Source organism: Somniosus microcephalus, chromosome 24, assembly GCF_052327205.1.
Source record: "Somniosus microcephalus isolate GS21.2 chromosome 24, FLI_Smic_1.0, whole genome shotgun sequence".
Taxonomy (NCBI): Eukaryota; Metazoa; Chordata; class Chondrichthyes; order Squaliformes; family Somniosidae; genus Somniosus; species Somniosus microcephalus.
Window position 1 is genome coordinate 35,911,002 of NC_141010.1, and position 245,324 is coordinate 36,156,325.

Genomic DNA, 245,324 nt, shown 5'->3' on the forward strand with positions numbered 1-245,324 from the left:
TGAACGGTCGCGTGGGAGAGGCAATCCGCCACCAGGTTGTCCTTACCGGACACATGCTGAATGTCAGTGGTGAATTCTGATATAAACGTCAAGTGACATTGTTGCCGAGCTGACCATGGTTCGGCGGTCTTGGCCATAGCGAACGTTAGTGGCTTATGGTCCACAAAAGCCGTGAATGGATGTCCCTCCAGCAAGAACCGGAAATGGCGGATGGCTAGAAAAAGGGCCAGCAACTCTCAGTCGAACGTGCTGTACTTTCGTTCGTTTCGCCGTAGTTGACGGCTGAAAAACGCCAGCGGTTGCCACGTCCCATGCACTCACTGTTCCTGCACTGCGCCGATGGCGTAGTCTGACGCGTCGGTAGTAAGGGTGATGGTGGCACCTGGCAGCGGGTGCGCCAGCATGGTTGCATTGGCTAAAGCGCCTTTTGTGTCGACGAACGCCCGGTCCATTTCGACCGTCCAGCTGATCGGATCCTTGCCCTTGAGGGCCTCGTACAGGGGCTGCATGAGCAGAGCTGCATTAGGGACGAACCGGTGATAAAAATTTACCATCCCGAGGAACTCCTGCAGGGCCTTGATGGACTGCGGGCGCGGGAACGAAGTAACTGCCTCCTCCTTCATTTGCAGGGGAATTGCGCCATCTGATGTGATGCAATGGCCTAAAAAATCAATCTGCTGCAGGCCGAACTGGCACTTGGCCGGGTTGATGATCAGGTCGTGTTGACTGAGGCGTCTAAAGAGGGTGCGCAAATGGCAGATCTGCTCCTCTTTATTAGGGCTGGCGATGAGGATGTCGTTGAGGTAGACGAATAGAAACTTGAGGTCCCAAAGCACGGAGTCCATCAAGCACTGGAAAGCCTGTGCAGCATTCTTCAATCCAAACGGCATCCGCAGAAATTCAAACAGGCCGAATGGGGTGATGACTGCAGTTTTCGAGACGTCTTGCGGGTGTACGGGGACCTGGTGGTAACCATGGACAAGGTTGATTTTTGAAAAAATGGTATTTCCTGCCAAATGTGCAGAGAAATCCTGAATATGAGGGATCGGGTACCGATCAGGAGTAGTGGCGTCGTTGAGGCGTCGGTAGTCGCCACAAGGCCGCCATCCGCCGCCAGGTTTCGGAACAATGTGAAGAGGCGAAGACCAGGGACTATTTGACCGGCGAATAATCCCTAGCCGCTCCATCGTGTCGAACTCCACTTTCGCAGCCGCAAGCTTGCCAGGTTCGAGGCGCCGGGCCCGTGCGTAGACTGGGGAGCCAGTAGTGGTGATGTGATGATCGACACCATGTTTCGTGGCCGTGGAAGAGAAAGTGGGTCTGGTCAGGTCTGGGAAATCCCCGAGGAGGCGAGTGAAGTCATCCGGAGGTGGGGACGTGCAGGAGACAGTGCGCGCCACGGTGTTACCACGGTAGCATGGGATGGAGTGAAAAGTGGCCGCATTGATCAACCGGCGGTGCCGTACATCCACCAGGAGGCCGTTGGCGCACAAAAAGTCCACCCCGAGGATGGCTTCAGAGACTTTGGCCGTGATGAAATCCCAGTAAAACCGCTGGCCGCCGAAGCACACCTGGACCCGCCGGCTTCCGAACGTCCGAATGGCCCCGCCATTAGCCGCCTGGAGGGAGGGGCCATGCCCCCCAACTTGTAGATCAAGATCTGACGCGGGTAGGATGCTACACTGCGCCCCGGTGTCGCAAAGGAAACGTCGACCAGATAGGGAGTCGTTGATGAAGAGGAGTTTCCCTGAATTACCGATTGCCATCGCAGCCGCGGGGCACTCGTTATAACCGGTCCTCTTTCGACAGGGTGGCTGCTGTTTTTGTTTTTTGAGCAAAAAATTGCAGGGAGGGTGGCAGCATCTTGCTTTCGCACCAAAACGGGCGTGGTCGAAGCACAACCCTGCAGGTTGAGGGGCTGGAGCGGCATCTGTGGGGGATTTAAATAAAGGAAACTACGATGGTCTGAGGAGCGAGTTGGGTAAGATTGATTGGGGAATGGCACTCAAAGGGTTGATGGTGGATAGGCAATGGCAAACATTCAAAGACCGAATGGATGAGCTACAGAATTTGTTCATCCCAGTTTGGCATAAAAATAAAACAAAAAAGGTGACTCAACTGTGGCTAACAAGGGAAATTAGGGATAGCATAAGATCCAAGGAGACGACATATAAATTGGCCAGAAAAAGCAATAATCCTGAGGATTGGGAGCAGTTTAGGATTCAACAAAGGAGGACAAAGGGATTAATTAAGAAAGGGAAAATAAAATATGAGAGTAAGCTTGTAGGGAACATAAAAACTGACTGTAAAAGCTTTTATAGATATGTGTGAAGAGAAAAAGATTGGTGAAGTCAAGCGTAGGTCCCTTGCAGTCAGAATCAGGGGAATTTATAATGGGGAACAAAGAAATAGCAGACCAACTAAATACATATTTTGGCTCTGTCTTCACAAAGGAGGACACAAATAACCTCCCAGAGATGCCGGGGAACATAGGGTCTGATGAAAGGGTGGAACTGAAAGAAATCAGCATTTGTAGCGAAATGGTGTTAGGAAAATTGATGGGACTGAAGGCTGATAAATCCCCAGGGCCTGATAATCTACTTAAGGAAGTGGCCCTAGAAATAGTAGATGCATTGCTGGTCATCTTCCAGAACTCGATAGACTCTGGAACAGTACCCATGGATTGGAGGGTAGCTAATGTTACCCCACTATTCAAAAAGGGTGGTAGAGAAAAAGCGGGGAATTATAGACCGGTAAGCCTGACATCGGTAGTGGGGAAAATGCTAGAGTCCATTATAAAAGATGTAATAGCAGAGCACTTGGAAAGCAGTGACAGGATCGGACAAAGTCAACATGGATTTACAAAAGGTAAATCATGCTTGACTAATCTACTGGAATTTTTTGAGGATGTAACTGGTAAAATAGATAAGGGAGAACCAGTGGATGTGGTGTATTTGGACTTTCAGAAGGCTTTCGATAAGGTCCCACATAAGAGATTAGCGTGCAAAATTAAGGCACATGGGATTGGGGGCAAGGTATTGATTTGGATAGAGAACTGGTTGGCGGACGGAAAGCAAAGAGTTGGAATAAACGGGTTGTTTTCCGAGTGGCAGGCAGTGACTAGTGGGGTACCGCAAGGATCGGTCCTAGGACCCCAGCTGTTCACAATATATATTAATGATCTGGACGAGGGAATTGGATGTAATATCTCCAAATTTGCAGATGACAAAAAGCTGGGCGGGAGGGTAAGCTGCGAGGAGGATGTCGGGAAACTCCAGTACGATTTGGACAGGTTGGGTGATTGGGCAGAAACATGGCAAATGCACTATAATGTGGATAAATGTGAGGTTATCCACTTTGGTGGCAAAAACAGGAAGGCAGATTATTATTTGAATAGCAATAGATTGGGAGAAGGGCAAGTGCAAAGAGACCTGGGTGTCCTTGTGCACCAGTCGCTGAAGGTAAGCATGCAGGTGCAGCAGGCGGTTAAGAAGGCAAATGGTATGTTGGCCTTCGTAGCAAGAGGGTTCGAGTACAGGAACAAGGATGTCTTGCTACAGTTGTACAGGGCCTTGGTGAGACCGCACCTTGAGTATTGTGTGCAGTTTTGGTCACCTTACCTGAGGAAGGACGTTCTTGCCATGGAGGGAGTGCAGCGAAGATTCACCAGGCTGATACCTGGGATGGCAGGAATGACGTATGAGGAGAGATTGTGTCGATTGGGCTTATACTCACTGGAGTTTAGAAGATTGAGAGGGGATCTCATCGAAACCTATAAAATTCTGTCAGGTCTGGACAGACTAGATGCAGGAAGGATGTTTCTGATGGCCGGGGAGTCCAGAACCAGGGGTCATAGTCTAAGGATAAGGGGTAAGCCATTTAGGACTGAAATGAGGAGGAATTTCTTCACCCAGAGAGTGGTGAACCTGTGGAATTCTCTGCCACAGAGGGCGGTGGAGGCTAGTTCATTAAATATATTCAAGAAAGAGTTGGATATATTTCTTGAGGCTAAAGGGATCAAGGGATATGGGGAAAAGGCAGGGACAGGGTACTGAATTTGGATGATCAGCCATGATCACATTTGTAGTGTCTGTGTGTTGATAAAGACACTGAAGACAGGAGTTGGTTCATAGGTGTTTACTAAGCAAAGTCTGGGGGGGGTTCTAACGGATATACACAATATACAGGCTTATATAGCCCGAGTGGCAATTACCGGCATTACAGCACACCTGGGGCTCTTAAAGGCACATACACTACAATTCCTCCCCTTTTAGCTAACCAGTACATCATATTTTAAGTAATTATTAATTAACATGTTACACGAACAATAATCTATACATTGCTGCAGTTAATTAATTATAAGTCAGTCTCTCTGGAGGCTTCCTGACTCGGTCCGGATAACGCCTCGGTGGTGTAGTAGTTTCTGGTGGTGTAGTAGGTTCTTTTGGCAAGGCTGATTCGGCTTGAATGCCAGTGTCGGGTTCATCGGGTTCCAGTATCACCGGATCGGAGGTAGATATGGGTATCTCTACTTCATCATTAGGCGTATAGAGTTGTGGTGTAGGTTGTCCCTTTTCGGATGACTCTATGATTTGGTCAGCATGGCGCCTTATTATGCTTTCTCCGATGTCCACGGTATACATCAGTGGTCCTAGTCGTGTGCAGATAGTTCCAGGTTGCCATTTCTCGGTACGGTAGTCCCGGGCCAAAACTTGTTGACCTATCTGGAAGGTTCTAGTTGGCCTTTCATTCATGCCTTGAAACTGTCGGTTCTCCACGTCCCTTCTGATGTTGGGCTTGACCAAATCCAGCCGGCATCTTAGGTTTCTATTGAAGAACATCATGGCGGGAGTTTGGTTGGTAACCATATGTGTTGCATTCCTGTATGCGAATAAGAAGTTATCCACCTTGTGCTGAAGTTTTATGTCTTCATTACCCATGGCCTTCTTGAAGGTCTGGACAAACCTTTCAGCCAATCCATTGGTGGCGGGATGGTATGGGGCGGACGTGTAGTGCTTAACCCCATTGTTTTTTAAGAACTTTCTGAATTCTTCGGACACAAATTGCGGTCCATTATCAGAACATATCTGTTCCGGCAGCCCATTCCTGGCAAATATGGTCCTTAATACTGAGATGGTTTTTTCCATGGTGGTGGAGGACATCTTTATTACCTCCGGCCACTTGGAGTGTGCATCAACCGCGATTAAGAACATTGAGTCCATAAATGGACCAGCAAAGTCGATGTGCACCCTTTGCCAGGAAGATGAGGGCCACTCCCATGGATGTAGAGGGGCTTGTGGTGGAGCGTTTTGGACCTTCTGGCATCCTAGGCAGCTCTTGGTCATTTTTTCGATGTCTCCATCGATACCTGGCCACCATACAAACGCCCTAGCTAGGTTCTTCATTTTCACTCCACCCAGATGCCCCTCGTGAAGCTCCTTTAACACTTTATCCTGGAGTTTGGGTGGAATCACCACTCTGGATCCACACATCAAGGTTCCTCGGCACACTGACAGCTGTTGTCTTCTTTGCGAGAATGTTGGCAACAGTGGTTCGCCATGTGCTGGCCATCCCTTCACTGTTAATTCGTAGACCCGTGAGAGAGTCGGGTCATTTCTCGTCTCCCTTTCAATGGCAGAATTTGTTACTGGTAGACATTCCACTATGGTAGAGTGGAACATCTCTACTGGGTCTACTGTAGGTGCCTCTTCTACCATTGGCAATGGTAGGCGCGATAAACCGTCAGCATTCCCATGCTGTTTTGATCCTTTGTATTCTATGTTGTATTGGTGTGCCCCTAGAAAAAGGGACCACCTCTGTAGCCTTTGCGCTGTCATAATGGGAACACCCTTTTTAGGGTTGAATATGGAGATGAGGGGTTGATGGTCAGTCAACAAGGTAAATTTTTGTCCGTGTAGGTAATGGTTGAATTTCTTCACTCCCCATACCAGGCTGAGTGCTTCCCTGTCGATTTGGGCATAGTTACGCTCAGCTGAGTTTAATGAGCGTGACGCAAAAGCTATCGGCCGTTCTGAGCCATCAGGGAATTTATGGGATAATACTGCTCCTATGCCGTAAGGGGATGCATCGCACGCCAGTCTGATTGGCAGTGATGGGTTGTAATGAGCCAAAACTTCTTCGGATGTGATTAAGTCTTTGCATTTATGGAAGGCACGTTTACAGTCTTCGTTCCATTTCCAAATTACTCCTGTTTGTAGCAGTTCATTAAGAGGGTGTAGAAGAGTTGATAAGTTCGGTAAAAATTTATGATAGTAATTTATTAATCCCAGGAACGACCTTAATTGTGAAACATTTTCAGGTGCTGGGGCTTTTATGACCGCTTCAATTTTTTCAGGTGACTTATGCAACCCTTCATTATTAATTATGTGGCCACAATATGATATCTGATTTTGGAAAAATTCGCACTTGGGGCGATTTGCTCGTAGGCCCCGTTCTTTCAGCCTAGTGAGCACCTGCTCCAAATTGGCAAGGTGCTCGTTGTCGTTTTCTCCTGTTACAAGGATGTCGTCTAGGTAGCATTTGAGTCCCCGGAATCCCTTGCAGGACTTGCTCCATAGCTCTTTGCCAGATAGCTGGAGCTGATGCTACTCCAAAAACCAGTCGATTGTACTGGTACAGGCCTTTGTGTGTGTTTATCGTGAGATACTTTTTAGAGGCCTCCTCAACCTCCATCTGTAGATATGCCTGTGCCAAGTCAATTTTGGTGAAACGTTTCCCTCCGGATAGTGAGGCAAAAATATCTTCTATCCTCGGAAGAGGATACTGTACTGTGTGAAGGACCGGGTTTACAGTCACCTTGAAGTCTCCACAGATGCGAATTTTTCTCTGTTCTTCAGATTTATCATTATTCAATGCTTTTTTCATGACTGGAACGATGGGTGTTGCCCACTCGCTCCAATCTATTTTGGATAATACGCCTGCCTTTTCCAAATTCTCCAGCTCTGCCTCGACTGCTGGACGAATTGCGTATGGCACCGGTCTTGCCTTAAAAAATTTGGGAATTGCTGCATCTTCCACTTTTATTGAGGCAGTGATGCCTTTCAAGGTTCCTAGTTTCTCTTGAAACACTTCTTTGGCGTTGGCCAAGATGTCTTTTAATCGTTCAGGTATGATGTCATCATTGTTTTTTTTCTTACTGGTCACCGTCAGTGCCTGAATGGAGTGCCAGTCTAAACGTATCTTTCTGATCCATTCACATCCCAACAACGGTGGACCACCATCTTGTAGAATGTATAAATACAACTTTTGTATTTCTTTGCCGTTGTATACAACAGGCACCCTTATTTTTCCTTTGGGGTATACTTTCTGCCCCGTATATGTTTTTAAGATAATGGATGTGTCTTTTAGAGGTATATGCGAAAATAGCCTCTCGTAATCCCATCGATTTATTACGGTTAGAGCTGATCCTGTATCTAGCTCCATTTTAACTGGGGACCCTGCTATCGTGAGGGTAACCCAAATGGTTTGGTAACCATCTTTGGCAAGTACATTATGTAATTTGAGACAGCTTAGTCTCTTGTTTTCGGAGTCGCTATCGCTCTTTTGGTCTTCGGAGCTACTGTCCGTCATCATTTGTACCTTCCTGTACTTTCCTTTATTGATTTTTTTTTTTCTGTCTGTGGATTTATTTTGTCCAGATCGGCATACCCGTGCAATGTGTCCAATCTTTCCGCATTGCCTGCATGCTTTGTCCTTGAACCAGCAGTCCCTCTGGTTATGGGTGGATCTGCCGCAGCGATAACATCTTTCGAAACCCTGTGTCATTTCATGGGTGCCAAAGTCCTGTGTCTTTTGTTGTATCTCTGCAGCTCCTCTTGCTGCTGCTTCGTATGATACAGCCATACTGAAAGCTTTGTCCAATGTTAAATCTTTTTCAGAAAGCAGCCTTTTTTGTGTTCCTTCACTTAAGAGACCACAAACGAATTTGTCTCGAAGATAATCTGATAGTCCTGCCCCGAATTGGCAGTACTTTGATAGCTTTCTTAATTCGGTTAGGTAATCAGCGTTACTTTCATTCTTGTGTTGATTTCTCTTGAAGAATTTGAATCGTTCCGCTATCAGCAGCGGTGTTGGGTTTAAGTGCTCCTGCAGGGTATCAACAATTTCTTTAAAATTCTTGTCCTTTGGTTTGGCTGGAGTGATTAAATTTCGTAACAGCCCGTATGCCTTTGCGCCCATTAGGATCAGCAGTACTGAAGCTTTTTTTTCATCTTCTATTCCATTTGCAGTGCAATATACCTCTATTCTTTCCACGTATGTGGTCCAATCCTCTATTTCGCTATCAAAAGCATCAATATTGCCAGACTTAGGCATTTCAGAAAAGATATGGCGCTTCCCGCGCTTTCCCGCCGCTGCTGCCGATGAAAACGCTGTTTCCCGCGGTTCCAGTTCTTTTTTTTTCTTTTTTTCTTTACAGTTGGAGACTCGTTCCCGCCGGACTTTCTCTCCAGGTCTGAACGCTGACCTGCTTGCCGCGCCGGCCGTCTCCCGAGTGCTCCCTCCCAGTCTGTTATTGCTTGCCTCTGATTTCGCTGCCTGTCTCAGCTGTAGAGCCAGCCGCTGGAGCCCCAGCCTGACGCCCAGGAAGGATTAGCGCAGTACCTGCCACCAGCTTGGCCAGCTGGTGAAACCACAGCTTCTCTCACTTTCTTGAGTCTTCTGGACGCCCGAGGAATCGATGTCCTTGAGGTGCTGCCAAATTGCAGGTAAGTCCGTTTCCACTTCGTTGCCACTGTAGTGTCCGTGTGTTGATAAAGACACTGAAGACAGGAGTTGGTTCATAGGTGTTTACTAAGCAAAGTCTGGGGGGGGGTTTTAACAGATATACACAATATACAGGCTTATATAGCCCGAGTGGCAATTACCGGCATTACAGCACACCTGGGGCTCTTAAAGGCACATACACTACAACATTGAATGGTGGAGCAGGCTCGAAGGGCCGAATGGCCTACTCCTGCTCCTATCTTCTATGTTTCTATGTGTCACCGCGAAGATCTTGTCCGCATCGGCAGCCAGCTCTGCACAGTCGGTGGCTTCCGACCTGGCTAGGGCAGCCTGAACTTGCTCCGGTAGCTGGCTGAGGAATAGCTCCCTGAAGAGGAAGCATTCCGGTTCGGAGCCCAGGAGCGTGAGCATTTGGCTCATGAGCTCGGACGGATTGGAGTCCCTGAGGCCGGGCATAGTGAGCAGTCGGCGGGCGCGCTCCGACTTCATGAGCCCGAAGACCTGTAACAACCGCGCCTTTATCGTACCATACTTGCGATCTTCTGGTGGATTACCAAGCAGGCTGACGATCTGCGAGGCTGTGGCGCTGTCGAGGGCGGAGACCACGTGATAGTAACGGGTCTGATCCGCAACGATGTTCCTGATTGCGAACTGGGCTTCAGCCTGGATGAACCACGTGGCTGGCTGTTGCTCCCAGAACTGTGGTAGCTTCAAAGCAATGGCGTTCGATTCCATGTTCAGTAACTTCTACGAAAACCGTTCGCAAAAGTCGGGGTCACCAATGTAGGAATGTCTAGTTCCTATCCAAAAGACTGAGGTCCATTCAGGCGATCAAATAAACAAGGTTTAATGAAAAGTAACAGAGTTTAACGAATAACTACAGGAGAACATCGAATATAGGTCTAGTCAGTTCGGAGGCTCCACGAGGACTGCTAGGGCGGTCCCGTGGCTGACGTCATCACGTTTTTCCCGCCGGTGGGGGATCACGTGATGAATGGCGTGACGTCATCCCATTTACCCACGCTATTAAAGTGATCGCGCTCTGTACATGTAAACAGTGAAAACAAAGATACAGGCCTAGAAATTCAGTCGCGTTTGCGCCCACTTATGGGCTATAGAGTGGTTTGCGCCGGAAGTTTTTTCGCGCCTGAAATTCAGTTGGTCCGTAACATCGACGTTAGCCGGTAGCGCTGCGCTGGCACCGATGACGTCATCGGTGTGCGCAGCGCCCCCGGTTCCAATGCAACTCCGGTCCGACCGCCAAATTCAGTTGCGGCCGCCTCTCCCGTGGCGGCCGCAAACAGCGTTTGCAAAACGGTGCCTTGCAGCTCCGAGAGGCCGGCGCATAAAGGTGGAGGGGCGGCCGGCCGCTTTCCCGGCGGCCGCCTGGCCGCACCTCCCTCCCCGGACTCCTGCACCACCCCCCCGCGGCATTGGTGTGTCACTCCCGCGAGCCCGGCACTTCTCCGTGGTGCCGGGCTCATTTGCCGGGGGAATCCAGCGGCGATCTCACGGCTGCAGGCAGCTCCTCCTTAAGAGAAGGAGGAGACCTGCAGTACCCCAGCCTGCCGCACCGCATCGGGTGCCGCAGCGGCAGCTGGATGCCTGAAACTGACATTCTTCGCCCCAAACGAGGCGGCCAAACCCTCCAATAGCGCCCGCCTCCGTGTTGGGGCGGCGCAACTGAATTTCAGGCGGGCGCTACGGGAATCCGGCCGAGCGCTAAATTTCGGGCGCTAAAGACCTGGCGGGGCTATACCTAATTTCTAGGCCACAGACTCAGGCTGTAGCCAACATATTATTAAAGGGAATTATATACAATTGATTGGAGTCCCTTAGTGGCTCCGCCACAGGTCAATAATTTTACTGTGACCCTTTATCAGCATCTGGCCTCTTTACTTCTACTAATCTGTTGCTTTTTGTTCCACTCTCAGGAAAGTAACCCCAGGGCCTATTCTCGCCTTAAATTTTAGCATCGGGTTGGCCTGCTGGGTTTTCTGTATAATATAGCGTTCCTTGCATTTAGCTTTCTGGAATAGGATATTTTATATTTACGGCAGATTCACAGACCCATTTTCATGGGTCTGTGAATGCAAGTCAGGTTGTTTACATGCAACATGTAAGAGTGTAGCTACTTGCTATCAGCTGCGCTCCTCTAATGTAACAACACCTTACACTGGGGGGCACTGGCTCTGTCAGTGTGAGGAAGCTAATAGGCATTGTCATTAACCCCAATTCCAGCTAATTTATCAGCTGCCTCACAGTGTCAGGTGTAATTACTCCTCTGAGCTCGTACGATATATGCAACACTCAACTTTTGAACAAAAATGTTCTACAGAATTAGATAGAAAAACAAGAGGAAATTAAAGTTATAACATTCTACAACAACAACAACTTGTACTTATATAGCGCCTTTAATGTAGTAAAATGTCCTAAGGTGCTACACTGGGTCTTTTTAAGACAAAGAATTTGACACCAATCCACATAAGGATAAATTAGGGCAGGTGACCAAAAGCTTGGTCAAAGAGGTAGGTTTTAAGGAGCATCTTAAAGGAGGAAAGAGAGGTAGAGAGGTGGAGAGGCTTAGGCAGGGAATTCCAGAGCTTAGGGACTAGGCAACAGAAGGCATGGCCACCAATGGTTGAGCGATTATAATCAGGGATGCTGAAGAGGACAGAATTAGAGGAGCGCAGATATCTCGGGGGGTTGTGGGGCTGAAGGAGATTACAGATAGGAAGGGGCGCGGCCATGGAGGGATTTGAAAACAAGGATGAGAATTTTGAAATTGAGATGCTGCTTAACCAGGAGCCAATGTAGGTCAGCGAGCACAGAGGAAATGGGCGAATGGGACTTGGTGCGAGTTAGGACACGGGCAGCAGAGTTTTGGATGACCTCAAGTTTACGTAAGGTGGAATGTGGGAGGCCAGCCAGGAGTGCATTGGAATAGTCAAGTCTAGAGGTAACAAAGGCATGGATGAGGGTTTCAGCAGCGGATGAGCTGAGGCAAGGATGGAGACGGGTGATGTTACGGAGGTGGAAGTAGGCGGTCTTAGTTATGCTGCGGATATGTAGTCGGAAGCTCATTTCAGGGTCAAATATGACACCAATGTTGCCAACAGTGTGGTTCAGCCTCAGACAGATGTTAGGGAGAGGGATGGAGTCAGTGGCTAGGGAACGGAGTTCATGGCGGGGACCGAAACAATGGCTTCGGTCTTCCCAATATTTAATTGGAGATTCTAACCATCTAACCATCTGAGTGAGACTTCACATCAAATAAATGGCCATTCACTGTCTTATCACAACACCTGTTCCCTCAGGGAAGCATGCTTGGACTCACTAAGTTCACATCTGTATCAACAACCTGATGGATGCTTTCAAAAGTGATATATTTGCTGATGATGTGGGGGGTGGGGGGGGGGAGATTTACTTTGTTTGCTTTCTGAAGCAACTTGTAAACCCAAGTATAGAGATCACAAATATCTTTCAGATGGAGAAGGTTCTACGATGAGTTTCATTGCGCCTCAAACATGAACATGATTTCAGATTGGACAGAATAATGTATAGGCCGAGGACAGAGAGATCAGAGTGGGATTAGGCGTAAGAGTGACCCTGAGCTTCCGGTCGCCTGTCACTTTAATTCTCCGCTTCACTCCCACTCTGATCTCTCTGTCCTCGGCCTATTACATTGTTCCAATGAAGCTCAACGTAAGCTCGAGGAACAGCACCTCATCTTTCGATTAGGCACTTTACAGCCTTCTGGACTCAACATTGAGTTCAACAATTTCAGATAATAATCCCTGCCCCTGGTGATTATTTCCTATGTTTAATAAGAAGTATTGTGATTGGTGAATGGGGTGGTTGTTCTCTGTATCAGTAAGAAGTATTGTAATTGGTTGTTTGTTTCTACCTTGAGATATATGTTGTAAACTCATTGGTAGTGGATGCCAGGTGATTTGTGGTGGCCATCTTAAATTCAGTTCTCTCTAGTCATTGTTGGAGACTGGTGTTGAAAGATGTGCTATTGGGTTTTTAAAGTTAATAAAGCTTAGATTAGAAAGGTGATGCGCTATCAATTACTCATAAAAGACTGAGAGTTAAGAGAGTAACTAAAAGCTTTTATTAACAAAAGAATGAAGGTCTGCCTCGAGTGGTCGACCGGTCCAGAAATACAAAGGGCTGGGGAGCAGTCACCTTTATACTAGGACTTGTGGGAGGAGTCAGCCGAGGCATGTCCAGGCATGTACACAGTGGAATACAAACAGTGGTTTACCACATTCACCCCTTGTTTAAAATTGAGTCCGGCGGGGTGAAGTGTATTAAAAGTTAGTGTATTGGAGTCTCTCCGGAGGTCTTGTCTGCCGCTGTGATCGGCGTGGCGACGGCAGGGGTAGTGGAGCTTCCGGCGTCGAGTCCTGCATGGGCTGTGGCACAGGCGTGTCGTCCTCGTAGATGTCGAGCAGGTCGCGGGGCCCAGGCCTGCCGTCTGCTGGGGCTGGATATCGGATCGTGGGGGGGGGGGGGGGGGGGGGGTTGGTAGTGAGTAGTGGGTTACTGCGGCCCCCGAGGGTGCAAGGTCTCTTATGGAGACTGTGTCCTCCCGCCCGTCCGGGTATGCAATGTAAGCATACTGGGGGTTGGCGTGGAGGAGGTCGACCCTCTCGACCAGGGGGTCCGTTTTATGGGTCCTCACGTGCCTTCTCAGTAGGACCAGCCCTGGGGACGTCAGCCATGGCGGTAGCGATGTCCCCGATGTGGACTTCCTTGGGAAGACAAACATTTTCTCATGAGGGGTGGCGTTAGTGGCAGTGCAGAGCAGTGACCGAATAGAGTGGAGCGCATCGGGGAGCACATCCTGCCAGCGGGAGGTTGGAAGGCCCCTAGACTTTAAGGCTAGCAGGGCGGCCTTCCAAACTGTCGCATTTTCTCTTTCCACCTGTCCGTTCCCCCGGGGGTTGTAACTGGTGGTCCTGCTTGTGGCAATACCCCTAGTTAGCAGGTACTGACGGAGTTCGTCGCTCATAAACGATGAGCCCCGGTCGCTATGGATATAGTTGGGGAAACCGAACAGGGTGAAGAGGTCGTTCAGACATTTAATGACCGTGGCACTGGTCATGTCCGGGCAGGGGATGGCGAACGGGAAACGGGAGTACTCATCAATAATATTGAGGAAGTACACATTGCGGTCGGAGGAGGGGAGAGGCCCTTTAAAATCAACGCTCAGGCGCTCGAAGTGGCGAGTGGCTTTTATCAGGTGGGCCCTGTCTGGTCTATAAAAGTGCGGTTTGCACTCAGCGCAGACTTGGCAGTTCCTGGTCATGGTCCTGACCTCCTCAATAGAGTAAGGCAGGTTGCGGGCCTTGATGAAGTGGAAGAACCTGGTGACCCCCGGGTGGCAGAGGTCATTGTGGAGGGCCCGCAGTCTATCGATCTGCGTGCTGGCACAGGTGCCACGCGATAGCGCATCCGGGGGTTCATTGAGCTTCCCGGGCCGGTACAAGATCTCGTAATTGTAGGTGGAAAGTTCGATTCTCCACCTCAAGATCTTGTCATTTTTGATTTTGCCCCTCTGCTTGTTGTTAAACATGAAAGCAACTGAACGTTGGTCAGTGAGCAGGGTAAATCGTTTTCCGGCCAGGTAGTGCCTCCAATGACGCACAGCCTCCACAATCGCCTGGGCCTCCTTCTCAACAGCGGAGTGTCTGGTCTCCGGGCCTTGGAGGGTTCGTGAAAAGAAGGCCACGGGTCTCCCTGCCTGATTGAGGGTAGCGGCCAGGGCAAAGTCGGACGCGTCGCTTTCCACCTGGAAGGGGATGGATTCGTCCACTGCATGCATGGTGGCTTTGGCAATGTCTTCCTTGATACGGTGGAAGGCTAAGCGGGCCTCTGCCGTCAAGGGAAAAGAGGTGTACTTGATCAGCGGATGGGCCTTGTCCGCATAGTAGGGGACCCACTGGGCATAATAGGAGAAAAACCCTAGGCACCTCTTCAGGGCCTTGGGGCAGTGGGAGTTCCATAAGGGGACGCATCCGGTCGGGGCCGATGACTCCGTGTTCCACAACACAGCCAAGGATGGCGAGGCGGTTTGTGCGGAATATGCACTTCTCCTTGTTATATGTCAGGTTCAGGAGTTGGGCGGTGCGGAGGAATTTTTCGAGGTTTGCGTCATGGTCCTGCAAGTCACGGCCGCAGATGGTCACATTGTCCAGATATGGGAAAGTGGCCTGCAACGCATTTTGATCTACCATCCGGTCCATCTCCCTTTGGAAGACGGAGACCCCGTTGGTGACGCCAAAGGGAACCCTAAGGAAGTGGTAGAGGCGGCCGTTTGCCTCAAAGGCAGTATACTGGCGGTCCTCAGGGCGGATAGGGAGCTGGTGGTGCACTGATTTCAGGTCAATGGTCGAGAAGACGCGGTACTGCGCGATCTGGTTGACCATATCAGCTATGCGGGGGAGTGGGTAGGCGTCCAGCAGGGTGTAGCGATTTATTGTCTGGCTGTAGTCGATGACCAGGCGCTGCTTCTCGCTGGTCTTAACGACCACAACCTGGGCTCGCCAGGGGCTGGTGCTGCCCTCAATAATCCCTTCCTTCAGGAGCCGCTCCACTTCGGTTTTAATGAAAACCCTGTCCCCGGCACTGTATCGCCTGCTCTTTGTGGCGATGGGCTTCCAGTCGGGGGTGAGGTTAGCAAACAGTGGGGGGGGGGGGTGACTCTGAGTGTGGAGAGGTTGCACCTGGTGCGCGGCGGGCAATTTGGGAGCTGCTGGCTGCGGACTGTGAGTGGGGGTAGGGGTCCACCGTACGCCATCGTAACACTTTTAAGGTGGCACTGAAAATCTAACCCCAGCAGGACGGCAGCGCAGAGGTCGGGCAGGACCAGAAGTTTAAAATGATCGTACACGGTCCCGTCTACTACGAGTGTCACTACGCAGTAGCCGCCGATGTCCGCCGACTGGGACTCGGAGGCCATAGAAATCCGCTGGTGCGCAGGCAGGACTGGGAGAGAGCAACGCCGCACCGTGTCGGGGTGGATGAAGCTCTCCGTGCTCCCAGAGTCAAAAAGGCAGATTGTATCGTGCCCATTTACCTTAATGTCCATTGTGGAACTGGCCAGCTGGTGCGGTCTCGCTTGGTCCAGTGTAACGGATGCCAGCGTAGGGGTCGGTGTGTCGCTGCGGGTATCAGATGAGGCGGTGTTGGGGGCCTGCTGCGTTCCGGCTGTCGTCCAAGATGGCGGCGTCCATGATCCCCATGTGGCTGGAGGCGTCCAAAATGGCTGCTGTACCGGTGGTTCGCACATGGCCGGAGAGGCCCAAGATGGCGGCCCGCATGGCCCACACGCGGCGCTGCTGGGGTTCGGGGTGGCTTTGGCCCTGCAGACGTTAGCGTAGTGTCCCTTCTTCCCGCAGCCCGAGCAGATCGCGTTTTTCGCCGGGCAGCGCGCTCTGGGGTGTTTTGCCTGGCCACAGAAGTAGCATTTCTGGCCTTGGGGCACTGCTGTCTGGCCTTGGGACACTGCAGCGGTAGTTGGGCCGTGGCTGGGGTGGCACGGCGCTATGAGGCGGTCCTACCGTGTCCCAGGCTGTCATTCCCCGCGGCGTCCATGGTGCAGAGGAGTAGGCATCCATGCCCCGGTAGGCTGCATCCAATGATAGTGCGAGTTCAGAGGCCTTGTTGAGGTCGAGGTCACTCTGCTCCAACAGTCGCTGTCGGGTGTAATTGGATCTGTGGCCCGCTACAAAAGCGTCCCGGATAAGTTCCTCTGTGTACACGGCGGCCTTTACATCCTTACAACCACAGGCCCGGCCAAGCACAGACAGTGCCTGAAGGTATTCCACGGTTGATTCCCCAGGTTGTTGTTTACGACTCCCCAGAAGGTGCCTGGCATACACTTCGTTCACTGGGCGCGTGTACTGGTCCTTGAGGAGCTTGATAGCGTCCGCGTACGAGGTCGCGTCTTGGATGACCGAGTACACTCGGTGGTTTAATTTTGTGGTCTGGACATCCAGTTTGTCCTCGTCCGATTTGATTGCTGCGGAGGCGGTCAGGAATTTTTCGAAACACCTAAGCCAGTGAGTAAACTTGGTGGATGAGTCCGCCTCCCGATGATCTAAGTCCAGGCATGCTGGTGTGAGGATCTTCTCCATTATAAAAATTTTGTTAATAAAATTGATGCGCTATCAATTACTCATAAAAGACTGAGAATTAAGAGAGTAACTAAAGGCTTTTATTAACAAAAGAATGAAGGTCTGCCTCGAGTGGTCGACCGGTCCAGAAATACAAAGGGCTGGGGAGCAGTCACCTTTATACTAGGACTTGTGGGAGGAGTCAGCCGAGGCATGTCCAGGCATGTACACAGTGGAATACAAACAGTGGTTTACCACAAAAGGCAAATCTATTCTTTATTTCAATTTATTAACTTTTTATCAGAATGGAGCGATATCTTCAACCGGAACGATTCAATGCTGACCCTAATTCTGCAGGAGTGGATGATAAATGGAAACATTGGTATTGTACATTTACAAACTTTTTGGGTGTGTTGGAACAAGAGTCTCTAAATAAGCTGAATATGCTGATCAACTACATTGCTCCGGATGTGTATAAGTATATTTTGGACTGTAAAACTTACGAATTGGCTATTTCTACATTGGAGAAGATTTTTGTTAAACCAAAGAATGAGGTATTTGCACATTACCTTCTATCTGCCCGTAGGCAGCAGGTGGGAGAATCTTTGGATACTTATTTACAAGCACTTCGGCACCTTGGTGCTAACTGTAATTATAAAGCCGTGACGGCCGAAGAATATAAGGAAGAATCGGTACGGGATGCTTTTATTAATGGACTACTGTCTAGATCAATTCGTCAGCGGTTGTTAGAAAATAAGACTTTGGATCTCGAGTGCTTTTGAGCAAGCTTCTACGTTGGATATGGCTCAGAGAAGTTCGGATTCTTATGCTCTTTCTAATCGGTCTGTGACTGTGGTTTCGGCAGTTTCGGACGAAAAGGAATTAGGTGGACTTAATGGGAGTGGTTTATTAGATTCTGAAATGGTTTCTACTCCAACATCTCCACCTTTTACTTTGGCGGCTGTTGCCTCTAGGATTCAGAAGTGTTATTTTTGTGGGAACGTCCGGCATCCTCGTTTGAAGTGTCCTGCCCGGGAGGCTGTATGTAGTAAATGCGGCAAGAGAGGTCATTATGCACATGTTTGTAAATCATTAGGTTCGATTACCTCCTCTTCTGCGACTATTCAACCCGTAGAGAGGGCGTTTATTGCATCAATTTCTGCTGCATTTGCTCATGGCCTAAACAAAGCTATAGTTCTGGCCCAAGTTAATGGGTTAGAAGTGAAGGCTCTCATAGATACGGGCAGTACCGAGAGTTTTATAAGTCTTCAGTTTGTGAAGGAAAAGTGTTTGAAAATCTTGCCTGTTACTTATCAGGTGTGTATGGCTCAGACGACCCTTACTTCACAAGTAGCTGGTTGTTGCCTTGTGAAATTGATTCTTCTAGGTAATACGTATACTGATATATGCCTATCTGTTTTGCCTAATCTTTGTGCGGAAATTTTGATTGGTCATGATGTGCTTAAATTACACGAGAGTCTTAGTCTTTCGTTTGGAGGGACTAAGCCACCCTTATCCATTTGTGGATTAACTTCTTTATCCATTTCTGCATTATCACTTTTTTCCAATTTGATGCCAGAATGTAAGCCAATTGCTACCAAGTCAAGAAGGTATAGCAGTCAGGATAGAGAATTTATTAATTCTGAAGTCCAACGTTTTTTATTGGAAGGAATCATTGAACCTAGTTGTTCGCCTTGGCGGGCTCAGGTAGTTGTCACCACTAAGGAGAGGCATAAGAAACGAATGGTGATAGACTACTCTCAAACTATTAATAGGTATACTCAATTAGATGCGTACCCTTTGCCTAAGATTGATGAGCTTATCAACAAAGTATCTCAGTATAAGTTTTTTAGCACTATTGATTTAAAGAGTGCTTATCATCAGATTCCTATTGTTAAGAGGGATCAACCATATACAGCCTTTGAGGCTGGTGGAAAGCTGTATCAGTTTTGCCGAATACCATTTGGTGTTACTAATGGTGTTGCTTGTTTTCAACGGGCAATGGATGCTTTTATAAGTGATAACTCTCTCTCTGACACCTTTTCATATTTAGATGATATCACGGTGTGTGGTAAATCAAGGGTGGAGCATGATTCTAATTTAGAAAGATTCCTTCAAGCTGCGGAAAAAGTTGGTTTAACTTTTAATAAAGAGAAGTGTATCTTTTCGACTACTGAGGTAAATCTACTGGGGTATATTATCTCGGGAAATAAGATTAAACCAGATCCAGAACGTCTGCGACCATTGATCGATTTACCTTATCCTACTAATTCTAAGGCTTTGCAACGAGTTGTTGGACTGTTTTCTTACTATTCTAATTGGATTGCAAACTTTTCACAGAAGATCCGGCCCCTTATACGGGTTATGACATATCCTCTATCATGGGAGGCCAGGACATGTTTTGATAAATTTAAAAAGGATATCCTAGGAGCAGTTGTGCATTCTATTGATGAGCAGGTTCCCTTTGTGATTGAGACGGATGCTTCTGATTTTGCAATTGGGGCTACTCTGAACCAAAATGGAAGACCTGTGGCCTTTTTCTCACGTACTTTGAACAATAGTGAAAAAAGGCATTCTTCAATAGAGAAAGAGGCATATGCAATAGTAGAAGCACTGCGTAAATGGAGACATTATTTATCGGGGCGACATTTCACGTTGGTAACCGATCAAAAATCTGTGTCCTTTATGTTTGATGTTAAACATTTTGGAAAGATTAAAAATGATAAAATAATGAGGTGGAGGATTGAGTTGGCATGTTACCATTTTGATATAGTTTATCGTCCGGGGAAGGATAATGTTGCTGCTGATGCACTGTCGAGGGCTTATTGTTCTGTGATTCACGGAGATACGCTTATTAATCTTCACAATGCTTTATGTCATCCTGGGGTTACGAGGATGATACACTTCGTACGCAGTAAGAATTTGCCCTTTTCAGTTGAAGACGTCAAGCGGATGACTTCATCATGTTCTATCTGCGCTCGGTGTAAACCGAATTTCTTTAAGCCTCAACGAGCTCATCTTATAAAGGCTACTTCTCCTTTTGAACGTTTGAGCGTTGATTTTAAGGGGCCTCTTCCTTCAATGACTCAAAATCGATACATATTTACTGTTGTGGATGAGTTTTCAAGGTTTCCTTTTGCTTTTCCTTGCGCAGATGTATCAGCTGCTACAGTTATCAAATGTCTGACTCAACTTTTTGTCATCTTTGGGATGCCTGCGTATATCCATTCGGATCAAGGAAGTTCTTTTATGTCTTCCCAGTTGAAGGAATACCTTCAGAGTCGGGGAATTTCTACTAGTAGAACTACCCCGTATAACCCCCAGGGTAATGGACAGTGCGAACGATACAATGGGGTGATCTGGAAGGCAGTTATGTTGGCTTTGACATCCCGGAATCTTAAGAATACACAGTGGGAAATGGTACTGCCTGATGCCCTGCATTCCATTAGATCATTGCTTTCAACGGCTACTAATGCGACCCCCCATGAAAGGCTCTTTAATTACCCGCGGAGATCTACTACGGGATATTCGGTACCTTCATGGCTTACTATGCAGGGACCTGTGTTGCTTCGATGCCATGTTAGATTGTCAAAATATGATCCTTTAGTGGAGGAGGTGGAGCTGTTGGAGGCAAATTCCCAATATGCTCATATTCGATTCCAAGGTGGGAAAGAAAGTACTGTTTCAATTAAAGACTTGGCTCCTTGTGGTGGCCAGCCCTCTTCCGAGGATACTAATAATAGTCATGATTCAGATAATGTGGATGTTGTTATAGATACTACGAACGTTTCCAATCCTATTGCAGATAATTATACTTCTATTAGTCAGCCTTTGATGGATGTTCATGACCGTCCTAGTTTACTTCCTGATGGGATTTCCAATCCGGAAACCGTTGATAATCGGGATATGGATAGCCTGTCTGCAGAAGATACTTCGGTGCCTCCGGGTGTGGGAGGGCAAGGAATTTCACCAAGGTTAAGAAGGTCGACACGAACAAGATATCCGGTCGACCGATTGAAAATGGACTTTTAAATTGATAGTAATGTTTTAAAGTTGTTGAAATATTATATTTGTATTTTAGTTGTAAATAAATTAATTATAAATTGTAAAGGTTATTTAGGTTGGAGCATGTTTTAAAAGGAGGGGTGAATGTGGTGATTATTTCCTATGTTTAATAAGAAGTATTGTGATTGGTGAATGGGGTGGTTGTTCTCTGTATTAGTAAGAAGTATTGTAATTGGTTGTTTGTTTCTACCTTGAGATATATGTTGTAAACTCATTGGTAGTGGATGTCAGGTGATTTGTGGTGGCCATCTTAAATTCAGTTCTCTCTAGTCATTGTTGGAGACTGGTGTTGAAAGATGTGCTACTGGGTTTTTAAAGTTAATAAAGCCTAGATTAGAAAGGCAAATCTATTCTTTATTTCACACTCCCACCCTGATCTCTCTGTCCTCGGCCTATTACATTGTTCCAATGAAGCTCAACGTAAGCTCGAGGAACAGCACCTCATCTTTCGATTAGGCACTTTACAGCCTTCTGGACTCAACATTGAGTTCAACAATTTCAGATAATAATCCCTGCCCCCATTTTTCATGCAGTATGATTTTGCCATTCCCATTTGCAACATTTTCACAGGATGTTCTTTCAATTCCTTCCTCCCCTCCTAACCCCGCCCTCCCCGTCTCTGCACCTGCTTAATATCTGTTACATTTCCAGCTTTTTCCAGATCTGATGAAGGGTCCCAGACCTGAAACGTTAACTCTGTTTCTCTCTCCACGGATGCTGCCTGGCCTGCTGAGTATTTCCAGCATTTTCTGTTGTTATTTCAGATTTCCAGCATCCGCAGTATTTTGCTATTATATAATGTATTGCGAAACTTAGCTGTGGCAGAGACATCAAGCTCCTGTACTGTCATAAAGCAGTCTAGAGATTGCGATTATTTTTGTGTGAAGGCAGTTGGCCACTGTTTGGGTGTTACTGCCTGATCAGAAACTAATTAGGTCAAGTTTTGTTTGGCCAGTCCCACATATTTTTGAAATGTGAATGCACGTGAACTTACAGATTCACAGCAGACTTTAATAAATAGTTCCAGCCAAGTTTCAAGAACAAATGATTCAATTAGACAGAGATTGAAGTTTGATACTTGAGTGGAAGAAATATTTAATATTCTTATTGATTGCTTATTAAGAACTTATTTGATTTTGGGTGTTGAAACTTCCCTTTGGAAGGATATACAAGGGCTTGGAGGGGGGATCCTACAGGCCTTCAGTTCCATATTTTGACTGAATATCTCCACATTGAGGTGGAAATGATTGGCTCTGTGGGGTTTATCTCTCATGTAATGTTTCATTAGAGACTCAGTTTAAAAGATTTTGGAAAGAACTACAAAGAGTTTGGAATTGGAATGATTTTAAGAAGTACGTAAATTAAGTGTTGCACTATGAGTTACTTGCTGTGCACTGTTTTGTGTAATTCTCTTATTCCCCCTCCCCATGCCTTGCCTGTACAGTCAGTGCTGCAAACACCTCCCCAGGTCAACATGGCTGAAGTTAGGAATGAGGTACATCAAGACTGCATCCCATCTCCAAAGCACTTCCTTCAGCTGGTCATCATCTGCTGAACCAGGGTTGATGGAGTACACAACAGAAAATGCTGGAAAAACTCAGCAGGCCAGGCAACATCCATGGAGAGAGAAACAGAGTTAACGTTTCAGGTCGATGACCCTTCGTCAGGACTTCAGGTTTTGACCTGAAACGTTGACTCTATTTCTTTCTCCACAGATGTTGCCTGGCCCGCTGAGTTTTTCCAACATTTTCTGTTGTTATTTCGGATTTCCAGCATCCGCAGTATTTTGCTATCGTATTGATGGAGTACACATTGGGCTATGGCAAGTCTCTGGTCTATCAGCATCCAGGTACATTTTAAATCAGCACCTGCTAAGTATATTTACTGTTAATCTGAATTTGTAGATTTGCAGCAGGACTGGTCTATGTATTAAACATTCGGAACTGATACGTTCAAGCTCCACGCACGTGGAATTCCAACTTTCACTTACAAAATGTGCACATGAATGGGAATCCCTGCCGTACTGGCTCTTCCTGTTATTTCCTCAGCATCACCGCCTTCTACTTTCTTTCCAGGAAAGTAGGAGTTACTGTTCTGCTGTAGGAGACAGATCTTGTCATGTTCTTTAGCACTGCTGAGGCGGCTTTCTACAATACTGAGAGCATAGTCATGTTCTTTCCCGCAGTGTCACCCTGAGTTACCTTGTATTCTAACAGCAGTGGAAAGGGAATTGGGGTTGGAGATCAGAATGAGCAACCAGGTAGACAAAAGTAAGAAATGGCAGAATGAGCCACAGGAGTTTTACATTTTGATTTTCCAACATAACAATGGAACTACTATTTAAATCTGGTAGAAACCTCTGTTGAACATTATAACACTTGAAGCCATGGAGAAATATTATGATGTAACGCAGGAAGTTCTTTGAACACGGAGGTCAGTAACCCATCAGACTTTCTATTAATTCCCAATGTGTGTTACCACTGCACAAAGCTTTGCCTTAACAGCCCTAAATTGTAAATCTCACCCCAGTATGAGAGCTTTGGAACCTATCTGCCATGCTTTTCTAAGCATTGCATTACACGTCACCATTGAACTTACACTGTAGTAGTTGCTGTCTGTAACAGTTGGCCTGGAAATGTGCACTAGACTATTGATTTAGATCCTTAATTTAACATACTAGCAGATCTCTCGTGGTGTTGTGTACAGCAAGTCAGATTGACATGAATCAGTCATTCAGGAAAGAAAGACTTATGAAATAATACTGAGCGACCTACAGGTGGCGCTGTCCAGGGAGAGTATAAATACTCAGGCACAGGCCCAGCTTGCGCAGGACATTCTTAACAGGAACTAGTGAAGGACACAACTAGATCTCCATGTTGTAAAACAGTTGATTAAAGCTTTGTTTAACGCTTAGACCAAGTGCCTAGTAGTTTTCTTATGTCACAGATAGCACAATGTTTTCATCTGTTGCTGATGTGGAAGTGTGTCTAGGATGACCTGTCCCTCTAAGGCCTTGCTAGAGATCCCAAGATCAATTAGATTAGTTGTTGTTGCTGAAGGAAGTTTGCAGGTTGGGAAGTGGTTGTAGATTTGTACTCGCCCTCAACTCATCTACATAGAACTTACAGGGTCAAAAGCTCAGCTGAGGATCAAACAGGACACCAAGGTTCAGCCGGAGGACAGTGACTGAGGAGGAGGATGGAATCCGTGGCAAAAGTATGGAGTTTCTGGTGGGAGCCGAAGATGATGGTTTCAGTCTTACCGACGTTTACCTGGAGGAAATTGTGGCTCATTCAAGGTTGGACAAGCAATCTGACCGTACAGAGGGAGTGGAGAGGTCGATTCGGGTCAGCTTGAGATAACAAAAAATACATTCCTATCCTATTGAGATAAGCTGAACCCTCCCTCCACAGCTAAAAAATGATGGCAGCCTTTATATTTGCTGCAAAAGCACTTATGAAAACCACTTCTTTAGATGGGTCTCCTGCAAAGACAGAAACTCTGCCACTGAAGTCTGACTGGCATCAGCAGCTGCGCTACAAAGGGGGTTGCTACGGGTAACAAACTGGCTTAATATTCACATCTACACTTTGAGGCACCATTGTGACATCTGCAGTCAATGGAGGATAACAGAAAATGTCTTCCTCGCGTTATTACAGTGCCAACCTCCAACACTATTTAAATGCCAAAACCACCAACATAACCCCCCACCTCCCCGCACTCAAAATACTCACCCTCAACATAGAGTTACATGGAATTTACGGCACAGAAACGGGCCATTCAGTCCATGCCGGTGTTTATACTCCACACGAGCCTCCTCCCAAGTGACTTCATCTCACCCTATCAGCATATCTAAAGACGGCACCTCCGACAGTGCAGCGCTCCCTCAGTACTGCCCCTCCGACAGTGCAGCACTCCCTCAGTACTGCCCCTCCGACAGTGCAGCACTCCCTCAGTACTGCCCCTCCGACAGTGCAGCGCTCCCTCAGTACTGTACTGGCATGTCAGCCTAGATTTTGTGCTCAAGTCACTGGAGCGGGATTTGAACCTAAGACTTTCTGACTCAGAGGCGGCAGAACTACCTACTGAACCACGGCTGTCCTTTGCTCCATTTCGGCTCCATTTCTAACCTCCTGTTCCTTTCGAAGGTCCTCAAGCAGTCGGCTACATGACCACCTCGCCCAAAACTCCTTGTTTGGATCTCTCTGGTCCGGCTTCCACCCAGCTCACAGCTCATTAATGACTCCTGCCAAAGTCACAAATGACATCTTCTGTGACTGTGGCCATAGTGCACTATTCTCCCTCAATCTCTCCAGTGTTTAGCATGGCTGACCATGCCATGCTCCTCCACCACCTCTTCTCAGTTATCTGCCTTTGTGTGGTTCAACTTCTGCCTATCCAGGGAAAGCCAATGTTCTTCTTCCTTCCGCCGCACCATCTCCCCTAGAATTCTCCAAGCATCTATCTTTGCCCCTCCTCTTCCTTGCCTATATGGTACTACTCAACATCATCTGCAAGCACAGGGCCAGCTTCTATATGCAAGTTGATTGCAGCCAGTTCTGCCTTTCCACCACTTCTCTGAACCCCATGACCACTTTCTTGTTGTCAGATGTTGGATGAGTCACAACTTAATTCAGCTGAACATGTGGAAGACCAAAGCCATCATATTCAACACCTAACACAAACGCTGCTCCCTTTGTCACTGATACCAACCCTATCCCTCAAGCCACTCGCTCAAACCTGTACATAACCTCAGTGTCGTGTTTGACCGAGATAAGCTTCATTCCACATCCTCTCCATCACCAAGACTGCTAACTTTCACCTCTGAACATTTCAGTCACCACCTTGTTCTAGTTTAACTAACCTTGTGCATACTTTATACGGTCACTACTTTAGGTTCAGCACTGAAGCTATAAAATTAATAGATGTGATATACTTTACAAGTTTTACAATTAACCTCAACGATTTCTCTCATTTTTGCAGAACTACTTCAAAAGTTCTTTACAACTTCTTGTCCTTTCTCGGAAGCTTCCTAACACTTTATTGGAATCCACTTGGCAACTCTCCAAAAAAAAAAAATAGAAAAACTTGTATAGGCTAGAAATCTGAAATAAAAACAGAAAATACACAACAGGTCAAGTCAGCGTCTGTAAAGACAACAGACATCTTATGACATTTTGGGTGGGTACCCTTCACCAGAATCCAAGGGGCTTCCTGTTCATCAGCCTTTCTTTTACAAGAGAGTTTTGCTAAGGCTTAGTTCACTATTAGGACACAGAGGCTGTGACCCCAGCGGTGTTCCCTCTAGATTGCGTGTGCGCGTGCGTGCGTGCGTGGCTGTGCAGTAATCTGCAAGGTCCCGCGCAGGCCGCTCACAAGTTCTTACATTGGAAGTGCCGGGCATGTGCAGAAATTTAAAGGGACCTCGCATTGCAAGAAACAGGCCACGCAGAACAAAGTGCAGCTTGCAGGGAACATTGGACCTCAGTTCTTCCCAGGCTCTTTCATGCTGGTTACTCTTTATTTGCAGACCCATTGCACATTACTCAGTTCGTCATTCCATAACCTTGAGGTCTCCTTCAAACCCAGGCACACAGGCTCCATCTCCATTCATTCTGGTAACACCAGAATGCATCATCGATCCTTTGTCTAAATTTTCGTTTTTTCAGCATTCAAAAATGAACCGTTTTTTTTAAAAATAAGATTGTCTTGTCATGGGTTTTAGAATGGCCAGCTTACCTTCACAGGCTTCAGCAGCATACATAAAACAAAAACTGTGAATGTTGGTAACAAAATAAAAAATACTGGGAGTGCACAGCATCTCACAGATGAAAATAGGGGTGAGATGTTTCATTAGAATATCTCGCCTTTCTCTTTCAGATGCTGACTAACCTGCTATGCATTCACATATGAATTTTACTTTGCATATTTCCTTCAAAACTCGACATGATATACCCTCGCCGTTGGTATATGTAGTATTCCACCCAGTTCGTAGAGATTGGAGAGGCATTCAAGTGTCTTATGTATATGATGACCCCCAGCAGAAGGGATCGATGACTGATACAGCATGCAACCTGTTTCATTATCATTGCAATATTTACTCTTTCACAGTTTTCAACTGATTGATATGGTACTATTTAGCCACCTTGGCTCTCCCCTTTTTCCCAGGAAATTGCACCAGATAAACCAAGGACTGGCCCTGTCAATAATCGGGATGGGGCCATTCTACTTTGGTTCGAAGCAATGTTGCTTCTTCCCATAGTTTAGTACCATTACAACATCTCCCACTTGATACTCAAATGGTCGGACCTTCTTGTCGATGTATTTCTTTGCCTGGTTTTTTGATTTGCCTGTTTGTGTAGCTACAAACATGTTAGTTTGTCCCATGTTCTCTACCACCGTTTCAAGCCATTTTTGGTTGGCAATTCCCTGTACTAAGGGTGTGGCTGAAGGGGTTAACAGATAGGCTGGCATTCGCATTAGTCGCCCAGTCATAGCCTGGTAGGGCGAAATACCCTTTGTGCTATGCGAGGTGGATCTAATAGCCATTAAACACATAGGCAACACATTTGGTGGGTTGATCTGCACAAAATTTGTTTAACATAGTTTTCAGAGTTCGGTTTCCTCTTTCCACCACTCCAGATGACTGTGGGTGATGGGAGATGTGAAGTTTATGCGAGATACCCATTATCCGTTGTAGTTTGGTAAAAATGTGGGCGATAAAGTGTGATCCCTGATCGCTATCAACTTGAATTGGCACTCCCCACCTGCAGATCACCTCACCCAATAAAAGGCGAGCCGCTGTCAATGCGGCATTAGTTTTACATGGAAAAGCCTCCATCCATTTAGTAAATTTATCAACTATAACCAGACAATACCGCAAACCAGAAGGTCCTGTAGGCAAGGGCCCTATAAAATCAATTTGAAGGTGGGTCCATGGCCCATCGGGAGGAGGGGGACTACGCAACAGTGCCCGATTAGTGTGGACACTTGTGCTGTAAACAGAGCAGGCAACGATTCACCCTGTGAGAGACATCCGTGACACAATCGGGATACCATGCAAATTTGCGTAGCTTCTGAACAGTTACATCAGCTGAATAGTGTCTTCCTACTGGGTGTGAGCGGAGGAGATCAAAAATTTCAGGTGCCATGGATGGGGGAACACAGACAACTGGAAGATCAGACAATAGCCACCGCAGGCAGGGGTTGTACATTAACAGGGTGGCAGCTTCCCCAGACTGATCCGGAGCCAATTGTGTGTCCGCAGCCCATGGAGTGGGCTGAGGTAACGGACATCCATTCTGATGCCATGCAACAACAACCGCATAGGAGGAATAACTGGCCTAGAGGGAGGGGTAGCAGCTTGCCAGGGGTCACCGTTAACAGTAGTGCCTTTGGCAGCACGATCTGGGTGTGTACGTCAGAAGAACGTGAGAGGAACTGAAAGAAATTAGTATTAGTAAAAAATAATACTGGAGAAATTAAGGGGACTGAAAGCCAATAAATCCCCTGGACCTGATGGCCTACATCCTAGGGTTTTGAAAGAGGTGGCTATAGAAATACTGGATGCATTGGTTGTCATCTTCCAAAATTCTATTGATTCTAGAATGGTTCCTGCGGATTAGAAGGTAGCAAATGTAATCCCACTATTTAAGAAAGGAGAGAGAGAGAAAATGGGGAACTACAGACCAGTTAACCTGACATCAGTAGTAGGGAAAATGTTAGAATCTATTATTAAGGACGTGGTAACAGGGCACTTAGAAAATAATAATAGGATTGGGCAGAGTCAACACGGATTTATGAAAGGGCAATCATGTTTGACGAATCTGTTAAGAGTTTTCTGAGGTTGTAACTAGCAGAATAGATAAGGGGGGACCAGTGGATGTGGTGTATTTGGATTTTCAGAAGGCATTCGATAAGGTGCCACGCAAGAGGTTATTAAACAAAATTAGGACTCATGGGATTGGGGGTAATATACTAGCATGGATTGAGGATTGGTTAACGGACAGGAAACAGAGAGTAGGAATAAACGGGTCATTTTCGGATTGGCAGGCTGTAACTATTGGGGTACTGCAAGGATCAATGCTTGGGCCTCAGCCATATCAATGATTTGGATGAGGGGACCAAATGTAATATATCCAAGTTTGCTGATGATACAAAGCTAGGTGGGAATGTAAGTTGTGAGGAGGATGCAAAGAGGCTTCAAGGAGATATAGACAGGCTAAGTGAGTGAGCAAGAACATGACAAATGGAATATAATGTGGAGAAATGTGAAGTTATCCACTTTGGTAGAAAAATAGAAAAGCAGGGTATTTTTTAAATGGTGAGAGATTGGGAAATGTTGGTGTTCAGAGGGACCTGGGTGTTCTTGTACCCAAATCACTGAAAGTTAACATGCAGGTACAGCAAGCAAAGCAAAAGGTATGTTTGCCTTTATTACAGGAGAATTTGAGTATAAGAGTAAAGATGTCTTACTGCAATTATATAGGGACCTGGTGAGACCACGCCTGGAGTAGTGTGTGCAGTTTTGGTCTCCTTACCTAAGGGAGGATATACTTGCCATAGAGGGAGTGCAACAAAGGTTCACCAGACTGGTTCCTGGGATGGGGGAATTGTCCTATGAGGAGAGATTGAGTAGACTAGCCCTATATTCTCTGGAGTTTAGAAGAATGAGAGGTGATCTCATTGAAGCATACAAAATTCTTACAGGGCTTTGTTATGTTCATTAATAACTAGACATTCTTATTATGAACACAGCTAGCTTTTGCTAGTTACTTTTATTGAGCACATGTGGACTTGTACAGCATCTTGTAGAGACTTCCATCTTGACTGCTGCCTTGTGGGTAGCCTAGCCTCATGGGTAATGTAGTCTTAATATATATACAGCTGGGTAGTGTAGTCTTAATACACACAGCTATATACAGCTCTACAGCTCCACCTAGTGTCCACTATAGAATGACATGTTTTTGATCGTTACATCCCCCTTTCTTTGAGGTTTAACAAAATCAATATCAATCAACTTTCAAGAAAACAATAAAGATAATATCAGTAACACTTTTGTTAGTGCTCTATAAACATAAACATTTTCAAAACAGTCAACACATTTTCAAAGCTTTACATTGTACTCAAAGATTAAGTCTATCAGGCTTTTTTACTTCACGTGTGGATCTTCTCAACACGGGTAAGTCTGATGTGTCTTCATGAGATTGTTCTGGCGGTGAATGACAAGATGCAGTTGCGGCATTGTCATCAATCTGCTCTTGTATAGATCGAGGTCTCCTTGCGATCTTTGCTTGGAGAGGGTTTCAGTGTTTCCTTCACTCTTCATGCCATAACTCTCAATGTAGTCAATGCACTCTCGAAAAACTGCTGGCAGCTGGATCCCATCATACAGCATAGTCCTCTCAGCAGCCTCGGCTAATGGAACACCAAAGATTGGCCTGAGGGAAGAAGGAGTATCCGCCGGAACTGCTTCCTGCTCTGGTGCAGGCTTCTTCTTTTTCTTTTTCTCTTTCCACTGCTTAACAACATCTGCTGCGGTTATATCTTTGGACTTTTTCTCCTTGTGTTTTTCTTCCTTTGGCTTCTCTTTGACCTTAAAGTCTTTTTCTTTCTTCTTGGAGAAACTAGGCTTTTTGAAGACATGGATACCCTTTGGCCTTTTCATCCTTGATGGGCTCTCTGCTTCATCACCTGAGTCATCTGGTCTGCTTATGGCACAGTTTATACGGTAGACTCTCTTGACCAGTTCTAAGTCTTCACAAGCTTTGTCACCTAGTATCGAATCAAGTCTTTCAGCCACAACAGAAAACATGAGATGATGCACTTTGTCTTTGACTGTCACTTTAAGTCTGCATACAACTAAGCTATCTATTTTCTGTCCATTATAGTCCTTCAGTAGTACTGACCTTTTCTGTATTTTGGGCTTTTCTTCCATATTGTTAATGTCACTCATACTGATTAAGTTTGCTTTTGCCCCAGTGTCCAGTTTCAATGTAACTAATGCTCCATTTATCTGCAGTGGGATCATCCATTTGTCCTCTTTTACTGCATTAACTTTATGTTCAGCATTGTCTATTTCTGAGGGCTGCACATTTTCTGTATCTTTTTTGATATCGTCACATGACACCATTCCTACAAAAAATGTCTCACTTAAATCAGTGTCCTCAATCACATTAACTCATTGCCCTTTCGTCATTTTTACTTTTGAAAAGCATTGTTTGGCAAAGTGATTCTTTCCATTACACTTTGTGCACATTTTTCCAAACGCTGGGCATTGTCTTAACTGGTGTTTGTAACCACAGCGTTTACAATTAAAAATTTCATCCTCCAATTGCTTTTCATTTCTGTTCTGCCCACGTTTCTTCCTCTTGTAGGACACAGCACCGACAGCAGCATTATCACTCATTACATTCGCATCATTATTGTTTTCACTGAAAGTCTTCGCGTGATTTCGAGCTAGCTCGCTGGCTTGGCATATTTTCACCGCATTTTCCAAATTTAGTTCGGTTTCTCTCAACAGACGTTCCCTGACTTTTTTATCATGAATACCAAACACAATCTGGTCACGAATCATGGATGCTTTGAGCTCAGAGAAATTACATGTCTGTGCTTTCAGTTTCAGATCAGTTATAAAGCTATCAAAAGTCTCATTTTGTTGCTGTGTCCGAGAAAGGAAGATGTATCTTTCATACGTCTCATTCTTTTTGGGAGAGCAATGTGCATCAAATTTTTTTAGCACATCTTCTAATTTTTCTCTGTTCTCCACTGGATTAAATACAAATGTATTAAATACCTCTATCGCCTGTGGGCCTGCAACCGTAAGCAGCAACGCTATCTTCCTTGCGTCTGGCTTCGTACCGAATCCGATGGCTGCAATGTAGAGTTCGAATTGTTGTTTAAAAGTCTGCCAATTGTAGTCGATTTTTTCTGTGAGATTCAAACGCTCTGGTGGCTTCAAATTCTCCATGTCGCTTTTCACAATTTTCAGCAGATCTTCACCACTCCTGGTACCATGTTATGTTCATTAATAACTAGACATTCTTATTATGAACACAGCTAGCTTTTGCTGGTTACTTTTATTGAGCACATGTGGACTTGTACAGCATCTTGTAGAGGCTTCCATCTTGACTGCTGCCTTGTGGGTAGCCTAGCCTCATGGGTAATGTAGTCTTAATATATATACAGCTGGGTAGTGTAGTCTTAATACATACAGCTATATACAGCTCTACAGCTCCACCTAGTGTCCACTATAGCATGACATGTTTTTGATCGTTACAGGCTTGACAGGGTAGATGCAGGGAGGATGTTTCCCCTGGTTGCAGAGTCTAGAACCAGGGGTCACAATCTCAGAATAAGGGGTCGGCCATTTAGGACTGAGATGAGGAGAAATTTCTTCACTCAGAGGGTGGTGAATCTTTGGAATTCTCTACCCCAGAGGGCTGTGGAGGCTCAGTCATTGAGTATATTCAAGACAGAGAGCGATAGATTTTTGAATATTAAGGGAATCAAGGGATATGGGGATAGTGCAAGAAAGTGGAGTTGAGGTAGAAGATCAGCCGTGATGTTATTGAATGGCGGAGCAGGCTCGAGGGGCCGAATGGCCGACTCCTGCTCTTATTTCTGATGTTCTTATGTTCACCTTACCAACATAGACAGGGGATGATCGTGAATTTAAAGAGTGCCAAAGGGAAGCAAAGAGATCTGCATGGAGCAGGGTCTTACCATCGACAGTACAAAAATTATTCCTAGCAGACAGCGGCAAAGTGTTAACCGCATAGGCACTATCTGACCAGACATTAACAGGTATGTCATGAGTAATTTGGATCACTGTCACCAGGGCTGCAACATCAGCATATTGGGCAGAATGGGGAATGTATTTATACATGAGTTTTTGGTCAGGCAGAACTACCGCTTTCCATCTCTATGGTAGGATGATCCATCAATGTAGACGTCTTGGGCGCTACTCAGTGGAGTAGGAGAGACAGGGTGACGGTCGAACTTAAGTGGTGGAAGGGGGCATTCATGGCTTCCTCCCTTGTACAGGAAGAGCTGGGGTAGTAGAGTTGTCTGCTTTGGAGTTATTTCCAAATCTCTCCGAGTTAACAGAAGAGTCCAATGACTTGAGTCGAGCAGAGGAGACCAAACTGTCCCCTGGTTTGAGTAGAAGATTCAAAGGAGTGTGGGGGCTGTGGATAATCATTCTGTTCAATCTGGTAATAAACGTGAAGTGTTTGGCTGCCCAAAAAGTGGCTAGCAGATGTCGCTCACACACTCTGTAATTTTTCTCCACACCAGTCAAAATGCGAGAGGCGTACGCAATTGGCATAAGCTTATCGTGTACCTCTTGGCACAGAACGGCAGCAAGACTCTGATCAGTGGATCCCAACTCCAGCTGGAAAGGCTTGTCCCGGTCAGGGCTTGTCAGGCATGTGGCTTGCAGAACGGCAGTCTTAAGGAGGGACACAGCCGTGGTATGTTTGGTTGTCCAGTCATGGGCCACAGAGTCCTCTTCGTCCTTTAATAGTTCATATAAGGGTTTGGCCAGCTCCGTAAATCTGGGAATAAACGAGCAATGGTATCCCACCAGACCCAAGAAGGAACAAAGCGCGATCATGGCTGATCAACCAAATTCAGTACCCTGTACTCCCCTCCCCATAGCCCTATAATTTTTTTCCCTTCAAGTATTTATCCAATTCTTTTTTGAATGTTACTATTTAATCTGCTTCCACCACCCGTTTTACGCAGTGCATTCCTCGCTGTGTAAAAAAATGTTGTAAGTATTTTATTACAAAAAAGCTTTGTGGACTTCATGATATAAAACCAAAACAGCGAAATTCAACCTTACACTATTTACTAGGGTTCTTAATAAACAGAGATAAAAAGAAACTCTGTGAATGCTGGAAACCTGAAATTAATGGGCTACTATTTTCTCTGGACGGACGTTGCACAAGACTAACTGTATTTTAGAGCACAACAATTCTGAATACATATTGGGCTAATTTGCTTGCTCAGCAGATTTCAAATATTAGAACTGCCTCAAAGGAGCAGCACCAGGCGTATCTAAAAATGAGGTGCCAACCTGGTGAAGCTGCAACACTGGAATACATGCATGCTAACAAGCAGAAGCAGCATGCTATAGACAGAGCTAAGCGAGCCCACAATCAATGTATCAGGTCAAAGCTCTGCAGTCCTGCCACATCCAGTCGTGAATGGTGGTGGACCATTGAACAACTAACAGGAGGAGGAGGCTCCATGAATATCCCCATCCTCAATGATGGTGGAGCCCAGCAGGTGAGTGCAAAAGACAAGGCTGAAGTGTTTACAACCATCTTCAGCCAGAAGTGCCGAATGGATGATCCATATCAGCCTACTCCTGAGGTCCCCAACACCACAGAAGCCAGTCTTCAGCCAATTCGATTCACTCCACGTGATATCAAGAAACGGCTCAGCGCATTGGATACAGCAAAGGCTATTGGCCTGACAACATCCTGGCTGTCGTGCTGAAAACTTATGCTCCAGAACTAGCCGCGCCTCTAGTCAAGCTGTTCCAGTACAGCTACAACACTGGCATCTATCCGACAATGTGGAAAACTGCCCAGGTATGTCCTGTCCACAAAAAGCAGGACAAATCCAATCTGGCCAATTACCGCCCCATCAGTCTACTCTCAATCATCAGCAAAGTGATGGAAGGTGTCATCAACACTGCTATCAAGCGGCACTTACTCACCAATAACCTGCTCACTGATGCCCAGTTTGGGTTCCGCCAAGACAACTCGGCTCCCAACCTCATTACAACCTTGGTCCAAACATGGACAAAGGAGCTGAATTCCAGAGGTGAGGTGAGAGTGACTGCCCTTGACATCAAAGCAGCATTTGACCGAGTGTGGCATGAAGGAGCCCTAGTAAAACTGAAGTCAATGGGAATCGGGGGGAAAACTCTCCACTGGCTGGAGTCATACCTAGCACAAAGTAAGATGGTTGTGGTGATTGAAGGTCAATCATCACAGCCCCAGGACATCACTGCAGGAGTTCCTCAGGGCAGTGTCCTAGACCCAACCATCTGCAACTGCTTCATCAATGACCTTCCCTCCAAGATAAGGTCAGAAATGGGGATATTCGCTGATGATGGCACAGTGTTCAGCGCCATTCAGAACTTCTCAGATAATGAAGCAGTTCATACACGCATGCAACAAGTAGCGCCCCGGCGAAGTTAGCGCCCCAAACAAGGTGCGACTGAATTTCTCCCCCTACATTTCTGCAGTGAGTGTCTCACCTCCTGACTCCCAAAAGCCTATCCATCATCTACAAGGCACAAGTCAGGAGTGTGATGGAATACTCTCCATTTGCCTAGATGAGTGCAGCTCCAACAACACTCAAGAAGCACGACACCATCCAGGACAAAGCAGCCTGCTTGATTGGCACCACATCCACCACCTTAAACATTCACTCCCTCCAGCATCGGCATACTGTGGCTGCAGTGTGTACCGTCTACAAGATGCACTGCAGCAACTCGTCAAGGCTTCTTCGTTAGCACCTCCCAAACCCACGACCTCTTCCACCTAGAAGGACAAGGACAGCAGGCGCATGGGAACACCACCACCTTCAAGTTCCCCTTCAAGTCACACGCCATCCTGACTTAGAAGTATATCGCCGATCCTTCATCGTCGTTGGGTCAAAATCCTGGAACTCCCTCCCTAACAGCACTGTGGGAGTACCTTCACCACATGGACTGCAGCGGTTCAAGGCGGCGGCTCACTACCACCTTCTCAAGGGCAATAAATGCTGGCCTTGCCAGCGATGCCCACATCCCATAAACAATTTTTTTTTAAATTGGGTGGTAGTAGTGACTATATTAACCTGCTTGGTTTCTACCAGGGCAGTTTGTCCTGGATGGGGAGGCAGAGGCGCAGAGGGTGAGGGACTATTTTGGCAGATGGGGTTATTATTGCACTGGGCTTTTCTTGTTAGAGCGTCCCAGTTAACATCGGGATCCCCTGGTTTAAGGCGATGAACAGCCGCAACAGCAGCCATTTGTCTCCCTAGCTTTCCCTTCAATTCCATAATTTTTAATTCGCAGTATGGTTGTTGCTCATCAGAGGGTGTTTTTCCAAGTAATTCTCTCAAGGCCCCCCTGGCGTCCTCAAGTTTTGAGATCAAGGATTCATTTTTGATTTTTAAAGCCTTGTTATCCTCGTAGACCTGATGGTGGCATCTTGAGGCAAGTCGTGTTTCATCTGCCAAGGCTTGCTCTTGCCGGAGAAGAGAACAGGCTGTGACGTGTCAGCCTTGCCAGTCCTGTAAATCTCTTTCAAATTGTGCATTTTTCTCTTTTAGTACAACTTCACCTCCCACGCGAACGGCACACAAGCGGGCTGCGTAAACCAGCCTATTTCTAGCTTCCTTAACTTTACATTTCTTTGCACCCACCTGGGACACTCTCGCCCCAAATCTCAGGGTAACTCTTCTCGCTCGTCTCATCACCCTGTACTATTCCGATTACCGCTTGGGCCCCCGGGACCCCTAACTTATCAGAGACTGTTCGCAGTTTTGTCTCTTAAAATACGCATCTGCCATTTCGTTTTTGCTTTACAACCCGCTAACAACACCTAGTATCTTTATAGACCGAACCTGTCCTCAACTTGTTTCCACCTCAACCCTTTTGCACTCATGCCTCGGCGTGCCAATTTGTAGAGATTCGCGTATCTCTGGTCTTTCAAATAATCAGGATCAAGTGCAAAGCAATATGGTGGGTATATTGTGTTTAATCGGAGTTTAGGACAGAATATAACACACTAGCTATACAGCAAAAACATACGATCGTGACAAGTAGCTGTTACCGGACCCAATTGGACAGACGGTTGGCGTGCGCGAACAACTCTTTATTTGTTCTCCTTCTTGTCTGATGTGTGTCTCTCTCTCTGAACTACCCACGAATGTTAGACTGGGGTCTGCATAGGTCCACTCCCTGAAGAGTGTTAGACCTCCGTTTCCACTCTTGGGAGCCCCTTGCTCGACGGTCTGAGCTCAGTTCTTTCGCTCTTCCTTTTATTCTCTTTTTAGGGGTGGGCCTGAGGTAGAATAACGAACACGACCAGTTAACCAAAAGTTCCCCTTAAAACAAGGTGCCTAATGACATGTCGAGTTCTTTGTCTAAACTTACCCATGAAGACATTCCCTCGAGGGGGTCTTCACAACCATTACACATGCTTTCTGTATTTGACCAATCATGGCCTTACAGCATGTTGAGGACTGTCTTCCCTTATCTCATTCAGCCCTTTCCTTCCAAAGCAATAGTCTCTTATCTCATCCTGTCTTGTCGTCTCCCCCCACCGGTGTATCCAGTGCATGTACCAAGCACAGCTTTGGGCCATTAAATCAGAGGTCCAAGCCAGAGCTGTCTTATTCAACCAGCTGCCATCCAAACTATCTCCCCTTAATCTAACAGACTATTCCATCTTGACATGGTACCTTAACTCCCATAAATTCCTTCTATTTATGTCCTTTATACTAATTAATTTTTAATTATCATCACAAGCAGTTCTGTTAAACAAACTCCAAAGTCTACCTTAGCATTATAATCTGGTTATTAGTAATAATGGAAGAAACATAGGTTGGGCCTTCATTGACCAAATTAAAGGTACATTAACAAACTCAAAACCCTAACTTACAAACAGACAGCTAGCCTGGCGGGGCAATGCCATGCTATGGGCCCCTGTGTGGGATGTTATGCCTCATCTAATCTAACTAACTGAAGACATTTTGTCTCAAAGTCTAATACAAGCCTCCAGGAAAACAAAACTTACACAGTTCCAGGAAAACACAACTTATACATTAACCCCTTACTTGTCTTGAGCACTAATACAATCATTTAAACACAGTATTATTCGCGTTACAGTTTCATTCGCATAACCATATATATTTTTAGGCACCCCTAGTTTCAAACAACGGTGCTAAATTAAGAGAGCCTCATCCGGCAATGTGTTAGTAAAGAAGTCTGTTTTGTATAGACAGCTCTTTACAAGTTTTAGTTGATTCTTTCCTTCCAATTCAGTCTCCAATCCTTTATCACTTTTGCCTACATAATAAGTCTTCAAAATAATTCATTCATACTTTGAGAGATTTTGCTTTGATAAGGTCCAATATAAATAGAAGTTTTATTATATGAATTAGGAAAGAACATTAGTAACATAAATCAGTGTAGAAGCTCCTCATGCTATTGCAGGAATGGAATAACGTTTTGCATTTAAATGGAATCTTTGCTTTTCAATTATTAAGTGTCAATTGAGCCGCTCCCCTTTTTCCGGCTGAGGGGGAATGTGGACTTGCTCTGAGGCTGTGTCATCTTACTGGCCAGGTGGACGAATGGCTCGATCAGGGTCTTGCGCTCTGCCACAGACACCTCCCACAGTCTAACTTTCTCCGACTTTGCCCAGTGCTGAACAGCCTCATGGTCCACACGGCGCCCCTCCTGTAGGTCGCACTTGTTCCCCAGAATTACAATTGTCACCTGCAGGAAGACCCAGGAAGGTAGAGCTTTTAATGCCAACACACATTTAAAGCTTTCAAAATATTTCTGTATAAAAAAAATGTTTTAAATCTTATAACAAAGAGAGGGTAATACTATTTCAAGATATGGTAACAGCACAAAGTGCCTTCCAGTTCAGGAGCTCCCTCAATGATTCAGCTGATAAATGCACTGCCCTGTGTGGAACCGAGCTAGGGTGATCACCGGTTCAATGCCTGATCTGTGCTGAGTTAGCTACTCTCAACAAGGGTAGTGGTACCGCTATTGACTTCACATATAAAGGCAGGCCACTTGGTCAGGGTGCCAGAGGGCAACCTGTGTTCGTAACAGTTAAAGAAAAGAAAGACTTGCATTTATATAGCGCCTTTCACGACCACCGGACGTCCTAAAGCGCTTTATAGCTAACGAAGTACTTTTTGAAGTGCAGTCGCTGTTGTAATGTAGGAAATGCAGCAGCCAATTTGCACACAGCAAGCTCCCACAAACAGCAATGTGATAATGACTAGATAATCCGTTTTAGTGATGTTGGTTGAGGGATAAATATTGGCCAGGATACCAAGGATAACTCCCCTCCCCTGCTCTTTTTCGAAATAGTGCCGTGGGATCTTTTACATGAGCAGACGAGGCCTGGGTTTAACGTCTCATCTGAAAAACGGCACCTCCGATAGTTGGGGGACTATGACTGGTCTCAAAGTTATTGGGGGAGGAGGAGAAGAGGGAATCAGATGCAACTGGCCTCCACACCACTGGGTTAGGACAGGGAGAAAGTGATCAAGATTCCCGCTCTTAATAACTATCCAGCAACGCTCGGTGCAAGTGTATGTATACGTGTGTGTGGCTAGCGAGTGAGGACAAGTTCAGGTTCTCCCACCCACCACAGTAATCAAACGGCTTTCCGACACACGAGTCTCTCACGTGGGTGCAGTACTACAGGGCCAGCCGCCATCAGGAGCCCCCCTAAATGTTTATATTTTCATAGAAAACCTTTTTGTTATAAATCTGCAAATTACATTTTTGATAAAAGTTTTAATGGAGCAAGTAGAGCGAAACGGTTTCCTCTGGCAAGTGGGTCAGTAACCAGAGGTCAAAGATTTAAAATAATTGACAAAAGAACTAGAGGAGAGTTTTTTTTTCCCCCCCACACAGAGGGTTATGATCTGGAACACACTATCTGAAAGGGTGGTGGAATCAGATTCCACAGGAACTTTCAAAAAGGCAATTGGACATGTATTTGAAGAGGACTAATTTACAGGGTTAAGGGGAAAAGCTGGACTGTGGGACTAAATTTGACAGCTCTTTCAAAGAGCCAGCACAGGAATGACGGGCCAAATGGCCTCCTTCTGTGCTGTATGATTCTATGATACATCAGCAGATATAGCAGCTGGGGCAGAATATTTCACCATGGCAACCAAAGTGGCAGATTGAGCTTTTTCAGCAAAGTAGAATTGCTCTGAAGGCGGCTCAGCTGGCTGGTCGGGTGTACGAATGACTTGCGCAAAAACTCCACACAACCCCTTTAAAATGTCGGGTTTGGGGACGGCGTGGCACAGGCTGAATGGATGGCAACCTTTTTCCACTGCTGGTTGCAGAAGCCCTATGTGAAGTGAGTGTAGGGCGTCTGAACCCAGATCCTAGTGGGCACAGACGCCACACACACAAGTGCCGACAAACAGGCAATCGCACTCAGCCTGTTCTGGAGGCTTGCTCGATTACCTAAGGGAATATTTACGCAGAGCTTTCCTTTGGGGAGTTTAAACGGGTTGAGCGGAGTCCATGATAATGCAGATTGTACATGGTCTGGGGAAGATGGACCAAATCACCTTTTCCCATCCCATATTTTATGTTCCTGTAAGAATAACTAGTGTGTGGAATGCCTGTTGGTACAATTGGGCTGTTCTTCTGGGGTTAGAGTGTGCTTGATGTTGACAAAATGGTAGAATGCTCTATTCACCAGCACCAACATCCCTCATCGTGTTACAGAAATTTCAACAAAATAGCATTTTTTTAAAATTTACATTTTAGGTGCAGCTCTTTATTCCAGTTTTCAGACAGTGTAACGTGTTATCTGAAAGCATTACTCACGTGAAATACCCAAATTCTGTTAGTTAAGCGCAAATGAATATGGACATGTTTTGGTGCCTGGGCCACAGGACAATGTCCATTACAGTACCTCTTTCTTATCGCGGGACCTGTCGATTTCCTTTTTGAGGGCTTCGACCCGTTTGAAGGATTCCCGGCTGTCTATACTGTATACCAGCACAAATCCATCAGCAAAGGAGTAGTAGTGTTTAGGAAGCTCGGAGCCTTCCCTCAGGCCTCTGGTGTCATAAAAGCGCACCTGCTCCCGGACACCACGGTCCGTCTCTATGGAACCAACATAAATATCTTCCAGGGTTTCATTTGTCTCAGAACCTTTAGGGGGCAAAAAAAAGGGATAATTCAGGGAGGAATGTATAAAATTCTTAGAGGGCTTGAAAGGATAGAGGCTGTTTCCCCTGGTTGGAGAGTCTAGAACTAAGGGGTCATAGTCTTAGAATAAGGGGTCGGCCATTTAGGACTGAGATGAGGAGAAAGTTCTTCACTCAGAGGGTGGTGAATCTTTGGAATTCTCTACCCCAGAGGGCTATGGAGGCTCAGTCGTTGAGTATATTCAAGGCAGAGAGCGATAGATTTTTGGCTATTAAGGGAATCAAGGGATATGGGGATAGTGCAGGAAAGTGGAGATGAGGTAGATGATCAGCCATGATCTTATTGAACAGCGGAGCAGACTCGAGGGGTCATATGCTCTACAACGGCTCCTATTTCTCATGTTCTTATGTGTCATGCACCAGACTAATAAAACCAATGTTTTTTTTTTTAATTCATTTTATGGGATGTGGGCGTCGCTGGCAAGGCCAGCATTTATTGCCCATACCTACTTGCCCTTGAAAAGGTGGTGGTGAGCCGCCTTCTTGAAACGCTGCAGTCCGTGTAGTGAAGGTTCTCCCACAGTGCTGCTAGGGAGGGAGTTCCAGGATTTTGACCCAACGACGATGAAGGATCGGCGATATACTTCTAAGTCAGGATGGCGTGTGACTTGAAGGGGAACTTGAAGGTGGTGGTGTTCCCATGCGCCTGCTGCCCTTGTCCTTCTAGGTGGAAGAGGTCGTGGGTTTGGGAGGTGCTGCTGAAGAAGCCTTGGCGAGTTGCTGCAGTGCATCTTGTAGATGGTACACACTGCAGCCACGGTACGCCGGTGGTGGAGGGAGTGAATGTTTAAGGTGGTGGATGGGGTGCCAATCAAGCGGGCTACTTTGTCCTGGATGGTGTCGAGCTTCGAGTGTTGTTGGAGCTGCACTCATCCAGGCAAGTGGGGAGTATTCCATCACACTCCTGATTTGTGCCTTGCAGATGGTGGAAAGGCTTTGGGGAGTCAGGAGGTGAGACACTTGCCGCAGAATACCTAGCCTCTGACCTGCTCTTATTGCCACAGTATTTATGTGGCTGGTCCAGTTAAGTTTCTGGTCAATGGTGACCCCCCCCAGGATGTTGATGGTGGTGGGGGATTCGGTGATGGTAATACTGTTGAATGTCATGGGGAGGTAGTTAGACTCTCGCTTGTTGGAGATCGTCATTGCCTGGCACTTCTGTGGTGCAAATGTTACCTGCCACTTATCAGTCCAAGCCTGAATGTCGTCCAGGTCTTGTTGCATGCGGGCATGGACTGCTTCATCATCTGAGGAGTTGTGAATGGCGCTGAACACTGTGCAGTCATCAGTGAACTTCCCCATTCCTGACTTTATGTTACTACTGCTTTTCTTGTCTAGACATCCCAGATGTTAGTATATATTTTGTAAAGAAAGAACTTGTACCTATATAGCGCCTTAAACAGCCGTAGGATATTCCAAAGTGCTTTACAGCCAATGAAATACTTTTTAAGTGCAGTCACTGTTGTAATGTAGGCAAACACAGCAATCAATTGGCGCACAGCAATGTCCCACAAACAGCAATGACATAAATAACCAGATAACCGTGGCTAAGTAAAGTAATTAAGGATAGTATCCGACTAAAAACAAGGGCATATAAGGTAGCCAAATCTAGTGGGAGGATGGAAGATTGGGAAGTCTTTAAAAGACAGCAAAAAATAACTAAAAGATTGATTAAGAAAGGGAAGATAGATTATGAAAGTAAATTAGCAAAAAATATAAAAACAGACAGTAAAAGTTTCTATAGTTATATAAAAAGAAAAAGGGTGGCTAAAGTAAATGTTGGTCCCTTAGAGGATGAGACCGGGAAATTAATGGTGGGAAACATGGAGATGGCAAAAACACTGAACAATTATTTTGTATCAGTCTTTACAGTAGAGGACACTAAGAATATCCCAACACTGGACAAACAGGGGGCTCTAGGGGGGGGGGAGGAACTAAATACGATTAAAATCACTAAGGAAGTGGTACTTGGTAAAATAATGGGACTCAAGGCGGATAAATCCCCTGGACCTGATGGCTTGCATCCTAGGGTCTTGAGGGAAGTAGCGGTAGGGATTGTGGATGCATTGGTAATAATTTTCCAAAACTCACTGGACTCAGCAAAGGTCCCGGCAGATTGGAAAACTGCTAATATAACACCCTTATTTAAAAAGGGTAGTGGGCAGAAGGCTGGAAACTATAGACCTGTTAGCCTAACATCTGTGGTTGGTAAAATGTTAGAGTCCATTATTAAGGAGACAGTAACGGGACATTTGGATAAACATAATTTAATAGGACAAACTCAGCATGGTTTCATGAAGGGGAAGTCATGTTTGACAAATTTGCTTGAGTTTTTTGAGGAAGTAACATACAGGGTGGATAAAGGGGAACCAGTGGACGTAGTGTATTTAGACTTCCAAAAGGCATTTGACAAGGTGCCACACAAAAGATTATTGCTCAAGATAAAAAATCACAGGATTGGGGGTAATATTCTGGCGTGGGTGGAGGATTGGCTCTCTAACAGAAAGCAGAGAGTTGGGATAAATGGTTCGTTCTCAGATTGGCAACCAGTAACTAGTGGTGTTCCGCAGGGGTCAGTGCTGGGTCCCCAACTCTTTACAATCTATATTAACGATTTGGAGGAGGGGACCGAGTGTAACATATCAAAGTTTGCAGATGATACAAAGATGGGACGGAAAGTAGTGAGTGAGGAGGACATAAAAAACCTGCAAAGGGACATAGACAGGCTAAGTAAGTGGGCAGAGATTTGGCAGATGGAATACAATACTGGAAAGTGTGAGGTTATGCACTTTGGCAGGAAAAATCATAGAGCAAGTTATTATCTTAATGGCAAGAAACTGGAAAGTACTGTAGTACAAATGGATCTGGGGGTCCTGGTGCACGAAACTCAAAAAGTTAGTATGCAGGTGCAGCAAGTGATCAAGAAGGCCAATGGAATGTTGGCTTTTATTGCTAGGGGGATGGAATATAAAAACAGGGAGGTATTGCTGCAGTTGTACAAGGTATTGGTGAGACCGCACCTGGAATACTGCATACAGTTTTGGTGTCCATACTTAAGAAAAGACATACTTGCTCTCAAGTCAGTACAAAGAAGGTTCACTCGGTTAATCCTGGGGATGAGGGGGTGGTCATATGAGGAGAGGTTGAGTAGATTGGGACTCTACTCATTGGAGTTCAGAAGAATGAGAGGCGATCTTATTGAAACATATAGGATTGTGAAGGGGCTTGATCGGGTGGATGCGGTGAGGATGTTCCCAATGATGGGTGAAACTAGAACTAGGGGGCATAATCTTAAAATAAGGGGCTGCTCTTTCAAAACTGAGATGAGGAGAAACTTCTTCACTCAGAGGGTGGTAGGTTTGTGGAATTTGCTGCCCCAGAAAGCTGTGGAAGCTACATCATTAAATAAATTTAAAACAGAAATAGATAGTTTCCTAGAAGTAAAGGGAATTAAGAGTTACGGGGAGCGGGCAGGAAATTGGACACGAGTCTAGGTTCGGAATGGTCATGGCCCTGTGGGTAGTGGAGTGGGCCCAGGGGCCGTGTAGCCTGGTTCTGCTCCTACTGTGTTCTAATTCTGTGTTAGATTTCAGGAGATGGTTTTATTCCTGTTCCTGGCTGGGGTGGAGATCGCCTTTACAGAAGGTAAGTACTGTAGAAAATATAGGGACAGAGTGATCTCCTGGAAGAATTTCGATCGCCTAGATGGGTCGGAGAGCAATTTCCCAGATTTTTTTCTTCCAAATTGGCCATTGGGTCTTTATCTGGTTTTTCGCCTCTCCCGGGAGATCACATGGGTTCGGGTGGATGCAGAGTGTAGAAGATTTGAGGTTAGGATCAGATCAGCCATGATCTTTCTTATTGAATGGTGGAGCAGGCTCGAGGGGCCGATTGGCCTACTCCTGCTCCTATTTCTTATGTTCTTATAATCTGTTTTGGTGATGTTGGTTGAGGGACACAGGGAGAACTACCCTGCTTTTCTTCAAATAGTGCCCTGAAATCTTTTACGTCCACCTGATTTAACATCTCATCTGAAAAACAATACCTCTGACAACGCACCCTTGCAGTACTGCACTGAAGTATCAAACTAGATTTTGGGTTCAAGTCTCCAGAGTGATATATAAAATGGGGGGGGGGGGGGCGGGGGAAGAGATCTATAAATACTAGAATTGCATAGATCAGTCAGCATCAGATAGAAAAAGAAAAGGTTAATAATTCTGATGAGAACTCAGACCCCTGAGCAAAAGATTAATGCATCATTGTTATGCATTTCCAGTGTTTTGTATTTCACTGTTCAGTATTTAATAGCTGTATACACAATTTCCTAATTTTGGCTCTTAGGAGAGTAGTATACATTCCTCCGCCCCACAAAAAATGCATTTTAATGGCTGGCTCGATCTCCATGTCAGAGAGCATTCCTGAGACTGCTGCAGTCATCACCACACAATGTGGTGGACAACCTGTCCAGCTTGTTGGTGGGACAGTAGGGTGCAGTTGCAGTTCCCCTACATCTGCCTACATTCAAAGTGGCACACCCACCAGGGCAGTGCATTACTGGCTCGAATATTTTTACTAAAAAAAGTCTTTGATTGCAGACTTTTATTCGACACATGGTTGGTGACCGAATCACAATTACATAAGAAATAGGAGCAGGAGTGGGCCATTCGGCCCTTCGAGCCTGCTCCGCCATTCAATAAGATCATGGCTGATCTTCTACCTTATCTCCACTTTCCTGCACTATCCCCATATCCCTTGATTCCCTTAATATCCAAAAATCTATCGCTCTCTGCCTTGAATATACTCAACGACTGAGCCTCCACAGCCCTCTGGGGCAGAGAATTCCAAAGATTCACCACCCTCTGAGTGAAGAAGTTTCTCCTCATCTCAGTCCTAAATGGCCGACCCCTTATTCTGAGACTGTAACCCCTGGTTCTAGACTCCCCAGCCAGGGGAAACATCCTCCCTACATCTACCCTATCAAGCCCTGTAAGAATTTTGTATGTTTCAATGAGATCACTTCTCATTCTTCTAAACTCTAGAGAATATAGGCCTAGTCTACTCAATCTCTCCTCATAGGACAATCCCCCCATCCCAGGAATCAGTCTGGTGAACCTTCGTTGCACTCCCTCTATGGCAAGTATATCCTTCCTTAGGTAAGGAGACCAAAACTATACACAATACTCTAGGTGTGGTCTCACCAGGGCCCTATATAATTGCAGTAAGACATTTTTACTCTTATACTCAAATCCTCTTGTAATAAAGGCCAACATACCATTTGTTTTCTTAATTGCTTGTTGTACCTGCATGTTAACTTTCAGTGATTCGTGTACAAGGACACCCAGGTCCCCCTGAACACCAACATTTATTAATCTCTCACCATTTAAAAAAATACTCTGCTTTTCTATTTTTCCTACCAAAGTGAATAACTTCACATTTCTCCACATTATATTCCATTTGCCATGTTCTTGCTCACTCACTTAGCCTGTCTATATCCCCTTGAAGTCTCTTTGCATCCTCCTCACAACTTACATTCCCACCTAGCTTTGTATCATCAGCAAACTTGGATATATTACATTTGGTCCCTTCATCCAAATCATTGATATAGATTATGAATAGCTGAGGCCCAAGCACTGATCCTTGAGATACCCCACTAGTTACAGCCTGCCAACCCGAAAATGACCCGTTTATTCCTACTCTCTGTGTTCTGTCCATTAATCAACCCATGCTAGTACAGGAAACTTTGTGATATCCGGCACCGACGGGACTGAGCTGTTGCCGATCTATCAAAACTGCCGGACATACCAGCGTTAATGTTGAAGCATACGGAGATTTGCAGCTCCGTATCTGGCAACAAACACTGTTGCTTAGCAACAGCTTCTAAACAGTCGGCCGTACCTTAGAAGCGTCTCTGTAGCTTAGCAACGGCTTCAGAGAGACTTTGCAGAGCCTGACTGTTGGAAAAAAAAGCCACGAGAAGAAAAAAAAACTAAAAACAGCTCCTGATTTCTGCCGGTAGATCGAGGTTTCCAGACATACAACCTCTGGATAAACCAAAGTTTCCTGTATATTACCCCCAATTGCAGTAAGACGTCTTTACTCTTATATTTAAATCCTTTTGTAATAAATTTCACCAGCAAGGCCTGTAACACTGGATCTATCCATTCAGTCTATGCCAAGGAACCAGTAAATAAAGCCTTCCCTATCCACATTCTTTATTCTAGTTGAAAGTGCAGAAAAGCTGTAAATAAGGCTGGATTTTTTTAAATCTATTGCCTCTACACTCACCAACTGCATGGTTTCCATAGAGAAGCTGTTCCAAAATGGCAGTTTTTCCAACTGATGCCAAGCCACAAACCACCACTTTACAGCTCTTCCCCATCTTGCTCTTCTAGAACCTCCAGCACGGACAGGGAGAAGATGACACTAAGGAACAAAAGAAGTGCAAATATTTAATAAAATTCAGCAATGAGCATGTGAAGAGCATCAATACACAGAAATAGACTTAATAGGGCTGTGCCATCAGTAGTTTCTGGCTTGGAAGCAGCATACTCTCATTCACACAGCACAGAGATTACAGGAATAATGGGCTAATATCAGCATCACTAGTTAAAGAACAGCAAATTTGATAATATTGTGATGATCTAGAATCCACTGCCTGAAAGGGTGATGGAAGTAGATTCAATCATAACTTTCGAAAGAGAATTGGATAAATACTTGAAAAGGAAAAAAATTGCATAGGTATGGGGAAAGAGCTGGGTGGTGGGATTAATTGGATAGCTCTTTCAAAGAGCCGGCAAAGGCATAATGGGCTGAATGGCCTCCTTCTGTGCTGTATGATTCCACGTGACTGAGAAATAAGTAGAAAGAAAACTGCTGGAAATCTTTCTTAACTACAGTGAAATCTTGATTATCTGCACTTTTCGTTATCCACCAGTATTATTGTTTGAGTTGGTTTTGTTTTGCGTAAACCGGCAAAATACAACTGGGTGTGTTAGTTGATTTTTTCAGAGTCTCTGGGATCTTGATCCAGCATGATAAGTTGTTGTTTCTGGACGTCCAGTAATTGGTAGGATTTACTATACATGCAGTTCTGGATTTTAGCTTTGGCTCAGGAGACCAGCAGCGTTTGGGCTGCCAGCAATTTAATGTTTTGTTTTTAATAGAAAAACTTGGGTCTTCTCGGCACATACTGGGAACTTGATCAGGTAAGCTCAACAGGCCAATCACAATTCAAAAACTACCTGTCAGACTAAGTAGGAGATGGGGAGGTTGCTGATTATCCACCAATTTCCTTTGTCGGCCTGGATGAAAGGAAAGGCCCCCTCCATTACAGTAGATAATTGAGGTTCCACTGTAATAAGAAACTTGAGTGATTATCTACAAATGTAGATTCTCTCTAGCATAGCCAATTGGTCCCAACCACATGGACCAATCACATCTCAATCAATTGTACAAAAGAGCAGCCATTTTCTTCACTACCCATACATCCAATTTGTTACCCTTTTTTTTGATGATTTATTTATATTCTAGCTTTTCATATTTAAATCTTGGGCCGTAGTTTCCGATCGGAGGCTTCCCGCATGCGGAGGCCTCCGATCTGTAAAAAATCTACGCACTTACCTGAGGGCTCCCGAAGTGCATATAGTTCCGATGCTGGGCCTCTCCGACTCCAGGTGCGCAGGGCCCTACGTATCCCAGAGGCGCAGGCAGTTCACAAGCGTCCCTGGGATCACGTGGGCCATGGGGAGCCAATCAAGGAAGGGAATCTCCCTTCATACACGTGACAGATAGACCTGTCAAATATATGAATGGAGATCAATGAAAAAACATAGTAAAACTTTAAATACATTTTTTTAAAACCATCACCTTTTTAAAATTAGTTGAAATTACAATAAATTAAATATTTTAAACAAAAATTTAATTTTTTGAAAAAAATAATTCATGTTTTTTACAGGGCTAAAAATAAACTTAACTTTTTAAAGTATTTTTTCAACTCTAATCCTGGTAAAAGGGTTTTCTGCGGGCGGAGGGTCTCCAGAAAGCTGAACTGTCTGCCCACAGAGGCCCTTCTCCAGGGCAGGCGTCCAATCTGTCAAGAGCATTCTTGACAGATCAGAAATGCCGGTTTTCAGCACATGCGTACCCACCCGTAAGGATCGGAATATCTGGGCCCTTGTTTTTTTTCCCCCTTCATCAACTCCCGACCTGCCCAAATCTTCCTTTTCCTCTTAGTGCAACCCTGGGCCGAAGATGCGGCTTGCTCAGCAACTCTGCCCATCAGACCCAATTCAACCCATATCCCACCCCCCACCAAGCTTGGCCAGAGAGCCAGGGCTGGTAAAATGAACACTGAGTGAATTTAAATAGCAACTGAGGAGGAATGAATGTATAGGATTGGCAGAAATACATAAAGAAAGGGAGACAGAGAACGACATATGACAGGCATGCACAGAGAGTGAGAGACAAAGAGGAGCCAGCGTAAAAGTCAAAACTTTAGAAAAAAAAAAGAACAGAAAATACAGACAATAAGGAAAAGTATCTCGGCCACCCTGAAGAGAGGGAGACAGACCGAGTGACAAAAACACAAAACGAGATGACATGCTATAGTCATATGAAGAAATGCAAATATTATTGTTGCCCAAGAGCAAGACCACAAGGGGCTCACTATAAAATACAGGCTAGTCAGCATCAGAAAGAGAAAAATCGGTTAAGTTTTCCTGTAGGACCTCTCAGAACAGGTGTGGTGAAACTGTAACAAATCTTCAAGTAGGACTTACAACTTTGACTGATAGTAACACGTGTAACTGCTTAGCTTTCTCTTTTAGATGCGCATCTACCCGAGAAACAGGAGCCACAATGTAGGTGGGAAAGGCCAGAACAGCCACACCTCCCTCCTTTGCAAGAGGGCGACTAAACATTCAGTGGAATGTGGGAAGTGGACTGTGACAACAGCTTTGTTCACAAATGCTTGCAAAACAGTCAGCACACAATATTAATAATATTGTAGCGATTCGTGTGCATCGCCACTAAATAATCGAGTTCGACGAACTATAAATAAGTTGTTTATTTACAGGAACAGGTTAAATACAACAGGTAAGGTAGCAGGTAAGATGGCTGACTGTAGGAGCACCGTGGTGTAGGTCTTTCCCCAGCGGGGACGCCACGAGGACTAACTAGAAGTTTCCGAGCTCAACTGCCAGCAGGTTCCGAGCTCTAATGCCAGAAGGTTCCAAGCTCTGACGTCATCACGTTCTTCCTGCCGTTGAGGAGTCACGTGATGGACGGCGTGACGTCATCACGCAGAGTACAGGAGAGAAGCCTGAGTATAGTAACAGATACATACAGTAAGGTAAGTTAAAGGGAATTATGTATCTCAATGTAAGGGACAACCGGTGGTACCGCCACAATATCCTGTTTTAAAGTGGCGCGATCGTGGTTTTGGGGAGGTTTGGGAGAATTTGAATTCCTGGACCAAACTGTTCCAAAAAACTTATATAGCGCCTTTAATGTAGTAAAACGTCCCCAGGCGCTTCACAGGAGTGTTATGAAACAAAATTTGACACCGAGCCACAAAGGAGAAATTAGGGCAGATGAAAGAGGTAGGTTTTAAGGAGCGTCTGAAAGGAGGAAAGAGAGGTAGAGAGGAAAATCCAGAGCTTAGGGCCTAAGCAGCTGAAGGCACGGCCACCAATGGTTGAGCGATTAAAATCAGGGATGCTCAAGAGGCCAGAATTAGAGGAGCGCAGATATCTCGGGAGGGGGGGAGGGGGGGGGGGGGTGTTGTGAGGCTGGAGAAGATTACAGAGATAGGGAGGGGTGAGGCCATGGAGGGATTTGAAAGCAAGGATGAGAATTTTAAAATGTAGGTCAGCGAGCACAGGGGTGATGGGTGAATGGGAACAGGACGTGGGCAGCTGAGCTTTAGATGGCCTCAAGTTTACGTCGGGTAGAACGTGGGAGGCCGGCCAGGAGTGCGTTGGAAGTCAAGTCTCGAGGTAACAAAGGCACGGATGAAGGTTCCAGCAACAGATGAGCTGAGGCAAGGGCGGAAAAAGGGGATTTGTTACGGAGGTGGAAATAGGCGGTCTTAGGTATGGTGCACATGTGGTCGGAAGCTTATTTCAGGGTCAAATATGACACCAAGGTTGCAGTCTGGTTCAGCCTCAGAGATGCTAGGGAAAGGGAGTTGGTGGCTAGGGAACGGTGTGTATGGCGGGGACCGAAGACAATGGCTTCAGTCTTCAAAATATTTAGTTGGAGGAAATTTCTGCTCATCCAGTACTGGATGTCGGACAAGCAGTCTGACAATTTAGAGACAGCAGAGGGGTCGAGAGAAGTGGTGGAGAGGTAGAGCTGGGAGTTGTCAGCGTACATGTGGAAACTCACGCTGTGTTTTTGGATAATGTCGTCGAGGGTCAGCATTTAGATGAGAAATAGGAGGGAGCCAAGGATAGATCCCTGGGGGACACCAGAAATAACGATGTGGGAGCGGGGAGAGAAGCCATTGCAGATGATTCTCTGACTATGATTAGATAGATAAGAATGGAACCAGGCAAGTACAGTCTCACCCAGCTGGATGATCAGTAGATTTTTGAATATTAAGGGAATCAAGGGACATGGGGATAGTGCAGGAAAGTGGAGATGAGGTAGAAGATCAGCCATGATCTTATTGAATGGCAGAGCAGGTTCGAAGGGCCAAATGGCCAACTCCTGCTCCTATTTCTTATGTTCTTATGACGGTGGAGAGGCTTTGGAGGAGGATGGAGTGGTCAACAGTGTCAAAGGCTGCAGACAGGTCGAGAAGGAATAGTTTACCTTGGCCACAGTCACATAGGATGTCATTTGTGACTTCAATAACAGCTGTTTTAGTACTGTGGCAAGGGCTGAAACCTGATTGGAGGGATTCAAACATGGAGTTCCAGGAAAGATGGCCACGGATTTGGGAGGCGACAACTTGTTCAAGGACTTGAGCGGAAAGGGAGGTAGGAGATGGGGCGGTAGTTTGCAAAGACGGAGGAGGTCAAGGGTTGTTTTTTTGAGAGGGGTGATGACGGCAGATTTGAAGGAGAGGGGGACAGTACCCGAGGAGAGAACCGTTAACAGTATCGGCTAACATGGGAGCCAAAAAAGGAAGTTGGGTGGTCAGCAGTTTAGTGGGAATAGGGTCAAGGGAGCAGGAAGTGGATCTCATGGTCAAGATGAGTGCAGAGAGAGCATGAGGGGAGATTGGAGAGAAACTGGAGAAAGATATGAATTCAGGGGGGGGGGACCTTAGAGAAACAAATCCAAAAGTCTCAAACCCCCATAGGGAAAATGTACAGTAGGAAATGCTGCCATCTCAATTGTAGTGATGTAACTTTCACATCTCCAAATTGAAGAAATATTTCACAAAGCAATTATTCAACTTCAGACTTCAATGTACAGCTTGGTTTACAAACCTGGTAAAATCAGATACAAGCCATTTTACCAAGGCAATAACAGCCCTCTAAGTGGTCCGATCTGTATCAAAAATAAAGAGAAAATGAAGCATCCTGAACCTAACTGCACCATGCCATCTAATAAAGCAATTTGCACATCTGGCATACATGAAAATCCAGTCATCTTGTAGTCTCTAAACTATCAACAAGGCCACACAAGCGTGGTTTCCATTTGCTTAATATGGAGAGCAGAATCTTTACCCCATAGAAACATTTAAAGTAATCCTACAGAATTTAACCCCAGATTGGGGGGAAAAAAACAAGGCTTGAGCCCCCCAGCACAAATGTGGATGAATTTAACATCTGGTAATAATGCAAAACTAAAAGGCTTATGAACACTGTGAAATGCATAAACACAATTAACATTAAGCAAACAAATCAATATTTCCTACCCAGTTAGCTTTCAATCTCTTATTTTATGTAATATTTTACTTGTAACTGATAAACAGGGTTTTTTTTTTGGGGGGGGGGGGGGGGAGGACGCGGCTTTAATGTCGCCCCTCCTGAATCTGCTGCTTTTATTGCACGGATTGTAAAGGCCCAGATTCACTTCTGCGGGAGGAATGAGAACTTTTCGGCCGATTACCCGTAAGATTAAAGTAAAGAGACGCTTCGCTCCTCGGGCCTCAGCGGCCCCTCTGCTTCTCCTGTCCTCTCTGCTCTGCTCCCCGCTCCTAACAAACAACAACAGCGGCCGGGCCCAGCGTTACCCCGGGCCCAGGCTCGGCTCAGCTCCACGCAGCGCCCTCCACAGGCCCGGAGGAGACTTCAGTCCTCACCCTTACTAATAATTTCAATAGAGAATTGGATTTTTTAATAGGGAGAAAGGAACACTTTATGAGTTGGAAATATCCATTAGGACCAACAAACGCTTTTTTTAGTTGATCTCACCCACTATCCCATCTCACCAAATGCATTTCTTTTTTCCTACAGTGACTACACGCCAAAAGTACTTCATTGGCTGTAAAGCGCTTTGAGACGTCCGGTGGTCGTGAAAGGCACTATATAAATGCACGATAGCAAAATACTGCGGATGCTGGAAATCCGAAATAACAACAGAAAATGCTGGAAAAACTCAGCAGGCCAGGCAACATCTGTGGAGAGAGACTTTGTCTTGACAAAGAGTTTGACTCGAAATGTTGACTCTATTTCTCTCTCCACGGATGTTGCCTGGCCTGCTGAGTTTTTCCAGCATTTTCTGTTGTTATTACTATATAAATGCAAGTCTTTTCTTTCTTTTTTAGAAATAGAATTACATCTATTCTATGAAACAATTCTAGCGATCTTTTGAGGCCATTTATGCTATGCAAAAGCTTCAGTAGATGCCCACAAGAGCTGCCGCCTGCCAGGTCATTTATTTTCCAATTGAGGACACACCCAACTTCCATTCAGCAACCATGGCTACAATGTGTATTACCTATACGATGCACTGCAGCAACTCGCCAAGGCCTCTTCGACAGCACCTCCCAAATGCACTATGCTCCTGGGCCTGGCCAAAGTGGCCATTAACAGGTCGAGGGCAGCAGGTGCATGGAACGTCTTCACCTCCAAGTTCCCCTCCAAGTCACACACCATCCTGACTTGGAAATATATCACCGTTCCTTCATCGTCGTTGGGTCAAAGTCCTGGGACTCCCTATCTAAAAGCACTGTGGGAGTACCTTCACCACACAAACTGCAGCAATTTAAAAGAAGGCGAACCACTACCTTCTCAAGGGCAACTTGGGATAGGCAATAAATGCTGGCCTTGCCAGCGATGCCCACATCCTGAGAATGAATTAAAGAAAGATCATGAACTCGTTGTATGGAGAATCATGAATGTCAACTCATATTAATGATTTTTTAACCTCAAAATCTTGCAAGTAAATAACATGATTGCAGTTGATATGTTAAATTTATGGTCATCCCAATAACACACACACTTTTTTAAAGATATGAACTCCTTTTCAGATAATGTTCTTCCCCCTTTTTTCCTCTTTTCCCTAGACCATGTCTCTACTAATGCTGCTCTGTACCAGCTACCAGAAAATGAGTGAGAATGGCTCAGTGCTGACTCTCCATCTGTGGGGAAGAATCTGGCTTGTGATAAGCATCTTTCAATCAGTTCAAAGAAACAGCATCATTTCTTTCCCCTCAAAATATTTTCCCCTCTTCTCTCCAGAAAGTATTGACTTTCATAGAAGAATAGAATCATAGAATAGTACAGCACAGAAGGAGGCCATTTGGCCCATCAAGTCTGCGCCGGCTCTTTCGAAGAGCAATCCAGTTAGTCCCACTCCCCCGCTCTTTCCCCATATCCCTGCAATTTTTTCTCCTTCAAGTATTTATCCAATTCCCTTTTGAAGGCTGATATTGACTCTGTATTCACCAGCCTATCAGGCAGTGCATTCCAAATCCTAACCACTCGTTGCGTTAAAAAGTTTTTCCTCATGTCGCCTCTGGTTCTTTTGCCAATCACCTTAAATCTGTGCCCTCTCATTATTGACTCTGTTGGAATGGTATCCTTCAGTATCTTTGCCAATTAGACTTTATTCATGGTTGAGCATTCTTCACAGTGAAGCATAGCACAAGGAGTCTAATCCTGAATAGCAATTACGAGCAGGCAATCAGGCCAATTTTACCCAGACACACAGAGGGCAATTGTAGCATCCTGACCAGTGTTCCAGTTGAGATTAACTAACTCAGTACAGACTGGGAGTCAAAGCTACTTTGATGGCTCAGGAAATAAATCCAATAAGTAGCTAAGACATAGATTTTTTTACGTTTGATCTGCATTGATGAATTAACCAATCTCAGAGTAAAGATACTGCAATTGACTTCAGCATCCCTGAGTTAGGGAAGGGAAAATCAGCAATGGTCCCATAATTATTATCCAGGAACGCCTGCTGGAAATGTATGTCTGTGGATATCAGTTGAGAATTGGATCAGGATTGTGAGGCCCCTATAATTGAATAACCTGCTAACAATCACTGTCAAGGTTCACACATGAAGAATGGCCGCTTTGTCAAGGTACCAGAGGATGCCGGATGCCCATGAAACTGTATCTCACTGAGGAGTTAATGCCTTCAGGGTTGGGGCAAGGAGAAAAGGTTGGCAAGGAACAAAACGTATTTACAAAAATGGAAAATAAGCCAGTGGCTCTCAGGCCATTCATGAAGTGACACACAGCAGAAAGCTTGAATTGGATCTAGACCAGGAATAAAGGCTATGTTAGACTGGAGAACAAACTGCTTGGGACCAGGGAAAGGCTGCGTGAGATCTCAGAGTCAGCTTTAAAAAGATAAACATTCAGAGTAGGATTAGGTTGTCATTCTTACAACTGGTACAGGTTTGGATTGTCTCAGTCCTTGTTCTAGCGCTTAAAAGTCCTTCTACAAGGACTTCAGTTACATGGATAGACTGGAGAAGCTGGGGTTGTTCTCCTTAGAGCAGCGAAGGTTGAGAGGAGATTTGATAGAGCTGTTCAAAATCATGAGGGGTATGAGCAGAGTATATAGAGAGAAACTGTTCCCATTGGCAGAAGGGTCGAGAACCAGAGGACACAGATTTAAGATGATTGGCAGAAGAACCAAAGGCGACATGAGGAAGAACTTTTTTACGCAGCGAGTGGTTAGGATCTGGAATGCACTGCCTGAAAGGGTGGTGGAGGCAGTCTCAATCAAGGCTTTCAAAAGGGAGTTGGATAAGTACCTGAAGGAAAACAATGTTCAGGGCTACGGGGAAAGGGCGGGGGAGTGGGACTAGCTGAAGTGCTCTTGCAGAGAGCTGGCACGAGCTCGACGGGCCGAATGGCCTCCTACTGTGCTGTAACCATTCTGATTCTATAAATACAAAATAATATACCATATACTCAAAATTGGCATTAATTGAGCATGAAGAAGGTAAATGAGGGAAATGTAAATAGCATGCAATTGCTCCTTTAAAATTGAAGAAGTTAAATTAAATTGTGTTGGGGGGTGGTACAGGGAACTCCAAACTGTGCATAAATTCAGGTTATTCTACATACAGGCTGAGCAACAGATTAGCTCCATGATCATAAAACATGATAGCAATTTTTGTCTGGACAGTTGTGAGTGGAATTTGGAAGCCAGATACTTGCCTTCTTGATTTGAATGAGGGACTTGGCCATACAAACCAGAAAAGTCCCAGGTTTGTTCCTGGTCTAAGCTGCTGGCATTATATTTGGCCACCCGGGCATGGGAGGATTAAATCTGCCAGGATTCCTGCTCATGATTGGTATCCAGTGAATTGATTTAGATAGTAATGGGGACTTCAGATGGGATTGAGTTCAGCTGCAATAGCATCAAAATCAAATAGACTTCTGACAGTGACTGACAAGCTCATGCCTGATGAATGGTCATTTGGACAATATATCTGAAGGTACACATTGGTCTGGAAACATACCCTAGCAAGGAGCCAACACCTTCAGAAAAAGAGGGGAAAATGGAAACCAAAATAAAATTGACTTACATGAAAATAGGCCATGTCTTTAAAAAAAACAAGAGTGTCACATCAGCAATTTTGACATTTTCTTTGGTGTTCACAGCATAAGTAACTCAATCATGCTTCCAGCCTGTACCAGTGCCACTGGCAAGCTGGTGCTAATGTTAAGCAGTGATGCCAGGTATTGATATTGCCCAGCAGTGCCTATACCAGTAGTGCCAATGCTTGCAAAGCTGGTGTCAGGCATTGCCTATGCTTGTCACGCCAGCTGTGGCTCAGTTGGTAACACCCTCGCCTCTGAGTCATTGAAGGTTGTGGGTTCAGGTCCCACTCCAGGGACTTGAGCACAAAAATATAGGCTGACACTCCAGTGCAGCAGGGATGGAGCGCTGCACTGTCAGAACTGCCATCTTTTGAATGAGACGTTAAACCGAGGCCCCATCTGCTCTCTCAGGTGGATGCAAAAGAACCCATGGCACTGTTTCGAAGAAGAGCAGGGGTGTTATCCCCGGTGTCCTAGGCAATATTTATCCCTCAATCAACATCAGATTATTTGGTCATTGTTGCATTGCTGTTTGTGGGAGCTTGCTGTGCGCAAGTTGGCTGCCACGTTTCCTACATTACAACAGTGACTACACTCCAAAAAGTACTTAATTGGCTGTAAAGCACTTTGGGACGTCCAGCGGTCGTGAAAGGCACTGTATAAATGCAAGGCTTTCTTTGTCATGGTAATGCCAGGTAGTACCCAAACATAGAAGATAGGAACAGGAGTAGGCCTTTCGGCCCCTCGAGCCTGCTCCGCCATTCAATGAGATCATGGCTGATCATCCAAACTCAGTACCCTGTCCCTGCCTTCTCCCTTGATCCCTTTAGCCTTAAGAAATGTATCTAACTCCTTCTTGAATATATTTAATGAATTGGCCTCAACTGCCTTCTGTGGTAGAGAATTCTACAGGTTCACCACTCTCTGGGTGAAGAAATTCCTCCTCATCTCTGTCCTAAATGGCTTACCCCTTATCCTTAGACTGTGACCCCTGGTTCTGGACTCCCCCACCATCGGGAACATCCATCCTGCATCTAGTCTGTCTAGTCCTGTTAGAATTTTATAAGTTTCAATGAGATCCCCTCTCATTCTTCTAAACTCCAGCGAGTATAAGCTCAATCGACCCAATCTCTCCTCATACGTCATTCCTGCCATCCCAGGTATCAGTCTGGTGAATCTTCACTGCACTCCCTCCATGGCAAGAACATCCTTCCTCAGATAAGGTGACCAAAACTGCATACAATACTCAAGGTGTGGTCTCACCAAGGCCCTGTACAACTGCAGCAAGACATCCTTGTTCCTGTACTCGAATCCTCTCGCTATGAAGGCCAACATACCATTTGCCTTCTTAACCGTCTGCTGCACCTGCATGCTTACCTTCAGTGACTGATGCACAAGGACACCCAGGTCTCGTTGCACTTCCCCTTCTCCCAATCTATTGCAATTCAGATAATAATCTGCTTTCCTGTTTTTGCCACCAAAGTGGATAACCTCGCATTTATCCACATTATACTGCATTTGCCATGCATCTGCCCAATCACTCAACCTGTCCAAATCATACTGGAGTTTCTCAGCATCCTCCTCACAGCACACATGCCCACCCAGCTTTGTGTCGTCTGCAAACTTGGAGATATTACATCTAGTTCCCTCGTCTAGATCATTAATATATATTGTGAATAGCTGGGGTCCTAGGACCGATCCCTGCAGTACCCCACTAGTCACTGCCTGCCACTCGGAAAATGACCCGTTTATTCCAACTCTTTGCTTCCTGTCTGCCAACCAGTTCTCTATCCAAGTCAGTACCTTGCCCCCAATCCCATGTGCCTTAACTTTACACGCTAATCTCTTATGCGGGACCTTATCGAAAGCCTTCTGAAAGTCCAAATACACCACATCCACTGATTCTCCCTTATCTATTTTACCAGTGACATCCTCAAAAAATTCCAATAGATTAGTCAAGCATGATTTACCTTTTGTAAATCCATGTTGACTTTGTCTGATCCTGTCACTGTTTTCCAAGTGCTCTGCTATTACATCTTTTATAATACCAAATCATACTGGTGCCTATGCCAGTGGTGCCTGTGCTGGTGGCGACAGAACCAGGCAGTGTTAATCACCGGCAGTGCCACGGTGCTATGCTGGCAGTGCTTGGTGCCAGCCGCCCTGGCGCCAGCTCCGGGAGCCATGATACCAGGCATTGGCTATGCTGGCAGTGCTTGGTGCCGGCTGCCCTGACGCCAGCTCCGGGAGCCACGGTACCAGGCATTGGCTATGCTGGCAGTGCTTGGTGCTGGCCGCCCTGGCGCCAGCTCCGGGAGCCACGGTGCCAGGCATTGGCTATGCTGGCAGTGCTTGGTACCAGCCGCCCTGGCGTCAGCTCCGGGAGCCACGGTGCCAGGCATTGGCTATGCTGACAGTGCTTGGTGCCAGCCGCCCTGGCGCCAGCTCCGGGAGCCACGGTGCCAGGCATTGGCTATGCTGGTAGGTCCATGGAATATGCTGCCCCAAAAAGCTGTAGAAGCTACATCATTACATAAATTTAAAACAGAAATAGACAGTTTCCTAGAAGTAAAGGGAATAAAGGGTTATGGGGAACGGGCAGGAATTTGGACATGAGTCTAGGTTCGGATCGGTCATGGCCCTGTGGGTAGCGGAGCGGGCCCAGGGGCCATGTAGCCTGATCCTGCTCCTATTTCGTGTGTCTAATTCTGTTAGATTCAGGAGATGGTTTTGTGATAGTGGATTGGCTGTTAGGATCAGATCAGCCATGATCTTATTGAATGGCGGAGCAGGCTCGAGGGGCCGATTGGCCTACTCCTGCTCCTATTTCTTATGTTCTTATGATGCCAGCCGCCCTGGCGCCAGCTCCGGGAGTTGCTGGGTGCTGCTGGCGGAGGGACTCTCTTGCCCCCGCCTCCTTGTTCCGGAAGCCGGTGCCGGGCTGCAGGTGTGGGGAAATGGCGGCCGGTGACTGCGATGTGGCGATGGCTCCGGAGCCCGGTGCAGCCGGGGAGGCGGACGCGGAGAGGTACCGGTAGGCGAGGGTAGGGGGAAGTGGGATTGCCGGAAAAGCCAGGCCGAGGGACCTCAGCAAGGGAACAAATCAAAACCGACTAGAAGCCGGGGCTCCGGCGGCTCGGAGCCTCGGCCTCCAGTAGAAGCGCGGCCAGGTTTGGGCCTCGGCCTAACGGCGATTTCAAGTCCCGGAGACGGGATGTGGGCCTGGAGCAGGCGGTTAGAACCCGGCCCGAGCAACGAACGAGCCGCGGCTTCCAGTCGAAGAGAAAGCGGCAGCTGCTGGCAGGAAAGGCCGAGGCCGGGGACCATAATTTGGGCCCCAAATCCTCAGCAACGAGACCGGGTTAAATTCCACCCGGGCCGGGATCTGACCGAATCATTCAAATCCTTAAAAGAAAACATAAAATATATTTTGGAATGTAAGAATATTCTATGAATTACTGAAAACAATTGACTTTTTAAAGCTTGGTGCTGCAACTGTCCTTTGTTTATGTTATTCCCATGTTGGGGTCCCGCCGCTAAATCCATCAGCATTTAACTGTAATTTATGTGTTAATATTTCTTTGGGAGTCTCGCTAGTAAATCAGTCAGCATTTATAATTTGTAATGTATTAAGCGCTGGGTTTTATACAGTTTTTTTGTGACTAGAAGGAATCCGGTTCTCCAATACTGTCGGTGCCCACGTGGGGTTTCGTATCAAGAAGGAAACGGGAGTCCCCCTGAAAGACTAGAACCTTCCACTTAGAGCTCATATTCATATGTAATCTGCATTTTTCCTGAGCTCAGCATCATACTCGCTCTACCCAAGATGATAATTTCAAAGTGGTTCTGTAGTTATCAAACATTGATTTGCTCAAATCAGATACATGTGGTGTGGGTCAAAATGTTCCAGGTAGTGCAGTAGCCAGATATTACTCACTTTTTTGATGAATTCTTTCTTTCTGGTTATATAAAAGTCCCCCCCCCCCCCTTCTCTTCAGAGATGATATTCTCTGGAAACTATATCTCCATTGTATCCACTTGGAGATTGATAAATTCCTCGGTCCTGTGACTTAAATATTGTATTTGTTTGGAGTGAACTCCTGAATGTGGCGCCAGAATTTTCTAAATTGCTGATGGGCAGATATTGGAATTGTAAAACCAGTCCTTTGAATATAGAAGATTAAGGGGTGATCTAATAGAGGTGTTTAAGATGATTAAAGGATTTGATAGGATAGAGAGGGAGAGCTAGGCTGTTCAGGGGCGATGTCAGAAATACTTCTTCACACAAAGGGCAGTGGAAAACCCCTCTCTTCCTTCCCCCACTCCCCACCTAAAAAATGCTGGGTTAATTGAAAATTTCAAAATTGAGATTCTTAAATTTTTGTTAGGCAAGGGTATTGAGCATTACAGAAACAATACAGGTAGATGGAGTTAAGATACAGATCAGCTATGATCAAATTGAATGGCAGAGCAGGCTCGTGGGGCTGAATGGCCTACTCTTGTTCCTATGTTGCTTTTAACCACTGACTATTGATTGTTCTTTAAGTCTCTTGTTTCTTTTACTCCACTCTTCAGAGATTAACTTGTCCCGAATGTAAGTAAGCATTTACTAAACCATGAAGGTTGATCACAATGTAGGATGTTAAAAGATGCAGAGTATACTCCTGATCTATTTTCTTAGAACTGTACACATTGTGACATACTTGCCTTTTCACAAGTGATAATTGTAAAATATTTGCAAATTCACAAGTAATACGGTGTTGTGAAAAGAGTATATATATATAACGCAAGGGACTAGAACTAGCTCTTTCAGAGCTAGCCAGAGGGATTGGGGATTGAATGGCGATTACTGTGCTGGAACAATTTGTGATTATTCTATTTGCTATTTCACAAGTGACAATTGTATTAAATCCAATGTACAGTTAGCATTTTGAGCTATTCTGCTATTTCTCTTTTCTCTGGTGTACATCAGGAGTCTTTGGGACTGCTCTGATTCTGTGGAATTCATTTTTCCCCCTACATCTAGTGAAGGCCGTTAATATCAAGTAGCTTGAGTTAAGTTAGTCAATCTTCGATAAGAACTCTTGCTCTGCAACAGCACGGAAAGAGGCCATTTGGCCCATCTCGCCTGTCTTGGCTCTCTGAAAGAGCTATCCACTTCGTCCCATTCTCTTACCATTTCCCTGAACTTTTTAAGTGTTTTCCCAAATTTTTATCCTTTTTTAAAGGCTGTTATGGATTCTCTGCACCCCTGTAGTGTATTATACATGCTCTAACAACCCTCTGTTAAAAAAAATCCTAACCTCTCCCTACTTTTGGTGATGATCGTCAATTTATCCCTCTTGTTTCCAATTCACCAACCAGTGAAATTAATTTTTCCCCAATTTATTTCAAAACCGCTCGGTGTGCAGGGCCATACCTACAGGTACAGGTAAGGTCAGGTGTGAAAAGGGACTTGCGTACAGGTAGAGAAAAGTGTGTACGGGAGGACCATACCTGCAGTTAGAGACAGGTGTATACAGAGCTTTACCTACAGACTCTAGCCTCAGTTCATTAAGTAATTCCTTCTCGCAGCCAACCCTGTGGGTGTCTGGGGAAACCCTTTCTATGTCATTGAATTGTGCTATCGCCGGACGTCCACTGGGTCATGTGGAGGAGAGTTTGAGCAGAGAGAAATAAATTAAATCCCATCCTTCCTTGAAAAGCCAGAGGCGAAAAAGGGTAGTTGCTCAGAAGTTCATATCTAAACATTAAGCTTTGTAGATAAAGGAGCTTTGTCTGAATTATGTCAATATTTTTTAAGATCCTGATTTTAAGATGTCGGATGAATGCCTCTTTGTTGCACTTTTAATTTATGTAATACTCATTCTTTTAGATAAGTGACTTGAAGTTGCCTAATATGTGACATTAAAATGTTATATTGGTAATTATTATCCTGTGGGTGGCAATATTTTTTTCTGCAAATGCAATCCACCTTGCTCTGGTGATGAAGGGCTACACATGGATTTCATGCTAAGGGTATCTATTCTTGAGCACTCCTGATGCCTTGGTTGGTAAGCCCAGTGTGCAGCTGGGTCATTCAGTCCAGGAAGTACCCGGGTTTGATCCCTGGTTTGTTTTATTCGCCCGTCTGAGCCAGGATGGGTAATTAGACGAGAGCGGGGAAGAAACAGCCAGAGTTTCCACTCTTGATTACTGTTTAATCTCCCTTGCTGGTAAGCATGTGTGTGTGTGTGGCCACCAGGTGAGGACAAGATCAAACTCGACTGTGATGCTTTCAACAGCCAAATAGTCTTTTGATACTCGCTGTTCAAACTCGCATCTGAATGAGTGGCTGACCAAGTGAGTGCAGCTAGTTGCTGTGGAATTCTTCCCATGCAAGAGTGGCTTCTTTGTGGGGCAATGGGTGGGTGGTGGCCTCCTCTCAACACACATCTTGATGGCAACACAAATCTGACCAAAACTTAATTTTTAAGAAGTCTGCATACAAGTTTGTGTTTGAATGGCATGTTGAAACACCAAGGAACAGCGGGCCGTATGTGGTTTGGTGCCTGAACTTTCCCGTATTTCCATGCTGCGATTAGTGGGGGCAATTATGAATAAAGGAAGAAAATGATACTGTTTTTATGAAGGTAGAAATTGTTCATTTTTAGTAACGCTTGCTAGGGTGTTACTGAAAAAGGATAATCTCTACCCTTCTAATAAAAAATGTCATTTTCTTCCTTTGTGGTGATGAATCCACATGAACTGGCGGCCCGGCTGTAAAGAAAGAACTTGGATGTCTGCAACGCTTCTCGTGACCTCCGGACGTCCCAAAGTGCTTTACAGTCGATGAAGTACTTTTGAAGTGTAGTCATTGTTGTAATGTAGGGAAGCACAGCAGCCAATTTTTGCACAGCAGGCTCCCACATACATAGAATCATAGAATGGTTACAGCACGGAAGAAGGCCATTCAGCCCGTCGAGCCCGTGCCGGCTCTCTGCAAGAGCACTTCGGTTAGTCCCACTCCCCTGCCCTTTCCCCAGAGCCCTGCAAATTTCTTTCCTTCAGATACTTATCGAATTCCCTTTTGAAAGCTGTGATTGAATCTGCCTGCACCACCCTTTCAGGAAGTGCATTCCAGATCTTAACTACTGTCTGCGTAAGAAAGCTTTTTCTTAGTCGCCTTTGGTTCTTTTGCCAACCACTTTAAATCTGTGTCCTCTGGTTCTCGAGCCTTCTGCCATTGGGAACAGTCTCCCTCTATCTACTCTGTCCAGACCCCTCATGATTTTGAACACCTCTATCAAATCTCCTCTCAATCTTCTCTGCTCCAAGGAGAACCCCAGCTTCTCCAGTCTATTAACATAACTGAAGTCCCTCATTCCTGGAATCATTCTCGTAAATCTTTTGTGCACCCTCTCTAAGGCCTTCACACCTTTCCTAAAGTGTGATGCCCAGAATTGGACACAGTACTCCAGTTGGGGCCGAACCAGTGCTTTATACAGGTGGTTCATAATTTCCACACTTTTGTACTCTATACCTCTATTTATGAAGCCCAGGATCCCGTAAGCCTTTTTAACCACTTTCTCAACCTGCCCTGCCACCTTCAGTGATTTGCGCACTCATACCCCCAGGTCTCTCTGTTCGTGCACCCCCTTCAGGATTGTACCATTTAGTTTATATGTCCTCTCCTCATTCTTTCTACCAAAATGTATCACTTCACACTTTTCTGCGTTAAATTTCATCTGCCACGTGTCCGCCCATTTCACCACGGTCTTCCTGAAGTCTTATCACTCTCCTCACTGTTCACTATACTTCCAAGTTTTGTGTTATCTGCAAATTTTGAATTTGTGCCCTGTACACTCAAGTCCAAGTCATTTAATATATATCAAGAAAAGCAGTGGTCCTAGAACCGACCCCTGGGGAACACCCCTGTATACCTTCCTCCAGTCTGAGAAATAACCTTTCACCTCTACTCTCTGTTTCTCATCACTTAACCAATTCGTATCCATGCTGCCACTGTCCCTTTTATTTCATGGGCTTTAACTTTGCTGGCAAGCCTATTATGTGGTACTTTGTCGTACGCCTTTTGGAAATCCATGTACACTATGTCAACCGCATTACCCTCATCAGCCCTCTCTGTTACCTCATCAAAGAAATAAATCAAGTTAAACATGATTTGCCTTTAACAAATCTGTGCTGGCTTTCCTTAATTAATCCACACTTGTCCAAGTGACAATTTTGTCCCTGATTACTGTTTCTAAAAGCTTCCCCACTACCAAGGTCAAACTGACTGGCCTGTAGTTGCTGGGTTTATCTTTACATCCTTTTTTGAACAATGGTGTGTAACATTTGCAATTCTCCAGTCCTCCGGCACCACCCCTGTATCTAAGGAGAATTGGAATATTATGGCTAGTACCCCTGTGATTTCCTCCCTCAATTCCCTCAGTATCCTAGGATGCATCCCATCCGCTCCTGGTGATTTATCTACTTTAAGTACAGCCAGCCTTTCTAATATCTCCTTTATCAATTATTATCCTATCAAGTATCTCCACTACCTCCTCCTTCACTATGTCTATGGCAGCATCCTCTTGGTGAAGACAGATGCAAAGTACTCATTTAGTACCTCAGCCATACCCTCTGCCTCCATGCGTAGGTCTCCTTTTTGGTCCCTAATCAGCCCCACCCCTCCTCTTACTACCCTTTTACTATTTATAGGCCTGTAGAAGACTTTTGGATTACCTTTTATGTTGGCTGCCATTCTATTCTCGTGCCCTTTCTTTGCCTCTCTTATTTTCTTTTTCACTTCTGATCTGACCTTTCTATATATAGCCTGATTCTCAGATGTATTTGCAACCTGACACCTGTCATACGTGATCTTTTTCTGCTTCATCATATTCTCTATCTCTTTTATCATCCGGGGAGCCCGGACTTTAGTTGCCCTGCCTTTCCCCCTAGTGAGAATGTACCTCAATTGTACCTGAACTATTTCCTCTTTAAAGGCAGCCCATTATTCCATTACAGTTTTGCCTGCCAATCTTTGATTCCAGTTTACCCGGGCCAGATCCGTTCTTATCCCACTGAAATTGGCCTTCCCCCCCCCCCCCCCCCCCCCCAGTTAAACATTTTTACTCTAGATTGCTCCCTGTCCTTTTCCATAGATGATATAATCCTTATGATACTATGATCACTGTTCCCTAAATGTTCACCTACTGACACTTGCTCCACTTGACCTACCTTATTCCCCAGAACCAGATCCAGCAATGCCTCCTCCCTCGTCGGGCCGAAAACGTACTGATCAAGAAAGTTCTCCTGAACACACCAGAAATTCTTCCCCTTCTCTGCCCTTAACACTATTATGATCCCAGTCTATATTTGGATAGTTGAAGACCCCCGTTATTACTACTCTATCGTTCTTGCACCTCTCTGTAATTTCTCTGCAAATTTGCTCCTCCGTATCTTTCCCACTATTTGGTGGTCTATAGAATACACCTAGTAGTGTAATGGTACCTCTATTATGTCTTAACTCTAGCCATATAGATTCTGTCCTTGACCCCTCCAGGACATCCTCCCTTCCAGCACTGTCACGTTCTCCTTGACCAATACTGCTACGCCGCCTCCTAACTTTCCTGAACACTTTATAACCAGGAATATTTAATACCCAATCCTGCCCTTTTTTGAGTCAGGCCTCGGTTATTGCCATGTGCCTGCAGCATACTTGCCTCGTTTACTATGCTTCATGCGTTCACATACGTACACTGTAAACCCATCTTAGACCATCCTGTATTCTCTCTTAGTTTGACCCCACCTAATACTTTACTGTTTCTTACTTTAGTGCTCTCTGCCTCAATCCTTTGAGCACTAGATTCCCCTTTCTAATGTTACATCCTGGTGCCCATCCCCCTGCCAAATTAGTTTAAACAACATTGGGATAAATGACCAGAAAATCTGTTTTTAGTGATTTTTATTGAGGGATAAATTATGGTCAGGTCACCGGGAAGAGCTCCCCTGCTCCTCTTTGCAGTAGTGCCATGGGATCTTTTATGTCTCCCTGAGAGAGCAGACGGGGCCTCGGTTTAACATCTAAAAGACCATTCTTCATGTGAAGAGCCTGCCAGCACTCACTATCTTGTGTAGATAGTGAATGTTGGCAGACTCTTAATCCATAAGGGTATTGTAGGCAAGCCTGATCCCTTCTTCACCCAACATCCACATATGCACACTTCTACCAAGGGTCACTCGGCAACATTCAATATTGGGAACCCTGGCTGGTTTTCCCCTGACGTAGCTAATTGTGGCATCCTGCGCGCTCCTCTGGCTGAGATCAGCTAACTCACTGCAGGCAGTGGATTGAACCTTGGACCATCCTGTTTGTTTGGCTCAGTAGAGAAATACATCTTGTGGCGTCATACATTGCCAATGTTAACATGAAATTCTCAGTTAAGTATAAAGCGAATGTGTGAAATTTTCTGAGAGCATTCTGAGCCAAAGAGCTTAGGATTTGCTCCAGCTGCTCACATAGTGTAGGCCATGTCAGTCAGATGTGTTACATGGCTGAATTTGAGTTTGCACACCTGCCTGTTTATGAAACTCCCATGTTCACACCAGGGATGCCTTGTGAGCTGGAAGGTGATAAGCAGTGGCTGCCGCTCCTGTTTTTCTGTAATCTCCTGTCACACAGGCATATTTTTCCCCAGTCCACCTTGGGCTGTTTCACAATAACTGAATATTAAATGTATAAAAGAGATCGATCTATTGTGTGATTCAGCTTTCAGTTTTGGATGATCTGATAAACCAATTTTTTTTCCAAAGGGCACAACTCTTCCATTGCTTAGAATGTGATCTAATCTCTGGATAAAAATAAAGAAAAAGATATTAAATGGCATTTGTAGGTAAAAAAGGATGCCGGGCAGGGTTCAAATGAGTTATAAACCTTTGGAGCTTTGTTTTCTTACGCTGATTCTCTCAATTAGATTACTCTCTCATAATTGATCTGTGGCTTCCATTACCATAACTTGGACGAGAAGGTGGTAATACCAGTATAGTAAAATGATAAAATTAATTGTTGTGTTGATTATTTTATCAATAGCTGTAATGTGTTTCCCATGTGGTTAAAGGCTTTCTGTAGAATGCTGTCTGTTTGTATGTTTCATATGGGACTGGCTTATGGACGAGCGCTTCTCTTCAATACGCCCAGGTGCAGGAACAGGGAAATCTGCTTCATGGTGTGTAGCCTGTGAAGAAGAGGAGAAAATATAGTAATATTTCGAGTCAGGTTTTTGGGAGCTGCAGTCCTGGGTCACTGAAGTCAAATTCTCCAGGTTTATGACAACCTGAAGCTTGGACTCTGAATCAATCTTTAAAAAAATGATGTTCAGATTATTAAAATGTATATATTCAGACCATCTGCACAGTACTTGAGCTGTACTGTGGGTGCTCTACTTGTTGAATTGCCACAAATCAGTTAATAGCCAACCAACAGATGCAAAATATCAATAGGTGTAAAAGGGCTAATAACCAGAACAGAGGTTATAACTGTCGTCGGGGGGGGGGGGGGACTGGCTGAGGCTCCTTTCTCTAGAAAAGCGAATGCTGAGGGGTGACCACCTTCTTTCGTATGGTAGTAGCAAAACAAATCAGATGTCAATATCGAAGTCAGATATCCAAGCGAAAGCTTCCGGCGTAACAGCGTGGATATCTTGTAGGCTGCCTGCGAATTTCCTCTGAGGGCAGTGCTCAATGATGTGCTCCAGGGTCTGATTAGGAGCTCCACAGTCGCATGATGGGGATGGTTGTCCACTGTTTGCGAGGAAGGTTTGATCCTTCAGGTTGTACTGTGGGGTCCTCTATAAGGAATCCATTCCGTATGCCACAGTTCTTCCAAGCATTTCGCCATTGAGATAAGAAATGTGGGACATGTAAATTTCAAAAAATGATACAAAACAGGGGCGGGGGGGGGAACAGCCCTAAAAAAACAGAAAATTACATGCGAACAGCACAATGTACTCTATGCAATTCAGTGCAAACAGTGTCACATCTTATACATGGGTGAAATAGGGAACACTCCAAAAACCAGACTTACAGGGCACCTCAGTGCCATTAGAACAGAAAATAAAGACAAAGCCATTACAAGACATTTCATGGAACATGAGGTCTAATCCCTGGAAATTATGGGGCTTGAAACCAATATGAACTGGACACCCCTTAAAAAGGAAAAGGAGAGAGAAACACTGGATTACAAAATTAGAAACACCGTCTCCAAATGGCTTGAATCAAATATAATGTGGAAAAGCCCTCTGCTTACCTTAACCTTAAGAAGCCTTCCGTGAACCCTAACCCTAGCCCCCTGCTGACGCTAATCCAACCATTAACCCTAACCCCGGTCCTTAACCCCTATCCCTAATCTAAGCCCAATCCCTAACCATAGGGGTGACTTAATGGAAGTCGTTGGGATTATGAAGGGGTTTGGTGGGGTGGACGTAGAGAAGAAGGTGGACTTCTAGAGGAGTCCAAAACTGGAGGACATGAATGTAAGATAGTCGCTAATTAATCTACTGAGGAATTCAGCAGACACCTCTTTGCCCAGAGTGTGGTTACTTGCTACCACATGGAGTGGTTGAGGTGACCAGCAAAGATGCATTTAAAGGGAAGCTTGGGAGAAGGGAATAGAGGGTAACGCTGATTGGGTTGGATGAAGTGGGGTGGGAAGAGGCTCATGTGGGGCATTAACACCAGCATTTCTGTGATATAAATACTATGCTAGATGTAATATGATAGAGCTGCTGGATGTAAACACCCTCTGATTTGAGCGACAGTAACTGAAGCTGATGCTTTATTTAAGCATAAAGAAAGGTACTGATTTTGAAAATTGCAGTTCCAAATTGATAGTTGCATTGTAGGATTATCATTCATTTCACTTATTTACACATTCGTTTGGCTTGCTGACATCAAACTGAATGCAGAATTGCTAGCAACTGATGTCTGGTGTTTATTTGCCATGAGCTGATCATACATTAAATTCTTCTAGTGACGCACTGAACGTGGGTTTTCTGCAACAGCAAGGATCCACCCACTGTTGATTGTAGCAGGCAGCTTCTACAGTATACAGGCCGGCAGGGGACAAGGGCTGCCCAAATAAGAAGTGCGCGACATATGCAGCAAATTTAATATATTGTAGATAGTACAGATCATTTATTAAAATACCCCCGTTTCCAATTATGTTTATATGTCTTGTCTCTCCGGGACTTTGGAGACTGATGGTATGAAAGTCTCTCGGATAGAAAGAACGAACTTGCATTATATTGCATCTTTCATGGCCTCAGAACATTCCAAAGCACTTCACAGCAAAAAAAATTACTTTTGAAGTGTCGTCACAGTTGTAATGTAGGGAACTGCAGCAGCCAATTTGCACACAGCAAGGTCCCACAAACAGCAATGAGTTAAATGACAAGATAATCTGATTTGCTTGTGGTGTTTGAGCGATAAATCAGGACAGAAGCTCCCTTGCTCCTCTTCGAAATGTGCCATGGGATATTTTACATGCTTTCTCAGTACTGCACTGAACTGTCAGGCTAGATTACATGCTCAAGTCCTTGAGTGGGGTTTGAACCTGCAACCTTCTGACCATTGAGCTAAGGCTGACATACCAGCCATTCTCAACCTATAGTGTAGAAAGGTCCATGGCACAAAACGTACTGAAAATTCAGCTGTAGTTAATTCTAAATTAGCAGTCTGAGAGAGTGCAGTAGGAAGTGCTGTTTAGAAGGCAAATGGTATGTTGGCCTTCGTAGCGAGAGGGTTTGAGTACAGGAACAAGGATGTCTTGCTGCAGTTGTACAGGGCCTTGGTGAGACCACACCTTGAGTATTGTGTGCAGTTTTGGTCGCCTTATCTGAGGAAGGATGTTCTTGCCATGGAGGGAGTGCAGCGAAGATTCACCAAGCTGATACCTGGGATGGCAGGAATGACGTATGAGGAGAGATTGGGCTTGTACTCGCTGGAGTTTAGAAGAATGAGAGGGGATCTTATTGAAACTTAAAATTCTGACAGGACTGGACAGACTAGATGCAGGAAGGATGTTCCCGATGGCGGAGGAGTCCAGAACCAGGGGTCACAGTCTAAGGATAAGGGGTAGGCCATTTAGGACAGAAATGAGGAATTTCTTCACCCAGAGAGTGGTGAACCTGTGGAATTCTCTACCACAGAAGGCAGTAGAAGCCAACTCATTAAATATATTCAAGAAGGAGTTGGATATATTTCTTAAGGCTAAAGGGATCAAGGGGTATGGGGAGAAATTGGATGATCAGCCATGATCGCATTGAATGGCGGAGCAGGCTCGAGGGGCCGAATGGCCTACTCCTGCTCCTATCTTCTATGTTAGAGGTAGGGTTGAAACACTGAGTAATGGGAGATTTAACCACAACCACTTAAATTTGTATAGGGCCTTTAACGTAAAGAAACTTCCCGAGGCACTTCACAGATGGATGTTGGAAATGGAAACTGAGATGGGAAGCTACTGATTAACAACAATATGCATTTATGGGAGATGTGATGGAAAGCTTAGATGGCTGTGGGAAAGCAATGCTGGATCTTCACTTTTAGCCTCCAGCAGGTCTGTAAGAGAACAATTCTTCTCAATTCCAAATGTGGACCTGGGACAAAAGCTGAACCAACACAGTGCTTCCCAGTCATTATGCAATGTTACGTTATGACTCAAACACGCCAGTGCACTGAATGGCTTTAGCGCATTGTAACAGCACAATTGAGGGCCACTTGCGCTAATGGCAGAAGGTAAAACCCTTGAATATCGATGCTGCTGTTAAATCCTGGGAGATTAGCATCTTTATCTTAGTACTATTGACTACAGGAGACCCGTGTGTCAGCAGTTGATGGCATGCTCATAAAGTAAAAATGCCTTTTAAACTGCATCCAACCAAAGCTGCATTTGTTCTGGGTCCTTGCTGTATGAGAGAACTGATCTGTTCCCCTCCACTGGATGGCCCTTTTAACTAGTGCAAAATCCACCCAAGAAGTAAGTTTAATTTGTAAAACAATTTTTTTTAAATGTAGCTACTGATGAATTCTACAGAAAGCCGCAGCTTTGTGTTGCCGCTAAGTTATAATCAAGTGTGACGCTAAAAGCTACCACGCCGATCAAAGGTAACTTGCCTGAAGCTTTACCTCTGGATTTTAGCGGCTAAATCGTACACCGATAATAGTTATTTCTTTGTCCTTCATCCCTATTGTTCTTTTAGCCATAACTGCCTGCAGCAGTGGGAGAACAAATGACTTAAAAAAACAATTGTTTGTTGGATTTGCCCTTTTTAACAACCGTGACTAAAAATGTGGACTAGTGTTACGTGTTTTTGGACTCAAAAATCAATGCTGTTATAAGAACATATATTGGGGCTACAAGAAGGAGTAATTTGATCAGGAACGCTTACAGTTTTAACATCTTGAGAGTCTGGAACATTCGGTGATGGCTTCAACAGTGCTGTGCTCTAATGTTACTGTTTCTATGTATAGATGAGGGTCTTCAGTATTTCACACACTCGTCAAGGACATTCATGTACTGTGGTATTTGTTTAAAATACTCTTCACCAGAACACAGTGCTTTCCTTGCAAGCTGGGGGTAATCCAGGCTTGCTTTCAAAAAGCTTTTTAGGGATTTTCCCTTTGCAGCTCCCACTAATTTTCCTCAGTATTTCGTTAAGGTACCCCTAGGAAAATGTCCTACATAATTTGCATTCTATTCAAATCCTTTCCAGTTACTTCCTCTTGATAGAGAATCTTCTGGAAAAGTGAGTCAGCATCGAGTAAGTTTCACAGGCCTTCCTGGTGGTGGTTCACTCGAAACGTGAACCTACCTTTCACTTTCACTTACTGACGTACTGCTGTGCATTTCCAGCATTTCCCGTTTTGATTCCAGATTTTCAACCTTCATTTTTCTTTGCTAGCTCAACTTTCCCCTTGGTTAATGGTTTACTCCTGTAAAAGTGATCAATAAAGGGAGACAGCAGAGTAGTCACAGGTAGTCAGGTGTGTCTCCTCCAGAAATACACTTCAGTCATATCGTCTTCTGTAAATTGTAAATATCTGCAAACTTCAAATGTGCTGTCCTAATCTGCAGGGAAGGACACGGGAAATGTTCCCTTTAAACTGTGCGGCCACGCTCTCTGGGGCAGCCGGCTTGCTGGCTTTTCATTGCAAAAAAGGCCACGCATGCATTCATGGTATTTTGAATGGGCCGCCCACCCAAAACAAAATTACTGGAATATTGGACGCAACTGCAGAATTTTGAGCATCAGCCTAATATTTAACCTCTATGCTTTTTAAGGGGTAGATTTTGGGACCACATTCAATGGAAATTTCAATTTAAAAACAAAATTGTTCATAAAGTAACACTTGACTCTGTTTGTGTTGGTCTTGGAGCAATTGCTACAGATTCACGGAAGGGTTTTGTGTTTTGGCATATTTCGAGCGTGTTTTCAGAACTGTGCTGAAATATCTGAAAAGTCATACCTCTAATATCCATTTAAAATTACTGTCATATATGTGAACAGCAAGCTTTTAATTTTTTGAAATTTGGTATAATTATCAGTGTTGTTATCTATTGAAACAATACTGTGAATGTTGACTACATCCTCCAATTGTTTTCTGTTTTGTACAGAAAACATTTGCGGAAATACTTCCCTCTCTCTGCCCTTACTGAATCTTCTCAGTCGCAAATTAATTGTGATGTTGGGCAGTGCTTGCTTACTTCTGATTGCTGGCGTCGCCAGGAAATCCCTGCGAACGTGGGATGGTGGTGTTGCGTAGTATGCCATTGAAATACTATTGCAGTCTACTGTTAATTTGAAGTCACTTTTGCTTTAAAAAATCATATTCTCCAGCAATTCAAATTAACATAATTTGAATTAAGCAACTCCGAATTAAGATTAGACTAGTGCGTTAATTATGCTACTTCAATGTTAGAAGCTGCTTTATTATTGTAGTAATTAACCAATTCTTTTTAAACCACGCCATTTTAAATAAAGACAAAGTTTTGGCCTCTTTTATTTCTGTACTCCCTACGATCCCTTTCCCTTCTGTTCTGTTGTCCCTTTTTTTTTACTGCTTTCTTTCTCTATTATAATATCTAATATAATCTAAAATATTTTCATAAACGGACTTAATCCTTTTACTGACCTTCATTCTTCCTTCTCTTGGCTCCCATCATCCATTTTGGTGGTGGCAAAAACTTAAAAATATGGCCCGTCACTGATAGCGCCCAGAAAGCCATCAACAGTACTTTATCGAATGAGTATACTTATTGGTGATCCCCCAGATACTGGCTGAATGAGGAAACTTGGCCAAGGAACTGCAAGGGTTAATAGGATAAGTGAAGCATTATGTTTGCCCCAAAATTGTTGTGGTCATATTTCTGCTGTATTCCAAATTCAAGTAGAATAGAATATATGATAAATAAGTTGCCCCCAATAATTGGCTATGGATTATTACTCACATTTAAAGTAATTATGTCATGGTCATTGATTCTTCTGTGTAGACGCCACCATGCATCTGGATATAGTACAAAACCGTACACTCTCCCAAGCTCCATGGGGAATCGAGGGATATGGGGATAGGGCGGGAAAATGGAGTTGAGCTCGAAGATCAGCCATGATCTTATTGAATGGCAGAGCAGGCTCAAGGGGCCGTATGGCCTACTCCTGCTCCTAATTCTTATGTTCTTAAGCTGTGCAGTACACCAAATAAGCAATAATTAGCATGATTCCAAGACCTTAATCTCAGCAAGGAGTTTCAATAGTTACAAAGTTTATATAGTTAAAACATTTACTGTTAAATTGTTCAAACTTTGTCCTTACAATTTATACTGTGATCTGTTTTTTTTTATTCTTCATTCTCAGGAAGTAGGCACCACTGACAAAGCTAGCATTTATTGCCCATCCATAGTTGCCTTGAGAAGGCAGTGGTGAGCCACGACCTTGAACTGATACAGTCTTTGCGGTAAAGGTACTCCCACAGTGCTTACATAAGAACATAAGAAATAGGAGCAGGAGTAGGCCAATCAGCCCCTCGAGCCTGCTCCGCCATTCAATAAGATCATGGCTGATCTGATCCTAACCGCCAATCTACTATCACTGAACCATCTCCTGAATCTAACAGAATTAGACACACGAAATAGGAGCAGGATCAGGCTACATGGCCCCTGGGCCCGCTCCGCTACCCACAGGGCCATGACCGATCCGAACCTAGACTCATGTCCAACTTCCTGCCCGTTCCCCATAACCCTTTATTCCCTTTACTTCTAGGAAACTGTCTATTTCTGTTTTAAATTTATGTAATGATGTAGCTTCTACAGCTTTTTGGGGCAGCATATTCCATGGACCTACCACCCTCTGAGTGAAGTAGTTCCTCCTCATCTCAGTTTTGAAAGAGCAGCCCATAATTCTAAGACTATGCCCCCTAGTTCTAGTTTCACCCATCATCGGGAACATCCTCCCCGCATCCACCCGATCCAACCCCTTCACAATCTTATGTTTCAATAAGATCGCCTCTCATTCTTCTGAACTCTAATGAGTAGAGTCCCAATCTACTCAACCTCTCCTCATATGTCCATCCCCTCATCCCCGGGATTAACTGAGTGAACCTTCTTTGTACTGACTCGAGAGCAAGTATGTCTTTTAAGTATGGACACCAAAACTGTATGCAGTATTCCAGGTGCGGTCTCACCAATACCTTGTACAACTGAAGCAATACCTCCCTATTTTTATATTCTATCCCCCTAGCAATGAAAGCCAACATTCCATTGGCCTTCTTAATCACTTGCTGCACCTGCATACTAACCTTTTGAGTTTCGTGCACCCGGACCCCCAGATCCCTTTATACTTCAGTACTTTCCAGTTTCTTGCCATTAAGATAATAACTTGCTCTACGATTTTTCCTGCCAAAGTGCATAACCTCACACTTTCCAGTATTGTATTCCATCTGCCAAATCTCTGCCCACTTACTTAGCCTGTCTATGTCCCTTTGCAGGTTTTTTATGTCCTCCTCATTCACTACTTTCCCTCCCATCTTAGTATCATCTGCAAACTTTGATATGTTACACTCGGTCCCCTCCTCCAAATCGTTAATATAGATTGTAAAGAGTTAGGGACCCAGCACTGACCCCTGTGGAACACCACTAGTTACTGATTGCCAGTCCGAGAATGAACCATTTATCCCAACTCTCTGCTTTCTGTTAGATAGCCAATCCTCTATCCATGCCAGAATATTACCCCCAATCCCGTGATTTTTTATCTTAAGCAATAATCTTTTGTGTGGCACCTTGTCAAATGCCTTTTGGAAGTCTAAATACACTACGTCCACTGGTTCCCCTTTATCCACCCTATATGTTATTTCCTCAAAGAACTCCCGCAAATTTGTCAAACATGACTTCCCTTTCATAAAACCATGCTGACTTTGTCCTATTAAATTATGATTATCCAAATGTCCTGTTACTGTCTCCTTAATAATGGACTCCAATATTTTACCTACCACAGATGTTAGGCTAACCGGTCTATAGTTTCCAGCCTTCTGTCTACTGCCCTTTTTAAATAAGGGCATTACATTAGCAGTTTTCCAGTCTGCTGGGACCTTTGCTGATTCCAGGGAGTTTTGGAAAATTATTACCAATGCATCCACAATCCCTACCACCACTTCCCTCAAGACCCTAGGATGTAAGCCATCAGGTCCAGGTAATTTATCTGCCTTGAGTCACATTATTTTACCGAGTACCAGTTCCTTAGTGATTTTGATCGTGTTTAGCTCCTCCCCCCCCCCCCCCCCCTATAGCCCCCTGTTTGTCCAGTGTTGGGATATTCTTAGTGTCTTCTACTGTAAAGACTGATACAAAATATTCATTCAGTGTTTTTGCCATCTCCATATTTCCCACCATTAATTTCCCGGTCTCATCCTCTAAGGGACCAACATTTACTTTAGCCATTCTTTTTCTTTTTATATAACTATAAAAACTCTTACTATCTGTTTTTATATTTTTTGCTAATTTACTTTCATAATCTATCTTCCCTTTCTTAATCAATCTTTTTGTTACTTTTTGCTGTCTTTTAAAGTTTTCCCAATCCTCTATCCTCCCACTAGATTTGGCTACCTTATATGCCCTTGTTTTTAGTCGAATACTATCCTTAATTTCTTTACTTGGCCACGGATGGCTGTCTTTTCTTTTACACCCTTTTCTTCTCAGTGGAATATATATTTTTTTGGAAGTTGTAAAATAACTCCTTAAATGTACACCACTGATCATGTATCGTCTTACCCTTTAATCTATTTTCCCAATCCACTCTACTCAATTCCGCTCTCATACCTTCATAGTCTGCTTTATTCAAGCTTAGCACGCTTGTTTGCGATCCAACCTTCTCACCCTCTCATTGAATATGGAATTCAACCATGTTATGGTCACTCATTCCAAGGGGATCCTTTACTAGGACATTTTTAATTAATCCTGTCTCGTTACACAGGACCAGATCTAAGGTTGCGTGCCCCCTGGTCGGTTCAGTTACATACTGCTCAAGAAACCCATCCCTAATACACTCAATGAACTCATCCTCAAGGCAGCCCTGCCCAATTTGATTTGTCCAATTAATATGATAGTTAAAATCCCCCATAATTATAGATGTTCCCTTAGTACAAGCCTCAACTATTTCCTGATTGATACTCCGTCCAACAGAGTTGCAACTGTTCGGAGGCCTATAGACTACGCCCACTAGTGTTTTTTTCCCCTTATTATTCCTTACCTCCACCCAAACTCTTTCATTATCCTGATCTTTTGACCCAATATCATTTCTCTGTATTACAGTGATTCCTTCCTTTATTAACATAGCCACCCCACCTCCCCTTCCTTCCTGCCTGTCCTTCCTGATCGTTAAATAACCTGGTATGTTTAATTCCCAGGCATTGTCACCCTGCAGCCATGTTTCTGTAATGGCCACAAGATCATACCCATATGTAGTTATTTGTGCCATTAACTCGTCTATTTTGTTACGAATGCTACGTGCATTCAGATAGAGAACTTTCAAAGATGTTTTGTGACACTTAGTTCCTGCTTTTGCCCTTTTTATTACTTTACCTTTTACTCCATACCTTCTGCCCCTTCCTGACACACTCTGGTTTTTAATTTCCCCACTGCTACCTAAGTCTATGACCTTCTCTGTTGTCATTTTTATTATTTGCTCTCTAGGAACTTCCCCCCCACTAGTTAGTTTAAAGCCCTCTCTACAGCCCTAGTTATATGATCTGCCAGGACTCTAGTCCCAGCACTGGCGAAGTGAAGCCCGTCCCAGCGGAACAGCTCCCTCCTGCCCCAGTACTGGTGCCAGTGTCCCAGGAAGCAAAACCCATTTCTCCCACACCAGTCTTTGAGCCACGCATTTAACTCTTTAATTTTATTTGTCCTAGCCAAATTCGCTTGTGGCTCAGGTAATAATCCAGAGATTATTACCCTTGATGTTAAGTCTGTGTGTTCCAGTTGTATTAAGATTAATTACTGACACAGACTACAAGAATAAAGTTCAACAGGTCTTTACTAGTTGGAGGTCAGGACTATACTAAATACAATATCACTACACAGTACTTATATACCGGTGGTCACCACCGGTATTACGTATACAGCAGCCAGAGAAAGTAGTACATCTCAAGGTGGAACAGGCTTAAGTTCTCTTAAGGTGGAACAGGTTACATACACCACAATCCTCCCTTTTTAGCTTAACAGTCATATCCCCATTTAACATAACATAATATAACATATATACATATATAACTTCAGGTATAAACAGTTCAAAGGTTCAGTCTCTCAGGAGGCCTTCTGATTCGGTTTGGATAACTCCTTTCAGTGGTCTCTGATTCTTGTTGCTGAGGTGACTCTTCTTGTTGGTTTCCTATGTATTGGACGTCATCATCAGGTACAGTCCCTGCCGAGGTAGATGCTTCAGGTTCATTAACGTCTTCCACAGTTGTCTCTGTCGCAACCATGGGTTCGACCCTTGCTCTTGATTCTACCAGTTGATCCGCATGACGCCTTATCACATTGTTACCAATATCTACTGTGTACATCAGAGGTCCTTGTCTGGCCCGAATTGTTCCGGACTGCCATTTTTCGTTTCCATAGCCCCTTGCCAACACTGGTTGTCCTATGTCGAAACTTCGAGTGGACTTGTTATTAATATGCCGGAACTGTTTGTTTTCCACTTCCCTCCGCACATTTGGTTTTAACAAGTCCAACCTGGACCGCAACCTCCTGTTATAAAACATCATGGCAGGACTTTGGTTAGTCACTGCATGAGCGGCGTTTCGATATGCCATTAAGAAATTGTCCACCTTGTGTTGTAGCGGAATCTGATCATCGTTCATGGCCTTTATTGCCTTTTTGAATGTTTGGACAAATCTCTCGGCCAACCCGTTTGTCACCGGATGATATGGGGCAGAGGTATAATGTTTCACCCCATTCTTCTTTAAGAATTTTTGGAATTCTTCCGACACGAACTGTGGTCCGTTGTCCGAACAGATCTGTTCTGGCAATCCGTTCCTTGCGAATATTGTTCTTAACACCGCAATTGTCTTTTCTGAAGTAGTGGTATTCATCTTGATCACTTCTGGCCATTTGGAATGTGCGTCCACCGCAATTAGGAACATGGAGTCCATGAATGGACCAGCAAAGTCAATATGTACGCGTTGCCATGGGGCTGAAGGCCATTCCCATGGGTGTAGCAATGCGATCGGAGGTGCATTTTGCACTTTTTGGCACCCAGCGCAGCTTTTTGTCAACTCCTCTATCTGTTGGTCAATGCCCGGCCACCATACATAAGCCCTAGCAAGACTTTTCATCTTAACTCCCCCCAGATGACCTTCATGCAGTTCCTTTAGAACTCTTTCCCGTAACTTGGGAGGAATAATCACTCTTGTCCCGTACATCAAAGTACCATGGCAGACGGACAGCTGGCCTCGCCTTGCCGAGAATGCTGGTAACAGAGGATCACCATGTGTTGGCCATCCCTTCACTGTCACCTCGTAAACTCGGGACAGTGTCGGGTCGTTCCTGGTTTCTCTTTCAGTACTTGCATTTGTGACTGGTAAACACTCGATGATGGTCGAATGAAATAACTCAACAGGGTCAACTTTCGTCGTCTCTTCTGCTTCAGGTAGTGGCAGGCGCGACAGCCCATCAGCATTGCCATGCTGCTTTGTACCTTTGAATTCTATTTGATATTGATGTGCCCCTAGGAAAAGGGACCATCTCTGGAGTCGCTGTGCAGTCATCACCGAAACACCCTTCTTAGGGTTAAAAATGGATACCAACGGCTGATGGTCTCAGAAGTGTGAATTTTTGGCCCTGCAATTAATGATTAAACTTCTTCACTCCCCATACAAGGCTGAGAGCCTCCCTATCGATCTGCGCATAGTTGCGCTCAGCGGAGGTCAATGATCTGGATGCAAACGCGACTGGCCTTTCCGTGCCATTTGGCAACTTGTGTGAGAGTACTGCCCCAATACCATATGGAGAAGCATCACAAGCCAACCGAATAGGCAGTGTCGGGTTGAAGTGAGCCAACACTTCCTCTGAGGTGATCAATTCTTTGCCTTTGCAAAATGCCTTCTTACAGTTTTCGCTCCATTCCCATGGTACCCCCTTCTGTAAAAGAGCGTTCAGCGGGTGCAGTACCGTGGATAGATTCGGTAGAAACTTATGGTAATAGTTAATCAATCCCAGAAACGACCTCAACTGAGAGACATTATCCAGAGCGGGAGCCTTTACAACTGCCTCTATCTTGTCAGGAGACTTATGAAGCCCCTCCCGGTCAATGACATAACCACAGTACGAGATCCGCTTCTGAAAGAACTCACATTTCTGCCGATTAACTCTAAGTCCATACTCTTTCAGTCTGTTGAGCACCAGTTCCAAGTTTGCGAGGTGTTCTTCATCACCATCACCTGTAATCAGAATATCGTCCAGGTAACATTGTGTGCCTGGAATTCCCTGTAATACCTGCTCCATGGCCCTCTGCCAAATTGCCGGAGCTGATGCCACTCCAAAAACCGGCCTATTATACCGGTACAAACTTCTATGCGTGTTGATCGTGAGGTACTGGCGTGACTCTTCTTCAACCTCCATCTGCAAGTACGCCTGCGCCAGGTCTATCTTGGTGAAGTGTTTCCCGCCAGACAACGAAGCAAAAATATCCTCAATCCGCGGAAGCGGATACTGCACCGTGTGAAGCACCAGATTAACGGTGATCTTGAAATCTCCACAGATGCGAACCTTCCCTGGTTCTCCTGGCTTGTTGCTCGAAGGACGTTTCATAACGGGAACAATGGCCGTAGCCCACTCACTCCAATCTACCTTAGACAGTACACCTGAGCGTTCTAGCGCTTCCAGTTCCGCTTCTACAGTAGGTCGTATTGCATAGGGTACCGGTCTGGCTTTGAAAAATTTTGGTTGTGCATGTTCATCAATCTTGATGTTTGCCGTAATTCCTTTCAGTGTTCCCAGTCCTTGCTGGAACACCTCTTTAGCATCATCCAATATTTTGGACAATCGTTTAGGTTTGACATCTGTTTCCCCGGAACCTACCGTTAGTGCTTTTAAGGAGTACCAGCCCATATTCATTTTCCTAATCCACTCCCGTCCCAGTAGTGGTGGACCTCCTTCAGGTAGCACATATAAGTCCATTACTTGGCTTTCTTCGCCCTTGTGGACCACTTTTACCTCTATCTTTCCGATGGGGTACACTCTTTGCCCCGTGTATGGGGAATATGTTGGAATAACCTTTTGTAATCTTACTTATTCATGACCGTCAATGCCGATCCAGTGTCCAATTTCATCTTTACTTGGACTCCTGCTATCTGAAGAGTGACCCAAATTGTCTGGAGATCTGCATCCTTACCAACGTTGTGTACTCTTAAGCTACCCAGTTCATTACTGCTAGCGTCTGAATCTGACTTCTGTTCGTTCGAACTGGTCTTTGTCACCTTGTGCACCTTTATGTATTTTCCTTGCGGTGACTTTTTGTTGCTGGTCTTCTTTCCTGACCGGCATACTTTAGCTATGTGGCCAAGCCTGCCGCACGTTCTGCATTCTTGGTTTTTAAACCAACACTGGTTCTGATCGTGTGTTGTCTTTCCACAACGATAACATTTTACAGTACTCAAACCCAATTTATTTGTACTGAGTTCCGGTGACCGTAGCTGCATTACTGCCGTGCCTCTCGCTACGGCTTCGTGTGCTGCTGCCATAGTGACCGCTTTCTCAAGCGTCAGCTCATTCTCCTCGAGCAGTCGCTTTTGTGTATCTTCTTTTAATAATCCACACACAAATTTATCTCTTAGCGCGTCTGTTAGTCCCGTTCCAAACTGACAGTACTTTGCTAGCTTACGCAATTCCATTAAATATTCAGCATTGCTTTCATCCTTCAGCTGCCTTCTGCTGTAAAATTTAAATCGTTCCGCTAGCATCAGCGGCGTGGGGTTTAGATGATTTTTCAGGACAGTAACGATCTCCTCGAACGTCTTATCCGCCGGTTCATCTGGTGCTAAAAGGTGTTTCAATTGCCCGTATGTCTTCGCACCCATTAAGTTTAATAAAGTTAGTGCTTTCTCTGCATCTGGGATTTTATTTGCTTTACAATAATTTTGTATGCGTTCTACATACATGGCCCAATCTTCGATGTCGCTATCAAAGGTATTAATGTTCCCATGTTTAGGCATCGTTGCAATTTATTTTATCCCAAGATGGCGGCTTCCCGCTCTTGTCTTCGTCCTCCACCTACAAAATGGCGGTTTTCCCGCGCTTGGCAGTCTTCACCCACTGGCTGCAATGGCGTTTGGCGTGCCGCTGCTGCTCCCCTTTCCCAGCGGTTAGTAACTCCCCCGACGCTGTCTCCGCTTCACCGCGGCTCCCTCGGGCATTCGCGCTTCCCCGATGTCGCGCCTCGCCACCCTTCTTGCAGCCCGGTTATTAGCACCGGCTGCGTTCGCCTTCACCGCGGCTCTCGCGCCTTCAGTCGCCCCAGACGCTGCGCCTTTTTGGCCCGAAAGCGGCCCGGCCCTTATCACCAGCCGCGATTGATGTCCCCGCGCTGCGCCTTTCGGCCCGGCCCTTATCTCCGGTCGCGATCGATCTCACCGCCCTTATTCCTCCGTCTTCCTCCCCCCCCCCCCCCCCCCCCCCCCCCCCGGTCTGTACAGCCAACGCGGCCGACTTTCTGCTCGCGTCGCTGACCGGCTTACCCACCACCGAGGTAGAAAGAAGATAGCTGACTGCCGCTGATGGAGGCTTTGAGTTCAGGATGTCTTTTGCACTCCGGGTTCTCGATGCCTGCCGCGCGACGTGTCTTCCAGCAGGGTGATGAGGGTGGATGCCTCTCTTCGACGCCCGTTCTGTGGACGAAGCCGCCGTGGATATAAACTGCCGCAGGGTAAGAATCGGACTCGTCGCCACTGTTAAGTCTGTGTGTTCCAGTTGTAGTAAGATTAATTACTGACACAGACTACAAGAATAAAGTTCAACAGGTCTTTACTAGTTGGAGGTCAGGACTATACTAAATACAATTTCACTACACAGTACTTCTATACCGGTGGTCACCACCGGTATTACGTATACAACAGCCAGAGAAAGTAGTACATCTCAAGGTGGAACAGGCTTAAGTTCTCTTAAGGTGGAACAGGTTACATACACCACACTTGAGGTTCTGTTTTTTAATTTGACCCCTAGCTGCTCATACTCCTTTAACAGAACCGGCTTCCTAGTTCTATCTACGTCGTTTGTACCAACATGGACCACGACAACTGGATCCACCCCCCTCCCACTGCAAGTTTCTTTCCAGCCCAGAGGAGATGTCCTTAACCCTGGCACCGGGTAGGCCAGCCCAGAGGAGATGTCCTTAACCCTGGCACCGGGTAGGCAACACAGCCTTCGGGACTCTCGCTCTCGGCTGCAGAGAACTCTATCTATCCCCCTAATAATACTATCCCCTACCACTACAACATTTCTATTTACTCCCCCCTCTTGAATGGTTCCACGGTGCTGTGGCCAGGTTGCTCATCCTCCCTGCAGTCCCTGCTCCTGTCCCCACAGGGAGTAAGAACCTCGAACCTGTTGGTCAAGAGCAAGGGCTGCGGCTCCTCCAGCTCTACCTCCTGGATCCCCGTACCTGCCTCACTCGTAGTCACACCGTCCTGTCCCTGACCATGGGCTACATCTGAATTACTTAACTTCATAGGTGTGACCACCTCCTGATACACAGAGTCCAGGTACTTCTCCCCCTCCCTGATGTGTCGCAGTGTCTGAAGCTCAGACTCCAGCTCATCAACACGGAGCTGGAGTTCCTGTAGCAGCAGACACTTGTCACAGACGTAATCACCGTGAGCCTCAATGGGGTTCACCGGCTCCCACATCTCGCAACAGTAACACATCACCTCCATTCTATTTAATTAATTACATTTTTTATTGTTAGTTATGGACACCCTCTCCCCGATTTTAGATGCTAGTATCCCCTTTAATTAATTGGATTTAAATTAAATCAGTCCCTCTAGTTTCACCAGTTAAATGGTTTACCAACAGTCACTCTGCACCAGAAAGGCCTTGGTACACCACAGCAACCTTAAAAACTATAAACCACAGACTTAAAGTTTTAAAACGAGAGAAATACTCCAACCAATCACCTACCTGTTTTGTGGTGACGTCACACCTTGAATACTTTTTACCTCTCTCCTTGCCTGAGATTGGAGATTGGTGAGGCCTACCTGAGCCTCTGGGGCCTCTTGTAGTCGCTCTGCCGCGCTGCTCCGCCTCCACCCGCTGCCGATGCCGCACTGTTGGGTAGGGAGCGCTGGGATTTTGACCCAGTGACGATGAGGAACAGTGATATATGTCTAAGCCGAGATGGTGTGTGACTTGGCAGTGACGGTGTTCCCATGCACCTGCTGCCCTTGTCTTTGGTGGTGGAGGTCAGGTAGAATATTACCACCGTGGAATTTTCTCCTAGTATCTGTCTATTCTCTGCATCTTGGTTACTTGTTACAACTACAGGTACTGCACTTTTTTAAACTAGTGAAATTTCCATACAGCCACCTGAGGCCAGGAGTTTGATGCACATCTCCAGCAATGTCAGAGAGTGGCAGATGAGAGAAGTAAAAGCGAAGGAGCTGTATCATGATTAATCAGAATTGGAAAATTATCTGTCTGTTTTGTGCATCCTCAGCTTACCTATACCATCAAAACACATGTATTTATTTCTTCACTTAATTTACCTCCTTTAATTCTACACAAGCCATACTGCATCCCCTGGTTGGCAGGGGACCTGTTGGTCTTGAGTGTAGGCCGAGACTTGCCTAACTATTTCTTTAGCTATTCCCAGCTAAGATTGCCAAACAAGGATCAGCAGGCACTAGCTCAGGTCCTATCACTCTGTTGTAAGTCTTGTTTTTGCCAACCAATTACCCTCCCCAATTGCTTTCAAAGTGTGAAATAGAATTTATCTGCAGTAGATAATATTTCAATGCAAAAAGAAAAGATTTAGTGAAGACAAATGTAGGTCCCTCACAGTCAGAAACGGAAGAATTTATAATGGGGAACAAGGAAATAGTGGAGCAATTAAACAAATACTTTGGTTCTGTCTTCACGGAAGAGGATACAAATAACTTCCCAGAAATGCTAAGGAACCAAGGGTCTAGTGAGAAGGAGGAATTAAAAGAAATTAGTATTAGTAAAAAAAATAGTGCTGGAGAAATTAATGAAACTGAAAGCCAATAAATCCCCAGGGCCTGATAATCTGCATCCCAGAGTACTAAAAGAGGTAGCCATGGAAATAGTGGATGCATTAGTTGTCATCTTCCAAAATTCTATAGATTATGGAACAGTTCCTGCAGATTGGAGGGTGGCAAATGTAACCCCACTATTTAAAAAAGATGGGAGAGAGAAAACAGGGAACTACAGACCGGTTAGCCTAACATCAGTAGTAGGGAAAATGCTAGAGTCTATTATAAAGGATGTGATAACAGGACACTTAGAAAATATCAATGGGATTAGACAAAGTCAACATGAATTTATGAAAGGGAAATCGTGTTTGACAAACCTACAGGAGTTTTTGAGGATGTAACTGGTAGAATAGATAAGGGAGAACCAGTGGATGTGGTGTATTTGGATTTCCAGAAGGCCTTTGATAAAGTCCCACATAAGAGGTTAGTGTGCAAAATTAAAGCACATGGGATTGTCATGGATTGAAAATTGGTTAACAAACAGGAAACAGAGAGTAGGAATAAATCGATCTTTTTCGGGGTGGCAGGCGGTGACTAGTGGGGTACCGCTGGGACCAGTGCTTGGGCCCCAGCTATTCGCAATATATATCAATGATTTGGATGAGGGAACCAAATGTAATATTTCTAAGTTTGCTGACGACACGAAACTAGATGGGATTGTGAGTTGTGAGGAGGATGCAAAGAGGCTTCAAGACGATTTAGACAAGTTGAGTGAGTGGGCAAATACATGACAGATGCAGTATAACGTGGATAAATGTGAAGTTATCCACTTCGGTAGGAAAAACAGAAAGGCAGAGTATTATTTAAATGGTGATAGATTGGGAAATGTTGATGTACAAAGGGACCTGGGTGTCCTTGTACACCAGTCACTGAAAGCAAACATGCAGGTGCAGCAAGCAGTTAGGAAGGCAAATGGTATGTTGACCTTCATTACAAGAGGATTTGAGTACAGGAGCAAGGATGTTTTACTACAGTTATACAGGGCCTTGGTGAGACCACACCTGGAGTACTGTGTGCAGTTTTGGTCTCCTTACCTAAGAAAGGATATACTTGCCATAGAGGGAGTGCAGCAAAGGTTCACCAGATTGATTCCTGGGATGGCAGGACTGTGGTATGAGGAGAGATTGGGTCGACTAGGCCTGTATTCACTTGAGTTTAGAAGAATGAGAGGGGATCTCATTGAAACGTATAAAATTCTGACAGGGCTAGACAGACTGGATGCAGGGAGGATGTTTCCCCTGGCTGGGGGCTCTAGAACGAGGGGTCACAGTCTCAGGATATGGACATTTAAGACTGAGATGAGGAGAAATTTCTTGAGTGGTGAACCTGTGGAATTCTCTACCACAGAAGGCTGTGGAGGCCAAGTCACTGAATATATTTAAGAAGGAGATAGATAGATTGCTAGATGCAAAAGGCATCAAGGGATATGGGGAGAGAGCTGGAATATGGTATTGAGAGAGAGGATCAGTCATGATATTGAATGGCGGAGCAGGCTCGAAGGGCTGAATGGCCTGCTCCTATTTTTCTATGTTTTTATATGCTTATAACAGGGCACCATACTAAAAATTAGTTAATAAAAGAAAAAGGAAAAATGGCAAATGCTGTAAATCAGAAATAAAAATAGAAAATGCTAGCAATTCATAGCAGGTCAGTCATTGAGGAGGAGAAATGGCAGGTTATGACATTTTGTATGTGTACCCTTTATTAGAGCACCGTTCTGCTAAAGGGTTCACCCCAAAATGTCATAACCTGCCTTTTCTCTTTACAGATGCACAGACTGATCTGTGTATTTTCAGCATTTTCTGTTTTTATGCAAAAGAATCAGCCTCTTCTTGATGTCTATTCAATGCCAAGTTTAGCATCTGTACAAAGAACACCTATTGAAACAAAATGTGAAATATGCCTGGACTTGAGAATTTCTAATTTTCAGTGACATTAGATATAGGACATCACTTAAGGTCCCACCTGGTTTTCACAGGTGTAATTCTATTAACTAGAGCACCCTAGTCTAAATTTGCTAATGTAATATCAGCCTGGGGAATTGGTCTTATTTTTAGGCCTTGCACATTGGTGCAGGGCCTGTTGTTGCTGATAGTGTTGACTCACCACAAAATTTCAGACTTCAAACAGAATAAAGAAAACAGACTAGGCTATATAGTTTCCTTTTCAGCATTGTGTGTGTGATCATTGTGCTTTGCAGACATAAATCATTACAGCATTTCTGATGGAGTGCTACGTGTTTTAATGCACTGTGAATACATTGGATATTTGAATGGAACTCTCCCCACACCACTTGCATGTGGTTGTATCAGGAGATTGGCTGGTCCCCACGGGCTACTGTGTGATTCCTAGCAGCTGGATTCAGAATTCTGCCAACATTTTAATGGTGTTAAATAGCCCATCAACTCATATTTGTCAATGTGAAAAAATATAGTTTTTAAAAATGTGTTCCCGGGATGTGGGCAACGCGGGCAAGGCTGCATTTATTGCCCATCTCTGGTCGCCCTGAGAAGAACTTGTAATGAGTAGGTGGTGATAGGTCTTCTGCTTCATAGCAACCGAGTGGTAACTTTAGAGGACATTAGGAGTCAGCCATGTCATGTAGGAATGGAGTCACATGTAGGAATGGCAGGTTCCTTTCCCTGAAGGGTATTCATGAATCAATTGGAAGTTTTACAACAATCAGCACTACTTGGTCATCTTTCAGGTGCTAGCCCTCAAGTTTAACTATCTGAGCTGCTAGTCTAGTACCATAAACCTGCTACTGTACCTGTATTTTTTTTATAATACATAAGGTTACTTGCACAATCTAAATTTACAAAGATACTGTTAGAATCTTCTTGGCGTGTCAGGCATTGAAATACTGTACATTTTTTGTTAAATAACTCAAACTTGGAAATCTACCGTTAAAATTCTTTGGAGCAATTGTGAGGGAATAAAGGAATAGATTACCTCAGGGAGGAAAGAATTGAGATTCTCTATTTAATACAGGCTGTCTTTTAATTCTACAGAGAGGCTGAATTATTCAAAGAGCAAGGCAATTCATTTTACGTCAAGAAGGACTACAACGAGGCATATAATTATTACACAAAAGCAATAGGTAAGAATTTGGTTTAAGCCAGCATCTGACGCTATTGCAATGGAAGCAATTGTGAGCTCGCAAAGTTTAAATTGATGCTTTGAAAAAGATGCATCAGTTCTATTCTGTACTCTTAAATGCTTGTGTTCAATTAAAATGATTTACTGTCATCCCTCTCCGGAGTATTTTTTTTAAACTGATTTATTAAACGAGAGTGAAGTAGTTGGACACTTCTGGGCGTACATTCAAATCCATTCGACTGATGCAATTAAAGTGTCCTCTCTTTGTTTCTGTAAATGCTCTACATAAAATGAATTTTGGTAGCTTCAACGTGGTTTTGGTGGCTGCAGACCACTGTAAAACTCCCCAATTTGTAATGATTGCTAATCTGACGAGAGAGAGAGGGGCTGGTGTGGGAAGTGGCAAAATTCACACTGCTGAGCTTGTTGGGGCAGAGTACAAGGAGCTTGCTCTACCTCTGACCACTCTCATGCCTGTCCTGAGATTACTTGACGCCGATGCTGGGTGTGCAGCAATGCAAGTGTTCAGTTCTCGAGCATAAAAATGTATTAACAAATTAACAAAAAAACACAAACAGTGGCTATATTTATTCAGCCCATTGATCCTGACCCGACAAAAGATGAACAGGGTGTGCCTTGCAAAAATGAACGTGTTAGCTTAACTTGCAAGGAAACCGTGTCAGACAGCAGTTGAGCAGAAATATGCCATTGCAGTTTGCTCAGCCCATGCAAATTAAAAATGATAACCCGGATAGTGCCGTACTCCACTTTTAATATTACAAAGTAGCTTTAACAATTAGGATGCTACAATTGGCTTCAGCTCCCCTGGGCTACAGATTTTTATCAGCTATAGTCATGGAAAGTGCATGTGCGTGAAAGCTAGAGGAAGATGGGACCAAACTTGGCTGTGATGTTGCCCCTGGTTTAATGGCCTTCTCTACTTACTGTCAGGGGCTTACACATGAAGTATGGCCACGGATGTAAGGTACCAGAGAGTTGCTAGCACCTGAGGGTTCAAACTCCAACCTTCAGGGAAGGGGAAAATATGATTAAAAAATATCTTTAAAAGTTTTTATTATTAAACCTGGCAAACTATTAACAGTTGATTTTGGTCTGTGGTTCCTTTCAGAACTGGAGTCTTTTTAACCCTGAAGGATTGTTAAATCCAGTTTTTGTTAATCACAGCCCAGGAGGGACTGAACTGAATAGGATTCCACTGTAAACGATTGGTCTACTGGTTCATTGTCATTTTTCTAATGTTATAAATAGTATTTTAATGGCTGTCTTGTCAGTAATAACTTGTGAAAAGGCTGGTTTATATGTTGCTCCCTAATGCTATGCAACAAAACAGTGTTTAGAATTAAACTCTCTTACCATACCACAGCGCGCCCTCCGCCCCCAGGTTTGGGAAACCCATCTGTTTTTCAGCACAGAACAACTGGAGAGCAAGAGGTAAGAATGTGGAGTAAAAGCCACAACTGGAGAGAATAATAACCCTGAGCTGTTTGTTCGTTTAATATAAGCCAAGCTCTGTTTTTACTGGTGTGAAGTGACGGAAGCCAAGGGAATCACCTTCAGACCAATTGCTCCACAGAAACGTTATCTATCTCTTTTTACTGGTCTTGAGAAAGAGTTTTGCTTTTATTTAAAAAAAAAAAAAATCAGCTAACATTTCCACAAGAGTTGTAAAATTGCACATGCGTAAAAGTGCAACGTTAATTCACACTCGGTGGACCATTCAGTTGGCTCCAATTAGAAGATGGCACCCTATAAATGCAGATTTATTTTTAAAATCCCCTGGAGGAGTTCTGTGGGTAACTACTCATCAGTGGAATGGCTTACCTGTTGAGTTACTTTCTCCTTTTAAAGGTTTATGAGATCTAATTTAAAATTTGTGTTGGTCTTTATACAAAGCAATAGTTGAGGTGTTTACTTTGGCATTTCTTCTACCTGTCTGACAGCTCCTAGTAAATGTTCTTTTGTTTTCCCAGATATCTGTCCTAAAAACGCCAGTTACTATGGCAACCGAGCAGCCACTCTTATGATGATGGCTAAGTTCCGGGAGGCTCTTGAAGATGCACAGCAGGCTGTGAGGCTGGATGACACTTTTGTGAGGGTATGTCATGGATGATCAGACTGAATTGTAGTAATGGGTACCAGTGAACCCCTGTAGTTTTTTTTAAATGTATAATACATGACACGAGTCTCTTTCAAGGTTTCCCTCACATTCTTCATTATCCTTGTCACTGTTACAGGTAATGTTTAGCGTGGTATATAAGGAAGTACATTGTCTTATCTATAGAATGGTTGGTAACCTAGAAACCTCTGTTGAAATTTTATTAATTTTTATTTTTTCTGCATATGGCAGAGGAATGTACTCTCATTCACCTCGCATCAATCCATTGTAACTGGTGTTCCCCCTAATTTTTGGGGGGGTGGGCTGCGCGGCCCATTCAAACTTCCGCGCATGTGCATTGTGAAGCCGGCTCACCGGCTGCGCGGGGCCTCGAGACGCAGCTTAAAGGGAACGTTGATTGTGACCTGCTTTATTTTCCTTTTGGAATGTATTGGCTCACTTCTTTAAAACATGATGCTCATTTTAAAGAGATTAAAGGCCTGTTAAAGTTCTATTGTACATGGCGCTCAGTTGTACCTTTTGATATAACCCATGTAAGATGGACCTTAAATATTGTGATTAACCCTGGTTTTAGTAAATATGCACATATGTTTGTTCTGAACTGTGAATTTAGCTAAGACATCTTCTGAAACAATCTGAAAACTAGTAGTTTTGTTACCAGGCTTGTTGAGTATAGCCATGCCAACAAGTCATAGAAAATAACACAAAGATTCTGTTGTCATATCCACCCAACACCACAGATTCAGCAGCGGGGCCAGTACCAATGGAAATGGTTCTGTAGTATAAATGTTGTGTGATACTTCTAATTGACCACCTCACATGGTTCTCATTTCTACGCCCACCAGTACTTCATCCTAGCTTTATATTACTCAGAATGCCCTCCCAACACAACTCAAGTTTAAAAGGATAACATTTGTAATTGTACTGATGGTCGTTGCACATAGTTCCAAGTGCATATAGCATGACAATTTCATAAACTCAACATTGCACTTTACTGACGTTCTAACAAGTTACAGGAGGATATTAATAAACTTGCAGAATGGGCATATAATTGGCAAATGAAGTTCAGCACAGATAAATGTGAGGTATTACATTTTTGTAGGAAGAATAGGGAGGTCACATCACTTGGAGGGTGTGAGTCTAGGTGGGGTGGAAGGAGTACAAATACACAAATCACTAAAAGTTGCGACACAGGTTAGCAAAGTCATAAAAAAGCAAACCAAGCACTAGAGGGATAGAATTGAAAAGTAGGGAAGTTACGCTAAACCTTTACCAAACCTTGGTTAGACCACACTTGGAGTGCTGCGTACAGCTCTGGTCGCCATATTATAAAAGGGATATAGAGGCACTGGAGAGGGTGCAGAGAAGATTTACAAGGATGATACCAGAAATGCGAGGGTATACATATCAGGAAAGGATGAACAGGCTTGGGCCTTTTTTCTCTTTGAAAAAAGGCTGAGGGGTGACCTAATAGAGGTCTTATGAAAAGTTTTGATAGTGGATACAGAGAGAATGTTTGTGGGGAAGAGCATAACTAGAGACCATCAATATAAGATAGTCACCAGGAAATCCAATAGGGAATTCAGAAAGAACTTCTTTACCCAAAGAGTGGTGAGAATGTGGAACTCGCTACCACAGGGAGTGGTTGAAGCGAATAGTATAGATGCATTTAAGGGGAGGTTAGACAAGCATATGAGGGAGAAGGGAATAGAGGGTTACGCTGATATATTTAGATGAGGAAAGACGGGAGGAGGCTCGAGTGGAGCATAAACGCTGGCATGGACTGGTTGGGCCGAATGGCCTGTTTCTGTGCTGTACATCCTATGTAATGACAACACTGACTTGTTCCCAAAAGTTGCTGTCACTGTGCCAGTTCTTTTTCTTGCTAGCTTATGTCATTTCCTCTCCATGAGTTTCTGTGGTACACCCCACAACCCAGACTGTGCTGGTCTGCACTGCTCCTTTTGTAATCTCACTACTTCTCTAAGCAAAAACTGTATTAATAGTTGAAGTGGTGGGGGGGGGGGGGGGTGGAAACTCTTTATTTAAAAAAAAAATCTTTGTCCTATTGCTGCAGCAGTTCACTTTTGTGTTGCAGGAAAAAATAGCAATACTGGTAAATAGTATAATTATGTTTTAATTTTAGGGTCACCTACGAGAGGGGAAATGCCACCTTTCTTTAGGGAATGCCATGGCAGCTGGCCGGTGTTTTCAAAAAGTTCTGGAACTGGAAAATGGTAACCCTCAGGCATTTACTGAGGTAAGGAGCAGGCCTGTTACAAATATATCTAGTATTTGAGTTACCCAAACTGCCTTAACACCGTGCTACTGGATTGTAATGTTGATGCAGGTTGCGTTCAGAGCCGTATTTCTAAACGTCGTTATATTTTTGCAGTTTTTTTAAGTGACTGTTTAAATTCACAAATACATGTGTTGCTTACTGTGACTAGCTAATGGAATCACATTTTCATTTAACTACTCGGCAGTTGTCTATTGACCATCCTCCTTGGGTGGGGAGGGGAAAGGTAAGCCAACATTGGGGGGTCAAGCTGGCTCCAAGATGAGGTCCCTGGTATTGGGGGATTGGAACACAACTCTTAATGCTGACTAGACAGTGGGAGAGTCAAGTAACAACCTTTGAATCAGAGGGGACAAAAAGGGATGGCTGGATGTCGTCTGCATATATGTAGAACCAAATCCCATGCTTCCATATAATGTCATAAAGCAGCGGCATATAGATGATGGAGTCCGAGGTGACCGTGCAGGGTTAGGAGGAGAAATCATTTGTTAGGATATACATAAATAAACCCCCCAAAAAATGCCAAGATGATGTAATGCTAAGGAAAGACTTTGGAGGGATATCGAATGATCAGCCGTGTTAACAGCTCCAATCTAGGCTAGGCTCATTCCAGGTGCTAGTATACAGCAATAAGATTCCAATACAATACAATACAAATCGCTTTATTGGCATGATAAGGTACATCTTATGTTGCCAAAGCATCAAAATACATTTATGGTTGAACACATAAACGCGGTTCCATTCATACAGTGTATAAACAGGTATATCCCTGAGTTTATAAATATATTTTCGCCTTGTTTATATATACTCTTGTCTTAGTTTACTGGTTGTCCCTCTGTTCATGGCAAGCTGTAACATAGTGTGCCGCCAGTGTTACACAGCTTCTCTCCTCCCCCAGTAGAAATGGGAGTTTTTGGTTGTCAGTCAGATTTCTGAATTCAGGGCATATTTGTGAGAATTTTTGATAGAAATTCTCTCTGATGCCCTGATATTTTCCACAGGCTGTGAGGAAGTGCATCTCTGTCTCAACTACTCCCTGACTGCAGTGAGAGCATATCCTGTCTTCTCTTGGCAGCCTGGTCTGCCTGTGTCTGCCTTTTTCGATCGCTAGGCTATGTTCGCTAAGTCTGTACCTTGTCAAGGTTCTTCTCAGTTTGTTATCCTTTACCATGGTCAGGTAATCAGCTATGTTGTATTGTCTGTTTAGGGCCAAGTAGCAATTGAGTTTGCTTTGGGTTTTTGTTGTTTCTGCCCAATATGACAGATATTTTTCCTTTTGCTTAGCGACGATTGTGTTGGGTCGAATTCTTTGTGTTACCCTGTCACTGTCCTGGGACTGGTTATTGTTAGTATTGTTATTAGTTACTTTATTGAGTCCCAGGACTAGTTGACTGAGGGTATTCTTCTTTATGGTCAGCTCTTGGCATTTCAGGGCGTCGTAGTGATAGCATTGGGGGTTGCTCATTTGTAGGTGATTCCAAAATTTGGTGGCTCTTTTTTGGATAGTGATTATTAATGGGTATTGGCCTAGTTCCGCCCTGCATGCGTTGTTTACTGTTTTCCTTTGAGTCCGGAGGATACTTTTACAGAATTCCGCATGTAGGATCTCAATTGGGTGTTTGTCCCATTTTGCAAAATCTTGTTGTGTTAGTGGTCCCCAGACCTCACTGCCATAGAGCGCAATTGGTTCAATTACTGATTTGAAAATTTTGAGCCAAATGCTAATTGGGATTTCTATTTGGATTGATTTTTTGATGGCATAGAAAGCCCTTCTTGCTTTCTCTTTCAGTTCATTCACAGCCAGTTTGAAGTTTCCCGTAGAACTGATTTTTAAGCCCAAGTATGTGTAGTGAGTGGTTTGTTCAATTTTGGTTGTTCCTACTGTGAAATTTATTGTGGGTCCATGTTGTTTGGATCTTTGCTGGAACACAAGGACTTTGGTTTTTTGGGGATTTATTGTCAGGGCCCAAGTCTGGCAGTACGACTCCAGCAGGTCCAGGTTCTGCTGTAGACCCTCCTTAGTTGGTGACAGCAGAACCAGGTCGTCGGCATAGAGGAGGAATTTAACCTTGGATTCATATAGGGTGAGGCCGGGTGCTGTAGATTGTTCAAGTAGTTTTGCCAATCCATTTATGTAAATATTAAAGAGTGTCGGTGAGATTGGTGAGCCCTGCGTCACCCCCCGCCCCTGTGGGAAGTATTTTGTTTGTTTGTCTCCAATTTTAACTGCACATTTATTGTTTGTATACATTGATTTAATTACATCATATGTTTTACCTCCTACCCCGCTTTCGATAAGTTTCAGGAATAAACCGTCATGCCAGATGGAGTCGAAAGCCTTCTGGAAATCTACAAAGCATGCGTAGATTTTGCTTTTGTTATGGTGAACGTGTTTGTCAATTAGGGTCTGTAGGGTGAAGATATGATCGGATGTTCTATAGTTTGGCAGGAATCCAATTTGGCTTTTACTCAAGACATTGTGCTCTTCAAGGAAGTTTATAAGTCTTTTGTTTATGATGCTACAGAATACCTTCCCCAGGTTACTGTTTACACAGATGCCTCGATAGTTGTTTGGGTCGATTTTGTCCCCACTTTTGTATATGGGTGTTATGAGTCCTTTGTTCCAGATGTCAGGGAAATAACCGACACTCAGAGCCAAGTTGAAGAGTTTTAGGATAGCCAGTTTCAGTTTGTCGTCTGCGTGTTTAATCATCTCGTTTAGTATGCCGTCTGTCCCGCAAGCTTTTCCTGGTCGCAGGTCCTTGAGTTTTTCAAGAAGTTCTTTTTCTGTTATTATGGCGTCTAGCGGGTTTTGGTTATCTTTTATGGCCATTTCAAGCTTTTCAAGTTTTTTGCGTATTTGGTGTTGCTCTGGTCCTAGTGTGTTTTTCTGGTATAATTTTTCAAAGTGGTTTACCCATGTGTCCCCATTTTGAATGGACAAATCGTCGTGTTGTTTTTTGTGTAGTGTTTTCAAGTTGTCCCAGAAACAATTCGACTCAATGGATTCCTCCATGGAGCTGAGTGTATTCTTAATAAATTGCTCTTTTTTGGTCCTGAGTGTGTTTCTGTATTGTGTTAGCGTCTGACAATAAGTAAGGCGTAATTCCTCGTTTTCTGGATGTCTGTGTTTTTGGTTTGATAGTTTTCTAAGTTTTTTCCTCATGTTATGGCAATCATGGTCAAACCATTTTTCATAGTTTTTTGTTTTGGGTTTGTTCTTGCGAGCTTTCAAGTTTGCATTTGTTGCCAAATTATCAAAAATATTGTTTAGTTTACTAACTGCCCGGTTTACGCCTTCTTTATTGTGAGTGTATATGTTATCCAGAAAGGTGTCTAAGAGAGCTTGAGTTGATGCATTGCTAATTGTTTTCTGGTATTTTTCCGTGTCGTTTTTGGCCCATCTGTACGATTTTTTGGTGTTGTACAGTTTACTGGGTTGTGTTTCTATGTTGTTTGTTTCTGTCTTTTTGAGAAACATAGTAATTTGGCTGTGATCTGACAGTGTTGTTTGTGGTTTGACTGTGAATGCTCTGAAAGAGGATGGGTCCAAGTCTGTAATCATATAGTCTACTGTGCTGCAGCCAAGAGGTGAGCAGTAGGTCGATCTTCCTAGGAGGTCTCCTATGATTCCATTATTGATCTGTATTAAAATGGCTCCGTGCCAAAAAAAATGCAGCAGAGAGGTCAAAAAGGATAAGAAAGGATAGCGAACTACAGTCACCAATGTAGTTAGTAATTGAAAAGTGCAATCTTTGTGCTGGGACTGGAACAGAAGCCAGATTGCATCGCCTCAAAACAAAGCGAGAGGTGTGCATATAGTTAAAAGCACCTGTTCATTCTAGGCTTTGGAGAGGAAGGTAAGATTTGAGGTAGGGTGTTAATTGGAGAGCTTAATGGGTTTTAAAGTGGGATTGTTGAGGAGGGATAATTATTGCTGAATGAAGTAGGGACTATTCCAGAGGATATAGAGAGATTGCTGTCGGCAAACAAAGGACTGAGGGAAATCAGGTGGTTAGGAGCTGGGAGGAAGTAAAAGGAGCAGGTTGTGGGCTTCATAAGAACATAAGAAATAGGAGCAGGAGTAGGCCAATCGGCCCCTCGAGCCTGCTCCGCCATTCAATAAGATCATGGCTGATCTGATCCTAACCGCCAATCTACTATCACAGAACCATCTCCTGAATCTAACAGAATTAGACACAAGAAATAGGAGCAGGATCAGGCTACACGGCCCCTGGGCCCGCTCCGCTACCCACAGGGCCATGTCCGGTCCGATCCGAACCTAGACTCATGTCCAAATTCCTGCCCCGCTCCCCGTAACCCTTAATTCCCTTTACTTCTAGGAAACTGTCTATTTCTGTTTTAAATGTATGTAATGATGTAGCTTCTACAGCTTTTTGGGGCAGCATATTCCATGGACCTACCACCCTCTGAGTGAAGTAGTTCCTCCTCATCTCAGTTTTGAAAGAGCAGCCCCTTATTCTAAGACTATGCCCCCTAGTTCTAGTTTCACCCATCATCGGGAACATCCTCCCCGCATCCACCCGATCCAACCCCTTCACAATCTTATATGTTTCAATAAGATCTCCTCTCATTCTTCTGAACTCCAATGAGTAGAGTCCCAATCTACTCAACCTCTCCTCATATGTCCATCCCCTCATCCCCAGGATTAACTGAGTGAACCTTCTTTGTACTGACTCGAGAGCAAGTATGTCTTTTCTTAAGTATGGACACCAAAACTGTATGCAGTATTCCAGGTGCGGTCTCACCAATACCTTGTACAACTGAAGCAATACCTCCCTATTTTTATATTCTATCACCCTAGCAATGAAAGCCAACATTCCATTGGCCTTCTTAATCACTTGCTGCACCTGCATACTAACCTTTTGAGTTTCGTGCACCCGGACCCCCAGATCCCTTTATACTTCAGTACTTTCCAGTTTCTTGCCATTAAGATAATAACTTGCTCTACGATTTTTCCTGCCAAAGTGCATAACCTCACACTTTCCAGTATTCCACCTGCAAAATCTCTGCCCACTTACTTAGCCTGTCTATGTCCCCTTGCAGGTTTTTTATGTCCTCCTCACTCACTACTTTCCCTCCCATCTTAGTATCATCTGCAAACTTTGATATGTTACACTCGGTCCCCTCCTCCAAATCGTTAATATAGATTGTAAAGAGTTGGGGACCCAGCACTGACCCCTGTGGAACACCACTAGTTACTGATTGCCAGTCTGAGAATGAACCATTTATCCCAACTCTCTGCTTTCTGTTAGATAGCCAATCCTCTATCCATGCCAGAATATTACCCCCAATCCCGTGATTTTTTATCTTAAGCAATAATCTTTTGTGTGGCACCTTGTCAAATGCCTTTTGGAAGTCTAAATACACTACGTCCACTGGTTCCCCTTTATCCACCCTATATGTTACTTCCTCAAGGAACTCCCGCAAATTTGTCAAACATGACTTCCCTTTCATAAAACCATGCTGACTTTGTCCTATTAAATTATGATTATCCAAATGTCCTGTTACTGTCTCCTTAATAATGGACTCCAATATTTTACCTACCACAGATGTTAGGCTAACCGGTCTATAGTTTGCAGCCTTCTGTCTACTGCCCCTTTTTAAATAAGGGCGTTACATTAGCAGTTTTCCAGTCTGCCGGGACCTTTGCTGATTCCAGGGAGTTTTGGAAAATTAATACCAATGCACCACAATCCCTACCGCCACCTCCCTCAAGACCCTAGGATGTAAGCTATCAGGTCCAGGTAATTTATCTGCCTTGAGTCACATTATTTTACCGAGTACCAGTTCCTTAGTGATTTTGATCGTGTTTAGCTCCCCCCCCCCCCCCCCCCCCCCCCCCCCCCAAATAGCCCCCTGTTTGTCCAGTGTTGGGATATTCTTAGTGTCTTCTACTGTAAAGACTGATACAAAATATTCATTCAGTGTTTTTGCCATCTCCATATTTCCCACCATTAATTTCCCGGTCTCATCCTCTAAGGGATCAACATTTACTTTAGCCACCCTTTTTCTTTTTATATAACTATAAAAACTCTTGCTATCTGTTTTTATATTTTTTGCTAATTTACTTTCATAATCAATCTTTTTGTTACTTTTTGCTGTCTTTTAAAGTTTTCCCAATCCTCTATCCTCCCACTAGATTTGGCTACCTTATATGCCCTTGTTTTTAGTCGAATACTATCCTTAATTTCTTTACTTAGCCACGGATGGCTGTCTTTTCTTTTACACCCTTTTCTCAGTGGAATATATATTTTTTGGAAGTTGTAAAATAACTCCTTAAATGTACACCACTGATCATGTATCGTCTTACCCTTTAATCTATTTTCCCAATCCACTCTACTCAATTCCGCTCTCATACCTTCATAGTCTCCTTTATTCAAGCTTAGCACGCTTGTTTGAGATCCAACCTTCTCACCCTCTAATTGAATATGGAATTCAACCATGTTATGGTCACTCATTCCAAGGGGATCCTTTACTAGGACATTTTTAATTAATCCTGTCTCGTTACACAGGACCAGATCTAAGGTTGCTTGCCCCCTGGTCGGTTCAGTTACATACTGCTCAAGAAACCCATCCCTAATACACTCAATGAACTCATCCTCAAGGCAGCCCTGCCCAATTTGATTTGTCCAGTTAATATGATAGTTAAAATCCCCCATAATTATAGATGCTCCCTTATTACAAGCCTCAACTATTTCCTGATTAATACTCCTTTCAACAGAGTTGCAACTGTTTGGAGGCCTATAGACTACGCCCACTAGTGTTTTTTTCCCCTTATTATTCCTTACCTCCACCCAAACTGTTTCATTATCCTGATCTTTTGACCCAATATCATTTCTCTATTACAGTGATTCCTTCCTTTATTAACATAGCCACCCCACCTCCCCTTCCTTCCTGCTTGTCCTTCCTGATCGTTAAATAACCTGGTATGTTTAATTCCCAGGCATTGTCACCCTGCAGCCATGTTTCTGTAATGGCCACAAGACCATACCCATATGTAGTTATTTGTGCCATTAACTCGTCTATTTTGTTACGAATGCTACGTGCATTCAGATAGAGAACTTTCAAAGATGTTTTGTGACACTTAGTTCCTGCTTTTGCCCTTTTTATTACTTTACCTTTTACTCCATACCTTCTGCCCCTTCCTGACACGCTCTGGTTTTTAATTTCCCCACTGCTACCTAAGTCTATGACCTCTGTTGTCATTTTTATTATTTGCTCTCTAGGAACCTCCCCCCTCATAGACAACTCCCCCCTCATAGACAAGATGAGATTGATGAAGGAAGGAGGAGCTGTGTATTTAAATATACTTTATTATACTTTAATTATGGACAAATTATCTTATTGAAACATATAAGATACTGAGGGGGCATGACAAGGTAGATGCAGGGAGGATGTTTCCCCTCGTGGGGGAATCTAGAACTAGGGGCATAGTTTCAGAATAAAGGGTCGCCCTTTCAGAACTAAGGTGAGGAGGAATTTCTTAGAGGGTCGTAAATCTGTGGAATTCTCTGCCCCAGAGAGCCGTGGAGGCTGGATCATTAAATACATTTAAGGTGGAGATAGACAGATTTTTGCAAGATAGGGGAGTGAAGGGTTATGGGAAGCGGGCAGGGAAGTGGCTTTGTGCCCGAGATCAGCCATGATCTTATTGAATGGCGGAGCAGGCTCGAGGGGCCAAGTGGCCTATTCCTGCTCCTATTTCTTATGTTCTTGAGCAGATTGCTGAGTGTCTACAGTGAAGTGCCTCTCACACACACCAGCCTGTTGTCTTTTATATTTACGCAAAATGAGAAGTATCTGGACATGACATATTAATATCAGTGGCACATAATAGGACTGTGTGTTACTTAATGCTGTATGATAGATCCTATTGTAGTCCGAACATAAGTTACTGTGCTGAGCAATATTTGAGAAAGTTGACCCTGTTTTGGAATCTTTTCTATTTGGATGTCCTGTTCTTTCTCTAGCTGAAGAACACAGAAGCAGTATTGGAGTTTGAAAGAATGGCTGAAGTTGGCTTTGAGAAAGGAGATTTCAGAAAGGTAATCAGACCATCATAAGTATGTTGTTGGAAATGCATTCAAAATTAATTTGTAACAACTTGGGGCTTAAAAATGTTTAAAAAAAATTAAATGTTGCAACATTCAGCAAGTTCATGACTGGCTCACTTTCAAGGAGTTAATTTAGAGGATCTGGAAATGTGTGAAGATTAAAGGAAAGTAGTCTTTTCCTGGTGGCTTTGCAAGCTGGTGTTAGAAAACTTCCATTCTATCAACATGTTGCTTCTCTTGATTTTCAATTATTAGACTTTTTAAAGTACTTTCCCTTCTCCCCCCCCCCCCCCCCCCCCAATTTTGTTTTCTCTTCCAAAAGAGGGTGCTGGTCTTCTCTCCGACGTTTAACAATGCTGCTCTGTAGCTGGTTAGTATAACCCTGCTCCAAAGCTGCACTCTGCCTTCACTCAATGTCTCCTCACTGGCACAGCTCAAATCGGGGACTTGTGGTGCATTATGGATGCCAACCTGCACCCCCCATGATCCTTTCTAAAAAAGTCTCACCCACCCATCAGGATCACTTTTAAAAAAATTATACGAGGGATTATCCTCTCTTTCTTCAACCTGAGACTACTAATAGACTCATTGGGGAGAAATTGGGTGAGTAGCGCCACCTGTTAGCGCCTAAAGAGGCAGTCAGTGGCTGTAGTGCCACTGGCTGCGCCTCCCGCGATATTCAGCAGGGGCGCTAATGGTGGCATTAGCCTGTTGCGCTGCGCCGCCACCGATGACGTCATCGGTGTGCGCAGTGCCCCATTAGCGCCCCGTTCGCGATATTTGGTAGCGAACGCCGCTGTAGCGCTGTTCGCTACCTGCGCCCGGTTCATGGGGCCTTGCTGTGCCGGCAGCAGCGCAAGTTAAGGTGGAGGTGATGGGCGGCCGCCTTTTTCGGCAGCCGCCTGCCAGCACCTCCGTCCCCGGCCTCCTGACCGCCCCCCCCCCCCCTCCCGCGGCATTGCCAGCTGTTTCCCGAGAGCCCGGCACTTCTCGGTGCCAGGCTCTTTTGCCGGCACTCGCGATCAGGGATCGCGCTGTTGCAGGCCCCTCCCCCTTAACAATGGGAGGAAGGCCTGCAGTACCGCAGCGTGCCGTGCCGCAGCGTGTGGCGCTGCGGCACGTTGCGCTGTGATATTCAGTTTCAGCGCCCTAAGAGGAACGCAGAGCGCCTCGAGCCTCGCCCCGTCTCCCTCGAGGGTTTCTGAAACTGAATTTCTGGGGATCGGTATTACTCCCAACGCAGCGCAAAAATCAGCGCCCAGGCGAACTTGGCGCCAGTTTGGCGCCTCAACCCAATTTCTAGGCCTTTATATCTTAGTTGACCAATGAAGTCGAAGAGTATTTATGGTGAAGTAATTGAGCAGCTTTAACTTCCTTCACAATTCTGATCGAATTAAGGAGCTAATTGACTGGTGTCCTATGTTATATCTTTTTCTCTGACTTGTTCTTCTCCCAGGTTGTATACTGTATGGATCGTGCCCTTGAGTTTGCTCCTGTCTGCCACCGCTTCAAAATCCTTAAAGCTGAATGCTTAGCACTGCTTGGTCGCTACCCTGATGCCCAGTCAGTAGCAAGGTACTGTAAGTTTAAGTATGCTATTCACTGTAGTTTTGCATTTTTTTTCAATTGCACTCATTACAGCGAGGGATATTGGTCCTGGGGAATGACTCCCTTTTGAACACCTAGTTAGCATCGGGCACGCCCAGGTCAGCTATAGCATAGTGAGATGTAGAGTAAAACTTCCTCTTCTCTCCCTCCACTCCAGCCTCAAAAGAGCAATACATACTGCACCAATGTGAACTTTATACCCTTTTTTCTTTACCAAGCGTTAGAGGCAGCTCAAGTCCCATGGACACTAGGAACTAAGCATTTGAGACAGTACAAACTCATATCATTGGAGATGTGCAATAGAGTAAAAAAAAAGCATATTACAAGTATATTGCAAAATAATAATTGATAGCATTTCCCTGATTACCTAGTGAGTAAAGGCCTAGTAGGTAAAGCACTAAGCTTTGTAAAACACTAAGTTGTACAGTCCAGAATGTTCCAGGTTGGATTTCCTGTCTATGCTGAGTTAACTAATCTCACTTGGGACATCACTTGCAGTGGAACAATTGGCCTCATTGTGCCAGGCTAAACGGGGGAGGGGTTTGGAAAAACAGCCAAAATAAAGTCCTGCTCCTTATCGTTAACCAGTAAATGCACATATGTCAACGTTGCGTGACAGTATCAGGCTCGGCTGTAATGCCATCCATATCAAGTAGCCTGCAGATACTCGCTGTTCTGCCTCGCATGAAGAAGGGCCGAGGTATCACGGTGTCCATGGAACCATACTTCAACGTGTATCCGTATCTTCAAAGGTAGAAAGGATAAAATTGGTGGGGAGTCTATAGTTTTGTTAAAAAATCTTTAGTTAAGTAGTTTCTTTTGTAACTTTGCCCAGTTTGCTGCCAGCTAAACTCTGTTACTTTTAGGTAGAATCACAGAATCTTACAGCACAGAAGGAGGCCATTTGCCCCACCGTGCTTGTGCCTGCTCTTTGAAAGAGCTGTCCAATTAGTCCCATAGCCCTGCAATTTCTTCCTTTTCAAGTATTTATCGAATTCCCTTTTGAAAGTTACTAGTGAATCTGCTCCACCACCATTTCAGACAGTGCATTCCCAATCATCATAACTCACTGCGTAAAACAAGTTCTCCTCATCGCCTCTCTGGTTCTTTTGCCAATTACTGTACCTTGAATTTGTGTCCTCTGGTTACCAACCCTCCTGCTAGTGGAAGCAGTTTCTCCCTGTGTACGCTATCAAAATCCCTCAAAATTTTGAACACCTCTATCAAATCTCCCCATTACCTTCTCTACTCTAACGAGACCGATCCCAGCTTCTCTAATCTGTCCGCATAACTGGGGTGTTGGCGATAATCCTTCATTTCTGCTTTTTTTTTTTTACTTTCAGTGACATTTTGCGTATGGATTCAACTAATGCTGATGCCCTGTATGTGAGGGGGCTTTGCCTTTACTATGAGGACTGTATTGAAAAGGCTGTGCAGTTCTTTATTCAGGCTCTAAGGATGGCACCTGATCACGAAAAGGCTCGACTCGCTTGCAGGGTAGGTACTGATGGCCTTTTTTTGGGGCCAAAGGCTGAAGGTTGCTAATACTCTTGCTATAGTAATTGTTTTTTGTAAAAGAGATTTTCTTTTCCAATTTAGTGACATTTTTGAAGTGCTTAAAGTGACTGGAGTTCTTTTAAGTGTCGGTCACAGGAAGGGTAGGAAGCATCTGTCTGTCTTCCTTCCATTTTATTTGTGTGCAACTGGGCAATATTTTCTCTTATTTTTGTGAAACCTGGATGAAGAGTCAGCACCAAGGTTGGAAAGAGGAGAGAGAATGAGATAAATCAAGTAGCAAGGATGGAGGGGAAACGGAAAGTTGGATCTTCTCGATTTTGTTTTGCTTGCCAGAGGGCTGCAGTTGGTTCCAGCCGCTGTGAAATGAGGAAGCCATATGGAATGTTGTCTCTTTATCTAGAATTTTTTGGAAAACTGAATTGTAATTTGTTTTAATTTTTCAACTCTTTATAATGGTGAAATTTTGTGCCTAAAATATTATCCAATGCTATTTTGAGATGTTGGTATGTTTTTCCAGATTCCATTCAGAGAAACAGAGTAGGGAATCGGGCGAGGATTGCCCAAACCTGCTTGATTTTCCTGCTATTAATTAAAAGGGAACAAAAATTGGGTCGGCTCTTGTTACCGAGAGACAATCCTCCCTGCCCGTTCTCCACTCGGGATATGTTATAACTCGGGCAATACAGGCAAAAATCTACCCCGTAATCTCTAAATTAAGAGCTGCATTATATCTAAACATAGTAACATCAGCCCTGAATTTGGGTTCTGGGCAAGCAGCTGTCGGAATGTATTCCTGTAAACCAGACGAAAGCTAATTGTATTAAACCATAATATTCTGCGGCATCCTATAATTACCCACCACTGAATTTTGTGTATTATAGCATGTTGCTACTATAGTGAATGAATCTTAAAATATTAGAAGCATTGTAACGAAGTTCTAACCAGGGTCAGTGGAAGGCTTCATAATATCTGCAGATTTGACATGCCTGCAGAAATTTGTATCAGAAGTTATGACAGTTGATGTCCGTTAGTCGAGTCACTTTATAAGTTGGGCTACCTGGTTATATTGTATATATAACTTTTTTTAACCTGTGGCTGCAGACAGTAATAAACCAAGTGTTTGGACACCATACACAGGAAGCAAGATGTATGCAGTAGCAACGTGTGCACAGAGGGGTATTTTCTCTCTGTTTTTAATAAATCTAAGCCATAAATAATCCGAATTGGCCAAAAGGTATCTTGTTATCTCGCCCTAGATTAAATGTTTTGAATTCCTGGAAAATGTACTGCTGCCTCAGCCAAGATCTTCATTGTGCTGATTTACTTTTTATCAGCAGTGCAGCAAGGCAAGGAATCATTTGCTACACTATAAAATACCCTTTGACATAAATCTTATTTTTATTGACAATTACCCATTAATTTCTGCAATTGCATTCAGCTGCAGTAACGGTTTGTTCCGTAACTGCATGACCGACTTCACAATATTAGGCCCTGGCGGCATGAACGGCAGAAGCTATAATTGCACAGGTACCTGTTCCTGGTTCCTCAACGCTGAAGCAGATGTAGCTTCAAGATACAGGAAACTTTGTGCTATCCGGCACCGACGGGACCGAGCTGTTGCCGTTCCCTCAAAACTGTCGGACACACCAGCGCTAATGTTGAAAGATACGGAAGCTTTTGAGCTCCGTATCTGTCAACAAAGCCTGTTGCTTAGCAACAGCTTCTAAACAGTCCAAGCGTCTCTGTAGCTTAGCAACAGCTTCAGCAGAGCTTGACTGTTGAGGAAAAAAGCAACGAGAAGAAAAAAAAACTAACGAAAACGGCTCCTGATTTTTGCCGGTGGCTCGAGCATTCCGGACAGTTAGCCTCCGGATAACGCACAGTTTCCTGTAACTAGCTTTTAACATTCATTTCATAGGAATTGTCTGTGGGGCCGAAATAAAAACTAGAAATGCACAGCAGACCAGTCAGCATCTGAAAAAGAACATAAAGATGAATCATTTGGGTGGGGTCCTTCATCGGAACTCTCTTGGCTCTATTGAGTGGCTGTACCTGAAACATTAAGCTTTGTCTTTCAGGAGCCTGAGAATAGATTGCCTGTGGGCCTTTTTAGTGAGGGAATGATGCATGGACACAAAGAGGGTATTTTATTTTTAAATTACATTTGCATTGTCTTGAACGATTACATTTTTGTAACGGAAAGGAAAATTCTTAATGGTTAAGCATAAATTTCTGATAAATAAGATGTTACTTTATGACATGTTTTAACTGAAACAGCAGTGTGGCACTCTTTGTTTTCTTTCTGTAAATAGAATGCTAAAGCTTTACGAGCGAAAAAGGAAGAAGGGAACAGGGCTTTTAAAGAAGGATCCTTTGACAAGGCATATGAACTTTATGCAGAAGCTCTGAAAATAGATCCAAATAACATCAAAACTAATGCTAAGTTGTACTGTAATCGAGGAACAGTGGGCTCCAAGGTAAGTTACTTGTGGTTTTTACTATTCATTAATGTAAATATTATTTGTAACAATGATGAGGGTAAATATGTTAGTCACCCCTGATTTTTCTGATGACTCATCAAGTTTATCCAGCGATTAGCTACAGACCAAGGTGGCCCCAGAGGTGAGCCCTTGTATCTGCTGCGTTAGGTGGTGTTGCAATTGTCCTCAGCTCTCTGGGTTAGGTAGCGAGTGGAAAATCGAGCCAAGTTTCTGCTCCTGTTCACTATCCAGTGACCCCTGCTAGAAATGCCCATCAAGTGAGGACGTGATTGGGTCATTAGCTGTGATGTTTCCCGCCTCTTTTCCCCCCCCCCCCCTCACACCACAAGCCTGGCCCCGACACACTGTCTAGGCTCACATGAATAGTAGGGATCACAACAATTGGAACCATCAAAGAATCAATGCCTACAGGAGAGGACGGGAGAAGATTAATGAAGGAAAAAATTCAATTCAGGTAATAAATGAATAGTATGAATAACGTTCTCTTTAAATTTGAAAAGTGTGCTGCGCTTTGAGAGGCTCCTGGGATGCTTTCATATTGAAATTATAGCTTATGAAGCTATTGTATATGTCTATAATTGGGGTGAAATGATCACTCATGTTTAAAGAGAATCTTCAGTTTTCTGCATTATCAGTAAAGAAGTTCCAATTATGAAATGTGCCAAATGCATTTAAAAATGGCTTTCTGATTTGAGTATATTTAAAGAAAGTCTGTTCTTCTGAACGTTCAGAAATGCAGCCCTGTCCCAATCTGACATTATGACTTGGAAAAATGCCGTAGTAGCAAATAAAAAAGTTTTAAAAAAAATCTGTTTATGACATTGAACTAGATTGAAGATTGCTAAGTTCAGTGGTTGGTTGGCAAATATTTTACAGCTCAAAAAGATGCAACAAGCAATAGAAGACTGCACAAATGCAATAAAACTTGATGACACATATATCAAGGCTTACATGAGGCGGGCACAGTGGTGAGTAAAGAGTTTGTTGGATTGAATGTTAGCATTTCAGTGTATCTGAGTGTACATTTGGTTTGACTTACTGCATCCACTGGAATTGGATTGAGGTTTTATATTTCACATACCACTCTTATGGGCTCCTATCAGACTGTGATGGTTTTGGACTCGAAGTAAAAGAACAATGTCTTAACCACCGTGACACCCAGTCCCCACAAGCGTTTTACTGAAAGAAACTGGCAATCATCGAATCATACAGCACCGAAGGGGGGCCATTCGGCCCATCGTCTCTGTGCCCTCTCTTTGAAAGAGCTATCCAATTAGTTCCACTCCCCTGTTCATTCCCCATAGCCCTGCAAATTTCTCCTTTTCAAGTATTTATCCAATTCCCTTTTGAAAGTTACTATTGAATCTGCTTCCACCACTTTTTCAGGTAGTGCATTCGAGATCATAACTCATTCTATGAAAAACTTTCTCCTAATTTCCCCCTGGATTTTATGCCAATTATCTTAAATCTGTGGCCTCTGGTTAGCACCCCTCATACCAATGGAAATGGTTTTATCCTATCTACTCTATTAAAACCCCTCATAATTTTGAACTAGGTCTATTAAATCTCCCCCCCCCCCCCCCCCCCTTAACCAAAGGAGAACAATCCCAACTTCTCTATTCTCTCCACATAACTGAAGTCCCTCATCCCTGGTACCATTCTGATAAATCTCCTCTGCACCTTCTCCAAGACCTTCGGCATCTTTTCTAAAGTGTGGTGCCCAGAATTGGACACCGTACTCTAGCTGGGGCCTAATCAGTGATTCTATAAAGGTTTACGATAACTTCCTAGCTTTTCTACTCTGCCTCTATTAATAAACCCAAGGATCCCATATGCTTTCTTAACAGCCGTATCAACTTTTCCTGACTGGCCTGTAGTTATCTGGTTTATCCCTCACTCCTTTTTTCAACAGGGGTGTGACATTTCCACCCCTCCAGTCCTCTGGCACCACTCCAGTATCCAAGGACGATTGAAAGATTATGGCCAAAGCTATTTCCACCCTTATTTCCCTCAGCAACCTAGGATTCAAGCCATCTGGGCCGCTGACTTTTCTACTTTGAATGCTGCCAGCTGTTTAACTACCTCCTCTTTATCTATTTCTATCCTATCCAATTTCTCTACTTTCTCCTTTACTGTGACATTAGCATTATCCTCTTTAGTGAAAACAGAGGCAAAGTACTCATTTAGTACCTCAGCCATGCCCTCTGCCTTCACAAGAAGATTTCCTTAAACCTGAACTATAGTACTGAAGTAAACCTGTAACACTGTGTTCTAGTTTGTAACCTGATATCTTTAAATCTTCATGGGAATTGATTCCTTTTGATATCAGCAAGTACAAACGTATATTTAACTTGCAAAGCACACAGTTTGATGTAATCTTTTTTAGTGTGTAGAGCATTCTCTGGGAGGCAGTGCCAATTCTTTACCAAACTGTAGGTAACACTGAAGGGGGAAAGAAAGAACTTGTTTTATATAGTGCCTTACCATGTCCTCAGGACGTTGCAAAACGCTTTACATCCAATTAATTACTTTTGATGTGCAATCGCCATTACTATGTAAGTAAATGTAGCAGCTAATTTTGTGCACAACAAGGTCCCACAAACAGCAAATGGGATGAATGGCCGTTTACCTTATTTTTGGTGGTGGTGACTGAAGCAAAAATGTTGGCCAGGGCACCTCCCTCCTCTTCCAGTCGTGCTGTGGGATCTTTTACATCCACCTGGTCAGGCAGACGGGGCCTCTTAGAAACATAAACATAGAAAAATAGGAGCAGGAGTAGGCCATTCGGCCCTTCGAGCCTGCTCCGCCATTCAATATAACCATGGCTGATCCTCTATCTCAATACCATATTCCCGCTCTCTCCCCATACCCCTTGATGCCCCTTGTGTCTAGAAATCTATCTATCTCCTTCTTAAATATATTCAGTGACTTGGCCTCCACAGCCTTCTGTGGTAGAGAATTCCACAGGTTCACCACCCTCTGAGTGAAGAAATTTCTCCTCATCTCAGTCCTAAATGTCCTACCCCGTATCCTGAGACTGTGACCCCTTGTTCTAGACCCCCCAGTCAGGGGAAACATCCTCCCTGCATCCAGTCTGTCTAGCCCTGTCAGAATTTTATACGTTTCAATGAGATCTCCTCTCATTCTTCTAAACTCTAGTGAATACAGGCCTAGTTGACCCAATCTCTCCTCATACGACAGTCCTGCCATCCCAGGAATCAGTCTGGTGAACCTTCGCTGCACTCCCTCTATGGCAAGTATATCCTTTCTTGGGTAAGGAGACCAAAACTGCACACAGTACTCCAGGTGTGGTCTCACAAGGCCCTGTATAACTGTAGTAAGACACCCTTGCTCCTGTACTCAAATCCTCTTGCAACATACCATTTGCCTTCCAAACTGCTTGCTGCACCTGCATGTTTGCTTTCAGTGACTGGTGTACAAGGACACCCAGGTCCCTTTGTACATCAACATTTCCCAATCTATCACCATTTAAATAATACTCTTCCTTTCTGTTTTTCCTACCAAAGTGGATAACTTCACATTTATCCACGTTATACTACTCTTGTTTAACTTCTCATTGAAAGACATCAGCTCTAACGTATGATTTCCTTGTTAGTGAAATGTCAGCTTAAGTCCTGAAGTGGGGCTTGAACCCACAGCCTTCTGACTTAGAGGCAAAAATAATACTGTTTGTGTCAAGTTCACGTTAATGTAGCTGCAATTGGCTGAGAATGTGAACGTGAAGATTAGACTCTTCAGGACCTCTCTTTTTGTTAAACACTGGGAATCTGGGAGCACTGGCTGGCAGAGTTACTTATGTTAAGTTTTAACATTTTATTTATCTTTATACCCTATAGTTATATGGATACAGAACAATATGAAGAGGCTGTAAGAGATTATGAGAAAATTTACCAGACAGAAAAAACAAAAGGTAAAATAACAAGACCTTGCAGTGGATGTTTCTGTAAAGGCCATGTTGATGTAAAGCTTCAAAACTAAACAGTGTCTCGCAAAATAATATTTGCTCCACAAAGCAAGCAGAATCCATCTATTATTTGTTGGTGTTTCTTGGTTACGTCACTTGGACTGCATTATTTTGGTGGTGTACAAAGTGCAGTGTGCATGGTATCGTGTGAAAGCCAGTGAGCCTCAGTGGCTTGTGTTGCAGGCAACCCTGGAAGCTGTTTCTGGTGGCATTAGCATTAGGGTGTACTGCTGCACTTACCCAGTGAGTTTGGTTGTTAGAGCTGTGTGATTTACCTAATTTCAGGTGTGTCCCGTTCTCCCAGCATTTCGGGGACAGAGCCTATCCTGTTTCTCTCGTCACCAAAGTATATTTTCTCAATTAAATTATTAGCACTGCTTGATTTATTTTTTGGGGGGTGGAAGGTGTTCCATAAAGTACAGGTCAGCAAATGGGTGGGAGGGAAGTCGCTGATAGAGTATTCATGAATGGCTCTGAATGCAGTAGGTTTGATGGGCTGAATGGCCTTCTTGCTCTGAGTTTTATTTTTAAATTGCATAACCAAACTTTTAGGAACTGCAGACGTTTCTCTGACTAAGGCTATTTGAATTTTTTTATCTCTAAAGTTGGCTTACATATTCTTTTGTGAATGTAAAAGGGTTAATAACTTCTCAACACACTGCATGTCACAGGATGCATCCTGATGTGAGAGGCAATTTACCTCGCCCAGAAAGAACCTACAGTCCCCCATTACTGAATAAAACTGCTTTTAAAATGATTGCAAGCTTTTTTGTTTCCACTGCCCTACTCGAGCCAATTCTGTGTGTGTATGTTGATTGCGCCGTCTGAAGAGCTTCCTGACGTCAGTCCTAAATTGGTCTTTCACTAGTCTGAATTTGTGCTCCTTGTATCCTCCTGAATTAGTGTCATTGAGTTATAATGGGTTTTATCACAAGTGAGAGCGTGTTACCCAGACATCATGTTTACCCTTGGCTGCGAGTCTCTGAATTTTGGAGGGCAGTTTACTATTGTTAACTTGTAAGCATTATTATAAGTTGTGAAATGCTGACTCTTTGGAGCTTTGTGCCAATAGAATAAATTCTTACTCTGAAGGGTACGCAACAACTTTGCAAAAAGTAACATAAACTATGTGTTTTATGTTGGCAGAGGGAGCTGAGGGTGGATAGGTACAACTTTAAAATGGCTCAAGACTCCCTCGTCCAGGCAGCACACAGTCATTACCATATTTTAGAACACATGCTTTTATAGAGCATTAATTAACCATGTCTTTATTGGTTGGGTATTGCATTTTATTTATTTTGCTTGTGATGCTGTAACTAATTACTACTCTGGACTTTATGAATGGTCTGTTAATAGATCTAGTTTGATCAATCAGTTAAATTTAAATTATATTTTAGTGTTTTGATACCAAGAAGGCAGCTTATGATACTTGGAAATTTCCAGTTCAGTTCTGGATCAATCTTGTGTATAATTCTTGACTTTCAAATGGTAAAAGGCTTGGATAGCAGAAAGCTGAAAAAAAATAGAAAATGTTAACTGCACCTTAAATGAAATAAAAACAGAAACATGGAGCAGGTCCATCAGCGCCTGCACAGAGAAGAGACGGGTTAATGTTTCGGGTGTATATCCTTCATAAGCAAGTATGTCAGTGTAATCGGAAAAGGATAAAATGGCGAAAGTGGGGCAGACTTCAGTCATGCGGAAAGAGTTAATGGGTTGAATGACCTGTAAACTGCTTAATTAAAAAAAATTAAAAATCTCAGTGATGCAATGGAAAGATTTTGAAAAAAGAAACAAAATAATGTGAAAATAGATGAGGATGAAAAGACATGGGAAAGGTCCACAAAAAAACCCTAATACGCGAAGGAAATTGGAGGCAGAGGAAAAGCATCTGTAAATGAAGGAGGCCCTGAATGAAAACATAAGTAATGTGTTTGAATTTGTTTAAAATTAAACTGCTTAATTATTACTCTTACCCCTTGGCGAAGCACAGTCCATACATTTGTTTCTTTATTTTTGTGTTTTCTGTTATTAGAGCACAAGCAGCTTCTTAAAAGCGCACAACTCGAACTGAAGAAGAGCAAACGAAAAGATTACTACAAAATTCTTGGTGTTGACAAAAGTGCTTCAGAAGATGAAATTAAGAAAGCCTACAGGAAGCGGGCACTGATGCATCATCCAGGTATGACCGGTTTCTGTTTGCTATCCTGACACAGGCGCGCTTCTCTCTCCGAGTGATTGACCTGAGTTTAGATCCCTTGTTTCTGATTTACCAACCAGTAGAAACAATCTTTCACTATTTATCTTTTCTAAACCTTTTGTAACATTGAAAACTTAGATACCCGCTTAACCTTCTCTGTTCTAATACAGAATGCCCCGATTGTTTGAGCTCTTCTTCGGGATCAGAGCTTTTAGTCTCTCATTCCTGGCATCATGTTTTTGCACCTTTTCCTTGACTACTGTGCTTCCAATAATGGAGTATGCCCCAGCTGTGGCTTAACTGATGTCTTGTGCAAATAAGTAAAGCCAAATCTCTCTCGTCCTTTTTATAGCATTTTGTATCTGCACTCTCATGTTTAAAGATCTATATACCCCTAGATTCCTCTGTTCTTGTGCTCTTAAGAATCGTACCCAGTTAGGTTATATTTCATTTTACTGGGGGTTTTTTTTCAAAATATATTACTTCACATTTCTCTGCATCTGCCACTCTGTTAACTTGTATGTGTCTCCTGCATTCTATCTCAGTTTGCCATGGCGCCTAATTTGGTATCATCTTATGCTTCAGTGTTATTCCCCTCGTGCCTATATACAAATCATTTATATGAATGGAAAGCAAAGAGCTCTTCCATGCCACCTATCGTATTTTGGAAGAATTGGCCATGCTGCTGTGGGAAATATTTTCTGGCCAAATTGTTTCAAGATCTGATACTACTTTGCATGTGGAGTTGACTACTCTGGAGTAGGCTGCCACCTAGTGTGATCTTTTGGAAAATTCCCTGGTACATTCAGAATGAAATAGGTTCAACAAGCAGAAGAAATATATGTTTCAATTACAAGGTAGAAGAACAGTAAAATAGTCTGTAAATCCTGTTTATTTAGGTCCACAGTGCGATGTGCAGTGAGCTTTTCCTCATTCATTTCTTGTGTGGCTCAATTCTGCCATTTTATGAGGATTCCTAATATAATTAAATATCTGTCAATATTAAAACTCCATCTAGTGGCAAAAAAATATACAGCAAATATCCAAAGATTTCCAGCATCCGCAGTATTTTGCTTTTGTGCAGCAAATATCTCTTTACTTAACGGGTTGCCAAAACCTGCCAGCCTTGGGAGAGTTATCTGTTCAACGCTGATTTTAGCTGTGAGCCTTCTCTCCTCTTGAATTTACAAAGTGCGTGTGCAATATCGGTGGACTCCTTTCTTTATTCAAAATGCTGCTGACTGTACAAACAGTGGAATTTCACTTTGATGCATCAAAACTTCATTGCTGCTCACTCACTCATCATGAAGAACAACAAGCCCAGCCGAATTGATAACTAGCAAATAGGTCCACCCTCCCCATTCCTAGACCTAACAAATCCCAAGTACAGTCATAGTAAGAAACCGGGATGTATCCGTGCAGTCCTCCTGCAAGCATAGTGCAATCAAAATATCAGTGGCTTCATAAATGATGTATGTAAATGTACACTTCCATGAAATATGTTTGTGAATATACAATGGCCTGAGAATATATATGAAAGTTACACATTTGAGAATACAAAATAAAAATTGCAAAGATAAGCACACGTCGCTGCTAACTGGCCCCTTTTCCCTGTGCACAGATCGACATAGTAGTGCCAGTCCAGAGGTACAGAAAGAAGAAGAAAAGAAATTTAAAGAAGTGGGAGAAGCTTTCAGTATTCTGTCAGATCCAAAAAAGAAAGCACGTTATGATGGTGGTCAGGATTTGGATGACGACGGCATGAACTCTGGTGGTAAGTGCGTCTCTCTGCTAAACCTCCGCTGGCGTTCAACCCTTTAACCAGCAGCATTTCCATCCAGCTTTAAACATGCCATCCTACATAGCATAGTGGTTATGGGAGCGGGTGCAAGAGTGTTACTGGATTAGTAACCCCAGAGGCCTGGAGTAATCAATCCGGAGACGTGAGTTCAAATCCCACCACGGCAGCCGGAGAATTTAAATTCAATTAAATAAATAAATCTGGAATAAAAAGCTATAGCGTCCGTAACGGTGACCATGATTGTCGTAAAAACCCATCTAGTTCACTAATGTCCTTTAGGGAAGGTACTCAGTCGCGCCTCTATGTGACTCCAGACCCACAGCAATGTGGTTGACTCTTAGCTGCCCCTCTGAAGTTGCCTAGCAAGCCATTCAGTTGTATTCAAGGCGGCGGCTCAGCACCACCTTCTCGATGCACTGTAATGCTGAGCCAGAAGCACCTTGTCTGTGCTGATGGGCCTTTTCAGCTGAGGATTCAGCATTTCTGGGCTAGAGCTCGAAAGATCAGTTGGTATTGCTGCCCCCGATTGTTATCCAGTGACTCCTGCTGGAAATCCGTGTGAGTGAGCTCCGTGTACCAGATTTGGTTCTGATCGCCCACGTGCTCATATGTGGGCTACCGGAGAGTGATCAGCACCTGTGGTGCTGTGATCCAGCATGAGTCATTTCAGGAGAACTCGTAGAAAAAGAAAAAACATGCAAAATAGAAATTTTAGTTTTGATTTGCCCACAAACTGCTGCTTGTGATCCTTGTTTTCATTACAGTTATGTTAATTAATATATATATCTTTTTTGTTACAGATTTTGATGCTAATAATATTTTCAAGGCATTTTTCGGTAGCCCGGGTGGCTTCAGTTTTGAAGGTGCGTTTTAAGTATTTGAAACATTTAATAGTTACAAAATGTATACTTGTGTGCTTTTAATTTAAATAGAACATTGCAATGTAAGAGCCCCTTCTCCCAACACCACCTCCAGTTGCCCAGTGGGTAGAAGCAAGGCTTCCCTGCTGGTAAATGCTCCTGTGTGGAATGAAGAATTGGATCGGGCTGGGCTGTGATGCCCCCCATGAATAAATTTAGCGCGACAGCATTCACTCTCTAGGGTTACATGCAAGATTTGCCATTTGGGTGAGATACCCACTATGAATCAGCGCTTTCAAGAGAGGAGTAAAATACTTTTAGATAGATGAAAAAGACCTTTCAGCTTATTTGATCTCTTTCTCCCAGAATACCAACCCTATTGTCTTCCCAATAGAGGTGGCTAGGACTTCAGTCCAGTGTCTCAGCTGAAGGATGGATAAGTTCCGACTATGGTGGGACTTGAACCCACAGCTTTCCAGTAGTGCCTTAGTTACTCGCCACAGCCCGCCAATGATATCCAAGTTACTCACCATAGCCAGATGTTCAGTTTACTCAAACAACCTTCCAATAATGCCAAACTTATTCACGCCAGCTTCCAATGGTGAGTTACTTACTGGAGATTTGATGTGCTATCCATTGCACCACTTTGCGATCTAACTTGTACGCAAAGGGCCCCTTTTATCGGGGAAAAATTCACTTCAAGTACAATAATCTGTCTGTAACCAAATGGAAGTTGACATTCAAACAGAGTACATTTGTAGGTGCTTTAAGATTGGTTGTTGATGCTAATACTTGTCTTTTTTCTCTCTTTTCAGCTTCTGGTCCTGGGAATTTTTTCTTCCAGTTTGGCTAATGCGCAACTTTTTGTTCAATGTCACTGGGTGTAACTCAAGCAAAAATAAATAAATACCCTCGTTTCCCTGTGTTTAATCTATTTAGAGGAAAAACTTTCATGTTTCAGTTGAATACCTCTTGTATTCATGTAATTGTATGTTTTGTTGGAAAATAAGCCGTCGTCAAAGGATGTGAAGCTGACCAATTAATGCTTTGTTTTTATAATCATATTAAAAATAAAAAGGATTACCTCATTTTGAAGTATGCAGTCCCTTGCGCTAATGATCTTCAGTTAGGTAAATAAAGGCCTTTTTGAGCTTTTAGATAAATGAGAGTATTTCCTCCAGCACAGGAAAATCCACTCTTCATTCAAAACAGAAATGGAGCTTGTACTTGATGAAGCAGTGGATTTTTCTGTGCTTCTCCTCAGAACTTTTAAATGATTGCTGGAGCGGCTCACTTCGCCAGCCTCTCCGCATAGTCCAATTTTCATGTTGTCCTTCCTAGTAAGCAACCTTGCTAGTGAAAAGAACATTTGCTACTGACGGTTACAGGTGCTACCTTCAACTCGCTGCCGCTAGGGATGGGGGAAAAGAGAGGAAAACAGTTCAATTAAAGGCATGTTTTGTTGCATCCTAGCTTTACGACTGGATTTGCAGTAACCTTGCCATCATTTTAAGCTTCATTGTTTTAGAAAATCTCTCAACCAATACAATTGCATTTCATAATAGCACAAAGATCATCTGAACAAAACGTCAAGTTCTGGAAGCTTTGAAGTGCTCCATTAACACGTTAAGGAAGTCATCTTCTGTATGTATAACTTAACTGTTCTACCTGCATGTGCTTAGTGTATGACTACACATAGTGAGCTACAAGTGCAAAAGTAAAATTACCATGAAAGGAAACATGGAACCCCTCATTTTAGCTGAATGCCAGTTACAGTGTCCCATGAACATTATGTTCACTTACCCAAAATAATCACATTTTTGATGTGATTCGTTGCCAAGATCTTTCAGGTCCTCCCACCCAGGGGAGATTGGGAGTCTCATATTCACACCATTAGCAGTTTAGGTGAGTTGATTCTGTGATGCTAACTCGTCTCCTCACAGAGTCAGGAGTTTGATGCCATCTACAAATTTTTCTGAGCAGATATACCATTTGGTAAACAAGCACCCTGTACTTGAGAACTGCCTCAGCTATGGGGGCAATAGCAGAGCTGGTTGGTTTTTCTTTTACAAACTTACTGCACGATAGGAGGCAGGTTCTTAAGTACCAGACAGACTGGGGGAGGCACTATACGTGAGGCAAATTGCCACAGACTGCGCAGTTTCTAGCTGCTGCTTGCAAAGTGGCCAAGGCTTCTAACCTGTAGAATAGTATCTGAGGCAAGGAGATTTAATGGGGGTGGGGTTAAGAAAGAATAAACTTAAAGTTGTACATTTGTATTTATAGGCCCATTGGATCCTTTGTGTGTGTGTGTTTATGCATTTGAGATTTTTCCCAGTTTGCAAGAGTATTTTGGTGATGTGGGAATAGGAAGGAGGGAAAATAGCTTTAGAGTACATACTCCGTCTCCATGCATATTGCAGAGTAGATTTTTTTTTAATTGAAGTAATGTCTGGAAGGAAAGTGTTGTTTACCTGTCTTGAGGAAAAATTGTATTTAATCTAAGCATGTAAAGCCTTTTTTTTAGTAAATGTAGAATAATTCACAAAACATGAGTGTCTTGTGTTAAAATCCTGATCATTTGGACTTCTGTGTGCAGAATTGGAAGGGACAGCTGTACATCAACAAGTCTCCTTCACAGCCAGCAACTCATGTCCATGAAGCATCAAGTTAACAAACCTCGCATCTCTTTAGTGCTGTACACTGGGCAATCGCCTCTCCAGATTCTACTGTATTAGGTTTATTAAAAAGAAAGTTCCTATTTACCTCATTTTAGTGGAGTTCTGTGACATTTCATCCAATTCATTGCTATGGTTTAACTCAGTAAAGCGCTGACTTCTGTGTGGATGAGCCTTTTGTACATTTCATAAACTTTAGTCAGGCTTAGCACATTAATAAATTGCATGTTCCTTCCTCTTCAAAATTACTTTTAATTACAAATGGCACCTTTTTAGTAATTAAAATTGGTCCGATTTGTTTTGGTGTTGGGCTGGCTACCTTCGTTCAGTTTAAATTTGGGAGTGGGAATGTGCCATTTGGCTTGTCTGAACTCATTAAATATTTTATTTAAAGCTGATAAAATTATTACAAGATTGTGAATTTTTTGCAGAATTCTGCACTAAAGAAAACCAGACATTACAGTGAAACCTTTCTGTTAAGATTGGCCAGCATACTGGTGCAAAATTATAACAAACTTTTAATTCAACTGTCTGGAATGACAAACGGGTAAGTTACATGTCCTACTGTTCTTTTTAACCTTAAGATATTGCTTACATTTCAAAAAAAAAAGTTTTAATATTCAGAGATGCATAGTTCTAAAAAAAAAAATTGCTCGCAATGACATTAAAGGAATATTTTTTTTGAATATATGCGCTTAAGGTATTAAAGACCTTCCCAATCCCAGAAAGCAGGTTGGCTGAGCCTCCTATTCTCGCACCTTGCTTTGTGGTTTTATAGTGTTTTTTAAGTCCAACCCTGGCTTCATAAAGATGTTTCTCATGTTGCTGCTTGGTTTTTTTGGGGGTGGGGGGGGGGTGGGTGCAGAGAGGTGTATAACTTTTATCCTAGTAATCTGCACCATAGTAACTTGATTAAAGCAATACTGGGAGTGGGGAGGTTGTGATAAATGGGCAGAAAAGATTGCCTGGGCAGGATTACCCCCTGTTGTAGCATTAATGTGTAACCTTGAATAAAAACAAATACAGGATCAAATGTTGACATTGCAAAATTGGCATATGTAACCTAATTTTTTTTGTTAATGATACCAGACTACTGTTTTGAATATGTTTAAGGATGTACTTTAGTCAAATATTTTTTTAAGCTTCTTACTAGTGTGGTACGAGTAAGGGTTTCACTTCCCATCTATAAACTAAACAAGTGCTCTTTTTCTTTACATAGAATTATGTGATGGTGGAAACAGTTCAAAGGAAACTGGCTTGAGAGAAAATGTTAATGAATCTTTCTGTGTTGCACCAGTTGGAATTGTAATATTTTTCTCCTTACATGTTTAAGAATCCTTGGAATAGAACAGTTTTAATGCAACACCATGTGGCCATTTATCCACTGAGCTATCAGGAGCTCATTTCTAAACAGGCATTTGAGGGGAAGGGGATTTAAAAGCACCTTGGTCTGACACTAAATCTTTATATAAAAAAAAAAAGAAAACTATTCATTAAAAATGCCACTGATTTTTTTTTTTAAGTGCTTAAAACCCTGCTACACATTTCCCGTTTGTCCACTAAACAAAGTATATTTTTCTGTAAGATTTCAAAAATTAAAGATTCCCCCCCCCCCCCCCTCTGGTTTTTCTTTCCACATTCCCTCTCCACCCCAAGCAAACCACATAGCGTAAGTAGCAGTTCATGAAAGCATACAGTTCCACAGGTGTTGGTGTCATTCTCGTACTTCATCAAGAATGACAAGTGCCCGTTAACTATTCAATCATTGAGGCTGTTCCAGCCATGCACAATCCTGTCTTTGCCTGATGTCCACTTCCCAGCAGGGACCACTAGATGATGGCCATCATCCCTGGCCATTTTTGTATCTTCCATTTGCCTGGGAAGCTGAAGCCAATTTTAGTGACGAAATTGCTGCTCTAGTTGAACAGTTCACAGAATCACAGAAACCCCACAGTGCAGATAGAGGCCATTTCGGCCCATCGAGCCTGCACCGACACATATCCCACCCGATCCCCGTAACCCCTACACCAACACATATCCCACCCTATCCCTGTAACCCCACGTATTTAATCCCCCTAACACTAAGGGTCAATTTATCATAGCCAATCAACCTAACCTGCACATCTTTGGACTCAGTAAAGATGATCGATCGAATCTAGGACCTTGATGGTGCATCTGGTTCAGTGCAACACTGATTCCTAAAAAGTTGGGGAAATTTAAAGGCTCCAACTTCAGTTTCAAACCAAGAATCTACAGAAAAATTAGAAGTGACATCGAAAAGTTTGATCTATTTCCCCAGCTTCCTTCAGAGAATGGGGTACTTCAAACACTCCTGTAAACTGAGTATAATATACACGCAAAGCAGAGATCTAAGCTGTATGTATGTGTTCACTTCTAGTAACTGGAGGAATAAAGGAAACATTGGGTTTAGATAAAAAGGTAAACACATGCTGAAAACCTGAAATAAAAGTGAAAATACACGAGGCAGATAAACCTTTTGATGTGGAGGTGCTTCAGAACAATAATCTATACCCGAATCATTAACCAAGCTTTTCAAACATTGTGTCGATGTGTATTTGCAAACGTTTGTGTTCTCTGGCTTTGAAAATCATTTGCAATTTTTGTTTTATTACAAGGCCAGTCATGTTCATGGGGGTGGGGGGGGAGTTGGGGAGGCAGAGGGGAAAGGAGACACTTATACTACTTTGGATAATACTCAATTTACAATGTGACGTCTAATTGCTGATGGGTAGGGCCGATATTTTTAGTTTGGTGCCTGATTTCACACTGAGAATTGCCAAATACAGACTGTCAGACTTTTTTTTTTAACAAATCAACACCAAGTTATTAGCATTAATGCATTGTTCTGTACAATTTTTTTCTTTACACTTTATTCTAGCTTGAACTGTTGGGGAACTGGCCTAGAGGAGTTACTGAGCCTGAAAGTGTGAAAGTTGAACCAACTTCACAATTAAACTAACTGTTGTTGGAGGGCCGGGTCAATGACGTCTTTACAGTACTGTTAATTTCAGCTTCCTGTACTGTGGTTCCATAACTCCTCCCAACAATGATTTCCCCCAATATCATCAGTCCTTGAATACAGATAGTCAAACATTTATAGAATTTTAAAACTTAATTCTAATTCCGAGTAGTTATTTTATGCTTAAGGGGTCCTGATGGTGAGACTCTAACTGCACCTCATGAAGGGTTTTGAATATGTTTCCTATTTTGTGTAATGTATTTCCCTGGTAAGCCTTGTGATGTACATTAAGCTGCACATACTTTGTTCTGATTGTATCATTTCTCAATGTTTTACTGCTGTACAATATGTACACTCTGTACAGTATCCATGTACAAAGTGAATGTTAAATAAAAATAAAACAAACAGGATTGCTCAATTAATAATGTTTTCAATACATCAGAGATTTTTTTCTCTTTTCCCCCCCCCCCCCCCCTCCCTTTGCTCTGAAGGCATTGTCACATGCGGTTATGCAGCCCTCAAAGGGCTTCACCTAACTGGCCCAATGTGCGAGCCTCAACAGCAAGTGGTGCTAGGCCATGTACCTATAACCTAAGCTTGAACCTGTCCTCATCTGATGTTCACACGCACGCACTCTCTAATGGCAGGTGCAGGTGATTCTAGAATGAATAATAATGACAGACTTGTTAAATGAATACTATTGTGTATCTTCTCAGTGTAGAGAAAAAGGACAAAATACCAGCAGTATAAGGAAACCTAACAATAAGTCAAGGAGAGGAACTTATTGGATTTAATATAACTTAAGAAAATGGTCATGGAGAAAATAATGGGACAAATCTCCAAAACCTGATGGTTTCCACACTAGGGTATTGAAAGAAACAGGTGGGATAATTATAGATGTATTAGTCAAATTTTTCCAAAACTCACCAAGAATTGTACCTTTTTTGGATTGGAAAATTACAAATGTTCACTCCATTATTTAAGAAAGTACGGAGGAAAAAAACTAGGAAACTACAGACCCATCAGTTTAACATCAGTTGTAGGGATTTTACTGGAATGTATAATCGGGGATAAAGTAACTTGAGCTGATCAAAGAGTCCTTACGGATTTGTGATGGGTAGATCATACCGGACTAATCTAGTTGAATGTTTTGAGGAGGTTACCAACATTGTGGACGAGGGAGTGTCTATGGATGTTGTCTATATGGATTTCCAGAAAGCATTTGATGAGGGTCCACACAAGAGATTATTAGGGAAAAATAAAAGTGCATATAATTGAAGGTAACCTTGCACATCAGTTGGAAGTTGGTTGGGCGGTGGGAGACAGTTGGGATAAAGGGAATGTACTCTGGGTAATGTGGTGTTCCCTAGGGATCTGTACTGGGGTCTTAGCTTTTCACCATGTGTATTAATAACTTGGATGAAGGAATAGAGTTGCATTTTCAAGTTAGAAGGCACAGTAAGTTGTATAGATTGGTGTGGGAAATTGCAAAGGGACATAGATTAAGTGAATGGACAGAACCGGCAGCTGGAGGTCATCCACTTTGGATCCAATAAAGATAAGTTGATTATTTTCTTAATGGAAAAAAGACTAATGGAGTAGGAAAGGGATTTGGGTGTACAGGTACCCAAATCATTAAGAGCTAGTGTGCAGGTACAAAAAGTAATCCGAGGCTAATGGAATGTTGGCCTTTATCTCAAGGGGGGGAAGTTATGCTTCAGTTGTACAGAGCCTTGGTCAGACCCCATCTGGATTGCAGCGTTCAGTTATGGGCACCATACCTCAGGAAGGCTTTGCCATGGGGTACAGCGCAGATTCACCAGAATGAAACCAGGGCTTAATGGGATAAATTATGACTGGTTGCATAAACTTGGCTTGTGTTCCCTTGAATTTCAAAGGTTGAGGGGTGAGCTGAGGTATCTAAAATAAAAGTATCGAAAGGGTAGATACAGAGAAGCTATTGTGCTGTGTATCTCCATATTTTCCCTATTTGGCACCGAGGACAAATTGAATCTGAGTTTAGGCTATGCCACTGCATTTACCCAGGCGCTGTATTCTATACATAGTTCTGCTCATTCAATGCCACGGACCCACGTGGGGCGGGAATGTCCCAGGTTTGATCCCTGGCCTCTGCATAGCAACAATGGGTGTCAGTATTCTATTGTTCCTACTCCCAATCGCTCTCACCCCTTTTAAGGATATATAAGGCTTGGCTCCAAAGGCCTCATTGTTCACTACTGCTCTGTTGTCAGTCATGGAGCAAGTAGCCTTACACTTTGCCATATTATTGCAGTGTGTTTATGTCAATCGCTTGTAAAACATTTATTTCTCAGATTTCCACCACTGACCATTCCTTTGTCCAGATGAGCATTTGTCAGTGCTGCCCTTCAGCCCGTTACTTGTAGAGATCAGACTAACCCCTTGGATTTTCTTCCCTCCGCATAAGCAGAGTTGGAGATTTCTGTATGCAGTTAGATTTGTGGATCACCACCCTGCACCACACACTGGTATGTACAGCACATGCACTGACTCCACAGCCCAGTTACTTCTTTGCCAAAGGAAGCCATTTGAGCCTAAATTGCACTGAAAGAACTTGACCCCATAGATTTTAAGAACATTTTACTTAGAATACTGTGCTTATTACATAGTGCACAGCACAAAAAGCAGGCCATTCAGCCCAACTGGTCTATGCTGGTGTTTATGCTCCACCCAAGCCTCCTCCCACCCATTAAAAATTATATTTAATACTAAATACTCGGTAAATCATGGGAAGCATCAATCCTGTCCTTGCCAGACATGCATACGAGGATTAACTATTGTAGTGTTTCAGTTTCCTCCCACCCACATTTAACTTTTTATGTTTGTGTTCACACAATTTTGTTGCAAATTATAAGAAGCTTATAAAGAGGGAGGGAAGTGAACATTTGGTCCTAAAACAGACTGGTACCCCAATTTGGGTGAAGTGTGCATTTAGCTGTAGTGAAGTTGCCACTGCAATGGCATCCCCCATCCAACCAATTCCCTCTACAGGTGCTGGTAGATCTCCAGCCTTTCAGTGAGCATTTATAATAATGAAACCTCTATTACTGTGCTCCAGTTATCCAATGGCTTAACACTTTGTGCACGATGGCATCACCCTGCACTGCCTGTTTTGACTTGAATCGACCTCACAGTTAAAGATTCAATCCCATTCTTTTTTTTTTGGACTTGTACTTATTTATTACTGTGCCTAGGGTATAGCTTGTTAAAACGTGCCGACTCGTATATCCACCAGTTTCTATCATTAGATAATGGAAGTTCTGCTGTGCGAGTCTGGATATTGAGTGTTAACAGGGTATGCCACTGTGAAGAGGGGAACACGTATAAATTACAGCCAAGCCTGACCCTGTCCTTACCTAAGATTTCCAATTTCAGCAGCTGTCACTGGGCAATTAATTGTGATGCCCTCCCTTTGCTCCTAGTGAGATAAGCTACCAGTACCACAAATTGCACCTGGATTGTTTCTGATCTGTATGGTTTAGCATCACCTTGGGCAATGCATTTTATCAAATAAACTGTCTGGGGCCTATGATAGTATAATTTATAGTTCAAGTACATCAATGAAACAGATTGCTGTATCTCATTTATTGAAGCAGTTGTGCAGTTACATCTTTAATAGAAAGCAATACGGAGGCATAATCACTCAGAACAATTTAAAAAACTGTATTTAAGACAAGCTAACACTTCAATTCTCTATCGATCTCTTCCAAATTGATCTGGACCAAATCTGAGTGTTTAATCCTACATGTAGACCTTCAGTTCTATTGGGGTGGATTCCCACAGTAGGTAGAAGCGCTCTCTCTCACCTTATCCACTGTTTTTGTGAGCTGGGACAGAACACATTAGAAGGCTACAGTAGTCTTGACCCTGGTTCATGACCAACTGATCTCATCCAATAGCAGACCAGACCCAGTATTTGCCTTAAACACTAAGCGAATGGTTAGCAGTATAGCCATACTCTACTACAAATGGTTACAGCTAAAACAAAACAAATGTCCTACCAGAATATTAAAATTACAATGCATAAAATGCCCTATTCTCCTTCGTTAAAATACATGCCCTTGATGTGGTTACAGTTATCTGCTCAGTAATGTACCATGGATTTTGGCTTTCACTCTCATCCAATTAAACCTACGTTCATATCTCACAACCTTGTACGCACATTTTGTTTCTTTCTAATTCCCCCCTGATTCAGTGGTGGGTTGGACATTCTTTTTTGCGTAAAACCCAGAGAAAAGGGTCTTCACTTTAATGGGCTTGGACAGGTTGAAAATCCACCTCCCCTTGCCGTAGCAGCAAAGCTCACCTTTCTCCGTCTCAATTTGACATTCGGGCTTACTGCCCGCCTTTTCGAGCTTTAAAAATTCGAGCAGGTCTAATCCTGTCTGAACCATGTGCACTCCGGGAGCACAGGCCAAGCTGATGTGGGATCTGCTGCCAACTGGCAGGTCCACCTCGTCGCCGCTAGAACCGGCATCTTCATATACTTCCTTCTGTGGCCACAGCAGTTGCTGCTGTTTGTCCAGAAGAACACGGGCTCCCACTGTTCTGGGTGTGACAAACAGCGCTATCACTTTCAGGACGAAGGACTTCGAATAGAATTGTTCAACAGTCTAAAATGAGGAAACATAAAAAGAGTGCAGCACTAATTATTTATCAAGTCCACCTCCTAGGCGGGTAATAATCAGTTTTCCTGTTACATCAAAATGGGCTTTAGCTACCACAGGCACTTAGATTTCTATCGGGTAAAAATGTAATCCATTTCTTTTTACATAGATTACATGAATGTACAGTACAGGAGCAGGCCATTCAGTCCAACTGCTCCATTCCTGTGTTTATGCTCCATATGAGCCTCCTCCCACCCCTCTTCATCTAACCCTATCAGCTTAACCTTCTATTCCTTTCTCCCTCAATGTGTTTCACTTACTTTCCCTTAAATGCATCAGACATCACCTTGCAAGGTGGTGTTAGCAGTTATTTTACTGGACTAGTAATCCAGAGGCCTGGACTAATGATCCAGAGATATGAGTTCAAATCCCACCACGGCAGCTGGGGAATTTAAATTCAGTTAATTAATTAAATTAAATTAAATTAAAAAGCTAGCATCAATAATGACCATGAAACTACCAACTGTCGTAAAAACCCATCTGGTTCATTAATGGTCCTTTAGGGAAGGAAATCTGCCACCCTTACTCAGTCTGGCCTCTATGTGACTCCAGACCCACAGCAATGTGGTTGACTCTTAACTGCCCTCTGATATGGCCTAGCAAGTCACTCAGTTGTACACAATCGCTACAAGAAACTATAATACCTACCAGCACTGTGGGAGCACATGGACTGCAGTAGTTCAAGAAGGCAGCTCACCACCACCTTCTCGAGGGCAATTAGGGATGGGCAATAAATGCTGGCCCCCAATGAATTTTTTTTTTTTTTTTTTTTTTTTAAACATGCGGAGAGAGAAAAACCTCTGATTTTTCTCCCTTTGCCCCTTCCTCTCTCCCAGGCTCCAACTTGAGATAAAGAAGGGTTCCTCCCGGTGGTTCTTCAAAATTATCCAGTGAGTGGCAGAGGTTCACAGTAGCAGGTACAGTAGTGTATTGGCTATGGTAATAGATTAGTAACCCAGAGGTCAAGCGTTCAAATCTAATCCTCGCAAAGTTGTGAAACTGAATTTAATAAATCTAGTAATGTGGGTTGGCACTAGAAAAATGACCATGAAAATTGCCAGATTGTTGTAAAACCCCAACTGGTTCACTGATGTCTTACAGGGCAGGGAACCTGCCACCCCTATCTAGTCTGGCCTACCAGTGGTTGACTCTTAATGTCCTCTGAAGTAGCCTAACAAGCCACTCCAATGTAAAAAAATAATGACAAAGTATAATGATAACCATCACAGAAGCACTATCACCACAGCACAGCTCATCATCATCTTCTCAGGACAACTGGCAGTAAATATGGCTTTAGCCGCATCACCCCATACCCCAAGAACACATTTTTAAAAATCATTCAAGATTTGATCCCCAGTGAACACACTCAGCTGATCTTAGATGGCAGCGGCACCCCTGGGGCAGGGAAGGGGAAAATCAGTCAAGGCTCCTCTTTGTGATTGCTATCCTGGACTGGTGTTGATAGCACACGTGTGATGACGAGAGATCAACAGGATCGGTCTCTTATTGATTGCCTCCACAATTCAATAGCCTGTTGATATCTGTTGTTAGGGTTCACACGTTAATAATGGTCACTTGCCTGAGGTACATGACCAAGGAGTCAACATCTTTAGGGCAGGAGGAGAGAGAAGAAAATTGGTGAGAGGAAAACCTTGTGTCTGTGTGATTTCTTCATTGGTGAACAACACAAATGCATTGTAATATAGAGGTGTGTCTCACCTGCAGTACCAATAAGTACCAGCGGGTGGCAGTGCTGAACTAATTGCTATTTTGTGCTTCACTGCAGCCTAAACACCCTGGGCTTTATGTACTTTTGTGAACCTAAAATCTTCCACAGTAATTTTGTAAACATGAAATTAAGATGCTCACAGAATCTCTGGGACCTGCTGTACTCCAACCTGAAGAAGGGGAAATCACCAGCTTGGCGCAGTGGTAGTTTGTGGGTTCAAGCAGGACTTGAGTGCATGAGCTAGGCTGACACTCAAGGCAGCACTGAGGGACTGCTGCATTGTTACAGGTGCTGACTTCTGGCTGAGACATTAAACCCAGGCCCTGTCTGCCTGTTCAGATGGAATTAAAAGATCCCACTGCCCTATTTAAAGAGTAGGGAGTTCTCCTGGCGTCCCGGCTAGCATTCATCCCTCGAACAACTCGCCACCAAAGAAAACAGATGGATTGTCCATTCATCTCATTTATAATTACAGTGTCCTAACTGGATACTGACTGGTTAGTTCAGCCACTGAAATGGAATGATAGAGCACAGAAAGAGGCCATTCGGCCCATCGTGCCTGTGCCAGCTCTTCAATAGACCTGTCCAATTAGTCCCACTCCTCTGCTCTTTACCCATAGCCTTGCAACTTTCCCCCCACCCCCCCGCAATAGACTTGGGTCCAAATAGCACAAAACTGACCCTCATTTGGCACAAATCGGCAGCCTAACTCAGGATAACCGGACTGAGAAATGGAGCCCTGTGGGTGGAAGGAACACTTCTGGAGTTTGGAGGAAAGCCTTAAGAAATATTAGCCTTGACATCATAGGGAAAAGGGTAAGTGATTGGTTGGTGAGTGTTTTGCTCACTTATCTTATCTTTTAAAGCCCAGGAAATGTATTAGTAATTGTAAGGTTTCATTAGTATTAGTAAAGTTTACTAGCAGTAATAATCTTTTTGGGTGTAGTAGGGAATTAATTAATTAAGACACAATAAAGATGGCAGGGCAGGTGATGTGTTGCGACTGCAGGATGTGGGAGCTCCTGGACGCCAGTGTGATCCAGGACAAACACGTCTGCGGTAAGTGTCTGCGGCTCGAGGAGCTTCGGCTCAGAGTTGATGAGCTGGAGGCCGAGCTGCGGACTCTGCGATGCATCAGGGAGGGGGAAAGTTACCTGGACACTTTATTCCAGGAGGCAGTCACACCCCTTAGGATAGGGTCTTCTGATTTGGTCAGTGGTCAGGGATAGGAGGATGTGACTGCGAGTGAGGCAGGTATGGGGACCCAGGAGGTGGAGGAGCCTCAGCCTTTGCAATTGTCCAACAGGTTTGAGGTTCTTGCGGCCTGTATGGATGAAAGCGTTGGCTGCAGGGTGGATGAACAAACTGACCGTGGTACAGGAAGCCATTCAAGCAGGGTAAGTTAATAGGAATGTAATGGTAATAAGGGACAGCATAGTCAGGGGGATAGATGCAGTTCTCTGCGGCCAAGAGCGAGAGTCCAGACGGCTGTGTTGGCTGTCCGGTGCCAGGGTTCGGGACAGCTGCTCTGGGCTGGAGAGGAACTTGCAGTGGGAGGCGGAGGAGCCAGTGGTCGTGGTTCCATGTAGGTGCCAACGACAGAGGTAGAACTAGGAAAGAGGTTCTGCTGAGAGAGTATGAGCAGCTAGGGGCTAAATTAAAAAGCAGAACCACAAGGGTAATAATGTCTGCATTATTGCCTGAGCCACGAGCAAATTGGCATAGGGTAAATAAAATTAGAGAGATGAATGCGTGGCTCAAAGACTGGTGTGGGAGAAATGGGTTTCGATTCCTGGGGCACTGGCACCAGTACTGGGGAAAGTGGGATCTGTATCGTTGGGACGGTCTTCACCTGAACCGTGCTGGGACCAGTGTTCTGGTGAGTCATATAACTAGGGCGGTAGAGAGGGCTTTAAACTAAATAGTGGGGGCAAGGGATCAAATTTGGGAAGATGTGGTAAATCAAACAGTAGAGACAAGGCAAGAGAGGTATTAATATGGGAAATGATAAACAGACCGTGACAGGAAGGGATAGAGAGTACAAATCTAAGAGTAAATCAGCAGTTAAGGCTAGAGGTTACAAAAATAATAAAAAGGACAAAACTAAAGGCTCTGCATCTGAATGCACATAGCATTTGAAACAAAACAGATGAACTGATAGCGCAAATAGAAATAGAAATAAATAAGTACGATCTGATAGCCATTGCAGAAACATGGCTGCAGGATGACACAGATTGGAACCTGAATATTGAAGGGTACATGACATTTAGGAAGGACAGGAAGCTAGGAAAAAGTGGAGAGGTGGCTCTGTTAATTAATGATGTTATTAGCACAATAGAGAGAGACGACCTAAGTTCAGGAAACCAGGATGTAGAAGCGGTTTGGGTAGAATGGACCCACCATCCGTGGTTAACTAAAAAAGTTAAAGATAGTATCAAACTTAAAGAAAAAGCATATAATTGCGCAAAGATGGGTGGCAGGTCAGAAGATTGGACAGAATATAAAAAACATACATAGAAACATAGAAGATAGGAGCAGGAGTAGGCCATTCGGCCCCTCGAGCCTGCTCCGCCATTCAATGCGATCATGGCTGATCATCCAAATTCAGTACCCGGTCCCTGCTTTCTCCCCATACCCCTTGATCCCTTTAGCCTTAAGAAATATATCCAACTCCTTCTTGAATATATTTAATGTATTGGCCTCTACTGCCTTCTGTGGTAGAGAATTCCACAGGTTCACCACTCTCTGGGGGAAGAAATTCCTCCTCATTTCTGTCCTAAATGGCTTACCCCTTATCCTTAGACTATGACCCCTGGTTCTGGACTCCCCGACCATCGGGAACATCCTTCCTGCATCTAGTCTGTCCAGTCCTGTCAGAATTTTATAAGTTTCGATGAGATCCCCTCTCATTCTTCTAAACTCCAGTGAGTACAAGCCCAATCGTCCCAATCTCTCCTCATACATCATTCCTGCCATCCCAGGTATCAGCCTGGTGAATCTTCGCTGAACTCCCTCCATGGCAAGGACATCCTTCCTCAGATAAGGCGACCAAAACTGCACACAATACTCAAGATGTGGTCTCACCAAGGCCCTGTACAACTGCAGCAAGACACCCTTGTTCCTGTATTCAAACCCTCTCGTTACAAAGGCCAACATACCATTTGCCTTCTTAACCACCTGCTGCACCTGCATGCTTACCTTCAGCGACTGGTGCACAAGGACACCCAGGTCTCGTTGCACTTCCCCTTCTCCCAATCTATTGCCATTCAGATAATAATCTGCCTTCCTGTTTTTGCCACCAAAGTGGATAACCTCACATTTATCCACGTTATATTGCATCTGCCATGCTTCTGCCCAATCACCCAACCTGTCCAAATCATCTTGTAGTTTCTCGGCATCCTCCTCACAGCACACACGCCCACCCAGCTTTGTGTCGTCTGCAAATTTGGAGATATTACATCTAGTTCCCTTGTCTAGATCATTAATATATATTGTGAATAGCTGGGGTCCAAGGACCGATCCCTGCAGTACCCCACTAGTCACTGCCTGCCATTCGGAAAAAGACCCGTTTATTCCAACGCTTTGCTTTCTGTCTGCCAACCAGTTCTCTATCCAAGTCAACACCTTGCCCCCAATCCCATGTGCCTTAACTTTACACGCTAATCTCTTATGCGGGACCTTATCGAAAGCCTTCTGAAAGTCCAAATACACCACATCCACTGGTTCTCCCTTATCTATTTTATACTAGTTACATCCTCAAAAAATTCCAGTAGATTAGTCAAGCACGATTTACCTTTTGTAAATCCATGTTGACTTTGTCCGATCCTGTCACTGTTTTCCAAGTGCTCTGCTATTACATCGTTTATAATGGACTCTAGCATTTTCCCCACTACAGATGTCAGGCTTACCAGTCTGTAATTCCCCGTTTTCTCTCTACCACCTTTTTTGAATAGTGGGGTAACATTAGCTACCTGCCAATCCATGGGTACTGTTCCAGAGTCTATAGAATTTTGGAAGATGATCAGCAATGCATCTACTATTTCTAGGGCCACTTCCTTAAGTACCCTAGGATGTAGATTATCAGGCTCTGGGGATTTATCGGCCTTCAATCCCATCAATTTCCCTAACACCATTTCCCTACAAATACTGATTTCTTTCAGTTTCTCCCTTTCATCAGACCCTATGTTCCCCGACATCTCTGGGAGGTTATTTGTGTCCTCCTTTGTGAAGACAGAACCAAAATATGTATTTAATTGGTCTGCCATTTCTTTGTTCCCCATTATAAATTCCCCTGATTCTGACTGCAAGAGACCTACGCTTGACTTCACCAATCTTTTTCTCTTCACATATCTATAAAAGCTTTGAGTCAGTTTTTATGGTCCCTGCAAGCTTACTCTCATATTCTATTTTCCCTTTCTTAATTAATCCCTTTGTCCTCCTTTGCTGAATCCTAAATTGCTCCCAATCCTCAGGTTTACTGATTTTTCTGGCCAATTTATATGTCCTCTCCTTGGATCTTATGCTATCCCTAATTTCCCTCATTAGCCACGGTTGAGTCACCTTTTTTGTTTTATTTTTATGCCAAACTGGGATGAACAAATTCTGTAGTTCGTCAATGCGGTCTTTGAATGTTTGCCATTGCCTATCCACCGTCAACCCTTTGAGTGACATTCCCCAATCAATCCTACCCAACTCGCGCCTCAGACCATCGTAGTTTCCTTTATTTAAATTCAGGACCCTAGTCTCTGAGTCAACTACTTCAAAAACAGCAAAGAATGACTAAAAGATTAATAAGGAGAGAAAAATTAGAGTACGAGAGAAAGATAGCTAGAAATATAAAAACAGATAGAGTTTCTATAGATAATTAAAAAAGAAAAGTTAACAAAGTGAGCAAAGTTAACAAGTCCTATAAAAAGTGAGTCTGGGGAATTAATAATGGAAAATAAGGAGATGGCAGTTGAATTGAACAGGTATTTTGCATCGGTCTTCACTATAGAGGATACAAATAACATCCCAGAAATAGCTGTAAATCAGGAAATGGAAGGGAGGGAGGAACTCAAGAAATTTACAATCACCAGGGAAGTGGTACTGAGCAAATTGTTGGAGCTGCGGGCTGACAAGTCCTTGGGTCCTGATGGACTTTGTCCTAGGGTCTTAAAAGAAGTGGCTAGTGAGATAGTTGATGCGTTGGTTTTAATTTTCCAAAATACCCTAGATTCAGGGAAGGTTCCATTAGATTGGAAAATAACAATCTTAATTCAAAAAAGGAGACAGAAAGCAGGAAACTACAGGCCAGTTTGCTTAACATCTGTCATAGGGAAGATGTTAGAAGCTATTATTAAAGACATTATAGCAGGGCACTTAGAAAAGTTCATGGTAATCAGGCAGAGTCAACATGGTTTTGTGAAAGGGAAATCATGTTTAACCAATTTATTGGAGTTCTTTGAGGAAGTAACATGTGCTGTGGATAAAGGGGAACCGGTGAATGTACTGTACTTAGATTTCCAGAAGGCATTGATAAGGTGCCACATCAAAGGTTATTGCGGAAAATAAAAGCTCATGGTGTAGGGGGTAACATATTTGCATGGCTAGCTAACAGGAAACAGAGAGTAGGCATAAATGGGTCATTTTCTGGTTGGCAAGATGTAACGAGTGGTGTGCCACAGGGGTCAGTGCTGGGACCTCAACCGTTTAACAATTTATATAAATGACTTGAATGAAGGGACCGAAGGTATGGTTGCTAAATTTGCTGATGACACAAAGATAGGTAGGAAAGTAAATTGTGAAGAGGACATAAGGAGGCTACAAAGGGATATAGATAGGTTAAGTGAGTTGGCAAAGATCTGGCAAATGGAGTATAATGTGAGAAAATGTGAAATTGTCCATTTTGGCAGGAAGAATAAAAAAGAAACATATTATCTAAATGGTGAGAGATTGTAGAGCTCTGAGATGCAGAAGGATCTGGGTGTCCTAGTGCATGAATCGCAAAAGGTTAGTATGCAGGTACAGCAAGTAATTAGGAAAGCTAATAGAATGTTATTGTTTATTGCAAGGGGACTTGAGGTTATGCTTCAGTTATACAGGGCATTGGTGAGACCACATCTGGAGTACTGTGTACAGTATTGGTCTCCTTATTTAAGGATGTAAATGCGTTGGAAGCAGTTCAGAGAAGGTTTACTAGACTAATACCTGGAATGGGCGGGTTGTCTTATGAGGAAAGGTTGGACAGGCTGGGCTTGTATCCGCTGGAGTTTAGAAGAGTAAGAGGTGACTTGATTGAAACATAAGATCCTGAGGGGTCTGGACAGGGTGGATGTGGAGAGGATGTTTCCTCTTGTGGGAGAATCTAGAACAAGGGGTCACTGTTTAAAAATAAGGGGTCACCCAGTTGGGACAGAGATGAGGAGAATTTTTTTCTCACAGAGTGTTGTGAGCCTTTGGAACTCTCTTCTTCAGAGGGCGGTAGAAGCAGAGTCTTTGAATATTTTTAAGGCAGAGGTAGATAGATTCTTGATAAGCAAGGGAGTAGGCGGGAATGTGGAGTAATCAGATCAGCCATGATCTTATTGAATGGCGGAGCAGGCTCGAGGGGCCTACTCCTGCTCCTAATTCGTATGTACATAAATTACTGTTGGCAATAGCGATTGAACACTTAACATTGTATGACATTTCTCTGGCTAGTATTACAATGAAGATGTTAACCAGTCTATCTGAGAGAGGTTAGTGCCTGTGTTAAAACTGTAAACAGAAGCAGCTCATGCAAATGTATTAAGCGTTCATCCACTAGCATCACCTTAACTTCTCTTGCAATCATTTTTCTAAATGGGTGGATCACAAAGATTCTCTGCCAGCCAGTTACCAACCTCACACTGAGCGTACGATTCACAGTCTGGAACCGCTCCATAGTTGCAGAATTTCGTCGTACAATGCAGCACACTCGGCCTCTTCTTGAAATACTCCTGGAGGTTGAAGTCCTCTTCTGAATGCCATTCCACATCTAGTATAATCAAAACTACATTTACTGCACAGTTTGGCATCTCTGTTCTATTTTGCAGTGACTCGCGATGCCAAGTGCTTCACCCAATTGGCCATTCTCTATGTGTGAGCCTCAACAGTCAGTACCTTTGTTCAACCTGCGGGGGGCATGGGAGAGGAATCTTACTTGAACCCGATCCTGTTCATGCCCAATGTGTAGACACTCATACCCAGCCTTTCCAGCAGAGGTCCCTGGACAGCGATCAGGAGCGGGCATACTATGCCCGTCTATCCCCTCCCTCAACCAGAGGCACCAAGTCCAACTGTAGCATAATCACCACTGCCCTCGCACCGTGACCAGCTAACTCAGCACAGACCCAGGACTCGAACCTGGGGACTTCCTGATCTGTTCAGTAGAAGCCCTATGTCATGTAGTTTTATGTAACTTTCTAATTTTATTTTAACCACACTCTAAGATGTGTTCACTCCAAGAGGACCTGCAGGCAATTTACCTTTAGCCTCTACTTGAAGGTGTGCAGACACTGCCTGCTAATCTTTCCCTGCTTCACTGTGGGTATTGTCTAACTACCCATTGGCATATAACCCTAAACTACCCATTGGCATATAATCCCTAAACCACCCATTGGCATATAACCCTAAACCACCCATTGGCATATAACCCTAAACCACCCATTGGCATATAACCCTAAACCACCCATTGGCATATAACCCTAAACTACCCATTGGCATATAACCCTAAACTACCCATTGGCATATAACCCTAAACCACCCATTGGCATATAACCCTAAACCACCCATTGGCATATAACCCTAAACCACCCATTGGCATATAACCCTAAACCACCCATTGGCATATAACCCTAAACTACCCATTGGCATATAACCCTAAACTACCCATTGGCATATAACCCTAAACCACCCATTGGCATATAACCCTAAACTACCCATTGGCATATAACCCTAAATCACCCATTGGCATATAACCCTAAACCACCCATTGGCATATAACCCTAAGAGGAGGGTTGAGAGGTGGAACTGAGAGATTGGGGACACTCTGTGCTACATATTGCATCATTTGAGTCCACAGTCACTGTAAAATTGTGCAGGAACAAAGCTCTTACACACTAATACACACTTTCTTTCAATATCAGAGAAAGAGATGCGCTGAATCGCAGCAGTATGGGACACTACAGTTGGCTGAGGAGGAGAATAATCAGTAACGTTCCTGCTCCTGATTACTATCCAGGAACCTCTGCTTACATAGAATTTAAAGCACAAACAGCCCATTCAGCCCAACTGGTCTATGCCGGTGTTTATGCTCCACAAGGTCCTCCTCCCGCCCTACTTCATCTAACTCTATCAGCATATCCTTCTATCCCTTTCTCCCTCATGTATTTATCTAGCTTCTCCTCAAGTCCATCTATGCCATTCGCCTCAACCACTCCCTGTGGTAGCGAGTTCCACATTCTCACCACTCTCTGGGTAAAGAAGTTTCTCCCGAATTCCTTATTGGATTTATTAGTGACGATCTTATATTTATGACCTCTAGTTTCAGACTCCCCCACACAAGTGGAAACCTCCTCTCTGCTGTGTGTGTTTGGATGGTCAGCTGAGGACTGAACTGGGCACTGCTGTGCTACTCTCCACAGTCAAATAGCTCGCCAACACAGGAAGAACAGCCACTCTTGCAAAGTACTGAAGGGCTGCCAGCACCTCTAGAACCTAACTCGCCACCTTCAGGAGAGAGGGGGCAGATAATTAGAATAAATAAGCTAAAACAGTGATTCTAATTCCAAGTGGAAATTGGGTGTGGAACAATTAAACTGGGAGCATTTAATCGTCCAGGACTATGACCTTAAGATGGCATTCCTCCCTCCGAAAACCCGACAGAAAAGATCACATACTTTTTACGAACTCTTTTAAAAACTCCTCATTTTGGCTGAGCAGATTCAGAAAATCCACCGCAGTCTTGCGCATCTCCTTGGCATTCTTCCGCAACAAGAAAAAGCCGAAGAAATAAGGTATTATGCGTTGCTCAAGGCTGCCCTGCATGTGCTTCAGCTGCTCCATAGATGGGTTCCATTGACTACGTTTCGCAAGCGCCTGGCAGTCGTTTATCCACTCGGTTTTCGGGGTGACAATGATGGCGATGTAGTCATTGTCTCTGGCGAGATCAAAGAGGTAGTCCAGGCGCTTCCTCACGTGATGGGTGTCGTCGACCACTATGATGGGTGTATTATCTGTAAAACCCTGTTGAATCTTTGTATCTAGCTTGGCGTACCGATTGCCGTCGGCCTCAGACTCCACCACCAGGGGAGAAATCCCCAACATGTCGGCAGAGACGATGGTAGAGATTGTCTTGTACTTTTCTACGATGTGTCTGCTGATGGTAGACTTGCCGCTGCCTGGCAGGCCTTGTAGAATGAAGAGGGCGTTGGCTTCTTTCATCGTCTCGAAGGTGTCACTGTCATTAAGGAACGGGAAATTGGGCTTGGACTGTTTCAGCCCCATCTTGAATAAGTTTCTAATCTAAAAACAAACAAAACACAAAGGATACAAGTGAGAATTGCGGCTGTATGTGTAACGGGAACTGGATTTCGGCAGTGACCCCCCCCCCCAACACCTGTCGGTTCCTCGACAGCGAAGCTTCATATTCCTGAAGCACAGCTTCCCCCAGATGGTGAATGTAATATCAGGTGTGGTATTGATCCAGGAAGGCCAATCTCAACTTTGGCAGCAGTGGGCTTACTACAATTAGTCTCAAGCGACTCCTGAGAGAGGGACAGCAACAAAAAAAAACAACAAAATCGGCCAGATGTCCTGATCACTGCCAAGAGAGCCTGCTGAAAAGTGCCTGTGTGTCAGCATCATAGAAGGCGCCAGCATCTGCTTCTCGGGGCAACAAATGTCAGCCATATCCCAATAACAAGTCAAGAGCAGGCGAGGACAAATCAGGCTCGGCTGTGAGGCCCTCCATGTCCAACTTGCCTACGATCATGAAGAATGGTATCTTGGCCAAATGAGCAAAGTGCAGCTGGGACCTATGGAATTATATCATAATGCCCCAGCATTAAATCACGCCTTCAGGAGACCGGGGGTGGGTGAACTAAAATGAGGAGGCTAATAGCCAACGGTGCTTAGTGCTTGACATTTACATTACAGATTTCAATGGTGTAGATTTGTCAGAGAATCATTGACTCTTACAGCACAGAAGGAGGCCATTCGGCCCATCGTGTCTACGCCGACTTTTTGAAAGAGCGATCCAATTCGTCCCTCTCCCCTGCTCTTTCCTTGTAGCCTAGCAATTTTTTTTCCTTTTCGAGCACATATCCAATTCCCTTTTGAAAGTTACCAATGAATCTGTTTCGCAGGCAGTGCATTCCAAATCGTAACAACATGCTATAAAAAAATTACATGCTTAAAAATAAAATCTGGAATTAATATTAAAGCTGAGCATTTCACAGGACTATGAGATCAAGCTTTTATAAACACACGAACAATGACGGACAGGTAAAGACCCTCAGGTCCATCCAGCCTGTCCCACAATATATACGTTCCACTCCACACTAAACCATGTGATCCCCTGGGAGAGGTGAAAACCAGATCAAATCCCAGGCCAATTTTGGGGGGGAAAAAATCTGGGAAATTCCACTCCAACCCATCTAGGTGATCAAAACTAGTCCAGGAGATCACTCTGGTTCTGAATTCCCCGCAGTGCCTACCTTCTGTAAGAGACGATCTCTGCCCCAGCCAGAAACAGGTCCCGCTCGCGCTTGAAGGAATTCAGCAAATCAGCAAGACCGCACGAGACAGCAGCCTGTTCCCAAGATCCACTATTCTCTGAGAAAAGAACCACCGCCTGACATCTAACCTAGATCTGGCCTTCCACAACTTAAACTTGTGACCCCCTGGTCCTCCCTAATCTATTTAATTGGAACAAACTGTGAACTGGAACACAATTTATTCCTTAACCAAAATACAGTTTTTAAAATAAACACAAAATACTAAAGGGCCAACGGTACTGGGACAGATGAGCGCTCACAGTGCCCCACAAACAGGTGTTGAAAGTTGTTTTTTTGAAGGCTGCACACAGAGGTTTCCTGTGTGTGGTCGGCAGTGAAACGGTTCAAAGATAGAAAGCGATCAGATTAATCCCCACCTACTGAAGTAATTGAAACTATGACAGGTGTGTGTACAGTGAGTGGCTGCTGGTTACAGAACAATCTTAACAAGAAAACAGCCATCAAGTTAACCCAATAACAGCCAGCATCATAAACAGCACCTCATCTTTCGATTAGGCACTTTACAGCCTTCTGGACTCAACATCGAGTTCAACAATTTCAGACCATAACCTCGGCCCCTGTCTTTTTTTTCCATTTTTTTCCCCCACGTGGCAGCTGTCGATCATTCTGCCATCGCCATTTACACTTCATCTAGTCATCTTTTGTTTCTTAACTTGTCCCATTACCATCTCCTTTGGCCTTGCACCACCTTCCCTTTTGTCTCTTAATCTCTCCTGCCTTCCATCCTATCACAGACCTTCCCTTTTGTTCTTTCCTCCCCTCCCCCCTTTCCCTGTCCTTACACTTGCTTAAAAACCTGTTTGATCTCCAACTTTTTCCAGTTCTAACGAAGGGTCATCGACCTGAAACGTTAACTCTGTTTCTCTCTCTACAGATGCTGCCTGACCTGCTGAGTGTTTCCAGCATTTTCTGTTTTTATATCATAAATAGCAGCCTTGATTAGTGCTGGGACTCTGTACAAACTGGACGAGAGATTTGTGGTTAAGTAGGATCGTCTGCAGTGGAATCACCATATATCCAGCATAATGGAGCAGATTCGACTAGTGGATGATGGAAACTAGCAAATAATCGCATAGTGGTTAGCACTGTTGCCTCACAGCACCAGGGACCCGGGTTCAAATCTGGCCTCGGGCGACTGTCTGTGTGGAGTTTGCACATTCTCCCCGTGTTTGCATGGGTTTCCTCCGGGTGCTCCGGTTTCCTCCCACAGTCCAAAGATGTGCGGGTTAGGTTGATTTGGCTATGATAAATTGACCCTTAGTGTTAGGGGATTAAATACGTGGGGTTACGGGGATAGGGTGGGATATGTGTCGGTGTAGGCTCGATGGGCCGAAATGGCCTCTATCTGCACTGTGGGGATTCTGTGATTCTGCTTTTGCCCATAATAAAGTCAAGGCTTCCCCAGGAAAATAAGACCAGGTCACTGAGAGTATTCACTGGTTCATAGGTTTTAAAGGCCAGGTCACTGAGAGTATTCACTGGTTCATAGGTTTTAAAGACCAGGTCACAGAGTATTCACTGGTTCATAGGTTTTAAAGACCAGGTCACTGAGAGTTTTAAAGACCAGGTCACTGAGAGTTTTAAAGACCAGGTCACTGAGAGTATTCACTGGTTCATAGGTTTTAAAAGAAAAAAGATACAAAACCACACAAGTCCCTTGGCAAAATCCTCGACCTGAGAATAAAGATCGGCTCAGTATAAACAACCGCAACTGAACTGAATCTTGGGCCAAGGTTGACTTATGTCAGATTGGCACCAACGAGCTTCCCACAAGCCTTTGGTTCTGCAAAAATCTGGTGGATAATTGAGAAGAATAATAACTGGAGGGTGGATAATGGAAATGTCACTAAGCAGCAAAGAGGATTATAAGAACATAAGAAATAGGAGCAGGAGTAGGCCAATCGGCCCCTCGAGCCTGCTCCGCCATTCAATAAGATCATGGCTGATCTGATCCTAACCGCCAATCCACTATCACAGAACCATCTCCTGAATCTAACAGAATTAGACACACGAAATAGGAGCAGGATCAGGCTACACGGCCCCTGGGCCCGCTCCGCTACCCACAGGGCCATGACCGATCCGAACCTAGACTCATGTCCAAATTCCTGCCCGCTCCCCGTAACCCTTAATTCCCTTTACTTCTAGGAAACTGTCTATTTCTGTTTTAAATTTATGTAATGATGTAGCTTCTACAGCTTTTTGGGGCAGCATATTCCATGGACCTACCACCCTCTGAGTGAAGTAGTTCCTCCTCATCTCAGTTTTGAAAGAGCAGCCCCTTATTCTAAGACTATGCCCCCGAGTTCTAGTTTCACCCATCATCAGGAACATCTTCCCCGCATCCACCCGATCCAACCCCTTCACAATCTTATATGTTTCAATAAGATCGCCTCTCATTCTTCTGAACGCCAATGAGTAGAGTCACAATCTACTCAACCTCTCTTCATATGTCCATCCCCTCATCCCCGGGATTAACCGAGTGAACCTTCTTTGTACTGACTCGAGAGCAAGTATGTCCTTTCTTAAGTATGGACACCAAAACTGTACGCAGTATTCCAGGTGCGGTCTCACCAATACCTTGTACAACTGAAGCAATACCTCCCTATTTTTATATTCTATCCCCCTAGCAATGAAAGCCAACATTCCATTGGCCTTCTTAATCACTTGCTGCACCTGCATACTAACCTTTTGAGTTTCGTGCACCAGGACCCCCAGATTCCTTTGTACTTCAGTACTTTCCAGTTTCTTGCCATTAAGATAATAACTTGCTCTACGATTTTTCCTGCCAAAGTGCATAACCTCACACTTTCCAGTATTGTATTCCATCTGCCAAATCTCTGCCCACTTACTTAGCCTGTCTATGTCCCCTTGCAGGTTTTTTATGTCCTCCTCACTCACTACTTTCCCTCCCATCTTAGTATCATCTGCAAACTTTTGATATGTTACACTCGGTCCCCTCCTCCAAATTGTTAATATAGATTGTAAAGAGTTGGGGACCCAGCACTGACCCCTGCGGAACACCACTAGTTACTGATTGCCAGTCTGAGAATGAACCATTTATCCCAACTCTCTGCCTTCTGTTAGATAGCCAATCCTCTATCCATGCCAGAATATTACCCCCAATCCCGTGATTTTTTAATCTTATGCAATAATCTTTTGTGTGGCACCTTATCAAATGCCTTTTGGAAGTCTAAATACACTACGTCCACTGGTTCCCCTTTATCCACCCTATATGTTACTTCCTCAAAGAACTCCAGCAAATTTGTCAAACATGACTTCCCCTTCAAAGAACCATGCTGACTTTGTCCTATTAAATTATGATTATCCAAATGTCCTGTTACTGTCTCCTTAATAATGGACTCCAAAATTTTACCTACCACAGATGTTAGGCTAACCGGTCTATAGTTTCCAGCCTTCTGTCTACTGCCCTTTTTAAATAAGGGTGTTACATTAGCAGTTTTCCAGTCTGCCGGGACCTTTGCTGAGTCCAGGGAGTTTTGGAAAATTATTACCAATGCATCCACAATCCCTACCGCCAGTTCCCTCAAGACCCTAGGATGTAAGCCATCAGGTCCAGGTGATTTATCCGCCTTGAGTCCCATTATTTTACCGAGTACCACTTCCTTAGTGATTTTGATCGTGTTTAGCTCCTCCCCCCCCTTTAGCCCCCTGTTTGTCCAGTGTTGGGATATTCTTAGTGTCTTCTACTGTAAAGACTGATATAAAATATTCATTCAGTGTTTTTGCCATCTCCATATTTCCCACCATTTGAGTTCTGATATTGATTGAAATTGAGTTGCCCCAAAACATCAACTAACTTTCTCTTTCAGATCCTGACAGACCACATGTGCAGCTCCAGTTTTTATTTCAGACTTGTGCCTTACTGAATTGTCTGTAAGGACATTCTGACTCACTGAATGCGTCATTTACTGGATTTTAATCTTACTGGTCTTAATCTAAATGTACACTCTCGGGAGCCGCAAGCCTACATTTCGTTGTACTGCACTTGTGCACTAACAATGACAATAAAAGTTGATTTGATTTGATTTTGATTTAATAGCTCCCTCTAATTCGCGCTCACCTGTTTACAATCGACACTCAGCTCCTGGACTTGTGGCAGATATTTCAACAGGTGGATCCTGATTTGTGTTTTATTCTCTGGCCCAACACTCGTGATATTTAGAACTGGTGTGCCCTAAAAATGCTTTTGGTCACAGATTTACTTAACTCCAAAAAGTAAATGGAGAACTGAGAGAGTCTGTTCTAAAAGCAGTTCACTGTTAAATTAAGACCAGCCCACAGACACCCAAGGTCTGTTTCACCAGCAGGGGATTTCCAGGTGCTGGCACTTTCAAAAAACCAATCTATATTTATAAATAAGACCTTCCAAGACTGCAGTTTTCCCCTCGTTACATTTAAACAAGCTTCTCATTTCCATACAGTTCAATACATGGAACCAACATATAGTTTGGATAGAATAATGGGTACAAGTCTGTATCCTAATTAAGAAAGGGTTAAAGGATATCTCAACATCAGAACCTCACTTCAAGCTTAAAGAAAGACAGACTTGCATTTCTATAGCACCTTTCACAACCTCAGGACGTCCCAAAGCGCTTTACAGCCAATGAAGTACTTTTTGAAGTGTAGTCACTGTAACCTTGATGCCTGTTATCTTATGTAAAACATGCAATGTATGCAATAGGTACACGGATACATTAAAAAAAACGTTTTAAAACCACCGAGTCTCTGTGAAAGTTCACAGCTTCTTGCCTTTTTCTGCATTGTTCCAGAGACCCAGGGCAGTGTCTAACCACTTTTTAATCTCTTAGTTACTGCAGGACTGTTGGTAAATAATGTACAGCAGTGGGCAGGGAAATTCCAGACGCAGGATTACTCGAGGGGGGAGGGAAGATCTGCTGGAAATGAGTCACACTGTGAACGATAGATAACTTATTAGGTACCTTGAGCCAATTAACAGCTGCCACAAAAAACAAGAAATTAAATAAATAACTCCATCCAACTAAATGGTACGTCTACAAAGGCACTTGGAAGTGCACAATGCAAAACTGTAATTGAGGCCTTCAAATTAAAAATTATAACTTCAATCTTGTGAGCCCCTTTTGATTATAGAGTTACAGCCACATTAGGTCAGTTTCAGATATGCCATTTTTAGGCTATATATCTGCAGTTTTGATAACTGGGAGAACGAGTCCTTTTTCACTCCAGCTGATAATGTACTTATGACTGAGGTTCACAAGAGCAGCATTAATGCTTTGCAATATCAACAAAAGACCTTTGTTGCAGGCTAATTTAACAGGATTCAGGGTCCTGGGTGTAGATTAGAAACCAATTGAGGCAGTGTGACACACAGAAACTCTGACAGGATACACTGCCCAGGGGAGGGTTTAAGCAAAGTGCAAGTCACACATACTGGTTGTACAGCAATGCTGGCAAAACATTGGGATCACTCCCTCTGCTGAATCCACTAGGGTTGGTTAAGCTCTGCTGTTGCTTTATCCAGGAAGGTCCCAGGGTAGATCCCTGGCCTATACTGAGTTATCTGACCTTAGCCAGAGCATCAGCAGTGGGGGGAGGCTGCAAATGGCTCCAGTGCCCCTGGGGGGGGGGTAAAGGAGAGAGGAAAAATCGGTCAGCAATCCTGTCCCAAGACATAATCCAGAGACCCTGGCCGAAGTGAGTGTGCATCAGGTGAGGGGCAGGATCGAGCCTTGGCTGTGATACCTCCACAGTCAAATAGCTTGCTGCCCTCAGTATAAAGGCTCTCAGCTGAATACTGGCCAGTACAGGAGGACTGAAGTCTGTAGAACGAGAACAGGACGGTGAGCAACTTTGGGAGAGAAAGGGGGGCAAGGGTGAGCAGAGAAAAATAGGACCAGATATGTAGCGGATTTTTAAGGACTTTACTATAATTACTCAAAATAAACAAGGCGACTAGGGTGGGCTGGGAGAGGTTCAAGTGGAGCCTAAAAACCAGCACAGACCAGTTGGGCCGAATGGCCTGTTTCTGTGCTGTAAATTCTATGCGATAATTAATCAATAACCCAGAACACAGGAATTTCTCAACCTCCTAAATTAATTATCTGAAAAGCACAAGTGTGGAATGTTTTAAACTGCAGAATAATCTGGGAGTCTGGGAGAAGACTTACATTTATATAGTGCCTTTCATGACCTCAGGACGTCCCAAAGCGCTTTAAAGCCAATGAAATACTTTTTGTCAGCAGTGGCTCACTGAGTCAGAAGGTTGTGGGTTCAAGTCTCACTCCAGAGATTTGAGCACAAAAATCTAGGCTGACACTCCAGTGCAGTGCTGAGGGAGTGCTACACTGTCGGCTAAGCCCTGTCTGCTCTTTCGGGTGGATGCAAAAGATCCCACGGCACTATTTCGAAAAAGAGCAGGGGAGTTGTCCCCATGTCCTGGCCAATATTTAGCCCTCAATCGACATAACAAAAAAAACAGATTATTGGCTCATTATCACATTGCTGTTTGTGGGAGCTTGCTGTGCGCAAATTAGCTGCCACATTTCCTACATTACAACAGTGACTCCGCTTCACAAGTACTTAATTGGCTGTAAAGCGCTTTGGGATGTTCTGAGGTCATTAAAGGCGCTATATAAATGCAAGTCTTGAAGTGCGGCGGCGAGCAAGCTCGCACAAACAGCAATGAGATAAATGACCAGATAATCTGTTTTTGTTAGAAATAATTAAAGGGGGGAAGTTACTGGGTTTGTTATGTGGCATCGAATAAGTAAAATACAACAGTAGCAAATAATTCATAAATAAAACGTTAGCCAGTCATAAAGATTGATCAATAAAATAGAACAATAGATCAACAAAGAGCAGAACAACGAGCAAGTCAATGATTAAGCAGACAGCGCGGCCTTTTGCATTCAGTCGGCGGGCTCTCCGCTGTTGAAACGCAGGTCGTTGCTGGAATATCGCGGACCCGCCCCGCACTCACCAGGCTCCGGATCCCGCTCTGCATCTGAACAGACCCAGACCAAGGAGCGGCACACTCACCGAAACTGAAACCGGCCGTGCGCGGCCCCGCCACATCAGCGTGCGCGTAACCGAGAGAGACACGACAAGCCCCCCTTCCCCCGACAGAGAGTGTATCCGCCCCCAGACACTGTACCCGCCCCCAGAGTGTGTATTCGCCCCCAGACAGACAGTGAGCACCCGCCCCCAGACAGAGAGCATGTATCCGCCCCCAGACAGTGTACCCGCCCCCAGACAGAGAGTGTGTATCCGCCCCCAGACAGACAGTGTGTACCCGCCCCCAGACAGAGAGTGAGCACCGCCCCCAGACAGAGAGCATGTATACGCCCCCAGACAGAGAGTGAGCACCGCCCCCAGACAGACAGTGAGCACCCACCCCCCAGACAGACAGTGAGCACCCGGCCCCAGACAGACAGTGAGCACCTTCCCCCAGACAGTGAGCACCGCCCCCAGGCAGACAGTGTGTACCCGCCCCAGACAGACAGTGAGCACCTTACCCCAGACAGCGTGAGCACCCGCCCCCAGACAGAGTGAGCACCACCCCCAGGCAGACAGTGTGTACCCGCCCCCAGACGGAGAGTGAACACCTTCCCCCAGACAGAGTGAGCACTTCCCCCCAGACAGACAGTGAACACCTCCCCCAGACAGAGAATGAGTCCCCCCACCCTCCCACACACAGAGCGTGCCCCCCCCCCCGGATCGGAGCGGAAGTGATCGCCCCCCCGAGGGAGGGTGGAAGCGCACTGTCTGAAGGAGGCCCAAAGTACCAGACAGTGAAGGGCTGTTCACTGTCAGACACAGCAAATGAGTGTGCATGAGCCCAAGGCTCAGCGTTCAAATTCTTGAGGGATAGAGAAGGGCACGTGGGTGTACCAGTGAGACAGAATGAGTGCCCCTAACTTTGCCTTGCCACCTGGCATTTGAGGCACTTTTCTAGCATGTTTAGTCTGAGCCTCCCTCCTCGGGAGATGGTTCAGCTGCCGCCTTGTGGAGAAGTGTCATCTGCAGGAAAGATAAAATGACTGATGTAGTGTATGTACCTTTAAGAGCCCCTGTGTACTGTAATAACGGTAGTGACCACTCGGGTATATAAGCCTGTATAGCGTCTTGTATCTTTTAGTTCACCTCCAGACTTTGTTCAGTAAACACCTGTTAAACCAACTCCTGCATTTCGTCTCTCCATGAACACACGGATACAACAGTGGCGACGAATTGGAAACGGCCTTACCTGCAATTCGGCAGCACCTCAAGGAGATCGATTCATCAGACGAAGGTCGAAGAAAAAAAAAACTGCGGTTTCACCAGCTAGCCGGGCTGGTGGCAGGTACTGCACTAATCCTTCCTGGGCGGCGGGCTGGGGCTCGATCGGGTGGCTCTGCAGCGGGGCTGAGCAGCGAGTCGGAAGGCGGAGGCAAACAGAGACGGAGGGTGGAGCACTCGGGAGACGGCCGGCGCTGCAAAGCAGGTCGGCGTTTGGACCAAGCAGAGGGAGGGAAAAGTCCCAGAGAGTCCGGCGGGAACGAGTCTCCAACTATTAAAAATATGTGTAAATAAAAACCGCGGAGAACAGCGTTGTCAGCAGCGGCAGCGGCGGGAAAGCGCAGGAGGCGTCATTTTTTCTCGGCAGGGAAGAAAGGAAAGCACGGGAGGCGCCATTTTTCATTTTCAGGATGCCTAAGACTGGCAATATTACTGCTTTCGATAGTAATATAGAGGATTGGACCACATATGGTTAGCACTGTTGCCTCACAGCGCCAGGGACCCGGGTTCGAATCCGGCCTCGGGTGACTGTCTGTGTGGAGTTTGCACATTCTCCCCGTGTTTGCGTGGGTTTCCTCCGGGTGCTCCGGTTTCCTCCCACAGTCCAAAGATGTGCGGGTTAGGTTGATTGGCTATGATAAATTGACCCTTAGTGTTAGGGGGATTAAATACGTGGGGTTACGGGGATAGGGTGGGATATGTGTTGGTGCAGGGGTTACAGGGATCGGGTGGGATATGTGTCGGTGCAGGCTCGATGGGCCGAAATGGCCTCTATCTGCACTGTGGGGTTTCTGTGATTCTGTGATATGTGGAAAGAGTGGAGGTATATTGCACAGCGAATGAAGTAGAGGATGATAAAAAGGCATCGGTACTTCTAAATCTGATGGGCGCAAGGACATACGGGCTGTTACGAAACTTAATCACTCCAGCCAAACCGATGGACAAGAATTTTAAGGAGATTGTTGATACCCTACAGGAGCACTTAAACCCAACACCGCTGCTGATAGCGGAACGATTCAAATTCTTCAGGAGGAATCAGCACAAGAATGAAAGTAACGCTGATTACCTCACTGAATTAAGAAAGCTGTCAAAGCACTGCCAATTCGGGGCAGGACTGGCAGATTCTCTACGAGACAAATTCGTCTGCGGTCTCCTAAGTGAAGGAACACAGAAAAGGCTACTTTCTGAGAAAGATTTGACACTGGACAAGGCTTTCAGTGTGGCTGTATCATACGAAGCAGCAGCAAGAGGAGCTGCAGAGTTACAGCAACAGCCACAGGACTTCGGCACCCATGAAATGACACGGGATTTCGAGAGATGTTATCGCTGCGGCAGATCCACCCATGACCAGAGGGACTGCTGGTTCAAGGACAAAGCATGCAGGCAATGCGGAAAGATGGGACACATTGCACGTGTATGCCGATCTGGAAACAAAAAATCCACTGACAGAAAAAAAATCAATAAGGAAAAGTACAGAAAGGTACAAATGATGACGGACAGTAGCTCCGAAGACCAGAAGAGCGATAGCGACTCCAGAAACAAGAGACTAAGCTGTCTCAAATTACATAATGTATGGTTTCCTCTGGGTGCTCCGGTTTCCTCCCACAGTCCAAAGATGTGCGGGTTAGGTTGATTGGCTATGATAAATTGACCCTTAGTGTTAGGGGGATTAAATACGTGGGGTTGCGGGGATAGGGTGGGATATGTGTTGGTGTAGGGGTTACAGGGATCGGGTGGGATATGTGTCGGTGCAGGCTCGATGGGCCGAAATGGCCTCTATCTGCACTGTGGGGTTTCTGTGATTCTGTGATTCTGTGAATTGCCAAAGAAGATTACCAGACCATTTGGGTTACCCTCACGATAGTGGGGTCCCCAGTTAAAATGGAGCTAGATACAGGATCAGCTCTGACCGTCATAAGTCGACGGGATTACGAGCGGCTATTTCCGCATATACCTTTGAAAGACACATCCATTATCTTGAAGACATATACGGGGCAGAAAGTATACCCCAGAGGGAAAATAAGGGTGCCTGTTGTATACAACGGCAAGGAAATACAGAAGTTGTATTTATACGTTCTGCAAGATGGTGGTCCACCGCTGTTGGGACGTGAATAGATCAGGAAGATACGTTTAGACTGGCACTCCATTCAGGCACTGACGGTGACCAGTAAGAAAAAAAATGATGACGTCATACCTGAATGATTAAAAGACATCTTGGCCAACGCCAAAGAAGTGTTTCAACAGGAACTAGGAACCTTGAAAGGCGTCACCGCCTCAATAAAAGTGGAAGATGCAGCAATTCCCAAGTTTTTTAAGGCAAGGCCGGTGCCATATGCAATTCGTCCAGCAGTCGAGGCAGAGCTGGAGAATTTGGAAAAGGCAGGCGTGTTATCCAAGTTGGATTGGAGCGAGTGGGCAACACCCATCGTCCCGGTCATGAAGAAAACGTTGAATAATGATAAATCTGAAGAACAGAGAAAAATTCGCATCTGTGGAGACTTCAAGGTGACTGTAAACCCGGTCCTTCACATGGTACAGTATCCTCTTCCGAGGATAGAAGATATTTTCGCCTCACTATCCGGAGGGAAACGTTTCACCAAAATTGACTTGGCACAGGCATATCTACAGATGGAGGTTGAGGAGGCCTCTAAAAAGTATCTCACGATAAACACACACAAATGCCTGTACCAGTACAATCGATTGGTTTTCGGAGTAGCATCAGCTCCAGCTATCTGGCAAAGAGCTATGGAGCAAGTCCTGCAAGGGATTCCGGGGACTCAATGCTACCTAGACGACATCCTTGTAACAGGAGAAAACGACAACGAGCACCTTGCCAATTTGGAGCAGGTGCTCACTAGGCTGAGAGAACGGGGCCTACGAGCAAATCGCCCCAAGTGCGAATTTTTCCAGAAACAAATATCATATTGTGGCCATATAATTAACAAAGAAGGTTGCATAAGTCACCTGAAAAAATTGAAGCGGTTATAAAAGCCCCAGCACCTGAAAATGTCTCACAATTAAGGTCGTTCCTGGGATTGATAAATTACTATCATAAATTTTTACCAAACTTGTCAACTGTTTTGCACCCTCTTAACGCACTGCTACAAACGGGAGTAATTTGGAAATGGAGCGAAGACTGTAAACGTGCCTTCCATAAATGCAAAGGCTTGATCACGTCCAAGGAAGTGTTGGCTCATTACAACCCATCACTGCCAATCAGACTGGCGTGCGATGCATCCCCTTACGGCGTAGGAGCGGTATTATCGCATAGATTCCCTGATGGCTCGGAGCGGCCGATAGCTTTTGCGTCACGCTCATTGAACTCAGCTGAGCGTAACTATGCCCAGATCGACAGGGAAGCACTCAGCCTGGTGTGGGGAGTGAAGAAATTCAACCATTGCCTACACGGACAAAAATTTACCTTGTTGACTGACCATCAACCCCTCGTCTCCATATTCAACCCTAAAAAGGGCGTTCCCATTATGACAGCGCAAAGGCTACAGAGGTGGTCCCTTTTCCTAGGGGCACACCAATATGACATAGAATACAAAGGATCAAAACAGCATGGGAATGCTGACGGTTTATCGCGCCTACCGTTGCCAACGGTAGAAGAGGCACCTACAGTGGAAATGTTCCACTCAACCATAGTGGAATGTCTACCAGTAACAAATTCTACCATTGAAAAGGAAACGAGAAATGACCCGACTCTCTCACAAGTCTACGATTTAACGGTGAAGGGATGGCCAGCACATGGCGAACCACTGTTGCCAGCATTCTCGCAAAGAAGAGAACAGCTGTCAGTGTGCCGAGGAACCTTGATGTGTGGATCCAGAGTGGTGATTCCACCCAAACTCCAGGATAAAGTGCTAAAGGAGCTTCACGAGGGGCATCTGGGTGGAGTGAAAATGAAGAACCTAGCCAGAGCATTTGTGTGGTGGCCAGGTATCGATGGAGACATCGAAGAAATGACCAAGAGCTGTCTAGGATGCCAGAAGGTCCAAAACGCCCCACCATACTACATCCATGGGAGTGGCCCTCATCTCCATGGCAAAGGGTACATATCGACTTTGCTGGTCCATTTATGGACTCGATGTTCTTAATCGCGGTTGATGCACACTCCAAGTGGCCGGAGGTAATAAAGATGTCCTCCACCACCACGGAAAAAACCATCACAGTATTAAGGACCATATTTGCCAGGAATGGGCTGCCAGAACAGATCTGTTCTGATAATGGACCGCAATTTGTTTCCGAAGAATTCAGGAAGTTCTTAAAAAACAATGGGGTTAAGCACTACACGTCCGCCCCATACCATCCCGCCACCAATGGATTAGCTGAAAGGTTTGTCCAGACCTTCAAGAAGGCCATAAAGGCCATGGGTAATGAAGACATAAATCTACAACATAAGGTAGATAACTTCTTGTTTGCGTACAGGAATGCAACACATGTGGTTAGAAACCAAACTCCCGCCATGATGTTTTTCAATAGAAGACTAAGATGCCGGCTGGATTTGATCAAGCCAAACATCAGAAGGGACGTAGAGAACCGGCAATTTCAAGGCATGAATGAAAGGCCAACTAGAACCTTCCAGATAGGTCAACAAGTTTTGGCCCGGGACTACCGTACCGAGAAATGGCAGCCTGGAACTATTTGCACACGACTAGGACCGCTGATGTATACTGTGGACATTGGAGAAAGCATAATAAGGCGCCATGCTGACCAGATCATAGAATCATCCGAAAAGGGACAACCTACACCACAACTCTATACGCCTAATGATGAAGCAGAGATACCCATAGTATCTACCTCCGATCCGGTGATACTGGAACCAGATGAACCCGACACTGGCATTCAAGCCGAATCGACCTTGCCAAAAGAACCTACTACACCACCGAGGCGTTATCCGGACCGAGTCAGGAAGCCTCCAGAGAGACTGACTTATAATTGATTAACTGCAGCAAATGTGTAGATTATTGTTCTTGTAAACATGTTAATTAATGATGACTTAAAATGTTATGTACTAATTATCTAAAAGGGGAGGAATTGTAGTGTATGTACCTTTAAGAGCCCCTGTGTACTGTAATACCGGTAGTGACCACTCGGGTATATAAGCCTGTATAGCATCTTGTATCTTTTAGTTCACCTCCAGACTTTGTTCAGTAAACACCTGTTAAACCAACTCCTGCATTCCGTGTCTCCATTAACACACGGATACAACAACTGATGCCAGCGATAACTTGGCCAGCAATGCGCTTCTGATGTTAAGGTTGGGCTGTGCCCTGTTCTCAACATTCAAGGTCCATTCACAATGATCCTATTGTGAAGGCAACTGTGCCATAACTTCAAGGCAGATTCGGTGGCAAGGCAGCTTTTACATTACCGGATGCATTCTATAATATAAATAGGATATATGAGCATATGCCTAACAGTGACACCATGGGAGAGATGGTGATCATAAGACACCAATTGTACAAGTTTGCGTGAGCTTTTAATAGGCGAGAAAACACTAGTGTGTATTTGTGAAATTGTTACAAACTGCCTCAAGAAAAAGAGAATATGAGGGCATGAGTTTTAACAGTGAGAATGCACACGAGAGGGCATAAAGGACACACATTACTTTGGATCTAACGTGTAAAACAGTGACAGATGTGCTTATCATCTAGAAGGGGCACACGTAGAAAGGGTGTTTGCCTTACATTGAGCTTCAAACCCTGTCCATCAAGATCACCTATTTCCACTTCTGTCCCTACCTCACAGCAACTGCTCCTAAAACCCTTTAGGGAGAAAAATTGAGGACGCTAACCTCGCTAATTTTAGCGCCCCGAAAAAGTTAGCGCCCCTCCCCAGTATATTCAAGGAGGTGGAGCGCTACTGGAAGCCCCCGGGGGCGCTAACGAGTGGCGCAAAGCACTTTCTCCCCCTTAGTGTCTCTAGCGTAGGGTTTGGCTGGTGCCAACATCAGTGGGTGCATGGGCCTGAAGGATTTTTTTTTTACTTTTAAAATGGATATGTACCCTTTTGAAATGGAGACGCACATTGTCTGCGTTCCAAAATGGAGTTTGGACTTCTCCACTTTTAAAAGGAAAAAGGACTGCCTGTTGGTTTCTGTGAAGATAGCAGGAACTGTCTGTCTTTTGGGTTGCCATGGGACCAGTCTCAATGTGGACGTCATGAAAGGCAGGGGCCTTTTCATATTTGAACTTGTGTGATTTGTGGAAAAACACCTTTTGTCCATGAAGCCGGAGTGTCTGGATGGACAATGAGGTTTGCTGGCCAAAAGTAACATCTCTGGACTCTTTCAATGAAGGAGCAGTCAAGAACTTAACAAACAGTTAGCACTTCGTGAACTGCTCATCTACAGTAATGGCCTACCATTGTTTTCATCAAGATGACCAATCCAGGACAGACGTCACCAGGAAGACCAACTAGCATCTCTGCGACCATGGTAACCAGGAATCGCCCAGCCAGTTTTGTGTATTATACGGGGTATAAACATGCTGAACTTTGGGGATTCAGGGCTTGCTTTTCTCTACCATCTGGGACAGGGTTCTCCGCGTAACTACGCGTCCGTCAACTCTCCAGGAATGCCCGAAGTGAGTGCCTCGCCGTACCGCCTGAACGTAACTCTCTAGGCCTCATCGCATGCCTCTATTAGGCACGGTTTTGCCTCTGGAGTTGAACGGACCCGGGACCGTGTGAATCAACGGCAAGGGCTGGTAATTATATCCAGCATACACCTCCAGAAATCCCCAGCGTGTTTGGCTGCTGAGGAACTGCAAGTGTCCAAGATGCAGGCTAACACGTGTGTGTGTGTGAGGAGGCTTCCAAGTGTGGGTTCTGACCAAACCGGGAGAGGGGTTTAGTTAGAAGGGTTTTTCCATTATCTAGGCTTAGAATCTGGGAAGGGGGTTGGTTCGGCGTAACCGACAGGGTGGGTATTTTAGTCTAAGGCTATAAGCTAGTGTCCACGGTCACCTACTCGTTATGCCATAAGCGAGAGGAGTAGGGGTTGTCGTTTTGTGAGTGTAATAAAAGGAATCAATCTTTGACCAACCTGAACCATTTTGTTTTGTCTTGAGTCAATTATAATCTATCCATAGTAACTCCTTGGGTCCGAACTTGGGGATTGTGGGGCTTGTGGTATAATTCGGAAGACCAACCAGGTGGCATCCGGTCACGGCCGGGTTACACAGTAATCCCGCTGGGGACGCTGCGCATCGGGCATAGGAGAAGACCTATTTGGCCTTGGTCTCTCTCTCTCTGTGTGGGATTACCCGCTAATCGACGGGCTAGGCAGGGCAAGGCTGGGACTATTGGCAAAAGCTCCTGCCGTCCAAGGGAAACAATCCAAACCGGGGAGTTTTTAATGCACGATTCGACTCAAGGGAGAGTCATAGATACACGGGGCACGCAAAAACACCCTACACCAGGCTCAACTTCTCCGACACTTTTCTTGCTGGCCTCTCAAGCTCCAATATACGTAAACTCTTAACTCGTCCAAAATTCTATCACCTGCCCCTTATCCTGCATTAAATGCTCAGCTGCCTCAATTGGCTCTCTATCCTTAAACAGTCATTTCAAAATCCTCATCCTCTTTTACAAATCTCTCCATACCCCTGCTCCATCCCACATCAGCAGCCTTCGCCAGCCCCGACATTCTGGTTGGCACTTTTCCAACTCTGGCCTACAGTGTGTTCCTCCCACCTCAACAATGCATGGCAGGGTTTCTAGTTATCACATTCCTGTGTTCTGGAATTCTCTTCCTAAATCCTTGGCACCTCTCTCACCGACAAAAGGCTCCTCAAACCTATCTTTCAAACTCACATTCGGTGACTTCTTCTAACTCCTCCAAACTCTCATTTGGTGTCTTTTGTGAAACACTGTGCGACGTTTCACTACATTAAAGATATTATAAATGAAAGTTGTTGGCTTAATTCACTCTCCAGCATATTTTGCCTTTTACTGGCTCAGTTTTTGTTTCTAGCTGCACTTCTGTGGCTTACTACATTCCAAAGTAAACTAGATAGGGAACCTGTCCTCCCCCTAAGGGCAGGAGCCAGGGATTTACAAGCAGCTGCCAATCTACATAAACTTCCCACACTCTAGACTCCGCAACCACCACTGTGCTGGTTAAACACGAGTTTCTTTCAACACTGGTACAACCGAAACCATCCAAATTGGCTCCCTCTATAATCTCCATATTTTAAACCCTGGTTCCATCCTTCTCCCAGGCAACTCATTCAGACTGAGTCAGTGCACAACTTCCGCATCCTATTTGACCCTGAGTTGAGTTTCAAACCTCACATATTTGAAACCACGTTAATTCCATCTCTGTAACATTTCCCATATCTACTTGTACCTCACCCGCAGCAACTGCTCCTAAAACCCTTTGTGTCTCTTGATTGGTAGCAAGACCTTCAAATTTGATCACTTCAACATTCTCCAAATTTCTGCTGTCACAAATTGCAACTTGTCCAAAACCCCATTGCCCATATCCTACCCATACCAAGTCCCGCTCCTCTGTAAGGTGTTTGGTTTACTTGTCCTTACAAGGGTTCTTTGATTCTGGGTTTTACAGGAACAAAATCGTAGGCGACACAAAGGTTTAGGTTCAACACAAAACTGTTAGTTTATTAAAACCAACAAAACACAGACAAAAACCTGTTGAGATTTGGCTGGAACTTACAATCACCTATACGGCTTGTTGTTACCGTTGTGGATTGTAGGCCTGGATCGGAGATGACCTGTCCCCATCTCTTTTATCTGACTGCAGCTGCCTACACAGCGCAAACCCCTTGTAGAGTAAACCGAATACTTACAATCATGCTGGGGATGACTGTCTTCCCTTCCTCCTTACACCTGGCAATTCCTGTAGGCAGAGCTAGCTTCCGAGAGAGGGCTTCCGAGCGAAAGGGAGAGAGCTGTGAGTATGGTTCCTTCTTATAGTTCTTTTAGTCATCTGGCCTCTTCGAGTCTGGGCTTTCCCCCAACTCTTGTTTTCCAATACACACCTAGTAATCCAAACCACAGTTTTAATTCCTTATCTTGTCTCCCCTGCCCTGTGATACATATTTAATGTGATTTAGTCTTCCTGCTGATGTGTTTTGCCCAAGGTTAAAGTGTTTTCCAGGAAGTCCATTGTTCCAGCGAAACTGGCATTGCTGTCTTATCCATCGAAGATCCATCTAAACCCATTAAAACACGAAGTCTCATTGTCCAAAGTTAAATCACCTATTCACCGTTAAATCACTTATCGAGACGCTCATTGTTTCAGTTACACTCAGAGCATTGTCCAGATGTTAATTTTTCCCATCGAAACCTCACATTCAAGGCCTCACAGTTCAATGTCAATGTCCTTTTCAGAGCCAAAGCTTTCATTGTGCAGTATCAATGTGTTCTCCAAGAACTGCAAACTTTAATGACTGGCACCTTTTCTATGCCTTGAAGTTTAACTGTTTCATGCCCTTATGCTGGGGCCAAACTGTTCCCTGAAACTTACACCTCTTTTACCCCAGTCCTCACAAATCTTCACTAGTTCCCAATGCATCAAATTTCAAAATCTTACCATCTTCAAGCCTGTCCATGGCCTTTACAAACATCAATGTTTCCTTGTGCAGCCTTGGGAAGCTGGGCATGGTATCAAGCAGTTGCTGGCACCTACAGAGAGTCCGTGCACTCAGAAAGGGAGGGAGTAAAATTGGAACAAAAATGTTTTAATTATAGTTTTTGTTTAGACAACTGCTCAAGGTTAAAGTGATTTCAGAGCCTCATTCTGGAGTATTCCATTAAAGAAGTGTGGAGGAGCACTTTCAATATAAACTGTACAGTACGTTGGAACACTGCATATAATCAGAACTGTGTGTTACAAAGTTGAATACTAAAGAGATGTGTACAAGCAGGCTTTGTTCTTTATTGCTAAACGTACTGTTATTCCTCAAGTTCAATTGTTTAATATGTGGCTATTTAAAATTAAGTTGAACAGATGCAGAGATGAGGGCAGGAGTAATGGCCTCTGTTAAATGAAAATAATCCCAGATATATTAATTTGCAAATCCCTATGAATGGAGCCATTCCCTCTTCCAATGCCCCAAATACTGGCACCATCCCCTAAAGTTACAAGCTGTAGTGTGGCAATTAAAGAATTCCATGGACTATTTAAGCATATGTGTTTACAGAAATATTAATTTCAATAACAAGATAGGACTGTGCATCCTAAAATCTTCATTCCACCCAGTGACCTAGGCTTGAATCCACTTTAGAAAGAGGTGTTGCTTTGAGCATCAGTAGCAGCAATTGGCTTCAGAATTTCCAGAAAATCCAACTGATTTCTGCCCAGTAAAATGGGGGCATGTGGGCAGGATTGGGCTCACTGATTCCCTCCATAGAATTTACAGCACAAAAACAGGCCATTCGGCCCAACTGGTCTATGCTGGTGTTTATGCTCCACATGAGCCTCCTCCCTCCCTACTTCATCTAACCCCATCAACATAACCTTCTATTCCTTTCTCCCTCATGTACTTATCTAGCTCCCCCTTAAATGCATCTGTGCTATTCACCTCCACTACTCCCTGTGGTAGCGAGTTCCACATTCTCACCACTCTCTGGGTAAAGAAGTTTCTCCTGGATTCCCTAGCCTGCCAACACTCACCATCTAGGCTCACACATGAAGACTGGCCACTTGGGTGAGGTGCATTTATCTACGGAATGATGCTCCAGCTTCAGGCACTGCCTCGAGGAGAGGAGAAAATGTTGGTCTACCCTTTGTGGAGTGGCCCTCCCTCTCTCTGTGCCTCTACACAGGGTGCAGCTGAGATCAGCAAATTGAACTCGGGATTCTCCACTGCCATGCGACACAAACTGGTTCTCTGACTTCTCTGGCTACATCGCCTTCTAATTAGAAGATCTCTACCTAAATGTGAGTAATTATTCTTCAAGTGGAATTGGGATCCTGGGTGCACCATCCTCTCACCTCTGGATTTTATGTTCAGTTCAGACAAAGAGCATCTAATTTAATAATGTACTGATCCAGGATTCTCACTCCCAATTGCTCTCCATTGGTGTGTGGACATCAAGGGCAGGATTTTCATTCAGGAGTCGGGTAGGAGGCGGGACTACAACTTTCGGGGTTGTAGTCCCGCCTCCATCGAGATGCGGCCAATCCACGCAATTTTAACTTGATTGACCTTGTTGAGCCCACCCAGCGGGCTCAGCAGGCCAATTAAGGGCCACCCGGCAACAGGTGACGTCACAGACTGAAATTTCATCTGTCAAGAGGTTTTGACAGTTGAAATATCAGTGTTTGAAAGCTGTTTGAAGCTGTCAAACACTGACAGTCTTACTTCTAACCTGAGTCCTTCTCCACAGACTCAGTTAGAAATCTCTCCTGCACAGTAAGCTGAAGGCTGTCACTATTGACAGTTCACAGCCATTCTGTTTTCTGTGCCAGTGAGATGAGGGACCCCCGGGACCTAAAGGAAGGAAGGCTGAAAAGGTAAGAAAAGGTCATTTAAACTTCTTTAATCACTTTAGACACACCAAACACACTTACCTTTGCACTCATGCACCCATCACTCACCTGAACACCGACATCTCGACCACTCCAAGTCCTTCAACCCGACGGCCCGCCTCCTCTAACTTGGTGTGGTTTGGAATCCCACACTTCAACCTTTAAAATAGAGATTAGGCTAAAAACTGCCTGTTAACTACCTGTTAACAGGCAGTTAATTGGCACTAATCACTTCCCACCTCGGGTAGGCAGGCGGGTCCCAGTGCGGGGCGGGTACCCGCCTCCTTTGAAACTGGCATGGAGGCGGGTTTGGGTGCGGGATGGGTCGGGACCCCTGATTTCGGGATTTTAACCCCCCACACACCTCCAATCCCGACTCCACGGCCCAATGAAAATCCTGCCCCAAGTGTGGACAGGATCGGGGTTGTCCATAATGGCCAACGTTCACATGTACAATACTGCCACTTGGGCTAGGTGCCACAGGTGGCCTTAAGAGTCATAGCTTCGGGAGGGGAAACCCAGGAGCCCGGACAGAAGATGTAGGAGTGGGAACTCCCCACTAGCTCAGTGAGTAAGACAGGAGAAGGCGGCGCCAGGAAGGCAGCACAGAAAATGATAACAAGACGCACTTTAAACGCCAAATGTCACAAAGCAGTAAATATTTATTGTGTTATTGCTGTCTGAAACCGGACACTCACAGTATGACGTACACTTACAGTGAGAGAAACTAAAAAAAAAACCAAGACAACAAAGCAAAACAACACTGTAATTCCTGAATCTGTGTGTAAAAAAAAATGAACTGTCACTAACTGCTCGGTTGCTGGTTTAGCAAGCGTCAGTATATACAGAAATAACTTCGAAATACTCCAAAAAACTCTTCAAAGTTACACAAAGTAAAAAAAAGACATGATTTATTTTTAATTAGAAAAAAATGAATAAATACTTTTGTACCTGAATGAATTAAAAAAGAAACCTAATTCATTACACTTTTAAAAATGCCTAGTCACTAAGCGAAGGTTCATGAGTTGCGGTTTGATGTAACGTCAGACTCCTCCTTGTAATTTTCATCATCGTCTGCAACAAGGAAAAAAAAATCACATTAGAACATAATAAAGGCATAAAACAAGAAAAGATCATTTGGACCATGATGTCCATTCCTTCCACAGGCCATGTAAAACCTACCCCATCCTTGACTCAAAGTTCTGTGATAAATACTCCCATGATCCACAAAAGCAAAGCCTCAGAATATTCACCACCCTCCCACATAAATACTGTGGCTGCAAGAGCAGGCCAGAGGCTGGGAATTCTGTGGCGAGTGTCTCACCTCCTGACTCCCCAAAGCCTTTCCACCATCTACAAGGCACAAGTCAAGAGTGTGATGGAATACTCTCCACTTGCCTGGATGAGTGCAGCTCCAACAACACTCAAGAAGCTCGACACCATTCAGGATAAAGCAGCCCGCTTGATTGGCACTCCATCCACCACCTTCAACATTCACTCCCTCCACCACCGGCGCACTGTGGCTGCAGTGTGTACCATCTACAAGATGCACTGCAGCAACTCGCCAAAGCTCCTTCAACAGCACCTTCCAAACCCGCGACCTCTACCACTTAGAAGGACAAGGGCAGCAGACGCATGGGAACATCACCACCTACAAGTTCCCCTCCAAGCCACACACCATCCTGACTTGGACCTGTATCGCCGTTCCTTCACTGTCACTGGGCCAAAATCCTGGAACTCCCTTCCTAACAGCATTGTGGGTGTACCTACACCATATGGACTGCAGCCGTTCAAGAAGGCGGCTCACCACCATCTTCTCAAGGGCAATTAGGGATGGGCACTAAATGCAGGCCTAGCCAGCCAGCGACACCCACATCCCATCAATGAATAAAACTTTTTTTTTTAAATCTCCCCCTGGCCTGCTTTTCTCCACCTGCAACATTCCCTCTCTCCCTTCAGTTCCACGGTGTCCTGTAAAATATCGGATCATCTCAGCCTATACCTATAACTACAGTCCCCCTTCCTCACCGCACCCTAGCTCGGCAACCTCCTCCCACACTGGTCTACGGGGCATTCGTTATTGGTTACAGGGTCTTTGGCCACCGTGGCCTTGCACTGTGGCATTTTCTTCCGAAGGCTCTCCACATCGCTCCATCACTCCCATCTCAAAAAGGCTCAAGACCTTCATCCATGCCTTTGGCCTCCTAACTCCTGTTCCCCGCCTTGTAAAAGCACCCTGTGATCTTTCACTGCATTTAAGCTGCTACAAAAGTGCAAGTTGTTGTTGTAACATTATGCATTAAAATTAGCATTTTGCAAATGCTGCATCGAAGGACAGGCCTACGTGCTCTGTAAGCTGAAAAAGTGTTTGGCGGGGTGGGGGGTTAAGAACACCTTCCACCCCTTCCTCCCCTAGGGACTGACTTCTGCAATAAAACAGGGGCACTAGAGATGCAAAAACCCTCATCAAGAGTAATTTTAGTTTAAGGAGAAGGCAATGGCGCAGGTTAAGTATTGTCCTTTCCTGCACCCTAGCGTAGGTAACAACATTGATTCCACCTCAAGAGTGATTAGCTAAAAAAAAAACGAAACTGTGGCACATGTGATCCAAAAACAGAAGGTGCTGAAATTCCAGCGTTATCTGTTTTTCCTTCAAAAGTAGTTCACGGGCTGTGAAGCACTGAGATTTCCCGAGGACATGATAAGGCGCTATATAAATGCAAGTTCATTCTTTCTTACCCTCTTACATGGTTCAAGTGGTTTTTATTTTTAAATCTCTTATTTATTCCCCAACAAATCACTGTTCACCCCCCCCAAGTAATATATGCTGAAATTTTCAAATCAAATTAGAGAAGAGGAAACAATAAGGATCTACAATTTTTTTTAATTCATTCACGGGATGTGGGTGTCACTGGCAAGGCCAGCATTTATTGCCCATCCCTAATTGCCCCTGAGAAGGTGAGCCGCCTTCTTGATGACTGAGTGGCTTGCTAGGCCATTTCAGAGGGCAGTTACGAGTCAACCACATTGCAGTGGGTCTGGAGTTACATAGAGGCCAGACCGGGTAAGGACGGCAGATTTCCTTCCCTAAATGTTTTTTTTTAACAATCCGGTAGCTTCATGGTCACCATACTAGCTTTTTATTCCAGATTTATTTAATTAACTGAATTTAAACTCCCCAGCTGCCATGGTGGGATTTGAACTCACGTCTCTGGATCATTAGGCCAGGCCTTCTGAATTACTATCCCAGTAACATTACCACCATGCTACCGTTCCCTTAGTTGACAACAGATTTTTAAAAAATAGCTGAAGCACTTGGGCAGCCCCAGAGTCGGCCATTTTGTTAAGGAGGACTTGCACCAGTGACGTCGGCCAAGGGTACATGTCCACTGCTGATACAACCGTGTCAATGCCAGGTGTGCCTCATGGAGATCCCCTCGGCTGGTGTCACTGGAGCGAGTCAGCTCCTCATCCTCATCAGTGGAAGCCCTTCAAATCTTGGTATTCCGCATCTTAGGCCTCGCTCTTTTGACTAGGCTTCTCAGTGAAAAGATCATTTTTGCAGGATGAAAACAATTTGAACACACGCACACAGAGTTAAGTATATCAATCTACTTGGGAAGTTCATTGGAGTCCTGAGTCTCGCCTACGAAACTCGGCTTCCTGATCCCAGTCACAACTGACATTCAAACAAAAACCCTAAGACAGATTTCCTGGTCCAATGGGAAAATCCTACTGGACTGGACAGCAATATCTTCCTCGCAGCCAGGATCCTCACTGCCAATCTCTATCCAGTGGAAATTGCACATGAATGAAGAATGGGGAGGAGAACAGGAGTGGGCTCGGCTGTATGAGTCAACACTGGCTCCCTGGGTTCACAAGTGCTTGAGTGAGGCACTGGAGGGCTGCTGGTGAACGGGACCATATCCCAGCAGGGGCCAGCACCTTCAGGAGAGGAAGAGAGAAAGTTGCAGAAACAAAAAAATGATCATTCTGATATGTGAACATCTGGCTACCAAGATGTAAAGCAAGTGCCTCAGACACCACTCGCCAAGACATTTCACCGCGCATTACAGTACATTACCTCGGCACAAGGAAGGAACACAGACTTACAGTACGCAGATCTTTGTGGCATACAAAAAGTTTATTTACCAGAAAAAGCCTCCTGTTTGATTCTGGGGCTGATCCTCTCGCCCTCCTCGGTACTGGGCGAGGCATGCTGCTGTGCCACCCGCAGGCCCTCGTCAATCAGCGCCAGCTGGATCATCTGCTTGGTTTTGCTCTGGCACGGTCTGAATGTGCTGGGAATGTCTGAGGGGCACGGCGATGGCGCTAGACTGGAGTTTGAAGTCATGTCCTCAGACACATCTATATCAGAAGGACAACTTTAGAAAGTGACGACTGCAATATTTTGCATTAATGTTTGATTACAAAGCAAATGCCATTCGGCTTTCCTACTTTACTAATCATTCTCATCAAATGATAATTTGCTCCTCCTTCGAAACACTTACGACAGATGGGAATAGGAGGGTTGTACATATATATGCTACATATGTATGTGTTTATGGAACTAGGTGTGCAGTTAGGTATTCGTGTAGGGATATAAGTCTATTGCAGATTAATAGCGATTGCAGTTGAGCACTATAAGTCAGCTATTTACAGAGGGGAAGTGTTTTTATACCACAAGGTCATTGCTGTACAATTAAGGCAATACTTTATTTAACAGATGTTTAAGATCCCACGTGCTGACATCACTTTCCTTTTGATGCCATTTCTTGGCCTGTTTGACTGCAGCTGTGCGTAGCCAGTACCAGCATTCAGTACTGCTCTTTTCATTCTCTCGTTCTCTCTCTCTGGAGCAAAAAAAAGCACGCTCAGCAAAAGCAAGCAAGCAAGCAACTCTGTGGGAGGTTAAAGTGTCCCAGCCTGCACATCACTAGCATCAGCTACAGGGGGCAACAGAGTGTTAACAAAGCAAGAGGGACAGGAGGCACTGCTGGGACCAGAACCGTCAATGGTGGCAGAGTTGAGTTGAGGCACAGAGGGAAAACAGGGTAGGATGGGGAATCGGAGGGAGGTGCACAGGGGTGGCGACGGTTTTGGAGGACGTACACTCCTCTCCAGTCACTGCCCTGCCCAATCCAAGCTTTGTTCTTCTTGAAAGAGTGCAGGTATAATATCTTGTAAATCCAGTGGCAGAAGGGTCGGTAACCAGAGAACACAGATTTAAGGTGATTAGCAAAAGAACCAGAGGGGACATGAGGAAACAATTTTTTACACAGCGGGTTGTTGTGATCTGGAATGCGCTGCCTGAAAGGAAGCAGATTCAATGGTAACATTCAAAAGAGAATTGGATAAATACTTGAAGGGAAAACATTTAACAAGGCTAGAGGGAAAGAGCAGGGGCGTGGGAGTAATTGGCAATGTTCCCTTTAAGCTGCACAACTGCGCAGCGCTCCAGGGATCCCGCACAGCCGGTATTTAAATTGAAAAAAACGCGCATGCGCGGAATTTGGAATGTGCCCGTTAAAGGGGTCGCGCGGCCCCCTCGCCCCCCAAAATATTACAGGGAACATTGCTAATTGGAGAGCTCTACCAAGCAGCCGGCATAGGCACGATGGGCTGAATGTCCTCCTTATGTGCCGTCTGATTCTATGATAAAGTGAATATTGACTGGTTTTTAGTTACAGGAAACTTTGTGCTATCCGGCACTGACGGGACCGAGCTGTTGCCGTCCCACCAAAACTGCCGGACAAACCAGCGCTAATGTTGAAACATACGGAGATTTTGCGCTAACGAAACGGCTCCTGATTTTTGCCAGTGGCTCGAGCATTCCGGACAGTTAACCTCCGGATAAACCAAAGTTTCCTGTATAAGGGTTACCACGATAGCTCCAAGCTACAGTCAATGTGTGTGCGGATCGGTGTGCGAGCACAGTGCAGTGAATAACCTCCATCTCATGACTGGAAATTCAGACGGTGACGTTACTTTAGTTATGAACAGCCTCTAGTGGCATTCGAATGGTTGTTAGGATTTCTTAAAAGCACTTTAGTCCCATTGAGTGGCTGAGATTGAGTAGCATTTCACTCTTTTACAGGCTTACATCTGCTTTTATATTCACCGGTGTAACCGGCAATGCCACAAGCGATCCCATGCTCCATGGTGCAAAATCAGCCTTTTTTTATTTGACCCTCCAGTTTGCCTCTTCTAAAGGTGTTGAAACTCATGCAGAGGTCGGTTTCACCTTTGGTACCTGCTCCCCCCCAATGCATGTCTGGAGAGTAAGCGTTGACAGGTTGTTCAACTCCGAGGGCCAACTCTGCTGGGCCCGCTTCTCTCCTCCCCCAATACCCCTGCATGTGCTGGATAGCGATCAGAAGAGGGAAGGGACCCCTGCCCCTACTGTCCTCCTCCATCGCCCAGGAGCACTGAGGCCAATGGCAGCGTCCCCTCCGGCTCGAGATCTGCCGAGTCAGCACAGGCTGGGGATAGCAGCCGAGATAGGAGGCAGCTCGTGTGGAGCATAAACAGACCAGATGGGCCGAATGGCCTGTTTCTGTGCTGTAAATTCTATGTAATAAAGGTGCCCTTCCGGTTAAGCAGCAGCCAAAGTGCAATGGGGCAGCCATATCTCATCAACCCCAGGTCATTCCTTCCTACATTATATTTTTTTTTTTAAGCATTGCAATAAGCAATTTTTACACTGTTCTGGCTTTTTGTCCTGTTACAGTCAAATCCCTTTTTGTTTTTGCCTAATACAAGCAGTGCCTGCCATATGTCGTTGTCCAGGCTATCGGGACCACTGGTCTGGGAGCCGTGAGGCACCTCCAAAGGATACAAACCGTTTGGTGTTGCTGAACTTGCTCAGTGCAACCAATGTCCCTGTTCATTCAGAGTGGCTGCAGCTTAGAACACAGCAATCTGTTGGGGTGCTCAGGTTTTGCAGTAGCATTTAAAAAAAAAGAAAATACATCGCAACTTGTTTTTCAGACACCCAGTTGGTCACTTCAGTTTCAGCACTGAGGTGTGAAGGTTTGGGTTAATTAATGCAGACACTGGGCGGTGCAGGTGAGACACTGGGCTTTCGCCTCTGGGACGGGGGTTGTGCCCAGCCAACCGTAACGGGATGACAGTCTCCTCCGTCTATTGACCACAAGGGTCCCTCGGGAAATGAGGCTGGTGGGCATGGGTCTACAGCCAACCTTCCCCCTAATTTTCTTTTGGCTGCGTAGCCCCTTTAAGGGGCTAAGCGGCCCATTCACAGTTTCGCACATGCACACAATTTAACATTGGAAAAGCTGGTCCCGGGCTGTGCGACCATGCAGCTTAGAGGGAAGGTTGTCTACAGCACCAAACTGCCCTAATAGTACTATTCGAAAACAGCGGGGGAGTTCTCCCAGTGTCCTTGGCCAACATTTATCCCTCAACCAACACCTAAAACAGATTATCTGGTCATTTATTTCATTGCTGTTTGTGGGAGCTTGCTGTGCACGTACTGGCTACCGCGATTCCCAAGTTACAAGCGTGACGACACTTCAAAAGTACTTCTTTGACGGTAAAGTGCTTTGCGACGTCCTGAGGTCGTGAAAGGTGCTACAGGAAACTTTGGAATATCCGGCACCGACGGGACCGAGCTGTTGCTGTTCCCTCAAAACTGCCGGACAAACCAGCGTTAATGTTGAAGCATACGGATAACACAAAGTTTCCTGTAAATAAATGCAAATCTTTCTTTCTTCTAATTGGCACACATTAGCAAACTCGCTGGTGTGGAATAACGTCACACTGTATCTCCTGGTTTTGGGGGCGCTGAGGCACATTGTTCAAGTAGGTTACAGGGAGTTTTGCTCTGCACCTAACCACATCTGACCTTGGGTTGCTTGATGCGGGCACTGGGCACCTGAAACGGAAAGTGTTCCCTTCCCCAGCACTGATCTCTCACCTTGATGAGCACAAAATTCACCGAATACAAAAGAAAGCAAATACAGAATGCGCAATGCGAACAAAACCTCTACGGATAAAACAATTACAACTGATGGATCACTTTGTTCTGAATTGGTGTAAAGACAACACTCCCTCCAATATGGGTACAGGTGAGCGCCAGCTCCTGGGTCAGCAGCCACCATCAGCTCGCCTGCTTCTTGCAGTGGTCGTCCTCTCTCACGTTAGTAACTGATCTGACTTTCAACTTGGCCTCTTGGACGTGGGACCTTCCTTGAATGTCTCAGCTGGCTAAGGTAATGAGCAGCTGAGCCATTCAAGGAGGGTCCAAGGTTCAAACCTCGCTTTGTGTTGAACACATTCCCCCCCCAACACCTCCCGTGCAGCTGAACACATTCAAGTGTGGATGAAAAGAGATAGCAAGAATCAGCGCAGGCCGTGATGCCTGCTATAGTTGAATACCCTGCCAACACTCACTGACGAGGTTTACAGAGGAAGAATGAGGGCGGTACTTTAGGGGATTGGCCCCCATGGAACCATCCTCCAGCAGGAATTGATGCCAGGGAGGGGAGATAAGAAAATTAGCAGGGGGGGAAAATAAATGAATTAATTGTTACGCTCCATTGGGAAAAAGGTTTACAGAAAAAAATGATCTGTTTTCCTCCTTTTATCTGACCCTCTGACTCATGCTCTGTCCGCATGTCTTGAGCATAACCTGGACATAAAATTCATTCTCGAAAGAATCCAACTGCTGGATGTCCAACAATAACCTTTCAGGTAGCCAACAAGAAAACTGTTCCAAGTGGCCTAAACAGCAAGCTATATTCAGCATACATTGAACTGCGTTGCTGAATCACAACTACATGGGACAGGCTAGCTGGACCAGTGGGTCTTTTCTTGTCTGTCTTTTTCGTATGTTGGTATATTTTGCCACAAATGTGACTCCACTAATAGTTATTTTGACCTACTAGGCAACGAGTCACTAGAAATAAAGGGGGAGAATTCAGTTGTTAGCGCCACCCGTTAGCGCCTTAAGAGGGCGATAAGTGGGGCGCGATGCGGCTAGCGCCCGGGCGCGGCGCGACCAGCGCCTCTCGCGAAATTGAGCGGAAATTTAGCGGCGGCGCAGAACCGCAACGCCCGCTCAGCTGCGCGCGCAGATCCTGACGTGATTTCATGGTGCAACGCCCTTGGGGCGCCCCGAACCGGAACTTCAGTGGCGCCCCCCCTCCGTTCCGCCTGGCGCTCCCAGCGACTGGTTGACTGGACCAGTTCCCAGTCGCTGTGGGGCTGGGGGGGGCGCTATTTAAAGGGGGCTCTTCCTGGCTTCTTTGTGGTAGCCATTTTTGGACCACTCCTGTGAGAGAGAGAGAGATTTGCAGAGAGACAAAGGGAGAGAGCTTTCTGCATTGAGTCAGCGCTCGCAGAGGTACTTCTGGCTTCGGCCCAGAACTTTGTAGTTGGTTTGCTTTTTGACTGGCATAACCTTGAGTGGCCACATACTATGGGGGCTGCAATGGGTGGAAACGTTGGGTTTATCCATTACATTGAGAGGGCTCAGAGATGTCGAGATAGTGCCAATCATGGCCAGATGGAGGAAAGCCAACAGGCGTCGGCACAGGAGACCTTACCCTCCCAGGGTATTCCGCCAACAGTTCTCATACCTCAACATGTCTGAGGAGCAGTGTTTTCGGAGGCTTCGATTCAGCAGGGAGGTGGTCACTGAGCTCTGCCACCTGCTTCAGCCAGGTCTGCAGCCTCAACTGAGGAGCAGGACGTCTCTGTCGGTGGCAGTGAAGGTGACAGTGGCTCTCAACTTCTATGCCACCGGCTCCTTCCAATCCACTACTGGGGACATTGCCAATATCACCCAGTTCGCGGTGCATTGCTGCATCCGTCAAGTTACGAATGCCCTCTTTAAAAGGAGACGTCAGTACATCTCCTTCCCCATGACCCTGGACAAGCAGCAAGAGCGCGCAATGGGATTTGCAAGAATAGCAGGCTTCCCCATGGTCCAGGGCGCCATTGACTGCACGCATGTGGCTTTGCGGGCGCCTCAAGAGAATGCCGAGGATTACCGCAACCGGAAGGGGTTCAATTCGTTGAACATCCAGTTGGTGTGTGACCACAGACAGCTGATCCTCGCTGTCAATGACCGCTTTCCAGGCAGCAGCCACGACACCATCATCCTGCGCCAGACTTCTGTGGCAGACCTTTTCGAAGCCCCGGCTCACCCAGGAGGCTGGCTTCTCAGGGACAAGGGCTATCCTCTGTGCACCTGGCTGATGACCCCGCTCCGTGTGCCCAGCACCCCTGCTGAAGAACGATACAATGAGAGCCATCAAGCAACCAGGAACATCATTGAGCACACAATCGGCGTGCTAAAGCAACGGTTCTGCTGTCTGGACCATTCCGGGGGAGCCCTTCAGTACTCACCTGAGCGAGTCTCCCATTTCGTTGTAGTGTGCTGCATGCTGCATAACCTGGCAATCCTCAGGACTCAGCCACTGCCACCAGACATTGGAGCACCAGCAGAGGAGGAGGAGGAGGAGGAGGAAGAGGAGGAGGAGTATGACAAAGTAATAGAGAGAAACCCAAAAAAAAGCAGTCAGACACATAGCTGGCTCTCACAACCTGGAGACAATAAACAAAAGAGTAACCAAAAAATGACCACGATCCTCGGCCTTCAGTAAAAAAAATTAACAGCATTTTGCCACACCTCCTACTTTTTGCCCTTCGAGGATGATCTGCTTGCGAGATTGCCCCCTTCCCACCCTGCAGCTCCTCCGCAATGGGACCCCAGTGGCTGCAGCAAGGCTGGGGAAAGGCTGCTGAGGGTCAGAAACTGAGTCAGCAAATGCCCTTGAGGTACGGCCTGGACCAGCTCTGGGCCTGGAGGGCCCGGCTGCTGACTGCTCCAACTCTGCATGGGCGGCAGCGGTCTGTCCTACAGGTGGTGGCAGCTGCAGTGGAGAAGTGACAGTGTTGGCAGCAGGAATGCTGCCATCCTGACAGAGGAGAGCCACTCCCTGGTCGGACGACACACTGGCACTCCCACGGGGCAGCACTGCAGCATGCGGAGCAATCTGCTGAAGCACAGACTGCTGACCTGCTGTGGCGCGGCGAGGGCCCCGGTGATTCGTGCCCGATCCAGCGAGGGTGGCAGCAGTCAGTGCTCGTGTGGCCTCAATCTGCGTCTGCGTCAGACCAGCCACTGACTGCATTGCACCACTAAGCACTTGCGTGGAAGCCGCCTGTGCTGCACCGAAGTCCTGCAGACTCTTTGCCAGTGCTGCACCGAAGTCCTGGACACTCCTTGCCTGTGCTGCACCGAAGTCCTGCAGACTCCTTGCCAGTGCTGCACCGAAGTCCTGGACACTCCTTGCCAGTGACTCAATGGATTCGGGCATCCTTGCCACTGCAGCCATGAGCTCAGTGTGCCTGTGCTCCACCTGGGCGCCCATTTCAGCGAGGAGCCACACCTCTTCTGCGCTCACTGTAGCAGGACTTGAGGCCAGACTCTCCCTCCGGGGAGAAGGCCGCCGCTTCCCCACCCCCCGCATTGCTGCAGCCCGCTGGGCCCCGGAGCTTCACCCTCCTCAGACCCTTCCCCCCTGCTCCCCTCCAGGGAAGACGTGTCCTCATTATGGCCATGGGCTGCCTCGGCTGAGGGTGGCACTGATGGTCCGGCTTCCTCTTCCTCCTCGCCTTCAGAATCACTCGCAGTGGCAGCTTGAGGGCCCGCCTCCTCACCTGGCGAATCAGCATCTGAAAGCAGGGAGGTACAAGAGTTGCTTTAGCGTGAGGACAGGGCGGCAGCGAGGGAGGCATGAGTGCTGCAATGCACTGTATTGGTTCGATAGTGGCAAAGGATGCTGGTGTGAGGCACAAGTGGAAGGAGAGAGGTCAAAAAGGTGATGACCTTACCATTGCTGTCCAGACGGGGTCGGCATCTCCAGTGGCGACGGGGCCAATCATCCGGCCTGCCATAATCCGCTGGACTCGCTGCTCCAGATCGGTGAGGGCTTGAAGGTGAGGCCGGCCTCCCCCGGTCTGTTGCTGCTGCCTCCTGTTATGGGCCAGCTTGCCCTGCAAGAGAAAGGACGGGCTCCGAGTACAGTGTGAAGCCCTGATCTTGTCTGCACTGCCTCCCATGGTCGAATAGCCCTTACAGTGTGAAGTCCTGATCTTGGCTGCACTGCCTCCCATGGTCGAATAGTCCTTACAGTGTGAAACCCTGATCTTGGCTGCACTGCCTCCCATGGTAGAATAGCCCTTACAGTGCGTAAAGTGCTGAATGTGCATGTGAGTTTCATGAAAGGCCCATAGGTGTTGGATGAGGGCTGGGCATTGGGGCTTTCAGGACCCTTTGGCCATAAAGTGAGGTGGACATGCAGGGATGAAGAGGATACTGAAAAGGGTACTCACCCTGACGACCCGAGTGAGGTCGTTGAACTTCTTCCTGCATTGCACAGGGGTCCTAGGCACCATGCTGCTGGAGGTCACTCTGTGAGCCACCTCCCTCCAAGCTTTGCGATACTCGTTGGGCAGCGGCCTCCTGCCACTGTCCGGAAACAGGATAGATCGACTGCGCTCCACCGCGCCAACCAGAACCTGCAGGGTCCCCTCACTGAACCGCTGCGCTCGCTCCCTGGCCCTCTCCATGGTCCTAGGCGTTAGAATGTGGCAGCAGGTCTGTCCAGGCTGAGAATCAGGGCTCCGATGCGCAGGGTGTGGCTGCAAGCCAAGATCGAACCTCCCCTTTAAGAGCTGACCGGCGCCAGCGTGTCTGCGTGCTATCGCTAACTGGCCGCACCTGCGCTGCGCCCGCCCTCAGTGGTAGCGCCTCGCTTCTCCGGCTTAGCGCCTTAAGACAGTCGTGCAGCGCCTGTTTTAGCGCTCCAAGCACCTCCTGGGGCGAAGCAGGTCAATTTAGCAGTAGGTGGCGATAATTTGCGCCGGGCGCTAAATTTCGCGCCCGCTCGAGTATAACGCCCCAAACGTGGCGATACTGAATTTCTCCCCCAAACTCTTTAGCCTAATGTACTTTCAAAATAAGTGGGGGGTTTTTTGGTATATAATGCCTTCAAAATCTGCCGCCCGTTCATTTCAAACGACTGAACAAAGTAGAGTTGGTGAAACAGTAAAATCTCTTTTGAGGCTGCAGTCACGCCACCACCTTCCCTGCCGATGTGAAAAGGTTCTGGGTTTGCATAGAGGCAAATGTTGGGTGTCTAGCCCAGCGGTCAGGTCAGCCAGCTGACTCCCGAACGCACTGAAGTGAGAGTTGTGAAGCCACTTTGAGCAGGCCATGTCGCAACGCTTCCAATTCACACCACTGCACAGCTACATTATAAAATCCACTGCAACGTGGCATTTTAAAGGTACCTGGGCAGTTTAGAATACTGATTTTTCAATTCCTTTAATGTTAGGAAGCTCCCAAACTGCACTCGACCAATATTAAAAATGAGTCACCTAGGGAACACAGCTCGCTGCACATGTGCAAGCATGCATTGTTGCTGAGCGCAGTCTGCAGTATAACTAAGGTCTGCTGTCTGAACATTATACTCTACAGACTACTTTCTGCAGTATAATTCATGCCTTAATTGTGTAGCCCGTAGAACTGCAGCAGTAGAATATTGGGTTTCAAACCACAAGATAATGAGTTTGAATCCGTACCTCAACTGACCTTTAGACTCAATTAAAAACAGAAAATGCTGGAAATACTCAGCAGGTCAGGCAGCATCTGTAGAGAGAGAAACAGAGTTAACGTTTCTGACGAAGGGTCATCGACCTGAAACGTTAACTCTGTTTCTCTCTCTACAGATGCTGCCTGACCTGCTGAGTATTTCCAGCATTTTCTGTTTTTATTTCCGATTTCCAGCATCCGCAGTATTTTGCTTTTAAACTCAATTATCCCGATTGGCTGGGTTCTGCCAGTACTCCATAGTACCACTAGGTGGGACAATGCACAGTGAGTGGAACTGTACTGGAGAAAAGATTGAAAAGCTGCTCGCCTCTTTTTAAACTTTTAATTCGCCCAAAAACTGCGACTTGGCCTTCAGAAAGCCACAGAGAATCAGGTAAAGCAGGGAAGGGGCAGAAGCCACACAGGACTGCAGTGGGCGAGGTACTGGCCAGGGTTCTGTGCTTCTGTGCTCGCTGGCCTGTGATTTTACACCCGTGGTGGAAAATCGCGGGTTGTTAAGTGTGCCAGTCGGAAACCCCAACCACTGTTACTTGCAAACTCCAGGTTACTCCATCAACCTTCTCCCCCTCTCCCTGAGAGTGTTGACTGTCCTAAAGGGGTGGGGTTCCAAGAGTGGCCAGCACACCAGGGCCTTGCCCAAGTGGTCATTATTCATGTCTGAGCCGTGACACTCCGTGGTAAGTTTGATGAATGCACGCTCCCAGCACAGATCCCCAACTAGGCAGTACCTATTGGGCAATAGCAGGCCATCTGTGTTGCAATTTTCTACTGATTAAAAGGCACAGATGGAAAACTGCGGGGCCCACGCTTGCAATTTTCCCGATATTCCCTCCCGGCGGGCGAGGCTCCATGTCAGGAAAGCCCAGCCATATAATTTGCCATTCATTGCTCACTGGATATTCAACTGTGGAGGGCATCATAGACTAATCCTGTCTTCACCAGACATTCACACCTGTGCCACTTACCAGCAGGTCTTGCTGGATATCAGGAGCAGGAACAGGCACCGCTCTCTCCCTCTGAGCGACTGTCCCTCCCTAACCAGGGACACAGACAGTAGTGTCACCTCTAAGTTATTAGAACATCTCTTCCCCTAATCCTCCCACACAGCCTGAGGCTGAAATTCCAGGAAAGAATAAAAACTAGCAGCACCATGCCAACCCTGCAGGTTTTGTCGGAAAACGCTCCTGTGAAGCGCCATGGGAAGTTTTACTCTGTTCAAGGCGCTATATAAATGCAAGTTGTTGCTGTCCACCTCCTGTCAATCAATCATGAGACGGGGGTCAAGTGGGGGGGGGGGGGGTACTGACGCCAGGTTCATGATCCAGACCATCCCAGCTGGAGAAGGAGGCAATGCAGCGGGACCAACTAGTGCAGTGCTGAAAGACAATGGGACTAAGGTTTTTTTTGTCTGCCAACTTAAAACATGAAATCAATGTTAATAGAATGGGGAGGAAGAATGACCTCCTCGCCACCAGATGGCGCAATGCTAATGTTCCCACTGCCAACAGCCAGGTGACTTTGGACAGTGCAACAAGCATCGCATGGAGTCCTTGCAGCTTCTTGCTTCCCTCCCCTCCCCACGGCCTAAGAAATGCGACTTGTGTGGCCCCTCTCAGAAGCATGCACGGTTGAGTTAACCCAGTCAGGATTTAGCCCTTTGCCCGCCACCCACTCCAACTGAGGCAATCAGCAGCACTTGTGATCGGAATAAACTTAAAAGAAAAATGATTTTCTTCCGTAAAAAGGTTCTATTTTCCTCTCTGCTGTCTTCCTATATCACAAGTCACACCGGCCAAGAGGCCCCTATTGGTGTATAGCTCCCAGAGCAGTGCATGTGTCGCTCCATTAGGAGGCACAAGAGCAATGTGTGGCGCTGTCCCTGATTTTGTCTTCCTCTCGCAAGGAAATGGCCAGCTCGTGCTTAGTTGGGTTCAAGAACCACTCCAAAGACTCTGAACTAATAGTCTAATGTGACACTTCCGTGCGGTACCGAGGGAGTGCTGCACTGTCGGAGGTGCCGTCTTTCAGTTCAGAGATTAAACCGAGGCCCCGTCCGCCCTCTCATGTGGACGTAGATGTAAAAGATCCCTTGGTATAAATCAAGGAAGAGCAGGGCAGTTCTCCCGGTGTCCTGGCCAACATTTGTCCTTCAACCAACATCACTAAAAACAGATTATCTGGTCATTTATCTCAGTGTTGTCTGAGAGATCTTGGTTTGTGCAATTTGTCGGTGGAGTTTCCCCTCATTACGACAGTGACTACACTTGAAAAGTACATCAGTTACTTTGAAAGGCTTTCTACAAGGGCAAGTGCTTTCTTTTCTTCGTGCCTTCTGTGATGGTACAGGTGGGACTGTGTGAGACATTACAAGCCACAAGCTTGCTTCCTGTCAAACTGTGGTAGAGCACATTAGAGCTCCAGCACCCAGCTCCAGCACCCTGCTCCAGCACCCAGCCCCAGCACCAGCACCCTGCCCCAGCACCCAGCCCCAGCACCCTGCTCCAGCACCCAGCCCCAGCACCCTGCCCCAGCACCCAGCTCCAGCACCCAGCTCCAGCACCCAGCTCCAGCACCCTGCCCCAGCACCCAGCCCCAGCAACCAGCACCCAGCTCCAGCACCCTGCTCCAGCACCCAGCCCCAGCACCCTGCCCCAGCACCCCGATCCAGCACCCAGCACCCTGCCCCAGCACCCTGCCCCAGCACCCTGCCCCAGCACCCAGCACCCTGCCCTAAAACGCGGCCTCGTCGGAAGTATTCTGTTGCAGTGTTCGAAGAACTCAGGGTGGGGTCGAGCGATTAAATGGTTAATGTCATAAATCGCAACTTATACAAGGAAGTACTACTGAACGGCCAGCTGAGGGCGCCGCCCGAGGAGTATAAATACTCGGGCGTGGGCCCAACTTGGCCAGAGACAGTCTGGAAACAGGAAGCTAGTGACTACTAACTAGACCTCCATGTTTTGTTACAAGTCGATTAAAGCCTTGCTTTATGTACAACCTGTTGGAGGAAATTTTAAAATGGCACCGTAGTGCCTGCTGAAATTCTGGACATTCATTAACATTTTGCAGACACTGGCACAACAGGCAGCTGACTTGATCTGCTTACACCAAACGTGTGATGTCACTTGCACAGAACAGTAATATAATTAAGTTGTTTGCTAACGGTATAATAATATGATCAACTTGTTTTTGATAGAATGTGATTAAGGGTTGCTAAGCTATCGGATTGGCCAAAGTTAAAGAATGCTAAAGTGCCCGATTAGTCAAATGTAATATGGTATCTTTCCTGTTTTTAAATGGTATAAAAGGAGCACGGCTGCTATTGCAAAATTGAGAAGTTTGGCGATCACATCCATAAGGTGTTAGCGCTTCTCCCAGAACTCTGTAGTATAATAAATACTGTTCTCCTTTGATTGGTGTCCGTGTCCGGTTTATTTAAAGCAGAGAGTTAAGTTGGGTACGCGTCGACTTTGTATATCACTTAGGCACCAATTAATTCTATATCAATTTGGCGCTGCGAGCAGGGTGAGTGGAAATTACGGGGGACGCTCGACGGGGTGTCTCGGGTAATTAGTAACTCATCAAAAGAATCTTAGAGGACCGGACTACCAGAAAGGATACCAGTTTAGTATTTTAATTAAGTATAAGTTAAGGATTGTCTTTGTGAAGGATAAATGTGTAGTGTTGTTATGCTTAAATTTGTTATAGGATAAGATACGGTTGCCGGTGAGACACTGATCCCGTCTACCTAGAGACCGGACTCGTGGTGGTGAAAACACGCGATTCGTCTGAGAAACGCTCAGACTGTGATCCGTGGCCGTGAGTATATTTTCTCTCACAAATATGGGGAAGAAAGATAAAGAGGTCCAAAAAGGATCCGAGGGAAATCCTATGGAAGGTAAACAAGTTAAGAAGGGACCAGAAGGGACCCTGTCACACACCTTTATGACAAAAAGACAATCTACTATTAAGTGTATGCAGAAAGACGGGTGGGATATCACACAGTCTTTAGAATGCCAAAGAGTCTGGTGGAACTTCCAGACTAAAGATAAGACTAAGAAGGCAGGAGTAATGTTAGTACACCAGTTAAATGGTCTGCTAGAACAAGTAAATACAGTTAAAGAAAAGTGTAAGAGGACAGAGGAAGAAAACAAGTCTCTCAAGGAGAAAGTAAGTGACTTAAAACGAACACTTAAAGAAATGGAGGCAGGGAATAACATGTCGCTCCCGCCATATAGCAGCCTACGGCCCTCCGCCCCTACCGCCCCCTCGAATAATGAAAGTAGTGATGAGGATGAAATTAACGACATGGCTCCGGTAACAAGGGGAGGAACTACGGGAGATGGGGGCAACAACCCAAGAACAAAACATTATTATAAAACCTTCACTCCAGGAGAAAAACAACAGATAGTTGATGCCTTAGGGCCCCTAAAACCAAGAAGTAGAAATGCCCAGTTCTGGACTAAATTAGACCAGATGATACTAGCACATGACCTCCATCTCCGGGACGTACATATACTAGTCCGGGCAGCCTGTCCCACGGATAAATGGAGATTGGTACCCCAAGATAATGCATAGCCCAATCAGGACTATTTAGGGGGTCGATGGGTAAACCAACAACCCTTGTCAGCAACCCATGAACAACAAGAAGTAGCTCGTCAGGCTTTTAAAACTGCCATACAAACAGCCCTTGGAGATTCCCCGACCAATTGGGGTAGAATAACATCAGCTAAACAAAATAAGGGAGAGGGGGCTTCTGAATTCGGAGAAAGATTGTTCCTTATTTATGAGGAGAGCTCAGGAATAGCAGGAGATATGACGCGAGATGATCCAGGCTTTGTACAAGCATACAAAGATGGACTATCAGCTGGACACCAAGCGGTCCTTAAAACCAGGTTGGTTTCACACGAACGCTATGACGAGGTGGTTCGATGGGCAACTAGACTGGAAGGACAACTTAACCAACAGGACGCAAATAAATCCGTAAAACAAGAAAAGACAGGGGCAGTATCTACGTCAGACCAAGGCGCTAAACCAAAAAGAGGAACCTGCCATAATTGTGGCAAGGCAGGGCACTTTGCGAAGGAATGCAGAGAATCCAAAGGGAGAGTTAAAAAGACCTGTGGTTATTGTGGCAAACCAGGCCACTTTGAAGCCACATGCTTTAGCAAACACGGGAAACCCACCCCAGGACCTAGTAGAGAAACCATGAGCGACAAAGATTGGGAGGAATGGAAGCAGTGGCAAAAGTTTAAAGAACAGAAGTGAAGTCCTATGGCCCCCATTAAGGCCAAAAAGGAGGGACGCATTTACGTGTCTGCACTAGTAGGGGGCCGACAATGTGAAATGCTAGTGGACACAGGCGCCTCCGTATCTGTCACCGATCTCCCACTCCCGACAACTCACCAGTCAACATGGTTACGAGGGTTGAGCGGAAACCTAACCCAAGCCTTTTTAAGTACTACCCAATTGGTAGACGTAGGAAACATGTACTTGCTCATGAGATTCTATGTGCACAGGTCTCATGAGGGAACTATATTAGGAAATGATATTATGAAAGAGTATCAAGCTCTCATAGATTGTGGAAAAGGGAAAATAACCTGGCCCCGACCTGACGGCAGAAAAGAAAAACTAGCAAAAATAGCTAACAACCTGGGAACAGTGGGAATAGCCACTGTTACCACTAGGGATTGGAAAACAGAGAGAGGAATTTATGGACTAATTTGTGAAAATGTTCCCGGAGTATGGGCTCAGAATAAATTAGATACTGGAAAGGCTCATATAAAACCAATTAGTACTCCAGGACCGGAACATACCCCACATAAGCAATACCCAATAAAACCAGAAGCTAAAAAGGCTGTAAAAGAAATAGTAAAGGGTTTAGTAGAAAAAGGAATCTTGAGAGAAACAACAAGCACCACTAACTCACCTACCTGGCCGGTAGGAAAGCCGGACGGGAGCTTTAGGCTCACCATAGATTACACGGCTCTAAATAAAGTGACTCCGAAATTACACCCGATTGTTGCCAGTCCGGCTACAATCTTGAATGGATTGTCCCCGGAACATAAGATATTTACAGTATTGGATATAGCTAACGGATTCTGGTCCCTGCCTTTGGACCAGGAATCACAGGAAAAATTTGCCTTTACAGTGGACGGCTGCCAGTATACCTGGACCCGTTTACCGCAGGGGTTTCATAACAGCCCGGCTATATTTCACCGGGTGATGAGTAATACGTTGGCAACAATTCCCATCCCAGAGTCAAGCACAGTATTACAATATGTAGATGACGTATTAATTGCTTCGGACACGGAAGAGTCACACAAAGAGGCCCTTACCCTAATATTAGAAGGTTTAGAATCAGCCGGCTTAAAAATAAGCCCCAAGAAGGCACAAATAGGACAACCTCAGGTCCTATACTTGGGTCACTTGATCTCCCAAGGACTCGAGGAAATGCCCATAGACCGAAAAGATGCGGTGCAGAAAATGCCAAGACCCGTAACAGTAAGAAGAGTTAGAAAGGTCTTGGGATTATTTAATTACAGTAGAAATTTTATCCCAGGGTTTGCTAAATTGGCAGAACCCATACAGAGATTAGTCAAGGGAGGAAAACCCGCTCTTGAATCCATAGAATGGGGATCAGAACAAGAAGAAGCTTATGATCAGTTAAAGGCAGCTTTAATCTCAGCCCCAGGATTGGGACTCCCGGATATGTGCAAGGACTTTCACATCCATTGTAATAACGAGGGAGGATTTTATTCGGCAGTAGTAACCCAGACACATGGGGATAAACGCAGACCCATAGCATATTACTCAACCGCGGAAGGACCCGTGGTTGCAGGTTTATCTAGATGTATAGCCGCTTTGGACTGCGCAGCCTGGGCGGTGAAAATCAGTGAACCTATAGTAATGACAGGAAACATCATCTTACACACCAAGCATACCTTGGTGGAAATGCTTAACACAGGAAAACTAAGGTCTGTATCAAATTTACGAAGAACAAAATGGGAGGCAGTCCTCCTCCCACCTACACAAGCTCTAACCATTGTTAGAGACATTGGCGAAAATCCAGCTGAAGGAATATTAGGGGAAGGAGAACCCCATAATTGTGGAGATGTAGATATGAATCTAGAGGAAGACAAAATTAAGGACACTCCTCTGGAACAAGTCGACGAGGAGTTGTATGTCGACGGGTCAAGAAAATATGTAGAAGGTCTACCCCGGACAGGTTGGGCAGTAGTTAACCAACAACTGGAAACCCTAGAATCAGGAAGGATAGACGGAGGACTATCAGCCCAAGTGGCTGAGTTAGAAGCCCTCACAAGAGCTTTAGAGAGGTCTGAAGGAAAGGTAGTAAATATCTACACAGACAGTAGGTATGCCTTTGGGGTAGTACATGACTACATGACATCTTTGGGTAGAAGAGGGTTTATAACCACAGGAGGTAATCCCATCAAACACCAGGAGAGAATTAAAAGACTCCTGGAGGCAAGTGAAAAACCAAAGCAGGTAGCAATAATTAAAATTAAGGCACACCAGAAAGAACCAGATCAGAGTAGTCCAGAATGGCCACACCACCGGGGAAACCAAGCAGCAGATCAGGCAGCGCAAGACGCTTTAGAACAAACAATGATAGAAGCACCCATAGCCGCCTTATATAAAGAGGAAGATGAGGTGAGCTTAGCAGAGTTACACGAGGACTCCACGGATCAGGAAAAGAGTAAGTGGGAAGCACAGGGTGCCATCAAAGGAACGGATAAAGTATGGAGAAAGGAAGGTAAGGTTGTCGCCCCAGAATGTATACAACAGACGCTGTTGGAGATCAACCATGGGCTTGCCCACTCGGGCAAGGAAGCCATGATGGGGATTATTAGTAAGGAATGGTGGTGGAAGGGAATGGGACAAGACATAGCGAGGTATTGCCAAAGGTGCCTCACTTGTGCCCAACATAACCCGGGAAGACCCATCAAAATTAAGATGGGACACCAACCAAGGCCAAAGGGACCGTGGGAGCAATTGCAGATTGACTTCACGGGACCCCTTCCAAATTCTCGCGGGAAAACCTATTGTTTAGTAATAATTGATCAGTTTACCCGATGGGTGGAGGCATACCCTACTAGAAACTGCACTGCCCTGACGGTAGCCAGAATATTAGCTGAAGAAGTAATCCCTCGGTGGGGAGTGCCGGTGCAAATAGATTCGGACCAAGGAACACACTTTACTGGAAGTATAATGAAATTAACATGTCAGTTAATGGGAATTAAACAAAAATTCCACATACCCTACCACCCACAGAGCTCGGGGATGGTAGAGAGGATGAACAGAACGCTTAAAAATAGCCTAGCAAAGGCCATGGAAACATCGGGAAAAACATGGACAGAAGTCCTGCCCATCATTCTGATGAAGTTGCGTGCTACGGCAAACAGAACTACAGGATTAACCCCTTATGAACTAATGACAGGACGAGCGATGCAATTACCAGAAGGCATCATAACAGGTGGAGCCGATGTCGGCCCATTAAAGGATAAATTAAAACGATTTGTAAGGGAATTAAGTTCCCAACTTAAGGGAATGCGAAAAAACGTGAGAGATAATCAGGAAAAACAGGATGATGATCCCACCATAGCACCCCAGGTCCCTTCCACAGGGAGTAGGGTGATGCTTAAGGTCCTACCAGGAAAACCAGGGTTTGCACCGAAATGGAATGGGCCGTATGAAATTATAATTAGTGGAGACACCTGTGCCTGTCTGGACATAAGGGGAAAGGGCAAATGGAAACATTGGACTCAGTTGAAGTTATATAAAGGACATGAACGTGAATAATTACCCCCACTGTTCTGAATCTGTTCCACAGAAAAAAAAGGAGGGAGACCCCTTCGGCAATAACTGGAAGAAGAATATTGCATCAAAAACATGTATAAGTTACTGGGTATAGTTGCGTTGATACGTATTGTCACGGGAGATGCGGCGACAGAACCGCGTAGAAAACGGGGATTGCATGTAAATACGTTTTTATATATGTCATATATAAGTATGCCAAACGGAGTGGGATAGATGCTATTTGGGGTATGTAGTACCATATATACACCACATAAAGGAATTGAAAGACCACCACAAGCATAGTCGTACTAAAAGTGAACTTCCCACCTGGCAGGTGATACTAGGAGCTATGTTCCCCACGGCTGGAATAATGTTTACTTCTCAAGAAATATGGTTATTGGCAACCATAATTGAGGGAGTGGTTATTGGCAACCATAATTGAGGGAGTAGCCAATGACACGGCTGAATCCCTGAGAGAGATGAGTGCCGAAATGGTAGCCCTAAGAACTGTCGCCCTACAAAATAGAATGGCACTAGATTACCTACTAGCTGCACAGGGAGGTACATGTGCCATGATCGGAGCAGAATGCTGTACATACATCCCAGACAGTTCTGAAAATATTACCAACCTAGCGGACCATATTCAAAAACAAGTAGCTTTGCTCCATCAATCCAATATTGGAGGCAGATGGTTTGATTGGTTACTGGGAGGATCAGGCTGGGGTGCGTGGCTAGTGCAAATGATATTGATCATGGTTGTGATATGTATACTGCTGTGCTGTGCATTGAGTATCATTAAAATGTGCTGTCAAACTGCTGTGAAAGCTGTGCTGCCAGTAGCTTCTGTCAAAGAATACACCGACTTCCTGCCCAGAAATATGGGTGAAGAAGAAGAAACGTATGAAGACGTGGCCGGAACGGCCGGTTCTCACGAGACGAGTCAGTGGTTGTAAACCAACCCTGTGAAGAAACGAAGAACGATGGTCATCTGGGAGCAAGAGGATCGTGCTCCAGGACCAAAAGGAGGGCTGTTGGAGGAAATTTTAAAATGGCACCGTAGTGCCTGCTGAAATTCTGGACATTCATTAACATTTTGCAGACACTGGCACAACAGGCAGCTGACTTGATCTGCTTACACCAAACGTGTGATGTCACTTGCACAGAACAGTAATATAATTAAGTTGTTTGCTAACGGTATAATAATATGATCAACTTGTTTTTGATAGAATGTGATTAAGGGTTGCTAAGCTATCGGATTGGCCAAAGTTAAAGAATGCTAAAGTGCCCGATTAGTCAAATGTAATATGGTATCTTTCCTGTTTTTAAATGGTATAAAAGGAGCACGGCTGCTATTGCAAAATTGAGAAGTTTGGCGATCACATCCATAAGGTGTTAGCGCTTCTCCCAGAGCTCTGTAGTATAATAAATACTGTTCTCCTTTGATTGGTGTCCGTGTCCGGTTTATTTAAAGCAGAGAGTTAAGTTGGGTACGCGTCGACTTTGTATATCACTTAGTCCGCTCAGGCACCAATTAATTCTATATCAATTCAATTGCGTAGTGAGTCTTTATTACGTCAGTTAACTTACCGTCGCCGCTTCCTTCTGACATCCCGCCATCCTCCTCTTCCATGTGATGCATCCCGAGCAGGGACAGGCTGCGTGCCTTCGCCGAGAAATATTTATCGGAACGCTTCTGCTTCTTGATGAGGTCGTTCTGCTCCTGCATCAGGGAGAGCTGGTCTGTGGTGACCTTCTCTAGCTCCAGCTGTGAGAGAGAGAGATGGGGTGAAACAAAAATAACCAGGCTGAAGATAAGAGCATCTAAGCATACTGATGAGACCGAATCATGGAGGGGCGCTTATTATGGGTATGAGCCAAAGCAGTGCCACCAACAATGACAATGCTGAGGTCCTGGCCCATACTGCAGGGGCACCAGCAAGGTTTGAACAGTGGAAGGGAAGACTTGGGTGTTGAGAGATTTTATATTAACTAGTGTATCTCCTGTGATGTTGCCCATGGAAAGTCAGGGCCAAGCAGCGTTGCCTCGGTGATACTGTAGGTATCGATGTGGGGATCAGCAGCTTCTGGAGCTTAAGACGCGCCATTTAGTGGCAGAAGTGCGAAGCTGCAGGACTGACTGTGTGACGGGCAGTTTTATTACAGGGAAATCCTATCAAAACACCCCCTCGAAGCACGACAGAATGGTGCTGCCCAAATAAGGATTGCGTTGATATACATAAGCGTCAGCTTAGCGGTAAGCACCCTGACCGGGAACTCGAGCACGTAAAGTAATGCGGCACGACAGTACAGTACTGAGGCAGTGCCGCACTGTCGGAGGAGCCGTCTTTCATTAAACCGAATCCCCTTCTGCCCCCTTGGGTGAATGTAAAAGATCCCAGGGCGCTATTTGAAGAGGAGCTGGGGAATTCTCCATTTATCCCTCAACCAACATCATTAAAAAAAACGACACTGTGAAGTGCATAGGAATGTACTGAGGGTGTGGAAGGCGCTATATAAAGACAAGTTCTTTCTTTCTTTATATACATAACAAATATATTACAGATTAGTTTCCACGCTTAACGGATCTTAAGCAGGGCCACTGATGACAGTGAATAAATAAGTCAAATTCCATTGTTGTTCGATGGGATTCCAGGATTATTAGCTTTTTTTGAGGATCGAGTTCCTTGATTCCGTCCATTTTCCCATGAAAACTGTAAATCTGTGGCCTTGATCTTTACAATCACAGTAGGAGAAGGTTTCATTGGCGTGGTATGTGTAATGAAATTGTAAACCAGTTTATAGAGAAAGGGTTTGCTATTTTATGACACGTTTCGCTCGGGGAGAAACATTCCCCATTGGTGTGCGCTCCTGCTGCACAAGTATGAGTTGTCAATGAAAAGTTCTTCCCACAGACCCACAATGACTTTAGATATTTAGTTCTAGGCGGAGAAAAGAATGTTGGAGGGTGGGGGAGGGGCAGTGGCAATCAGCCAGGAGAGTCCCAAGGTTTCAGGGAATCACGGGAGCATAAAATTCCCAAGTATTGTGAAGTGACTCAGAAGCAAAGGACATTTTTGCTTCCGTTCCTCCACTTGTTTATGATCTATCTCTCTACCCTCCCCTCTCTGTACGTCACATCACCAAATGACAAAGTATTTTTTGGATCATCAGTCCATCAACCTCCAAACCACCGGTTGTCCCCAAAGGGTTTTGTGACACAACAGAAGCATTTTTAGAGCCATCTTTTGTTTCTTAACTTGTCCCATTACCATCTCCTTTTGCCTCGCACCATCACCCCTTTTGTCTCTTAATCTCTCCTGCCTTCCACCCTATCACAGACCTTCCCTTTTGTTCTTTCCTCCCCTCCCCTTTCCCTGCCCCTAGACTTGCTTAAAAACCTGTTCCATCTCCAACTTTTTCCAGTTCTGACGAAGGGTCACCGACCTGAAACGTTAACTCTGTTTCTCTCTCCATAGATGCTGCCTGACCTGCTGAGTATTTCCAGCGTTTTCTGTTTTTATTTCAGATTTCCAGCATCTGCAGTATTTTGCTTCTGTACAAGCATTTTTATTGCAGCGTCACAGGATAAAAGCTCACCTGAAGTTCATGGACCTCAGCCACATTATGGTTCAGCTCCTCGTGCATAATCTTGGATTTTAGGGTTTCCTGTTTCTGGTAAATGCCAGCCAGTATGGCCTGAATCTCCAGCAGCCGCTCCTGCAAGACAAAGACAAAAACACGTGAACTCCCCGTGGTACTTGGCAGCATGCAAGTCAACCTCTACCAGAGTGACTTTTTTTTTTGCCAAGCCTGTGCATGGACTTGTTGGTAACAGAGAGTCTGGTGGGCACATCTCCAAATGAATAACTTCCACAGATATTAATCAGTATCTAAGCCACATTTGCCCAGTGCTCATACAACCAATTTCATGTGAAGAATCACAAAGTAGAAGTCCCTGATGGTTCAGCTGGTAAAATGTGCAATTGAGCCCAACAGGCAATAAGGTGCCAGATTCAATCCCGTGTCTGTGCTGATGTAGCTGCTCTGAGCCAGGGTAGGGGAGCTACACTACAACTGGCTCCCACGTCCCCGATTGGGTTAGGGGAGAGGAGGGGGGACAAAGGAAAAACGGTCACGGTTCCTGCTCCTGATCATTAACCGGTGACACTCGCTGCAAAGTGCTTGGGTGGGGCTGGCGGGTGATGACGCGGTTGGGCTTGGTTGCCTCGGGCTTTCGCGCGAGGTACAAGAGAGCCGCAAGTGCCCAGAGAACAGCACCACAGTGCCTCGTAACCACCCAAATTGGCAAAATGGTGCTGAGTGGGAAGCCTGAAGAATCCGCACCGAAACAAAGAGAGAGGCAGTCAGCTCCAAGTGTTTTTTGTACATTTTTAAAAATGGGAGGGCAAGCTGATGAAGCTGTAAAAGAAGCATTAGGATCCTAGGACACAAAATACAAAGAGGTAATGCTAAACCCATACAAATCATTGATTAGACTGCAGTTACAATCTAGTGTCCAGTTTGGGTGTTGTATTTAAGAAGGATGCAAAGGCCATTCAGAGGGTACTGAAGAGATTTACTTGGATGATACTAGAGATGAGAGGCTTTAGTTATGAGGAGAGACTAGAGAAACCAGCACGGTGGCATAGTGGTTAGCACTGTTGCCTCACAGCGCCAGAGACCCGGGTTCGAATCCGGCCTCGGGTGACTGTCTGTGTGGAGTTTGCACATTCTCCCCGTGTTTGCGTGGGTTTCCTCCGGGTGCTCCGGTTTCCTCCCACAGTCCAAAGATGTGCGGGTTAGGTTGATTGGCTGTGGTAAATTGACCCTTAGTGTTAGGGGGATTAAATACGTGGGGTTACGGGGATCGGGTGGGATATGTGTTGGTGTAGGCTCGATGGGCCGAAATGGCCTCTATCTGTGCTGTGGGGTTTCTGTGATTCTGTGAAACCGTGTCTCCTTTCACTAGAACAGAGAAGGTTAAGAGGAGATTTAACAACAATATTTAAAATTATGAGGGGTTTTGATAAGGTAAATAAGGAAAAATTATTTTCACTGATCGTTGAAATGAGGGCATAAATTAAAGATCATCGCCAAAATACGAAGAGGTTAGAAGTGCTGCACTGTCGGAGGTGACATCTTTGGGATGAGATGTTAAACCGAGGCCCCGTCTGACTGATCAGGTGTATGTAAAAGGTTCTCCCGGTGCCCTGGCCAATATTTACCCCTCAACCAATACCACCAAAACAGATGAACTTGTTACTTACCTTATTTGCTGTTCGTGGGATCTTGCTGTGTGCAAATCGGCTGCCAGATTTGCCTGTGAAACAACAGCGGCAGCACTTCAAAAAGTAAAAGCTTTTTGTGGGACCTTGCTGTGCGCAAATTGACCGCTGCGTTTGCTACATTATAACAGTGACTACACTTCAAAAAAAGTACTTCATTGGCTTTGAAGTGCTTTGGGACCTCCTGAGGATGTCAAAGGTGCCATATAAATGCAAGTTCTTTGTTTTTTGCATGCAGTGTGGGGTCTGTACAAATACAAGAGCTGGGGGATTATGCTTTAACTGTATAAAACACTAGTTAGGCCTCAGCTAGAGTACTGCGTGCCACATTATAGGAAAGATGTGATTGCACTAGAGAGGGTACAGAGGAGAGTAGAGAATCTTAGCTCTGAGGAAAGACTGGATAGGCTGGGTTTGTTTTCCTTGGAACAGAGGAGGCTGAGGGGAGACCTTATTGAGGTGTATAAAATTATGAGGGGCCTAGATTGGTGGAAGGTTTAGAGGGGATTTGAGGGGAAACTTCTTCACCCAGAGGGTTGTGGGGGTCTGGAACTCACTGCCTGAAAGGGTGGTAGAGGCAGAAACCCTAACCACATTTAAAAAGTACTTGGATGTGCTCTTGGGATGCTCTAACCTGCAGGGCTACGGACCAAGAGCTGGGAAGTGGGATTAGGCTGGATAGCTCTTTGTTGGCCGGCGCGGACACAATGGGCCGAAATGGCCTCCTTCCGTGCTGTAACTTTCTATGATTCTAAATACCATGGTGGGGGCGGGGTATCTAAAAGAGTAAGCAAATATCTGGCCGCTAAACTGAGATGTAAGATGTCTTCAGGTGCAATGAATGTTACATACAAAACACGTTCCAGCGTAATTCCTGCTGCTTTCAGCATCTACCTACACTCGTGACAGTGAGTTCCAAGGACACAGCTAATATCAAGAGCCAGACACACTCATTTCTCATCACCTTGGACTGAACACTCCTCCGACTGTCCCAGGATTTCGAGGATTCTCCTGCGTGTCTCACGCTGGATCAATTCCCCCTCCCACCGCAGTTGGTGGCAACGGGGGTGAAATTGGTCTTCGGCGAAAGTGCAAAACGAGCGCATGAATCAAGTGCGAGCCGGCAAGCTACAAGCGCAAGGAGGGCATCACAGCCCAGCTCGATCCTGTTCCCACCCAGCATCTACCCACATGGACTATTCCAGCGGGGGGTGGGGGGGTCACTGGACAGTGACCAGGGGTTGAATGATCCCCTGTTGCCCCAGGGACACCAAGGCCTACACTCGGAATTAAAACAGCAAACCAACACTCACCTGTCGCTTCAGTTTCATCAATTCTGCTTGCACCGTCCGAGTGTGAACTTCATCACGCAGATATTGCCCATTGGGATCCAACCGTGGCCTTTTAGGCATTGGTGCATCTATAAACTTGGATCTAAAAAAATATTAAAGATGATCCTAATCACTTTGGAAAGGATCAAACAGTAACTTCCTTGTTCAGGATCCAATAGGGTTGCCAACTCTGGTTGAATGTATTCATGGAGGTTTCATCCCATGACCGCCTGCCTCCAACTGCCCCGCCCCCACGCTCCCACCATTGGTCACCCAACACGTCCAACCACGCCAATTAGAAAGCGACCAGACTCTTCATTACCCAAATGGATGATTCTTGCCTGTCAGGCAAATAGCCTTTATTCCCCCATTTCATTTTCTTTGAACAGAGGTGTTCAAAGAAAATGAAAAAAACACAATTTATTTTAACTATGATTTTTCTCCCAAGTCGCTGGCGGCAATGTCCTAGAGATTAACTTCCAATTCCTGGAGACTCCAGGCCAAACCTGGAGGGCTGGCGACCCTGGGATCCACCTCGTCACATATTCAGATAACGTTACAAATTTACTGATAGCTACTAATTCTTTCTAAGAAGCCAAGAGTTGGAGATAGAATAACTTATAGGAAGTGGTTTCACCGAGCCTGCACCCTCTTTATGTTTGACTTTTGCCAGAAACGGCACAACTACCTTCATTGGCAAGCACTAGCTTGGCTAAGCACTCTCGCCACCGGGTCAGGATGTTGTGGGACTTGAGCACATATTCTAGGCTGGCCCTTCAATGCAGTACTAAGGGAGTGCTGCATTATCGGAGCTGCCATCCCTTGGATGAGATGTTAAAGCAAAGAAAGAAGAAACAAAGAAAGAACTTGTTTTTATATAGCGTCTTTCACAACCTCAGGATGTCCCAAAGCAGTTTAGAGCCAATTAAGTACTTTTTTTTGAAGTGTAGTCACTGTTGTAATGTAGGAAATGCAGTGGCCAATTTGCACACAGCAAGGTCCCACAAAAGACAATGGGATAATGGCCAGATCGTCTGTTTTAGTGATATTGGTTGAGGGATAAATGATGGCCAGGACACCAGGCTCTTCAAATGCCATGGGATTTTTTTACATCCACCTGAGAGGTCAGGCTGGGGCTTCGGTTTAATGTTTCATCATAAAGAATGCACCTCCAACAGTGCGGCACTCTTCAGTACTGTCAGCCTAGATTACGTGCTCAAGTCTCTGGAGTGGGGCTTGAACCCACGATCTTCTGACTCAGAGGCAAGAGTATCCTACCACTGAGCCAAGACTGACACAGAGTGCGAACAGGTTAAAATTGAAAACATTTACTTCAGTCTTATTCTCACCATCATTTCTGAAGGCACTGACTCTCGCTGGGTCCACTGATATAGACATCAGCTGCCCTTGGATACCTCACTCAACTGCCCAATCTTCATGTATGAGAATAGACAGTGAGCATCAGCAGGGTATTCGACTGTGCTGATAAACCAAAGGCCGTGTCTTCCTGTTCAGGTGGAGAGCAAAAGATCCCATGGCACTAATCTGGGATCTGTGGGACCTTGCTGTGCACAAATTGGCTGCAGTGCTCATCTACATAACAACAGTGACAACATTTCAGAAGTAATTCACTGGCTGTGAAGCACTTTAGGATGTCCTGAGGATGTGAAAGGAGTTATATAAATGCAAAAACATTTTTTATATGCTTTAGCGCTTATCAGACGCAACCGGTGTCACTAAAACGACGGCGGTTTTCAACCACACCACAGACCGCAGCGGCAGTGCTGTCTCAGCCTCCCATTTAAACGCCAATAACATGCCACCATATGCAGCCAAAGCTCAGAGCCGCCGGCGGGCTGAGCAATGGACTGCTGTCACCCAACAGTGACAGGCGGCAAAATAGTTTCCCCACTGCTGGCCTGGACAGTGTACAGACTTTGCTCAGCCATTGGCACGGGTATTGTGACTGAAGTAAATCCTCAGAACTGCCCATGAATCAGTTGCTGTAGAGAATGCCCAGGAATATGTACGGGGCAGTGTCTGCCTCAGTGGGGCAGGAGAACAGGCTTCCGAGAGCAGCTAGCCAATAAAAATGGGTGGCCCTGATGGCCTAGCAAGTTTGAATCAATATTATTTCTCAATCGAATAAGCGCCGACCAAAGAATTTTCTGCGGGAAAAGAGCTGCAATTTCAAAACCAAAAAAGGAACAGATTCAAAACGACTCCATTTTATTTGGACTGATCGATTTGTTGCTCTCCTCTCCAGTCCTGGGCAGAGTGAGTTATGGGAGAGGACAGTTTCACGGGGTGGCAGTGATACTCCAAACCCTCATCCAAATGTTCGTGCACTGTGTGGAGCAGGGAGAGTTACGAGACAAATTTCCACTTGCCCAACAGGAGCACAAATCGGAAATCGTGCATGGGCAGTCTGGGATTTTACGCCCGTTAATTTTAATGGACTAAAAATCATGGGGTGGGTGGGGTGGGTCAGTGTGCGACATTCCAGAGAGCACTCCCCGTGGGCAACGCTCAACACTGGGAGCGCGCAGTTGGAAAACTTACCTTTTTGCGGCAGAAGGTTCCTTGAGCACGGGGGACATTACACCCTGACATCCGCACGTCCCGCAGGAGCAGGAACCTGACCTTTTCTTTCCACCCCCCCCCCCCCCTTTCCTTAGCCCAGAGAAATGCCCACTTCTGCCCAGGTGAGATCAGCTAATGCAACACCGACCAGGGCTGGTACCTGGTCTGTATGGCTCAGTATCATCCCGACTTATGGGCATATGGGATACTTGCCTTCATTAGCCGAGGCATAGAATATAAGAGCAGGGAGGTTATGATGGAGCCGTATAAAACGCTGGTTAGGCCACAGCTGGAATACTGTGTGCAGTTCTGGTCGCCACACTATAGGAAGGATGTGATTGCTTTGGAGAGGGTGCAGAGGAGATTCACCAGGATGTTACCTGGCCTGGAGCGCTTCAGCTATGAAGAAAGACTGGACAGGCTGGGGTTGTTTTCCTTGGAGCAGAGAAGGCTGAGGGGGGACCTGATTGAGGTGTACAAAATTATATGGGGCATAGATAGGGTAGATAGAAAGGAACTTTTTCCCTTAGTAGAGGGGTCAATAACAAGGGGGCATAGATTCAAGGTAAGGGGCAGGAGGTTTAGAGGGGATTTGAGGAAGAACTTTTTCACCCAGAGGGTGGTTGGAATCTGGAACTCACTGCCTGAAAGGGTGGTAGAGGCAGGAACCCTCACAACATTCAAGAAGCATTTGGATGAGCACTTGAAATGCCATAGCATACAACGCTATGGACCAAATGTTGGAAAATGGGATTAGATTAGACAGGGCCTGATGGCCGGCACGGACGCGATGGGCCGAAGGGCCTCTTTCCGTGCTGTATAACTCTATGGCCTAGAAATTGGGTTGGGGCGCCAAAGTGACGCAAAAGTCGCCTGAGTGCAGGATTTAGCGCAGCGTTCGAGGCTTTAGCGATCGTCAGATATTCAGTTCCATTGCTCCTAGAGGGAGGCGGGGCGAGGCTCGAGGCGCTCCGCGTCCCTCTTAGGGCACTGAAACTGAATATCGCAGCGCAACGTGCCGCAGCGCCATACGCTGCGGCACGGCACGCTGCGGTACTGCAGGCCTTCCTCCCATTGTTAAGGGGGAGGGGCCTGCAACAGCGCGATCCCCGCTCGCGAGTGCCGGCAAACGAGCCCGGCACCAAGGAGAAGTGTCGGGCTCTCGGGAAACAGTCGGCAATGCCGCGGTGGTGGGGGGGGGGGGGTGGCGGGGGTGGGACCAGGAGGCCGGGGACGGAGGTGCTGGCAGGCGGCCGCCAAAAAAGGCGGCCGCCCCGCACCTCCACCTTAACTTGCGCCGCTGCCGGCACAGTAAGGCCCCGTGAACCGGGCGCGGGTAGCGAACGGCGCAACTGCGCCGTTCGCTACCAAATATCGCGAGCGGGGCGTGAATGGGGCGCTGCGCACACCGATGATGTCATCGGTGTCGGCGCAGCGCAAATGGCTAACGCCACCATTAGCGCCCCTGCTGAATATCGCGGGAGGCGCAGCCAGTGGCGCTGCAGCCACTGACTGCCTCTTTAGGCGCTAACAGGTGGCGCTACTCACCCAATTTCTCCCCCTATGACTCTATGACTTGGGACAGATATTGCCTACCGTTCCTTCATGGGCGTTGAGTCAAAATCTTGAAACTCCCCACCTAACAGCGCTGTGGGAGCACCTTCACCACACGGACTGCAGCGGTTCAAGAAGGCGGCTCACCGCCACCTTCTCACGTGCCACCAGGGATGGGCAATAAATGTTGGCTTTACCAGCGACGCCCACATCCCCAGAACAAATTTTTAAAAGTATCATGTCAATCTATTTACAGTAAACTCTTGTTTAAACGGCACCTAATCAACCGAAATTCTTTAATAACCGGCAAAATAGAAAACCGGTAATCCTGCCGAATCCATCCATTTTTCGTTTTTCCGAGTCCGAGTTTCCCGCGGTGGCTGAGTTAGTCACTGTTTTATTTGTGTTAAAAATTGCCTACCTCTGTGTTATCCGGAATTTTTAATCAACCGGCACCATCCCGGTCCTGTCGGTGCGGGATACGAAAGAGTTTACTGTGCACTGTAGCTTTGCCTATATATTCTATACCAATAGTTCTGTTTGGTTACATTGTGATATATTTATATTGATTCTGGTCTTTGTTTCTTAAATCTTTACATCAGAAAAGGGTTTCTTGCTGCGGTCCAGTTGTTTGGTAAATTTAATCCCGGATATATTGGAGATGTTGCCACAAACACAGATTCTGGTACAGTACTGTAGTGTCCAGTCCATTCAGGGCTGACCACAAACAGAGTTGTTTCAATAGTTAGCCCTGGTAATGTCAGGTTCTGTGGTTTGTGACTGGGGGCCTGACTGGGTTAAACCACCTTCCCTACCTGGAATACCTGTGACTGTATTTGTACCCGGAGTCTCGGACCACTTGTCGAGCGAGTGGGAAAAGCTCATCGCGCCTGGCCAGCAGAGTGCTGTCGATTATGCAGAGCTGGGCAGCCGCTTCGTTAACCATTACCTGTCGAGAAAACAAAAAATGAAACATTTAAAATCGGGGTTTTAGAAGAATGAGAGGGGGATCTCTTTGAAACGTATAAAATTCTGACAGGGCTAGACAGACTGGATGCAGGGAGGATGTTTCCCCTGGCTGGGGGTACTAGAACGAGGGGTCACAGTCTCAGGATACGGGGTAGGACATTTAGGACTGAGATGAGGAGAAATTTCTTCACTCAGAGGGTGGAATTCTCTACCACAGAAGACTGTGGAGGCCAAGTCACTGAATATATTTAAGAAGGAGATAGATAGATTTCTGGACACAAAAGGCATCATGAGGTATGAGGAGAGAGCGGGAATATGGTATTGAGATAGAGGATCAGCCATGATTATATTGAATGGCGGAGCAGGCTCGAAGGGCTGAATGGCCAACTCCTGCTCCTATTTTTCTATGTTTCTATGTCAATACTTGAGCTGTGGAGGACTACAGTGATACAATAAATCAACGGCACACCAACGCATCATTACGCGCTGTGGGGTCCGACATTGGTTATCTCCCAGGATTCCCATCCAGCCCGTGCCATCAGGGAGAAGCTCGGTGTAAAGAGCTGGTGCCTTTTCACAGAGAGGAACACACTTTTTGACAGGTCAAGGCGCCTGCCGTATTTTCTCTCCCCCTTTATTTCCCACTCCCTTTAAAGAGACTGGGATACTTGGCTTTGTGCGCTAATGTAAAACGGGTGACAGCAAGTCGGCAGCCATTGACTTCAATGGAAATAGAAATCAAGAGAGATGTAAAACGGGTTCCTGACTCGCTATGGTCCGTTTTACACTACCACACAAAGTCCAGATCTACCCCTCGGACTCTTGCTGGGGTCGAATTCCATTGGCACTGACTGCTCTCCGATACCTCACTGAAGTGGCGAGTCTTCATGTACCAGCCTAGGAAATGAAAGTTAGCTGATCATTTCCCTCATTAAAATTACTCTTTGGCTGTTACAGTGCGATTTTTCATATTCTGTTTTTTTGGTGTTTTTTCCCTTTTAGTCTGTGATCTAAAAGCTTCATCACAGCCTCGACACAACTGGCTGAAGGCCCAGAGACAAAGGCCCCGATCTTGACAGGGGTGGGCTGCGTCAGCAGGGGTGGGGGGAGGGTGGGGGTTGGTGGTGGAGTCTCGGTCAGGAAAGCTGGAAGTCCGGGTTACTCCACAGTGTGCGTAGCTTTTTTTCCTGTTGGTTCCCAGCCCGGAAGTCAGCCTGATTGACAGGCTTGGGCTTCCAGTCGAGCGGGGAACACTCCAGAGTAGGCCGCAGGAGCAGGTAGGGAGCCTGCAGCTGCTACTGGGAGCATGGGAGGGGTACAATCCCCGACCCCAGGGGGGTGGGGAGGAGTCTTTGTATGGCGGGTGTCTGATGGGGAGGAGGGAGCTTGGGGGGCCAGGGGGAAGCATCCCTGTTCCTCCTGGGCCACATGCAGTGCTGTGAAGGCACTTACTTTCTCCCCGAAGCTGCTCTCACCTCCTTCCAGCTGCCGGGTTTCCAGAGGCCTAGGAAACCCAGCCGGCCACTGTTAATCCTGCAAAGCAGGTTAAATCAGAGGCTGCCAGCCTCATTAAAATATTTAAATGGCCAACCCACATCCTGGGAGCGGGTTGGCTGCCCGCCCCTTGTCCCGCCTCTGTTAAACCCGGAAATGGGCGGGTTGGGGTTGGGTTTGAAATTTTTTAAAGTTTTAACATCTCACTTGACCCCAACCCACCCATTTTTGGAGGTTAAGATTCAGCCCAAAATGTCCACAATTTTATGGAGTTAAACACAGTCATAAGCCAACTGTCTTTCAGTCACACCTGTAATGACTGCCTAAAAATCAGATTCAGAAATAAATATTACTCAGAGCTTGTTGTGCTAAGGCACGTAGGTCTGTGGTTTATGGTTTTCAAGTTTGGCTGCCACTCTGGGAGTAACCTGTGATTTTCACAACACATCTGACAGTAAAAGATTCACTGTTTACTCCCAGTCACCCAATATTCACATTTTTAACAGATGCCAGCTGTGGTTCAGTGGGTAGCACTCTCTCGCCTCCGAGTCAGAAGGTTGTGGGTTCAATCCCCACTCCAGAGACTTGAGCACAAAAAGCTAGGCTGACACTCCAATGGAGTGCTGAGGGAGTGCTGCACAGTCAGAGGTGCCGTCGTTTGGATGAGATGCTGAACCGAGGTTCCGTCTGCCATCGTAGGTGGACGTAAAAGATTCCAAGGCATTATTTTGAAGAAGAGCAGGGGAGATATTTATCCATCAACCAACACCACTAAAGAAAGTTGAATCTCATCGCTGTTTGATGTGCGGAAGTTGGCCGCCACCTTCCCTGCATTACAAGAGTGACCACATTTCAATAATACAGGAAACTCTTTTTTATCCGGCACCGACGGGACCAGCGTGGTGCCAGTTTATCAAAAAGTCCGGATTACAGAGAGGTATAATAAAAGATATGAGAACCCCGTACACAGCAACAGATCCAGGCTTCCCTGTTGCTTAGCAACAGGTGCAGGAACCCTGGCCAAGATCCAGGCGTCCCTGTTGCTTAGCAACAGGTGCAGGAACCCTGGTTACACAGCCACAGATCCAGGAACGGCCACTAATATGAAGTAAGACTTACCTGAACCTACTCCTGAATTTTGCCGGTTAACAGAGATTTAGGTGCCGGTAAATCGAGAGTTTCCTGTAATTCAATTTGGCTACAAGGCGCATTGGGACGGCCTGAGGTTGTGAAAGGCGCTATATAAATGCAAGTTCATTCTTTCTTTTCAGTGCTGTGCTGTTGGTGGCAGGTACTCAGTACTTCCACTACTAATGGCGCACTAACAATATAAAGAATGTGTTTTTTTACACTTCCAGTAACATCTAAGACGCGGGTTTTGCTGGAGCTGGAGAAAGAGTAGGGTCCTCTCCCGCTGACCCTCTAGGGGTCCATTGGGACTGACGCAGGCTGGTAAAGCAAACCTGGGAGAGCTGCACTCGGAAGCCGCGGGTCTCCCCGTGGGTGCTGCTGCCCTAATGATGTGGTAGCACGTAAGTGTCTTTAAAGTGTACTTAGATATTGGGCTCTGTTGGTGAATTGCCAGCAGCATCAATCCTGATCCTGTACCTTTACTCTGCGTCTGTTCTTGTCAGTATTTCCTGGCACTTCTCTGGCTTTTGGTTATAAAAATGAAAGGAAAGTGGTTGTAGCGGAGTCTATCTTTAAAACAAAATTAATCAAGCTCCCTCGATGGCACATCTGGTGAACACACTGCCCAGGGTAGAATAGAAACATAGAAAAATAGGAGCAGGAGTCGGCCATTCAGCCCTTCGAGCCTGCTCCGCCATTCAATATAACCATGGCTGATCCTCTATCTCAATACCATATTCCCGCTCTCTCCCCATACCCCTTGATGCCTTTTGTGTCTAGAAATCTATCTATCTCCTTCTTAAATATATTCAGTGACTTGGCCTCCACAGCCTTTTGTGGTAGAGAATTCCACAGGTTCACCACCCTCTGAGTGAAGAAATTTCTCCTCATCTCAGTCTTAAATGTCCTACCCCATATCCTGAGACTGTGACCCCCTCATTCTAGACCCCCCAGCCAGAGGAACATTCTCCCTGCATCCAGTCTGTCTAGCCCTGTCAGAACTTTATACGTTACAATGAGATCCCCTCTCATTCTTCTAAACTCTAATGAATACAGGCCTAGTCGACCCAATCTCTCCTCATATGATACTCCTGCCATCCCAGGAATCAGTCTGGTGAACCTTTGCTGCACTCCCTCTATGGCAAGTATATCCTTTCTTAGGTAAGGAGACCAAAACTGCACACACTACTCTATGTGTGATCTCACCAAGGCCCTGTATAACTGTAGTAAGACATCCTTGCTCCTGTACTCAAATCCTCTTGCAATGAAGGCCAACATACCATTTGCCTTCCTAGCTGCTTGCTGCACCTGCATGTTTGCTTTCAGTGACTGGGGTACAAGGACACCCAGCTCCCTCTGTACATCAACATTTCCCAATCTATCACCATTTAAATAATACTCTGCCTTTCTAGGCCCTGACAGATCATGAAGATCCTAGGCTCAATACCCGGTCTGTGCTGTGTTAGCTAATTTCAGTCAAGAAACTCAGTGGGTTACATACGGCCCCAGGGAGCCCACCTTAGGGAGGGCGAGAAAAAAAAAACAGCCAGGCTCCCTGCTGCTGATCTTTATCCAGTGAATCTCGCTGGAATGTGCACTTATGTGGATGTCAGACAAGAACAAAGACAGATTTAGGTTTGATGCCTTCCATAGTCAAATAGCGTAGAATGCTCAGTGTCTAGGCTCACACTTTTAACTATTGTAGAATGGTACAGCATAGAAGGAGACCATTCGGCCCATCGAGTCTGCGCTGGCTCTTTCGAAGAGCAATCCAGCTTGTCCCACTCCCCCGGCTCCTTCCCCAATCCCTGATATTGTCCCAACAAATGCAATTCAGAAGAGTGTTAATACAGCAAGGCAAACAACATTTACTCAGTTAAAAGGGTCACTGCGGTTGAGATTAGAGAATAGTTAAGAGGAGACCAGCAGCGTCCCGGGGGGAGGGGCTTGCTCATGAGAAACATTTTCATGAGTGCCTATTGTTTAGAGCTTATCTACCCAGTGTTACCCAAAACAGTGGGTTTGGTTTAGTTTGGCTTTGTTACAGGGGACTGGGTTACCTGTTCATGTTCACACCCACCCCCCAGGGTCATTTAAACCAAACTTTAATTAAACTAAAGATAGCATCTCCCTAATAACAACAAAAAATGCTGGAAAAACTCAGCAGGTCAGGCAACATCCGTGGAGAGAAATTTGAGTTGACGTTTCGGATTTTGAAGAAGGGTTCGACCCGAAACGTCAACTCAAATTTCTCTCCACGGATGTTGCCTGACCTGCTGAGTTTTTCCAGCATTTTCTGTTGTTATTTCGGATTTCCAACATCTGCAGTATTTTGCTATCGTAATAGCATCTCCCTATTCCACTCCATTGCCCCTCACCCCCCAGCACATACCAGACTGGCACATGATTCCAGTTTTTAAATCTACCACCTAGGCTCATAGAATCATAGAAATTTACGGTTCAGAAGGAGGCCATTTGGCCCATTGTGTCTGTGCCGGCCGAGAAAGAACTACCCAGCCTAATCCCACTTTCCGGCTCTTGGTCCGTAGCCCTGTAGGTTACAGCACTTTAAGTGCATATCCAAGTACTTTTTAAATCCGATGAGGGTTTCTGCCGCTACCACCCTTTCAGGCAGTGAGTTCCAGACCCCCACCACCCTCTGAGTGAAAAAAGTTCTCCTCAACACCCTTCTAATCCTTCTCCCGATTACTTTAAATCTGTGCCCCCTAGTTATTGACCTCTCTGCTAGGGGAAATAGGTCCTTCCTCTCCACTCTATCTAGGCCCCTCATAATTTTATTCACCTCAATCAAGTCTCCCTTCAGCTAGAGCCATCCTTTCTCTCTTTGCCTGTCCTATTACCATCGCGTCTCGCCTTGAATATCTCTCAATGTCTCTTCACCTCACACAGACCTTCCCTTTTGTTCTTTCATCCCCTCCCCCATTTCCCAGCCCCCAAACTTGCTTCTTAATCTGTTTCATTTCCTGCTTTTTTCTCAGTTCTGACGAAGGGTCTTCGACCTGAAACGTTGACCCTGTTTCTCTCTCCACGGATGTTGCCGGGCCTGCTGAGTATCTCCAGCGTGTTCTGTTGTTATTTCCCTTCAGCCTCCTCTGTTCCAAAGAAAACAACCCCAGCCTATCCAGTCTTTCCTCATAGCTAAAGTTCCCCAGCCCAGGCAACATCCTTGTAAATCTCCTCTGTACCCTCTCCAGTGCAATCACAGCTTTCCTGTAATGTGGTGACCAGAACTGCACGCAGTACTCTAGCTACGGCCTAACTAGTGTTTTATACAGTTCAAGCATAACCCCCCCTGCTCTTATATTCTATGCCTCGGCTAATAAAGGCAAGTATCCCGTATGCCTTCTTAACCACCTTCTCTACCTGTCCTGCTACCGTCAGGGATCTGTGGAAATGCACTCCAAGGTCCCTCTGTTTCTCTACACTTCTCAGTATCCTACCATTTATTGTGTATTCCCTTTCCTTGTTAGCCCTCCCCAAACGCATTACCTCACGCTTCTCCGGACTGAATTCCATTTACCACGTGTAAATAAAACCTGAAAGTCTTTGGAAAACAAAAGCACAACTTGTTGGGTAGCTTCTTTTTGGCAGCTTGTTATTTTAATGAAAGCCTATAAAGTAAAAATTGCGGAGTCATGCGGTTTTACGTTATGCCGTGCGAATTATCCTTCGTCAGTGCACAGGCATTCGGCCGGGCTGTGACTAGTCGGGGCGATCCTGCAACCCTACACCAATCACAATCGACATGCGCACAATTTCCCGAGTTGCGCTCTCTCTGGGAATGCTGAGTCACTTTAAAAACGGCCTTTTTTTTCCTGTTCCTTTGTTTGAAGTGATAGAACTTGGTATCAATAACAGGAAGGTTTGGCAGATGGGCTGGCGCCTTTTTTTAGAGACTGTAAACTCAAAGAGGAACGGAGAACAAGTGACACAGAGACAAAGGAACAGAAACAGTGAAGAATGTGTGAGAAAGGGACTGGGTTCAGGAGGAACCAACAGTAAAAATACAGAAGGGGGATGGGGAAACAGGACTGGAAAAGAATCGAGTGGAACATAAAGGTCGAAAGTATTGTCAGGCATGTTATCATACTAATGGGTTTGTATAAACTCTCTCTCTCCGCTATTTTAACAGAGTGTTAGCTGTCAAAACAAACAGGTTAATGGCTCTATTAAAATAGCAGAGAGAGGGATTTGATAGAAACCCATTTAACATTTGATTGGTTACAAAAAAGCTGCTGGGCTGCTTCGAAGGAGTTGACACACACACACTAAAAAAAACAACTGAAAAACAGCCCTGAATTAAGGACTATGACTAAGGCCACGGCTTCAAGCTGGCGGAATAAGTTCAATTCCGTTTTATTACATTGGATTTCACGATTTCTTTCTACAATTCTTTTTCTGTAAGAATGAAATCCAATGGCCTCGCATACGACAGATGAAAAGAATCAATCCGAGTGCACAGTGGGACATGAGGTCAACGTAACAAGCTGCAGCAATACGTAGTATGTAGCACACTGAAAAAGAACTGGAGTGTACCAAAGTGCAACTTTTGCAGTGGTGGATTTAGAAACGTCTAAGTTCTGATGGTGCAAATTTTATTTCCTGAGGGGGAACCTAGGGCAGGAAATTTTGAATTTTAACACTTTTTGGTGTATTTTCCATCATTTTGAAGTGCTTTGACATTCCCCTTGAAGTGTTTATTTTAGATTACAGGTAGACTATCCTTTATCCGAACTTCCGAAAACCTCTGAAAACCGAAAGTTTTTTCGTTCAGCGTAAGTCGTGCGCACGACATGACCCGAGTGGCGCAAAACATGACAGGAGTGGTCCTCCGGGGCCCAGAACAAGAATTCCTGCAGATTGTCGACACGCTGGCCTTCGCTCTCGATGTTAAGTGTGACTGAGGGAGCTCTGCCTTTCCCTGTGAGCAGGGCAGAGGGTCACAGAGTTCCCTCCTGGGTAGGAGATTGCAGGCCGAGCCGGGCACTATGAAGGAGGTACTGGGAGAGTGAACCCAACAATACAGTGGCCCGTCCGATAGCTGCAGCAGCCCATCCGATATTCTTTTCTCCGCCCCCCCCGACCTGATTTGCGGGCCAGCTTAGCGTAGGAGTCAGCCGATATCCGGCTTTCCCACAACTGGCGGCGGCAGTCGAACCCCAGACCTTCGCTAAGTCAAGGAATTCAGAGAAGCAGGAAGGGGAATGAGACACGGAGCAGGGGGAGCTGTAAACAGACTGAGCGGCAGCACAGAGAAGCAGGAAGAGGAATGAGACACGGAACAGTCGCAAGAGGTAGCCTGAACTTTTAAAATTTATATTAAATACAAATACTAATTACCAAATTAATTTAATGTTCAGAGTTTCCCAGTCTGAAATAATACCTTCTGAAATCCGAAAATTTCCAAAAACCGAAACACAGTTGGTCCCAAGGTTTTCGGATAAGGGATAGTCAACCTGTAATAACTCCTTTACTTCTGATCACAGAATCACACAGAATCACAGAAACCCCACAGTGCAGATAGAGGCCATTTCGGCCCATCGAGCCTGCACCGACACATATCCCACCCGATTCCCGTAACCCCTACACCAACACATATCCCACCCTATCCCCGTAACCCCATGTATTTAATCCCCCTAACACTAAGGGTCAATTTATCATAGCCAATCAACCTAACCCGCACATCTTTGGACTGTGGGAGGAAACCGGAGCACCCGGAGGAAACCCACGCAAACACGGGGAGAATGTGCAAACTCCACACAGACAGTCGCCCGAGGCCGGATTCGAACCCGGGTCCCTGGCGCTGTGAGGCAACAGTGCTAACCACTATGCCACCGTGCTGATAAAAAAACTAACCTACTGTGGCACCCAAAAATCAAGCTTAAAATGGCAAAAAGAAATTTAAATGACTTGACAAAAACGAAGGTCACGTTTCAGGACATTGCAGAATTACCAGTTGCTCAATCTATTCCCTATAGCTTTTAATCTATGTTGACATCAGATGTCTATCTACCAGCCAAAATAAATCTTTAGGTCTTCCCATTCCACTCAGCAACTGCTGGGATGAGCAGATGACCCACCTTCAAATCCCTCACAAAGCCTAAAGAGGTGGCTGCTAAGGCACTACCATAAAATGCACTGAAGCACCAAGGTGCAGCCACATTAACTATGATAGACATTACCCCTTCAATAACACTTCCCACTGTACTGAAAGGAGATCATCACTGCACACCCAAAACGCAGACAGGTGGCGACCAAGGTTCCCTCTAATTTTTGTTTTTGGTGCGCGGCCCCTTTAAATTTGCTGGGCGGTATCTTCCAGCGGCAACAGCTTGCGAGCGGCCTGCGCGGGACCTCCCGATCGATGCCCAGGCACCTTAGGGGGAACACTGGTGGCAACTATGGATTACATCAAAAGACTGTCATCTCTACCCTATAGTGTGGGAGAAGTACACTTATAACAGACTCTGAGGAACAGATACTCAGGCTGGGAGAGAGGCACTAAAACCGACAACAACAATAACAACAGCTTGCATTTATATAGCGCCTTTAACGTAACAAGGCGCTTCACAGGAGCGTTATCAGACATTTAACACCGAGCCACATAAGGAGGTATCAGGGCAGGCAAAGAGGTAGATTTTAGGGAGCGTCCTAAAGGAGGGCAGTAACTGCCCTTCAAAAGTAATTCTTTGGACATGATGGGGAGAAATTCAGTATCGCCCTGTTTGGGGCGCCAGCCTCGCCAGGGCGCTAAAAGTAGCGCCCCGGAAACATTCGCGCCTGCGTACCGGAAACTGAGTTGTTGCGCTCCAAAGGGAAGTGCGGCGCTACTGGAGGCGCCCCGCATCCCTCTTGGGGCGCTGTGAGTCAATATCGCGGCACGTCGTGCTGCGGTATTGCAGGCCTTCCTCCCCTTCTTAAAGGGGAGGGGCCTTGTGCAGCGCGATCTGGGGACCAGTTGGGCCCCCGAGGATCGGGAGTGCAGGCAAAAGAGCCCGGCACCGAGGAGAAGTGCCGGGCTCTTGGAGCGCAGTCGGCACTCCGCGGGGGGGGGGGGGGGGTTCAGGAGGCCGGGGACGGGAGCGCAGGCAGGTGCTGGCAGGCGGCCAACAACAAAAATGGCCGCCCCGCACCTCGCCTTTAATTTGCGCCTCCCCGGCCGCAGGTAGGCCCCCCTGAACCGGTCGGACATAGCGTCCGGCGGTAAATCAGGGGGCACTGCCAAATATCACGGCCGGGGCGCTGCACACACCGATGACGTCATCGGCAGCGGCGCAGCGCTAATGGTTAGCGCCACCACTAACGTCCCGCGGAATTTAGCGGGAGGCGTGGGCAGTGGCTTGCGACCCACTTAGCGCCCTCTTAAGGCGCTAACGGGTGGCGCAACCTACTGAATTTCTCCCCCGATGCGTTTTGAGACATTCTGAGGACACGATATGGTTCTATATAAATAAAAGTTCTTTCTTACCAGTAGTACTAAACAAGACACCTAAATAATAGGAGTAGCATGTATTTATTAATCTAAGAATATTTTTTAAAATTCCAGATCTGAAATCATATATACTGGATAAATACTTGAGGGAAAAAATAATGACAAGGCCATGGGGAAAGAGCAGCGGAGTAGGACTAACTGGATCGCTCTTTCAAAGAGCTGGAACAGGCACGATGGGCCACATGGCCTCCTTCTATGCTGTATCGCACTATGGTAGGGAGGGACTTCCAGAGCTTAGGGCCTAGGCAGCTGATGGCACGACCGCCAATGGTGGAGCGGTTGAAATCGGGGATGCGCAAGAGGCCAGAATTGGAGGAGCGCAGAGATCTCGGAGGGTTGTAGGGTTGGAGGAGGTCACAGAGATATGGAGGGGTGAGGCCATGGAGGGATTTGTAAACAAGGATGAGAATTTTGAAATCAAGGCATTGCTGGACTGGGAGCTAATGTAGGTCAGCGGGCAGCCTCATATAGACTCTGAGGAACAGATACTCAGAGTTAGGAGTACAGCAAGGCACTAAAACAGGGACAATAAGGAAAGAGTCCAGAGTCTAGTCTTTACTGTCATGGGGTCTGAGTTCAGACAAAAGAATGGATAGACTTGGGCTTTTCAACCTGAATAGGAGGTGTCTGAGAGGTGATCTTATAGAAATATATAAGAACATAAGACGTAGGAGCAGGAGTAGGTCACTGGCCCCTCGAGCCTGCTCTGCCATTCAATAAGATCATGGCTGATCTGATCTTGGCCTCAACTCCACTTCCCTGCCCGCTCCCCATAACCCTTGACTTCCTTACCTTTCAAAAATCTGTCTATCTCAGCCTTAAATATATTCAATGACCCAGCCTCCACAGCTCTCTGGGGAAGAGAATTCCAACAGCCCTCTGAGAACAAATTCCTCCTCATTTCCGATTTAAATGGGTGCCCCCTTATTCTGAAATTATGCCCCCTAGTTCTAGATTCCTCCACGAGGGGAAACATCCTCTCTGCATCTACCCTGTCGAGCCCCTTCAGAATCTTATATGTTTCAATAAGATCCCCTCTCATTCTTCTAAACTCCAATGAGTGTAGGCCCAACCTGCTCAACCTTTCTTCATAAGTCAACCCCTTCATCTCCGGAATCAACCAAGATAGTAAATGGTATGGAATAGATAAATCTGGAATACTATAAATTAAACTGTTGGAGTAGGAAAATGGGACCTAGATTCCAACTGGTAAAAGGTAACATTAGGACTGACATCAGGAGGTTTTGTTCACACGGTGATCAATGCTTGGAATGGACTTCGAGCACAGTGCGGGGGATGGAGGGTGTCGAATTAAATTGGGCCAAATGGCCGTCCTAATCTATTAAGTATTTTGTGATCTTGTGAAAAGACACAGGATCATAATATAGAGAGACAATGAAACCGAGGCGCCCACACAGTCAGTGAGGAACTTGCCCTGAGGCGTGTAGGAGTACAGAGCGAGACACTGAAACTGAGCCCCCACACAATCAGTGAGGAACAGATACTCAGTCTGGTTGTAACACCAGGCATAACTAAACAAGTCCACCCCTGGGAAATGCCCCCACTCCCTCCGATGATGGCCTGACAGTTAGCTAGAGATCCCACGTTGGTCCTCGGTCTTGTCTGTATCTCGCTGACTCTGATTCTGGGGCTGTTCCTGCTCCTAAGATTTATTTTGTTTCGATACATCAGCAAAGGGAGACTCTCCGATTGTCCACAACAACACAAATACAAATGGGGAAAAAAATATTCCCACTGGTACGGTCAGGATCTCAGAAAGCAGACAACAGACACAGCACAACCAAACCAAACCAGCAGCAGGAAGATGAATGCAGTGCTGTCACGAAGGGTTCCAACAAAGCCAAACGTGAACTGTTTAGAGACCTTTCTGAGATATGTGATCTAAATGCAAGTCTTTCTTTCCAAAGGCGAGTGTCTGGAATGATCACATTTGAACTGGGTGTAAAATGGCCAGTAATACAATTATAGATTGTGTCCTTCCAAACTCGGGTTGCATCTGGAAAGAGTATTATGAACTGTGTAACACGAGGGTGAAGCACTGAACATTACAGATCTATCACTGGTGGTGGTCGTGACATGATTAATTACTAACATCACACATTAAAATGTATTGGCTTAAGTGCTATTTTTCCTATGGTACCAATACGCTGTACAAACCTGGTCACTACACTGTAATGCCTCCCCCCAGTTACAGTAAATAGGGATTCACTTACACCCTGTAGCAAGAACGGTTCCTCTCCACGCGGGGAAACACAGAACATTTTCTTCTCAACCTGTTAAGTTGTTATTGGTGACGTTCCAACAAAGCAGTAATCAATGAGGGTCATTGCCTTAAATTTACATTCAAAAAAATGGAATCCTTCCAATTGTCATTTTTCTGCAATCCGATTAGCCTGTCAGATGAAGGCCGCAATGCTGCAGCCTGGCTAAAATTAAGTCTAGGAGGTGTCGTCTTTCGGATGAGATGTTAAACCGAGGCCCCCGCCTGTCCAGATGGGCATAAAAGATCCCACGGCCCCATTTCGGAGAAGAGCAGGAGAGTCTTCCCCGGTGTCCTGGCCAATATTTATCCCTCAACCAACATCACTAAAAAGCAGATTAACTGGTCGTTATCTCATTGCTGTTTGTGGAAGCTTGCTGTGCGTAAACTGGCTGCCGCGTTTCCTACATTACAACAGGGACTGTACTCCAAAAAAAAGTAATCATTGTCTGGAAAGCGCTTTGGGACATCCTGAGGTGGCGAAAGGCGTTTTATAAATGCAAGTCTTTTCTTCTTTTCATTGATTTTAAAATTCTCATCCTTGTTTTCAAATTCCTCCACGGCCTCGCCCCTCCCTATCTCTGTAATCTCCTCCAGCCCCACAACCCTCTGAGATATCTGCGCTCCTCTAATTCTGCTTTCTTGAGCATCCCTGATTATAATTGCTCAACCACTGGTGGCTGTGCCTTCTGTTGCCTCGGCCCCAAGCTCTGGAATTCCCTGCCTAAACCTCCCCGCCTCTCTACCTCTCTCTCCTCCTTAAAACCTACCTCTTTGACCGAGCTATTGGTCATCTGCCCCAATTTCTTATGTGGCTCGGTGTCAAATTTTATTTTGTCTTATCACACACCTGTGAAGCGCCTTGGGATGTTTTACTACGTTAAAGGCGCTATATAACTACAGGTTGTTGTTGTTGACTATATGAAGCTTATAAAACTTCTAATGTCACATTGCTGGACTTATTCCTGAAGTGCTAAATTCACTCAGCCTGGCGATTTAATCACCAGCTCCAGTTACTGCCATGCCTTTAAGGTCTACAGACCCCACCGAGAGCACAAGAGGACTCACACCTTGTGAAGAAAGGTGGTAACAACGGGATATTCATGTCTCCCCACGATCATCTCATTTTAATGGGGTCAGCAATTGGAGTAATTGAAATGTGTCTGTTCCCTGGGCTACTAACCTACATACATTAACATATCAAACAGCCAATCCTCACCATCAAAATAACTTTCTTTTGACTTAATTACCTCATGGGGAAAAGATGTTCACACAGATAATAGCTGCTTTTAATAACAACAGAAAACGCTGGAATATTGGCCCCGTTTCAATTCAAATTTCAAGAAACCGCATACATCAGCCAGCTCCCGTTGTTTCAGTATTAAATGTGGCTCCCTTATCCCAGCACAACTGAAGAACAACAAGGCCTCAGGAGCAGATGGAATCCCTGCCGAGGCACTAAAGCATGGTGGAGAAGCACCACTGGCGCGAATTCATGAACTCATTTCTCTTATCTGGAAAGAGGAGAGCATCCCAGGGGATCTCAGAGACGCCGTAATTGTGACCATCTTCAAGAAAGATGACAAGTCCAATTGCGGTAATTACAGAGGAGTTTCCCTGCTGTCTGCCACAGGAAAGTCGTCGCAAGAATCCTCCTCAATCGCCTTCTCCCAGTGGCCGAAGAGCTCCTCCCAGAGTCGCAATGCGGATTCCGCCCACTAAGGGGCACAATGGACATGATCTTCACCACACGTCAATTACAAGAGAAATGCAGAGAACAGCACCAACCGCTGTACATGGCCTTCTTTGATCTCACAAAGGCCTGCAACATTGTCAACCGTGAGGGATTATGGAGTGTCCTCCTCAAATTCGGCTGCCCTCAAAGTTTGTCACTCTCCTCCGCCTGCTTCACGACGACATGCAAGCCGTGATCCTGACCACGGTCCCACCACAGACCCAATTCACGTACGAACTGGGGTCAAGCAAGGCTGTGTCATCACACCAACGCTCTTCTCAATCTTCCTTGCTGCAATGCTCCATTTCACCCTCAGTGAGCTCCCCACTGGAGTGGAGCTAATTTACAGAACAAACGGGAAACTGTTCAACCTCCGTCACCTCCAGTCCAGATCCAAGGTCGTCCCATCCTCTGTCGTCGAATTACAGTATGCAGACGACGCTTGCGTCTGCGCTCACTCGGAGGTCGAACTCCAAACCATCGTCAACACCGTCACTGAAGCGTACAAGAGCATGGGCCTTACACTAAACATCTGTAAGGCAAAGGTCCTCTACCAACCTGCCCCCACCACACAGTACTGCCCCCCGATTATCAAAGTCCACGACAAGACCTTGGACAACGTGGACCACTTTCCATACCTCGGGGGCCTACTGTCAACAAGGGCAGACGTCGACGATGAAGTCCAACACCGCCTTCAGTGTGCCAGTGCAGCCTTCGGTCGCCTGAAACCGGACCTCAAACCCGGCACTAAGCTCATGGTCTACAGAGCAGCAGTGATACCCGCCCTGCTGTATGCCTCAGAGACATGGACCATGTACAGCAGGCACCTCAAAGCACTGGAGAGGTACCACCAACGCTGCCTCCGCAAGATCCTGCAAATCCATTGGCAGGATAGGCGCACCAACGTCAGTGTTCTCGCTCAGGCCAATATCCCCAGCATCGAAGCTTTGACCACGCTCGATCAGCTCCGATGGACGGGTCACATTGTCCGTATGCCCGATACAAGACTCCCAAAACAAGCGCTCTACTTGGAGCTCCAGCACGGCAAGAGAGCCCCAGGTGGGCAGAGGAAACACTCAAAACCTCCTTGAAAAAGTGTAACATCTCCGCCGACACCTGGGAATCCCTGGCCCAAGACCACACAAAGTGGAGGAGAAGCATCCGGGAAGGCGCCGAACACTTCGAGTCTTTTCGCCGGGAGCAAGCGGAAGCCAAGCGCAGGCAGCGCAAGGAGCGCACGTCAACCCAAGCACCCCACCCACCCGCCCCTCCAACCACCGTCTGCCCCACCTGTGACAGAGACTGTAGGTCCCGCATTGGACTAATCAGTCACCTGAGAACTCATTTTTAATGTGGAAGCAAGTCATCCTCGGTTCCGAGGGACTGCCTAAGAAGAGAAGACACATTCCGAAAAATCTGAAACCCGACCCCAACCCATCCTGAATGCATCTACTTCCGGTTTAACCGGGGCGGATTGGAGAGGTGGGCGAGTAACCTGGTCAGTAATTTAAATATGTTAATGAGGCCGCGTGCCTCAGATTTTAACATGTCCCAGAGCCCGGGGAATCCCGGCAGCTGAAGGGAGGCGAGAACCGCTGGATCCAGCAGGGAAGTGCGTTTTCCAGCCCTGCTCGTGGGCCAGGAGTGCTCTTCTTCCTCTCCGCTCCCCAGCTGCGGCCTTCCAGCGCAGGCCTTCCCGCCCAACAGCCGGCCAGCCTCTCAATCTGCTGGCTGCCGGCCGGGAAACAGGGAGAAAATAAACCGAGGTCAGGCCGTCAAATCCAGCAGGCCCTCTACGTTACCCGCATTTCCGCTACAACTCCGTCCCCTCCACACACACCCCCACAGCTCCCCGTAAATACCTGGCCCAGAGACCCAGGTTTTCAGGGACCAATAGCGCTGAGATTTAGCCGGGCAGCCAGATTTAGCAGGGTAAACGCCAGAACCGGTTCACAGATGCCGGCCTCTGGAATCAGAATTAAAATGATGCCAATATAAAAGTAGCTAAAGAGACAGAAATCTCCCATGGCCACCATCTGATTGTCCAGCCATTTATGTGTCACGGAACCAATTAGCCTCAGTTCCAGATCCAGGAGACCAGGGAGAGCGCCCCTGCTCTTATTTGAAATAGTGCCATTTTACACCCACCAAGAAGGACTGACGGGGCCACGGTTTAGCGTCTCATCCGAAAGACGGCACCTCCAACAGTGCAGCATTCATTCAGCACTGCACTGAAGTGTCGGTCTAGATTTTTGTGCTCAAGTCTCTGGAGTGGGAGTTGAACCCACGACCTTCTGACTCAGAGGCAAGAGTGCTACCCACTGAGCCACAGCTGACACCAATATACCGTAGCAAGTCCCCTCAGTCACCTCCATTCAAGCTCGAAAAACCCAAGTGTCTCCAATGTTTCCTCCTCACTCAGTCGTCTAACTCTAGGGATCAGAGAGAGAGAGAGAGAGAATAAGGAGATTAGAGGAAAGATCAACCAAGGCAACTCCCGGACAGCTGGTTCAAGAAAGCCTTTGGTAAAAGGACCGGAAAAAGGTTGTTTGTCTGACTCTACAACCCTGGCAAGGTCAAGCTATTGCAAAACACAGAAAGTTTTTTTTTAAAAAGAGGTGACGTGGATTGCAAATCCATTAACATAAGTGGAGTGGGACTCAGAAAGAGGTTACAGTGGCTGACACTGCAAATGGTCGAGACTTGGTAAGTGTGAACCCAGAGAGAACACAAAACATACACTGGTGATGGGCAGGTGCCCCCCACCCCCTGAGATCGCTCAGTGTGGAAATGCACCACCCTGTGTATTACTGAGCTGTACAGACCAAGACAGGCGGTGCTGTGTTCGCTGCTCTCACTTGGCTTCACTCAGTACCTCTGGGATAGGGAAGGGGGACAAAAATTAGACAGATTTCCAGCTCCTGACTACTTTCCAATGATCCGCGATGACCTGGGTGTAGACACTGGCTGACCAAAGGATCAGCCCACTGTGCTCCATGGCCAAATGGTCTGCAAACATTCACTGTCTAAACTTGCATATGAAAAACCAGTGCCTTGAAGAGGGGTGACATTTCTTTCTGGGGTCAGGGGGGGGCTGCTGTGGGAAGAGAAGGGGGGAGAAGGACAGGAAAAGACTTTAAAAAGATGAAAAGGGGAAGAAGTCATTTCAAGTCTGGGACTATGCTGTGAATATACACTGAAAGAGGCACATATTGAGTGTCTTTCGCAACGTACAGGGTAAGCAGGGCTGAGGACCGTGTGGAAATTCTCTAGAACGCCGACTTATTTTCTTGGGTCCATTTTTACACATTGCCTCGAGTCTTTCTCAGCTTTGGGGCCGGGTTTCAAAATGGCTGATTCAAACATACAATAATGATTCGGCAACAGCCTGGAGGATGTAAATTGTACACAAGCCTCTCTTTCTCTTCCTCACAATAGCTTCGAAGCCGAGGTTTTCACACTAGATGTGACGTCCTTTTATATCGGGTTGCGGCTGTCATTGGACTTCCTGACTGAAGTTAGGTGAGCGGTGGCGACATTGAAGTAAATCATTACTTAAAAATGATTGTTTGAAGTGAAATAAATTACCGCTGCTACCTCGTGACTTCCTTTAAACTGTTGCAGCATTGACCCTGAAACTGATGACAGTGCCACACACACACACACCATTCCTGTGCACTTGTGCCAGAGTCACAACGCTCTTCAAACATGTTTCAGCGAGTTTACTGAAGCGACAAATCCAAACACATGCTCGCTTATTCTCGCCCAGGGAAGAGCAAGTGTCCCAACACTGGGTGCTGGGACCTAGTGATGATCTGGTCATTTAACTCGTTGCTGTTTGTGGGAGCTTGCTGTGCGCAAATTGTCTGCCACGTTTCCTGCATTACAACAGTGACGACACTTCCAACAAGTACTTCATTGGCTGTAAAGCGCTTTGGGACGTCCTGAGGTTGTGAAAGGCGCTATAGAAATGCAAGTCTTGCTTTCTTGCTGACAATTTCTGTCTACAGGCTTTGGGTGGAATGACAGAATTTTTTTAAATATAATAATTCTAGAATAATGTTACAGCACAGCAGAGTTAATCCTGTGACTCAGGGAGTTTAAATTCAGGAGATTTAAGAATATATTCATTGAAACTCTGATGTCTGCACAAAAATAAATGAGACTTGGCACAGGTGTATGCAAAAAGTCACTGTTTTTGTTTTGCAATTTTCTCCCCTTTTCAACCACAACTTGCCTTTATATAGCGCCTTTAACATAGTAAAACGTCCCAAGGCGCTGCACAGGAGCGTTTTCGGACAAAATTTGACACCGAGCCACATATGGTGACCAAAAGCTTGGTCTAAGAGGTACATTTTTAGGAATGACTTAAAGGAGGAAAGAGAGAGAGTCGGAGAGGTTTGATGGAAGGAATACCACAGATTAGGACCGAGACAGCTGTAGGCATGGCCCCCAACGGTGAAGAGCTTAAAATCGGGGATGCGCAAGAGGCCAGAATTGGAGGAGCGCAGAGATCTCAGAGTGTTGTAGGGCTGGAGGAGATAGGGAGGGACGAGGACATGGAGGGATTTGAAAACAGGGATGAGAATTTTAAAAATCGAGGTGTTGCTGGACCGGGAGCCAATGTAGGTCAGCGAGCACAGGGGTGCTGGGTGAACGGGACCTTGCGGGATCCATGATACCTGGGATGGCAGGAATGATGTATGAGGAGAGATTGGGTCGATTGGGCTTGTACTCGCTGGAGTTTAGAAGAATGAGAGGGGATCTCATTGAAACTTATAAAATTCTAACAGGACTAGACAGACTAGATGCAGGAAGGATGTTCCCAATGGTGGGGGGAGTCCAGAACCAGGGGTCACAGTCTAAAGATAAGGGGTAAGCCATTTAGGACAGAGATGAGGAGGAATTTCTTCACCCAGAGAATGGTGAACCTGTGGAATTCTCTACCACAGAAGGCAGTTGAGGCCAATTCATTAAATATATTCAAGAAGAAGTTAGATATATTTCTTAAGGCTAAAGGGATCAAGGGATATGGAGAGAAGGCAGGGACAGGGTACTGAATTTGGATGATCAGCCATGATCGCATTGAATGGCGGAGCAGGCTCGAGGGGCCGAATGGCCTACTCCTGCTCCTATCTTCTATGTTTCTATGAGTTGCAGTAGCTCTCCAGTACCCAAGCCCAAGGGAAAGAAAAGGAGCTTTTTACATGTACAAAGCATTCTCTCAGGACTCTCAGAGATGTCCCAAAATACTCCACATACTGTGAATTATTGTGGAGGTTATGTAGGCAGGCTTAAGTAGTCAATCTTCAGCAAGAGCCCAGTCAGTGAGAGGCTCCCAACTATTTGATCACAGAGCCGTCACAGTGTGTCCTAATCTTATCCTCACCGGATGGGGAACACTGGACATTCATTATGGGTGGGAACCCGGGCTGAGTTTTCTTCTCCCTAGCCATGGACAGCTGAGGCCAATTGGAAAAATTGTGCTTTGCCAGCTGTGATCAACTCCAACAGCACAGGCGAGGGATCAAAGTTGTGGCTGCCATAGTCTGCATGGCGCACAGCCCACTGGGCAGACAACTAGTGAATTTTGAAAAGCTTGTAGTCATATTCCGTATTACATATTAGTATTAGAACCTCATGTTAGACTTGCTGAATACAGTAAGATCTTTGTATGAGGTTTGCAAGAGTCTGTCAAAATTTTTTTTTAAAACACCAACAAATCCACTGAACAATCTTAAAAAAGGAAGTACACAGGACTGAAAGAAAGACTTGCATTTATATAGCACCTTTCACGACCACCGGACGTCTCAAAGCACTTTACAGCCAATGAAGTACTTTTGAAGTGTAGTCACTGTTGTACTGTGGGAAACGTGGCAGCCAATTTGCGCACAGCAAGCTCCCACAAACAGCAATGTGATAATGGCCAGATAATGTTTTTTATGTTGGTTGAGGGATAAATATTGCCCCCAGGACACCGGGGATAACTCCTATGCTCTTCTTCGAAATAGTGCCGTGGAATCTTTTACGTCCACTTGAGAGGACAGACGGGACCTCGGTTTAACGTTTCATCTGAATGACGGCACCTTCGACAGTGCAGCACTCCCTCAGCACTGCACTGGGAGTGTCAGCCTGCTCAAGTCCCTGGAATGGGACTTGAACCCACAACCTTCTGACTCAGAGGCGAGTGTGCTACCCACTGAGCCACAGCTGATGAGAAAGAAGCCCAACAACAGCTTGCATTTATATAGCACCTTTAATGTAGTAAAACATTTCAAGGTGCTTCACAGGAGTGTTACCAATTAAAACTCGACACCGAGCCACAGAAGGAGATATTAGGACAGGTGAGGTAGGTTTTAAGGAGTGTCTTAAAGAAGGAGAGAGAGGCAGAGAGGTTTTGGGAGGGAATTCCAGAGCTTAGGGCCTAGATAGCTGAAGGTATAGCCGCCAATGGAGAGGCGAAGGAAATCAGGGATGTACAAGAGGCCAGAATTGGAGGAACGTTGAGTTCTCGGAGGATTGTAGGGCTGGAGGAGATTAGAGATAGTGGGAGCAAATTCAATAATTTCTTGCTGAGGAAAATTACAGGTTATTTGCTACTGCTGAGGCAACTTTGCGGACTCAGCCGGGGCCTGAAATTTACAAAGACCTGGCAATTTAAACAGTTTCCTCACCAAACAGCAATTAATCTCTAATTGTCCCTAGACTTCTGCTTCCTTATGGCAATTAGACTTTATGGCCTAAAACTTCTGTTGCTTTGTGCCTCCTGTTAGCACCCTAAGAGGCTGTGGGGGCGCTAATTTTTTCAGGGCGCTAAAAGTAGCGCCCCAGCGAAGTTAGCGCCCCAAAGGGGGCGTGACTCCGTTTTCCCCCCCATGTCCTTAAAAGGTAAAAACCAACGTACCCACAGCTCCGCCTTAGCAGGCCAATGAAACCCTGCATCTTACATGGTATAAACGCTGCTGTTATAAAGCAGGGTAACGTCTGACCTACCGCGACATAACGCCGCGAGAGATTCTCATGTGTTGCTGATCCCTGGTGTTTCAACACACTTTGTAGCAGGGAAGATTGATCCAGGAAACACGCAGACTGTCACTACAGCGACTACACAATGAAATGTATGTACACCGGGGGTCAGCACTCGTCTTCCCTGAGCGAAAGGTTCGGTTTGGGACCCCTTACGTTTAACTAGACAAACATCTCACCAGATCCGCTCGGCACAGCTTGCAGGGTGCTAATGCCGCCTCTGATTTACTCACAGGGCATCATTGTATTTTTGGGCAAAGGGGAACAAATGTGGTCATGTACAAAATGGTCACTGTACCTCGTGCAACGTAAGATTTTTTCCATCTTTCCGCTTGGAGTCAAACCTCCCGTAGATCGCGCTGAACTTCCGGATCTCCTCCTCCTTTTGTGGCTCCTGGTCGGTCATCTCAAAGATGTGCCCCAGCGTTTTGGACATTTTCTTGTTGCTGATGAAAACACACTCCAGCTCCTTGGCCTCCATCCTGGGCACAGTCTGGATGAGGCGCTCGGCGCAGCTCCCGATGATCTGGATGACGTCCTGGGTCAGGGGCAAGGAGGGGCCGTCCTTGGGCGGAGAGTGGGGCTCCTCCTTGGCCACCATCATGACGTTGGAGATGCTGGGCAGGTGGTGCGCCCCGCCCACCGCCTCGGTCTGGCTGGAGGTCTCGGTCAGCCGCGGCGAGGTGTGGTTGTTGGAGATCTCCGTCGCGCTGGCCAGGCTCTGCACGAGCCGCGCCTGCTGATCCTGGGCTGAGCTGGGACTCACCGTACTCAGTTCCGAGATTTTGGCAATGGGAATGCTGCTCGCCGGCAGTTTGGTGAGGGGCTGATTGAAGGCGGTGGGGTTAGTGATCCATTCCTGCAGGGCCTTCTGAAGGCGCCGGACATGCAGCGGCTTGGTGGACATGCCCACCAGGGCCATGATCTCCAGAAATTCCTCCTCCGCAGCATCACAGAGCTGCTGGACATCATCCCCTCCTTGCTGGATGAAAGCATCGTAATAAACAAGAAGATTTGCCCGCTGGAGGACCCGATACAGCTGGAGCTCCCCCAGGGTGGAGGGCTGCGATGTGGTCATGGCCCCTTATCTACGTCGGAGCCAGTAAGCAGTCCCTGAAAAAAGAAGTAACAGAATCTTCAGATCCTTCAGCAGACTTGATGGGAACAACAGTGTAAAGAAAACATTATTTGTCGCTTCTAGAGCCTAAGGTTCAAGGTCAACCCAGACAGTGATGACAAGGACCTGCCTGACAGCTTTTAACCGTTCAATTTGACAGTAGTTTTGTGCATTGTACTCGTGCCTATTGGGAACTAAATCAAAAGTATGAAAGCAAATTTCACTTTGAACTCTCACATATAACAGAGAGAGAAAATGATTTAACTTTCAGCACACAAATTGTCAGCCTCAGATCAATGGTAGCTCTCTCGCCTCTAAGTCAAGAAGGTCATGGGTTTGTGCCCCATTCCAGAGACTTCAGCACATAAACCTAGCTATCACGTCAGAAGAGTGCTGAGCAAGAGCTGCACCGTCAGAGGTGCCATCTTTCCAATGAGATGCTGAACCAAAGTCTCATCTGCCCTCTCCGGTGAAAGTAAAAGATCCATGGCACTTTTTGAAGAAGAGCAGAGGAGTTTTCCGGATGTCCTGGCCAACATTTATCCCTCAACCAAGATCACCAAAACAGAACATCTGGTCATTTACTCCATTGCTGTTTGTGGGAGCTTGCTGTGCACAAATTGGCTGCCGCATTTGCCTATATTACAACAGTGACTACACTTCAAAAAGTACTTAATTGGCTGTGAAGCGCTTTGGGATGTCCTGAGGTTGTGAAAGATGCTATATAAATGCAAGTCTTTCTTTGTTTCTTACATTTGGCAGCAATGAAATGTACAAGAGAGGAAGAGACCATTGCAGTCCAACTAGCCAGAACCAAAGTCAGAAGACTATCACCTCCACTACTATCTCCAACATCCCTTATTCACTTGCACCATCAAGTATTTATCCAGTTCTCTCTTAAAGCTTACTGACACTATCCTTCCCTGTTGCCTCCCTGGCTAGTCTGCTCTGTTTAGTCATCGCTTTCTCTGTAAAGTAGTTAAATCTAAACTTGTCAGTTTATCTTCCCTCCCTTTCTGCATTTGAGTTTGTGCCCAGATTTACAGATTACAGTTTAAAGCTGATAAATAAAACCCAGACAAAAACACTGAAAGTGTCTTCATTGTTTTGGACAGGTAAATGTTCTACTGCAGACTACAAGAAATAGCATTTTAGAATGAAAACTCCCAAGCTCCTTTGAGAGATTTTCAACTGAAATTGAAATTTAAAAAAAAGAGGGTACAGAGATTTACTTGAACAGTTCCAGGGATGAGGGATTACAGTTACGTGGATAGACTGGAGAAGCTGGGGTTGTTCTCCTTGGAGCAGTGTCAGCAGGTAGCACACTCAACTCTGAGTCAGAAGGTTGTGGGTTTGAGTCCCACTCCAGGGACTTGAGCACATAAAGCTAGGCTGACACTCCAGTGCAGTACGGAGGGAGTGCTGCACTGTTGGAGGTGCCAACTTTCGGATGAGACGTTAAAACCGAGTCCCCGTCTGCTCTCTCAGGTGGACATAAGAGATCCCATGGCACTATTTCAAAGAAGAAGACGAGCAGGGGAGTTATCATCAGTGTCCTGGACAATATATATCTCTCAATCAACATAACATAAACAGATTATCTGGTCAGTATCACATTGCTGTTTGTGGGAGCTTGCTGCGTGCAAATTGGCTACCACGATTCCCACATTACAACAGTGACTACACTTCAAAATTACTTAATTGGCTGCAAAGTGCTTTGAGACGTCCGGTGGTCATGAAAGGCGCTATATAAATGCAAGTCTTTCTTTTTTCAGAGAAGGCTAAGAGGAGATTTGATAAGAGTTGTTTAAAATCATGAAGGGTTTAGATGGAGTAAATAAAGAGAAACTGTTTCCAATGGCTGAAGGGTCGATAATGAGAGGACACAGATTTAAGGCGATTGACAAAAGAACCAGGGGCGACATGAGGAAAAACTTTTTAACACAACGAGTGGTTAGGATTTGGAATGCGCTGCCTGATAGGGTGGTGGACACAGAGTCAGTATCAGCCTTCAAAAGGGAATTGGATAAATACTTGAACGAGAAAAAATTGCAGGGATTTGGGGAAAGAGTGGGGCAGTGGGACTAACTGGATTGCTCTTCGAAAGAGCCAGCGCAGACTCGATGGGCCGAATGGCCTCCTTCTGTGCTGGACTAGTTTATGATTCTATGAACCTGCTTCATCAGTGATGAACACAAAGGAAGGTGTTGAACAGGAATTTAAACGGTTATGGATACAAATCTCTGCTTAAAAGACCATGGGGGAAAAATTGGGGCGCGCCCCCTTTGGGGCGCTAACTTTGCCGGAGCGTTATTTTTAACGCCCCGAAAAAGTTAGCACCCCCGCGCCCGAAATTGAGTGGTAGTGTCTAAAGCAGGAGGCGGGGCTACTGGAAGCGCTCTTGGGGCGCTCCCATTGAATATCGCAGCGCTATGTGCTGCAGCGTCACACGCGTCGGCACGTAGCGCCACGGTACTACAGGCCTCCCTCCCCTGATTAAAGGAGAGGGGCCTAGCGCAGCGCGCACCGAGGCCCTGCTGGACCACCGGGGAGCGGGGTGACGGCAAAAGAGCCCGGCACTCGAGAGGAGCGCCAGGCTGACCGATCGCGGCCGGCACCCTGCAGGAGAAGGCGAAAGGGGGCAGGTGCCGGCAGGCACCCCCCCGAAAAAACAGCCGCCCGGCACCGGCCCTTTAATTTGCGCCGCCCCAGCCACAAACACGGCACCCTCACCCTGTCGGACACAGCGTCCGGCGGTAGGTCAGGGGGCGCAAGTGAAGTTTGCGGCCGGGGCGCTGCGCATGGCGATGACATCATCACCGGAGGAGCAGCACCATGGGGAGCTACCGGCTGCCGCCGCCGCTAACCTCCCGTTAAATTTCGCAGGAGGCGTTAGCGGGCACCGCGCCCGGGCACTAGGGGCTTTACACCCCTCGGGGCGCTAACAGGAGGAGCAAAGCAACCGAATTTCCTCCCCGCCATGTGCTATATCTACCTACAGGAAACTCTTTGGTATCCGGCACCGACGGGACCGGGATGGTGCCGGTTGATTAAAAATTCCGGATGACGGAGAGGGTTATCTACCAAGGCGATTTTTAATAAACAAAAATTTTAAAAATTAAGAAATGTGCAGTATACAGTAATTGGCGGATCGGAAGAGACTACCGGCAGCGCGGGAGAGTCAGACTCCTGTTATTGAGGTGCTCGGACTTCCGACAGCGGCAAGAAGCCGAGTAGTGGCAGTTTGGAGAACTACCCCCACTGACTAACTCGGCCACCGCGGGAGACTCGGACTCGGACACATTGCCGGTTATTGAGGTGTTGTTTTCAGAGTATGAATTTTGCCGGTTAATAGAGAATTCCGGATATTTAGGTGCCGTTTAAATGAGAGTTTCCTGTAATATGAAGGAATGTGTTGGACAGCAATGCGGTATAATTTCAAGCGCTGCTATTGCGACCAAATTTTAATTCTGTACGCTCAAAATTTGCCAAGAACAAGCACAGGTAAAGAGCAAAAATACAAACAGGAAACCGTAAGTTCTAATTATTTCCTACAGTACGACCTTCTAAAAAGGAGACAGTCCCATAATATAAGGGACCAAAAGAGAAGGATTCGCATTGATATAGCGCCTTTCATGTCCCCAGGGCGTCCCAAATGCTTCACAGCCAATGAAATACTTTTGAAGTGTCGTCACTGTTGTTTTTCAGGCCAATGCAGTTGGATAAGTTCCTCCCCTCAACACCTCCTACTGACGACCTGACTGAGACCGGAAACTTACTGCACAGAAACATCACAGCCACAAAGCCTCAGCCTACCCCTCTGAGGTGCAATGCATAACTACACCGATGGTTAGCTACAGGTCTTATTTCCCCTGCGGATTCAAACACGTTTACACAGATACTAGGTATCTAGAATGTCTGTGTTGTCACTGGGCATATTTTGTGCATTGGGGGGGCAATAGAGCTACAGGAAAAAACATTAAGCTTCAGTCAATATACTTTAACGTCATGTGATACTCTTTAATTGATCACCTGAAATTGATTCCACAACCTATGACCTCCAGTGTCCAATAAACACCTGGACTTCACCTTAGTCTTATATAACTCTCTGAACACATTGGATCCCGATTATAAACATCAGTGTGTTGGCAACATGCTGTAAGTTTTAAAAATTTACATAGAACCTACTGCACAGAAACAGACCGTTCGGCCCAAGTGGTCTATGCTGGTGTTTATGCTCCACTCAAGCCTCCCCCCACCCTACTTCATCTCACCCCATCACCATATCCTTCTCTTCCTTTCTCCATCATGTACTTACCTAGCTTCCCCTAACATTTCAAACATTTGTAACATGTTTTTGGCCATTGTCCTGATATCTCCTTACGTGGCTCGGTCTCCCATCTTGTCGATAACACTCCTGTGAAGTGCATTGGGACGTTTTACTACATAAAGGCGCTATATAAATGCAAGTTATTGAACGTTGCAATCAGAAATGAAACATTGAAAGGGAGATTTAAAGATGTCAGTCTGATGTTTTTTCCTGTAGCTCTAGTGCTCCCAATGCACAAAACGCGCCCAATGACAACACCGTCATTCTAGATACCCAGTATCTGTGTAATAAAAACAGAAAATGCTGGAAATACTCAGCAGGTCAGGCAGCATCTGTAAACAGAGTTAACGGGCTGGATTTTGCCAGCCCTGAGGAGGTGTGTTTGGAGGCGGGACTGCTGGGAAAATGGCAGAATCTGGGGGCGGGTACCCATCCCGCCCCCAACCTGCCTCTGTGCCATCTTCCCAGGAGGCGGGTAGCCGTCCCGCGCCGGGTCCAGTCTCCTGGAGGCGGGAAGGGGATTACAGCCACTTAACTGCCTGTTAATTTTTGACAGATGAAACGTCATACGCTGACGTTCTCTGTAACCGGCTTCCCCTTAATTGGCCTGCTAAGCCTGCTGGGCGGGCTTAACAAGGTCAATCAAGGGAAAATAGCGTGGGTTGGCCAGAAGTCGATGGAGGCGGGATTGAAACCCGACAAGCAGCAGCCCCGCCTCCAACGCGCCTCCATTGACAAAATCACCTCCAACGTTTCAGGTTGATGACCTTTTGTCCCTATCTTCTTACAAGTAAAGAAACAAAAAATGGGTCTAGAGGGGGTGTAAATGGGAATATCAGAATCATCAGCAACAGCTGCCATCCTAAAAAATGGGGGCAGAGGTTCTGATCTGAAATTGGTGAACTCAATGTTGAGTCCGGAAGGCTATAAAGTGCCCAATAGAAAGATGAGGTGCTGTTCCTTGAGCATCACTGGAACAGTGTAGGAAGCCGAGGACAGAGAGGTTAGAGTGGGAGAGGGGCGGAGAATTAAAATGACAGGAGACCGGAGGCTCGGGGTCACGCTTGCGGACTGAACGGAGGTGTTCCGCAAAGCGATCACCCAATCTGCGTTTGGTCTCCCCAATGTAGAGGAGACCGCATTGTGAGCAGCGAATACAGTATACTAGATTGCAAGATGTACAAGTAAATCGCTGTTTCACCTGGAAGGAGTGTTTGGGGCCCGGTGGGAAGGGAGGAGGTAAAAGGGCAGGTGTTGCATCTTTTGTAAATGCGGAGAGCGCGGGAGAGAGGAAGAGAGGTTTAGGGAGGGAATTCCGGATCTGTGTAAATGTGTTTGAATCCACAGGGGAAAGACCTGTAGCTAACCATCGGTGTAGTTATGCATTGCACCTCAGAGGGGTAGGCCAAGGCTTTGTGGCTGTGATGTTTCAGTGCAGTAAGTTTCCGGTCTCAGTCAGGTCATCAGTAGGAGGTGTTGAGGGGAGGAACTTATCCAACTGCACTGGCCTAAAAAAGTGACAACACTTCAAAAGCATTTCTGTGAAGTGTTTGGGACGCCCTGAGGACATGAAAGGCGCTATATCAATGCGAATCCTTCTCTTTTGGTCCCTTATATTATGGGACTGTCTCCTTTTTAGAAGGTCGTACTGTAGGAAATAATTAGAACTTACGGTTTCCTGTTTGTATTTTTGCTCTTTACCTGTGCTTGTTTTTGGCAAATTTTGAGCCTACAGAATTAAAATTTAATCGGAATAGCAGAGCTTGAAATTATACCGCATTGCTGTCCAACAAATTTACGGGCTGCAGATATTTTGAGATGATGAAGGCACAAAATAGGACTGAGCTGAGATCTCGTGAACCATTTGGCTCCACTCCTCCGCTGCTGAAACCCTCATCCATGCCTTTGTTACCTCTAGACTTGACTATTCCAACACACTCCTGGCCAGCTTCCCATAAACTTGAGCTCATTCAAAATCTGCTGCCCGTATCCTAACTCGCACCAAGTCCCGTTCACCCACCACCCCTGTGCTCGCTGACCTACACTGGCTCCCGGTCCAGCAATGTCACAATTTTAAAATTCTCATCCTTGTTTTCAAATCTCTCCGTGGCCTCACCCCCCTCCCCATCTCTGTAACCTCCTCCAGCCCTACAACCCTCCCAGATCTCTGCGCTCCTCCAATTCTGACATCTTGCACATGCCCGATTTTAATCGCTCCACCATTGACGGCCGTGCCTTCAGCTGCCTGGGCCCTAAACTCTGGCATTCCCTCCCTAAACCTCTCCTTCTCTCTCTCCTCCTTTAAGACGCTTCTGAAAACCTACCTCTTTCCCCAAGCATTTGGTCACCTGTCCCAATATCTCCTTATCTGGCTCGGTTTCCAATTTTGTTTGATAACGCTCCTGTGAAGCGCCTTGGGATGTTTTGCTAGTTAAAGGCGCTATATAAATGCACGTTGTTGTTGTTGAACATTGCAAAAAGAAATTAAGCATTGAAAGGGCGATTAAAGATGCCAGTTCACATTTACGAGACACAGATATTTTGAAATAATGAAGGCACAAGGTAGGATTGAGCGGAGATCACGTAAACCATTTGGCTGCACCGCAAGTATATAGCACAGGATGTCAGCACTGGTCACCAGCTGCTTTTGGATTTATATCTCCCTTGTTCTCACCTCTCCCCTGCTGGAGTGTGAACTCACCTAGGGTGATAACTGTTAGTGGTTACGGACCCTTCAGCACCTCGTCCAAGTGACCACTCTCTGTGCGTGAGCCTGGACAGTGATCGCTGGCCGGACGTTCGCCTGTGGAGGGGATGTCGTAGTCGAGCCCCTGGATAGGAGACGCCGGCTGACTTTAGATGGTGTTGCCCAAGATGGGAACACTGAGACTAACTGTCATGCTTTCTGGCAGAGATCTGTTAAATCACCACAGATCAAGAGTCAATCCGGGGACCTTCCTCATCAACCAGAGAGCTCGGTCATTCAGGGGTGATGTCAGGGAGCACTTCCTCACACAGAGAGTAGTGGAAATCTGGAACTCGCTTCTCCAAAAGGTGATGGATGCTGGGGGTCAATTGAAATTTTCAAGACTGACATCGACAGATTTTTGTTAGGTAAGAGTATTAAGGGATATGGTGCATAGGTGGGGAAATGGAGTTGAGGTACAGATCAGCCATGATCTGAATGAATGGCGGAGAGATTTGGGCAATGCTGGTAGGACAGTATTTCTTGCCATCCCCAAGGGTATTAAGAGAAACCACAAAATGTGGGCCTGGAGTCACATTTAGGGCCTGGAGTCACACATAGGGCCTGGAGTCACACATAGGGCCTGGAGTCACACTTAGGGCCTGGAGTCACATTTATGGCCTGGAGTCACATTTATGGCCTGGAGTCACACACAGGGCCTGGAGTCACACACAGGGCCTGGAGTCACACACAGGGCCTGGAGTCACATTTAGGGCCTGGAGTCACACATAGGGCCTGGAGTCACATTTAGGGCCTGGAGTCACACATAGGGCCTGGAGTCACACTTAGGGCCTGGAGTCACACATAGGGCCTGGAGTCACACACAGGGCCTGGAGTCACACACAGGGCCTGGAGTCACACACAGGGCCTGGAGTCACACATAAGGCCTGGAGTCACACACAGGGCCTGGAGTCACACATAAGGCCTGGAGTCACACATAAGGCCATACCAGGTAGCGGTGGCAGGTTCCCTTCCCTGAAGGACGTTAGTGAACCAGTTGAGTTTTTAACAACAATTTTCACAGCCCACAAGTTATGGATTTAAACTCAAGCTCTGGGCTGCTCACCCAATGCCATAACCACTAGGCTACCGCACCCAAGAAGTCATCCAAAGTGTGGGTGGCAGGAGGGCAGGGGAGGGGGCCCACTCCTTAGCCTCTGCCAGGGGCCCCAGGAGTCTAACCCCGGCACTGCCCAAGACTGTTACATACTGGTGCTCTGGCACATTTTTAATCGCAAGACGCTGGCTTCCCTCACAAAGTGTGTCTCTGATCTCAGCCTGAAGCTCAATTCAATGGAAGGCACCAAGGCACCCTATGGGGAGAGAGTCGAGTCGCTCCTCCAATTCTGGCCTCTTGAGCATCCCCGATTTTCATTGCTCCACCATTGGCGGCCATGCCTTCAGCTGGCTAAGCCCTAAGCTCTGGTATTCCCTCCCTAAGACTCTCTACCTCTCTTTTCCCCTTTAACACGCTCCTTAAAACCCAACACTTTCACCTGTCCTAATATATCCTTATGTGGCTCGGTGTCAAATTTTGTTTGATAATCGCCCCCGTGAAGCGCCTTGGGACATTTTACTAAGTTAAAGAATGCTGTATTTGGTGCACTGCTCACTTGTGCACATCTTAGAAGGCATCGAGGAACAGGTTGAGGACCAGATTCTCGACCGGATAAAACAAGAAATAGTAGAAGGCAAATAATGGCACTCGGATCCTGTTGGTCGCAAGCTGTGCATGACCAAGGAGACTGGGGAAGGAGGAGGGGCAAGGGGAAATGAAGAGGGAATAAAAGTGGTGGGGGGGGGGGGAAATCGAAATAGAAAGGAAAAATAATTAAGTTGGTTGTACTGTCGCATATATTCTAAAATATATATTATAAGCCTCTTCTCATGGCGCAGACTCCTGCTAAGGTACCAGGCACGCTCAGGGGCCTCTCTCCAGTAGCCATTATTCACGCATGAGCCTGCACAGTGCCATCCATTATGGGAAGCACCACAGCCAAGCCCAATCCCACTCTGTCCATCAAAATTGGAGACAGAGGAATAAGAACACGTTAAGTATTCATCTCACTAATACTGCCAACAGTAATCTCCAGCTATAGTCTATTGTGAGAGGGGAACTCTGATGTAAACTGGCCTGTAATTTAAATTCCTCACATAGCTAACAGGAATTGGCTGATGCAACTGGCCTTGCACCAGTAGCTGCAAGTAATACTGAGCGTTTGTTTGGTGCTGTGGTAATGGGAAGACCCTCGCATTGCGTCTCCATTGATGACTTAAAGCAGGCAGCATCGCCAATTCTATTTGTTTCTGGGCCTTTGCCCACTATTCCATCGAGGGAGAGCAAGGACGTTCATCCCCCGTTTTCTCCCCTTCTCACCTCACTTCGTGGGCACCAGGTACCCTCAAGAGCCTCACTCAAGCGGCCATAGAATCATAGAACGATACAGCTCAGAAGGCGGCCATTCGGCCCATCATGCCTCTTTGAACGAGCTATCCAATTAGTCCTACTCCCTGCTCTTTCCCCACAGCCCAGTATTTTTTTCCACTTCAAATATTTATCCAATTCACTTTTGAAAGTTATTAATGAATCTGCTTCCACCACCCTTTCAGGCAGTGCCTTACAGATCATAACAACTTGTCACGTAAACATTTTTTTAACCTCATGTCGCCTCTGGTTCTTTTGCTAATTATCTTAAATCTGTGTCCTTTGGTTACCGACCCTTCTGCCACTGGAAACAGTTTCTCCTTATTTACTCGATCAAACCCCTTCATGATTTTGATCACCTCTATCAAATCTCCCCTTAACCTTCGCTGCTCTAAGGAGAACAGTTTCTCCACGTAACTGAAGTCTTTCCTCCCTGGTACTATTATTCTTGCGTGTGCGTCGACAGTAACTGAAGGGTAGAACAGGCTCAAGGAGCTGAATGGCCTACTCCTGTTCCTATTCCATCAACACAGCTGCTTTCACAAGGGGTCTCTGGATAGCAACTAGGAGAGGAACTCCCGACACAGAGCCACTGAAGCCAATGTTAGCTCCCACCTGCTACCCCTCCTAAAATCAGCAAACTCAGCATATACCGGCAATCAAACCAGCTCTGGTATTGTTAATAGCTTGCGTTGCTCAAACTGTCCCCCCCTTCCTTTCAAGAAGCTCGACACCATTCAGGATAAAGCAGCCCGCTTGATTGACACTCCATCCACACCACCTTCAACATTCACTCCCTCCACCACCGGCGCACTGTGGCTGCAGTGTGTACCATCTACAAGATGCACTGCAGCAACTCGCCAAAGCTCCTTCAACAGCACCTTCCAAACCCGCGACCTCTACCACTTAGAAGGACAAGGGCAGCAGACGCATGGGAACATCACCACCTACAAGTTCCCCTCCAAGCCACACACCATCCTGACTTGGACCTGTATCGCCGTTCCTTCACTGTCGCTGGGCCAAAATCCTGGAACTCCCTTCCTAACAGCATTGTGGGTGTACCTACACCATATGGACTGCAGCGGTTCAAGAAGGCGGCTCACCACCATCTTCTCAAGGGCAATTAGGGATGGGCACTAAATGCAGGCCTAGCCAGCCAGTGATGCCCACATCCCATCAATTAATAATTTTTTTTTAAAAACCCTCATTATCCCTCTCCTCAAAAAACCCTCCCCTTTGTCCTGTCCATCCTCTCCAAATATCGCCCCATCTCTAACCTCCCTTTCCTCTCTAAGTTTGTCGTTGCCTTCTAACTCCATGCTCACCTCTCCTACAACCTCCTGTTCAAATCTGTGCTCTTGTGCTAGAAATGTTTTAAATTAATGTTCAGTTTTGTCTCAAGTACAGTTGTAACACACAGTTGATCTTGCTCATGAACTACCTGGATTGAGTGGAAGAGATCAGTTGCATTGTCCCTATTGTCAGTCCAGGGCCAGTTATATCAGAACGCTCAGTCAGTAACCCAGCAACAGGTCTGCAAAAACCTAAAAACTATTCCAAAACAAATTACCTGACACAATGCAATCTCATTAACGGGTGAAATCACATTAGGCACTAGCCTCCTATATATATATATAAAGTGATATAAACTAAAACACTAAGCTGTTGTGAAATGGTGAGTGCCTGCGTTTGTCTGGGCCATTGTTTACTGTTAAAACTGTGCTACACCTTAATCTCCCTTTCTTTACAGTGAGAGACTGGGCACCGTGTCACTGAGTTTTACTTCACACTCCTCGTGGATCTGGCCGTCAGAAGTTGTATTGAAATATTGCTTTATTCTAACTGCTGGAAATTACTTGGTTGCATCATTTCTTTAAGTTCCTTACACTCGCAAATAAGCGCAGCAAGAAAAATAAAGGTATCAGAAGCAAAGGAGCCAAAGCATCGGTGATAATCCACGTTGAAACCTGTTCCTGCAGGCCTCTCTGCCTCTCAGCTCTGAGTTCTGCCTCCATCCACAATCTAGGCCTTGGCTCTGTTCGCACACACCACCGTTACTTCACTAGCTTGTATCAGTTGTGAACTTTAGTCTTTAGAACGTTAGAAATGCGAACATACAAAATGGACGGGCGGGGAAAGACCAGCTGGTCCACCAAGCCTTCCCCACACCATGATGGCCGGAGCATCATGACCAATGTTCCCGCAATGGGAAAGGTCCCGCCTGGGCCGCTCACCGGCTTCTACATGGGAAATACCGGCGCGTGCGCAGAAATTTAAAGGGACAGTGCACTAAAAGAAACAGGCCGCGCAGAACGAAGCGCAGCTCACAGGGAACGTTGATCATGACTAAACATTTCTTCCCAACCTGCGCCTCACACCCGTCCCCGCAGCCATGTAATCTCAAGGGAGAGGCAAAAAAAAAGCAGAAGAAATACTCTAGAAAATTCCTCTCCAACCCGCTCAGATGATCGCACTACAACATTAACCACAGAGGCAAGCTTTCAAGCAGCTTTCTACTTAATACAGTGATTCCCAGGCAAAGAATGGGGTAAGCAGAATTGCCAACATCGGGGCAAATGTTAGAAGGGAGATTTAAGGGCTCCCCTATAGCTCAGTAATTTATCCATTGTGTAGCTGAGCCAAAGAGACCAGGGGGGAAAAATTTGGTTGCTTTGCGCCTCCCGTAAGCACCCTAAGAGGGCGCTAAAGGGATGCAAAGCAACTAGTGCGCGGGCGCGGCGGCGGTAACCATTAGCGCCCTGCGGGGCTGCGCCGCCGGCAATGACGTCATCGCTGTGCGCAGCGCCCCGGCTGCAATCTTCGGTAGCGCCCCCAGACTTACCGCCAGACGCTATGTCCGATGGGATCAGGGGGGCCTACCGGCGGCGCTATTTAAAGGCGAGGTGCCGGGCGGCCATTTTTGTTGCTGGCTGCCTGTCAGCACCTGCCTCCGCTGCCATCCCCGGCCTCCTGAGTACCCCCCCCACAGAGTGCCAGGCTCTTTTGCTGGCACTCCGATCCCAGTGGCCCAGCTGGGCCCCAGGTCATGCTGCGCAAGGCCCCTCCCCTTTAAGAAGGGGAGGAAGGTTTGCAATACCGCAGCACGACGTGCCGCAGCTCCCATAGCGCTGCGATATTCCCTCGCAGCACCCCAAGAGGGTGGCGGGGCGCTTCCAGTAGCCCCGCTTCCCTCTTGGGGCGCTACCATTCAATTTCTGCTGTGGGGGTGTTAATCTTTTCGGGGCGCTAAAAGTAGCACCCCAGCAAAGTTAGCGCCCCAAAGGAGCCGCGACTCAATTTCCCCCCCCCCAAAGGTTTGATCTCCCATCTCACCAGGTCAGGATGGGCTCAACTAATGCAGAAAAGGGTGAAGTGATACATTTTGGTATAAAGAATGGGGAGAGGACATATAAACTAAATGGTACAATCCTAAAGGGGGTGCACGAACAGAGAGACCTGGGGGTATATGTGCGCAAATCGCTGAAGGTAGCAGGGCAGGTTGAGAAAGCAGTTAATAAGGCTTTCGGGATCCTGGGCTTCATCAAGTACTGAAGTACTGTGTCCAATTCTGGGCACCACACTTTAGGAAGAATGTGATGACCTGAGAGAGGGTGCAGAAAAGATTTACGAGAATGATTCCAGGAATCAGAGACTTCAGTTACGTGGATAGACTGGAGAAACTGGGGCTGTTCTCCTTGGAGCAGAGAAGATTGAGAGGAGGTTTGATAGAGGTGTTGAAAATCATGAGGGGTCTGGACAGAGTAGATAGAGAGAAACTGTTCCCATTGGCGGAAGGGTCGAGAACCAGAGGACACAGATTTAAGGTGATTTGCAAAAGAACCAAAGGCGACATGAGGGAAAACTTTTTTACGCAGCGAGTGGTTAAGCTCTGGAATGCACTGTGTGAAAGGGTGGTGGAGGCAGACTCAATCTTATCTTTCAAAAGGGAGTTGGATAAGTATCTGAAGGAAAATAATTTGCAGGGCTACGGGGTAAGGGCGGGGGAGTGGGACTAACTGAGGTGCTTTTGCAGAGAGCCGGCATGGGCTCGACTGGCCAAATGGCCTTCTTCCGTGCTGTAACCATTCTGTGATTCTACGATAACTGTGATAGCTGCCATGGCCAAATTGCCAACCAACATTTACTATTAAGGCTGACACATCAATGATGGCCAATTGGACAAGGTACAGGAGATGGAAGAAAATTGGAAAAATGTGAGAATTATAATCAAAGAGTGAGCTGAATTGCAAACCTCTATAAACATATGGAGCTGAAATTATTTTTTTTAAAGAAAGAAATATATTAATAGGTTACATTTTTAAAATCAAAATGAGTGCACCCCATGTGGATTCAACTTGATGACTCTAATAGTAAAGCCCTTTCAGGTCTCTGTTAAAGGTAACCAAGTTGATGGTCGAATGTCGAATCATTTCATCGGAGTTAGGGAGGGCAGCGATGTGAGATGTTTGCTGCACGTAGCTAGTGGTGTGTTGTGAGAAAAAGGAAGGAATGTACAGAACAAATTAAGGCTGGAGTGCGGTTCCACTGGCCCTGGCTTCTCTCCCAGTGGCGATTTTTCACATGCAAACCTTGACAGTGACTATGGGCAGACTATTGGACCTCAGCAACTCCCCTCCCTCCCCACCACCCAGCCTAGCCTGACCCTCTCCTCACCTGACGTCCACAAACATGCCCCTAGCATGGCTCACTGGACAGTGACCACGAATGACGAATTCCCCCCCCCCCCCCCCAACCCCACTAACCCAGGGCCACTGAGACCTAGTGCGGCACCGCTGCTATTGGCCCGGCTCAAATGAGCTATCTCAGCACTGGCCCAGGATTCCCTGCAATCCTTTTATTCTCTTCTGCAACTCCTGAGACTCTGACAGATGCAAACACTTTCTCCCAGGTTTTACATACAATAATACTTCCATGTATCACGGTTAGTTATTCTCAGTTGCTTACGTCTCCACTAAGACTGCCAGAACTGTTCAACAAACACGTGGCAAGACAACAGATGCCAAGAGCATTCCAAGGACCGCATCAAATCTTTGAAACAATAATGGGCCTTCTCTCTGCAACTATCCGACTCAAGTTGGGAACACAGCAATATCCACAGGTGTACAGGACCACACATTACATGGCGTCAGAATCTTCGCAAAATTGGTAAAAATGACTAAGTAAAGACAACAACAACTGCACGTAAAGTGCCTTTTCTATAACAAACCGTCCCAAGGCATTTCATGAGTTGGGGACGGGGGGAGGAAAAAAAATCCGACACTGAGCAGACACTAGCAGAAGAGCTACAGGATGTGACCAATGGCAAAGCCAAAGAGATAGGCTCGGAGGAGGCTTTTGAAGGGATAACAAGGTGGAGGGGGTTTAGGGAGAGAGTTTCAGAGAGCAGGAGCGGAATGGCGGAAGGCTCTGCCACTAACAGTAAAACAGAGGGAAGAGGAGCTTGTATAGAAGTCCAAAATCAAAAGCGGTGCGATACAAGGCCGGAGGAGGTTGCAGTTGTAGGACGAAGCGAGGCCGTGGAGGGACTTACAGACAAGGATGAGGATTTTTAAATCAAATGTGTTGGGGGATAGGGAACCAGTGGAAGTCGGTGAGGATAGGGGTGAATGAGATGAAGGGTTGGATAGGATGAGTTGGACTTTGTGTAGGATGGAGCTCAGGAACTCAGCAAGGACAGTATTGGAGAAATCAAGCCTGGGAGTGATGAAGGTGCGCATGAAAGTTTCAGCGGTGGAAATGAGGTAGCGACAGACGCAGGCGATGTCCCAAAAGTGGAAATGATGGGCTTGGTGAAAGACTGGATGTTTTGAGGCTCAGCTATTTGTCAAACAGGATATCAAGGAGTTCCTAAAATACATATTTGCATAAAGAAACTATTATAACATATTATAAACGCAGCGCAATATTCCACGCCATAAGGGTGACTCTTATCGCCCTCTGAATTGGCCTAGCAAGCCACTCAGTTGTACAAACACTCGTTTCAAGAAGAAGGCCCACCACCACCTTCTCTGGTCAACCAGAGATGGAGAATAAATGCAGCTTTGCCAGCGTCATCCAGCGAGTAAAAAAATAAAAGAAACCACTGATGTCGCCGGCGATATAAATCACAAACTTGTGGGACTCCTGCCCACAAATCTCTTTTTGGTTGCGAAATCACCATTTCCCAATAATGGAGCATATACATAACCGAAGGCATTTCCCAATAGGAGGAAATTAGAAGCTGCTCGTTTTAACGCACGTCATCCACCACAAACCAAGCCCACCTGTTAACAGCGAGAGGGGGTACTAACAGCATCCGCGACGTGCGCCTCGCTCCTGCTTCACCTGAACCCCCTCACCCACACACACGCAAAGTCGCTGCCAAGGGACAAAAGACGGGGTACCATCACAACAAAAGAAAAAAGAAAGCCATTTACAGTGGCAGGAAGCAACTTCAGGTGGGGCCCACCAGAATTAATTGAATGGAAGAGGAGACAGAACTGCTTTAAATTTTAAGCACGCATGCCTATCCTAGGAAAAGAGAAAGAGAGAAATAGGGGGAAGGATCTGGGATGAGATCTGCCCTCCCTCCCACCCTAAACATCTGGCAAACGCACAGGGAATTCATGCATTGGGTCTGAAGATTTTTCCTTAAATTCATTTTTTTTTAAAAAAGAAGCCAAGTGGCCAAAGCTTGCACCCGTGGAGCGCTGCTTACCTTGAAAGAGCCGGCGCTGTTACGCCTGTTCCCCGGGTTCAGAGTGAAGAGTCGGGGCCAGGCGGCTGCACCGGAGCCCGGAGCCAGCCCGGGGCAGCGGCGGCGGTGGTGGGGAGGCAGGCCGGGGGGGGTGAGTGATTTGGGGGGGTCGGGGAGGGAGGAAAGGGAAGGGGTTAGGGTAAAGGGGGGGTAAGGGTGCAGGAGGGTCGGCACCGGGTCCCGGGAAAAAGCGGTGCAACTCCAGAAAGCGGCGGCGAGCAATGGCGACAGTGTCTGCACAACCGCTTCCCCACCCTGGTGCTGGCTCCCTCTGAGGGTGGGGAGCTGGGTCACACTGCAGGCGTTTAAGGTGGTCCGTGCAACAACCGAAAAAAAAAATTTGCAACCAAAATAAAAATGCAAATAATGAAATAATCAATCAAAGCCCCCACCCCGCATAAATGATTACCCTGACCAAACCAAGAGCAAAGGTGTTGGTACAAGTGCCCCTTGCCAGATTACTTTTGTCACAACTTGACCCAGCTGTGGGATGTTGCAACATTTTCCAGCCCTGGATTCCTCTAGGCCAGAAACATACTTTGCTAGGGGTGGGGGGGATAGTAGATTTTACATCTTTGTCTGGCTGAGTGGGTGATGTGGCACTGACCGGACAGTTTCGGTCTCCACTGGGTGTTGACTTGAGTTGGCCATTTGGGCCGGGCTCATGGAAGGGGCTTGGGTCATCGTCACCTGGCATGTTTTTCAAAGACCCAGTTTTTTTTGGTCTGGAATTGTTGCCGATTGCTACTTTTAGTTGGCGACACAATGATTGATTTTTCTCAACTGTGTGATTTTATTTTTTTTAAGAGTGGCTGGCGCTGATTAAAATTGGCAACCAGTGACCATCCCCGACCCCAGTGATAAACCAGTCAGGTGGCAACTCCATGTGGGTGCTGTGATTTGCCCTCCCTGCCCGCGGATTGAGAAAGTGAACAAGCCGTCAAGGGTTCACCCTGAGCAGTAACCTGCGCCCAAAGATGTGGAGACCAACACGATTGGGATGTCACTCAGTTGATTATCCTGCTGACACTCTATCTGGGCACACACATGAAGAATGATCACGTGAGAGGGTATCAAGGGCTACCACGGATCATAGAGCCAAACCCAGAATTAATTGTTGGCTTCCGGGTTGAAGGGAAAAAGAATTGGAGAGCGAGGTTAAAAAGCAGTATGAAGCTCCAGGGCCTATTTTTTCTCATACTGCATGTATTTTGTACATAGGGGTTTTATGTGGCAGTTTTGATGGTTTGCAGCCAACACGTAAACTTTTTTTTAGACATTAATCGACCGGCTGGGATAGAAAGCCACACATCCAAATTTGCCGATGACAAAAAGATAGGCATTGTAGCCAGTGTAGATAAAAGCATAAAATTACAAAGAGATATTGATAGATTAAATGAATGGGCAAAACTGTGGCAAATGGATTTCAATGTAGGCAAGTGTGAGGTCATCCACTTTGGACCTAAAAGGGATCGAACAGGGTACTTTCTAAATGGTGAAAAGCTAAAAACAGTGGAGGTCCAAAGAGACTTGGGGGCCCAGGTACATGGGTCATTAAAATGTCATGAACAGGTACAGAAAATAATCAAAAAGGCTAATGGAATACTGGCCTTTATATCTAGAGGACTAGAATACAAGGGGTAGAAGTTATGCTGCAGCTATACAAAACCCTGGTTAGACCACACCTGGAGTACTGTGAGCAGTTCTGGGCACCACACCTTAGGAAGGATATACTGGCCTTGGAGGGAGCGCAGTGTAGATTTACCAGAATGATACCCGGACTCCAAGGGTTTAATTACAATGAGAGATTACACAAATTAGGGTTGTATTCCCTAGAATTTAGAAGATTAAGGGGTGATTTGATCGAAGTTTTCAAGATATTAAGGGGAACAGATCGGGTAGATAGAGGGAAACTATTTCCGCTGGTTGGGGATTCTAGGACTAGGGGACATAGTCTAAAAGTTAGAGCCAGACCTTCCAGGAGTGAAATTAGGAAACACTTCTACACACAAAGGGTGGTAGAAGTTTGGAACTCTCTTCCGCAAACGGCAGTTGATGCTAGATCAATTAATTTTAAATCTGAGATTGATAAATTTCTGTTAACCAAAGGTATTAAGGGATATGGGGCAAAGGCGGGTATATGGAGTTAGATCACAGATCAGCCATGATCTCATTGAATGGCGGAACAGGCTCAAGGAGCTAAATGGCCTCCTCCTGTTCCTATATTCCGGCATGTTTGTTTTTTTTAGAAAAAAATGTGAATCAGACTTAAACTGTGGGGTGTGATTCAGTGTTTGAGGGAATGAACTTCCTCCTCTCAGTAAAAACCTGGGGAATCTCGCTTTTAAAATCCTTATAAAAATGTCAGTAAAATATTCTTCCTGCCGTAGAATATATATAAAATTCATTTATTTTGTCTATAATGTATGGACGTCTCCTGAATTAAAATGTTGTGAAAAGGGCACAAATCAAAGTTTAGAAAGGGATTTGATTCCAATGAATACGATGCCTTCAAGTTTCATGGACCTCCTTAAGAGTCTTTTTCCCCACCCCCTGAGTGGTTTTGCATAGACTCTGAGAGATAGTGACGCGTTTCCCTCAGGCTGGGGGAGGAACAGAGTGAGCATAGACCCAGAGAGACAATCGGGCACAGACAATGTAAGCATGTCTGAGTTACGAGAGGCATAGGCTGAGAGTGAGGAGGCAGAAAGAGAGAGAATAAGAAACAGTACCAGACATTCAGGCATACACAGAAAGAACTGTAAGTTTCCATCAGCCCCAAACACACTCAGAGACAAGGACAGGGATGAATGTGTGTGTGTGTGTGTGTGTGTGCTAGGAGAGGCACCATGAACAGGCACATGAATCAATAGCAGTGTTTGAATTCACTGCTGACAACAGCACAGTTAGACCTGGGGGGAGGGGGCATTGCGATTCATGGAGAAAGACACTAAAAAGAGTGCAAGCTATAGTGCACAAGAGAGTATAGAAAAGGCAAAATATAAAGAAGCAAGATTTGTAAGAACACGGCAAGGTAGTCATTTTTTAAATCAGTACCCGTTGTTTGGCAAACCAAAGTCCTGATCAGATTAATGTACAGTGTGAGACAGAGACAGACAAACAGTTGCAGCCAATTGGAAGTAATAGGGAAACAGAGCCACTTAAAAACGTTAACAATGCCTGCATTGGTAAAAGAGGCAGGAACCAATTTGTGGCTCTTGTTTTGAACTACAGGTAATTGGAAAAAAATTATATTTTACAACACTATGATTTTATTGAACACAGTTTGTAATTTTTAATTAATCATTTCTACTTTGTTATTTTTTTTGTACCATATTTCCTCCGCTCAGTTTACCCCTAACTCTTGGGTCAGAAGGAACAGTCCATCCCCTGGACCCTATCAATGCCAGTCCATGGTCAAACTATTAGAACCTGCTATGGTGTCTCCGTATAGCCAGTTTCCCTCTGTCCCGCAAGACATGTACACTCACCCTAAGCAGACACTCAAGTGTGCATAGCAATTAAACCAGGAATGGAAGTCAGGTATTGTAGCTGAGATACCAAATCTCTACTGGCTGCCATACTAGAGACCTGGTAGCCCACAAACAACGTTCTCCCTCCTTCACCTTTCAAGTGCTTATTAAATTTTTTCTCTGACACTGACCTGTGCTGGCGCAGAGATTCACAAGCACTCACAGCCATCCCTACTTCACGGGCGCTTTGGCAGTGAGAGTATTTGATCCTCAAAGGCATCACAGCCTGATTCTGGTGTCAGCCGTGGCTCAGTGGGTAGCACCCTCGCCTCCGAGTCAGAAGGTTGTGGGTTCAAGTCCCACTCCAGAGCCTTGAGCACAAAATCTCGGCTGACACTCCAGTGCAGTGCTGAGGGAGTGCCGCACTGTCGGAGGTGTCGTCTTTCGGATAAGACGTTAAACCGAGGTCCCGACAGCCCTCTGGGGGATGTAAAAGATCCCAGGGCACCATTTAGAAGAAGAACAGGGGAGTTCTCCCCGGTGTCCTGGCCAATATTTATCCCTCAACCAACATCACTAAAACAGATTATCTGGTCATTATCACACTGCTGTTTGTGGGAGCTTGCTGTGTGCAAATTGGCTGACGCGTTTCCTACATTACAACAATGACTACACTTCAAAAGCACTTAATTAACTGTAAAGTTGTGAAAAGCGCTATATAAATGCAAATCTTTCTTATCCTCACACAACTCTTCTCTCTCTCTCTTAGGCAGTCCCTCGGAACCGAGGATGACTTGCTTCCACGCTAAAAATGAGTTCTCAGGCGACTGATGAGTCCAATGCGGGACCTACAGTCTCTGTCACAGGTGGGGCAGACGGTGGTTGAAGGGGCGGGTGGGTGGGGTGCTTGGGTTGACATGCGCTCCTTGTGCTGTTTGCACTTGGCTTCCACTTGCTCCCGGCGAAGAGAATCAAGGTGTTCGGCGCCTTCCTGGATGCTTCTCCTCCACTTTGTGCGGTCTTGGGCCAGGGATTCCCAGGTGTCGATGTGGATGTTGCACTTTTTCAAGGAGGCTTTGAGGATGTTCTTGAAGCGTTTCCTCTGCCCACCTGAGGCTCTCTTGCCGTGTCGGAGCTCCGAGTAGAGCGCTTGCTTTGGGAGACTTGTATCGGGCATGCGGACGATGTGGCCAGTCCATCGGAACTGATCGAGCGTGGTCAAAGCTTTGATGCTGGGAATGTTGGCCTGAGCGAGAACACTGACGTTGGTGCGCCTATCTTGCCAATGGATTTGCAGAATCTTGCGGAGGCAGCGTTGGTGGTACCTCTCCAGTGCTTTGAGGTGCCTGCTGTACATGGTCCATGTCTCTGAAGCATATAGGAGGGCGGGTATCACTACTGCTCTGTAGACCATAAGCTTAGTGCCGGGTTTGAGGTCCTGGTCTTCAAACACTCTCTGCCTCAGGTGACCGAAGGCTGCACTGGCACACTGAAGGCAGTGTCGGACTTCGTCATCAACGTCTGCCCTTGTTGACAGTAGGCTCCCGAGGTATGGAAAGTGGTCCATGTCCTCACACAACATTCACACATTAAAGCTACCTGAACACTGAAATTTGATTACGTTCTGACCCATACCCAGCAGTTACTGTTACAATACACATTTGGAATGTGTACTTAATGCAGACACTTCATTCAGATGAATTAAACCAATACATTTAACAAAAAACAATGTCACATTTTTAGTGGGGCTGGGGTGTGAGTTCTTCACCAATCTCCTGCCGTAACTTCAGTGGAGGATCGGTAATGCACCGCTGAGAAATGGCGTAAGCAGCCACTTACATTGTTTCTCCGCAGGTTCTGCCAAAGCTATAGCGGGAATTCAGGAAAAAAAAAAACCATCGCAAAGATTTTACCACCCCCACCACCCCCCCCGATCTTTGTTTTTTATTTTCAGTCCACCCACCCCCCAAAAATATTTTTTCAACAGTTGACCACTAAGGCCAGACAGAATGTCCCATGGCCTAGTTGGTAAATGGACTGGGTCATAGAGATCAGAAAGATCCCGGGTTTGACCTCTGACCAATGTCTAGTGAGCTGTGGTTGGGGGGAGGGGGGGGTGGATGGTCTACAATTGTCCCCAGTGCCCAGGGGCAGAGTTAGGACCTTGCAACCGATGCAATCAGGGGCGCCGAGCAGATCCACTGATAAGTTTAAGGACTGAGGTGAATTAATCTATTTTTATATTACCTATTGCAAACACAATCATACATAGAATCATGCAGCACGGAGGAGGCCATTCCACCCATCGTGCCTGTGACGGCTCTTTGAAAGAGCTATCCAATTAGTCCCAGTCCCCTGCTCTTTCCCATAGCCCTACAATTTTTCATGTACATGTGTGCAGATTTGACACCAGGTTCAGTTGGTAGTATTTAGTATCATTGTCCAGTAAAATGTAGGGGCCCCAAACCGAACCTTTGCATGCCTTCTGTTGCCTAGGCCCTAAGCTCTGGAATTCCCTGCCTAAATCTGCCCACCTCGCGACCTCTCTTTCCTCCTTTAAGACGCTCCTTAAAACCTACCTCTTTGACCAAGCAACAGAAGACGCTGGAAAAACTCAGCAGGCCAGGCAACATCCGTGGAGAGAGAAATAGAGTCAACGTTTCAGGTCGAAACCATTCGTCAGAACTGAGAAAAAAAGGCAGGAAATGAAACAGATTAAAAGGCAGTTTGGGGGCTGGGAAATACAAGTTGTTGTTGTTGTGTCCTCTGGTTATCGTATTAATCTTTGACCAAGCTTTTGGTCACCTGCCCTAATGTATCCTTATGTGGCTCGGTGTCAAATTTTTTGTCTTAAAATACTCCTGTGCAGCACCTTGGGACGTTTTACTATGTTAAAGGCGCTATATAAATACAAGTTGTTGTTGTTGGGGTCCCCCTGCAGGGCAAATGCCGTTCCTGTCAGTGCCCCTATACCAGGGAGGGGGAAAAAGAACTCGTCAAAACTCCCAACTCCCGGCAGGAAGCTGTGCATCTGTAGATGATGAGCAAGGATAGGATTAGGGCTTGACTGTGATGTCGCTCACACCAAATAGCCTTCCAACACTCCCCATTCCCATAGAGTACAAAAGCAAGGAAGTTATGCTAAACCTTTATAAAACCCTGGTTAGGCCTCAACTGGAGTATTGTGGCCAATTCTGGGCACCACAATTTAGGAAGGACGTCAAGGCCTTAGAGAGGGTGCAGAGAAGATTCACTAGAATGGTACCAGGGATGAAAGACTTCAGCTACGTGGAGAGACTAGAGAAACTGGGGTTGCTCACCTTAGAGCAGAAAAGGTTAAGGGGAGATTTGATAGAGGTGTTCAAAATCTTGAAGGGTTTTGATGGAGTAAATAGGGAGAAACTGTTTCCAGTGACTGAAGGGTCGGTAAGCAGAGGACACAACAACAACAACTTTTATTTACATAGCGCCTTTAACGTAGTAAAACGTCCCAAGGCGCTGCACAGGAGTATTTTAAGACAAAAAAATTTGACACCGAGCCACATAAGGATAAATTAGGGCAGGTGACCAAAAGCTTGGTCAAAGAGGTAGGTTTTAAGGAGCGTCTTAAAGGAGAAAAGAGAGGCGGAGAGGTTTACGCAGGGAATTCCAGAGCTTAGAGCCCAGGCAACAGAAGGCACGGCCACCAATGGTTGAGCGATTATAATCAGGGATGCTCAAGAGGGCAGAATTAGAGAAGCGCAGATATCTCGGTGGGGTTGTGGGGCTGAAGGAGATTACAGAGATAGGGAGGGGCGAGGCCATGGAGGGATTTGAAAACAAGGATGAGAATTTTGAAATCGAGGCGCTGCTTAACCGGGAGCCAATGTAGGTCAGCGAGCACAAGGGTGATGGGCGAACGGGACTTGGTGCGAGTTAGGACACGGGCAGCCGAGTTTTGGATGACCTCAAGTTTACGTAGGGTAGAACGTGGGAGGCCAGCCAGGAGTGCTTTGAAATAATCAAGTTTAGAGGTAACAAAGGCATGGATGAGGGTTTCAGCAGCGGATGAGCTGAGGCAAGGGCAGAGACACAGATTTAAGGTAATTGGCAAAAGCGACGTGAGGAAATAAAATGTTAAGCGGTGAGTTGTTATGACCTGAAAAGGTCGTTCAGTAATAACTTTCAAGAGAATCGGATAAATACTTGAAGAAAATATTGCAGGGCTATGGGGAAAGAGGAGGAGATTGGGACTAATTGGTAGCTCTTTCAAAGAGCTGACGCAGGTACGATGGGCCGAATGGGCTCCTTCTGTGCTTTATGATTCAGGCTGATACGTGAAGACGTGACGACTGCTCCTGTGGGAGGGGAACTGGAAGTCACCAGTGGACCTGTAACCCAGCAGGTCAGGGAGAGGAGGGAAGAAAATGTTTTAAAAAAATCATTTTAGTCATCTTGTACAGTGAACGTGTCTCGATGCTGAGTCTATGATGTGCCCAGTTTATTGCCTTATGTTTTCATGGTCAAAATTCTCATCCTTGTTTTCAAATCCCTCCATGGCCTCGCCCCTCCCTGTCTCTGTAATCTCCTTCAGCCCCACAATCCCCCCGAGATATCTGTGCTCCTCTAATTCTGCCCTCTTGAGCATCCCTGATTATAATCGCTCAACCACTGGTGGCCATGCCTTGTTGCCTAGGCCCTAAATTCTAGAATTCCCTGCCTAAACCTCTCCGCCTCCTTTAAGATGCTCCTTAAAACCTACCTCTTTGACCTAATTTCTCCTTATGTGGCTCGGTGTCAAATTTTTTGTCTTATAATACTCCTGTGAAGCGCCTTGGGACGTTTTACTACGTTAAAGGCGCTATATAAATACAAGTTGTTGTTGTTGTTGGTCTGAAGTAACTGACTTATCTGATCCTCGCTGAGAGAGACAAAGGGAAAGACAGACACCAGGCTCTCGTCAGTGAGCAGCTTTTGGATCTGTGCCAGTGCTTTGTGGGGGAGGGGGAAAGACCCAGATACTGCTGACGTGCAGAGTGTGGGTGTGATGGGAGGGGGGGGAGGGGTGTGGGTACAACCCTTCGCCCTCATTTGTTGGAAGTTGTTCGAAGCTTTAGTTTGGTGGTAAAGCACAGGAAGAGATTAGCAGCACAAGTGGCCTAATGCATGAGTAATCCCCACCCATCACTGCGTCCTGTGCATGGCACTGAACATAGGCAGTTCTGCCTGCTTCCTCCCTCAGCTGCACTTTCAAACTGGTCATGCTAATCAGCCGGCAACCCAGCCGGGGGAAGGGGTGACTCAGAGATGAGAAATATTTAATTTAACTCCACTGACATAAGACCCTCTGTTTATTCAATGGGACAGGGAGGCTGACAGCCAGTCAGGGTCTGTCAGGTAAGAGCCAGAGTAATTCTGCAACCATAAACAGTACACCACATCCTAGTAAAAATCAATCTCTGGTCTTTTATAATTTCTATTTGTCCTGTCAACATTTGCCTTGTTCTGTGGTGTGACAGGCAGTGTGCTAATTCTACTTTTTTTGCCAAAAAGGAAACTCCTGCCCGGTTGTTTTCTTCCCGAGTGTCTCACTAAGTGTTGCGGTATGGTCCCTTGCCGCACCCAAGCAGCCATTCTCCACGTACGAACCTAGACAGTGAGTGTCAGGAGGCTATTTGACTGTGGAGCGCATCACAGAGAGAGCAATCCCGTCCTCACCCAACGTTCACACACGCATCTTCCAGCAGAAGTCACTATACAGCAATCAGGACTGGGAAAACGCTCGCTGGTTTTCCAACCCCTTGTCAATTGTAGGGCCCTTCCCACTGCGTAGAGGGTTGTGGTGGTTGAAGGTCAATCATCACAGCCCCAGGACATCGTTGCAGGAGTTCTTCAGGGCAGTGTCCTAGGCCCAGCCATCTTCAGCTGCTTCATCAATGACCTTCCCTTCAACATAAAGTCAGAAATGGGGATGTTCGCTGATGACTGCACAGTGTTCAGCGCCATTCACAACTCCTCAGATAATGAAGCAGTCCATGCCCGCATGCAACAAGACCTGGACAACGTTCAGGCTTGGGCTGATAAGTGGCAGATAAGAATATAAGAAATAAGAGCAGGAGTCGGCCATACGACCCCTCAAGCCTGCTCCGCCATTCAATAAGATCATGGCTGATCTTCGACCTCAACTCCACTTTCCCGCCCGATCTTCATATCCCTTCATTCCCCTAGAGTCCAAAAATCTATCGATCTCAGCCTTGAATATACTCAAAGACTCAGCATTCACAGCCCTCTGGGGCAGAGAATTCCAAAGATTCACAACCCTCTGAGTGAAGAAATTCCTCCTCATCTCAGTCTTAAATGGCCGACCCCTTATCCTGAGACTATGTCCCCTAGTTCTAGACATGCCAGCCAGGGGAAACAACCTCTCAGTAACTACCGTGTCAATCCCCTTCAGAATCTTGTATGTTTCAATGACATCACCTCTCATTCTTCTAAACTCCAGAGAGTATAGGTTACATTCGCGTCACAGAAGTGCCAGGTAATGACTATCTCCAATAAACGAGAGTCTAACCACCTCCCATTGACATTCAACGGCATTACCATCGCTGAATTCTCCACCATCAACATCCTGGGGAGCACCATTGACCAAAACCTTAACTGGACCAGCCACATAAATACTGTGGCAACAAGAGCAGGTCAGAGGCTGGGTATTCTGCGGCAAGTGTCTCACCTCCTGACTCCCCAAAGCCTTTCCACCATCTACAAGGCACAAGTAAGGAGTGTGATGGAATACTCTCCAATTGGCTGGATGAGTGCAGCTTCAACAGCACTCAAGAAGCTCGACACCATCCAGGACAAAGCAGCCTGCTTGATTGGCATCCCATCCACCACCTTAAACATTCACTCCCTCCACCACCCACCGGAATACCGTGGCTGCAGTGTGTATCATTTACAAGATGCACTGCAGCAGCTCGCCAAGGCTTCTTTGGCAGCATCTCCGAAACCCGCAACGTCTTCCACCTAGAAGGACAAGGGCAGCAGGCGCATAGGAACACCACCACCTTCAAGTTCCCCTCCAAGTCACACACCATCCTGACTTAGAAGTATATCGCTGATCCTTCATCGTCGCTGGGTCAAAATCCTGTAACTCCCTCCCTAACAGCACTGTGGGAGTACCTTCACCACACGGACTGCAGCGGTTCAAGAAGGCGGCTCACCACCACCTTCTCAAGGTATGGGCAATAAATGCTGGCCTTGCCAGCGACGCCCACATTCCATAAATGTATTTTAAAAAAAGACTGAGACCAGCTAACTCAATCTAAACCTTGAATTTGGGACTTATTTTGATCTGTGGACTCAATTCAGCACCAGGGAGTGGCCTTATCAACAGGCACAAAAGGGAAACCAAAACAACTACAATTTGCATCGAAATAGCGCAGTGAACCTAGAAGACATCCCAAGGAGTGAACTGTATATATTTGAATAGCATAAGCCTAAACGATCTGACTGACTGGCGCCATTTGATATTCTTTTCTTCCAATGCTGTATGCTTTAAAATGGCTGGTCTGGGAGTTTCCATTTTGAGCAGATCTCCTCATTTTCTGGTTTTCTCCAGTCAGATCGTGGATGAGGAGCGGACATTGGGCGGCAAACCTCATCCATCATGTCTACAAGGAAAAGTTTAAACAAATATCTGTTTTCAGTCTGCCTCTGAGCAGCAGCTTTAAATCAGAAAACGTGACAATATAAGGAGGAGCGTCACTGAGATCTTGAATAGATGGTGTGAAGAACTGCAGCTAACCTGTTTCCATCAGTATGCAGTGCCAATACATCAAAGCTAACAACGTTTCTGAGTTACCTCATGGTTCACTATTTGTTAAAAGCTGGGTATAACTGTTGTCCATCTGGCCATTTCCAGCCCTTTTATTAGTCTCCATTAATCACTATATTACAGCTGTGATTGGTCCCTGTATTATCGATCACATGATTAGCAGGGACCACTCAATACCTGTCAGTCGCCATTTTGTTCCGGGCCCTGGGCCGTGCCGTGCCGGAGGGTGGGATGACTGCTCCCTGATCAGGCGCTTCCGTGTCCAGCCCCACTCCCAGATATTCTCAGTCCTGCTCCATTCCCGTTGGCTGCATTTAGTCCAGCCCCTGACCCGTTCTCAGCCCTTGGCCTCAGTACCGGCTTCCTGACCCCTGACCCAAGACCTAGCCCTAAAACATATTAAATGAAGGGGAACAAAATGATTAAAAAGAAAATCAAACGGGTGCTTAAAAGACATCAACCGAGGTGATCGAATCTTAAAAAAGAATTAATTAAATTGATGTTCAAACTAACTGTTTCCCTCCTTTCCCTTTTTCTTGACCCTAGTCAGCAGGATGATGCAGGTGTCACCAAAAGTTCAACTGTTGTAGGGTTAGAGTGCGTGACGAGCACAGGCTACCGCTGTATGGATTTGCTGATTATTATCTCTATATTTCTTTCCAAGAACATTATTACTAATTGTTATGTGTCAGCCTTGGCTCAGTGGGTAGCACTCTCGCCTCTGGGTCAGAAGGTTGGGGGTTCAAGCCCCACTCCAGAGACTTGAGCATAATCTAGGCTGACACTTCTACCTCGGAGCTGCTGCCTTTCAGGACAGCAAACCAAGGCCCCCTCAGGTGGATGTAAAAGATCCCGTGGCACTATTTAAAAAGAACCGGGGAGTTGTGTTGGCCAACATTTATCCTTCAACCAATTCCTAAAACAGATTATCTGGTCAATGCTGTTCACAAATTGGCTGCAGTGTTACAACAGTGACTGTACTCCATTGGCTGCAAAGTGCTTTGGGACATCCTGAGGTTGTGAAATGGGTGCTATTTAATTGCAAGTCTTTCATTTTAATCACAATAATATTGTTGTTTTCTCCACCAAATCCCAGTCCTGCTCTGCAGCCCTGAAGCAGGATCCAAATTCCCTTAGCCTTCCTACTCTCTCCCATATCCTTCTTAGGCAGGCAGTCCCTCGGAACCGAGGATGACTTGCTTCCACATTAAAAATGAGTTCTCAGGTGACTGATGAGTCCAATGCGGGACCTACAGTCTCTGTCACAGGTGGGGCAGACGGTGGTTGAAGAGGTGGGTGGGTGGGATGCTTGGGTTGACGTGCGCTCCTTGCGCTGCCTGCGCTTGGCTTCCGCTTGCTCCCGGCGAAGAGACTCGAGGTGTTCGGCGCCTTCCCGGATGCTTCTCCTCCACTTTGCGCGGTCTTGGGGGATGTTACACTTTTTCAAGGAGGCTTTGAGGGTGTCCTTGAAGCGTTTCCTCTGCCCACCTGGGGCTCTCTTGCCATGCCAGAGCTCCGAGTAGAGCGCTTGTTTTGGGAGTCTCGTGTCGGGCATGCGGACAATGTGACCCATCCATCGGAGCTGATCGAGCATGGTCAAAGCTTCCATGCTGGGGATGTTGGCCTGAGTGAGAACACTGACGTTGGTGCGCCTATCCTGCCAATGGATTTGCAGGATCTTGCGGAGGCAGCGTTGGTGGTACCTCTCCAGTGCTTTGAGGTGCCTGCTGTACATGGTCCATGTCTCTGAGGCATACAGCAGGGCGGGTATCACTGCTGCTCTGTCGACCATGAGCTTAGTGCCGGGTTTGAGGTCCTGGTCTTCAAACACTCTCTTCCTCAGGCGACCGAAGGCTGCACTGGCACACTGAAGGTGGTGTTGGACTTCGTCGTCGACGTCTGCCCTTGTTGACAGTAGGCTCCCGAGGTATGGAAAGTGGTCCACGTTGTCCAAGGCCTTGTCGTGGATTTTGATGATCGGGGGGCAGTACTGTGTGGAGGGGGCAGGTTGGTAGAGGACCTTTGTCTTACAGATGTTTAGAGTAAGGCCTATGCTCTCGTATGCGTCGGTGAAGGTGTTGACGATGGTTTGGAGTTCGACCTCCGAGTGAGCGCAGATGCAAGCGTCGTCTGCATACTGTAATTCGACGACAGAGGATGGGACAACCTTGGATCTGGACTGGAGGCGAACATATACTGTTCCAGGAAGAGGCCTTCCACCTCGGCCACAGTCCCAGCTCCCTTCCCACAGAGGGCAGTGGAGGCCAGTTCATTAAATGTATTCAAGAAAGAGTTGGATATATTTCTTAAGGCTAAAGGGATCAAGGGATATGGGGAGAAGGCAGGGACAGGGTACTGAATTTGGATGATCAGCCATGATCTCATTGAATGGCGGAGCAGGCTCGAAGGGCCGAATGGCCTACTCCTGCTCCTATCTTCTATGTTTCTATGTCTCCAGCAGTACCTCTGCAAGACAGTTCGGAATTCAACAACAATGGCCCAGGGTCAGCTCATCTTCCCAGGCCCCAGTAATTGCCTTTCCAATTCCAGAGCTGTGCAACAATATAGAGAAGACAATGGCCGGTTTATTTGGTTACTGAATAAATCGTGCCTCTCTGGCATCATCTCTCTGAAAATTGATGACACAATTGAGAACAGCTAGCAATACAAATAAAAATGGTCACAGAGTAGACTCCACCAATGGTCTAGGTAATGAAGCAATTGCTTGGTGTCGTACTGTGCCGTACAGTCCAGAAAGTCCCAGATTTGACTCCCAGCTTGTGCTGAATTAGCTGCTTTCAGAAGTAGCAAAAGCAGCAAACCCAGGACTGGGAAGGAGAAAAATCAGCCAGAGTTC

At 45.7% G+C, this 245,324-nt stretch overlaps 4 protein-coding genes across 20 annotated transcripts; 1 reads left to right on the forward strand and 3 right to left on the reverse strand.

Annotated features, from left to right (window-relative positions):
• Positions 1-36,682: 36,682 nt before the first annotated feature.
• nkiras2 (NFKB inhibitor interacting Ras-like 2) lies at positions 36,683-53,171 on the reverse strand. Of its 10 annotated transcripts, none has more exons than XM_085966487.1 (7): positions 52,995-53,171; positions 52,370-52,430; positions 50,003-50,250; positions 48,173-48,282; positions 47,217-47,354; positions 40,634-40,875; positions 36,683-38,445 (listed from the first exon to the last, which is right to left on the reverse strand). In XM_085966487.1, exons 5-7 carry the CDS (start codon positions 47,308-47,310, stop codon positions 38,209-38,211), a joined length of 573 nt encoding a protein of 190 aa, XP_085822613.1. In that variant the 5' UTR covers positions 47,311-47,354; positions 48,173-48,282; positions 50,003-50,250; positions 52,370-52,430; positions 52,995-53,171; the 3' UTR covers positions 36,683-38,208. The 10 variants fall into 10 exon arrangements, with proteins under 10 accessions (XP_085822613.1, XP_085822618.1, XP_085822619.1 ...); XM_085966492.1 differs by lacking the exon at positions 52,995-53,171 and adding an exon at positions 52,801-52,988; XM_085966493.1 differs by lacking the exon at positions 52,370-52,430.
• Positions 53,172-59,777: 6,606 nt separating this feature from the next.
• dnajc7 (DnaJ (Hsp40) homolog, subfamily C, member 7) lies at positions 59,778-121,270 on the forward strand. Of its 4 annotated transcripts, XR_015073463.1 has the most exons (16): positions 59,778-59,927; positions 88,693-88,781; positions 90,772-90,896; positions 93,064-93,177; positions 101,211-101,285; positions 102,751-102,869; positions 104,246-104,399; positions 106,733-106,897; positions 107,798-107,889; positions 110,779-110,852; positions 112,942-113,088; positions 114,728-114,880; positions 115,708-115,770; positions 116,583-117,411; positions 118,877-118,992; positions 119,665-121,270. XR_015073463.1 is itself a non-coding variant. In XM_085966498.1 (14 exons), the coding sequence occupies exons 1-14, from the start codon at positions 59,851-59,853 to the stop codon at positions 116,618-116,620; spliced, it is 1,485 nt and encodes a 494-aa protein (XP_085822624.1). In that variant the 5' UTR covers positions 59,778-59,850; the 3' UTR covers positions 116,621-121,270. The 4 variants fall into 4 exon arrangements, 1 of the variants encoding a protein (XP_085822624.1); XR_015073462.1 differs by having other exon boundaries at positions 116,583-118,992; XR_015073464.1 differs by having other exon boundaries at positions 59,778-59,921; positions 116,583-118,992.
• Positions 121,271-125,034: 3,764 nt separating this feature from the next.
• cnp (2'',3''-cyclic nucleotide 3'' phosphodiesterase) lies at positions 125,035-156,345 on the reverse strand. 4 transcript variants are annotated; one of them, XM_085966505.1, is made up of 4 exons: positions 155,753-156,345; positions 136,761-137,385; positions 134,724-134,857; positions 125,035-126,077 (listed from the first exon to the last, which is right to left on the reverse strand). In XM_085966505.1, exons 1-4 carry the CDS (start codon positions 155,756-155,758, stop codon positions 125,640-125,642), a joined length of 1,203 nt encoding a protein of 400 aa, XP_085822631.1. In that variant the 5' UTR covers positions 155,759-156,345; the 3' UTR covers positions 125,035-125,639. The 4 variants fall into 4 exon arrangements, with proteins under 4 accessions (XP_085822631.1, XP_085822628.1, XP_085822630.1 ...); XM_085966502.1 differs by lacking the exon at positions 155,753-156,345 and adding an exon at positions 145,698-145,791; XM_085966504.1 differs by lacking the exon at positions 155,753-156,345 and adding an exon at positions 145,639-145,723.
• Positions 156,346-159,081: 2,736 nt separating this feature from the next.
• Positions 159,082-231,508, reverse strand: LOC147101234 (NGFI-A-binding protein 1-like). Of its 2 annotated transcripts, none has more exons than XM_085966500.1 (8): positions 231,146-231,508; positions 214,108-214,922; positions 192,476-192,609; positions 187,506-187,626; positions 184,505-184,624; positions 182,495-182,672; positions 162,592-162,807; positions 159,082-159,513 (listed from the first exon to the last, which is right to left on the reverse strand). In XM_085966500.1, exons 2-8 carry the CDS (start codon positions 214,885-214,887, stop codon positions 159,458-159,460), a joined length of 1,605 nt encoding a protein of 534 aa, XP_085822626.1. In that variant the 5' UTR covers positions 214,888-214,922; positions 231,146-231,508; the 3' UTR covers positions 159,082-159,457. The 2 variants fall into 2 exon arrangements, with proteins under 2 accessions (XP_085822626.1, XP_085822627.1); XM_085966501.1 differs by having other exon boundaries at positions 192,485-192,609; positions 231,146-231,505.
• Between the last annotated feature and the right edge of the window lie 13,816 nt (positions 231,509-245,324).

Bases quoted from the DNA above. Each gene is read 5' to 3' on its own strand.
- dnajc7 (XM_085966498.1), top strand. From the start codon at position 59,851: ATGGCGGCCGGTGACTGCGATGTGGCGATGGCTCCGGAGCCCGGTGCA. The intron at 93,178-101,210 runs GTAAGGAGCAGG...TTCTTTCTCTAG, and splicing joins ACCCTCAGGCATTTACTGAG to CTGAAGAACACAGAAGCAGT. The intron at 107,890-110,778 runs GTGAGTAAAGAG...TATACCCTATAG, and splicing joins TACATGAGGCGGGCACAGTG to TTATATGGATACAGAACAAT.
- LOC147101234 (XM_085966500.1), bottom strand. From the start codon at position 214,887: ATGACCACATCGCAGCCCTCCACCCTGGGGGAGCTCCAGCTGTATCGG. The intron at 192,610-214,107 runs GTACAGTGACCA...TTTTCTCGACAG, and splicing joins AAAATCTTACGTTGCACGAG to GTAATGGTTAACGAAGCGGC. The intron at 184,625-187,505 runs GTGAGTGTTGGT...TTTGTCTTGCAG, and splicing joins TGATGAAACTGAAGCGACAG to GAGCGGCTGCTGGAGATTCA.
- nkiras2 (XM_085966495.1), bottom strand. From the start codon at position 47,310: ATGGGGAAGAGCTGTAAAGTGGTGGTTTGTGGCTTGGCATCAGTTGGA. The intron at 40,876-47,216 runs GTGAGTGTAGAG...TGCCCCCTAAAG, and splicing joins CTATGGAAACCATGCAGTTG to GTTCTGAGACAAATGAAACC. The intron at 38,446-40,633 runs GTACTGTAATGG...GTCTTCCTGCAG, and splicing joins GGTCCCGCGATAAGAAAGAG to GTGACAATTGTAATTCTGGG.
- cnp (XM_085966502.1), bottom strand. From the start codon at position 145,733: ATGTGGCGGGGCCGCGCACGGCCGGTTTCAGTTTCG. The intron at 137,386-145,697 runs GTGAGTGTGCCG...GTTTGTTTTTAG, and splicing joins CACGGCCGGTTTCAGTTTCG to ATTAGAAACTTATTCAAGAT. The intron at 134,858-136,760 runs GTATGTGATCTT...TGATTATACTAG, and splicing joins TTTAAAAGAGTTCGTAAAAA to ATGTGGAATGGCATTCAGAA.